This window comes from Strigops habroptila, chromosome 1 (genome assembly GCF_004027225.2).
Source record: "Strigops habroptila isolate Jane chromosome 1, bStrHab1.2.pri, whole genome shotgun sequence".
Taxonomy (NCBI): Eukaryota; Metazoa; Chordata; class Aves; order Psittaciformes; family Psittacidae; genus Strigops; species Strigops habroptila.
The window spans coordinates 32,704,548-32,992,905 of record NC_044277.2 but is presented as its reverse complement, the minus strand read 5'-3'; the positions used below and the strand labels follow the sequence as shown (position 1 = coordinate 32,992,905).

The 288,358-nt window shown below is 39.6% G+C and overlaps 1 protein-coding gene across 1 annotated transcript; it reads left to right on the top strand.

The window, feature by feature from the left end:
- The first annotated feature begins 77,673 nt into the window (after nucleotides 1-77,673).
- KCNB2 (potassium voltage-gated channel subfamily B member 2) lies at nucleotides 77,674-269,855 on the top strand. The gene is made up of 3 exons (XM_030506875.1): nucleotides 77,674-77,937; nucleotides 93,212-93,890; nucleotides 267,647-269,855. The coding sequence occupies exons 2-3, from the start codon at nucleotides 93,312-93,314 to the stop codon at nucleotides 269,807-269,809; spliced, it is 2,742 nt and encodes a 913-aa protein (XP_030362735.1). The 5' UTR covers nucleotides 77,674-77,937; nucleotides 93,212-93,311; the 3' UTR covers nucleotides 269,810-269,855.
- The last annotated feature ends 18,503 nt before the right edge of the window (nucleotides 269,856-288,358 follow it).

Sequence of the window (288,358 nt, the reverse complement as noted above, 5' to 3'; positions counted from 1 at the left end):
TTTTAGTACATTATGATTTTATGTGGTTGGTTTCCTCTCAGTTCTCATGGTGTGATTCACCAGTGTTAGTGTGGGGCATGTTAAACAAAGTATCTGCCTACTGATTTTTTCATTCATAATAGCTTTGTAGTTTTAAATGTCATACCAGTGTACTCTATTGTTGATGAGCCAATGTCTTATTTTTGTCTGTATTTTGCATTATATACTGCATCTACCTTCATCTTATTCATTGTTCTGAAAGAATTTTTATGAATTTGCTTATGGTTTTGTTCTTTCTTCTTTTAATATTTTCTTTTATTTCTCCAACTCTAACTTTATCCTTCATAATGAGGAGAAAACATAAAATGCTATCGAAACCTTTAGAAGAATTACAGCATCCTTATTCAATCCCTTTTCTCCCTGTCTCTGGCTCAGTCTGCATACACACTGCCTAGATAGTAACAGGATACCACTTTGAAATATTCATAGAAAATATACATAGAGAGCAAACACACAAATAATTCAGAGTCAAAGTCTATATTTATCTGTTCAAAACCTAAATAAACTCAGAAATGCAAATTTCTCCATTTGCTCCTGTAGTGCCTTCAAAGTGTTCTAAGATAGCTCCACATGCATTCACTATTTTGCCTTCGTGTTAAACTTGCTGCCAACTCACTTCCTTTTCCTAGTAGTTTGTAAACACATCTGTCCAGCAGAAAAAGGAAATAGCTAGCAGTTTATTTCACATAGTTCTAACAAACATTCAGGAAAATGTGACTTCTATTTGCTATTGATCTAGCCTGGACTTTTGGCAGTGAGGAGTATCCTGTCTTTTCACTGAAGACTGTAAGGATTTAAGGGCAAAATAACGAGAGATCTGACTGCCAGACACGAGGTGTATGCTTTCCTATTACTTTTCTATTGCAAGATTGAGTATATGATTGAAAAGACACCCTAAGTAATTATCAAATAATTCTAAGATAAACTACTTAACTACCAGTATGAACCAACACAACTCTACCAGTTCAAAGAGTACTTTATGTAAGAAATCTGGCTCTTTATGATTCATTTCTAGTCCTCAGAACAGATATCTAATTGTTTAACCAATACATTTTCTTTCTGCAGAAAAATGCAAGCACATTTGAAGGGCATCATTTTCCAACTGTAGGATTTAGAGTCAAGCATGCAAACTCATCAATATACTCACATACTCTACATAAGATCAGAAATAAATCTATACAGGTTTAACTACTTTCAAGGCTACTTTTGTTCAAAGCAGTACATTAACTTCTAAATGAATTTTAGTCCCTTGTGAGTAAGCTGAGGGAGTGAAATTTAGACATTCTATGGGGGCCTAGCAAGACAAGACAAAACCATACAGACCCATGAAATAAAGTCAGATTTTTCTTTGCTGGAATATTTTAAGTGAACTGTAAAGAGAAGGGACGTAAAATCACTTTGCTTTCATAGAAAGCCTTTAATAAAGTTCACTAAAATGCACTCATATTCAAATGAATTTTGCCTATCAATTTTCAGGACACAGTACACTGAACAGTGAAACCACTCCTCTGCATTGGAGGCACACTTTAATTAAGTAAAAATATACATTGAGCTTATTCTTTTATAAGGCCTGGAGCAGTGGGTTCAGACAGACAGGATAATATTTAGGAAGGCTGTCAGAGGCAGGTTGCTTTTGCTGCACCTTCTTCGAGTACAGAAATCCCTGCTGGGTACTACTGAACTGGAGCCCAAGTGAGAATTCCCCTTCCTCATGGATGCCTTAAGCATCCTTGCTCTTTTCCTGTCTCCATTTAGCTTTCCTTCTCTCACAATCTCAAGTGCTCCCCTTACAAGCCATCCTTTCCAGCATGAGTACTCCAAACAATTTTATCCCTGCACTTTGGCAGAACTTGCACATCTTAAAGACTACTTTAAAGCTTATAACATCAATGAAACACCATCCGGGATGATTTTATTTCTGTCTGTGGAACAGTAATTTTACAACTTCCCTGTGAATGCACAATATTGCAACAAATCCAAAGGAGATAATGTTTTTCTGAATGTTTTCCTCATGATCACAGTTTGATTCCTGGAATTGCCAGTTGCTCAAAACTCTCAGCCACAGTTTATATGAAATATCCTGTTTCAGTAACCAGCAGTTAATCACCAAGAAATGATCCTCTTTCTCCTTGTAAAGAAAACCACAATTTTAATTAGGGGCATACAGGCTTTACAAAAAAGCCAGAACTAGTAGAATATCAGGGAAGTTGTGTAATGCTGTTTGGCAGTTTGAGTAGATCCCTGCAGATGTATCGTTCTTGTAATGGTCTGTTATAATTTATGATTTATTCCCCTCCAAACTTAGTTAACCATAAAAAAATAAGAAAATATTGCAAACAATATATTCATACAGCAATGTAGTTGTACCTCTCATTAGTAGTGGAGCAGTACACTCTGACTTGAATAAGTATTGCAGGAGTTACTTTTCGTTCTGTCAAAACAACAGTTTTTTCAGTTGTCTCCATAGTTCTGTACCACGTAGTTTGGTATCAGGCACCTCCTGCCCTCCCATCCAGCCTGAGTATTGCTATGGAGGAGTCTGGCCAATACCAGTGAATGGGGAAAGGGCCAGGAGGGTGGATAAGAGGGAGTGTGGGATGGTTGCTAAGAGGGCTGGAAGGGACACTGTGGGAGGGACACAGTGGCTCACACAGGAGTGAATGGATGCTGAAAGCTTTTAGCTGCAAACCCAGGAATATCTCGGGACTGAAAGAGAAAGAGGGAGCTGTGATGAGTTGAGATAGAGAATGCTGACATTTTCTGCAGAAAGGAATTGTTTTAAATTACTACAAGAAGGCTCAGGGAAGACCTTACCACCATGTTCCAGTACTTAGAGGGTGACTACAAAGACGGAGGCTTCCTTTTTACAAGGAGTCACATGGAAAAGATGAGGGGTAATGGGCATAAGTTACTCCTGGGGAGATTCCAGCTGGACACAAGAGGAAAATTTTTCGCAGTGAGAACAATCAGCCATTGGAATAATCTCCCCAGGGAAGTGGTAGATTCCCCAACACTGGACACTTCTAAAATAGGGATGAACAGGGTGTTGGGACATCAAGGCTAGGTCATGCTTGCCTAGAAAGATAGGACCAGATGTTCCTTGAGGTCTCTTCTAACCAGGTGTTCTATTGTTCTATGATTCTATGAATATTTTTTAAAATAAAATCGAGTTTAGAAGCCCCACCTCCTGGGTTTTAAGGGTCCTCACCAGCTCAGGGTACCAAGGGCATCACACACAGTGCAGGGAGGCCCTGAGCCTGTGCGGCAGCCCATGGGACAGCCCATGGGGCAGAATGGCACATGCCAGTGCCAAAGTCCCTCCCACCAATACCATTTTCAAAGCAAGGCTGCCCAGATCCAACAGTTAAGGAGTTTTCAAGAAAGCTGTCAAAAATAGCACATTTTCTTGAAGTGTTTCCTGGTCAACGAATTGATGTTTCCTGACAAATCTTGTTTCACTGGAAATTTTTTGCTAATTTTAGTTCCAAACTGACAGTATTTGCTTACAGTAGATCCGGGTGTTTTGGCCGTTCAGTTTCTTAACTACCACATCATGAGTAAATGAATGAGCTATAGCGAAAATAAAGCATTCTGTACCTTATGTAGATTTTCTCTTATACATTTGGAAAAATCTCCATTTTTGACCTCAGAGTGTCTCAATCCACATACATCTTCCTGAGATGCAAAATCATCTAAAGTTTGTAGTACTGCATTGAACTGCATTAACAAGTTACCAAGAGACTTGGAATTCTATCCAAGCAAACAGCTCTGTCTTTAAATCAGAGATGTAGGAGCATAGCTCAGACTCCCTGTAGGTCTGAATACAACCTACAGACATGGCTCAAAAAATCTCTGTTTAGGTCCTTTTAAAGTGAGTTGTTAAGTTAAAGGTCTCACTGTCAAAAGCAGAGGTGCCATGAAGAACCAGCAGCTGAAATCAAGGATTATTTGCCTGTAATTGGTCATATTTTCCCATATTTGGTGCAATCTTAATGGAACATAAAATGATGCAAATAAAAGCGGGTTACTTTATTGTAGCATAAAATATTTTGTACTATAGAAAAAAAAGCACTACTGGGTGGGCTACATTAAGTGACATGGGGGCTTGAATTCATCCTATTAGACTTTAATTGAGACATATTTACTGGAAGTTTAGTAATCCTAAACACTGTCAGGGGAGGAAGAGAAGAAATTCAGCTCATATCAGATTTGAATGATAACAAGTTTTGAATTATTATTCAGACAACTTGAACATTTTCACTCTAAACAACTAATAACTGAAATGATGGACACCTCAGACTGCTGGGGATAATTGCTGTATCAGCAATCCTTTAAAAAACCTTCACTTTTACACAAAGCATTTCTGCAGTTCACTTTCCTGGATCCCTGCTGAGGGCCATTTTGTTTCTCTGGTGATACAGAAATACTTTGTGCCCTGAATTCACTGCATGGATGGAGCAGCAGTACCCTTCCTCCTCACCAGACAGGTATTGGAGGTACCCTGGTTACTACTCACCCCTTCAGACTGTGCAGCTTCTCTTTTTCTGGCGAAGGCAGCCAGTCCTGCTGGGGTGCCTGGCAGAATAGCCGGGTCTGCCTTGCCTCTCCCTCTTCTCCATACTTTGGGTGTCTGAAATCCACAGGCAGCAATAGCCGAGCAGGAAAAAAGCACAGTCAGGGAAGATCCTTAAAGTACCCCAAACAGTGGCAGCGTTGGTTCCTGAAACACAAAATGACAATTTATGGCTCAAAATGAAAATATTTATCACAAAAAATAGATTTATTAAAAAAAATTAAAAAATCTTCTATGGATACGAGCACAAAATTATTGTTTACAGTTTTTAACAGAAAGAAAGGGGATGTTTGTTCTTTTCCAAATCACCACCAGCCCCTGCCTTCATTGCTCCAACGTCACGTCACAGCTACACCCACATACGCAGCTGCTATGTAACAGCCCATGACCACATTTTTACACCATCCCTAGCACAGTATTTCACTTGACCTGGCATAATGTTGTCCTTGAGAAAGACAGTAGTAGCAACTTCACATCTTTTTCCAAAGCCAGGCTTATGCTGTGCATGCCGATTTCTAAAATTCACTTCCAAAGTTTCCCTGCTTCTATTTCTGACTTTTGTCAATACTACATCTATGAACACGACTAAGTACAGTTCCCAATGTTTGCTTTTTGAGCTTTGCAAACTTTGGTAGTGTTTAATCAATGGGCTCTGGGACAAGAAAGTTCGTATCATTTATAGCGGGTATCTTATCTGGGCTTACACAAGTTTATATAGACATTATCCGTACCATCTTTGTCCTCGCCTGAATAATATGTAGTTTTCACCACATCCGTTGAGCAATTTTCTACTGGACTGAATAAGCACATTTTAGAAAAATACATTGATTTGTATTTACTAGCTTTTAACTACTGGTTAATTCCTAAATGTTCTACATATGCAGAAAGGTTAGGCATTTCAGACTGCTTAATTTATGCAGATTGTTAGGAACATTCCTGTTAAAAGGGTATGCAATAACAGATGGTGATCTACATATAAGGATCAATGATTGCAATCACTTTCACAGATTTCATCTCACAGGAGCCATGGACTTTTTAGATTTAAGCTGCTCTCTCACCTCTCTCTTACCATAATTGCCAGATATATAGTCTATTGTGTAATATAAGAAATATGCTGTGTATTGAAGTACAGATATAGCAAGTGAAATTCAGTTAACAAACAATCCCAAGTTTCAGAATGATCTTGGAAAGTTGGTCTTTTGCAGCTTGCTGATGGTCTCAAGATGCTGTGGTAATTGAGTCCCTTTGTGGGAAGGATTTGTTCTGAAACTACGCAGTTTGTCTGTTTAGTATTCCCAAGACATTTTCACTGCCTTCCTTGGAAAGCCATATATTTTCTATATTAGTAGGAATGAATGTAAAATATGGAGTTTCTGGATTTTATCTATCTTTTCACTATGCCACTTGGATTGACTTCAAATGTTAAGGAATTAATAAGTCTGTCTTTTTTAATATGGGAAGGTTGTGCTTTTTTCTAACGGACAGAAAAGAAAGGAAATTTCCCTTCTTCAAGTCATTTATGACCTTGTTAATTTAAAATATCAGTCAAGGTTCAGTTCATTTAACAAACTTGCTCAAGTACATGCATGAAAGGATCATTCATATTTTAAAATTGAATTAAACCACTGCTTTTTGCCAAATGCAGAAATAATAAGCAGAACCCAGTTTTGCAACACCTAAAAATATTTGAAAAGCTAGTTTTTACAAGTTTGACACCCCAAGGTCGGTATGAGATTTGAGTCTGTGACAATATGTAATACTAGTAATTCTTAAATACATACACACCTCCAAATTTGGCTATCGTTGGAAGTAATAAATAGAGGAAAAAAAGGAGTGTGGAAGAAATGGCATGTAAGAATTAGGTTCCAGGTTCAAAAAACCACAACTACAAAGAAAGTTTACATTGAGAAAACTATGAAGCTTCATGCCCTTTGTTTTGAATTTCTCTCAAAAATACACAAGTTCTGTAAAAGTCTTTAGGACATACAAGCATTTTTTCAGCTCCTTGAATATTATCTGCTCCTTCTCCTCCCCAAACAGCCCCCAACACACAGCTACCTGAATCAGTCTATAAGCTTAGTTTCATTACATACATAGACCATCACAGGTACAGCCACAGACCTCTATCTCTGAAACTAGTTGTTTATTCGTTGCTGTGATTTGGCACATTTTTTACTTAGGGAGAAATTCGCTCTATTACTTTCTCAAATATTTCTGCCAAATAGTAGCAAGAAAGTTAGATCATATTTTTAATCATCCAGACGATGGCAGTATTTTCACAATGTAGTTATACAGTAGAAGAATATTATTGAAAAAGACTATTTCCTGGTTAATTACATATTACAAAAAGCTCAGGGGCTTTGTCTTTCTTTTTCTTTAATCTTCAATTATTCTTCAGTTATTATCATCCTTTCCTTTCCTTGTACTACTTTGCTTAACAAAAAGAGATTTACTTAAGATCTCAGTAATATTCCCTGAGTTACCCTGCAGTGCCTACTGCAACGTCTTTCAGCCAGCGTCATTTCACTGATGGCACTTTGCAAAAAAAATATTCCAGAGCAAATAATGCCTGGTTAGGCACAGATGTGTGGAAAAGGGAAGGTGACAGGGGACTGTCCTGCCAGCCTCCAGACATCACCTTGCCCCTGGAAAAGCTCAGCAAGTGCAGAAGGAGAAAGGATGTCTGTGGCATGGGGAGCCCTGCCCTGCAGCACCAAAGGCAGTGGGTCAGATGCAAAAACAGAGCCCCAAGGTATGTGAAATAGCCTTTTATCTCTGCCAAGGGCTTTGGCTTCCCATGTCCAGGACCAGCCCTGGTACACAGGACCGTGGATCAGCCATGGGAGGAAGACCCTCAGCTGGTCTCTCCCCACCTTGCTTGGGAGCTGCATTTAAGGGGAGAGCTCATACCCTTGCTCTTGCCCCATGTATCATGGACCTGTGCTCCACCACAGTCCTGTCACCGCCTCAACCTGCCCCAGCGCTAAGACCTGGATGGGATCCCCATCCCCATCCCCAGCCCTGCCCTGTTCTCCCAGTTGAGCATAGGAGGACAATGCCCCCTTGGTGCCCTGGCAGACTGGCCATCACCCACAGCCCCACAGCACCCTCCCACTGCCCCTGGCATCTGCTGTCATGAAAAGTGAAGTTGTTAAGAACAATTACTGCCCTGTGGGTGAATCTTCTCTTGACAGCATGAAGAAGCTCAGGCTGCGCTGCCATGAGTCCAAGCAAGCTGTGGAAAGCAGGCACTCCTCCACCCCATCTCCCCATGGGCTCAACCAAGGGCACTTCCCTGGAGCATACGCAGCTGGGGAGAAGCAGGCAAGGGCAGGTCCTGTCCTTTGTCAACTACTGCAGCATTCAGCAGCTCTTAGAGGAGGGATAGGGACCCAGCTCCCTCTCACTGTCACTGCCAGCTGGGCACCTTGGTTACAAAGTGCAGTGAGCCTTGAACTCCCTGCTCACCTCTGGGTAAGGATCACCTGGGAGGATAGGCAATGGCTCTCCCATCCTCCACCCCTTACCAAATCTGCCCCTCTGCTAGACGCTGAAGAAACACACCAGAAAGCTGGAAACAGTTATTAGGCACATGTTGAGAAGGGAAATGAATGCACATTTCTGTTAACAACTTTTGCAGGTATTAGGGAAGAGAGGGGAAAGGAGGAGGTGAAAGTCTGAAACCTCATTATTAGCCAGGCCACATGCTCACTTGATATCAGGGTGAATTCAGTTAAAGGTAATGGAGCCATAAAACATGTGGCCTATTCAGCTGCTGTGATAACACTAGGTATGTTCCTCTTTTTGAGATCAGCACCCTTTACATGATCCGGGAACACCTGAACATTCTCCTGTGTGTAAGGCAACAGGCCCTGTGCATGAAGTTCAAAACTAAATCCAGCTGTATACGGTGATTATTGTCTCCTGTCATGCTGTTCCATTGCTAATAATAGAATAATAATCCACAGCATGTGTTAAATATATATACTTGTATAACACAGATTTACTGCTGAATGATAGCAACTCATTGTTCACTACAAGAGAGATGCTTTCTTTGCAGCATAGTGACCCCTTATTACAAGTTTCCTTTCCCTGAAGTGTTAGCCATTGCCAGAGGCAGAATATTTGACTAATAAACAGACAAATTTTTCCTTTTTCAGTATTTCCCCTATCCCTACGCCAGAGTATGGCTCTCCTACAGGCTAGAGCAGCTCAAGTCACTTTTCCCACCCACCTGCTACTGGTTCTGCACATCTCTACCTAGTTTAATGGGTTCATGTTCCTGTGTAGCAGCCCATTCCACATCATTTATATCAGAACTAAACCTGCTTTTTTTTCTGGTACTGTGACTGCAGACTTAAAATTAATTCAGTACCCTTATTTCCTGACTTTACACTTTTCCTGTGTATTTCTCCATCTAATCATCACCCATAGATCCTGGATACAAACTTAACACTCACACTAAAATCTCCACAAATAAAATACATGGATTGCAAGTACTTTAGATTAATTTAAGCCAACATTTGATTACAATGACCATTACCAAAGTTACAACTAATCCTAGTTAAATAAGTACACTAAGTATTATTTACTTGTCATAACCAAAAGCCTGCCTTAAATTAACTTGCTACTACTTTGGCTTTGTTCTTTTTTTTTTTTAATGAGTGAAAAGATGTAATGAAGAATGTATCTTGCTGTTGTTCATTACTGTGAATCTGTCATTACTGTGGTATGGCCACATCTTGTACTCTTCCATAACAAGTGCTGCTACCTTCTTTGTAGTGGGGTGGAAATGAGGCTTGCAGGCAGCAGGCAGTGTTGCACAAGGTGGGACAGGAGCTCTGCCAGGAGTTGGGACGGCCTTTACAGGTGTGCTAAACATACCTCTTCCCTTCAGAGAATTTGAGTTTGTTTTCTTTTAACACACACTTTCAATCAAAAAGAAATATCTCTTTGTTCATCTATAAAACCACTCCATTTAGAGACTAATACCCAAAATGAAATTAGTTTTCAGGTGAAGATACTATATTTATAGCCAATTTTTCACTTAAGCAATGACATGTTACAAACTAATGACAGAATTTGTCACTGACTCACAGCCTGGGCACTTTTGAATGGGTCTCCCTGTGCTGCTGGTGGCTGCTCCAGACCAGGACATCTGGGCTTCTAGAGGAGGTAGAAGTCCCAGCTGTGCCAAAATTGACTGCAGTTTTTCTCTTAAGGGGGTAGATGTAAAAAAAAAGTAAGGAATTATCTTCTTTTCCACCATCCACTTGTTTCCTTTCATTTTCCAAGTTAAAAACCCCCAATGTTAACATAACCTTTCTACATTCACAGCCATCTCTAGCATCTTCTGTTTTAAAATGATGCTCAAGACATGCATACTATACACAGACATTTATGTGACTGAGATACAAATGGCCTTAGCTGCCATGACTGTTGTTCAGCTGAAAATGCACTCCATTTCATGTCCTAGGCAGGTCCGTTGCCATCTAAGCAGGTAAAAGTGAGCCAGAAGGTCATGACATTTTGAGATCTGCATTTGACCTCATAACCAGAGGACTATTTTAAAGATTCTCTCTCAGAAGAATAAAAAGAGATACTCCAACAAAAGAAGCAAGGGCTAAGCAGCTGAGATATATGACATAGACTCAAATTTAATGAGTGTTTACAGCTGACCTTACACAATGAAGTACATGGAATTTTAATCACTTGCACACCCAAAGAGCCGCTTGTAGGTTTTTCCATATGCAGTATTTACAATGCTCATAACTATGTTGCAGAGTAATGTTAGGTTTCTGTGCCAGAATCAACAGCAGACCTCTTTTTCATCTACTGCCAACTAAATGCTTAGCAACTAATAGAACAGTTTATCATCCATAAATAATGATGTGATGCATATAAGAATTTGTTAACTATCAGTCAGTATTTTTTCATTTATGCATTATGAACATGTTCTTTATCTACTGGGTGATCTGTAGTTAATACTCCTGTTTTTTCTTTCATCCACTTCCAAAATACAGATTACTACAAACAAGCTTACAGTACTTCTGCAAGATGTATGACCATGGAAATTAGTGTTGCAACATCATCTTCTTGTCTTGTTCCTGAATTTACAGTTCTAAGTTATTTCAAATCATAAAACCATCATTGTGGTTATATGTACTTGTCCAGAAGAATAGAAACTTCTGAGATTTTCCAGTTCACAAGTATTAAACAAACCAGATGTGCTTAGTACAAATAACTTCAATTGAAATCATCAGCAAAGAAATGAGTGGAAATGAGAAGAGAAATACATGCAGTGGTCTTTCCAGTTTCTAAATCTACCAGAGAATATTGTGGAGAAGTGTACAATAGCATCACAAATCAGTTTCTTTCGAGATTCTGATTCTTATCCTTACCCATGTTACTCATTTTCTTTACCTACAGTGACATTCTAGCATAAACACCTGTCAGGCAAATGCTGAAGTTTGAGTATGAAACTTGCACTATGGCTATGAGACACATATTGTATTTTGGACATACAAACAAGACTTGTGAGAAGATCAGAACAAACAAGTTTTCCGTTGTTTGGCTTTATATTTTCACAGTTGTATGTGCTCCTTTTTCAAAACCAAAATGGGAATTAGCTCCTCGCAAAGAGTGGAGTTTCTCTATTCAAAGTCTCCAGTTCTTACCAAATATATAACAAAAAGTCTGAGATTACAAGCACAAGCATATAACTTAGTTTTATACTATTTCCTGGTGCAAGTTGCAGAGGGAAAAAGGTGAAGGTCCATTTGAAGCCGGTGACTGGAATGGCTTCACAGAACGAGCACCACTGACAGCTCCAACCCCTTGTATACTGTCTGCTTACTTCTGCATGCAGGTGTGCCAACACAAAGGCTTTGTGCCATTGACATGTGACCACCAAGTGCTGCTTTCAGAAGACATTGTGCCTGAAACACAGCCATGACACCTTATGGAGCTCTTCTGGTGGTAGGTTGTCCACAGTCAGTGGTATGGTGGCAGCTGACCCTCATAATGAAATTCATCATGCTGCTTGTGTTAAGTAGTGTGAGAACAGTTGCTTTTCTGTAAGTATAAAGATATGGTTTTCAGCTACAAGGTTATACCGGCACAAATGCCTCAGATGGTTTCTCTGAATGTCTGACTTTTTGGAAATGGAGAATTCATTCAATATTCTCTCATTTATTGCACAATTGTCCAGCTGAGCCAACAAAACAACCCAACAATAACTCTCTATGAAATCAAAAGTAGCCAAATACTCCTTTGAAGCCAACTGAGGAAACTGAGGAACACAAATTAAGTTGTTCTGACAGAAGTAATTGATTACGTCTTTCAGTGACATTTGCAAATCAAATGGTCTCTCTCTTTCTTCCGTTCTTACTAGAAACATATTGTTTTAAAAACAGCAGGAAAAAGGAAGAATAGACCAAAATAATATCTGTAATTTAAACTAATTTCTAAATCAAAACAGATGGCAAAAGAGACCGTGGAACAGCTGACTCATCAGCTGAGCTGTATTTAAAAGAGGAAAGCCAGAGCCAGGATCATCAGATTATCTCTCAAGAAAGTCTGCATCTGTCTGGAAGAATATTTCCAATATGATAAAACCTGCCTTCCAAAAAAAACCCCCAAAAAACCCCAAAAGATTGTTTTCCTGATGGAGACCATCCATTGAAATCTGTCATTTTTCCCTATATATTGGGTCTTTAATCTAAAGAGAGACATTCTAAAATTAAGAAATGGGTGAAATAAAAAAATAAGGCCCTGATCTCCTTCCAACAACTACAGCAATAGAAGCTGCCTGCTTCAAGAACTCAGTCAGAAGAACGTTCAATGGCTTTCACAAAGTTTTACCAGCCTCAACACTTCAGTGATGACCCAGTTGTTACTACCTTTGGTAATAAGATTTATGTTTAATATCTAATTTCACTGTATGTGTAAATAATATCCAGAGCATGTTATGTTGTAAAACACATTCAAATTATAGCAAGCTTGAGTTAGTCTTGCAGACTTGTTTTGGATGATTCAATATAAATTGTAGCTTTTTATAGCTGCTCTTTACAGTAATTCTTTAACTGGCATTCTCAGTTATGCTTTATATTTCAGGTGGGCTTTATCTATTTTTTTCTTTTTTTTGTATTTTGCTATCCACATGGAAGCATGCAGAACTATGCAACAAGCTAACTGTCAGGAGAATTCATGCCAAGTTATTACAAAGTGATTGTAACACTGGGCTCCAGGCTTGGTTCTCTGTTGGAGTCCATGTTCTGGAGTCACTACTGTCATGAAAGATGTAAGGTAGTTAATTTTTCCTAGCATAAATGTGTATGAACACTGTTGGACAGTGAAAAATTAGCATGTGCTTGGGTAATACCCTGTTACCTCTTTATTGTTTGAATACTTGGGAAATATTACACAACAGCCCCACACCAGCAAGTCTCCAGTGACCTACCTGGTTGCAAGGTAAGCCTTTAATCTTTGATGAAAAGGAGAAGTCATGCTTCATCAGTCTGACAAACTTCTACCATGAAATGACTGGCCTGGCAAATGAGGAAAGAGCAGTGGATATGACGGGAACCTAGACTTCAGGAAAACCTTCGATACTTTCTCCCCTAAGATTCTTATAGAGATGCTGGTGTATAGGTTGGATAAGCATACAGAAAACTGTCTGAACATCTGGGCCCAGAGGATGGTGACCATTGGAACAAGGTTAGTTGGAGTCCAGAAGCTGTTGGTATATCCCAGGGTGTCAATACTGGGTCCAGTCCCATTTGGCATCTTCGTTAATGGTCTGGATGACGGGACAGAGCACATCCTCTGCAAGTGAGCTGATGACAGAGAACTGAGAGAAGTGGTTTATACACCTGAGGGTCATGCCCTGAGGGTCATACGGCCTTCCAGAGGGACCTCAGCAGGCTGGAGAAATGGACTGACGGGAACCTCATGAAGTTCAACAAGAAGTGCAGAGTTCTGCACTTGGGGAGGGACAACCCCTGCACCAGTACAGGCTGGGAAGCACCCATCTGGAAAGCAGCTTGGCATAAAAGGACATGGGGGTCCCAGCTGACACCCAGTTCAACATGAGCCAGTAATGTGCCTCTGCAGAAAAGAATAGCTAATGGTATTCTGGGCTGCATTATGCAAAGTACTGCTAGCATGTGGAGGGAGTTTATCCTTCCCTTCTACTCACCACTGGTGAGGCAACACCTGAAGTGCTGGGCCCAGTTCTGGGCTCCCAGTACAGGGGAGAAATGGACATACTAGTGAAAGCCCAGAAAATAACCACAGAGGTGATGAAGAAAGTGGAGCATTTCTCCTATGAGAAGAGGCTGACAGCTGGGACTGTTCAGCCTGGGAAAGAGAAGGATCAGAAGGATCTTGTCGATGTGTAGAAATACCTGAAGGGAGAGTACAAAAAGGACGGAGCCAGCTCTTTTCCATGATGCTCAGTGACAGCACCAGAAGCAATGGTCACAATCTGAAACACAGGATGTTCCCTCTGAACATCAGGAAACAATTTTTCACTGTGAGGGTGACCAAGCGCTGGCACAGCTTGCCCAGAGAGGTTGTGGCATCTCCGTCCTTGGAGATACTCAAAAGCGATCTGGACATAGTCCTAAGGGACCAGCTCAAGGTGGCTCTGCTTCAGGAGAGAGGTTGGGCCAGATCTCCAGAGGTCCCTTCTAACCTCAGCTGTTCTGTGATTCAAATCTCCTTTTCTTTGCCAGAGACTTTTATAGACGGGCATCAGAAATGCTGATGTGGTAAAATAAAAGTTTAAAAATTTAAAAGAAACTACTCCCACATTGCACTAGTCTATTGCTATTATTGCCTGTGTCAAGATTTTTGTTATGCTTATAGTAGGGAACTGTATAATGTATATTTCTAATTACAAGCAATAAAATTGCCTATTACAGGTTTTTAATGACTATGTAAATAAAATCAAGCTAGTTTGTTTCATTTTTATTCTCTTTCACATGTGTGCAAGGTTTGTGTAGCATATTTGACCATCACAGAGCAGATAACAATATAGATTGGTTGGAAAAACATATTCAGTCATGCTACATTGATTCTATGCATCAAGCTGTAATTTACAGGCTTTACGAAACTATTCTGCATTTAGCATAATCCTTTACAGAGCACTACACTGAAAACCTTGGGTGAAAGATTCTGGATTATTTGGACCTTGTCTTGTGTATTTAATTTCTGAGGCCATATGGATATACAAAAACATTCATATCACATCTTCAAAATAAAGGACCATTTAAATATAGTAGTAGGAATAGCAGTATGCATTCCTGTTTAACCTTCTGTCCTGCACTGCAGCCTTGTGTGATTAGCTGGCACAACTTGATGGTAGCCAAAACACATTTTACTTCTCCCAATCATTGCACAATCCCTCTACCTCTTTCTATCCCTGTACCCAGCATGCCCATTCTGGTTGACAGCCTGGCGGATGCTTTTCAACTGCCCCATGCCCTCTGCATTTCAGCTTCTTCTTTTTTCTGGTTACTTCTGAAATTATGCTTTGAATGTCAATCCTTTCCTTTAAACCTCTTATTCCCAGGAAGAAGGAGGCAGTTCTTTTGGCTGTAGGCATTTTTAACTGCACAAAAATATCTTGCCATTCTCTGAGGATGATTACTTTTTTTTTCTTATTAAAATACTCTGCTTATTTATAAGTTTAGCTGCCTAATTTATCTTTTTAGTTAATCCCACCTTTCAGTGCCTCCTTTTGGTTGTCCAGCTTCATTGTAACTATAAATTAAAATAAAAATTTCATGGAAATTAGTATGTACTAATGTACCATTCAACACAAGACTGTGCCTGCTGATCTTTTAAAATATGAAGATAAATGGGAGTGGGTTTTTTTATCTAGATAAATGTCTATTCCCCTTTGAATCCTGTTAAATTCATTACCTCAGTTCTGTCTTGCAGATTACCGATCCTTCTTTGAAAATGGATTTAGGGATTTTTAAGGTCTTCTGCTTTCTATAATTCTGTATTCCTGGGTTTGATGATGCACCTGATTCATTTGTGGTTTAGTTTTGGGGTTGGGTTTTGGGTTTTCTTTTCATGTTAAATTTGTTATCTTTGACTTAGAAAATCCATTTTTATTGAATAGGAGATTAATCAGGAGCAGCTATTCAGTCGTCTTCACAACATTGCCTTTTCAATATATGTCTCTTCCATATATAAGTATCATCCCCTTATTTGCTCCTTATACCAGCCTATGCTCTAAACATATATTTAATCTCTACATCTCTTATAGCACACATTAGCTGACAAAGTGTTCTGTACTATAAGTTCTATTTTATAATACAAGTTAGGAAGCAAAGATGAACATAACTCTGTAAGCCATTATGGATAAGAGTATATGTAAAGGACTAGGTTAGAAAGAGGTTTTCCCACCTTTTAAAGTCATAGAGATCAGAAACTCAATTTGTACTCATAGAAAATGGCTATTTTTTTCATGTGCAAATACATGCCCATTACTAATGCCAGCCTCCCAGTACTCCTCTGAGCCTATAGCCAAACTATGCAGCAGATTCAAAAGGCGTTTTATGCTAACATCCCATTGTATCTCAAAGGTGGGCATAGCCCTGGCATGACATGGATACCATGGTAAGCCAACATAATGTGAATGCCCATAGAGTTCCAGCTTGTTTTGATTTGGACTTGGTTCTTCTTCAGAGCATCTGTAATTTTGTGTGTAGCATGTGTATAGGTAAGTACACACATATACGAACAGACAGACACAAAGATAAAAAGATTTACTCAACCCTGATGAATTTGAGCTATACTATAAAAATGTACCAAATTATAACCCTTAAGAAATGAGGGACAGTCTTAATGCTCCAGGTATTACAGGTTACATATGTGCACTACTCTCTGGAATAAAATTTCTGTAAAAAAAGAGTCTTGGAACATATTTGTCTATTCCTAACTTCAGGATTTTAAGCACAGACCTCACTGTTCCTATATTTAAGTCACCTGGTATACTTTTGAGAATATAATGAGCTTTTCTGAAACAGCATGAAGAATATTCTCTTGCATTTGGCTTTTTCCCTTGAGCCAGTGCTTGTGAGGCAGCACTCATTCATACGGTCTCAGGACATGACGGTGAGTCACTTTATACAGTCCAGCCAGGACTCCTTGAGGTAATTCTCACTCTATCAGCAGAGTAAACCTGAGTTTAAAGAAACAAAATAGTTTCTGGTAAAATTTGCTTAGATACAAAATTAAATGAGCTACTTGTCCATCTGGACCACTTGATTTCATTTGCCAGCAAACAGAGCAGGATGACTTTGGGAGCTGTCTGCAGAGTAAAAAACGATTATAAATACCTGTGCTTGGGAAGTCATTAGGCCTTGTAAATTGGCTTCCTCATGTTGGAAATCTGATTCTAAGAATGAAATCTAGTCAACCACCTCCCAGATATCAAAAACTACAACTGCAAACTTGCTTTTCTTGTTCAAACTAAACAATACACATCAGATGTCAAATACAAATAGCCATTTTTAAGCACTCTACAGATCAATACAATTAATTGCCAAATTATTTTTTTTTGCATTGAATTTATTAGGGATTAATTTGTGAACACACAAATGGCTAAGTTTCAAATAAAATATTACCATATGAATTAGTTATCCAGACTTAAGTGCAAGTATCCAGCCTTTTAAAATCATCCTTGGCATTTTTATTGTATCACTAGAAAAATAACTTCATTAGAATCAGCAATACATAATTTTCCTTTGGTTTTCTTATGTCATTCTTTGTCAGGCTGTATATAAACAGGAAATTTTAAGTTGGGTCTGTGTAGTTCTTACATAAAGTCTAAAGCTGGATTATTCTAAGAACTTCTTAATTTTTCCCTCTAAGTCTCATCTCTTGTAAATTTGACTGCTCCCAGTTTCATCTGTAGCAAAATCCCAGCAGTTGTCATTTTGCTGCATTTGGGGAAAAATGTGGAAATAATGAAAGAGATGCCTTACCATGGAATAGTATTAATATACTCCACCAGAAATTTCACCTGTGAGATGGAAAACAATCAACAAAACTGACAAGTGGGCAGGCTATTCTGTTGCTTTTCAAAGGGGCTTTTACAATTTGAGCATATGAATCTCTTCACCTCTGTAGTGAGTAAAGCTTTTCTGTACTTAAAATTATGTAAGGCAATACATAAGGATGATATGGTGCTTTAAGAAGCAGGGCTTGTTGACAGAATGACAGGAGATTGGAAATGAGGGTAAGTTTAATTTTAAGGAACAAATATCAGATTTAAAACAAAAGCTCCTCAAAACCACAAACAGCATCAGCATTGCCTTAACACAATTTAGATGCTGAACAAAACACTGTGATATTTCAGAAAAATCATTGACTTAGATACAGTTCTGGGTAAAAACAGTTGTCTATAACATTCACTTGCAAACATATTGTGCTTGTCCAAGAAAGTGAAAGCTAGAATAAATAAACGGCATTTTCCCTAAAGCAGTCATTTATAAACACCGTGGCTGGAGTGCAAAACTTTCACTTTCCTCAAACCACTCAGTATCATTCCAAAGAAAAGCTACTGCACAAGTTTTGTTTGCATTTTAAATCCACCTTTCTTAATTTTCGTTGATAAGGTAACTTGAGTTCTTTTGGTTTATCAAACTGCGATGCAGTGAAATGCCTCCTTAAACCACTTGATGGCAACAAAGCAATTCAGATACCAAGACTTTCATGTATATCAAGGTCCATCTGTTCAAACAAAATCTAAACTAACACACAAATACTTTAAAAAGTCTGGATCACAGGCTTTGTCTTTTAGTTGTGTCATGAGATTTCTTTGACTGCTATTTCAACTTGGAAACAAAGACTGATAGATAAATAATAATAATCAAAAAAGCTACTTAAAAGCCACCTCCTACAGGGCTTTGTGTCAGACATGCAAAATGATACACCTCCCAGGCAGTAAGCTTTGTATTTAAATGGGAGAAATGCATGAGAAGCTCAGTTCTCCCAATTTTCCAGCAATGGCAGCTGCAACAGGAGGAGGACGAGAATCGCTCAGTAGCTGGCAGAGCGCTGCAAGGAGAACCACAGATTAACACATCCACCTTTGGTCCACTCTGCACATGACAGTCTGGGTAGTAAATCAGATGCTGTTTCCTGTATTAGCTAGGACTGCCGAGGGAAAAGGCTGTGGCACAGGGGTCTGATAGTAGCACTTAGCCTGGAGAAATGGAGAGGAAACTTACAGATGAGAAAGTCTATCCATCTAATTTATTACCTCTCTGAGCATTAGAAACCAAATAGGAAAGTGCAGCATTCCTTGAAAAAAACCCACCTTCCACTTGTCTCTCACTTCAAATCTATACCCAAACTGCATTAGAGCAATCTCCAAATTGGTGAAGTGACACATACATCATGAGGGAAGAAAATATATCTCTTCTTGAGCCTTATATAGATACAATCCATATCAAATGTGGACTTAGCCATGTTTATAGATTAATTTATTAAGTGATTAATGACAACCAAGGTCAGCTAAAAATAATAAGACTGAAGTGGAAGATAAGTGGCTTGCCCAATTTGAAATACATTTCTTTTTCACAAAAAGTATTTATCCTTTTAAACTGCAGTTCTATTATGTTACTCTGAAGGGGTGCAGGCTTCATGTACTCAATAACCCACTGGTAACTACACCTTCTGCTATGCAGGCATGCTTGTATCCCCTTTCTCCATAGGGCAGCAGTGCGTACCACATTTCTAATGTGTTTAGAAACAGCATGGTAGTTTTTATCACACTTTTTAATCTGCTGGATGTTTTTTGTAAATTGTGCCTCTGATACAAAAGGACTTGAGAATGTCCTAACATTCGTATACTGGAAACCTCACTGAGGTGGAACCTTTGCTCGGTTGAGCAGGTAGCTTTTAGTGCATACTAAAAACACGAGGAGGTCCTGAAGGCATATGTCCTGTACAGCCTACACTGTCATCATCCATAGAGTGACCTCTTAAATGTCATAGCTGCCCTATATTATACGAAGGTCTATGTCAGCCTGCAGACATCTTCTCTTCCAGGAAAGGCGGGAAGTCTTTTAACAGCCCCTCACCTCTCCCTCTGCAGCTGGTATCAGCTTAAACTTGTCCTTGGGCTGAAACATAGATAGCATCTTTGTATATTCATTGGCAAAGAAAGCCCATGGTTTCTGTCCCATCGTGTACTGCCTATTTCACAGCCGGAATAATTCACTCTGAAACGCAGTTTCATTGCCTTTTACCAACTCCACTGGTCTTCCTTGGTGTGGCTGCTATCCTTTGCAGTCCTTTCTCCCCATTGTGTAAATCAACCTTGAAGCCAGAGCCTCTGCAAGTATTACGTTCCTATAAAAGCCTCTTTAGATAACTCTTATTACTATATAGATTGACTTTAGAATTTCATAAACTAATCTGAAGGCACTGATTCAATCATCACCAGCCAAACCAGGCTAAAAATAATAGAGATTCAGCAGTGATTATTGCTGATGTAATGAGATATCTGCAAATTATAGTCACTGAATTAGAAATTATCTAGCTAAGTACTGTAAATACAAGGCTGAAGAACAGCAAACTTTTAATGCATGAAAGAGAGAAAGATAATCTGTTTCATTTCAGTAACTGAGCCACTGAGGCTGTCATTCACCATCACTTTCAAAGAAAATAATAATCTCCCGGGATCAAACGGCAGCAGAGCTGAAGTGCCAACACTGGTGTAACTCCTAGGTTGCCTCTGATGCTCCTGTAGGCAACTGCAACCAAACAGTGCAAATGCCTATGCAAGGGCCAGTTCAGCTCATTCAATGTGCCATCTTTTAGAGAGTGATAGCTGTAAGTACCCGCCTATCAGGTAGACACCAGTGCATATCAAGTGTGTTAACTTTTTGAGTGATAGCACTTTTATTTTAGATACTTATCCTGTGACTTTGTATATGCCAAACTATCTAAGAGGCACATGAGCATCTAGAAAGGCTCTAGTCTGTGAGCTTAGATAAGTGCATGTTTGAAGTAAGAGCACTCTAGAACAAAACACGATACAGCAAGTTGTTCATTAGTTGGGAAAAAGTGAACTGCAAGTGATTGGCAGTGGCTACACCAAATGATGCACTTCTGCTGCTCAGAGATAGTGCTGATAAGGGCAGTATAAGCAATAGAATGAAACAGAATAAACTATGTTTACCATTACAAATGACAATTTTCCCCACAAAATTGAAAGTAGAAATCATTAAGGCAGAAGAAACCCTATTATCCTTCAGTCTAAGCTACAAAGAAATTTCTTTCTATTTTGCCTGTATGAATCTGCCACTTCTAGATGTCCATCATCCAAGATGCCAAGAGAATTTTATAAACCTACTGCTTTTGCCTCCACATTGTCATGTCTAAGAACTGAAGTTTCCCATGTCCTGATGAGTGCTCCAATGGTTGAAAGGCTGTCATCATGCAAAATGCTGCCATCATTTGATGCCTGACAGAGCCGAGCAAATTCACCTTAAACACCAGACTGATTCATACATTCTCAAGAGGGTTAGAGTGCCATGGTCAGCTTAGCACCTAGCACCTTTATTCTTTTTGGCAGGAATTTCCAGGAATATTGGAAATATTCCTTGGGGATAAAAATTTTGAATTTTTTAGTATGTATGGTCTTTTAAGTGTGCATATTAGTAAGTGAGGAACTTTTCTTTTCCACTTAACATCGAACATCTCTCTCCCCTAACACAGTTTAAGCTGTTACTTCCTACGTTGTGTTTGGAAGTTAGGTTAGAAGATTAGATTCAGTCAGCAACTAGAGCTGAGCTGACACACAATAGCTCTCTATACCAAACTAAGTTGATTGTGTATTTGAGCCTGGAGGATTGTCTTACATAAAGGCAACATTTTTCTGATGTTATTTTGCTGATGTGAGATATGTGATTGGATGTTGTGAAACTCCGTACATGAAAAATGCTGAGAGTCTCAATGGTTAGCTCATATGAGGGGTAGAGAGATAGATAAGGAAAATGTGCAAGGTAAAAAAAATCAAATACTTTTCTGTTAAATCAGTTAAGCCAGTTTAGATATATTTGAATCTATCTCTACTTTTCCTCTTGCTGATATCATTCTGACTGTACATATTTTCAAAACTCTCTGACCATAGAAGATACTGCCTTTTACAGATGTTTCCATCTTTCACGTAATTTATTAAACAACTCATATTTTCTCATGGTGACATTTTTTCCTTTTAGTTTACAAAAGCATTTTACATGATTTATCTTATATTTTACACTTAAAAAAAAAAAAACCCAAAAAAAGAGAAAATAAATAAAATGATTTACATGTTGCCAGCTCCCAAATTAGCACGGAACTTCAGCCCATTTCAGTAAAGTAGACAGAGCATTCTAGGTACATAACGTAGCAGTCATGCTGCTATGGGTATGCACTGCACATTAGGTTTTGGATGTCTTTATTTTAGCTGTTACTATCTTTCATCTAAGATGCCACCCACTAAGTCATGGTTAGACTTTCTCAGAGTTGCTGGGTTGATAGCAAATATAGCACTCAGACATGGTGAACAAACCTCATATTTGTTACTGTTGTTCTTTCATTTCATTTAGATGCATCCATATTAGCGAAGAAGATGGTACTGAACTGAAATACTGGGTATGTAATTGCACTCTGTGCTCAAAGCATTCCTAAGGCAAAAATATGATTAGCAGATCAATAGTTTCCATTTTCTTTCCAAATGTAATGCCCTACCTAAATTAGAGTTTCTGTCCTTCACTTTTTTTGTGTTGCAGAAACAAGAATGTGTTTTGCTCTTTGTGCAGCTCTGCTCTATATTCAAACTGGACTAATTAAAATTTTAAATCCTTGATTTACAATCTCCCTCTCTCAGAAATTCATCTAATTCTTCTCACATGGCTGTAAAATAGAGGACGTTAGAACTGAAGCTAATACAAATGTGACAGGATTGCACAGTTAGGAGCAACCAGAGACTGCTTTGACTGCATCATGTTTATACAGATTAATTACAAAGAAAAATGCATTGGATAGGATACTTACCTAGTTTTAGACATCAGCATCCTGAGACTGTAGGGAAAATAGAATCACTGAGGAAATACCTTCAAAAAAACTCAGCAAGAAGATAATGTAATTTACTCTCATGGCACTCATTTATATTTGGTAATGAGGCTTGTTGCTACAAATACTGCTAGGCCAAATTTTGTGTTTCCTGCAAGAACCTCACTCTCTCTTCACAATTTAGTCCTTTGGTTACACTGACCAAAGTGTTGCAAATAGAAGAATACAGGAGCATTGCCCGAGAAGCTAGGGACCAGGTTAGGAAAGCTAAGGCCCAGCTAGAATTAAGTTTGGCAAGGGATGTAAAAGATAACAGGAAAGGATTCTATAGATACGTAGCAAATAAAAGACAGACTAGGGACAATGTAGGCCCTCTCCAGAAGCTATCAGGAGAACTGGCTACCATGGATTTGGAGAAGGCTGAGGTTCTTAATGACTTCTTTGCCTCAGTCTTCACCAGCAAATGCTCTGACCACACAACCCAAGTCTTGGAAAGCAAATGCAGGGACTGTGAGAACGAAGACCTTAGGCCCACTGTAGGAGAGGATCAGGTTCGAGACCATCTTAAGAACCTGAACGTGCACAAGTCCATGGGACCTGATGAAATCCATCCACGGGTCCTGAAGGAGCTGGCGAATGAAGTTGCTAAGCCACTGTCCATCATATTCGAAAAATCCTGGCAGTCAGGTGAAGTTCCCAATGACTGGAAGAAGGGTAATATAACCCCCATTTTCAAGAAGGGGAAGGTGGAAGACCCAGGGAACTACAGACCAGTCAGTCTCACCTCTGTGCCTGGCAAAATCTTGGAACAGTTTCTCCTGGAAAACATGCTAAGGCACATGAAAAACAATGAGGTGGTTGGTGACAGCCAACATGGCTTCACTAAGGGGAAATCCTGCCTGACCAATTTGGTGGCCTTCTATGATGGAGCCACGGAACTGATGGACAGCGGCAGAGCAGTTGATGTCATCTACCTGGACTTGTGCAAAGCATTCGACACTGTCCCACATGACATCCTTGTCTCTAAATTGGAGAGACATCAATTTGATAGATGGACCACTCGGTGGATAAAAAACTGGCTCGATGGCCGCACGCAAAGAGTTGTGGTAAATGGCTCGATGTCCAGTTGGAAACCTGTAACGAGTGGTGTCCCTCAGGGATCGGTGTTGGGACCGGTCCTGTTCAACATCTTTGTCGGTGACATGGACAGTGGGATTGAGTGCGCCCTCAGCAAGTTTGCCGACGACACCAAGCTGTGTGGTTCGGTTGATACGCTGGAGGGAAGGGATGCCATCCAGAGGGACCTTGACACGCTTGTGAGGTGGGCCGATGCCAACCTTATGAAGTTTAACCAAGCCAAGTGCAAGGTCCTACACCTGGGTCGGGGCAACCCCAGGCACTGCTACAGGCTGGGCAGAGAAGAGATTCAGAGCAGCCCTGCAGAAAAGGACTTGGGGGTGTTGGTTGACGAAAAGCTTAACATGAGCCGGCAGTGTGCACTTGCAGCCCAGAAAGCCAACCGTATCCTGGGCTGCATCAAAAGAAGCGTGACCAGCAGGTCGAAGGAGGTGATCCTGCCCCTCTACTCTGCTCTTGTGAGACCCCACTTGGAGTACTGCGTACAGTTCTGGTGTCCTCAACATAAAAAGGACATGGAGCTGTTGGAGCGAGTCCAGAGGAGGGCCACGAGGATGATAAGAGGGCTGGAGCACCTCCCATATGAAGACAGGCTGAGAAAGTTGGGGCTGTTCAGCCTGGAGAAGAGAAGGCTGCGTGGTGACCTCATAGCAGCCTTCCAGTATCTGAAGGGGGTCTACAAGGATGCTGGGGAGGGACTCTTCCTTAGGGACTGTAGTGGTAGGACAAGGGGTAATGGGTTCAAACTTAAACAGAGGAAGTTTAGATTAGATATAAGGAAGAAGTTCTTTACAGTGAGGGTGGTGAAGCACTGGAACGGGTTGCCCAGGGAGGTTGTGGATGCTCCATCCCTGGCGGTGTTCAAGGCCAGGTTGGACAGAGCCTTGGGGGACATGGTTTAGGGCAAGGTGTCCCTGCCCATGGCAGGGGGGTTGGAACTAGATGATCTTAAGGTCCTTTCCAACCCTTACGATTCTATGATTCTATGATTCTATTCTATAAATAAATGCAAAATAGAGGGACATAAGCAAAATCAAGTTGATCAGCAGATTTCAACAAACATCTGCAATCATATTATCATCCTGCTCATCGGCAGAGGTGAAGAGGTAAAACCGAAATGAAATCTGCTGCAAATTTTAAAGGGAAAGAAATCCTATTAGTGGATCGAGACTTGTTTGAGCTGTGCTCTGAAGAAGACAGTTGCAGTTTATTGTTTAATATGGATTTGCAATCACAGAAATAATCTTTCAAAGTAAATTGGAAACTGAGAGTGGTACAGAGTCACCAAAGAGCTGCAAGAGCAACTGGCACAGCGGCTGAAATGGGTCTCAGGGCATGCTATTCACAGCTCTTGAAAGTCAGCATGAATCCTATTAAAAGTGAGTATATCTGCATGTAGTTTTAAGGTATGGTTTTAAAATCTTGTCATACAAGCTTAGTTATTTTAATTGAAAAAAAAAGCAGATGTATTTTTAAGATTGCTGTCTTCAAACAGAAATGGAAGGTGAAAGTCACGTAATGGTAAACATGGATAACTGGTTAGAGCTGGACTGACACACTGAGTAAGCAACATCTGGCAAACTCAAAGAAGGTATGTTTGTATTCTTTCCTAGTGTAAATCCTTCATTGGGTGGGCATAATTCTTACTCTGACAAAAGCACTTAAACCTTCGAAGGTCAAAAATTGCAAATGGAGACAGTGGGATCACACAGAGAAGGCAATTGCTGTGATGTGCATATGTCGACATGTTTTAATCCTGCCTTACCTGCAACTTTTTGAATACAAAAATAGCTGAGTTCCCACGTGCCTCAAGCTCCTCTCAGTGTTTATGCAGCGGGATTGGGAAGGGAGGGAGGAGGCACAGTTTTAAAGTTAAACAATACTGAAGGTCCTAGAGCAAGCAAAAATAAGTTGGATGAAATCTCACATATAGAACAAGGCGGGCGGGTTTGTGTGTGTGATGGACTTTTGAGGTCCCCATGTATCAAACCCATTCATATCTATTTCTACCTGTATCTAGAATAAAAGCCATGTACCCGCTATTGAAGTCTGGGAAGTCTTTTCTGCTCACTTTTTCATTGTAGTTTTCTAGAGAGGGGCAGGAGAGGAGCTGCAAAACCACCACGGAGTCAGTGGTATTATTGGGGATGAAGTGTAACTCCAGAGCAATTCTTGAGCAGTTGCTCCTCATTTGTTCCATATCCTCAGATCTCCTTCCAGGAACTTTTCCTGCAGATGTTTGCAGGAGCAGAGCACTCTGCTGCTCCCCAGTGGTGCCCCATTCCATGGGGTCTGTGTGATCACTTACATCAGGAACCACTGTCAGGCTTTTAACCACACCATCTCATGTTCCTTTTCTCATAGTTTTCAATGGATTGATGAGTCAAAGCTATCCTAGATTTTTAAGGTTTGACAGAAATGCTACATCAATTTTCCTAACTCTTGCATTCTCCTTTTAAAAAGGATTGCTAAAAAGCAGCACAAATTCAGCATCTCTTTGTGCTCAGCCGTCTCACACATTTTAATTGAGAGGAAAGGACTTCCACTAAGCAAAATAAGACTGTAAATACATGGCCCAAGAGCAGGGCAGAATTCATTAGGAGAAGAGGTACAATAGCATCCAAAAGACTCCAGTGGAAGTCTGTAAAGAGTCTAATGAAAAGCAGGTTGGCTGCATCTGTACAGACAAACAGGAGGCTAAGGAGCTGCTTATCCTTCCCTTCAATTAAAAACTTTGTCAGGGTACAATTAGCCTTGGCTGGAAGGTGAGATTAATTCTTTAGACACTCCAAAATTTTTACAGAAATAAAAAAGAAACCAATTCTCACAATTTATGGGAATAGAAACTTTGTCTATATTTTTCCAGAAGGTATTTCAGCACTGAAAACATCCCTATGATTGCAAACTTTGAAGACAGAGCTTGAAAAGACAAAAGCTACAGTGAAAACAAGAGCTCATCCCAGGTTTATAATAGAGCAGTAAAACTGTCCTGGCCTGGTCCAAAGAGATCTGTTTATATCTGCTGACCAGTGATTTACTTTTGCTTCCTAACCTCACACAGTTGCACCTTCCAAAGGCATCTTCGACATCTGACCTGAGGCTTTTGTTTCAGTAACTAAATACTTACAGTGTTTCCAGTGGTAAGTAATTTCAAAGTCCTGCCAGGGATCTATCTTGGAACATATTTCTTCAGTAGTTATATGCTTTCATCCGGAAGTATTATGCATTCAGTGGTGTGTGATATCATCCAGAGATACCTGCTGGCAATTTTAGATCTCATGAGCTGTTATTTGCATGCTTGCATATGCTAGAAACTATGTCCTAATGGGCTTCATGGTGTCTCTGGCTCTCCTCCCTTTCTTGGGCAAAACTACCCTTGGAGAAAGTTTGAGATGCGGTTTTTGATGTTTCTTAGAGATGATCTGTTGACTGGTGTTGGTGCTGTGTTTTCATTCTTCAGTTGGTTGGTTCCAGTTCAGTTGGTAATGCTTCTGATTAGAGTGAGAAGGGGTATTTTTTGAAAAAAAAAAGGAAGTTTTGACAATGCTGTTTGTGGGTAGTCCAGATACACTGACCCATCTGAAAATCAACTCAGAAATACCTCATTCCTGCCTCTGTCCACACATGCTGCTCTGTCCATGGTTTTTTCATCTGCATACTGCAGTGGGTGTCCTGTGCTGTCATGTGCCAATGGAAATGTCAAAGGTGTTTACAGAGGGAAACAGAATACTCTTTCTGAGTAAGGGTAAATGAAGTCCAGGTCAACCCAAGTGAAGCTCCAAAGGCCTCATACACTCCCACAGGCTCAGGGGCAGCCCCAAGACCTGCCAGAGCCAGCAAGGGACTGCTAAGGAAGGCTCCCTGGGCAGCTCTGCCCTGTGGCTCTGTACTGCAGAACAGCTATTTCCTTCTGACCTCTGCTCACTAAATTCCCATCAGCTGCCAGTGTTGCTAGCACTATTGATATATTCTTCACAGGGTTGTTTCAACTAGGCTTTTAAATGCAACTCTCTTAGACGTCTCTCCGATCTTGCAGAAAAAGACGAGTTTGCTATTTTGAAAGAGCTCTGTCTCTGTTGGTGGAGCTGGTCACATTACTCATTATTACCAGTTAACTGACAGATTTAGCAGTCTTTTCTGTTCGCAGGTTGTTCCTGATCCTGCTTTATACTGATGTGTTCATTCCTTAGAAGGGTTAGACCAATCATATTCATGATTTTCCTTCATCCCTGGATTGTTCATAAAATTGATCATAGCAACTATTCAAGTGCTTAATCAAAGCTGTATTTAATCAAAGCACTTCTGCTTTGTGGTTAGTCACTTAAAGAGTTACTTGATGTTGCCTTACCACTGGAGGTAAGACTTCAAGTATTTCATCTGGTAATGACAGAAAGTGGCTTCCCTTCCCTAGGTGGATCTCATGCACCAGAATTGAAAGACATGGGCAGAGCTTCAGCACCTGCATCATAAGGTATTGTTACAAGAACATGTTGTTAAGGAGCAACCTACTGCTGCTTCAACAAAAGATGAATGACAGAATAATTCCTTGATGTTAGTAGTCATGAGTAAAAGCCTGAAAATTGCTTTCTTAAAATATTTATACGCACCACATTTTCAGTTATTGGAGCATATATAAGCAATGAATAACAAGAGGGCAGGAACAGGCTAATCAGATTGTTGTTCAGTGAACAGTCTCCCAAGCCATTTCTTCCTTATTTGTTCAGTTCTGCTTAGCATGGTCTGTGCCACTCCTTACATATTGAAATCTCTGCCAGAGTGATGACTGAATAAATGGGAGCTAAAAGGAGGTCAGCAGCTGATTACTTACTGAATGTGGATGACAACAAACATGAGGATGTGCCATCAGGCTTGAAGACCCGTCACATCTCACACCCTGGTCATTGAAACTCTTTCTTCAGCTTCCTTCAGCATAGTGCCTGCCTCCTACACACTGTCCTGCCACCCATCCTGGGCACACAGGGCCTCACAGACCCCCATCTGTGGGGGCACAGAGAAATTTCTGTCTGTGTTCTCTGTGCATATATGCATATATGTGATGTATATCTGTGCTCTGTGTGTGTGTGCCTAGTGGGAATATGTGCTTCACGTCTCCCAGCTTGTCAGATACAGAAGCTCCCCCATGTGCAACATGAGAAGCACACAGCAAGCAGTGCAATGTGCCAAAGAAACCATAAATACCTTCTCATTAATAATTCAAGAACAGATCATTAGAAAAAATCTCATTTATTCAAATGGCCTATCACACTAGGTAACATACTGCTGTATAAAAGCAATGTACAGAGAAACTAATGTCTCCTGTGTGCTCTCTTACAACTACAATTGAATCACTGAGGGAAGCAGGTATCTAGTATATCATAAAATCACAGGTTAGGGTTGGAAAGGACCTTAAGATTATCTAGTTCCAACCCCCCTGCCATGGGCAGGGGCACCTTGCCCTAAACCATGTGGTCCAAGGCTCTGTCCAACCTGGCCTTGAACACCGCAAGGGATGGAGCATCCACAACCTCCCTGGGCAACCCGTTCCAGTGCTTCACCACCCTCACTGTAAAGAACTTCTTCCTAATCTAAACTTCCTCTGTTTAAGTTTGAACCCATTACCCCTTGTCCTATCACTAGAGTCCCTAAGGAAGAGTCCCTCCCCAGCATCCTTATAGGCCCCCTTCAGATACTGGAAGGCTGCTATGAGGTCTCCACACAGCCTTCTCTTCTCCAGGCTGAACAGCCCCAACTTTCTCAGCCTGTCTTCATATGGGAGGTGCTCCAGCCCTCTTATCATCCTCATGGCCCTCCTCTGGACTCGCTCCAACAGCTCCATGTCCTTTTTATGTTGAGGACACCAGAACTGTAAGCAGTACTCCAAGTGAGGTCTTCATTTAAACGTGCTACAGTTAACACCTCATTCTTCTCGTTCCTCTACTGATTGTTTCCAGTGAAGTCAGAAACAAGAACATTGTGAGAAGACTTTTTAAGGGAAGAGAACACCTTATCTGAAATACAGGGGTAGTTATTTGAATCTTCTTCTGCCATTTGGAAATCAACTTTTGCTATTCTCAGACTTCAGCCACTGGAAATATACTGAATATTTGAGAAAGCTTGTACTGGTATTCCCACTTGCAATGGCACCTCCGGTTTTGTAATCAGGTTGGCCTGCAAATTCTTGAAGTAACATCTCTTGAAAGGAGTACCTAAATTACTGGCTATGGTGAGCCCAGCAAGGGAGAGACAAGTATTTCTGCAGGGCGTTCAGACACGAAGACCAGAGAAACCTCCTGCAGATGTGTCCTGGGTTCAGCTGTAGCAGTCATTTTTCTTCCTTCTTAGTAGCTGGTGCAGTGCTGTGTTTTTTAACTTTCAGCCTGGGAACAACGCTGATAACACTGATGTTTTTAGTTGTTGCTAAGTAATGTTTATTCCAACCAAGGACTTTCTCAGTCTCATGCTTTGCCAGGGAGGAGGGGAAGCCGGGAGGAAACAGAGACAGGACACCTGACCCAAATTGGCCAAAGGGGTATTTCATACCATGGCACGTCATGCCCAGTATATAACCCGGGGGGAGTTACCCGGAAGGCCCAGATCACTGCTCGGGTCAGGCTGGGTATCGGTCGGCGGGTGGTGAGCAATTGTATCCTCTCCCCTTGTTATTTCCTTTATCATTATTACCATTGGTGGTAGCAGTAGTGGTTTTGTATTATACCTTAGTTGCGGGACTGCTCTTATCTCAATCCGTGGGAGTTACATTCTTCCGATTCTCCTCCCCATCCCTCCGGGAGCGGGGGGAGGAAGAAGGGGGGGAAGTGAGCTAGCAGCTGCGTGGTTCCGAGTTACCAGCTGGGCTCAAACCACGACAAGATGATTGTTCCTCTCCACTGACTTATATGAAGCACAAAGCAATATTGCTACTGACCTTAATGTTTCAAGGATGTACCTAACTTGAGGTGGGGTATGCCACATTTTATTTGTGTGGACTATACAGAAGAGCTCCTCTTCAGCTGATGTACATGTGTACAGTTACCTTTACTCTGTTTCCAGTGCATGGCCTAGTATCACAGATGGACCATCCTAACAGCAGGGCAAAGTGGACATTAGTGAGATTTAAAAAACAGTAGGAGAGCACAGGTCTGTCTTTCAGACTTGAGAAAGAGTGTGAAACTCTAAGTCACAGTCCTGGGTAGTCATCTTGGCCTGATATCAATACTCAGATAAGATCCAGGTATCTTACAGTCACACCCACCAGTTTTGGAGCACACTCGCTACAGGAAAATATTTGTTCCCCATAGCAGCCATACACTGTGAGCTAAATAGCATCCTGTGCTCTAAGGAGCCAGTATCTTAAAAAATGGATTTGCATTGCCCAATGTTTAGGTACCTATCCAAGTACCATAGGGACATTTGCAAAACATCTAGCTGCACTACACCTGTGCTAAAATTAAAAAATAACCAAAACCAGAACCAAAACAAACAAACAAACAAACAAACAGCAAACCCTCAAAAACTAAACCACCAAATGTATTGCTAATATATTTTTACAATTTGCGCATCTGAAATGCTAGATGATGGCCTCATGACCCAGGTGACCTTTTACATTTAATTCTTTTCATAAAATGGTCCAAAACTAAGATAGAAACCAAGATATCCCTGTCCTAAGACAGGGATACCAGCAAATTAACACTGGAAGGCAAATCCCCCCATATCAAAAACCCTAACAGAAACCCTTTTTCGTTCATCTTACTTCACACAAAAAATGCTGTCTTCAGAAGGGAAAACCCCCTCAGCATACATTTTGCCCCTGAAATGTAGAATAAGCAGAACTGTGGAGCACCCAAGCAAGGACAGAGGAGTGACATAAAAAGAAAAGCCATTTATTTATTAATTGTACAAAGAGTTTTCTTTCCAAACTTTCCCGAGATTAAGCAGTTAGGAGCCATGTGCAGGTGGCTCAGCAGTAACACATTTCCAGCTGCATCCATCTCTCACACAAATGTGTCTCCACTTGTATTTCCTAACTAGCCAACACTATCAGCAAAGACTGTGTGGGGAAGAGGGAATCCCACACAGATGTCCAAGAGAGAAACATGAGACAGAAAAACAGGCTAGTTTTTCTGGACCAATTTATGTCAGCCCAGCACTACAGCCTGAACAACTACTGTCACTTTCCTCCTGCCATGACTTTGAATCATTAAGGAATTTCTAAGGCACAGGTTTTACAATGCCTTGTGCATACCAGCAGTGTATTTCTTTAACTGATACCATTTCAGTTTCCCATCTCCTCAGGCAGACTCTTTGTACAGATTCTCAGATCAGCCAGGAGCACAAAGCCCCTGCTGTCATTTAGGTTGTATGGCTCTGACAGACAGTTCCCAAGTGCAATTCAGTAGTGTAATAATATTACAAACCGAATTCACACCCCTTGAAGTCTGGTTTGGCTTAGTACAGAGCCTGTTCTAGTGGGATCTGCAGGTGTCTAATGGGGTGGTATGCCCCAGCAGTTACCTGGCTTGCACATGCGCAGCCCTTTAGATGCATGAGAACAGAGGGTAAGAACTACTTAGACAATAGATGTAGAAAATGAAAATAGTAGGAAAGACTTCCCCAGAACAACACACAATTTCTGTATTACTTAAAAAACTCCTGAGAAATGACCACATGTATATGTCAATACAAAAAAAGAAAACCTATTCCTTATTTTAAATTTGCTGCATAACATCTAAGCATTTCTACTAGTAACTGTCTCCTGACTGGCAAAATGACTTTGAATACTTCTTGCAAAAATACAAAATTATATATGGCATATCACTTGCCATCTGCTAAATAGAGTTGCTTGGGCCATCTGACTTCACACAAAGCTTCAGTCACACTGAACTTCATGGGATGCTCAAAGCAAGGAACTATTGACCAGAATAAAAGGGGGGAGTAGATGGTGGGGGAGAGGGAAGGGGTAGCAAACCTATGAAGTAATCATTCAGTTTAATTAGAGGGGCTAAATTTACTCCTACACATTTTTTTGCTAACTTCCTCTGTACACTTACTCTTTCCCTAAATATAGATTGGAGACAAGTTATCCATCACTCCCATTGATTTGCTTCTCACAAAAGGGCTCCTGTAGCATCTCAGTCTCCTCCCTAAGCACCTTTCCCCAGGATGATATGTAATGGCTGTTGGGTGCTTTGTTCTCCTACTCTTGTGTTGCTCTTGCTTTTCCCTTCTTGTATCTTCAGTCACATCAGGGCTTGCTGCTCAATGAGGGGCAGTTTCCAATGGTGAACATAGCTCATGTAGTTCATTGGGAACAGGGTACTCACTGGTGGAGTCAAATGCTTTTCTCAGAAACTGAAATCACATAAGAGCATAAAGACAGAACTTTAAAAACATAAATCAAAGCTTCAAACTGGATACACATCAATCATTTAAGTCAATTAAAATAATGGGAATCAAACACTAACAACGGAAAGGAAAGGATGTCTTAAAATGCTTCAGAACTGATTTCCTTACTCCTACTTCTGTCCCATTCAACTATAATTATCCCTAATACAGGAGGTTCATTCTTTCCTTTGGTTATTTAAGAAGGACAAACAGTTTTCTACCTTGATAACATATTGGTTCAAACAGAGCAATACATCATCTTTCACGGAAGGTCAAACAGAATACTTGAAAATTTACCAAAATCAATACTGAAGATCAAAATTCTGCTTTCAGACAATAGAAAATAGAAAGCCTTTTCATAATGTGAAGAAACACATATTGTGTTGCACCCTTGTTTTTTCACTGAATTTTTCATTGGCCTCATTGTGAGTAGTCCCTGGCCTACAAGTGGACTGAACCTCCGTGCAAAAAGCCTGAACGATATATGGTCTAAACTGTGTGAATAAACTTGGCCTCATGAACCAGACTCTTCTATGGCAAGAATGTATCCAATCTGTCTAGCCATCATGCAACATCACGTATGTACTAAATACTATGATTACATCCATTTAAATTTAGTACATTTGGAAATAGATATGGAGCTAGCTAGACCATCAGTCCAGTTGTCATCTTGAATAGGATGTTATGAATCATTTTCCTATTTGGCTTTAAGAAATACAATCCCTTTTACACAGACACTGTGTGAGGGTCAAATGTATTTCAGAGAACAGTCTGAAAAATAAAGAAGGATGGACCAACTCTCTCTCTGTTTCAGACAGAATGATATATTAATTTTGCATTCATATATTATTTTTTTCTTTTTAAAATAGTGCAGGTAACACACACACACCCCCTCCCCCCCCCCCTTTTTTTTTTGTTGTTGTTGTTTTGTTTTTTGGTTTTTTGGTTTTTTTTTCCCAAACGCCGTAAAATGATTTTGGTTTGGGAGCTGAAATGTGCCTCCAAGCACTGAGGAAGTACAGAGTGAGCCTTTGTAATATAAATGATCTTTTAAGAATCTCAGCTCTGAGCCAAAGCTCAAAATAGTTATTACCCAAAGCAGGAACATTTTCTTCCCCAAACAGGAGCACTGAAAGAAAGAAAAGGACTCACCACCTATTCATGTTATCATACATCACTTCAGTTGATAAAGTGAAAAGACTATTTCTATAATTTTTTACTTCTACCATGTTGATATCCAAAGGACTCGAGAAAACAAATATAGCAACTGAAGATGGGAAGAGGAGAACTCTCAGCACACCGCTCCTTTGTGCACATTGACTGTGGAATCTCAAAAGGAGTGTTTCTATTGAGAAGGAAGTGCTGTGGTTATTGTGTGATGCAGATTTCCCAGAAAATACAAGAGGTGAGAATAAACAGAAAGATGAGAACAACACGAGCCATAATTTCTCTCCACAATGTGAAATCACATTAACAATTGAACTTTTCTAGAGAAGACAAAGAATAAAACCTTGAAACACTGAAAGCCTCAACTAATGTTGTTAACAAATGGCATGTAATTAATTTTAAACGTCACCACATCAGGATCTATGCTGTTTGTTGTGCAAGTCTGTGAGATTTGCTATTGAGCAGCAGATAATACTGTATTAGTGAAACAGAGGAATGAGTATCTGGTGCTTATTACCCATATTCTCTGTGCTGAAATCTGGCATTTAAGTAACTGGTTTTCTTTCACCTTTGCTGAAGACATTTATCTCTTCCCTATATTGATCTTTCAGACTGCAAATCCATTTTAATAAAGATTCAAGTCAACCTCATGGAAATTTAGGGCTTCAAAGATTGTAACATCCTGCTCAAGGACAATACCCTGTTATAGACACACCATCAAATTTGCTTCAGAAGACAAAATACTGATTTTTCAGGAGTATAAAAAATGGATTTTCTACCATTAAAAGGTAAAGAGATGTTGGGTGGGAAGAGCTGGGAAACAGAGGCCTTTAAAACAATGTTATACTGCACTACACTGCGCTGTTCTATACCATAGAATTTCTTCTTAGAAAAAAACATAACTAAAAAAGGGGAAAAGTTAGTAATTGAAACAGAAAAAAACAGATCAATATGTATTCTGTAGTGTGCCAAGTGAGATGAGATGAATATATTCAATAATGAAGCTGTAATGGCTCTCTTTAGTTACAATGCAAATGTTCTGATGGCCAACTCCTATTACCCTCTCCAGGGTTTCCGATCACTAACAGAAAATGGGCCAGATAGCATGACATGATGATCCTTGGCACATAACAAGCCAGCTGTTGCTGATGAATAGTCTGATCATAATGTCACCAAGGTTTTCTAAAACAGAGAGATTAAAAAGAGAAATAGTAGATTTCTGTGATCGCTCTTCAGTGAGGTAAAAGGAAATAACCTCTGGAAGCAAACCCTCTCGTCCTCTCCTCCATAAAGGAAACTGTCTTTTGAGCTGTTTCAATACTGAGTCTATTAGAAGAATGACTGATGTGATTCTAGTAGCTTAAGTGAAAATTACAACTCTCTGAGAACATTACTCTCTCTACCTCATAGCTGTAGCCGACTTTCCTGACCTGAGAGGGCATGTGGCACCCTAATATGGGTTAAGTCTGGATTGGAGATACCCAGAGACAGAGGGTGCTCTGGTGAGGGATTAAATCCCCCTTCACAGCCAGGCTGGTGTTCTGTGCCCCACAGGCAGGGCTCAGAGCAGCACAGTCATCCCTGTGTGAGTGGCAGAGCCATGGTACAAGGCCTGCACTTGAACCATTTACAAGCTGCGCCAACACAAGAGCTGCAGATAGACTATCCTTGCATCAGATCTGCACCTGCTGCCATTCCAGAAAATACATTAGGAATGTGTGTAAACTATACTGCAAAAGTGGGCTGCAGTGAGAGAGCTCCTCTGTACCGACAGCAGCGTCACCGTGACTCACAGAGCTAACAGCAGCTACCACCCAAAGCAGTAGCTGTGATTCTACATGGATGTCACAACCCGAAGAATCCTGTCAAGCCATCATTATGGTCCTGTTTAGTAGCATCTGGGCTAGGTCATTTAAATTTTCAGGCTTATTCATAGTGTGTCTTTCAAGTTTGGTAAAAGTAAAAGCAACTGAAACAGAATTATACTGGGAAACACCATCTAGAGCTAGGACAGAAGTCAGACTCAGGATTTGAATCTGGCACTAGACAAGAAATATTTCTACAGACAGCTTCTTACACTTTGACTTGGAGTCACTTTGAAGTCTGCAGGCTTTGCTCAGGTACAAGAGATAACCCATGCCTTCCAGTGCATCCAGGACAGTAACTAACTCAGGCTCCAGCAAAATGAGGAATTGCTACTTTTCCTCTTGGTCAGTGAGGGGAGCAGCATAGTAGTGAGACACTGAAAAATAGATGAGGACTATCTTTAAAAAGCACTGAAGTCTTCCAAAGCCTGAAATGTTGAATGATTAGATTTCTTTCCAAAGCAAGGGTAACATCTTTTCCTGTGGTCTGGTCTTGTTATCTGGAGTCATTTACTTTTCTGCGGTAAGGAAACTAAACATCTGAAAACAAAATCTGTCTGCTGGCAAAATGTCATGTCAGTCAGAAATGTTGCCCTCCTGCTTTGGGCAAACATAGAACATTCACTCCTCTACAGAAACAGCCATCAATAGCTTCAAGCCTAATGCTGCTATGCACAGTGAGCAGTCTTGCATGGAAACAGTACTGACTGCCCATGTGTATCGAGGTGGATAAGTCTGAAGGAATGTTAGCTGGAACAAGCAGGTAGTCTTTTTCTGCTTTAGTCCCTGTAGATTCATAGTCCCCATGTTCTGTTCTGAGAGGAGATGCAAGATGCTGAGGAACTGCTGTTTTCAGCCACAAACCTTTTCCAGACATATTTGATATTTTTCATAAATGACCAACAGTAAAGCAAGTTTATAAATCCTTGTGTTGTCCAGTGCCATTTTCGTATTATTCTCTTCTGTTCCTCCTGAGCTTTAGGGTCCCCAGCAGCTGACAATGGAAGGAGCTGACCCAGGCAGCTCTCTACAAAGTCAAAAAGTTATACAAGTTCATCATGCACAGGGTGAGGGTCTGGCATCAGTCAGTCCCATTTTAGGCAGATGAAGTTCAGAAGCTACAGAAGAGGATAAACAATCTTCACTCTTCACATTTTCTCTCAACAATAGGTCCATCTTGGGTTTCTTGCCCTTTTTCTTGTCTGCACATTCTTCAGTTCATTCCTCTTTTTTATTCTATTATGAATCCTTTTTTTTCCCCCCAGTTTCTTTATGTATACCTTTCTAACTCAGACTCACCAATAAAGATCATGATGTACATATTTGTGTTCATGTGCACGCACAGAAGTGGGGGAGCAAGGGGGGACAAGTGGCTAGCCAGGCACTTACAGCCTGGCTTTTAAAAAGGTTCCTTTTCTCACATTATAGGAGCCAAGAGGCTCTCTGATAACCATGTCCCATGTCATACATAATTAAACAGATGTGCTAATGACATTTTTAAGTAACAGCAATTGACATTTTTCCCACTTTGGAATCTGACAGACAAGTCTGGACTTCATTACCCTTTTGCAGCTTAATAGTGGGTTTCTGATTTAGGAGAGCTGATAAAAAGGCAAGAACCTCCTTCTTTCCATGTAAATTCTGCATGCCAAAATAAGTTGAATAATAAATCCAGATAGACAGCTTTGTGTGGCCAGGTATAGGTGAAGAGATATTCTCATTAAGCTTCATCAAAATGACCCAGAAAAAGTGGTTTAGGTCATTTATAACAGAGTACAAAAATATTTCTGTAAGGTGACCTTTGAAGAACATGAAGTATGAAGAGTAAAAGTTTTGAGGAAAAAAAGGAATCCCTCTGTGAATTAATACATCAGAAAGAAAAAATTCAGTTTGATGAAACAGTTTTCTTCTATAAAAGTAATCTCCAAATATATTGCTTACATGAGACTCAGGGACTTGCTTTCTGGGGAAAGATGTGGCAAAGCAAAGAGCACTTCCTAGGGCAGAAGGGCATTGAATGCCTACTGGTGTCACAGAATATGCCATTCAGAGCAGAGCTGGGCAGGCTCTGCAGCACCTTGGGATTTGCTCTCAGCTTTACACAGCAAGCATGGCTACCGAGCACTACAGCGTTTGTTGGCTCATCAAAGAAAGGTGACAGGTCCTGCAACCTTCTGTTGCTTCCCAGTGTATGGAGGACTGTAATTACTTTTTGCCTTCATTTTTGGTGTGCAGTTATCTCTCTGGCTAGGACATTTGGTAGGCTGAGATAAATGAGAAAGCTACCTTTGGGATTTAGAGGAATGTTATCTCCTGCTCATGGACTATTGACCATGCAATACACATGTAGTGAGCTGCTTCCCTGCTGAAGAGACTCCTGATAGCCAAATAATCCCCTTTTGGGAACACAAAGCTTGGATAGAGCTCAGCCATCTCATAACAATGTCCATTTCAGAGAAAATCCAAAAAATTCCCAGTTTGCACACAGGTCTTCTGTAAAACAGCACAAGTACCCATGTCTCTTGTGTGTGAATGTCGATGCTATGATCCTCTATAAAGCAACATGCGCAAGAAGTTTGGGAACACACAAACCTGACAGTGGGTTTAACTCTACTGCCCATTTGTTTAACGTACTGTGTTTGTTTAGATTGTCAGAGTTCTGAACTGTCCATTAAAAAGACAGAAACATATTGAGCCATAGCATTTCTCTATTGCTTTCTTGTCACCTCTTTAGGTTTTGAGCAGTTTTCACAGTTCTGTTAAGTTAGTTGCATTGCTGATGTTATTGAACATATTAAATTCTTCTGACTGTGAAACTTAGTACTTTCATTTTTAATATATTAAAGGAAAAAAAAAGAAAAAAGATTGATCAGAGCCCTTTCTGTAGTCTCCCCTAGCTCCAATCAAGTCTTCTGAATTCAACAAAAAAGTGCTATCCAGCCCATTCTTTCTTGTAAGGTATTTATTATGCCCATTCAGGCCAAACACAAACCAATCAAAAACTGGCAAGGAAGTACTCTACCTGCAGTTTCCATTTGTGTAATATTAGTGCTTTTCCTTCCATCAACTATGAAAACAGGTTTGAAAACAGATGCTGTAATACAATCAGGACTGTGCAACCAGAACTTAGCAGGGAAAGAAAAAATATGTAAAAAAAGGGGGTTTGTTAAATAAAGCCACATTAATTGTTAGGATTTGTATTGTCAAAGGGCTCTAAGGAAGGTACTTTCAATGGGAGTGTGGCAACTGGCTTACTGCTTTCAAATTCCCTGACTGAACAAGCAACACAATCAGCTCTCTGGAAGGGGAGGGTCTGTACAGGTTGGATTGCAGTGCTTTCTGCATTGCAGTAATATTTCTAATTTCCTTATGAATTCATCAGTGTTGTGTTGAGTAAATCTGGTGGCCCCTTCCAAAATATAATACGCTATAATTTATATAACCTTCTTAACTATACAGCTGCTTATAGTACAGTAGGTGCCCATTTTTCTGTGTAATTCTTCTCGCCTGATTCAGTTCACATATACCATTCATTACAGGCTAATAAGCCTGGTTTGATTTACTTGGCAGTTTCAGCTGAACTCTTTTCTACCCTGAAGAGATGCCCATCTCAGAGAAATGTTTATTATCCAGCATTTGAAGGGTTTATTTAAACCGATGTAGAAATGATCCCCAGGGACATGCCCCATCCCAGATCAGTTACTAGCAGTGCCTCAGATATGTTTTCTACCAGAATACCAGTCTTTTTTGGGAATGGGACATAAAGTTCTAGTTCTTGGACACTTCCTGATCATATGCAAATTATTTTTACTATCATATATGTCACATTTTATAATGAGAAACCCAAAGTGCCTTTTGTCTGGAACAGGTTGCACGTAAAAAAAATCTTGTTTCTCTACCCTATTAGCAAGTTGTTGACAGATGGTTCCTGTCTCCAGCAGACCTATAGCTACAGCTCCTAATAGGAAGTATCCTCATACTTTTCTCTCTCCATGACTTCTTCAGCTCCTCACTTTATAGCTATTGATTACTTTCAAACGGCTCCCTTCTTCTTTGCTTTGTGCTGTCACAGCTGCAGCTTTCCCCGCTTCAGTAAAGTAATTGTTTAATGTAAACCTACTCATGCCATTCCTGCTTTGCTTCTGTTCCATTCAGATGGTTCTTCAATTTTACTTACCATTTTTTATCAATTATTTTTTACATACAGATATAGATGAAGAGAATGCTTAGGGGTTCAAAGTATCTCAAAAGACCATGATGGAGGTAGTAGTCCCTTCCTAAAGGAAAGAGGGGAAAATTGCACAGCCTCTGGGAAACTGTATGCATTGGCATTTAAAATCAGCTTTCCCCTTTTATTTGGAAACATATTCATGTCTTCTTCATCCCCTGGGCAGATGCCCATTTTCCCCCTATAATCTTGGTATGCTTCCAGCAGGATGACTAATGTTGGATGCACAAGTGGCACATCTCTTCTTTCCCATTAGATTGCTATCAGTCTTAGAATTAGGCTATTAAACTGTAAGGAATTAGAGAAACAAATCTGTGACCTGTACAGACGTGTTTAGGGTTCTTATACTAACTGCACTTCTAGCAATCTAGTACCATAAGCATTAATTCACCCGTAACAGTTGGCGTGTTTCTTTCCCGAATGTGTGATTTGCAGCCTCACTGAGTTGCTGTATTTTATGCTGCAACTAGAAAATTACGCTGCATCTTATAAAGAAGACAAATGCTTAACGTGTTTGCTATGCTAGGCATGAAGAGGACAAAAAGCTTTGCATATCTTTGTATTCTAAGAGGAAACAGAAAATTCAAGTCCTGGCATATTCAAAACGTGGTTTTTCTTCCAAAGCAACACCCTTGGACATGGAATCCATTTTCAGGATGTGCCTCTGGAAAAGATAGGAACTTACTTCCTCTGGAGTATTTCATGCAATTCTAGCTAATCTTCTGTTCTATCAATATGAAATGCTGAAAGTATGTTATTTTTCTTAAATGTCAGCCAACTGAAATTTTTTTTATCAGCTGAAGTTCCCACAAATTACTTTAAGTGCTGGAATGGCCATGAAGGTAGTCTGTTATTGACTTTCATACTAGCATGAAGCTATTCAGCAACTTGTTCATGAGTGTGATATGTTTCATTATATGCAAAACCAGTATGTTTCATATGTGAAGCAGCCAGGTAGGCAGCTGCCTGCATTTCCCTGGCTGTTTTCTTGGGGATGAATTTAGAACACACTCCATTGGTTTTGAATCTAAAAATCTTTAATGCGGTGCACACTTGAACACTTTTATCACCAGAAAATTCAAATGGCTCTCACATTTAGAGCATCATGATCATGAGATAAGATATGCCACTAGGCTGAAAGCTTGTATAATCTTCTCTGTCTTGGCTATCAGTACTTTGGGTACCTTTTCTTCTTCCAAACACTATTATTTTTCTTTCACAAGATTTGAAGAGAAATCTCAGAAAAAAAAATCAGGCAAAATATCCTAAGAGCTAAAGCATTCATGTTAGTGCATTTATACAGAAGTGGGCCTAAACCAAAACCTGTGGCCTATGATTCCTCATCTGGAATTCCAGACATATCATTCTCACCACTTTCTCTCCTCTACAGTCACTTAAATCTGTGCAAAGTGGAGGTGAATCACTATCACCTGGTTTTGATTGCATGTAATGTTCTTTCACATTCATTTTGTTCAATTACATATCAGTTTGCAAAAATTAATTTCTCCATCTTATATTTGTTAGTCCTTTTTCCGAGGCGAAGACCTGATTATAGTGATCCATGTGCTTGCTGCTTTCAGATAAACAGCTGTGATATGTTATACCTGACTTTGTTCATGACAGCTACCCATAGAATCTGGACAACACTCAAGAAAGGATTGCACTGGTGGGACCCCACTTATAGCTTTCTACAATGTCATATTGTATATCAGTGAGGTCTGGTGCATAGAATGGCTATGGCACAGGAGAGTTTTTCCTATGGCCATCATCGTTGGTTCTTCCAGCTCCAGAAAGATGTATTAGCAACAGGAGACTTCAGAGAAAAGTACTGTCAGAGGTACAATATATTTTCCATGTGAGGAATGGCTAAATAATCTAAATCTCTTTAGTCTGGAGAATGAGGACATGACGGAGGTCTGTTAAAATGGCAGGGAAGAGAAGTGGACCCCTTTGTTCACTGTCTGCTCCAGCACAAGACCTAGTGGACCTGAAGTGGCACTACGAGGAGGCAGGTTTCTAATGAACAGAGGGAGACTGTTCTTCATGCAAGGAACACAGGTAAGCTCCCTGTTCCTGGCAACTGGAAGTATTTAAGGTTTATGCAGCCCTATGGTCAACCTCTAGGTAAATGATTCCAAAAAATGCATAAATACACGAAAGCTACATGGTCCTAATGAAGTCTTTATGCTGCTGAGGGAGCCTGAGAGAATACTTGGAGAACTTTATTGTTTTCTCCAGGCACCCACTTTAGTCCACTGTCAAAAGGGCTGCTGGACTTCACGAGCCATAGAAACATTTAATACGTTGGGGATTTCTTTTCCTTGGTAATCCCCTTATGACAGGGTGTACTTAGAACCAGCTGATAGAGGGAGGAAGATGCTCATACTTTTCAAATCTCAGGTGAAGAACCTAGGAGAAGGCGCAAATGTTTGTTTCAACATCTAACAGTGTTTTCCTTTTTTAGTTCTGCTAAGGCAATACCCAGTTCCCATCTGGACTCACCTCTGATTCCTACACATGCAATCTCTTTGATGCTATTAGGGCAGGCTCTGTATTCAGGTGCTTTTAATTGTCTTTGTGCTTTTGCTGTAAAGAAAGAAGGCAAGATATGGTAGCCTGAATTGATCTGCCCTGTTACATCACCAAAAAAGGTATAACGACACATATACACCTACAACATTTGAAAATACCACCCTGAGCTTGTGGAAGATTTACTTTTTTTTGCCCTTTACTACTGTCTGCCCTTTCACGAGGGAAAAACCAGACAATACCAAGACAATGTATTCTGCAAGTAAAGATCTGCTTTGAAAAATTTCCCTGCTTTTCCCACAGTTTGGAAATAGTTAAAACCAGAATATTAATTGTACCAATAACAACAAAATCATCAGTGTGTACATTTATGAATGTACTAATTATAATTTCATCTTAGACAATCTGTACTGTATACACTACCATTTTTTTTCTAAGAAAAGAATATTCTGATATTTTCTAGCTGGGTTTTGGAAGGTTGCTCTAGAGATTTTGTGACAGACACATATGAGGCTTCTGAAGGCTTTTATATTTCTGTATTTTTAAGGGGTTTCCTGTGCTTTTGAGTTGCTGGATAACAACATAGATAATAGGGGGGTGTGCAGTGCAGTTTTTTAAAGATCCACTTGTTAACAACGTCACACGTTAAAAATGCATGTAGTTGCAGCTACAGCCTTTTCCTGGAATATTGTGATTGGTATTTCCCTTCTTCACAAAAGCATTTTGAGAATTCATAATTTTTTCTTTGTACGGCACACAAAAGGTGAAGAATGCCAAGCAAGTGTGTTTTATTAGTATTCCTGTTCATTTTGTAGCATACAGCAGGAATTTATCATGGCACATCCTTGTTAAAAATGATAGGTAATGTCATTAACGCTCTGGTCCTACATGACCAAGCTACTATATAGATCACCCCATAGAAATAAAATGCTGTAGCAATTGATCTAGTTGAATGGACCAGTAAAGGCTAATTTCCTTTCAATGTTTTATAATTCATTTCAAATCTTTTAACTGGTCATAATGTCATTTCAGCATGGAGACAACTGCCAATGAAGGCATCGTATTATGGTGTTTCTGTTTATAAATAGAGCTGAATCGTAGTTGATTTTGCCCTTTAGACTCTGTTTCCTTTCCCCCTCCCCCTTTTGCTTTCAGCCAAGTGCCTGGAACGACTATAAATCAGATTATGAAAAAGCCTTCTTCTGAGAACAGTAAAGCTGTTTTAAAGTTGAAATGCATTGAAGCAAGTCCAAACAAAATTGTTGTTATTTCTGGTATTGTTAGGGAAATCTCAGCTACTGGCTGCTGTGATGAAAAGAAACACCGTTATTTGGAATATCTTTTCCAAATTTAGCTCTCTACAAAAAGTAACTTTTACTATATTTAAAGATAAATTCACCCTTAAGCTAAGCCACTAAACTAAGTGGAATTATAGCAGGAATAAATATGGTCCATTAGGACAAATTCTGTTTTGGTTTACACCAATGGAAATTAAAATAATCTCAGTGACTGCAAAAAAATCGTAAATTATTAAAGGTGGAAAAGAAAGGCAGAGTGTGCCCCTCTACAGATATAAGATTTTTAATTACACATTTTATGACATGACAGCGTTATGAAAGCATAATCTCATGGTAGCAAAACATTCAAGTCTTAATTAAAAAAAAAAAAGAAAATCTGCAAGATTTAGTAGACCCATATATGTTCCACACATGGAGAAGAGTTTTAACAGCTTATAATGTGGCATTCATGTTGCGAAAAATCTTTGAAAACTCACTAAAAACAGAGCTGAATCAAATCTAGAAGAAAGAAATCATTGTAAGACGTTATTCTGCTGCAGAGATGACATTTTAATCATTACTTATTAGCTTTTTTGTTTCCTTTTCACTCTATATTTGAGTGGAAAACAGGGACTATCTATTCAAATAGCTTTGATATCAAAAAGAATGGATGTGGGTATGATACCAATATTTTAAAAAGTATAAAAGAGGATTTTATAAAACTTATTACTTTTCTTACTGCTTTTATTCCTGATAAGGCTATCATGTCAATTATACAGATGAGATGTAAAATATACAGTGCATTGCTCTCTGCACATTATATAGCAATTAAGGGAGGTCATATCTCAGAGATTATTGACTATGTATGTTGTTCACTCTTGCAGACCAGAGTTTTCTCCTACACTTTTGCTTTCACTCCACTACCAACAGAACCTCAAAAACCTCTTTACAACTCAAGGATGGTAGCCTGCCCTTCTGGGGCTGCCAGCTGGGTTTTCCACAACCAGATGATCTGTCCTTGAAGCTCTTTCTCCTCCTGCTCCATCAGATCCAACGTCTGTGCACTCCCATCTAGGTAATAGCTGTTTCCTGTCTCAGCAAGTTGTCCCAGGCGCTCTTATCTGTTTCTGGTTTTATCTCTTGCTGGCCTTAGCTGCAAATTAAAAATGAGCTGCAACCTCTGTGACAACAACCCAGAAGAAAGTGCTTTTCTTCTCTTTTTTTTTTTTTTCCCAGTTTAGTTTTAAAAAGTATTATCTCTTCAGATAGCTCTGTCAGTCTAGAATGAAAAATTAAGCTGTAACCTAAAAATCACTGAAAATAGATGCCCAGAGATAGTTCACTGGTTTCTTGAACTGCCCAGAAAGCCCAGACAAAGGCCAGTATGTTTGGGACTTAAAAATATAGAATATCCTGTTCTTCAGCTTGGTGTTTTCTATAGCCTGTAGCTTCTTCCCCTCCCATTTATCTAGAATGATGAGCAGTCTTCAGTGGGGACCACAAAAAATCAGTAAAATCTGCTGTCTTTTCTTACAGCATTTTGCAATAACACCCCTTTGTTAGAGGACTATTCAAAAGCTGTAACAAATTGTGAAGAACATTGACACATTCAGGCACAACAACGTTTTCATAAATGTGTATTTTTCTAACATTCAATTAAAATATCGTGTACTTTTGTATATTTCCTCTTCCATTATGCTGATGTTCACCACAGAGCTATATTAAGCTTCCCTTTGTTTAAGCAGCTCATTCATCCTCAGAAACTATTTTAGGTATTTGAGAACCTGAAAGTGCTCAAGATATCATTATAATAATGTAACACTTTAAAGTTCTATAGTATTTTCTTGTCAAAATCTGAAAGGTGCTTTGTAAACAGTAATGAGTTTCTGAGCCTACCAAAATCCCAGCAGTCTGGGTGAGTTTACTCCTATTTAATACACAGATTTAAAAGGTTAAAGTTTTGTCCTAAAGTAAAACATTCACTTTCTGTGCCAGCAGTCAACACCAGCTTTCCTGATTTACGGCCATCTGGAGTGTTTTAAGAATTTTCCAATGTAGCATTACAATTCATTGTTATGCATCCAGTTGAAATCAGTTACGGGAGACTCTGCGTGTTCAGAAGCTTGAGGCTTCCTTAACAACATCTATAAGGAGACTTTTTAGATTTATGGAACAATTTATACTAGGTCAAGAACTGAACTGACTCCAGTTCCATATCTGAACTGATCTGAAGTTTCCAAATTTCAGGCTTAGTTGGACTCAGTTGTCCAGTTCTCTAAGACTGAAGTTGGCAAAAATATCAGTAAAATAATCAGAAATATTATTTTGTGGAGTGGTAGCAGCTTTGGGCTCTTGGCAATTGAACTGTATACAGAGTTTATGGCAGGACAGCAGTGAACAACAGGATGTACTTATCATGGCATACCTGGGAAGCCAATCCACAGAAGAAAACAAGACTACAAAAACTGTAAATTCTCCATGATGTATCTCTAATTTGAAGGGTACTTTGACAGCATTCTGGAACATGAGGAATAATATTTTCTTTAAGAAATTAACATGAGTTTATAGCTAATATTGAGATATCAAACTTGCTAAAGAAGGTGGTCATGGCCACATCAAAGCGAAAGAAAAATATGACTCTTCTTGAAGTAATACCCTCTAAAGGAAGCTCAGTTATATTTTCATGCTGATGCAGACCTACTGGCATCATATAGTCCAAAAAGGGGAGCTCCCACATATTTTTTATCTGAACAAGTAGTCCTGTACACCCTGGAGAATACCAATATGAGAATGACAGCATCCCTGGGTATACCAGAGTTGCTGCATGTGGGCACTGCAGCCCTTTGCCTGCGATTTCCATATGCCCAACAGGGCACTGCTCACTGCAGCACAGGGTGCATTTGCCACTAGAAGCCGTATTTCAATTATTTGGTAAGGCGGCTGAATCGCTATGTAAAAGCACAGTGTTTCATGTCCCTGAAATCATGTGGTATGAATCAGCTTACCTTCACTGAAGGAACCCAACCAGCAACTCCTTGGTAATGTCCTGTAACCCAAAGATGGTAGCAGAATGAAAGCAGGGGCTAGAGCTGTAAATGAATAATCTTTCTAGAGATATAACAGAGTGTGTCAAAAAATATTTTCTGTTTCATGGTATTCTTCAATTGGAGCTACATTAATTAGCCTGAATTCTCGATGATTTTCACACCTTTTAAAAAGCTGCTGAAACGTTATTTTCTGTCCAACTCTTCCACTCCATCCTGTGACTTAGACTAACTAAACAACTTTGTGACCATTTACAAATGTTCTTGTCTTAGTATTAATTTACAAGCATAAGCACAAGCACATGCACACAGGCACATATATTGAGGTTTGAAATATACAGAAAATATGCAGAAATATACTCAGCTCTGCCTCGTGTTAAATATACAGCAGACAAATTTCAGTTATCAGTACTTTGCTATGGTGGTCTTAATTGTGTATATAAAGTAATTTTTCTTACTGAAAAAGCAGTCAGAATTGTCAAACAATGAAATATGCACATGAAGTCAGGGACTGGGGAATACCAAAAACATGTCTAGAATTCCAGAACCAAAGTCTCTGAGGTTTCATCTGGAAAATTGCATGGAATTTAACTGGTGTGACCTGGAAAGATAAAAGGTCTGTTTTCACTTACCAGCACTTGACGCCGTAGTTTTACGGAGTTCAAATTTTTAACATGCTAACTTACATTTCAGCATTATATGTTCACATAAAGTTATTATTCATATAGCTATAAATATGCTTTTATTTCAACACAGCTTGAAAATAAAATATTTTGTCCTTTCCAAATTACCCCATAGAGCTGTTCTGAACTATTAAAATGACCTTTTTAAATGGATTATTTATTCATTCAGTTCCTTGTCTTATTTGTTCACATTTAATTTCAATATTAATAATGCAGTCCGCAGCACATTTCATTTTAATGTAGATTCTTTTCATATGTCATATCTAATACTTTGTTGTAGCCTTAGGAGACAGCTTGCATTTTCCTTTATGGCATACATAAAGGTCTGGGTTTGTCCAATATTGTCTAGACTTGCCTTTATAATATCATGCTTAAAATAGATATTAATGAAAAATACGCAGTTTCTGGATGTTAAAAGAGGCTGACTTATTTTCTACAAGCTGAAAGGTAAGCAAGCCAGGATGGCAGCTGTAGGGATCACAGCCTGGTTTAAATCCTGTTCTCATGAATTTCAGTGAAGTTGCAGATCACACCCTAGAGAGTTAGAATCTGAGTATCTGACACTGCTGTTCTGTTTCCAAAAACTGATTTTTCTGGAATTTGGCTGGAATCTCATCAGGTGGAATCAAGCAGAATCTGCACAAAAGATTTCATAGAATCATAGAATCACAGAATCACAGAATGGTTTGGGTTGGAAGGGACCTTAAAGACCATCTGTTTCCAGCCCCCTGCCATGGGCAGGGACACCTGCCACTAGACCAGGTGTCCTGGGTTCAGCTATAGCAGTCATTTTTCTCCTTCTTAGTAGCTGGTGCAGTGCTGTGTTTTTTAACTTTCAGCGTGGGAACAGCGCCGGTAACACCGATGTTTTTAGTTGTTGCTAAGTAATGTTTACTCCGACCAAGGACTTTCTCAGTTTCATGCTTTGCCAGGGAGGAGGGGAAGCCAGGAGGAAACAGAGACAGGACACCTGACTCAAACTAGCCAAAGGGGTATTCCATACCACAGCATGTCATGCCCAGTATATAACCCAGGGGGAGATACCCAGAAGGCCCAGATCACTGCTCGGGTCAGGCTGGGTATCGGTCGCCGGGTGGTGAGCAATTGTATCCTCTCCCCTTGTTATTTCACTAATCATTATTATCATTGGTGGTAGCAGTAGTGGTTTTGCATTATACCTTAGTTGCGGGACTGCTCTTATCTCAACCTGTGGGAGCTACATTCTTTTGATTCTCCTCCCCATCCCTCCGGGAGCGGGGGGAGGAAGAAGCAGGGGAGTGAGCGAGCGGCTGCATGGTTCCGAGTTACTGGCGCCACGACAGTTCTTTGTGGCGCCCAACATGGGGCCCGAAGGGTTGAGATAACAACAGATCTGACCAGAGTGTGTCTAGTCATATTTGTGATAAGCATTCATTGTTACTACTCGTCACAATGTTGATTTAGTGGCTCTCAGAGTGTTGGGTTTGATCTCAGAGTTTCAGCATGTCATAACTTACAGCCAGTATTTGCTGTTTTAGCGTTTATCGGCTGGGGGGCCTGGGCTAAGGTTTTTGTTTCGCTGTACTTCATGGTAATGACTTGTAATACAGTAGACTCATTGATCATGAAACTGGTCTGGTTTGTGCTTCCAGCGTGGCCATCACCTCTATACATTGGGAGGTATATAATGAAATTTTTTAGCAATTGCATATCTTTTTTTTTCTCCTCGGGGGGTCAACCTATAAAGCAGACATTCCCTTACACCCCCCGCTCCGCTACCAGGCTATTTACAACAGCATTTGAGAGTTCTGAAGGTTTTGGATGGCCTTTGAATACCCTTGAGACCCGTCTGCTGATTGTGCTGGAGATAAGCATGTTGGCACACATACGGAGTGTGTTTTATCCACGGCCATCCCACCCTGGGAACACCCTATTTTGTCTGCTCTCGAAAGTTAAGCAGTATCGAGTTCAAATCTGGTCTAGGGTTAGACGACGATATAGGAGGACCACCAAGAGATTTTCCCTGAGGCTGGACAGTCATGAGTGGCAGGGTGTGTGGGATAGCATGGGCAAGTATCTAGGCCAGTGGGCCCCTCCAGTGCTTTGGAACTTCACCACTGGACAAGTGCAACATCCGGAAAAACTAGTAAAATACTTAAACGAGGTGTGCTGTCATCCTGGTTATATCAGAGAGGGACAAATCATGGCAACGTGCTGGCGCTTGGCCTACCCCTACAGAGCCCTGCTCAACACTATCCAGCACCTTCAAAGGGAAAAAAATGTCTCTGGATCTGATGGCAAAGCAACAGACAACGCAGCTACTCCAACTCCAAGCACAGCAGCTACACCAACCCCAGTGACAAGCACAACAGCTACTCAAACCCTGACCACAACAGACAATGCAACTACTCCAACTTCAAATACAGCAGCTACACCAACCCCAGTGACAAGCACAGCAGCTACTCAGACCCTGACAACAACAGACAACACAGTTTGTTGGGGGTTAGTGTTACTCAACCCCCAAGCACAACAGCTGCACCAACCGCGGCAACAGACACTGCAGCCACTCCAACCCTAGTGGCAGACGCTGCAGCCACTCCAATCCTAGTGGCAGACACTGCAGCCACTCCAACCACAGTGACAAACACTGCAGCTAAACCAAATGGCCAATTTGTGACAATATCTGTTGCCCCTGTAAGCGAAAGCAAACGAGAGGCATAAAGAGCAAACCCTGCAGTGAAGAAAGATGAAGACCCAATGCCATTACTACGCGGAACAGCATCTGAACAAGAGTTACTACTACGTGAATCAGAGGAAGAGGAAGAAGAAGAGGTGACTTCTTGACCCCGGACCTCAACCAAGCTGCAGAATATGCAAAAAGATTTCAGCCGTCTTCCAGGGGAGCACATTGTCACCTGGTTGCTCCGATGCTGGGACAATGGGGCCGACGGTCACGAACTAGAAGATAGGGAAGCCAAGCAGATGGGATCACTTGCTAGGGAAGGGGGAACTGACAAAGCGATTGCAAGAGAGAAGTGAGCCCTCAGCCTTTGGAGGCGGCTCTTGGCAGCTGTGAAGGAAAGGTTTCCCTACAAGGGCGATATTATGAGTTGCTCAGCCGACTGGACCACAATAGAGAAAGGCATCCAGTCCCTGAGGGAATCAGCCATTCTAGAGATGATCTATCGTAGGCTGGATGCCAGGAACACATCCGTAGATCCAGATGAAGTCGAATGTACACGACCCATGTGGCGGAAACTTACACAGAGTGCACCATCATCATATGCCCACACATTGGCATCAATGACCTAGAATGACGGAGTATCACCAACAGTGGATTACCTGATTCGCCAACTCCGAGAGTTCGAAGACAATCTCACCCCTTCCATCCTTTCAGCTGTGGAAAAACTGTCCCAGGAGTTCAAACAATTGAGAGACGATTTATCCGATCTATACAGCTCCCCACGTGTACCAACCCATGTCTCAACTATTAACAGAAGGCGCCCTACTGCTCGAGAAAGAAAATATAGGAGGCACACGCCACGGGCCACCCTCTGGTTTTACCTGCGGGATCACGGAGAAGACATGAGAAAGTGGGATGGAAAACCTGCCTCATTTCTGGAGCAACGGGTGTGTGAACTGAAGAGGAGAACAATGGTCAAGGATGATCCTCCCAGGAAAGCTGCTGCTCCAGTCTCTGGTGAGCAGTTTCCCAGATGGAGTGGAAGAGCTGATTTTACTCCAGCTCCTGCGATAAGGAATACTAATCCCTTTCTACAATACATAAGTGGAGAATTTTATGATCACTATTAGAGGGGCCCTGCTTCCAGCCAGGTGGAGGAGGGGAATAATCGGGTTTACTGGACTGTGTGGATCAGATGGCCTGGCACATTAGTCCCACAGAAGTATAAGGCTCTAGTAGATACCGGTGCACAGTGTACCCCGATGCCATCAAGGTATCAAGGGGTGGAACCCATTTATATTTCTGGAGTGACAGGAGGATCCCAAGAGTTGACTGTACTGGAAGCTGAAATCAGCCTGACTGGGAGGAAGTGGCAAAGCACCCCATTGTGACTGGTCCAGGGGCTCCATGCTCAAACCACGACACCAGGTTGCTCAAAGTCCTGTCCAACCTGGCCTTGAACACTGCCAGGATGGGGCAGCCCATCTCTGGACAACCTGTGCCAGTGCTTCACCACCCTCACAGTGAAGAATTTCTTCAAAATATCTAACCTAAATCTCCCTTTTTTCAGTTTAAAGCCATTCCCTCTTGTCTTATTGCTATATGCCCTTGTATAAAGTTTCTCTCCAGATTTCTTCTAGGCCCCCTTTGAGTACTGGAAGACTGTTATAAGGTCTCCCCTGAGTCTTCTCCATGCTGAACATTTAAAACTACAAGGCGGTTATGAGATACTCACCAAAACCAACCCCGAAGCCTCTGTGAACTGGCTAGTTGGGATTCTCACCCATCTCTCACCATTAAACCAATAACAATGATATGTATCCTGAATATCAGCATTCCCTAAAGCCCTTCAGTGAATGGAATGGGATAGGATAGGGTAGGATAGGATAGGATAGGATAATATAGGATAGACTTGTATTGCATAGTTCTGTGGGAAGGGACCTAAACCAGTCATTTATTCCAACTGCCTGACTAATTCAGGGCTAACTAGAAGTTAAAGCCTGTTATTAAGGGCAGTGTCTAAATGCCTCTTAAACACTGGCAGGCTTGGGGCATTGACCACCTCTCTGGGAAGCTTGTTCCAGGGTTTGACCACCCTCTCAGTAAAGAAATGTTCCTAATGTCAGGCCTGAACCTTCCCTGGTGCAGCTTTGAACCATTAAACTATTCAGTGGCCTGAGACTTCCCCACCCTGCCTGAAGACCCCACCTACCTCCTGTCTGCCCCAAGGATCATGGACACATGCAAGAGCTCTGGCTATCCTAAGCACTGAACTGGTGCTGCTCACCAGCTGGCTACTATTTGCAGGCTTTGCTCTTTGAATAATGAATAAAAAAAATGTTGAAAACAATGCTCTGATTTTAGTGAAGGGGAAATTCTAGTCTAATTTAACAGCACATAATGAATGCTAACCCAGCCCCAAAAGCAGCTTTGCAGCAGAACCAGAATAGGCTTCTGTTCAAATTACTAGTTTTAAACTTTTCAGGGCTGCTGAAGCAAAATGCTTCCTCCATGAGTGTCTGTGTGATTGTTCCCATCATTCCATAGCACCAAATGTACAGTATTTATCATATCTGTCATCTATGGCATTGAACTTTATAGTATTGAATTTGAACATAAGGCAACTGCTCTTGTACAAGGGTTTATTCAGAATTCTGATGATACAAAACTTCCAAGTTGTATTTTTCCAGACTGGCTACCATAGGACAACAGCCTTTTGCTTTGCAAAATACACCACCACCACTAACAATAACAAAACTGTTGCCAGAACTGGTGAGTTAACTATGTGGCTTTTGAGCTCAACCTGGTTTCAACAATTCTTTATAATTCATGTCTTTATACGTACATGAGCCATCTGAATTTAAGTTCAAAATAAAATACAATCTTCTTTATGTTTGTAGAGTGTCAATTGAACTACATATAACTCGGACAAACACATGGCATTTTCATAAAAATAATGATCAATAGTGAGACATCTGGAAAAATTTCAGCTACTGGAGGTTTTTCTAACATTTCTAAAATATTCCAGTATTAGTTATCCAAGAATGAAAGAAAAATAATGAACTACTCTTTTAGGAACAGTATTTGTTGAAAATTATTTCTGTCAGATCACACGGAAATAAACTGACTATTTCATTAAGAAATCAGATATTCAGACTGAAATAGCACTGGATATATGACAATGCTGCTTCAAAAATGTTAGAGCTAAAACTTCATTAAATTGGATAAATACTACTACCATTGATCTATCAGTTCAGTGAGGAAAAGAACAGAGAACTGTTTAAAAATAAATGATTTTACTCAGCAACAAAATAGTAAGACGTCTTTGTTACTTTAAACCCTGACTATAATAAACCTAACTATATAATGTTATCTATTACATAAAATTTAATCTCTCCAATCCCAGCGGTATTTCTAGAAAGGTAAAATTAAAGATAATATTCACAGTAAGTGATGTTAGATCTAATCTGAAAATTGTAGTGTCCAGCGGAAGTATTCAATATGTCATGAATGTCAGACAGGACATAATTAACTGTTTCATAGTTTCCTCTGATCATTGCTTCCAAATCTGTCAGTCCAGGGATATAAACACATGTGAGCCAGCAAAATCATTAACCCACACTCAGAAACAACTCTCTAACAATGTGCATTTAAGTCCTTTTTAAAGACTTCAGAAGAGTCCTCCTGTCCTTTAAAAAAAAACACATGGTTAAACTGTTCCTTTCATAATTATATACTAATCAGTCATGACCCTTGTATAGGAACATATACCAGCACAGACAGCCATGGAAATTGAAAGGAAATGGATTTGAAGAGGATAAGAATATGCAGTGTTTTATCGATACACAAAGCTGTGCTCCCTTGACCCTGTTCATGAAGCTCTGAGTTTCTGTAACAGATCAGGTTAACTCAGAGGCTCAGCTTTGGTGAGCCAAGCGGCACATGGTCATAAATTGAAGGGCATCTGAAACAGTAGAATTAAACATGCATATGAATAAAAATGGACATAATTGCTTTAGGCGGTACCAGCTGAAGGATCAAAACTCCATATTGCTAACAACAGACCATGAAAATACTCATACTATCAATATGATATTCCACAGTCATTTACAGAGGGTTATCCTGGTCAGTGTCCAAGAGAGAGTAACAAAGTCCTGGTGCCATTGATCTATTTTATATTACAAATCTCATGTCCTGCCACATTATCAAAGTGAGTAAAGAGAAATCCAGGTTTACGTTGGAAAGATATCCTTGCCAGTACCATTTTTGTATGTTTATATCTCAATTGTTCTAATACTGTGTGTCACTTCTTTCCTCATCAAAATCTATACTTGAGATCATCTCAGTATCCAAGCCATTAAGAGAAGTATCAGTAGGAGCAAGGGATAGGCAGATATAGAGGCAGCAGAGAATACTGTAGTCTAAACCGCTTTATATTTCTTAGTATTTGCTTTTAAAACCAGCTATTTTTGCTGCCTGTGTAACTATTTACCACATTTTTAAGCTTGCCAAGTCTTTCCCTTCAGTACTGCTTCAGTTATTATTTAGAAATGTGGGCTGTAGAAAGGATAAAATAAGCTGATGTGTATGCTGGTCTCATGCGCCAGAGGGCATGAAAGGAAATACTCAACTAATAAATTTCCGTAAAGATTGTGTGTGTTAGCATGCTCTTGTCTTGCATCTAAGATGTCAAGCCTTTAAAATCGCTATGTCTGAGAAGTTACAATTACAGAGATAACCCGAAGAAAACCTTACATTTTGTTTTCAGTGCTCTTAACTTTCTAGAAACTATGATTAGTGGAGGACAGAAGCACTGACCCAGAGCAACTATTTCTCCTGTGTGTCTCATTTATCCACAAGGCAACAGAAAGACACAAGACAGAGTTTTCTGTCAGTCAGATGTTCATGACTTTTTCTATTGCATACTGATATCATAGCTGAAATGAAAAGAATTAGAGGGACATTCAGAAATGAACCACAACAGAAACTGTCTGAGAAGCTGGTAAATAATTCCTGTGCTAATACCTTCTGCCTTCTACTCAACTGCTGTGAGGTCGATGCCATAAACATCCAGCAAAGCCTCTCATTAATGCTCACTACTGGCTAGGATTTTTCATGACCTCAACTAAAATACAGCTCACAGAGAAAACAGCCAGCCTTCAGCTCTCCCTGTGCCCTGTAATAAAGTGATTCTTTTAGCTTCTGACTTCAAAAGATTATCAGTAAATTATGATAGTAGCAACCTGCCATTAAACAAAAAACAAGTAGCTCTTCTGGCCAGATCATTCAGACTCTTTGATTCCTGCTTTTCATCCTCATGTATATGGATATGCACAAGCACCCATACACACACGCATGTAGGCATGCACCCAACTCTGCTAATGCTTGAAATTTGTTAGATTCTTTTCCCTTTATAGTTAGACATTAAAAATTGTATCTGGTGATCTTCTCACAGAAGATACTCAACCATTCAAAAGGCAAGACTGTATGTGTATGATAATCATGGCAAGACCAGCTTTATTTAACTGGTAGGTATTTTAAAAATAAAATTTTATATGTTGATTTCTTCTGCCATTTTTTCTCCCTCACTTTCGATAATTAAAATTAAGTAAATTATGTTATCTCTGTACAGTCATTTTAACTTTCCTACTGGCAGCTCAATAATGCTTGGTTGCAACTCTTGCAGGAAAGTGATTTTTCTTTGCAGTCACATTATTTTGTAGGAACACTTTTTTGTTTCTATATGTAAGCATGTGTGTATACATAAGATACATACATATTCACAAAATATATATACACAAGTGTGTTTATGTAAATAAACTTTTAAACTTACATACATATGAATGTATATATTTCTGTATGTGTATTTGTTTTCATTTATAAAATCTCAGTGTTGAGACTGTTTTCAATTGATAGTGTCCATTGGCCAAAGAAATGAGCTATTTTTCCAATGGATTAGCAAGCTTAAAAGAGTCCTCTTGCTTTAAGTGGTAGATCCATTTCAAGCTTCAGAGTATTCTACTGTGTCTATAACATGAGTTGCAGTGACAGACAGACTGAGATGAGAAAGTGAGGTAATTCACGTGCCATTTTGCAACATCATACGGTATTTTCCTTTTTTGGCTTGTTTTTAAGGACAGGCAGGCATTCCCTGTCAATCTCATGCAAATAACTCCAATGCATACATACATGAGCAATAATCTTGCTATTTTTGTCACTTAAGTAATGCCATCAATGTAACTGAGAACTGAAGTGGAGATGACACATTGCTAGAAACAAATCCCTGTGGCCAAAGGCTCCAGTGGAAGTTCTATCATCTCTTGCGTCCTCATTAGCAAAAATATTAGGCAACGCCATTCATTTAACATGCAATGACAAAAAACACCCCCATGTGCTAAGATCAGAGTGAATCTATAGAAGGATTAAATAAACCATGATGGAGCTTTAACAGTTTCCTTAAATAACATTGGGAACATGTTTAGGAACTGCTGTGCTGCATGCACATAAATCTTCCCTGTACAGTTACGAGGTCAAGATCTCTGCCTACAGATTCCAGACAAAAAAGGTTTTGCAAATATTCTCCGCTTATTATTGCAAGCATTTGTAGGACTGCCATAAACAGCATTAGCTGAATATATTTAGCATAAAAAAAATGGTGCTGATCTTCCAAATGTTGGGGAAAAAGTAACACCTATTTTTTCATTCTGCTGGTTTTATATATTTTTCTAATAGCAGACTCTCTCTTTTGGCAGGTCTGTGATTCAGACCTTCCTCCTAAAACCAAAGAACAGAGAGTATTTCATGTCGTACAGGGCTTCGCTTAGACACAAACTTGATTTCAAGTGCTTAAGCATTTTCAAGCACGTACCTAGAAAGACATTTAGTTGATCACTTAGGTGCCTGAGGTGCCAGCCAGTCCTAAATACAAGAAAATCTGGTGGTGGAACCAGTAACTGATGCGCTCAGGAGAAGACTCTTGAACGCCAGTGGCAGGGCGGTCTCGACAGAAGTGCTCCTAGCACCTGGGGAGGCTGGAAGGGCAGCATGGGGGGGACATCAGCATTGCAGAAATGGTCTGGAAATTTGCTTCTGAAAACTGCATCCCTGCAGCCTCTCTCCCTTTACATAGTCTATAAGGAAATTAGCAATTCAACAGTATGAACCCCATTCCCAGGTTGGGGCCATAGCTCAGCGAGTAGAGCAGAGCCAGATGGCAGGAGCCCTGTCTCTCTTCAGTGAATGCCTACTGCTTTCCTGAGGCAGGATGTAAGCACATAGTTAAGCACTTTCCAGAAATTTGTATATGATTAGATTTCACATACTGAATAATTTATCCCTCGTCTTTGCATGTAAACATTCTTAAAAGCTTTTTGATTAGTTATTTGGGATATATTTAATAGATGGGCCAGACTGACAAATCTGGAAAATAACTGAAGAACAGATAGATAGGGATCTTAACAAAGTAAGCTGCTTCAAGTGTGGTTTGAACAAGCACAAACTGTGCTCCCATGGTCTTATGAGAGAAGCAGGAAGCATCCATTGTTAAGAAACATTTCCTTGGGGAATAGCACAGTTTTTTCTTCCAGGCTTTGGCCTTTTTCTAATTATCACTAATTGTGCTAGTGATCTGATTTAGTGCCTTCTCTGCTAGCAGCTGGATTTCATTCTTGCTTCTGAAGCCTGAAGTTTCATAGATGAAATCAGAGTATTGCTAAGCTGGCTATTTCCAGCATGTTCCCTGGTAACTAAGATCAGTTGAAATCTGCCGTAGGTCCTGGAACAGGCTGAGTTCTGCAGCTCATATGGAAGTACAGATTATGACACTTGGTACAGACTTAAAAAGTGAACTATGAGAGTCCAGAACTGCATGTCACTTCTGTAAAGGTATGGCAGACTGTCTGGCACTCATGGTTTTACTTTCCCTCACCTAGGCCTTTGACATTTCTACTCCCAGCGTTGATCTAAAATGATGCAACATAAGGCATCAGCCAAGAATAGCTTCAGAAAACCAGCCATTTTTGGAACCTATTTTAAAATTACTTTGCAAACCCAAACACTTCAAAGGCAGCATAAACTGTGTTTGTCCTGTGTATCACTGGGAAACAAAAAGCACAGACCAATGCCTCGCTGAATAGAAATGTATTTATGGTGCTTCAATATTTTAGTTCCTAGATGCATCATTTTGGTTTCTACTCATTTTCTAGGTTATTTTGACAATCCTTTAAAAAAAGTTTGAAAGTACATTTTTCTCTAGAAAAATTATTTGGTTTTTCTGTTTTTTATGGAAAACGATCTATTTGGATACTATGATCATATCTCAAGTTTTCACTTTAGCTTTAGAACATGACCCCTGGTGAATCCCTGTGTGACAAAGTTGTCAGGTTGACTCTCCCAACCCAAAGAAATGCCTTGTGGTTTTGAGATGACGAATTTCCAGCAAGCCAGGTTTGCCTATTATTTCTCAGGAAAGGCCAGGTCAAAGAAATGAATCTTTGAATGCACTGAAAGAAAGTAAATCCTGATCTTTCCCAATAAATAGTTTTCTAGTTTAACCAGCAAAGGTTGTACTGCGACCAGGTTCTCCTGTGATGCTGCAGTTCACTTTTCCAAGCATGTTTCACTAGGTAAATGTGGTATTTTTTTTTCCTTATTTGTGGGAAATTTTCTCCCTTGTGGACACACAAAAGTGACACTTCCAGCAGCTTCTGATACCAGAGACTATGAATGTCCTCTGCCTTCACAGGAGCATGTAAAAGGAAAACCATGATTTCTTCTCCTATGAGAATGATACTAGGTGATAATGATCTTTTCTTTTGATGTGGCAAAATCCATGGTGACCACCTCTATATCTGCTAGGAGCTGATCTGGCATATGTTCACTTGCTGTTGTCACTTCCTTCTCCAACATGCCATCCATTTGGTTACCAGGTAACACACACTGCAAGGCATTTGCATTAAGTATCGATGCTTGTCGTGTTTTTTAAACTGAGTTTTTTAAAAATAACCAAGGTTAAAATAGGATTGTGTTATGGCTGGGAATCTTCAGATTCATTCTAGTGACTTGTCAGGATATCAGCAGTACAAAATCCATCTGTTGACAAAAATATTACTGTTTAATAAGCATGGGGCCAAATGCCTATGGCTGCAGCTGATTTTGGTGTTAACAGCTAGAAATAATTTGCCATATGACCACATAAGGCATTATTCTCCTCTTCGCCCGTAAAGAATAATGGGCCAAATTCAAGTCTGGTTTCAGCAAGTGAAAAATCTGAAGTTATTGAAATGGATTTTGTGTATTTTACAGATTCATAATGTCCATTAGCAAAAAATATTAATTACTTCCCACAAAGGAAGTAGAACACAAGTTCTCTCTCAAAACATAATCCATGACAACGTGAATGCTAGAGTTAACTGGAAATTTTTACAGACAATTTTAGGAAAAATCTTCTTTTCTGAACATCATCTTTCATACTTTTGTGTGGAAAATTACAATGACTTTCAGACAAAACAAGAAAATCAACAAAGTGATGACAAAACATGAGATCTTATATGCCTGTTTTGTGGAAAGTGGGGCAACCTGGCTCCCAGATGCGCTGTGAAAGCTACTTCACTTGAGTTGCTCAACAAGATGGGAGGTTGGAGACATTTCGTGGGAAGTGGAGTCCACCTAGCAAGATTTTTGTTAGAACTGAGAGTATAGGTATGAATGGTGTGTTTGAACCAAACCTTCCATATGGCTTTGAAGAAGCATTTTCAAAATTAGGCACTTCGTGTCCATATCAGAAGACTTTGAAATAGCAAAAAAACCCTAAAAAATTATATTGCCTCCAAGAAAATGTTCTGGATATAGTTTTTTAAGGTCATCATACTGAAAATTTACCATGTCTTCTAAAATATGTATTGTATTTCTTACAAAAAAATGGGTATTTTGGCCAAGTGTTAGGAGGGCCACAGATAAGCTGATTCCCAGTAATGGCAGAGAACATTTGGCACCCCTAATCAAGAAACTGGGAATTAATATTATTATATAGTCAACGCGGAATAGCACCTCCTAAAACCTCTAGTGTTTTAACCTTAGCTTTTGAGATCTGGCATTAAATAAAACACACTCAGAAGCATAATACTTCATAAAACACTTCTGCTTCTGACATACCTGTCATAGATTATATCTTCAGTTTGCTATTCAAATATGTTAGTTCTCAACCTCTTTTCATTTTTCTTTTGGGGTTTTACTGTATATCATAAAGAATTACCCATCTTCCAGATATGTTAATCACTAGCACTTCTACCATTTCTTCTTTCAGTGCCAATTGAAGGCATTTTTATATAACCAAGATGTGAGGTTTTTTCCTTCCAAAGTACTATTTGCATCTCCCAGATGATAATTTGGAGTGTCAGTTTACTCACTCTGTGTTAATATACATATTTGCAATGACTTCAGCACAAACCAGCTAAAGCCCAGAAAAATATGAACTGCAATGAGTGGTTGATGATGTTTTTCTACCACCATGGTATCTGGTGGTGATGAAACTACTTGGTGAGAATACATTTTAATATTTAGTCCCTGGCTGTGCCTTCAAAATGCTTCACTATATTAAACCATGTGTGTGTTAAAATAAGAAAACTATTTGTGGAACCAACAATCACGAAAAGAAGAAGCAGGTGTAAATAAATCATTCTTTAAACTCATGGTCTGCTTGAGTAACAATAGTCTGGAGTTATTTGTTACTAATCACAATGTGTGTGTGCATGTGTGTACATTGGAGAGGAGATGGGGAGACACTCGAGAGAACAGTTAAAATGCAGACAGTATTCATCTCCAGACAAATTCCTCCAAATGGAATCCCCTTCCATTGCTTGTATGTAACCTGCGGAGTCCACTTCTGAGCAATGGTTCTGAATGAGCGGTGCACTGACGTTTTCATTCTGTGGTTTCATTGATGGCCTCTCTTCAGCTGCATGTGGAAAACAGAATGGTTATTCCAGTTCGCGAGCCACTCAAGGGAATGTCAGAATTCTCTGGGTCTTAATTACTGTGCTGCTTCCCTAGAGATTGCTCTTGTTATTGGCTCATTTAGATTGTAGTATCTCCCATGGCACTTCTTGTTCTTCGCTATTACCAAGCACCAGAGATGATGTATTAAAGATAGGTGCTAGGAAACTGCATTTGTCTCCAGACAAATATTTCTGTACAGACATTTGCATTTCCAGTTTGCAAGGGGAAATCAAGTATTTTGAAGACCTGTGAGATCTTTCTTAGCAAACTGCTCTTCAGATGATACTAATAAATGGCAATATTTATTGTTGGTGAGCTATTCAAATGAGATGATAATAGAGCAACAAGACTGCAAACATAAACATGACATTACTTGACCACTGTCCTAGATATGGAGTATCCCTTGAAATTACCGGTATAGTTAAAGTGTTATTTATGATACAATCAGAAAAGTTTGGTGCTTGGCACTTCTACGAATATATAAGGAACAGCTTCAGATATATAAACAGCTTCAGAAATACATAAACAAGGGAATCCTGTGTGTAGCTTATTTCTCCCACTAAATTTAGGGCTTATTTTATCTATCACAGATTTCAATTAATAGAACATTTGGACCCTCCATGAAATATTGGCAGGCAAAAAAGAAAGTTCCTACTAAAGAAAACTTTAAATTCAGTGACTGTAAGGAGATAATTTAGTATCTTTCATATACAAAGAAATCATTATTTACTTTGGTTTGTAATATGTTTTTCCCCAAAGGATTACAAATTCCATAAAGAAGCAGAGTTGCATTTAATGGTACTGCCTTCCCCTGAGGGAAATAAATTGCTTCTGAAGACTATGAGTAAAGCCTCAAGCCAGTATTTATGTACGAAGTGAATGAACAGTTATCAAAAGGTATGTACGCACCAGTCATTTTAAGTGTACCAAATTTGCACCCCTGACATGTGAAACTAGACGTATAAAAAGCATTGTGGCTCAATTTAGTATTCAGGTGTTACTGTGTAGCAATTCTACAATCTCTGCTTTCAGCCAGAAGTATGGATTAGAATGACATTAAATAACACAGAAAGGTCCAACATGGTTGCCATAGGAGTCATGGCAAAGCTACATTTGTACCAACTGTAAAACCTGGGGTGAGGAGAGATCTCTTCTGGCTGGCTTGGAAAATTGTGAGAACATTGGTAGAGGGTTGTTATGGATGGGATATCTGTTGTGGGTTGCCATCTTGCCAAAATGTTCCCAAGACATAAGCACAGCCAGTAGATGGATGTTGATGGCCAGATGGGGAGAAAGACAGGGTGTCTATGCAAATCCTCAAACTCTGAACTGAATTTAAATCTGACTTTTTTTGACAGGCGAGGGAAGGTGGTGATAGTACAGCCCATCAGCCTAATAAATCCCCTAAGGGACACAACTAGGCAGCTGGCACTTTGCTGGCATCTGCATGAAGGGAATTGGACCCTGAATATTTGGCTTCTTACTGACCCAGTCAAGATTCACTCAAGAATCTTTGTGTACAGGAGTATTTAAATAAGGTATGCAAGATCAGGGCCGTAATCACAGTCTGAATTTATGGATGCGTTTATAAATGTAGGTTCAGAAAAACTCTTACAATATCATAGTAATGTATTTATTTGTTTTTCTTGTTATAGCAGTTAATTGAAAAAACGCTCTGATGGCTCTCATGTTTAGAGCCATCAGTGGTTAGGTTTCTGCGAAGCTTTAAAAGACCATAAAAGAGCCCACAGATCAGAATTTCTCTGGATATTTTAAAGTAAACATCCATTCAATTTCAAATCTGGTGTACTTTTTTCAATAAAAAATGGATATGTATCACCAAGAAAATTGTCCCTTTGTGTCTATGTCTTCCCAGACAGCTTTGATCACTGTGTGATATCATGAACCATTAATGTCACTATGGCATGAGTTAAGGACGATGTTTGTCTTGTGCTCAGTTGCTATTACGAGCAAGTTTTGCAATTTCAACAGTGATTCCTAGTGCAGTGTCACAAGGGTATGTTTGATGTCTTGACTTAATGGGTAGCTTCAATCGATGTTGTGCCATGTTTCACTAAACAACAAGTCATTCACTTGATGTACTGAATTTTATTACAGGGACAACTCCAATAATCTGTCTTTTGGAATCTGAAAACACAGTTTCCCTGGACATTTTCCTTTTCCATTTTCCCTGGACATCTTTTTCCTTTGGAAGGCAGCAAATATTCAGTGTAACTAGGAAAAAGTATAACATATGAAACACTGGAAGTTTGTCTCCCTGTTTTCAAAGGAAAAAGGGGAAATGTCCAGCACAAAATATCCTTTTTTTTATATATATATATGATTTACCATGCTGGGGTTTTGGGGGTTTTTTTGATCCATCAAATCTGATTTGAAGGCATGCACCCATAATTCCAACCGTAATTGCAACTCATGATGAGATGGGAGGGACACAATAAGTACATCTTGCATTTTGATCTCCTTATGTCTTAGACTGAGGCAGCATCGTGAGTGCTATAAAGTGAACCGAAAAGGGACTTCTCCCACGCTTAGGAGAAAATGAGCCATAAGCATAGACGTACACCACACCAACCTCTGCGAATTCAGCTGCCTGCCCGAAATCTGATTTCAGTGCTTTAAAATGAGAGGGAGAAAAAATATGTGTAAATGTTCCCATGAAACTGCAGTAAAATGGTTAAAACCACACAGCAAAGTCTAATGCAACAATGGTCAAGGCATTAAGTCTCATTATGTAACAAGAACAGCACCAGGAAGGGCACACTTGCAACAAGTTCTGCCTTAGGTAAAGCAGTGATACATTCCCCCTGCCAAATCAAGCCATAAAAGCAACAGAAGACACTCCCCATCAATACATAAATGCCTGATTCCTGTTAATGTACATGAATGGAATGAGGAGATGCTGCTTCTGAGCATCAGTGAGATAAAAAGGGAATTTTGGTGATGCTTGGAGGATTATTTTTGTGACCTCTATTTTTTTTTTTTTTTTTTTAAACAGAGTCTAATTTCCTGATAAACTCCAAGAAGTGGATATGAAGGATGATGGTGGAAATGATTCATTACTAACCTTGAACTCAGACTGTTTGACTAATGAAGCTGACATCTTTATCAGTACCTGCTATTTCACAGATTGGACCTATATTTGCATGTAGATTACACATTTAAGGGTACAGCATTAATAGTGGAAGTAACCAAATTATTCTGCTTTCAAGCCAGAAAGATTCCACAAGCTAAACTCTCTGTAACCAAGGCTTTTTTACTGTGTCATGATATTGTCCATCCATTCTTCAGCTAATTGAGTACAATAGTAGGGACTAAGACACAGGTCTTTAAGAAAGTCATAAGTGGTGCTAACATATCTCTGTCCTAAACACAAAAGCACCTGTAACAAATTAGAGGACACTTTCAAAACACTTAGAAGGATCACAGGCCTGATTCAGTTCCTTCCTGTGATACCCAAACATTTAATGTATCATAAAACATATCACACATAATAAATTCATATTAATGTATCTATCTCACCTGTTTCATATATCATTAAAAAAATCCAGAAAATGGGTTTCAAGTGGGCACTTTTTTCCAATCTACTACTCACAAAAGTGTAATGTTTATGTAGATGCCCTGGTAAACATATTGAGCTCATTTCCCAGTTATGTTCGAGGAGTGCATGGCTCTAGTAAAAGCATGTGCGAGCATGCCAGCATGAGTTTTAGCAGCTTCCAGCCTCTACTAAGAGCTGCTAAGACATACGTACATTTATGTAGCTCATCAAAAGCTTCAAGACAGCTGTGACTCCTCATGCTACACACATGTTCTCTGTCCTTCAATGGTGTGACTAATACCTGCCACAGTGCCTTAAGAGCCAGCATGACAGCCTTGCCTTGCTGGAAGCTGCCCCTGTTCTGTGTGTACCTTTATCAGTCGCCGAGTGGCTTTGAATTGGTAGCACAGCATGATACAACTCAGGCGGAGCACACCCAGTGGCTCAGGCCCCATTAACAAATCTTTGCACTTACTGATTTAATGCCACATTGAACCAATGTACTGGTACAGTTCATTAGACTGATAATGCAATAAGGAAGCTCAAAAGAGTCATAATGTATGTAATCTAGGAGGACAGCCAGATTGTGCAGAATCACTTATCTAGATGCATAAAAGCAAAAGCCTTTTCTGTAGCTTGAAGTCCAGTAATGAGACTGGGCCAACTCAAGAGGCCTATAAAACTGAGCATACCAAAAATATATTTCCTTCTGAAGGATAAGGAGTTTTTTTTTTTCTGTAGGAAGGCAGATGCATATGTGCAACCATTAATCTTTAAAGAATTTGAGAAAATACATACACCCTTAAGAAATGGATATTTCTAATGAGTGTCTGCCAATATAGCATATTGAAAAAATCTCCTTAATTTAATACACTGTTATTGTGGCACTCTCAAAAGCTTAGAGAACCATTTATCATTATGGTGAACTTTAAGTACATTCAATTGAGGTATTCATTTGTTCCAGTTTATGTACTCTATCCTGCTCATATAGTTCTCACAGGCATCTTCCTTTCTAAAAACAAAACAGTTTAGCCAGGAAACCACTGAGGAAAATGAGATGTTTTGATCACATTTAAAACATCTAATTTGCAAAACTTGTGTTAAAAGGAAGGCAGGCAAGAATGCTTCTTATTTAGAAGCTCAGTCATGGCCTGAATAACGGTTTGATAGCTCTAATCTAACTAGCACTGGTGGCAGCCTCAGTTGCAGCCTGACAGTAGCTGTGGTGTGTAAGCAGCAGCTCATTATGCCAAGGACATTCTTGTTCAGTGAAAATCAATTTATATACCATCACTTAAACTATGATTCAGTAAGATTTTACGTTTGAGTCTCACACTTATCCTGAAGCCAGGACATAGTGTGGAACCACAAAATAGATTGTAGCTATGCGGTATATGCAATACCAGAGCTATGTCCTGAATTGAAAGCTGTCCAGCCATGCTAATGCACCTCAGCACTGTGGCTACAGTGATCTGAATGCTTTTGCTGCACTATGTAAATATGCTTCTAGTGGAAATGAGATGGCCTATGCAGTAAGAGAAAAAAAAACAGTGCATCCTACCTCAGGTGAATGTGGAGGGGTGTGAACGATTCCTAATGCTGGACCCAGTCCTTACAACAGCCCAGTCCTAGACGTCTTGGAGCTATTGATGTCAAATCCCTGCACACTAGCCAAATTGGATATGTAACTGCTCTTCTAGACACACCTGGAGACATTTCTGGTTTATATCAGAAAGAAAAACATACGTGGCATTCACCACATTTTTTGCTTAGAGACAATGTAGCAAACAGCAATTCTTCGAACACCAGAACCAATGAAGCCCAATGTCCTAAAGATCTGTGTCTGATCATTAGCACTGTATCCAAATTGCAATGTTCACGAGAAGTCTTTTCTGTAACCTGGATATTTATAAGGGCTTTTCTAAGGTGAATTCTCCTGTATCTAATAGCACAAACTGCAGCTTTTTCCATAGTTACAGCTTTTTTTTTTTTTTCCCATTACCTGATGGAAACCACAAGGTTTTCTTACAAAATTGGAACCAGCTGCTGCCTTAGGGTTTTTCACTCACTGGAGGATTATTCTGCTAAAAGGAGCTAAATAGAATGATGCCAATCTGCATTACGCTGAGTGAACCCGCTTAAAATATTCAGATGGTAAGAACCCTCAAACATTTTCAATAGTAATAACTGAAAGAGATCAAGTATTTTCTCGGAAGCATTCTCCTAAAGAGGTTCAAATGCTGTTCCTATTCATACAAAATAACTGGGAAATTAGAGGTGAAAAGGACCGTACTTATTGAGGCATCCAACTACAAGTCCAGTACTGTAGATTTTGGCTTCAGCTAATCCACCTGTTTTCAACAAGTGTGGACTTTAAAATTACCTCTGGCTTACAGAATTAGAAACAGATCTTGTTGCTCTGCTTCTTTGTCTGCTTTGGTTTACTCTTTATTTCAGAGAAAGTCAATCTCTTATGTGGGGAAAGAAAGAGATTGAAGTATTTAAATGATGGCAGGAATTCCTTTGAATAATTGTCTGATTTTCTAAATAAGTGGCTCTTCAAGAGATAGAAATGTCCATTTGATAATTTCGACTGAGGTCTTGCCCTGAATACCCCAGTTTGATGCACAAGTTCATGACCTAATGGTTTCTTGCTTGGAGGGCCACAGCCATTGATCTGTCTGAAGATCACGTATATCCAGTTGGCAGTACCTATAACAAAACCCATTTATTGTCAGAATCTTGTGTTTGCCTGTAGAATTAAATATTCAAGTCCAAGATTTGTTTCTAATAGATTAGCCACATTTTATGTAACACACCTGATATTAACATCTATCTGAGAATAAAAGAGAGTGTGTATTCACTGTAACATCCAGGAAAGAATGATGATGGGAAAGCAGAGAAAAAGAGCTATATTCCCCCATGGCTTGCTTCTGTCTCCCTGAAACACATTCTGTGAGCTGACCAAGCTAGCAGTGACTTTAAGTAAGTCTCCTTCCCCACAATCACAGTCTCCTTCTGCCTCAAATGGACACACAGGCTTTTAGTCTTGTCCTTTGTGATGAGCTGAATTACTAGCATAGTCTTCTTATTCAGGTCTTTGATCCAAACCAAATGCAAATGTAACATTTTCTCTATCACAGGGTTTCTCTGCCTAATAATTTGCTTTGGCAGCAACTGTGTGGCATGTCTGGTACTCTTATGAACCTGGTCTCTCTTATGACCACTGCACACAACAGCTGGAAGCAAAGTTATGTCCAATATGAACTGCATGCTCACTATCAGTGCAACACAGCACATCTAATTTAACTTTTAAAGCAAAATTACATGACCTTCTAGTAACAGATTTGCTAGAATCATTAAAGGAATGCTTTGAACTTGTGATATTACTTATTTGCACAGATGCTTTCTCAGTTAAATTCCTGCAACAGTGGTAGTGAATTCCCAATGGTATGAATGCAGAGAAAAGCCAGGATAGCTGCACACAGTATGCCCTGTGTATTTCTACTGGCATGTGTGACATCTAAGTACTGTGATTTATTACTGAAGGGTCAAAAATATGGTACTGCAGATTACTGTATTTGCATTTGCACCAGTTATTTTTACATAAATATACTGGAAGAAAACATGCATTTGCCAAAATATATGGAAAAGGCCATAAACATGCAGCTATTCATATGTCATCCATGAACTAAAGCAGTTCTATGACCGCAACTGCAGTTGTCTGGGCACATTTCAATATGATGGGGAGTTTTTGATAGAAAATAGTAATAGTAATGGCAGCAATTAGCAGAGTAGTCTGTTGAATGAGCAACAACAGAACACAGAAATGATGGATGGAAAAGTGGCAGAAAGCAGGGTGCTACAGCGCAGGGATTGTGTTGCCATCCTGAGTCTTTGGCAGGTTTGAGAACTGCCTAGTGAGGGAGCAAAATTATATCATGAGACCCACAATGCATTGCCATGATCCCAAAACACTAAGCAAATAGCAAATATGAATAATGAACATTTAAAGCAAGAATCATGCCCCAGACAAACAATTCATGAACTGTAATATTTGTCTAAGTAATTTGCAAGTAAATTCAATTAATAAGCAAATTAATAATAATCGCACAAGTCTACTGGGCCTGATTTCCTGCTACTTGCATCTTCAGCAGCCATCTCCATCCACGGAAAATGAATGTAATATTTTTCAAATCATATTTTCTAGAATTTCCCACATTCTTCAAAGTCACTTTGCAGCAATACAAGCAAGTATTCAGATGGCAGTAAGCAAGAGGGTCCGCTCAATACTTCTGCCTGCTCAACTCTGCATATGACAGCTCAGGTTGGCTTCCTAGGGAAAAATCTTTGCCTTTGCCTTTCACATGCATTTTCTCTCTACAATCTCTTCTCCATCGCTTCTAAATCCATTAGCCTATTTCAAAACATCTTATCAACTTTCATGAAAAACAGTGACAGGAGAGGAGAGGAACCCACATTAGTGTCTCTGCAATACACCTTTACTGTCGTTCACTTAATTTAGTGGAAACATTGGCCTTTCAGCAGGTAGAGTTCAGAATCACCCACAGTGTATGTCACTAGCAGCTAGAGAACAGGGTACAATGGATGGACGATACTGAGTGCACCTGTGCAAGATAAGGAGTATTTCAGGAGTGTGAAGTGGCAAAGCTTGTGGAAATAAATTTCAAGTGCAATAGAAGGCAGTTAGAGATAAAGGTCACTAAAACATAAAACAAGAGCCACCCCAAAAAACCCCTGTTTAACCTACAGTAAGAATATGAAGTTCCACAACTTTGCTTCCAATCTTAGTTAGCTTCCATATTCAAGTCACCATGTTAGTTCACATTCTTCAAAACACTGTGTTTCATTGTGGTATCTGTGCAGGGATTTTTGGATTCTTCTGCTGATTTGCAAAGCAAATTAAGCTTAAGAGTTTTAGGTTTTGTTATTTGTTGGTTTGTTGGGGTTTTTTTATAATTTTTATAATGGGAACAATGAGAAAGGTGTTCTAGCCAATTTAGGAAAATGTGAATATGTAAATTTACACCTCCAAGGTGGGGTTTCTTAAACATAATGCCATTTATCCAGCGCTACAGGAATTTAAAAACCAGCTACAGTAAGTATAAAAATGTCTGATGAAATGCTTCAGAAGAGATTATGGCATGTAACCTGCCAGTTGAGACTTGATATACTGCAAGGAAGCCTGAGCACTTGACATGTAATTTAAAAAAAGTTAGATTTCCTTGACTTCAATAGCACCACATGGTATTAATCACCCCCACAGAGCCAGCATCTTCAGGTATGCAGAATCTAAAGCAGAGCAGCAACACATACTTGCGAAATAAGAATCTCTAAACCTGTGTATGACTTAGAAAAGTATTCCAGAAAGTCAGTCCCTTACTAGTTGTTATTTCTGAATCTAGTTATGAACACAGAGCTGCTTGAAATGTTCCAGCAAAGCCAGCAAAGCCAGTGTGTTAGTTTCAAGATGCTCATTTAAATTTACTTTTGTTTGGTGAACTTTTATCATCCTAAAGCCTAGCTCCAAACCAACCCTACTTCCTGGCAGGCTGCCTTGGAACTGGGAACTTTGCTGCTCTTCAATGACTTCATCCAAAGATAAACTGCCTTACTCAGGAGCCTGGCTTGCCATGCCTCAAGCAATCTGCTTGGTAAGTCTTTGGAGACTCTCGTGCTAAAGCTGACCCTATATACTGGTCTACTTTCAGATGTATCTGAGACAGGGCCCTGGAAACCTGGGAACCATCCACCTAATCAGAACTTTCCTGCAGTTTTGCAGCAGCGAGGTGGAAGCCAGTGGAAGTCCTCACTCTTCAAGCTTTCGAGCTCATACACCTTGTGCTTGTGTCCAGGAAAGGTTCACCCTCCACCACTGAATTTGTCTGCGGCTTGTCAGGGAAGCTGGCATTTTTGTTAGTTTTGCTGCTGCCACTCAGGTTGGAAAAAGCAAGAGTTCTCATGAACAGGAAACTGCTTTTCAGACAGCTTTAAGAAAAAATATGATTCTTTCCAAAACCATAAAACCAGTATATTTATAAACCAAACCAGTTTATAAATTGAAACCATATCTGCTAACAGCTTCGTTATTGTTTGTCTTCAAGGAGGTTCCACCTGGGCAAAGTACCCCATTTACTCATCACAACAGTATTCTCTTCCAGACATTACAAAGGATAAAAAGGTTGTAGGAAACTTCTGGGGTGAAGGCTAAAGAAAAAAGCAAGTAGGTTAACTTATTACTTTATCAGATTCATATGCAATTGCATAAGGAAAAAAATAAAGTCCACATAAACCCTGAAAAATAGCTGAATTGTTTGGTGCTGCAAGCCAGGAGCAGAACTATGTTCTATGCAATGTGTTATTCACAGTCGGAGAGACATGGGCTTAATAATGGGTCACGTTTTGCCGGTGATATCAAGACATTTCATTAAAAAAGGTTATGTCCACAGGTTCTCTGCATCTCTGTCCTGAGATTTAATCCATGGGGAATGAGTCAAAAATGAAAACTAATGATGGGAATGAGAGCTCCAAGGCCTAACACTTCACTTGTGAGTACAGTAAGTTTTAAACTAATTATCCACATGTAATTTATCATATTAATCAGCAGCACAAGTTTATCAGATGTGTTGAGAACAGCTTCAGCCTAATCTCTGGGAAGCTTACTCCCCAGTTCCCATCACATCAGAGCAGGACTGCACTGCTGCCTGCGCACAACTCAGTGCCCAAGTACCTGCAGAACTGCCCTGCTCAGGAAAAGCCTCAAACTGTGTTTCTGGAAAATTAAGCTTCCTGTAGCTCCCACAGGAGCCTGTTAGAGTACAAGATATGGAGGAAGCTCTCCTCCCAAATGCTGGGCACTATCTCTCCACTCAGAGTCTCTATCCTCTTCTACCCGGCTGCAGGGGAGGAGCAAGGGGATTGCTCTTATAATTAGAAGCTTCATACCTCTCACAACTAATCACAGTCTGATCCTCCTCTCTCTGCAATTGGCTTCTTCCCATTGCAAAATCCTCTGCTCCTGGATGTTTCATTCTCCCTTGCTAATAAAGAGAGGTATTTAGCTGGTAATTCTCAGCGGCTGCTGAACATCCCTCCTTCCAGTCCTTGCCATTTTCCTTCAGCTTCGACCTGTGCAGAAAATGCCTTCTGCATATGTCTAAAATATTGTGACAGATTACTTTTAATTAATCTATCCCTAAATCATACTTGACATACAGCAGAAATAATATGAAGCAAAAAGCCTGAAAATTCTGACTCCCATTTTGCCAGACTGGGGAAAAGCAGACAAATTGCTGCCTGCTACATAAACCCCAGACATGTAGTCCAGACCTTCAAAGGAGATCGGAAAATGCTTCCTCCATAACAGCCCTCCAGGGAATGGAGACCCCTGCTTGTGCGTCTTTACCTCCACGGGGAGGGGGAAGAAGCCAGTGCTCTCAGCCCTACCTGCCTACTCAGCGCTACACACCACAGAAGCAGGTACTGTAGAAGAGGCAGTGGAGTTTTCCAAACACACAAAAGCCATCTCCTCGGAGATGGTATTTAGGGAAAGACATTTTGGCACTGCAGAGCTTGCAGAGTTCAAAGCTAGACAAGCCTCATGCTAAGTATACCTTTGGCTATAAGCATCCCCTGGCTCCCCCCATATAATATAATCAGGAAATGATCAGGTCTTTAGAGTGACAGAATTGGGTTTTATTCGACTGCTTTTTTGTCATAAACTTGGACCAAGCTACTGCAACTTCTAGAAAGCAATAGTTGAGCAAGTTTAAACCTGCAGCATACACTACCTGTAGCCAATGAGTTAAAGCTCCAGGAACCGCCCAGCAAGCCTTCTGTCTGCTTGACACAAAACCCAACCAGTAAATCTTATCTGTTTGACTTCTCCATATGAGGAGATGACTAAATTTGAAATGTCAGTTTTTTAGAACTCTGATTCAACTGTAATCTTATTGGTATGCCTTTGTTCAGCTCAAGTTTGTTTTCCATTTGTGTTATGTAGTGTCTACAATTGATTTTAGCCCTAACAGCAATTACTATTTTCTTGTGCAGATTTGTCCAGAATAATAAATAAAAATAAAAAAATAAAAAATTTAAATTCCACCCAGAGAAGAAAGGAACAATGATTCACTTTCTACAAACAAAGCCCCCTCCGCAAAACTCATCCAAGTTGTGGCTAATTTGACAATGGCATCTTGCCTATGATCTGTCCTTCCTGGCTGTGCTCTTGCTCAGCTCCATTGCTGGCTTCTAGACGTGTCTACAGGATAGCCTTTAAACACTAGTGAGACTGCTGTCCCACTGTATCCTGTGGAAGAGCTGAAGACCCTTCCAGGAGTCCCTCTAGAACCCAAGGCTTGGAGAAAGTATATTGCAGTTATTCTGAGCTGGAGAAATCTGATAAAAGGAAACCAAAACCTGAAAAATAGGGGGAAAAAAACCACAACCAAACACAAAACAAATCCAAACTTCTCATTAAGAAGCATCAAAAGCTATTCCATGATTTGGGAAGTCCCTAATCCATACCAGACTTAGTTTGAACTGTGGTGGGCTATGCTATTGCCAGATGCTATTTCCAGTGTGATTTATTTTAAGACGACATTAGACTTGGCAAAGAATCTGCCTTTGTTTGTCTTGTTTTTATCTAGAGGTCTTAGGTGATAGAAAGGGCAGTGGGTGGGGTTTGCTCTTCTAGAACAGAACTTTCTTCTTTTAGCCATTTGTTGGGCTCATCACTGGGAAATTAGGACACATTTCCAGACCACCTGACATTACATTTTGGCTTTGCAATAACTGAGATGATTGCACTCAGGAAAATGATCAATGATTTATTTAGACAGACAGGTCAACTTTGATGCTGATGACAGCAGTCCTCCTGTTGCTGCTACTTATTGTAATATCTACTCCTACAACTGAGGAATAGCCATTAAGCCAGCCTATAAGAGGATCATTCCTTTCTCCACAGGGGAGTGTTATCGTGTGTTGCTGGGATAGGGACTGAAAGAACTGGGTTTAGCTGAAATAGTGTCGGCCATGGGCAGGGTTTAGGGGAGCCCCCAGGGGAAGCTGTGCAAGGCCAGCAGCCCTGGTAGTGCCTTCAGGACCCTGACAAACACAAATGCACCCTTCTTTCTTCAAAAGGAAGCAAATGTGTGGGTCACATGAATTCACTGGTGTGGTCAAGATGGTCACTAGTGGCGAAGACAATTATTTCTTGCAACAGTTAGATCATGATTTTGAATGATCCTCCTTCTGAATATCATATAACTACACCTTTCCAAATGCCTGCCTATCTTCCTCCATCCCTGCCTTCCTCTGCTCTCTCCACTCACTCCAGGAAGGCATTTGGGAAGCACTGCCTCACAGAGACCTAGTGGGCTTGTCTACACAAACCAGGCGTGAAGTGAGAAGGAAGAGGTCCATCATGTTTATGAGGCTGGTCTTGGTGAAAGGTGGTCTGAAGAACATCGCTGTAATGAGGGAAAATATTCCTGCAACAAAAAATTTGGTAGGAAAGAGATTTCTCTTTTATTCAAGCTATTTCCTTCTTCCCCTTATCTGACCAACCAAAGCAACATTTCTCTGAAGGAAATCTTTCCCACATGGTCTGCAAGACACTGGCAGCATGGCCACACATTTTTCCATTTTTTCTGGTAAATAGAGGAACCAGAAAGGCTTCCCTTCAATTTCCAAGCACACTGGTGTAAGAGCAGAAGATGAGTTTTTGTAAACAGAAAAGCACCAAGCTTAGAAATGGAGTGAGCCAAGAACAGTTAGCATTTGTTTGTGAAGGAAAATTGAATAATGTAGCTCCAATGACGTAAACATGTATCTAGGTAATGTGATAATGTACCTCTATGTGCAAAATTCTTTCCCAGAATAAAGTTATTTTTACTCTGGACTCACTAGCTCAATAAAGAAAATTTTATTTCAGAATAATTCCTCCTGTTTGAAGCAGATCAATTGCTTATTCTAGAGCAGTGTCTACACAGCATGCACACTGGCATAGCTGGAGAACTGCAGGAACTTGCCTATTGACTGCTCCTTCTGACTAGCAAGTTCTCTTAGTGTCTGGGTGTGTGTGCCTAGAAATAAGAGAGTCTCCCTTTACCAAAAATACTGAAAAATCAAATATTAAAATCTCACAAAAACATAGTCTGCTTCTATAAAACACTTCCATGCACTGCATTGTGGAAAGCAATAGAGGAGCACTGGAGCTCCTCAGAACCTATTATTTCATGAGCATCTACATGAATGAACTCTGGTTGCCTACAGCTCTATCTCATGGGCTTCACTGGCTGCAATGCCTAGGAAGAGACAAGCTTCAGTTGAACTGTTCTCACTGATGACATATACATGCAGATTTTGAGGTATGTAACAGCACAATAACTCCTAATGCCACCTTTCCCATGCTCTGTGCACAAAGGGATGCATAGCAAGCCTCTTTGCCCAATTGCCTTCTTAATCTTAACCTTGTAGGAATTTGTCTTTGAGAGTGTTGCCCACCTCTTGCATTCAGCTGAAACTGATCAGTGGGTTCAAAAATTAGTAATGAGGTACGCAGACACATATGCACACAAGGGGTGGAACGTATGGAACACAAAAATACCTGTATTTCAGTTGGGGAGTAGCTGGGGAGAGGGATGGGTTGCTATGGAGCTTCATTTATCATATATAACATAAGGAAGAGAATTTCCCTGATTGACCGTAAGGGTAGAGTAGGCTGCGTAGCACAGGCACGGATGTTTATGTCACAGATGTCCAGGTTTTAGACCAAGTGCATTCTCCTGGAGTTTTCCATAGCAAACTAACCTTGAGATCAGCACCACTTAGGACTTCCACTACTGTGATACTCATTCAGAAAACTTCAGAAGGAAGGCCAGGAGAAGACTGTCAGTCTTTTAAGAATCACAGAATCTATCTGTTCCCAAGCCAGTGGGCAAGGAAATACATAAAACGGGGAGAAATTAACACAGTAAATGAGCATTCAAAGTTTAACCTAATTTTTAGTTGGTTGTAATTGAAATCATGGTGGCAATACTGCCCAATCTGTTTCTTGGATGGCTTTCAAAAGAATTAGGATGTCTTTGAATTAAAAAAAAGGAAGCTGATAAACATTGTGTTGGAAAGCCTTCATCCCAGCAGTGAAATGTGCAACACTGAAGGCAGAATCTCAGAGCCATAGGATGAGATGAAACCTGAGCAACACAGTGCAGAGAGGGCAAAGCTACAGAGGAATTGTTATGAAATATAAGAAAGAGAAGAGAGTTTGAAAAGGAGAACAGCTTTCTAATCTGATACCTAAAATATAGAGGGGCATCACTGAATAAGGGAGAGACTTCCTCCCATTATTAGGAATGATGAAGGTCTCCCCATTAAAAAGCAATAAAGAAGAACTATTAAACCCTATGGGAGGGAGAAAGAGGCAGCAGAGGTAGCTGAAGTCTTGATTGCAGCCTGCTACCCTATCAAGACTTGATGACAGAAGTGTGTGAATACCCATCCTGTGAAGTGTCCTGACTCCCCCCTGGGCACTGCTCCTCTGCTGTGGGGTTCGGCCCTCAGCAGGCCCCTGGCTTGCCAACAGCAAGGCTGGGCTGGGGCTGTCAGGCTGTCCAACTCAGCTGGAGTTGGGGAACAACCCTGTGTCATGTGTCATGTATGTGTCATGTGTTGTGTGGCTATGCCCTGCCTCGGCTGGGGAAGGAGAAAGGAAAAGATGGGAGGGATGGTGCTGTGTGTGTACCACCGACAGGATAATGTGGTGTGGGGAGGTATGTGCGTTGGAGGAGGGTAGTATATGGACGTGTGTGTGTACACATTCCCTGTCTGGGAAGGAGGTGTGTGGGGAGGTCTCAGAGGGTGTGCTCATTCCCTGTTTCGAGTGTTAATGTGAGTGCACCCTTGCCTGAGAGGGGGATCCCCTGCCTGAGGGAGGGTAGCGTGGGTTGTGTGTCTGTGCATGTGTGTATGTGTGTGTGCACATCCCCTGCCGGGGGTGGTTAGCCTGTGTTGTGTGTGTGCATGCGTGTGCATGAGCGTGTGTATGCCCTGACTGTAGCATTGATACAGTGTCTGTGCCTGCACATGTGTGTGCGCACCCCCCACCCGGGCGGCGAGCGAGCAGCGGGCGCGGTGCGCGGGTGTGCGCGCAACCGGGCAGGGGGGCGGCGCGGAGGGCGCGGAGGGGGTGCGAGGGGAGCCCCGCGTGCCCCGTCCGGGAGCGGCCGTGCCCCCCCGCCCCGCCGCCGCCGCCGCGCACAGCCGCAGACACGGGCGGCCGCGGCGGCAGCCGGCAGCTCGCATGCAGCCGGGGATTATAGCGGGGCGAGGGCAGCGCGGGGTCGGCTTTTATCCCCCCTCTCCTCCCGCGGTCCCCCCCCCCGCTCTCCGCCCGCCACCTCAGCCGTTCGCAGCGCTGCCTGTTCGGCGGCTTTCCATCTCCGGGGGTAGGAGGGAGATGCCTTTGCCGTGGTGTTTCCACCCCCGGTCCTCTCCGTGCTGGGGGGGGCGGTGATGTGGAGCCGGGAATGTAGAACAAAACCCTCCCCGGGAAGGAGCGACCAAAACAAACCTCTCGCCGTGGCTTTGGCGGCCGCGCAGTGCCCGGGGAAGCCCGCGCAGCGCCTGCCAGCGCCGGGGAATCCCTCCTCCAGCCCCCGGCGGTGCCCCGGCCGCCCGCCGAGCAAGGTAAGAGACGGGCATCTTTCCTCCGCCGGGGGCTGCCTTTGGGTTCTATTTGTGTATATTCTTGAGAGACCGAGTCACCCGCGGCTCTTCCAGCGATGGGAGTTGCGAGGGAGGCGAGAGCTGCCGGCTGGCCCCCGCGGGCCGGGAGCGCGGCTCTCCCGCGGGGAGCTCCGGGAGCCCCGGGCGCGCCCCCGCCGCGAAGCGCGGCCCCGGCGGAGCGGGGAGAGCCCCTCGAGAGGGGTCGGACCCACACGGGGATTTCTCCCCCGGTACCGGTTTCAGTTGGAGGAAGAACAACGCAGCCCTTACGCTGGAGCGCTTTGGAAACCGTGGCTTGTATTTTCGTTCCTTCAGAGCTGCTAAAGGGAGGGGGGAAATGACATTTCGTAGTAGTCTACCTCCTGCCGTGGGTGAGCTTTAAAGATAAAGGCTCGTCATTTGTTTCCGATGCTCTAATAGCGTTTGTGGGAACCTGATGATAGAAACCCTCAGCATTCTCGGTAGATAGTTGTCATTTGAATTACACCATCTACCCGGCGACTGAAAAACCCCCTGTCAAAGAGGAAAAACTGTAGCATAGTGCTAGTCTAAAAAATACTCGCATATATGTTTCCTGTAGATACGTAGTGTGCTGTCAGTCTCCTAGATTTAAAAACCGAAGTGTCTTTATAAAAAGGCATGTTCGCTGTGTGGTTTCTACAAGCCATTCAGTGTTTCTTGTATCAGAATTTCACTGCCCGGCTGAAGGTAGACCTTTGTTTATACCCTATATATGTACTGTCCATATTTATAGCAGGTCTTGGACTTCATTCAACTCAAGTTACATAATGATTAAGATACAAATAAGCAGTATTTGTAGTTTCTTGGGCATTTTAATTCATTGCAGATGAGACCACCTCTAGCATCGCTGCCAAAATTGTCTCTTTTTACGTGTTTGTGTAAAAAGGAAAGCGTCAGTAGCATCAGGTAGAGGCAACATTCCTTAGCAAATACACAGTCATCAAGACCTTGCTATTGAAAGGACACCTAAGCTCTGAGGAGCTGCCAGGCTTGGTTTAGAAGAGGAAGAACAGCAGCAAGGCTGGACAGGCTTAGGAGTGGGAAAAGCCTGTCTGGTGAGGTTTTACTTTAAAAACACTGAAGAGTTCAAGTTTGCTCAACTGGTGAGTTGTATCCAAGTCAGTGCCAAGCTAGCACCAAGCCTCAGAGGCTGGGCAAGGTCTGAGACACTAAGTGTCCAACCAAGCCTGGGGTGCAACCTTCCTTCCCAGGGAGTTTTACTAAAACTTGGAGGAGAGCAGGGTCAGTCAGTACATGCCGCTGTGAGATTTGGTTGCTGTGAGATCACCTGAGATGTCCTAGCAAAGCTCTGGAAATCTTTCCCAGAGAGATGAGGTGCAGTACACAAGGAAAGTTTGTTGCTGGTTCTTAACGCCACTGTCTTTTCCACCTGAAAAACAACTGATAAACCATCTCTTCACTCAGCCCTCTTGGAACTTGCAGCTGCCTTGTTGTGGTTTTGGGTTTTGCATTCTCTATTTATTTATTTATTTTAATGATGCTTCCACAGGCAGCTCTCACAACAGCGTTCAAATTCCTCTCGCCTCCTTCTTTCTCAGCTGGACGCTGTCACTGGGGCTCAGCTCAGCCTCATTCAGACATATGCAGACAGTAAAAACAAAACATCTTCAGCTTGAGATGAGGGAGAAGTGCTGTTTGGAGCAGCATGCTTCAGCCTGAGCATTTTCATTGGCTTCAGCATTCTGAAATGTCCCATTGCCATAATGATACCATATCATATGTATTTATTTATTCATGCTCAGCCTTTTTTTGTAAGTGCAAGTTAATTGGCAAATTCTGGCTTGCCATTCAAGGCAAGGCGAGGAGTCGAGATTTGCAATAGCTTTCTTGCCAGCATTTGGGATTCTGCCAAACAGCTTGCTACTGTGACTTTTAGAAGAAAATCTTGATCTTATGTGACTTCCTTGAGCTTCATGTCACTACATGTGCAGGTAAAATAATTTTCATGGCGCTACTGTATTTAAAACTACCTGCTGGAGGACATTTCAGTCTGTGTTTTACTCTGTATGTTGCTCTTATATAAACGTCATGCTGGGGAGGGGCTGTCTGGTCTCAGCTTTGCATGGTTAAGAGGAAAGGAGTGAGTGAATGAGAGATGAGGTTTTTGGAGAAGGAGGCAGTGACTGGGAGGGCAGTGGTGCTTTGGGATCCTGCTGCAGACCCCTCTGAAGGTGTCTGCTCTTCCAGAGTACAGTGTCTGCTGCTTCCAACAAGCAGAGCCCAGGAGGGAAAGCTGGGAGCCAGAAATCGGAATGCTGAAAGTTGCAAGGCACTTCAGCTTCATCAGAGTAGACATACACGCATTCTAAAAATGAATTTTTTTGATGTTTTCAGAGGTCATTTGTATTAACTCATTGTGTTATTGCATAATACCTTCTGACCCAGCAACAGTATGCTCACAGCTCTTGCAGTTAAATAGCGATTGCCTCTGAAAGGACTTTCTCTTTTTTATAGTATTGCTATAGGAGTCTTCATTTTTAGAAGTAAAGTTTTTACCTAGTAGCTGTCTGAATACTATAAACTTGGATGCATGATAAAAACAGGCTGTTGTTTACTTTGTTGAGTTGTGCTGTTTCTACTCTTATCAGGATATGAGCACCCTAAGAGAAAATATTTTTTATTTCTCATAAGTAACTGGCATCTTTCTCTTACAGATACTGCTGAGGTAGTGCCGCTGGTATTCCATGGCTTGGATTTTATAATAAATCTTTGGGACATGTTGTTTTAATTCTCATTTTAGCAGGTAGAAATGAGGATCTACTTCCTAATCATAATTTTAATTGCATATCAAAATAAAGTTTCAATTTGTAATTGCAGAGAGCTCAAAGATGTGCAACAGTCTTCTATGTGATACTGTGAAAATGAATAGATTGGGACATTATAGGTGAGATTTTTAGATTTTTTCCTATTGTAAATGTAGGGTTTTGTAGGTTCCTATGTTTATCTAATTCTCTGGCTACATGGGAAGGATTTGGAAAGAATTTCATTATTTTGAATTTTTTCTTGAGTATTATGGAATTTTAGATATCATATTGCATGCTATAATAGTTAGATTCCTTAGCAATGCTCAAATTCAATCTAAGTAAAATGCATATATGTTAAATTGTATGATTAAATATAAAAATTGAGAAGAAACTGAATAACTCAATTTTTTATTGAATAGAACTTGGAAGTTTCTTATCTGGGTTAGCTATAACGACAGTCCCAGTGTAGCTTCCCAGATCACTAAATACCGTAAAAGCCTTAGATATAATATGCATCAGCCAAGATATTTTAAATCTATTAAGCTTAAAACTACTCCATTAAAGCTGGAAGGACTGCAAAGGCTATTCTGCTTTTTGTCCTTCCTGCCTGGTGCTTGTTAGAGCACATGCAGAAACTTCAGTGCAAGTCGCACATTGGAATCCTCCTGTAGTTTCACTTGTTTACTGTTCAATACCTTGCTTTCTTCCAAGGCTGGAGGGCTGGAGCAAACTGAGTAGTTTTTAAGCTAGGGAGCTACTTCTTTTTTTCACCAGCATGAAAATAGGATGATGTTAACTGCGTCATCAGTAAATAATGAGTATTATTTTGAACACACCTGCTCATGGATTATGGTGACCGCATACGCAATATGGAAACAGTAATGGAAAAGTCTTAGGCCACTAAAATTGGTGGGGGTTTTAGTTTATTTGTTTCTAATGCAGGAAATCTATATTTAGCCATAATGGTAGATCAGCTGTGACTTAGGTGTCTGGCTTCTATACGGCCCTATTCCTTCTCCGGATGACTATAAAGAGTAGTCAGTAGCATCACTGCTGGCAGCAGCAAGAGAGTCAGAACAACAATATATTAGCTAATAAATAATATATGTCATGCTGGCATAATGCAGCTCGGAGTATTTAGGAGTAGGCTGTGATAAGCAGCAATTGTAGTCTTTACATGGAACCATGGCAATCTACCAATTTACTTTCCCCATGACAGGAGAACCACAGTACACTGCAAAATTGTGTGAGAGCAGATACAGTCCGCGCCTAGATGGGCGGGCTAAGCAGCTCTCTTATCACAGCACCAGCACTTGATACTGGAGAAGGCTTTACGCTGGTCAGTGCTTCTTCCTGGGAAGTCATGCTTGCTGTTGCAGAGTATTCTTCATGCTGCCATCATATTTCGGTATTAGCTTGTTGGGAAATAAACATCAGCCCTTCAGGTAAAACCATGTAACGAGGAAATGAATGCAAAGCTGTGCTGATAATTAACCGAACAAAGCTCTCAAACGTAATCTTCTTTGATGACACTGAAGATGAGCTTCTCCCCCTGATTGCCTAACAAGTTAAGAAAGAGAAATCAATTATGGCAGTACAGTCCCAATACAGAATAAATTTGCCTGAGAGCATTAATAACACATCTCAAGGCAGCTCATAGAATAGTTTTTCAGAGTACTTTATCAGTAGTTAACTTTTAGAAAATTAGCTGCATTTTTAATATATAGAAGTAAAAATTGCAACAACTCAAAATGAGGCCATAATGTTGCCTTTTACAGAGTTTTCAGTTGTGCCTTTTGCCCTCTGAAAGTGTAAGGTTGTGGTTTACCTACAAGGTTGATGACCTCATATCAGCTGTACATATACTCAGATGACTGCATAATGCTGCTATAACTTACAGCCATAAGTTCAGTGTAAATTTACATATACCAGAGAGATCCTGAGACAGTTTGAGCACTACATGCTGGCAGGCAGTAGCAGCTAGGAGAATCCCTCTAATGTATTTAAGCAGACTCAAAACATTAAACTGGCCTAATTAGCCTTGAATCACAAAGCTATGAATGACACTATTGTACGTGCTCATCCAGTGGTTGCTGAGGTTAATAGCACAAAGAGTTGATCTACCTTGGCAGCAGTGCCATCTGGAAGGTCTTGCATACTAGAATATTTCCATCTCATGCTTTCTTCGTTCTCATTATTGCTGACAGAGTAAATTTCTTAACTGGGTAGGCCTTGTGCTTGAATTTATATTCAGGACTAGCCTGAATTTATATTCAAGATAGCCACTTTAGTCCCTATTATAGTCATGTCATTAAAGTAGCATTAACAGTGCTGGCTACCTGGCTATCGATAGCCACTTTAGTCCCTATTTAGACATGTCATTAAAGTAGCATTAGCAGTGCTGGGTGTCTTCTGCTACCCTTGAGCTAAAGAAGGGATGAGAATGTTTGGCTGCTCCAATGTATTTCTAGATCATGTAGTAGAAGCAAAAATGTCTGGCTTTTGTTCAGTAACCTTGTGGTTAGGGTACTCACTGAGAAAAATCAAGCTTTTATGCCTTTCTTAGATTAACATGATGCAAACAAATATTTCACCTCTTGTAATCCAAGGTTCCCCCCAGCCAAAGAACTACTCATACCGCTCAGCTACAGACTCATGCCTATTGCCTTTTAAGTGCTGGCTGCCTCATTCGTGCTCAGGAGGAACAGAGAAAGAATGGTCTCCATCCCTGCAGCCATCCTGGGGGTTACTGGTAGCAGCAGTAGCCTACAAAATACAAACTGGAGGTTTGAGTTACCAGGCATGAATGTGGTCCCTGGGTGAATGTTTAACAAACCTGGCAATTACATCAGTAGGTTGCTATCACCAACTCATGGTATATGTTGAAAAGAGTGGACCTTGTTCAGTTCTTTTGAAGGACTGTGCTGTACATGCCTTTTATAAAAGGAGGTTTCCAGGCTTGCAATATCATGTGGGTGAGTTGTGTCCCTTTTGATCCTGCTTATGCACTGAGCCTGGATAGGAGTTCAGAGTATCTTCTTCTGACCTGCCTTAGAGGTTCCCATACCCTTCTTTGAACTTGGGTCTTGCATGTTTAATATTAGAAACCCTGATCTAATGGCTCTGATGAATCACATTTTTTAAGAGGATGCTGTGGTTTTTAAAAATACATCTTGTCTTGATAGAGGTAAATAAATTAATTTTTAGTGGCAGTTTTATAAAAATTTTCCTTTTAGCCTGTCTTGATTTCAGAATTATAGCAACAGTAGCATGGGGTTGGGCATGATAGTGAGTCCTTACTTTTTTCTATTGTCAGGTCAATTTGAGAGTGAAAAATATCAATATTGCTGGTATCAGCTGCCTTTAGGCTTGACATTCTGCTTTCCAAAACTTATGCTGTTTTCAGTCATGGTAGGACTAAAAGTCGGTACGAAAATTAAGTGTAGCTTCTTCTCTGCAGTGTTAAACTGGAGTTCCTGAGAACAGGTCTCCCTTACTCAGCCGTACCTTTGTGCAGTATGTGAAACCAAAACACTGTAGATAAGGTCAGGACTGAAAGTTTTAGGCTTTCTGGGTGACTGCTTCTCTCAGATGGGCAAAATAAGATGACAGATTGTCCTAGGCCTCACACAACAATTTTTAGTAGTAGCTCGGGGTTTTTTTTCAAGGGATTCAATGGTTTAAGAACTCAAAATGTTAAGGGATGGATTCTCCAGAATCAAGCCTAGGCTGAAATGTGTCTTAATTTTTAAAGATAAAAGCTTTTTGTGAAGACTTGGTGATGCTGTGACCTTGGGGACATTTCCAGGTACCTACAAAGGCACTTGTCAGAATTTGGTCACCCAAAAATCAAGGCTTTGATTCATGCCTTCCAGCATCAGTGCTTTCTTGAAGCACTAAAGATAGGAACATAGGCTGTACTCCTGCTGGGCAGAGTGACAGGGATGAGGCACACATCTCTTCAGTAAATCTGCCCATCTCAAACTGAAATCATTGGCCATGTCTCTTCCTATCTGTTGTCTAGGTGTTGTTGTCAATTTTCCTTGATTAAATGTGGGAACAGTCCAGTTGGAAATGGTTCAAAATGAAACCTTTGAGAGAAGCAGCAACTGAACCCAAATGTTTTCATTTCCAAAGAAGTCACTTAAGAATACAACCATGTTTTCCTTAATTGTAATTCTAGGATGGTGGTGGTGCATGCTTATCCTTTATTTGAAAATTCAAACATTATACTAGGATTCTGGACAAAGTGCCAGAGTTTTGACTGCAGTTTCATTTAGAGACAGATAAAATCCAATCCTTCTCAATGTGTCTCATTGCTTCAGACATCATCCTCTGTGTATATAGCATAATATTATATATTGTGTAATATTTCCCAGCCTCGAAATCTAGAATCATCATTCTGTACCACACTGGAAGCTTGTCTTCAGGAGAACAAAAAGACATCTGCGAAGTTCTTCAGTGCTCTCAGTTAGTTGGCAGCACTGGTATTGGTAGGGAGTTGTAGAAGACAGAAGGGTTACAGAAGATAACAAATTGTTTTAGGACAACTGGTTACAATAGTGCCTCCTCAAAGAACAGATGATGTGTTGACAACCTCCTTCATCATCTTAATGCACTACAATGCAATTAAAAAAAAAAATAAAATCAAGTAGTGATGAATAAATTGCAATTCAAACCTCCAACTTAGTAACAGTAATGTATTTATTGTTATTACTACATCTTGTATATGTAATATCTATCTATACTTTCTTAAAGAACTATATGGAAGCACCCATCAAAACTGTGTATCCAGAGTGCTAGCTGGGATATAAATATGTAGTCTGATTTAGCCCTGAAAATAAGGATCTTACATAATCACATTTCTGTAATATCTGGTTGTTTGAAATTAAAGAAAGTGATCTGCCATTTGGCCTCGTACTTGTCTGTGACAGCTCATCCCCTCTGAAATTTCCAGGGAAGGATAAATATGCAGCGAAAGACAGTATCTTTGGCGAAAGCAATGCCTCAGCCCTTAGCAACCGATTGTAAACATAAATAGTAAAGTGCAGACATGACAGACAATTACATCCTAAACAAGAGATGCTTCAACCTGGGCTGCAATGGAAATGCAACTGTTTTTTTAAACCGAGCAGGAATGCCTCAGGATTGTTTTCTAAGGATCGTATAGCCAGGCTTGTCACAAGCACCGACAGCAGAGCATTGCTAATAAGGGAAAGACGGAGAACCAGAGCTGGTCTGAAGTAAAAGGCTGGTGGTGATCTTGATTCAGTGCTGTGACAGACTGCAAAGCCACGTTCATCACTCTCTTGAGACCTCAGTGCAGTCTGAGAGTATGCTCCAAACCCAGCTCTCAGCTCCAGAGTTGTGGTGAGGCCCTACTCAAAAAGGCCACTTGAGTCCTAAATTCTGAGTCTTGGAGTAAAATTACACTGAATACTGTCAAGGAACTAGATGATCTTTAAGGTCCCTTCCAACACAAACTGTCCTCTGATCCTGTGAATTTAAGATCATTCAGCCTTTTGGTGTAGAGTTGTCCACATTTGTAGACAACTAGTCTAGGAGTGTTGGAGTCTAGGCCGCACCCATAAGGCTTTACCTTGAGTACGAGCTCCAGTAAGTAACTGCAAGTGCTATTGGCATAGTTAGAAAACTCAGATAGGCCAAACCTGCCAAGCTTGTGTGACTGAAAGATTTTACAGATGTGTTATACTCTCCCTCTTTTTCTGTCTTCTGTGTCCTTACCTATTTCTGTCTGGCTTTTCTTATCCAAGGCTCTTAAGGAACATATAAAGCCTCTGAGTCTGCTGCTACTCAGTGAACTTCAGCTCATCCATCTAAAAGACACTTCTGTGCTCAAGATGGTGAGAACAGGGAGTTAGCAGACAGACTGATTTAGTTGATTTGAAAAGTTCATCTATAAAAGGCCCCATCTTATTCGAGTGTTTCCTGCAGATCTCTGAGACTTTGTGCAGCCAACATTTAAATTTTCACATACCAGAAATAAATCATCTGTGAGGTCTTTCATGAAATAGACGTAGTCATCATTTTAGACCAATTAGCCATAGTAACGCCCCAAGAGCTGGTTTTGCAGGATTTATTCTCGAACTAAGATCTTACTTTCCATAGACCAACCCATCCATAGCTATAAGCAGAGCTCTCGGGGTTCAGATGTGACTTGGTCTTAGCTCATGGAAGGACCCAGCTCTCTTACAGTTTGCCACCCGCTAGCAATAGCTCTGACCACGGTGCTCTCGCAGGGAAGCTCTGTCACAGGAGAGACAGGCTTGGGCTCCATTTTTCCCTTTTCAGGCCACGTAGCTTCAAGTGGTTTTAGCCACTTGGATCTGAGGACTTGAACTGAGGTGCTGTCCCTGGTAGTCTGGACAATGAAAGCTCAGCTTCTTCTCGCCTGTGTGTGCATGCATGTGTTCCTGCATATGGATCTGAATCTGAGACATACAGATGATGCTCAGGAATACTTGGACATGTTTCCTGACAGTTCCTGCCTTCAGCTTGCCAATCCTTAAGTGCCTGAATTGTGACTTCTGTAACGGTAGGAAATGGAAGTAACGAACACCTCATTTGTGCAGGATGTTTTTGTTCAGAGTTTTAGCTATCATCTCAGCCATTGATTTAAAGCTGTTATTTACAGGAAAGTGTTATTAGTAAATATCCTACCTCTCACCATTAAGAAACTCTAGGTCTTCATATTTTGAAATAAAGAACAGACATTTGATAGCTGAGTTGTGGTAGCAGAGATATTACAACAAAGCAGAAGTTGGAAAAAGCAGAATCATGCAACCAAATAAGTCAGCATATAAAGCTCTAAAAATTTGTTTACTCAGTAGAAATGTATTAATTTGTCACAACTAACTCACTCTGTCTTTTCTTCAAGAACTTGCTGTATCCCAGGTTATAGGCCTCAAGAGTCGGGCGCTGAGGTGGGCACAGGCTTATTAAGGCTTTTTAGAATCATAGAATATCTGCAGTTGAAAGGACCCATAAGGATTATCAAGTCCAGCTCACTGCTCCTCACAGGACTACTAAAACTGAAGACTAAAACATGTGACTAAGAGCATTGTCCAAACACTCCTTAAACTCTCACAGGCTTGATGCTGTGACCACTTCCCCTGGAACAGGAGAGCCTGTTCCAGGGACCAGCCACCCTCTCAGTGAAGAACCTTTCTTAATGTCCAATCAGAACTTGCCCTGACGTTACGCTTACAAAAAGATAAACCTTGTTTTCTGGAAAGTGTTACATGTCTGCACTATGTACAGACTACAGACCTGATTTTTGTCACACTTTAATACGTGACTTTTAATAGCCAAACTAGCCAATGCAACAATTACCTCCCCAGATGTTTTTTGCATTTCAGTGAGCATTTTTGCCTGGGAAGATAAAAAACATTGATCTTATATTTTCCACACCTGAAAAACCAAAAAAACATTGAATGGGATCACCCAAATAATTTTATTCAATAATTTCAAAATGTCTTGTTTTGATCCAGAGCTTTCTTAACCTTTAAAAAAAAAAAAGAAAAAAAAAAATCAGTACATTTATAAACAGAAATCTAGGAAAAAAAAAAATAAATTGAAGACAGACTTTCAATGAATTCTGAAAACTTCCTTTATTTCTTTCCAAAGCAAGGAAATGAATTAATACAATCTTGCCTTGCAAAAAACTTGACAAGTTTTGTCAAAAGGACATCTTCTGACAAAAATAAGTTATGCTCTTAAAAATCAGAACAAAGCAAAATTTTTCCCCTTTCCTGGGGGCCTGTTCTTTATGATACAGCTTTTTCTTGTAAACCATGTACTGTTTTGCTCACAGCGCTTTAAATGCACAGGGAGGACATGGTCCAACAATGCAGAATGCTTACGTAGTGTAGTATCTCCACCTTCTTTGGTGCATTTCATGTAGCAAAGATTGGGAGGGAAGTTTATGACTAAGGCATGCAAAAGTAGCTTGGATGTGAATCTATTTGGAATGAGGTTTTGCACATGAGTCTGTGGAAGGGGCTGGCACTGCTCAGGGCCAGCTGGCATGGTGACCTCTGTGTGTGTGGTTAAACTCACCTAGGCTCCAAAGCAGATGGCTGCACAAACCACTTATTAGGAGCAGACCTCGGAGCATGCTGAATCTCCAGCCATCCCTGCAAATTACTCAGGAGAGTCCTAACTGTGCCGTGCTCCAGCAGCGTGATGGCACAGGCAACTGAGTTCGCCTGCCTGAGGGTTTAATCTGCTCATGTAGGCATGCCCATCAAATGTGATAAAAATGCTAAAGACTCTGTATAAAGCAGCTGTCTCAGTTTGAGCAGCCAAAATTATTGGATACTTCAGGCGTTGATGACCTTCATTTCTCCATTATAAAGGAATGGTAATAATGGCCTCCTAGTGATGTTGAGAAGGGAAACTTTGGGATACCCTGGAAGCATCAGGTAGGATAATAAGAGCTCCTTGAGGGAAATTCAGGACTTTGTGTGTAGGGTTGGATTTGCAGTAGGACATGCTAAATAACATCAGAGGACAAATACTGAAGGAGAAAGATGAAAAGAAATGGTAAATAATTACCTGTTCACTTAAAGCAGGAGGGATTGGCATGGAGGGAATCACTACCATTAAAAGCTGTACACATATGGTGTGCAGGAAGACACTTAACCTTTGTTCTGGCTTTCCCTAGCTTTTTGAGTAGTAGTCTTTGCAGTTTTAAGTTCTATTTAATGCAAAGAATTGGCTTTGGTTCGGAACAGTTTTATTCAATAGTACAGGTATTTTCCTACAAAGTAATTGTATTGTTGCAGAGACAGAATACGGGGTTCATCTGGAGTTCCTCTTATGTATCTGTGGGTAGAATTTGTGTTTCTCTACTGACAGCTAAGCAGTGCTGGTGAGCAGCAGGCTGGCTTTGCCGGCTTGCCGAGGGGTAGTTGCAGTTCTCACTAGCCAGAAAGTGCGTAATACAGTTATACACAGACAAAAGAGTAGGGCAATAAAACAGACTGAAAAACATTTTAAGCCTTCTCAGGACAAAAATTACAGTGCCCTGAGTTAATTGCAGTAACTAAAATCCAGAAAGGTTATTTAATGGAATTTAAAGGTAACCTCACTTGCATCATTTTGTTATAATGAAAGATGTGGTGATTTCGTGGGAAATTTATAATGTGGATTATAAAGTTAAAAATGTTTGCTAGTTAAAAGTAGAGGCTATTGATTATGTTTTTGTTAAAGGCGCAGTTAAATATAGGCTCTGTAGTCCAGGCTTGGGGAAGAGCTGCGCAGGAAGAAATTTTTATAAAGTATCAGCAGAAAACAAAAGAAGGTGTGATGAAAGGCACTTTGGGAGGGAAATAAAGTTTGTTTGTTTGTTTGTTTATTTATTTATTATGTAGTCCGTTGCTAGCATGTATTTCAATGAAAGGAGCTCTGAAAAAAGACAAAAATAGCCCTCATGTTTTAAAATTCTTCATTTGGGAAAATGCTTTCTTTTCTTTTGCTCTTTTCAGAGTGCTACATACTGTGAATGCTGGTTCATCCCTTGTTACATACGTACATACGTAGCACCTTGGATCCAGTCTTCTCAACACTAAACTTACTGGTTTTCCACTGCTGGCTTCAGTATGACCAGAGTTAACCAGGATTTTTATAGCTTTTCAGAAAAGCCACATTTCCTCAAGTAGGAAGATGCAACCAATAATTATACTGACAAATCAGAAAATGTTTTATCAGCTTTAGACCAGTCTTGGTGACACTATAATTTTGCATTGTTTAACAAACCTGTCTGGTAACTACACTGCACAAAAGCTAAAACAATGCATAGTCTTGCCTATCTTTAGTTTTTGTAATCAGAAGAGCAAATGAAGATACGGTTAGCCGAAGATTAATCGGATCGAGTGCTTGATTTCTACTGTGTTTTACTTGGTATTGCTAATATTAGTGTACACATATTAATTAAAAAAAAGAAGAAGTCCCTGAGATTCAGTGGTGAATAAATTAGAGAATCTCTGTTGAAACTGCCTGAAGACTTGACTGATTTCATGGAGAATGACAGAACCTCTCTACGAATTTCTTAAATTGTTGGGGTTTGTTATGTAAGAAAGACATCCTTTAAAGGAGAAACATCATTGTGCGTTAAAGTGTAAAAGGGTTTTTTCAAAAAACACTGTAAATGCTTCCTCTGTGGAGAAATATCCTTTCATAACTGCTTAGTGTTTATGTGGTTGTCTCAGAAGACTGACCAATGCATCACAGACCACTAGGAGATATTTTAGTGAGACTTGTGAAGACTTGAGTCCCCCTTTTCCCAGAAGTAACCCCCATCAAAGGCAATGAGGAAGAGGGTAAAAATAGAGAAAAAAATCAGCCTAAGGTGAAGAAGAGAAAAAAGCAAAATGCAAAACAAACACAACAGAAAGGAATATATCTTATGTAAACCTACTGATGTCAGGGCTTTGATTTTGATATGACATTTATCTTTGTAAGTGAAGTTATCAGCTTATCTTTTTCACGAATGAAGGTAAATGTTACAGGCTTAAACCCTTATGTAAATAGGCACAGAGGTGCTCTGGGTTGCACTGGGAGATCAGGAGGGAGCTTCACAGTGCAGTGCTGGAGGCAGGATGAGAAGAGGCAGAATATTTTAGCTTTAGTGTTTTTTTGAAGCAGGTGCAACTTGACAGTGAAACTGCTAACATGGTGCTGTATTGGGCTGTTGCCATCATAGGGGTTAACAAGACAGTGAGTTATCAATTAAGCAAAAAAAGGAAAAAGAAAATACTGTAACTGTAAATATTACTCTGATGGCTAATTTTCCTTTTCTCTGATGTTTTTGTACATGGAATCTGTTAATACTTGTATGATACATGGCTGAGCCTTATTATTATGTTAGCTGTTGGTGGAGGAACTTCTAAAGTTTAGATACAATGAGCTCTAGTAATTTTATACTAGGAGCATAGTCCACACTGTCATAAGCATTGCAGATGACATGCTGAAATAATTCTTTGCTTTTTCTGATACTTTTAGTAATTAATCTAGATCCTCACTTTTCTGGCAAGGATCTGGTCTTTGTGACCTTCTAATTCCCTTTCAAATTTCCACCTCTTTTCATGGTGAGTTTGTACCCGTTTGTTCTTGTGCCATCATGGTCCTTTAGTACACATGGTTCTTCTCCCTTCCTGGTGTTTACCCCTGATGTATTTATAGGTAACAATCCCTTCCATCACAACCTTCCTGCTTACTCTGCAAAGAGGATCGAATTCTTGTTCACATCAAATGCTTTTTTAAAGCTGGAGTTATTTCACAAAAAGAAAAAAAAAAAAAAAAAAGGCCAAACTGTTGAATTGTTGATTTGCAGAGAATGGGAGGAGGAGATGTCAAGTCAGGGAAATTACTAAGGAGGACTTTCCTACTTTGAAAGATAAGCTTGTCTAAGCATTCTTAATATTCTTCCTTTTGGGCAATGATAACATTGCTAGGTTATTATTTAAGCACTATATCAGATAATTCACCTTAGTACAAATGATGGGTGGGTTTCCTTCCTGTTTGATACTGATGCTCCAAATGTGGTGATGTGCAGTTTCACTTCAGAGTTCACTGAAGCACTAGGCACAATGAGTGAGGATGCACTTCTGGATTATTAAAACTGAGATGGTTGATTGCTGTCATGCAGTCATGTTCCTGAAGCAACTTAACAGGTGAACAAGTCAGGCAAAGAGCCTTTCTGAGGAGCCAAGGAATGGCATGCACAGTCCTTGCCTGTATAACACATATTACTGGTCAGTTGGCTCCAGAAGATTTAAGGTTTTTTTAACCTATTTGTAAAGAAATCAGCACTGTCTAGTGCTAGAAAATTTAACTTGTCCGGATGACAATTGAATTGTTTGGTGAGTAATGTTTAGGCATGAAATAATACAGCAAATACAGATTTGAGTTGGGGGAGGAAGAGAAGCAGTTTAGTTTCACAGGAGATTTTGATATGTTCAAATTTTTTTACTCAGTTTCAGTATCATCTCCCACATTTGAATTTTTCATTGAAAGGAAAGCTTGTCCCTGTCTCACTTTTTCGTTATGGTTATCCCTACAGTCTTTCCATTAGCACACCTCGTAAACTAGTTGGTAAGTATTCAGATTAAGCTAACATGGCTGCATCAGAAACTGATTAAAAAAACCCCACCAAATAAACCAACAAAAGAACAAGATCTCTGTACAAACTGCCACAGTTGATTTTATGAATGTGGAAATGCCAGTGAATTTTTTCCTTTGCTTAAACATAGTACTCTTAACTGTTCCAGTTGTTCCAGCAGTTCTGTATACTACCAAAAGAGTCTTACTATACAGAGAGCAAATTACCATCATTAAATTTTCATCTGCATATGAAAGCATGGAAGGAGAAAGACAGAGAGAGATTGGGAAATATATTGTACATTCTGATTTTTTGTCTTTTTTAGCTTCAGGAATGGAGCTGTCTGTCTGAAGAGGACTCTGCCCAAATATCTGTAGTCTCCAGGCTTATTCTCCTAAAGACTCCAGTGTCACATCTTTTTCAGAATGGCTGAGAAGGCCCCACCCGGGATCAGCAAAAAGTCTTCAAGGTCAACCCTTTCTCTGCCTCCAGAACCAGTGGAGATCATTAGGAGCAAAGCCTGCTCGCGGAGAGTTAAAATAAACGTTGGTGGGCTCAACCACGAAGTACTGTGGAGGACTTTGGACAGACTTCCAAGGACACGATTAGGAAAGCTCAGAGACTGCAATACTCACGAATCTCTGCTAGAAGTATGTGATGACTATAATCTAAATGAAAATGAATATTTTTTTGATCGACACCCAGGGGCTTTCACTTCCATTTTGAATTTCTACAGGACAGGGAAACTACATATGATGGAAGAAATGTGCGCTCTTTCTTTTGGCCAGGAGCTTGATTACTGGGGGATTGATGAGATATATTTAGAATCTTGCTGCCAGGCAAGGTACCATCAAAAGAAAGAGCAGATGAATGAGGAGCTGAGGAGAGAGGCCGAGACAATGCGAGAGAGAGAAGGGGAAGAGTTTGATAATACCTGCTGCCCAGAGAAAAGAAAGAAGCTCTGGGACTTGCTGGAGAAACCCAACTCGTCTGTGGCAGCAAAGGTAGGATAAACAGTAGGCTTAACGCGAAGACAGTAGAAAATGGTTTCATGACCCATGTATCTGGCATGGAGGAATCAACAACTTTCACTAAAATATTTACAGAAAACAAGAATCTAAAAATCTACATATCATGAAGTGAATACACCCAAATCTGTCCTAAAACCCACTGAAATCAGCAGAAAGAACCCTGTTGAGTTCAGGTGATTTTAGGCAACTGCTACACTTTACTTTTGATGTCTTATAACCAGAAACATCTGTGTGATTGTTAATGGACTACATATTAAATGCTTTGATGAAAACACAGCCAGAGAAAACTATCTACTTTTTTGTTAAAAAAGCATTTGGCTATGAGAAAGGTATGGTTCAGTATTGCTACTTGTCATATTACAGGCATTGCTTAGGTTTGGTACCAGTGTCTCCTAAGGTGTGCTGGATAGGTTGTCAGACAGTAGTGTCAACAGCTGCTGTCTGGCATGCTTTTTTACATTGGGCAAGGATTGCAGTATGTTTTCTCTTATACTACATGTTTGCAATCAAGAATTAGAGTGCTCTGTGTAAAACTACTAAAATACAAAAGCATATATATATACACATAGATATATAGAGTATTTATATACATATGCATGTATGCATGTATATGTGTATAAAAATATATTTTATAAACATACATATATACACAAACATGCATACAAACATATATATATGTAGAATTTGCATGGCTTCAGGCAGAAATGAGGAAACATTCAAATGCAGCCTTGTTCCAATATTGCTGTCTTCAAACAGGCAGGCTGGCAAAAGTCTTACTCATGCAGTGGAACAGTTTACCCTTGTTAGGGACATAGGACTGCACAGATAGATGTTGGTACTGCTATTTAAAAGACAGATTTTCTTGCTTCTTATGGAACTTCATTGTTGTATTTCTGATGTGAGGTACTATTTAATGTGAAGTAAATTGTGGAAGCATGTCTCCAGTTTGAACCACTGAAAGTGAAAATGTTTGTTGTTACGTTAAGCTTAACTGCGTTATTATTTTCTTCTGTTGTTGATTTGTTACTGGATGCAACCCTGTTGGACTAAGGTAAGTATTAAAATAACATGGTGGAATGGACAAAAAACAGAATTCTGGCAAGATATCTCTTGCAATAGCAACTTCTATAATCAAGGTGAAATACACGTGTTTTTTCTTTAATTTTCTTTTTTTCATTGTGGGCTGCTGTTTAAACAAGGACTTTTGTAAAGACAATATTTATTGTGTGAGGATATGAGGTTCAGAACTGGAATAAAGGCTTGTAGGAGAAAAAAAAAAGGCATGCAGAATATTTTAAAAACTATATGAATACATTTTCTGCTTCTGAGATACATATTCTGGGCCATATGTTTCTCTCCAGGAGAAGGAGCAGAGGGGAAGCAGATGGGCATAAGTTGTGCCAAAAAGGGTTCAGGGAGGCCGTGTCACACACCGTGATCCCCTGGTACAAGCTAGCATCCATCAGCAGCCCCAGCACTTTTGTGACACAGCTGCTACACAGCCTGCAGGAGTCAGGGACCAGCTTCTCACTCCAGCATGACTTAAAACATCACTGATAGGGTCTCTAACAGATCTCTCCTCCTCCGGGGTGCGGGAGGAACTCCTTGTGGAACCATGTGGCTGTGACATGCTGTGTGTGAGCTGGGAGATATCCCTGCTGTAGGCGCTGCCTCAGTTAAATCCCACACCATACCTGGCAGGCAGATTTGAGGGAAGAGAAAACCCAAGTGTTAGCTTGTGGTATCTTTTACCATCTTTTGTTTGTTTGTTTGTTTGTTTATTGGGGGTTTTTTGGGTGGTTTGGGTTTTTTTCCCCCACCATAGAAAAGAAGCCAATTACCTACAGGGCTTGAGACACATGCTTAATTAGTGTTTCCCTAAGACTAGGTGGTAGTCAACACAATAAGATGGACCAGATGAAAAGGGCAAAACTAAAATACTGATTCTTAGGTTCTTTGCCTCTGACTCACATGCGTTCTTGGTTTTTTTGGGTGGATAAATGTAGAAATATAGGACAGTTAAACTTGCATGAGTGCTTGCCATTGACTAAACTCTTCTCATGACTTAACAGTGCCCCATTATGAATTTGATTGAAAGGAGTTAGGCCAACTCTAAGCTTTTAAGAAAATCCCCCTTTATCCATTCAGCTCAGATTTCTCCTCAGGTTTTGCAAATGAAAGTGGCCATTTCCTTCATTCTCCAAGATGTCTAAATATTTACTTTTTACCTTTTTATTTCCCTTTTCCCTCATCTCCTGGTTTGATTGCATGTTATAGTTTTATGCATTCTTGCTACAGGGAGTTTCATATTGCATTTTTATACATGTTACAATGGTTTCCATTATTTCAGTTGCCTCCTGTCTAATGCCATTTGATGTGGTTTCTGTGATTCTAGCAGCTGGAAGTCACCATATTACATGCACCTGGTTTCTCTTTTTAGCGACCCGTAGTCTGTAAATATATATATTTTGAGCCAAAATTATGGTGAGATACATCCATTGCATCTCAAGGACATCTGTAGAAACTTGGCTGAATAACATAAGGGAGAGCAAAAAACTGTCTCAGCACATTCAGACTTGGGGAGCATAAGGAAACAAGTAGAGCTGCATGTAAAACAAGGTATGCTAGAATCAGTTGGATGTACTTCCAAACAGTCTGGAGCCATCACAGACTGTGTTAGGCTCTGTGGCAAGGTTCTAACTGAAGAGTTTGGGTAATATCCCTTTCAGATTTCTTATCTTTTGTTCCATTATGTGGTAAGTTCCTAGTTTGTCCTGAAAACAAGAGGCAGAACCATCTTCTCTCCTCTGTTGGACTAGAAAGGATGGTGGGATTTTGAGAGTGGATAGTTGAGAACAAATTGAGGAAATATTACAACAAAGTTTCAAATTTGAACATTTGCTCCATTTCAAACTTCTGTAGAAAGAGACCATGTCAATATGCATAGCTATCCTACAGATGTCTGTTCAATCATTCATATCCTTTGTAGCACCTAGCAGTTGACGGGAACAGCTTGCTTTTAATCCCCTTCATATAAAAGATTAGGAATGTGAGATAAATGCTCGGATGTGGTTTTGATATGTGTCTTGCCACTCCTTGATTCAACTAAGATCTCTTCTAGGTCTGATCCAAAGCTTACCGAATTAAGGGGAAGTCCCACTTTGGATTAGGCATCTTAGGACAAATCCTGCTTGTTTCAAGGTCAACAAAGGTTTGCCATTGACTTCACTCACAGCAAGGTGACACACAGCAAGGTGAGAGCATATAAGCAGCAGGTATTTTACAGGATCTGTGACAATAAATAGAGCAAGAAGGATATGTGGCAAGAAATTAAAATTATAGTTACCTAGTAAAAAAGGAATATTATGGTCAAGTACCGTTACACAATAGAGGCACACTTTACTATGAAGTTTTTTACTTTTAATAAGTGCAGACATGCACTTATCTCAGTCAGACAAATACATGCCTGGAATACACTCATATAGTCAATGAATGTATTCTAGGCAAAGCAGTTCTTGCTTAGCACTCCCCCCAGCAAAATTCTCTGAATTCAGTAGAGATTTTGACTGAGGAATACAGGATTTGCCTCCATTTTCCTGGCTTCTCATTCATAAACTTTTAAAGTTGGATTAAGACAAAGATATCCAGAAGTCTGTCTGTTTCAGGCTGGGAAGTAAAAATGTCATCATTTGGTCTTGTAATTACAGTTGCTGGACCTATAACAGCTCCCTTAGAGCAGCAGCAGCTCTGACCAACCTATCAGTAGTATGAAAGTCCTCAACAGATACCAGAATGAGCATTGATTTGGGTGGATGTGAATTGACTGAGCACCTTGCTGAGTTGGGATATTAAGGGTGAACCTAGCTAAGATGATGCCTTTTTAACTACATCTATGTTATACTGTTCTGTGCAGTGCACTTAAAATCACAGGGGCATTACTTTGGAATGGCTGTCAATCAAAAGAAACCATAAATTTAGTGTTTCTTTCAAAACGTTAATGCACCAGCTCTTCCTTTTGTTCTTGTTTATAGAATACAGGAGCCACGTTCTTTTCTCACGCTTGTTTTATACTGCTGAAACTTATCTGGATTAAATCCTAAATAAATCTGGAATGTTTCTAGTGCAGATGATCTACGATAAATATAGAGTGAATGAGGTCAGAAGTAAGTGGAATGAGAGAGCCTATGTCTGCCTAAAAATATTGGATAATGACTCAATCACCTTTCGTCTACAAGAGTATTTTAAGTACCTTACAGTAATGTTATCGATAAATATCACTCAGATTTTCCATTTGGTATTTTATATCACAGGTTGGCCCTTTGGATAAAACTAGAGTGTAATAGCTCAGGATTGATTCTACAGGTCTTTCTCGTGCAAGGCATTCTTTCTCACATGAAGTGTTTCCTTAAACATCAGTGTGACTATTACCTGACCAAGCATAAAAGGTAGTATAAATGAGTCGTTAAAAAAATTACTAGTGAGTCACATTCTGTCCTTGGTTTTTTGCAAACCTCTGTCGATGCACATACACAGGAGGGTAAAGTATTGGCCTTTGTGGTTTTGCAGCATGGGGTTTGCTTTCTTTAAAGTTACATAAAACCTGATGGGATTGAAAGTGTTCTCTCTTAATTCTGTTTGTTTCACTGCATGTCTCATTTGTCGTTATTTTATTTTGTTGAATTCTATTTTCTTGCAGTTTGTTTTCTGGGTTTTCTGCTTTGCCCTACTGACTGTAACATGAGTATTCCTCCTTTACGAAAAGCACACTAATTTATCAGCTGTGAATTGTGGATTACAGAAGGTATAATTACTCAAGCCTGACTGGAAATTGTGAGGAGTTGGTGTGATGCATTCAGTAACTAATCCCCTAGGTGCAAAAAATTTCTTTGGAAATTAAAAAAAAAGGCAAAAAAAAAAAAAAGGCAGCATGGAAGAGGAGATTCAGGCCGGTGATAGTTATTTAGCTACCAGGTGCATTATGGCTAGGTTTGCTACAGTGACTTGGAAAGAGAGGCACACCTATTGTCCATTAGGTGCCTGATTCTTATTTTCTGTAAGTCTGTTTTATATATAATCCATACCGATGCTCCTGCCTCTTTAGGCTTTGTAGAGCAACGTAGGAGTTGTTTTGGGGTAAGTGTAAATTAGCAAGATTCAGCACTTCAGAACAGAGCGGAGTATCATAGAATCAGAATGGTTTGGGTTGAAAGGAACCTTAAAGGTCATCTAGTTCCAACCGCTCTGCCATTTCAGTATTCCTTTGCAAGTGCTTATAAATTATCTCCGAGATTGTCACAGTGTTCATTCCGGGTGAACCTTAATTAACGATACGCTACTGTTTCTTTTTGGGTTGAAGGTCACATCACATGTTCAGAGGACTTTACAAGAACTTTTAGCTGGATGGTTGCATTGCAAAGAGCTATTGCACATAAGAAAAGTGTCTGTGGACAGCTGAATGTTTGCACTTGGAGCATTCAAGTAGTCAAGTGAAAGAAATACTTTTTGTTGTGTTTGCATCCTTTTGTTATATGAACAAAACACTTTTCATGCTTATGTCCTCTTCTCAGTTTAGGTTTACGTGTTCTATGTCATCCTGACTTCGTTAATATTTCTCCCTGTGAAAGCTTATATTCTACATGCTTTCCCATCTAACTGTAGACCAAGGATGAAGATGACTGAGAATTAAGACTATCTCTTTTTTTAAAGTATGAGGAATTACTTTTGTACTATTTTAATTCCCACAAGTTATTGTACTGTACATAGTATACCTCATAGCATGATAACAATCGTTGAAGATAAGTGGTGTTTTCTAGATGATGTGTGGGTTGAACTTCTGTTTGACCTCTGGTTTCAAGTTACTTTTTTGGCGAATCCTGTTATGAGCATTCGTCTGAATGTACTACCAGGAATGTTATAGTTTGCATCATCATTTCCAATACTTTAAAGACATTTGTGTGCTGAAACTAAGTTATGGTAAAGCACAAGGGATGGTCATTGGTAATAAATGACCATCTTTATCCAACTGCTGCTTCTGGCCAGGACACTTATTACCATTCTTTGCTTTTAAGATGAAGTTATTTTTTTGTGCCAAACGAGAAAGTCAGTCAATTTAACTGTAAGACAAAGAGATTATATTTGATCCTAGTCATTCATATTTAATAACTAAAGTGTTTTAATGTCTTGAAAGAGAAGTGAATATATTGTTTTTTCAATAGATATTATATCAAGGAACACGGTAGACTGGCAGTAGTTAATTGATTTTAAGAGCTTGTGTATGCTCACTGCTAAGTTGGTCATTAAAAGATTATTTACCTCTTTTATGCTTCTTACATGAAGTATCATGTAACCCATGATTCAGCATTTTTGGTCAGCCTAAGTATCATGAGAATAGAGCTACAATCTGTCTTGCTCCAGAGATGTTTAAAACCTCAGTTATATACAGGTTCCCTCCAGCCCTGAGATCTTATCTGTGGTGTGCTGAAAGGTCTTGCTGTAAACTTACTAAAAGAACTTACTAAAAACTTCTATTAGAATAAGATGAGCAAAATGTCTTTTGAACTGACCTGTTTATTATTTACACTTAATTATCAGTAAATCATACTCTGAAATTTTGGAAGCAGTGCCAGGGGCAAAGATACAGTGACTCATATTCAGGCAATCTATCACTGGCTTCAAGCACTGGCCAAGGAGTATCCCCATTCACTGCATGAACAGAAGGAAGTGATCTTTCCTTCCTGGAGCTGTCAGAAAGGGCTTCACTGGCTCTGGTTTTATGGATACATAAAGGAAAATTAAAGAGGATTCATAATGAGTCTTGATAAAGGGGGGAAAAGTCAAGAATAATTATTTTAAAAATTGGGAAATTGATTCTCGGTATTTGGAAATAAGATGTAATTGATAATGTTTTGCAAAACAAAGTTTCATAGTAACAACTAGAGTGTGCCTGCACTTGTGACACCATTCACAGAATCACACGGTAGCTCTTGTGCATAGAAACATGCTAGGATGTAGAATATACGAGATTACAGTGCATTACCAGCAGGTACAGTCTGCGTGAGAATAGCTATCCTTTGCCACAATAAATAGAGAGCATTATTCCAATTTACCCCAGCTGCATGTGTCCTTCTTAATTTAGGAGAGCAATTTAACTCTACAATGACTGCTTTTTTTACAAGTGCTCATGTCCCTTTTTTTATAGCTGTTACCATAAATTGAGTATAGAGCAGCATCAGTTGCATGTAAGTTTTAAAATACGTGCTGTGGTATTTCTGGTTAGGGTGGTAATGTTTTGTGCATTACAGCATGCCCCTCAGTAACGCCAGAGGCATCTTGAGAGCTGGATTTTCAGCTGTGACATGTCACTTAAGCTGTGTCATGCCTCAGTGGACAGACCAGGGTGTTACGCCTTTCCCTTCACCCAAAGGCAGATCATATGTCCTAAAAATGTTGCATTTCCGTTCCATGTTTTCAGAAGCAGCTGCCAGTGCATTGTCTTCTCTTATGCAGGGTATTTGGAAACGATCAGATGTCAGGGACGTGCACTAATAAATTAAATGATGTTAAAGTGATGTTATTTGAAGGATTATCTGGACCAGATCAGTTGGAAGCAAAGGACTGTGCTGACTGTCTGGATGAACAGGCTCCATCTTGCTTTTGTAAAGCTGAGAGCAAAACAGATCTGTATGATAACCTGCAAATTGGCCTTTCTGTTTGAGTCTCTGATTTTGTTGCCAGATGTAGAACAACAAAAACTGCTCCTAAGTGTCCAGGAAGCTAAACAGATCTCTGCATGTTACTTATTTCAGAAAAAAACCCCATGGTGTTTATTATAACATATGGCAGACTCATGAGTTTTCTATTTGATGAAGATATGTGAAAATTTGACACATAGCACTGAATCCCAGGTCCTTTGAGGAAATATTGAAAACAAGCATGTGACACTGGCACAGCTGTTTCAAAGTGACTTTGAGATCAAAAAAGTATCCCAGTAGAGTCTTTTCATGAAGCCACCACAGTCTGCTCTTTACATGCCTTGGCAACTCTCTCTTTGGAGATGCATGCAATAAGGCTGGGTTTTCAGGTGGGATAAGTAAGTGTATTTCCATTTAAATGTGTTTGATTTGTAGCAGTTTGGACCCAGACAACAGCTCTACATTTGAAATTGTTTGGTTAAGTGTACAGTATCCTTCCCACATGAATGTTATGGTATTATGAGTGAGAAAATACCCATACTCCAAATACCATACCTGAGACAGGTCTTCAAGTGATTTTGAGCAGCAATGGAAAGAGGCAAGTTGTCTTTGAAAAACACACTTAGGCACTGTGACCATTAAGTCTACATATCAACAAAGTAGCTCTTACTTCCAAAAAGTGTGTATGGGGTTGTTGGAGCTTTTAATCATGCATATCCTATGTGCAAGTATATCTAATATTGACAGCTGAGCCTTTTTTTTTTAACACAATATTGCACAATGAGAAGATGTGTGAAATGGTGTAAGCAATCAGAACAGTGGATTTGCCTCAGTACTTAAGTGCCTACAAACTGCCTGATTCATATTTGCTGAATTTTCAAGTCATCTTGTAGCTACTTGTTATAAATATTCATAGAGGATTTCTTTTAAAATGTAGGGAAAGGCAAGAGCCAGAACATGGGATGCAAACCTTAAGTCTGAGTTCTCTGAGACTCAGGTTCATTCCTCTCTGAGAACCTTTTATGCCTGCTGCTTCCGGGAAATGGTACTGTGTTCCCCTAAGCTCCTGCCTAAACGCTGGCACTTCACTGGACTAATAAAAAAAACCTTCTAGGATTATCTATGTTTTTCTGTTATAGCCTCTAAAAGGCAAATTAAATAAAAGTCGTACAGGAGCAAGGTTCTTCAGAAAACAGCTCTTAAAGGGAAATCTTTTTTCTCCAAGTCAGTAATGAGGTTCAATGCAGAACGCCAGGGGACATTTGTTACCCAAAGCTCGATGTCTTCACTCATCTTTCATTGGGTCTCTCCTGATGCAACTGCAAGGTTTAGACATTGCTTTAAATAGCTGAGGTATGGCACACACCAGCGCTATTGCAAGGACAGCCAAGTTGCAGTGGCAGTTTTGGGTGTCACTGGCCACGTGCAAAATGCCCCATTGGAAAGGGTGGCTGCTGGTTTGGTTTGGGAGAGTCCAGCCTGCCTTGATTTAATGTATTTTTAGAGATGGTATTTCTGGTGAACTCCTGAGATGGTGCCATTTTTTGTACTTCTTCAGTTAACCAGGTTTCTGTGACAGACCACAATGGCATCAAGTTTGGTTTACAAACTCCTGATCACACAGTTTCTTTCCCGAGCACTGTAATCTCCTTTTGGATTCCTTACTGAAGGCTCCCCAGGTGATCTGTCTGTTCTGCTTTACTGATGCATCCACCATTGTGTTTGGCTTTGGGGGAGGTTTTTCTGGAGAACAGTTGATATTGCTAAATTAAAGTAGTTAAGGTAGTTCTTTTGCAGACTGCAAGATCATCTAGAAGTGTTACAGGCTTGTTCTGAGAAGACCTGGGAACTCATTTCCATTTCTGTTATTTGCACAAAGTCTTTATATTTTCATACATTATCTTTTAAAAATATTGATATAAATTCTTTTGTGGAGTTAAATGCCACTTGAAAAAAATGTTACAAAAGTATCTTGGTCTGTGTTCTGTGTATGTTGGTTAATGCGCCTGAATTCTGTTGGAACATTGACTTAAAGCACTTCAGACCATTCCTACCAGCATTTAGCATAAAAAGGCAAAATGTCTAATATGAAAAGAGTACACGAGTATGAGGCCAGGCCTGTTTGACTGAACCTTACAGACTTCTTTAGAATTGAAGGAGGAGGGACAAGTGACGTAGACATAATTTAGAGCTGAGACTGTAAATTTGGGATGTATCTGATCAGAAGCCTCTTCTGTACTTCGGGCCAGCATGGTACAGTTTAGTCTGGCAATACATAAGGTAATTGCAGAAATGGTGAGCACTTACAATACTGTGGCAGGAATTGTAACTAGCCACTTCTGCATCTCCAATTCAGATGGCTGGAAACCCACTTAAAGCCCTAGGGGTGGGTAGGCCATGCTTATGAATCCAAAATGAGGACCAAAAGTCTGGAGTAGTTTTGAGATGTTTCTACTGTTTTCCTCTGTGTGCTGGCAGAACATTTAATAACCCTTCACACTGAGCACACGCAGCTTCTCATGCCTTTCCTTTGGCCCATGACCTGCCTGTGGTCAGCATTTTTGCTTTTGTCTTATGATTCAGTATTTTGCATGTCATTTTACAGTCCATTACCTAACTGCAGGTCTGTGCAGTGCAATTTGCTGTGTTTGACAGTGTTTAGATGAGGTCCAGAGAGTAAGCCATGAGGCTGAAGGTCCTGTGGATCACCTTGATGAGCAGCTTGTGTGTTGGGAAGAAAGAGAATGCTTCTCCAGACGGGATTAGAAATCTAGATTGGTGTTCTGGTACTTCAGTAAATCATACATGAAGACTTGAAGATGAAGACAGAAGGATGGTGTGTTTTCATGCTTGAGTGAAGTTCATTATAAAAGACATTTTAATCAGAGGGAGAATGGAGAGAGAGGAGCCAGTGGTTAAATTATTTACATTTGTCATGGTTCTTTTTGGCCATTTTAAGTGGGAAGATTCAGCCCAGTATCACAGGCATACAGATAGGGACAATTTCCTAATTACTAGTTGCATTTAGTTTCCAGTGATAAATACTGTATTTCATTAGTACTTTTGCTAGCCAAAATTTGACCCTCAGGTCAATCCTCGTACATGCTTCAGTGAACCTAGTCTATTGTAATCTGAATTTTAGGTTGATATATTCTGCTGCCTCATGGTGAGGTTGGTGTGTGCAGATTTCATTCTAAACTACATATGGAAAATTAACCCAAAAATACTGTAGGTGCTGCAGTAACAGTGAAATGGCGAATAGTTCCTCTTCGCTTTTCAGTAGCTTCTTCAGTTTATTGAATTCAGGAAGAACCAGTGCAATGTGTTATGTACTTGTATGTGTAGTTTGGGATGAAATAAGTATGTGGAAGAGGGAGTTTTTTAATTAGAGTAGCTAATGGAGATGAGAAATCTTGGATTGAAGAATAATCTGTTTGATGAGAGAGAACAGATGAGGGTTAGATGTGTTCTTTAGGAAGCATTCTTAGTCGTTGTTAACGCCAGAAGTGACGGAATGGTTGGGCAAGTCTTATTACAATATTGCGTCACTGGTGTTAGTAATGCCCGCATGGAGAACAAGCTTTTCTGTAATACTTCTCTGAAAGCAAATGAGTTTTCTCTGAAGAGAGCTGGTGTGTCTGACTCACAGGTGTCCTTGCCTCTCAGACTGATTACCATCATCATTTAAAACTATTCTTTTTTTCAGTTTAGGCACGTATGAAATTGAAAGCACAAGCCTAATCTTGGAAACGTCCATTATTGCACTGACTCCCTGATAACGTGTCTGACACATTTCAGCAATACCACATTCATGTTAATGCAATTTCAGCATTTATAACTCCAGCATTGCCTGTTTTCTCCCTAATTTGATTTAAAAACAAAACCCAACCCTTAGTAAGCCTGTGCTCCAGAGAAGGAGGCTATGTGCGACAGGGAAGTGGTTAACAGGGCATAGTTGCTAGCAGGGTTTTACTGCTGACAGTCTTTCACTGAGGTGTCCTCCCACAGGGCTCCTCTGGAAAGGCACAGTGCAGCTGCAAAGGGCACAGCACAGGCACAGGTGTCTTCTGTGTGTGAAATCAAGCTGAAAGCGGTGTGCAAGCTGCAGGAGAGCCCGTGTCAGTCACTGCGAACAGGAGGCACAACTGCAAATCAGTTTGATGCCTTTGCCCCCGCTCTCTTCAGAAGGAAAGATGGGAAGAAAACCTTCAAAAGCTCTGAACCTTTGCCCATATTCCAGTGAAAAGGAGTGTTATCCCTCCAGAACTAGGGTGAACTCAAGAGTGGCCCTGTCTGGAGAAGAAGTGCTTCAAAGGCACACTAACTGGGGGATCCCTGTGGCAGATCAATTTACCAAGAGGAGTACACATGGTCATTGTTCTTGTTCTAACTGGGTGACAATGAATGGAAGAGCAGTTCTCTCCTGCACATCCTCCACTATTTGCTCTGGCACAGGCAAATAGCACTTACAGATGCAGAAATGACAGTGAACCTGCGCAGAGGTACACAAGTAAAACTCAGAAGAAGGATGAAGGTTTTTAACTGTATTTCTCCTTTTCATTTCCCATGGGTGTATAAATACAGTTTTCTTTTCCCTATTATACATGCACGAAAGGAGTCATTCATCAATCAGAATCAGGCCGTCTTTCTCTTTTCTTAAACTATATAGAAGAATCTCACAATATTTTTACTATTTTTGCTAAAATGTTTATATTTTGCTATTGCCATAACTATTGTTTTAAAACTTCTCTGAAGTGAAACCTCCCATTCAGAGGAACGTTCACCTAAGTGTCTTGAGATGTTTATAGTAGAAAGCAAACACCCTTTGACTCTGGTGTACGCTGCCATAACATTGGTCTAGTGTGTAAGAAAAAAAGAGGATACATTTCTCAGTGGATGAAAACCCCTGGTAAATTTATACAGTGATGTCAAATATGTTGGCCTTCATTGTTGGGTGAGTTGTCGCAGATAAGGTAGATTTCCTAGGCTTAAGGGTGCTATTTTGAAACACAGTTGCTGTTAAAGGAGATTTACAGTACCCTAGAAAAATAGGAGTGAGATAGTAGATCAAAATGGAGACATAGAACACTGAGCCAGGTTATGTCTGAACAGCAAAAGCAGTCTTTTCTTCTCCTTCCATGCAAAATCCATAGCTACAGTTGAGTGAGTGAATGCTCTTTCCTTTGCACAATAGTGTATGTCTCTACTATAATCCTTTCACCATAGGAAACCCTCCAGGCTAACAGGCTTGGTGATGAGAACTCAGCCTCTGCACTGCAGCTGCTGTTGCATGGAGCCTTGCTGCAGCAAAGCATTGGAAAAATTGAGGCCTATGGACGAGGGCTTGCTTCTGGGGCCGCTGAGCTGCAGCATGCTTTGGAGACAAGCTGCCGTGGGGACAGAGCAGGGTGTCAGTGCTCTGGCTGGCTTGTCATGTGTCGAAGTAAGGAAACCTGTATCAGCCGCAAGGTGCATGCTGGCTGGAATAACACATGCACTTTAGGCAACTATGTTTGCATCCTGTGTAAGTAATCTAATATTTGAGCTGTAGAGCTGACACTATTTCATATGACAGGAGTCAAAGAAAAAATGGAAAAGGCAGTGTAAGTCACCAGGTAATTTACCTAAGGCTACAAGAGAGCAGCAGAAAAGACAGCTATGGGCAAGGGAGGGAGTAAGAGAAAAAATAGTCACCAAGTACCTAAATGTGCTGAAGTCCTAGTATGTATTAGGGTTTGGACCCTAAAAGCCACAGCAATATTACTAAATTCTTCTGAAAAATCCTTAGCTTGACATCACACATAACTTTTTGTTTCTACTGTCAGACTTTTGGTCAAAAAGAAATGGTAGCTGGCCATATGATTTCATACAAAGGTTCTTCAGTTTGCCACGTTTTAATTCATAGCACAGAACTTCAGCACAGTGACAGCCATGTACTAAGAGAGAGGTCTGATGACTAATCTGCTGGTGAGTGAGAGTATTCCTTCTGTGAAAGCAAAGCAGTGTTTTCTCCAACTGTGTAGGACAGAATTTTAAACTAAGCAGGAGACAGCTGTTCCCTCATGTTTACTGACAGCTGGTGCATACGTGTTAGGCATGTGCATATGAAAGTTATCTTGCAAAGCGAGGTGCTTTGCAGCTTTGTTAAGTCACATAAGCATGTTACCACACAGTCCCCAAATCAGAGTACCCCAGAGAGTGGTGTATGTTGTGCTTGAGAAAAAAATTTAATATGATATTCTCAGGGCTTTTTTTTTGTTGTTGTTGTATATGTCATTCCTAGTAAAGAATTAGTGTCAGAAGCTTACCTCTGGGGTGAAAACACATCTATTAAAGAAAGCATGAACATTTGGGGGGTAAAGTTAATGAGCCTTGCTTACGAATTAAATGCAGACAAGTAGATGTATGTTCTCATCTGTCCCTGATGTCATTGGTTTAGTACTGAGTGCCTTGTAATATTGAGAGATTTGAGATTCACAGTTGTTTGACACAGCAGGGAAGCCCTGTTGTACAAATGTAGACCTGAGGTACACTGGTGCTAATTTAAGGTCACGCAGAAAGTCCATGGCAAAGCAGGAAGCTGGATCCAAATCTTTCATGTCCTTCATAGCCCCCTACATCTGGACTGTCTTTCTGTCTGTGGAAATCTGGTCTTACATATTTTAGACTTAAGGCAGGCAGAGTTTATCCTCCCTTACTGTTACTAATTAAATAATGTTCTCATTTAATAATGCTGATAGAAATTTTCAAGCTTAAAAGCCCAAGGGACTCTGGTGTTCTGTTTCTATTCCTTTTAATGGGAAATAAGCTATTTCAGCCAATATTTTGTGGGTATATCTTTGTAATGGTATGCATGTCAGTTGATCCCAAAGTATTTTGACATGTTTAGTTCAATGCTGTTGTTCAAAACAAAATTTATAGATTACTCTATACTTAAGAAATTTAACTGCTACTTATCATAGTAACCATTTGCATTTGATCGGATTTCTACAGTGTAGCTTGTAAAGTGAATTAATATTTAATTTGAAGTCAATAAAAAGGCTTTGTGGGTGGGAAAACAAAAATAAATGCTAATAGCAGAGATAAAAGAGTAAGAAAGTCTTCAGATGTATCCAAATTTTTTTTGCTTTAGAAATTTATCCATAGTCATTGATTCTTAATTCCGTCTTGGTCTTTTGGCTTGAAAATTCCTTTTGTTCAGTAAGCAGATGTGAAGCATCTCCTCTGAGATGCTGCAACCTGCCTACTCTTCCAGTATATTTGGACAAGATGAATTTATAATCAGTGCAGTCAGCTTCCTCCAGATTCTAAAATGGGTTGCAGGGCAAAAATTCCGGAGCTAATTTGAGCTGGTCTGCCCTAGAACTGGCAGCTGAATTGCTGCATCACCCTTTGGTGCCACCCTTATGTTAATTCACCTTGATGAGAAGCAATGCTTACTAGTTTGGATGCAGGGCCACAGCCTGTGTTGCTATGCATCGTGGATAGACCAGCATGCTCAGTGATGTTTGATGTCAGAATGAAGTTCCATTGTATTGGATTTGCATCGTCCAAATTTTTTGTTTAATGAGTTGTAAAAGAGAAGAAACAAAGTTTATTGCAGTTGGACAAGGGAAGCACTAAATCTATTGCATATTGAATCAGGACAACAATTATGACATTCAGAACAGTAAATAATTTGTCATACCTATCCAGCAACTGCTATCTGGACAGGACATTTGTTTCCTTTCCACTGTGGCTCGTGGTCACAATTAATCTTCATTACAGTAGTGCTGCAGCGGCCAGTAGAGAATCACTATGTACAGCATACCGACCTCAGAGAGCTCGTAGGCTGAGTAGGTGATGGGCAGGAGGGAGGAAAAACACATGGGTGCAGCAAATGGAGTTGAGCAGGGATGTGGTTAAAGTAGTTGGTGCTGTTAGAACATGCCAGCTGGGCTTCTGGAGCTTCAATAGTGCCTGATGTTTTCCTAGACAATATGTATGAATCTTCTGTGAATTGAGTTAACTTTTAGTTTCACTTCACTTTGTTCCAGTTTCTCACTCTTGCATAACTCAGAAAAAGGCTGAGCTGAGCATCCTCATAAACAGAATCGATGCAGTAGGTAAGCTTGGATAATCTTCACCTAACATTGCATTTAGTCATCTCTCTATATCACAATCAAGTGAACTGAAGACATTACAGGTTACTTGGGGTTTTTTTCAAAGAAAAAGTAGGAAAAATATGGCAGGTGAGGAAGCACACAAAGTCATCACTAGGGAGAAAGTTAAAAAAAGCCCTGTTCCTTAATTAAAAATAGGACAAAGATCAATAAAAAACCCCAGTATTGGCAAAGTCCTAATTGAGCCAGATATGTGAAAATAGACAGATCGATATATAATAAGGTGCTATGTAAATTATAAAACTCTAAAAATATAAGGCAAATGGAGTGAAATGCCTAGTTTTATTTTAGGAAATTAGCCAAATAAGTGTTTCAGAGCCTTGATGGAAGGAAACCCATCAACCTGTAATATCAATCTACAAAGTATCTAGGAACAGTAGAGTAAGTCCCAGGAAAGCTCTTATACATTAGGAGTGAAGAGTTCACACTTTGAAGAAGAATCCAGAATCCCAGGTATAAACACAAAGAATGAAATCCCACAGCTGTACTACCCACTGCTTCATCTGGGTGAGGACAGGAATTGTGAAAAGCTGAAGAAAACCAAAAAGCCTGCAAAGGCAAAAAAGCACATGATAAGGTATGCTATAAAAAGCAGATGTTTAGACCTCATAATTGTATGTTTCAAAATCTAACCATAAAAAAGCTATTGAAAAATGAACGTATTGCTTGGAAATTTGTTGTAATTTAAAAATCAAAAATAAAAAGGACCCACTATGGAAATACTTAATATTCAAAACAAAGGATTCTATAAAGCTGGGGAAATTCACTGAAATTGACTTTAAAGGAGCAAATATGATAGGAAAAATAAAAGCAACAAAACACCACCAAAACTGGTGCAATTATATTAGCAGTTATTAAAAAATGAATTAATTCTACAGACTGGCATAGTAAAACAGCTAATCAAAGAGTTTTATTGCAAATAAATATGCTTTCTGAAATTGGAACTCATGTCCAAACAAGGAAAACAGAATAAGCACAAGGAAAGATGCCTCAAATGGAGTTACAGGCAACTAGGTGGGTTTAACCTCCAGTTCTGGAAGTCCCCAGCCACAGGTTGCTGACGTTGGGAGTACATACCAAGGAAAATCTCCCCCTGGGCTCTTCTCCTTTATACTCTTTCCCTGGCACTGGGCACTTTCAGATGTGTGATGAAGAGCTAGGTGAGCCATTGCTCTTCCCTGGCATGGACATTTTTACTTATGTTAATAAGGGAAAGCTCATCCTCCTCTTTCACTTATCACCATGCAGTGTCCTAGGAGTTTCCTGAGCAAGACGGCATTGCTGAGCACATTTTGGGCATTTCAGGGTCAAACAGCCCCTGAGCTCAGTTTTGTGTTTGTTTGCTTATTTCTGGTTAACGGTGCTATTTTGGTTCCTTGAGTTTATTCAATCAATCTGTGTCCTTGTGCTGTTCATACCCAAACAGTTGATCAAACAAGGTGCAACTGTAGGTACTTTTTGTCACTCTGCTCCTGAAGGGGAAGCAGTTACTTTGCACAGCTCAGAGGTGAAGTTGATTAGCAGAAATGTAGTTATAAAGGGAAATATCTGCCCCTTCCCCAGCAAGTCACAGCAGCTCCCCTTATTACGAGGCCAGTCACAAAGCGCAGCTGGGGCCCGTCTCCAACAATGTGGAAGACAATACTGCGCTGCTCCCTGACAGCTGGTTAGCATCTCTGCTAAAATCATTGGCTCTACACAAGATACTGTAGTTTTTCTTTGGTAAAGCCAGGTTTTCATCTTTTGAGTCTGTTGTCTTTTCCGGGTTTTTTCTTTTGCGGCTTGAAAACATTTAGCTACTAGGCTTTCTCAGGGTCATAAAATGTTTGCATTGAGAATTAGAGTGGTTTTTGAATGCTAGTGTGAATCATTGACAAATAGCAAAGAAATGAGCCCTCATTAATCATAGCAGTCTGGGTGGAAAGCAAATATGGAGCATATGTTAGGGAGAGTCTTATGTCAGGTCTGCTTTCAGGCAAGGCTGATGTGGAAGCCGTGTTTGTCATACTGTACAGTAGTGCTCGTTCTGCCCTATGGATGCTGATTTCTTTAGGGGTTAGCTAAAACCCAAGATTCATTTGGAAGGCAATTACCCCTTTGCTTCCATCACTGCAGTTTCTCAGACAGATGGATAAAAGTTGACAACTATAGAGAACAAGTTCAAGACTATAGAGATAATACTATAGTCCAGTAATTTCCCCCCTCGCTCCCTGTACCAGGAGGTACACCACACAATTTTCAAAATCATTTCACTCATAAAAGTTGTAATTTTTGTACTGGATTTAGAATAGAATAAATCCTGTAAGTAACAATATGGCAACACTTGCAATACCGTAAGCGAAGCTCGTATTTTTTTGTATCTGGAGTCTTGCGTTTCAAATTTTCTTTCTCGCCACTGATTTCATAAAAATTCCATTCCATGAGTCTAGACATACATACTGAAATATGGCAGTTGTTAGAGGACTTCATTATGTACTCAGCCAGTGGAGCAAAGGCAGTATGTGATTAGGAAATCTGCTAACAAAAACAATCTCTCAGATGTTTGTCCTTTAGAATCAAATGTCTTTGGAGCAAATTTTAGTCCCTGTGTAAAGATTTTTAAGAGGGGTTAGTAAGGGAATATATATTATCCAGTAGACATAAGTATTTAGTGCAGTGAATTGAAACGGAAGTCAAGGTATTAATCTAAAACATAAAAGAACTTTTTTTTTCTGTATCTTAAGGCATTTAAGAAATGTCACTTGACACAGTATGTGGTGGTTTGGTTTCTCTAACAATAGGAAATAAGGTGATCTGTGTGAGGGAAAATGATACGGTGTCTGGCTCTTTAGTCTTAACAACCTGTGCAAATAAAAGGGAGACCAAAAGAATATTTCAAGTGTCAGCAGGTCATGTGAGTTATCCCATTCATGTGAGTTATCCCATTCACCAATATTTTACAATCTCACAATGCCTAAAGACATGGTATAAAGCCAGAAAAACCCTCAACGAGATCTTACATATAGTTTCAGGAGACAAAAGAGCTATAGGAGGCATGAGAGGTTTTCTACAGCGAGCCCAGAAGCAGAGGAACACAGCCTCAGTTCTGCAGCAGTGCTGCTGAGGTGGGTGACCTGACCACCACCACCCTGAGCTGCATCTCACTGGTGGCCCCAGAGCCACAGCCCAAGAGAGAAGCCACAGCCAGCCGTGTGTTCCCACCGGGTCCAGCTTTCAAACCATGAGTTCTGTCTTTTTAAACATATGTATATATATGCGTATGTATATATTCAGACATAATCCTTGTGAGCAGTTCGCAGCACTTACGGAGAGGAAGAGAAAACATAAGCAGTTCCTTCAGAAATGTTTTTGACAGAAATCCCAGGGTGTTCCACTTTCTAATATTCTTCCTTAAGTGCCTAGTAGCTGAACTCCTGTTACTCCAGCATTTTCAGTTGCTGATGAAATAGCAGTCTGTGGAAGCAGTGTTTCTTCCAAAGTTTGTTTTTTTCATTTGTAAAAAAGTGTAAAGAATGGAAGAGGAAGAGGTGAACCATCTAAACTCACCCTGCACTCTTACATTAATTGAATTTTACTAAGGTGTCTAAATCATCTAGGTATTGAGCTTTAATTTTGAAGCATTCCATGCATTTTAGAAAATGTTGGCTTAGTTGGATTACTCTGCAACATTGCTAAATACAAAATCTGCAGCAGCCTAAAATTGAATTCAGCATTCCTTTATGTAGTCCTGTTCCTTGGAGCTGAACTGGCTTTGCAGGCTCAATCCCACTGCAAGAGAGCTAAGTATTTATCCCTTCTGCCTCCAGCACCCAGTCTGAGGAATCTGGATGTCTCCAGCTCCATCCCATAGCCAGGGAAAACAGGAGCTCAGCAGGACTGAGAGCAGCCTTAGGTAATGTGTCTTTCTCCACTCAATACAGAAGGAATTCAAGGCTCAGGGAGGCACCTTGGTGCAACAGAATGGACCTCAGACAGAGCACCTGCATGGAATGGGTAAGGACTTGTCAAGTTGTCTTCCAGTGCTGCATCACGAAATGCAGCTCTCAAAAGCTTAACAGCAGCATACCTGCCTTCACCAGAGGTAGGAGAAAGGGAAAAAAACCCAGGTTTTGGTGTCCTGCTCCACATTCACATATTAATTCAAGACACCTCTCAATTTTCTCAGGTCAGTTGTCTGCATACCTTCTCCCATCTTCTTCTGACTGGATGGAAGCTGAAGCTGTTCCAAAATACTCATTGGAAAGAGCTGGATTTGGCACAAAGCTTTGAGGAGTCTTTGCAAACAGCATCTTCAGTTTGAGCTGAAATAAATGGGAGTTAAATTCATCTCAGTAGATATCCATCATCAACATCTTACTTAAGTGCACAGCAGCAAATTGTGTTCCACAGAAACATAGCCAGGTATTGGATGACAGAAAAAGAAATATTTATGCTTTAGTTGCCCTTTTTTTTTTTTTTAATTTTAAACTAAAAATTTTAAAATTTTCTGAAGAAGTTTGCGGCTAGTCACACAAAGGCATGTCCCTTCCCAAGAGCTGCTCTTTGTATTATATCAACAAAGCAATCAATTTGGTGACATGCATACAACATACCACTTCTTAGAAACTGCTGTAGTTGGTGTCCTTGAAACCATGACAGTTAATATTAAAATTAATTATCACATTGTCTACAGAATAAATAGGGAATACCTTGTTCTTTTCATCACATTATGTTACTTGTGGATTATATTTTGTACATATTGTTTGATTGGAACTTAAACATGTACCTAAATCATAGAATCATAGAATGGTTTGGGTTGGAAAGGACCTTAAGATCATCTAGTTCCAACCCTCCTGCCATGGGCAGGGTTGCCTCACACCAGACCATGTTGCCCAAGGCTCTGTCCAGTCTGGCCTTGAGCACTGCCAGGGGTGGAGCATTTATCACTTCTTTGGGCAACCTGTGCCAGTGCCTCACCACCCTCACAGTAAAGAACTTCTTCCTTATATCTAATCTAAACTTCCTGTTTTAAGTTTGAACTCGTTACCCCTTGTCCTTTGTCATCTTAGCAAGTCACCTCTTAAAATTCATTTGAGTTCAATGATTGGTTTGGTAAAACAGAGATGAGACACATCACTTTTTTTGTCTCATGATCCACATGCTTATTTGTAAAGTAAGCAAACGTTGAACCACCTTTTTTCTAGATCCTTGAAATCTCACTCAGGTGCAACTTGATAGTTCTGTTCAGGTTCACTCAGGTTCTGTTGATAGTTTCATGTAGATGTGATAGATTTCGTAATTCATCTGCCTTTACATATTGAAACATTTGAAACATATTTCAGCATGATCAATTCTAAACAGGAGAGTAATGCTGTTAAATGGTCTTTATAGGCACAGAGAAAGAAAATAAGCCCAAAAGTTTTATCACACTATTGGGAAAATTAGAACAGATTCATTGTGACAATGTCATAAAGTACGTTATGCCTAAGGGGAAAAATGCCGAAATGCATCTTTATATATATGTATGGTCTCTGGTAAGACTGGTTTAAGACTGGTGACATTATAGTCTGGTCATTTTTGCAGCACTTCATTTGTATCAGGAGTGTAACATCCAAGCTTTATATTGTGTGATCAGCTTAGGAAATGAAGTGTCTAATAAGGTATTTTTATAGATCAAAGCATGGATTAGCAATGGAAATGAGGAAAATACAATTTTCTTCTCATCAGTTACTACTCAAAAGTTACATTGCACATACACCACGTAAGCAGCACACCTGCACAATGTTGTTGCTGATTAGGTCTGTTCTCAAAACTCCTTGCGACAGTTGAAGCAGCACTTTAAATACTTCAAGAGTACAGCCAGGTCCTCCATCCCCTCAGATGGTTGTCTTTGATTCAGTGAAACAGAATCTGAAATTAAATTGCTATGTTTAGTTGAATATTTTGAGGGGTCAGTTTCATTTTGTCTGAGTATCTCACTAGCACTTGCTGCATTGTTGGGAAGGGAGCAGAAGCTTTTGGAATTGGCCATCTAACAGTTTGCTGGCAGAAATAATAAGGTAGCTCAGAACCTGCTGAAATGCGGGTGGGATAGTCAGCAAATCACTTTTGACTGCTTTGAGCTGTAGCCAAGTGTTTCATATTTACATCATATTCATCTGTGGAGAATTAATCTGGTACTCCAGAAGGATGGAAACTGCTGAAGAATCTGTTACACTGGGTCCCAAACTGCCAATACTGTGGATGTCACGCTTCCAGGAATAAAAGCATATGTGCTCATTTTTTATTCAGAGTCGCTAAATATGTCTTCTGCTGTGAGAGTAATTTGTTAGTCTGCATAAACTTTCCTATTACTGTTTCTGTTGACCAACATAGGGACAGACAGTGCTCTATTTTTCTCAAGTGAATTGCATTGCTATAACTATTTTGTCAGCCATGAGACCGTTTAGATCAGATGTATTCTCAGGATTTAACACACACTATATATTGAACTGACAGTATAAGACACGTGGAAGAAACAGTTCTACTCCAGCTGGAAAACCTTGGTCTGCTTCTCATGTTGATATCTACCTGAGAAAAAAAAGAAGGGAAGTAGAAGAATGGTGGACAAAGATCGAAGGACATCTGACAGAAGGAAGGAATGACAATTGGTTTGACAGCAGAAAATTCTTGTTATTTTTACTGAAAATCTATTGTCATGAGCATATATATACACATATTTACCCAAGCACAAACATGAATACACATGACTCTATATGTATGTAGAAAAGATGCACAATTGTTGTCTTGCCTACTTTGTTAATAATTTCGTGGAAAACCAAAGGAACTACTATATCTAGTCTACTCTGGCTTTATATTAATTGAAAGATAATGGAGAAATAACAATAAGGAGAAACTAGGGCTTTCCTAATCCGAAGTTGGCCTCATAACAGAGTCTTGCTGTATTCTGGCTTTTAGATGAGTGGTTTCTGTTCATATGCTTTCTGGGATAATAGTTGCTTTTCTTTTTGTGATCCCGCCTCTCAGGAGTTTCTGAAAACTTTCTTACATCTGTTAAACACTGAAGAATTTAGCATGAAGTTTGAGCAAATTAAAAGAGCAGGTAGTTTTTGATAGGCTCATGAGTTACTCTTAAGACTGTTCAAGGGATATCTTAATCATCATGGATTTGTGCTACAATCCAAACCAGAGTGCTTATGATAGATCTGGAACATAAGATACCAGGTTTACAGAGACATGGCAGATAAGTGAGCAAGTACTTTAATTTTTCAGGTTGATGGGAAATAGGCATCTGAAGGAAATGACAATATTTTCCACTACTTTTCAATATTGCCTTGCACCCGTTTTTATAACATGAGCTCACTGTAAAAGCTCAGTTCTGGAAAGATACAGTGCAGCTGAGTCTAGTGAGGTAGCATCCAAACAAAGTAACATTGACGCCGGGTTTGGGTTAGTATTTACTTCCTGCCTCTCTCAATTTACAGCCTACTGTAGGAAGCAGAGATAGTACATAATATGCTGCAATATGCAAAGCTGCCATGGAAAGACAGGTCTGAGGGCTAGAACTGAAAATTGTCATTGTCTGACAAATTCACAAAACTAATGTACTGAGAACTGGTGTTATTTACTGAAAGCTGCTATGGCCTCACCCCCACCCATACAGTTTGCCAGTGGTAGACTGCAATGGCTCAGGGCTCTGATCTTGCTTTAATAAAAACTGTCAGTGCAGTGAAGCAGAAGTTGTCAGCAGAAGTTCAGAAAAATCAGAAAATCTATCAAGAGTTGTTACACCTGGCAGTGTTTTGTTATCTATTGAGTAGCTGGACACCTGGAAGTATGACTAGCAGGAGCTGAATCAGAGCTGCAGCGTGCAGTGTAAACCGGAGTGCTGGAGCTTACCACCGCAGCGTGTCTGTTAGCCCATCAGTGACGTCTGATAAGCACAGTCACACGTCTGTGTCAGCTAATACTATTACAAGACTCCAGAGTGGTTAAACAGCAGTCTGGCAGATACATTAAATAACCATATGGTACACTAGGTTACTTGTCCTTCCTTTCCCCTCCACTTTTGCTTTCCAGCACCTATCCTTTAAGTTCATTAAAAAATGAGTCAAATGCTAGGACCTGAATTTCTGAGGCTGCTGCATTTATTCAGAATAGTCCTCATCCTTTCCCTGTGTATGCAGAGATTATAGGTTTAAACTCCCACACCGTTCCTAGGATAATGACATAAACTCAGAGCGTAAATGTGGACTATCTAATTTTAGTCAGGTGGAAGTAAATTTTCCTGCATAAATGCAGCATGTCATCTTTCTTTGAGGAGAAAACAAAACAACTGAATATACTGTTCACATTAACCTCTTTGCTAATGCAGAACATCACCTGCTACTTAAATAAGTTTTCATTTTCTTTAGCTTCAGTTTTTCTTCACAACTGTGAATTGGTGGTTACAGATGATACATCCAAAGCAAAGATGTCTCTAAGCAAAAGGGCTGGAAAAAAGTGTTTCTTGTATTTTTTCTCTGTCCCATTCAATCATGATTGCATATTCTGAAATAGTACTTGGCAATGGTAAAGCATTGACTTTGCTACTGCCTTAATGTATATATTTATTCCTATTAATTTTTCTTCACCTGAGAAGGGGCAGCAACAGAGGATGGGAACACAATAACAGCTCTCAGCCAATCCTACTGTAATAACCTTTCCAATAAAAATAAGCGGCTGTCTAGAGCAAGACAAACTCATTTCCACACAGCAAATTTTATCCTAGGTGTAAGTACTCAGAACTATCAAGAATTATGCCTGAGAAATATGTATCTGTGTTGCCTGGGCTCGGTTTCTGTACATTATTATGTTGTATTGCTCTGAAGTAATTTTACAAATGTGGGTGTTTAATCAAGAACTATATAACTGAAAGTGATAGCCTGCTGTCTGCATTCATACCTTGCACCACTCACATCAGTGAACTGATGAGAAAGAAGTAGAATCTGGTCCTTTGTGTATATCAGAATGAAAAAGATGTTTAAAACAGATTGTGTAATTATCTTTGAAAATGGATCTTTCTTAGTCCAAGTGAAGGATTATGATTTATTTTAGAGAGATTTTGGGGTACAGTGAATATCTGACAGTTAAGGTGATTTCCTTCCTGAATTAAGCTGAGCAGAGGACTCAGAAGACATGAACACTGTAAGTGGCTGTAATCTGCTTTGATAGGTTTAGAAAGTCAACAGACAAAAATAATACAAGAGGTCATTAAACAGCAGTGTGCAAGGTTTGGTGTCATCAAGATGTCTGAAGCCATGTGCTGGGTGTCCTGAAGTATTCACTGAACCTAGGTCATGAAACCTGAGGCAGGATATTGACAACAGAGTAAAGCTTGTAAGATCTATGTGGAGAGGCTTAGGCACACTATGAGATTATGTTTGTCAGTTGAAAGAGCAATGTCAAAGCCCACACAGGCATAACTGACCATTTTGAAGTAATGTAATAATTTCACAGACTCTCAAAATGCAGTATTGAATACTGAGTTGGCTTCTTTATCCTACAGAATAGTTTTAAGAGATGGAAACTTTCTTGGAGAAGAAAGTTTCTGCATTTTTTTATTGTATCAGTGCTTTCAAATACACAACATAAACACAAATAGAATATACATAAACACGAAGAATATAAAATTCTGGTGATGATTGTCAAATGAATTATTATGTTTTCTCCTGTGGAGGATGATTTGGTTCTGAACTTGTCAACTACAATCTAAGATTTCTAGGAAGCTGTCTTTAACATGCATTTTGGCACAGGCTTTTTGTAGGAAAGGCACAGCCTTTGCTTCTTCCCTCTTTTCAGTCACAGAACAAACAGCAAGCACTGGACAAGTGATGTTCAGAAGGAGACCTCCCATGAACCAGCACCTCCCTATGGCATAGAGCAAATGACCAAAGGGCTCGGGCAATTTGCCAGCTCAACAGAGGTTTCACATTTATACTCCAGGGCTGTATATTATATATTTATAAAGCAGGACATGTTAAGAATACGAGAAAGTGCAGTTCTTCGTAGAGGACACATAGCTTTTTCCTGTATTACAGAAGAGTGTGTATGGGGAAAGGACAAAGGAAATTTAAGAAGTGAAGGCCCAGGACAAAAACCAATTCTGCCACAGATAGTCGGACCATGTCAAGATCAGATACAGACAGATCATTACAGAATGTCCTATTAACTGCACTAGGTTTTATTTTTGTGTAATTAGGCAGACACTTTCAACTGGAAATTAAAATATTTTTCTATTTCTGTAAAAGCATGTTTTCTGTACAAGTTACTCAGTAGTTATCAGGAGCTCATAGACGTGTGTGACAAAAGCCATGTGTGTAGATAATAAGCAGGTAAACCACACCATGTTACAGGGAGAAGAAGCAGGGGACTGAGTTTCTTTCTGTTCCTGTCATTTTGTCTGCTTGCTTGAAATTAGTTATATGATGGCATTTTGTCCATTGTAGAGACTTTTTTTTTCAATATTTGTATGTGTATTGCAGACTTCCACATACAAGCAGTCATAATAGAAAGAAAAGTATATATGAAAAAAGAAGCAAACATAGCTACTGTGAAACTTGGGCAGAACAGGATGAGAAACTTCATAGGAGGAAGGCAGGAAGGATAGTGTGACCAATATAGCTTTCAAGCAAACTTTAAAGTACTAGGTGAATCTTAAATTGCATATTTCTTTCTCAAGCTCCACTTATGCACAGCACAATCTGAGGTTTTCTCCTCTTTGCCTGTATATCCATACAGCCCTGATAGAAGTTATTGGAAATCTTCACTGAGTAAGGACTTCAAGGTATTTTTTGATACATTGCAATGAATTACTCTTGTCTCTCTGTTCTCCTCATCTTTTCACAAGCTTGAACGAAACTGTATATTCATAGAGACCTCCTTGCAACAGAGACTAAACCTGTGATACTAACATAAATCTTGGACTTCTTCTATAAAAGAAAAATAAATCTTTTATTTATAGAAAGATGATGTCTGAGGACCTAGACCTCATGGTCTGTGGTGTGGCTGGAAGCTGACACTCGAGTTGCTGACCAGAGTGGAAAGAAACCTACTCTTTCTTTCCATCACTGCAGTAGTGCTACTGCCGTCTGGCAGTAGCATCATTCCGAGTGAACTCTGGTTGTGTATGACACTTTGGAGGCAGGAGGCATGCACTGCGGTTTTAGAAATGTTCTTCAAGCTTCTCTCAGTTGCTCAGGGAAATGTCTTAGGAAGCAGGCTGGCCTGTGATCAAAGAAACACATTTTTTCCAGACTCATCCAGAGCTGCCTTTTACTTCCTTGTCTCTTGATCAGAGTTATCATTGCTTCACGGGCATGAAGATATGCAAAAGGCAGAAATCTGTTTATCTCTATGTAATCTATCAAATTTGGCCACATGTGGGGTACATTTTGATAGGACTGTGCAGGTGTTAACTGCTCCAGGAAAATATTTGTCTGCATATTTGCATCTCTGAAAAATACACTGCAAATGAAAAATCGCTCCTTTCTGTGACCCTAACTGCATGATCCAAATCCACCACCACGAAAAAGAGGTTTGTGTACCTGAATTTGCTCTCAACATTCATATATTTCAAGTATAAATTCTGCTTGAAAAGAGATGCAGTCTGTCTTCTCTACATTAAGTAGCATTTAAGGCTTCTAGAGCACTTGCTCACAAGCACCACAGATTTTATGCGTGTTAGTTTTTGTTTACCCGCTGTAAATGACAGATTAGCATTTAAATGCTTTTGTCGCAGTTATATCTGTTTTGGATGTCAAACCAAACAAGCCATTATGTCTCCCTCAAAATAACACTCACTGTTGTTTGCAATGATTTCCTGCTATTTTCCCCACTCTACAGGAACAGCTGAGCAGGGAACATTTCACAGTACATATTGAAAACTAAAGTTCTTCTGAAATCTATCATTCATGGCAAATTAAGTCTAGCACGCACTCAGAAAGCAGTTGCATTCACTGAGGAGTCACAGAGGCATACTCTGAGTAGCAGGGATTTGTCAGCATAGTTTTTATCTATTTTTCTATCTCTTGATGCTTCATTTTTTCCCCTCTTTCTTCAGGTTGTATTGTCCTCCACTGGCCCAGTTCCTTGTCTTTCCTCCAGCACTGCAAGTCCCCCTCTTTATCTTTCTCCAAGAGTTTCCATACCCTTTGGTTTGTTCTCCCGACTCTATGCTCAACTGGATTTTTTCTTTCCATAATGTCTTTGTAATCTTGTATCTTTGTATCCTGTCTCTGTCTAATTTCTTTTCCTCCTATCTCTACAGCATCTCTATCACATCAGTAGATACAGTCAGAGATTATCCAGTCTTTTGATTTATAGACTTTCCCCTGCTGGGGGGAAAAGATTGGGTTGGCTGCTTGAGGGTGTCAGGAGTTCTCAGAAGAATCCATATGTGACCTGTCCCCATCATGAAGGTACATGAACAGTCTGACCTTGCTGGCTATATTCATATGCAGGAGACAATCTCACAAATTTCAAGGAGTACCTTGTACTCAGCAGAAGTAATTCTTGATTATTTTTACTTCTACATGAAGGAAGTTACTGTGTCATTGTGCAGCCATTCCTCTGGCAACATCATACGATTTAAAAACAACTACATGACATTTTTAATCAGTTCACAGCACTTCAGATCTAACCTCCAGCAGGAGTTTGAGAAATACTTGCTGAAGAAGAGCATGTGGTGGAGATGTGCGTTTAAAATTGGGAACATCAGCACTGCAAGGAGGTCTGCAGTGGGGTCTCCTCACAAGGACTCGTATAAGATCTGCGTGTGGTTCTGGTCCCTGTGAGTTTGTTGTCCCTCTGACATTATGCAGGTTTGAAGGAACTATAAAAACATCTAAGTGACATCAGAGTTGAAACCCTCCGAACTGTAGCTTGATTTGGCACCAAGGAAGGGAGTACTGTGCATTTCACATGGTGATTAATTGTCTTCAGAAAGAGCTTTCAGAGTCTTTAGAAAGAGTCAGGAAAAGACTTTATAAATGCACAGTATTTGATTAGTAATAGGTACAAATATCAGATTTTTATTAGGCAAGTTAAAGATTCAAATACAATCCCAAGGCCATTTTTAAATGCAATTTGCCCTCATTCATCTGTATGTGCTATTCAGTTCCTCAGTGCAAAGCCCCAGTCTCTCAAACACAGCTGCAGGTTTGCTGAGCTCCTTCAAGGCCTTTCCCAGACCTGGCCCAAGTTTGGCTTTACAAGCAGACTGCTGTAGCTGGGAATAGTACAGCAGGTGATCACTGTGTCTCATCATTGCGTCCCACAGGTAGAGGTTGTGCCCTGTGCAGTGGGCTCACCCTCACCACCCTGGCCACCCATGCCCTGAGACACGTGCTCTTTGGTCCCCTGTGAGTGAGTGCCCCCAAACAAGGCAATACCAGTGCACAGGCAGGAAGGAGGATGCCACATAAAAGAATAATGACAGTGCCAACCCAGTTGTGACACAATGCATTAGATGCTCTGCTTTGACAGCTTAAAAGCTGATGACTGTGACTTCCCTCTAAAGGAGTGGTGGGCACTTACATCCCCCTGCTATGGGATTTCCCCACTCCCTCTCTATCCTTTGTCTCACCATGTAAAAGTCTGTTCTCATTGAAATCTGTCATACTTTTCAGAGTAAGATGTTTCTAATCCTGCTGCTGGTGATGGAGAGTGAACACATCCAGCTGATCTATGACTCCCACTGTACCAGCTAGTAACAGCCTACTCAGCAGCTGTGAATGTGCAGTATGCCCCAAAACAAGCCCAGAGAAGAGCCCTGATGTACAAAAATGAAGCAGCAAGGTGCTAGGGGCTGGCTTTGCTAAACAACATACATCTGGCTGTCTGTGAAACCAATACAAGGTGGTGCAGTCACATCTTTGGGATTCTGGTCATAACCGTAAAAGAAGATACAAATTTAAATTCAAGAGTGCAAACTGAAATATTGACTTCAGCCTCTGTCATACTGGCCATCAGTACCACGAAAGAGTATCACCCATTGCTGTTTCAAGGCATACATACTCATGACTCTGCAAACTCTTCCTGATCCTCTCTTCAACTCACTATTTGGCCATAGGAACTTGTTCACTCTCCCCTGGCTCAGTTTTGCTGTTGGAAAGTGTTTGCTGTAAAATTGCCCACTGCCCTACTTGACACTGGTGTCTGAAACTTCTAGGCTTGCACTCCTGCAACTTAGTAACAGGCTGCTCACAAAAAATGAAGGAGAAAAGGTATCAGCTGTGATTTTATTCCCAGGTGCCAAGTGGCTCATGATAACAGGAGCATTGCAAGTGCCTGAGTTAGAGAACCTGAGGTGCTGGAAAGGTGCAGGATGTTGTTCCATTTGGCTCAGGGCTGGATGGTGTAGCCCTCTCCACACACCAGCTCTTGCTCACAGAAGTGATTTTACTGATGTCACTGCACTATTTATATGAGTCTGTGGTTATCAACATCAGTGGTGAGCAATGAGACACTTAGTGCTTTCCAGGGCTTCCCAGCCACCTCTGGGATGAAGGGAGGCATGGAAATTTCCTGCACTGATGCCTGATGAGCTTTTCCCTAGGCTGATAATTGTCTGCTCTGTCCAGTTTCCAGGCACATCAGGTTCCCAAAGAGGTTTGATTTGTTTCTGTTGATGAAGCCTGTTGGATTTCCACTTTGGTTTCATCACAGGGTATCCAGCTGTCCCAGTGGTGTGCAAAAAAGGGGGGCTGCCCTGTTTCAAAATATTCTAATTTGTTTGGGTCTCGTATTATGATTTAGAATATGTAAAAACATGCTCTGAGCCTGGCAGCCTTTGAGCCGTGACCTATGTGCAAATTCTCAGGAAGAAATCTAAGTTGCCTTTTGACTTTGAAGAAACAGTGATGGGTTCTTGCTCTTAGCGGATGCATTACTGTCTGCTTCATATGTAAATAAATTCTTGATATGACAGGTCACAATTTGAAGTAATTAGACTTGAAAAATATTGTAAATTAGAAGCTTAAAAAAAAAATCCAAACAAAACCAAACAACTTGCTGGGGACAAATCTTAGCCAAAATAAGGGAAATATAGAATCATTGCTTGCGTGTTGCCATCTCTTGCCCAGCCTCACAATCCTTGTATTTGTGCGGTGCCTAAAGCACTGCAAAGTCTTCAAAGGTTGTCATACAGTAAGAGATGCAGCCTGCCAGCTATACATACTTTATTAGAGATTAGAGAAATCCTGGCAAAATATTCAATACCTTTTCTCTTGACAGGGATGCAGTATAAAAAAATGTATATCCATAAAAATGCATACATATAGACATTATGTATTTAATGTATAAATCCATATATTATAGATTTTTAATATTTATAAATTTAAAATTATAAATATTCAATATAGAAACACGTTTGTGTTTTATATTGAGGAAACAACACATCCAACATGTATGCAGATAGAAACACTCATCATTTCTGCTTTGAGACTGATGAAGCAAACCAAGAGCACTTATTTTAGGGTCAAAAATTGAAGTTTTCTGCCTAGGATGCTCAGAATGCTGACACTTCAGAAAGCACCTGGCCCAGGAAGTCCATAAATTCCTCCACTGGTCTTGGGGAGTCTTCAGGCACCTCCCTGGGGACACCTGTCATGGGCAGAGATGCTGCACTAGTACTACCCCTGGGAGTTTTGCTTAGTTAGGCAGTTTCCTTGATAAGATGACTTACATTATGTTATAAGCCTAATGATATAATTAAATGCCCATTGACTGCAGCACTGGTGCAGGTAAATCTGAATGCCGTTGGCTGCGTGTGCGTCCTCATCCACTTGCCATTTGGGAGGTGCTCAATTCACTGTGACAGGGTATGGCCTTGACCCCAGGCTCCAGCACTGTCAGTCACCCTACTGAGGCAAAGAAGATGGATTTCAGGCATTGCACTACCCGACTGAAGGCCCTTCAGTGCAGGCTGAGGCCATCCAGACCCTTTCTGGCAGCGGGTTTTCTGGACACGTGGACTTCAGAGACTTCCTAGACAGGAGTGAAGCTCCATCTTCACCTTTAGCAAAGTGACACTGATGTTAGAGCCAAATTAAGTTTGTAAGTTTTAAATATAATCTGCATGAAAAGAGATTTCAGAGTTTACAACCAGCCTAGCAAATAATGCAGTAAAAGTGAAAGATGTGTTTTAGGACAGCAATTGCATAATGCCCATAAAAAAATTGTGATTTTCAGTATTCCTAAGTGCCACGTACTTCTCTAGTCATAACTAAAATGTCTCTTCAGTAACTATCAACTCAATTCTCTTGCTAAACTAAAGCTCTGTCAAGTCTTCAGAAATCTTCTCTGTCTGCCTTAGCCTTCTTCCAACCTGCCTTGCAAATGTGCTCATTTTCTTTTTATATGCCACAGATGACTGCAATCCAATTTGGAAGGATCTTTTCTATTAGAGAAAAATAATCAAATATACATTTTAAAGGTCGGCAACCTGAGTATATATTTTAAACCTAATTAAACCAAATATATACATGTACTTCTAATTCATTTCCCAACTTCTGCTCAGAGTGTATGTGATGCCTTTTAGATAACTGTGTAAAACTGGCCTTTTTTCAGGTTCATGAGAGCCATTTAAAAGCTGAGTTAAATCAGCAATATAAAAAAATGGACTGTACTAGGGTATTGTTGTGAAATTTATTTGTAATGAAAGTTTCAATTGCGCCATGCAGCTATTCATCATTTTGTCATTACTTGAGGTTCATGATACCAGAGTCCAGAGACACTGGGACATTAAAACATTGGATTTATTTGGGCTCCTTTTAGATGTAGGCATGGAAGCAATTAGTGTTACAAAAGAGATGAGCTATCACTAGCCAGTATTTTAACCGGCTGGGGAGCAGGCAGTTGCGTGAGAACTGATTCCAGCCAGCTCTGTCTGGAGCAGTGAAGGGCATTTCTTCCTCACCTGCTGCCCTGGTAGAAAGATTGAAACACCCCCTCCTCCAGGCTTATACAGATGGAGCTAAAATATGGGGACCTGACCCATCTCATTGCAGGGAAGTTGGACTAGATGACCTTTGACAGTACCTTCCAACCCAAACTGTTCTATGATTCTGTATGCCACAGGAGAGTCTCATAGGACACAACAATTCAAGTAACCAAGGGGAAAAAGCATAGGAGAAAGAAAATAATTGATGAAATTTCTATATTACAATTATTTACATTCAACATAATTCCTTCTATCTAGCCATATTAAAGTATTCATTAATTAAAATTTACTGTTAAGTGCTGTGGTATTGTCAGAGCTAGATGAAATAATTGAAAGAAAAAAGGAGAAATGCAAAATATCAGCGCTCTCAGACTGTTTTTAGCTCTTCAGTAAAAAAAGTACTTAGAATGGTCATTCATTTCTTAAATACAGCTCTGATATTCAATGGAAATGAGGAATTCTTTTAAATTCTGTAAAAAAGAAAAAATACTGAAGTGCCACAAAATTCTGCAAAAGCTGCCGAAAAGTTTGAAAGTTGCATACTATGGCAGAAGATTATGAAAACACAAAAATAGACTAACTTGCTTCCTGCAGTTTTAAGAAAAGCAACATCAGTTTCCAGAGCTGCTTAATATTCTAAGGAAAAAAACCAAAATCCTTTCAATATTCCATTTATATTTCTGTGGTCTCACTGCCATTTTTTTAAGTGCAGAACTCCCATCTACTCTCTAAAATCAATGGCTGGTTTTGGATGACCCTTTAATGTCAAGTTCTGCTGCTCTGTATTTTTAACTGGAAGGAAAACTCAGTATTTTAAATTCTGTTTTTTCTTAAATAAACTTTTCCTGTGGACCCAGGAGATTAGAGTTGTCAGGGAAAAAAAGAAAAACAAGTAGTACAGAAGTGTGTAAATGGGGAGGTAAAAAAGAAAATAGCACCCTTTTTGTCCCCCACGTCTCATGCTCTTCTTTTCATAAGGCAGGATATTATCATATTTGAAAAGTTGAAGGAAGTCTGCTTGCCGCCACCTTGCCCAGCAAGGCAGCATATGCATCACATCTGTAGTGCAAACATTGGCATTGGCTTGATTCTGCATTTGATACCAGATTTGTCTGAGGGTCTTCTTTTCAAATGCAAGCCTAACCTTGCCGAAGGACTTGCAGGTTGTACTGATACTATACGGGAGGTAAGACATGAGTCCGCATTTTCAGTTAGCTCTACGTGTGGCATGTATGGGCCAGCTGTGTCATTTGTACCACATATTTCCCAGTGTCTTGAGGCAGTGCAGTGTAGCTGCCATCAAATAGGTGGATTCCTCCCCAGAAAGCTCCAATACTAATGTTTTCCCAGCACAAGGGAAATAGGAGTGCTCTGTGCATCTCTGTAGCAACATGCTGACCTTGCTGCAATGCTTAAACAGAGGCTTGTGTTGGTGAGCACCATTCTCCATCTTCCAGTCAGACCCCCACACTGAGAAACTATGCATGCATGCCACAAAATCTGCCCCAAGGCATCCTCAAGTCCTGCAGCAATGTTTCCCTTGACTCTGGTGGAATTTCAATAAAATCTATGGTCCTCTATGATATTATGCTGACATTGTATTTTATTGTCTCTAATAACCAAGAAGTAATAGGACTGAATCACCAATGAAGCTCTATTCTTGGTGATTTCCCCAAATATACATGAATGGCAGTCCTCCAAGTATATATAGAGAGCTTAAATTTCTTCTAAAAACTTTGCAGGTTTTCCTTGCAATACATCATGACAGTCACTTTACCTTGTCTTAGTGTAAACAGCAGTATTGGATGCTGTAAAAAAAAAAGACATGGTCCCTGGACTGAAGTTATGATAGGTGGATAAATGAATTCCTCATTTCCACGTAGATCAATTTAAAATACAAAGCTGTAGACCTGGCTTTTCAGCTAAACAGGGACACAATAGCAAGGCCAGTTACTATGATTACCTTATAGTCATAATTGCTGCAAATGCAAATGACCAGTTAGATGTGTAATTGGCCATTTGATCATTCAGCTTTTATTACTGTATATGAAATGGCAACCATTATATAAAATTACATATAAGTTTCTCACAGCTGACCTTTTAATCCTGCATATGCTCTCAGCTAATATTTATCTGTGAAACATTTTTCACTACATTTTTTTACTTTCAAACATTTAAATTTACCTTTAAATGATTTACATTGTTTGCGGAGTTGATGCTTTGAAAAAGTATACATTGTGTTGCACAGTGCCAAGCTGGAGTGGTGGATTTTTCTCTCTTGCCTAGTTTGCAATTACAGAAGCAGCAATTTGCTCTGGGCACTGAACTGCCTCTCACAATGAAAGCATTTCAGAGAGTATAGCCAAATAGCTGTAATCCACATGCAGATCCAGGGAGCTCCTGTGTAATTGCACCTTCAAGGAATGAACCAAAGAATCAGTAAGACTTGTGAGGGGGGTTCAGGGAAATCCAGAAGTTACGCTGCATACAGTTGCCATGTCTTCACAGTTGGTTGCAGACCCTATGGTACTCAATGTGGAAAGCTCAGAAACAAGTGATAGTTCGAATCTCTGCTGTAATTTAAGTGAATTTCTAGCTGTCAGGTTTGTGGGAAGAAACTTAAATGCATGGCCCAAATGTACAGGAGTCAGAAGGCTAATCAGTTTTCTTTAAACAATGTTGTTATTTTCTTTTTAAACACATCTTACATTTTCTGTGAGCGTTTGAGATTGATTTGCGGGCTGATTTAATTGACTGGAAAGAAATGCATCTGTCTAAACCCAGATCTGATCAGGAAAACACGATACTGATGATACCAGATGTGCTTAAGTTCTGGTATGCGTCTTGCATCCCACATTCTGAATGGGGCTTTTCTGCTCTGTTAGGTAGGTTTCCTTTTCTAACAAAATAAGCTTCACTCTGGAATTGTAGCCATTAGTGTCTGTACAATTCTTACCCTTTGGCAAATTGAAAATCTTTGGGGAGAAGAGGTGGAGCTCTGTACAGCTTCCCAAATGGGACCTGAGGGACATCAGTTGAAGTTTCTAGTGGGAATAATGGGACATGTACACAGAAAGAAATGAAAAAATGTGATTTAGATCTGCTTAATTTCTTTGAGTCATTCTTCTCTGGTTAGTCATTTTAGAAGAAGTTTGAGAGGCTTGTCTGGAACTTGGCTTCCTCTCCAGTATTAACACGTTTCCCTTTTTCCAGGTTGAAGCTTCCTTTGGTGGGCTGAGATAATTGCTTACCTTCTTGCTTCCCATGGCAATATGATGACAATACAGGATTAGCCTGAAGGTCCTTAGCTCACTCACTTATTGTAAACCTTTCAATACGTGCCACAGGTTCCTGTGGCAGCATACTGGCTCGTGTTTCGTGGCACACAAGACTGACACAACTTGAGGAACTTGGTCTGTGGAGAAAGGCAAGTGTCCCTGCTCTTCGCTCCTGCCAAGCTGCAAACTCCTCGCAGCTGGAAAGTTACTGCCTCTTACAGCTGTTGGGCCGAGGGGGGACCCCTGGGGCATTCAGGGGCCCTCAGAGCTCTCACAGCCTTCTGAGTTTCTCAGCTCTACTTTATGTACTATGTTAGATGGTTTCAGACACTTGGCTTGGCTTATACATTTTGCATCGTATATCCTGTATCAGGACGAGGCATCAAATGCTAGCCCTGTGAGATTTTTTACCAATTGGTATTGTATGCTGACTGTTCTTGAGAACTACTTCCCTCCTCCCACCATTCAAGCCTGACATGTGCTACTTCTACTAATTTTACCTCCATTTTCTTCTTTGGAACATTCAACAGCACCGTACTGGGATATCCATTTTCTTCTTTCCTTTTTACTACATGGATCTTACTAGGAATATACAAACTTGGAGAAAGAGATTTGCATTTACATCAGTTGTTTTACCCGGCATCCATGTGATAAGGCAGCCTCACAGGGCCTGGGAATGTGGCTTAGAGTAATGGAATAGGGATCGTTAATGCTGCTATAGTGGTGGAAAGTGATGAGAATTAGACCCATTTTGTTCTGATCGTGATCTTGTTGAATTGAACTTCTGAGCGTTGTTTCTCCTTTCAGTGATTTCCAAGCTTGGAAAACCTATTTCTGATATAAATCACTTAAAGCTTATTATTCTGAAAAGCACTTGCACTCTTTCATGAATAAATTTGTATAATATTAGTTCAGAATGTTTTGCATGACAAAAACACAGTTTTACGTGGTAAATTGTTTGTAGAAAAGCCACACTGAAAAGAGCTGATTAGTGCCATTAAATTAAATAGCAGTAAACTGCTCTTCCTTCCATGTTTTTGCCAATAATAAGCTCTAGTTTATTGGAATATTTATTAATTAAAATTTAAATATTCACTGACTGATCCTATTAAGAACATTTTGGATACAAGATACGGCTAGCCTAAAATGGCTAACGTAATGGAAAACAAATTCATGAATGCAGTATAAGTGCAAACGTTTTTCTTTTAAAACTGTTACTGTTATGGTCAAAGATATGGTTGAAAGACCCACTCCCAGATATGCAATATGAATATGTAGGAGTCTTCTCATAGATAATGTTGTTATATCGTACTTCTTGGCTATGCCTGTCTGACTGTAACACATCTGCAACTAAAAGGTAACTTCAGGGGATACTGTTAACTAAAAATACTGCACTGAAGTACTGTAATGATCAAGAAAAGTATTTTTTTGATCTGACTTGTTGCTTAAGGGAACCAAAAAAGATAGATTACCTTATGGACCTTAGATTGTGTAAGACTAAAACAGGTTAAATGCAAAACCAGGCTAACTTTAAATTAACCTAGTCAGGAACTGCAAGGAGTGTAGAAGCAGCAAGTCAGTGCTTGAGTTTCATCCAGCTGCTTACATGGGTTTTGCCCATTTTGTGCCCAGTGACAGGACCAGAGGGAACAGGCACAAACTGAAACACGGGAAAATCAGGAAACACTTTTTCACTGTGAGGGTGACCGAGTACTGGCACAGGTTGCCTGGAAAGTTTGTGGTGTCTTCATGGTTGGAGATACTCAAAAGCCATCTGGACATCGTCCTGGGCAACCAGCTGTAGATGGCCCTGCTTGAGCAAGGAGGTTGGACCAGGTGACCTCCAGAGGTCCATTCCTACCTCAGCCATCCCATGATTGTGTGTTTCTGTGCTTTGCAGCCTGGAATGGGTTTTGTGCTGCTGCAGCCCCTCTGCAAAAGCCAGTTCAGGTTCATCCTCACTAGCTAACAGGGACTGCAGGGTATCCATAATAGGAATTTTGAGATATCTCTGTGCATCTTCTTAGATCTTGGTCTGTATAGTCACGACTAAAGGGAACTATGTGTTTGCTCACTCTGTCATGTAGCAGGAGGAAAGAGGATAGTGGGCTTTTTGGCTCCTTTCCTTATTCTTTTCTGCTAGCTTATGAGATAGAAAAAGATTTTCCCATAAAACAGGGTCATCAGATCCTAGACCCCATTGAGCTTGGTAAAACCCACTGAATCACTGGCTCCAGGCTTTGGATCCAGCTCACAGAGCAGGAAAGGGAAATGAATCTGTGGGGTTGAGACAGCATTTTCAACACTGAGAGTGGAGAAAGGGGAGATGGGAAGAAGGGATGGAATGATCATCTGCATTTATGGTTGCTTTTTCACGGAACATCTCTCTTATTTGATTCTTCCTGTATTTTTCTTGTAGGTATCCTCTTGCAGTTCCCCACCTCCTAGCCAGCCAGTTAGGTCCCCAGGGACAAGGCTTTCCCACACACAGCCCACGTCTCCAGTGATTCTTCTTTTTCCATTTTCAGTGTAGGCTTCTTCCAGTTACCATCATTCGCTTTTGCTGAGTGGGTTTTTATTTTATTTTTCTCCCTCCTTGCTGCTGTGAGTAGTCTCACAGTCAGAGACAAGCTGGAATGGCTGCCAATAGTGTAAGAAACTCCTCCAGAAATAATGAGACACCAGAAACATGAAAGGTCTATAATGAAACTTCCCAAACACCAGCCAGATGGCAATTCTGAATTATCTGACCTAGAAGATAGTGGGAGATCATGATTAATAATATCTTTCTTTATTAATAGAGAGATACTCTTGCTCTGAAGCAAGAGAGGACGCTTCAACCCATCTTTCCTACTTTGATCCCTGCATAGTAGGGACAATTTATGGGTCAGTTTGGTTTGGCTCCACACTGTTGCAGTACAATGATTTTTACTGCTGTGTTCTTTTCATCCAGATGGGCTGTTGTTCAGGACATGGAGATGATCATGCATGACAGAAGTAGAGCTGCATGTGGGAACCTGTGGTGATACAAAGTCCGCTGGTACTACTTTTGTTGCTCTACCCAGCTGCATCGCTGCCACTTGCTTTGAATCAAAACATATTGTGTTCAAAGCTGAGAGAAGGTTTCCTGTGGTCTTTCCCTGCACAGAGACTAGTACTATAGTTAGAGGTGAAGTACTTTGCATTTTCTGATGTGTGTCTCCATGCTTGAGTATGCAGACAATTAAAATAAGTAACAGATCCAGCAAATTAGGAAGAGATGAGAATTATAAATTATTTCGGGAGTTTGCACTTAAAACTACTCCTTTGACTTTTAAATATATTCACTTTCCAGTTAATTTTGCCAGCTTCTGGGCACTGTACTTCATTGCCAGAGAGCACTTCTTGGAACCGGCCTCCCTTCATCATTTTTTGAAATGCCTAGCAATCAATACTCGGAGGTTAGAAAGCATCCATTTTTGGAGTAAAACTAAATATAAAACTTCAGAATCATTTGTCATTTTTCTTTCAGACACATCTCATGTAGTCTGTCTTTCTTGTTGCTTCTCGACGGGTGGATTTTGTTTTGCCTAAGAATCTTTGAATGCAATCTGGCAGAATCTTATATTCAGTATCATTTTCTGTTAATACTCAAATTAGTGCTCACAAAGTAGAAAACCTCACTTTAAAGTAAATGGCATTTTTCAAGCATGATAAGGCCTTTATTTCCATTTTCAGTCCAGCTATTCAAATCACTTTTTGTCTGACTGGTGATAAAAATGTCTGGCTTGATTCTGCAGAACAGCAGAGGTGTTCTGAAATGGTGCCGTTTGGGAAGTGTAGAAGTCAGCCACGCTACACAGGAACCTCGGTGTAAAACATTTTAACATCCCACTCTTTCAGGTTTTTTCTACAACACCCACACATTTGCACAGATGGAGGGATGTGACAGATCATGGAATTAAGAAACCAAAAGCTTTTTTGTTAAATTTTTAATCCACTCCTCCCACACTTCCATAGTTCCTAGATTTACAGTTTAATTCAAAATGAATGAACTACCAGTCTTTACTAGCAAGCGTCTGTTCACAGTATGTGTTAGCTTCCAGCCACCTGTCTGACCCTCTAATATTTCTTTTATTATTCCTTAAGCACACAGGGCTACAGCAAGCAGTATTTATCACCAGACCATCATATCTTCTGTGGAGGCAGGATTTGGGCAGCCATACTCATATTTATTTAAAGCACTAATAGCACCATCTTTACTCGAAGTAATCACTGTTTCCTGATAAGCAAGAAGGAATGCTCACTGGGAGAATGTCTTTGTTCATTTTGTGAAATGCCTAGGATAATAAAGGCCATCATAATAAACAGGATAAACCAGATAAAAATAGTAGTAAAGAACAACATGGACAGCTGTTTGTAATTAATAAGTAATTATGAGCCACCTGGACTTCTCACAGTCAGCATACCTCACATCTCTATCTATATCTGCCTTTCCCTACACAAGAAGGGGAATTAGGAGCATTTCTAGCTACTTCTGTCACACTAAACCAAATGAACTTCAGTCACTTCCCACAGAAAGTAGCATACTGACTAAACAGAAAGTTTCCATCATAGATGGAGTAGGGGAGCAAGGAGGCTTCAGAGGGAAAATAAGCAACACTATTCATGTAATGCTTTTAACAAAAAAGGGAAAAAGTGCAATTTATGGGCCAGTTGTCACCTCTTCTTAGGGACTTGCAGAAAACTCTCTTGGTCTTTTAGTTCTACCTGCTGTTTCTCTCCTCTGCCCCAGCTGTGGAGATTCCCCATCGGCAGGAGCTGAGCAGGAAGGGCTTGACTGGGCAGCTTTACCAGTCTCTCAAACACTTTCCAGCATTTTGGAAAACAAGCATCAGTAGCTCAATTGTTTTATTGCAGGGAAGGACCTTTGTAATTAATTTCTAGACATTGAATTATTGGTTACAGATGCATTTTTCTGTATTGATCCTTGATTTCTAGAATTAGCCAACTGATCATATAAAAGCATACAAGATGCATTCATTTTGCAAACCAGAAGTATCTGCTTGTTTGGGTCTTCTTTTCTAGTTTATATTTCTCAGTGGTAGAGACATGAGGCACATACTTGAGATACAGAGATAAATACTTCCCTTTTGGGGATGCTCCTTATTTTCTGAACACAAGGTAACACTTACTTACTGAATCTCTTTCTGTCTTAGGACACCAGGGCAGTGGTGGAATCACTGTCCCTGGAAGTGTTCAAAACCCATGCAGATGAGGCCCTCAGTGACGTGGTTTGGTGGTGGTCTTGGCAGTCCTGGGGTAATAGTTGGTCTTAGTGATCTTAAAGGTCTTTTCCAACCTAGTTAATGCTGTGATTCTCTGATTCTAAGATATGATGTGGCACAGGAGTTTAACAAGCATGAGATGCATGCTGACAGACAGGGCAGGAGGTAGCTGTGAGAGCAAGAGAATAAGGATTTAGAGGTGCCAGCCTGGAAAAGCAGTACTAATGTATGTCTAATCCAAGCAAGCTGCTTCTTTATTAGTAATTCTCTGAATTTCTGCAGGACACCTGATATCTCCTTGTCCAACTCATTGTAGTGAATGTGATAGCACAGCTAAGAGGTATTTTAGATAAATTATCGGCAAGTAAAGTAGCTTGGTTGCATTTAATCTGTAGACAAATTAGAAACCTATTTTGAGAACAGTTTCCATGCTGCAGCATGGAATATTAGCAAGGCAAACTGAGTGAAGAGCCACTTTATCATCCAGGTAGGTGTAATTTTGCGTCTGCCATAGCTGAAGGCTAGCCCCCTGTGTGTTGTCTGCCATGCATTAAGGCTGAGGAATGGCAGAAGGATTTTGTGCTCACGGTTTATCTCATGGCAGCTGTAATGTCTGTTCAAAGGGTCAGCTGGGCTTTTCAGTTAGGAAATAGCACCTACTGTCTAAACTTTGATCCTTTCCAATTTATGGGAGCATTGTAGAACTGTCTCCACACTAGGTATATGACATTAAATAGGCAGACGGAAGGAAACTCCTCTGCATGAGGCTTTGCTGCAGGACTGTGCCCTCAGAGCAACCTGTGCTGCAGAAGAGGTCCAGGTGCAGTATGGCCCTGCTGGGGAAAGGTCTGTTTGAACTCTCAGTGTCTGCATAGTCCACTGAGACTAAAGAGAAAGGAGCAGCACCTTAGCTTTGACCTCTTCGTAGTAAGAGGCAAGTACTATGCATTTCTGCTTTCCACTCAGTGGGGTTTCTGCTGTGAATTCACCTTTCCTTCAAGTCAGGAAAATCAGATTACATGTTCTCCCACATATTAAGTGAGTTTTCATCTCTTCCTCTTCCCTTCGAGTTTGCTAAGGCTAACACTGTTTCTTATGAGGAAATTTTATCTGCCTTTTACTGTAAATGTTTCCTTTCTTAGCTGCATGCTATGATTTCTAGTGTCACTCCAAGAAAATTCATCTTGAGAGTCATATATTTATAAAGTACTACAGGGTTCCCCACTCAGCCTGCTTGTAGCCAGCTACATGTTTAACTCCTCTGGTCTCCCCTCGTGAGTCAGCGCTTTCCACCACTGCTCTTCAAATGTCTCTCGGTTGCACTGAGTATTTCTGACAGTAAGCAAAGCTCGATGCCACCTTCCTGTGACAGCCATGTTAGGGACTTACATAAAGGGAACACCATGGGGAGCTCCAGGCCACCGCCCCTTCTCCTACTACAATTCCTCTGCACCCCCTAACACAGTTTTGTTGCAGTTTTGCATTGCAAAATCATGTCTGAACTACCATGTAGTTTGCAGCATTTGCTGCCCTTAGCATTCCTGCCTGCCTGCGTTTCTCTCCTGATGGGCTTTAGAGGCTTTCTAAAGAGACAGGACCTGTCAGCGTAGTTAAGGAGAACACAGGTCCACCATATGGAGGTTCATGGGGGAAGGCTGCAGCATCCTGCTGCTGTACCATGCCCATCAGTGGCAGAGCTGCTGCTTAACCCCCTCACCCAGGCCTGGGCACAGCATGGGTGCATCCAGTTACTGCAGCATAACTTCCCTTGGGCACTGATTTTCTGGAATGAAAGTGACTTGACTTGAGAATAAAGAAATCATTTTTGTTCCAGAGTGGAATGGCTGTGCAAGGGACGTATCCTGGTAGTTTTACCAGTGTAATTTTTCTGTACAGCTGTATAGGCAACTTCTGACATGGAGACAATCCTTAAAGTACTTTCCTATTCAATGTATGGCTCTGCATTTTCCCACAGTAAATCATAATTCACCATCAGTCTGTTCATGTTTCTAATCTTTATAGACCCTTTTGTGTTACTTTATTATCAGCACTTGGGTAATCAACTCTCTGTTTTGCACTATGTGCAAATTTCATTACTGGAAGTATTTCCTTCCTCTAATGGAGATGCTTGCTCTGATTCCTGCAATCCTCAGTAGACACATTCTCACTACGTGATAGGTTGTCATTCATCGTCACTTTTTGTTTATGTTTTCAACCTGTTTTCAATCCTCCTGATAATGTTTATATCCAGGGTAATTTGTATTAATTAAGAAAGTAAGACTTGTTTTGAAAGACTCCAAAATGCATCACTAAAATTCAAATAGCAGCTGTCAAGATCCTTTTATTCATTACTTTTATTAATCTACCTGACAAATTAATAAAGTCTGCGGAGGACTTTTTCTTGATAATTGCATACTGCATCTTTCTTAAGGTTTTCCTTGTAAATTACTTCTATTAGTGTACAATCAGTTGATCTAATCTTAAGTAGTATAAGGAGTCATTTCTCAGGTAACACTTGCTTCAACCAGTGTAATCCAGTATAATCCCATCGGGCAGTCTCTGTGCCTTACTTGAGTCTGCTGTAGTGTTCAGCCTCAGATGCAGGTGCTTTTCATGTGTAAGACGGGAAGGAGTGTCTCAAAGTAGCACCCCTGCCGAAACAGACTGCCTTTACCATTAGATTTCTTATGGACTCTCAATGGCCTGTCACCATTAGGGTGAATTAAATGCTGAGAGGATGCCTGTGAAATTGTGCCAGGGTCAGCCTTCTGTTCTGTGGAGCATCCACTGATCCCTGATCTTCAGTAAGGAAAAGCTACAAATGCTCTGTCAACAATAGCACACTTAAACTGAAAAACTGGGAAAGGTGATTTTTAATTCCATTTTCCTGAAGAAGGATTTTGCACTCATGCAAAAGATTATTATTAACTTCTTTGTGCTTCTTAACTATCTTGGGACTGAAAGCTATTTAATTTTCAAAAGTACAAGGCAGAATGAAGCAGAAATCTTGGGACTCTGGTATATATCTCCTTCTGGATGAAGGAATAAGTAAAAGAATTTGTTGTCCCATATTGGGTAGTCCACTGTACATGATGATTTTTTTCTAAAATAGGGATGAAATGCCCTTTGGAAGTATCATCACTAGCTATACAAAAGTCAGGACTACTAGGTGCCTGTTCTTCAGAGGACTACTAATATATAAAATGGATTAACACAATTTTTCCCCAGCTGTCTCCTTCAGCTGCTTATGGCCCCTTAGATCTGGCACCCAGTCACAAGGAAAAATATGGGCAAACTCAAGACATAGGGTTTGTTTCTGGATAACCTATCCTGATTTGGAGGCACCACTATTCACAACATCATTAAAAGTCTTCTGAGATGGTGACATGCACAGACAGCACATTGCAAACTAGATCTGAAATATACACTGTATATTTTCTTGTACAGGTTTTGATTACAAAGTCATGATATTAGCTAGGAAGCAGACCATGAAAGCATTCACATTTTTTTAAAAGTGATGGCTAGAAATACCAATTTCAGCCTTTTACAGCCTAGCACCTAACCCTTCCCTCATTTTTTGCCTGTTCTTTCTGAGTGATCTACCCTCAGTATACCCTCAGTAGTCAAGGAGTACTTGGATATTAAGTGGATATTAATCGATAGTAAACTGCTGTAGGAATGAAACTGAACATCATTACTGGCACTACGGTAGATACCAGAAGACATAGTTGTGGGAGAGGATGGAAGCTATTTGATTATTGCTAAAGAGAAGTGGCTGCTTGGCTGAAGAAGAAAGAGTTAAAGAAGAAACAAAGTACATTGTGCAATCAAGCAGAGCAACCCAGGTGGACAGAAGCAGAAGAATAGAAAGATAAGGAACTGGTTATTTTGGGACTGTTTGTGAAACAACGAAGAATGTTGAAAAAACAAGACTGTTAACCAGGAACTAAACATGATGTGATAAAATAGCTTGGTATAAGAGTTAGAGCCATAGACTAAAGATAGCTTTTGCTAGAATGGTATAAAAGCTAGAGCAATAGGCAATAAAGTGATTCTCTGCATGAAGATGTTTTTAGTCTGTGCCTTTCATACGCCACACATAGTAGTCATTCGCTGTCTTGAATACATTTTCTATTGGTGTGCAGAAAACTAGGCATGCAAGTCATTTAAGCCACTGTTAATGGAACTTGTGTAACTAATTAATTCTTCAGGGTGCATACTATGGAAAATTGACTTAATTGTGTCATGGATTGCCATGTTGGTCAGGTGTTTGAATGACACTGTGGGTAACACTGTTTTTTTCACATATCAGTCATCAGAATGGCAGACTGTACAGAAATTTGCCAGAGCAATAATTACCTTTGCAGAGTAATTGCTTACTTGGAAGGAAGTGTTTTATAGCCATAGCCACTATATAACAGAGGATCCAGAATTGAGAAGTCTAGCTCCAGGCAGCTGCCTTCTCCATAATACTGTCCAGGAGTGAGGACAGTGTGTTTGGGGGGACAGAAAAAAGCAATTCATTGTGTTGTAGATGATGTTGTAGCTTGTTTAATTTTTATACTTGGTGCTTGAAATAAGCTGCTGAACCTACTCTATTGATGCAAACAGAGAAGCAGAGGCTGAAGAGGTTAGTTTAGTTATTCAACTTGTTGCCCAGCTGTCATTCCACTTGCCACAACACCTACAGCTTTCTGCGGTATGAAATTATTGATAGATGTGTGATAAGAAAAATCTCATGACAAGTGTCATTAACACTCTCTAGGATAAGATGTAGTTTCCATCCACTCCAGCTTGGTGCCCTACAGCATATCTTATTGCCCTCCTGTTAGTAACGACCACTGAACTGAATGCCTTCAGTTCAGGGGGGGCTTGCTCTACAGCCAGTTATGTCTGTGGGTGCTTTTTGGTTGACCTGCATGAAGGCTGAACATCACCACAGTGCAGTCAACATATGCTTCTGGCATCATTGTCATAAGGAAGCCACCAACCTAGCTAGCATTGGGAAGCATAATTACTGCTGAATTGTATAAGGCACAGAGATAGGTACCAGGCACGGGAACACTCTGAATAATGAAAATCAGCCTGCTCATCTTTGCTGGGAAGGTTTTCTGCTGGTGCTAGTGATTTACTCAGGTAATCAAAAGTACTTCTAAAATTTCTTTTAATGAATCATAATAATCTCATTACATAATTAAAAACACTCAAGAAATGCACTCATTTTCGCTTTCTCCGAAGGAAATATCTGTGTCAGTACTTCAAAGTGTGAGAATCTTCATTAAAGAATTACTCTGTATGTACAGGTCCTCATTTATTTATGCCTAACAGAACCCCAGCTCTGATACCGAAATAAATACTTCAGAAAGAGAAGATGAAGCAGTGCATGCTGCTGAATCATCTGGAGTGCAAAAGATCACATTTCTGAGAATGAAAGGAGCCATTTTTGGTGCGGTGCTGACAAAAATTGTCATTAACTAAATTTTTTGACCTCTCCTTCCCAGAACATCTTCCTCATGGAAGTACAGACATCTTAGCTACTCGTTAGGTTATTTTTTTGTCAGTCTATTTCCATTAAATGAACACAAGAAAGCAGTGAAAAATCAGAGATTGAGTGCAATATTTGAAGTTAGTTTGATTCTCCTAAATGGGGTGGCAGTTTTGCTGTGGGAGGAAATTATTTCAAATTAATCAAAGAATACGAAAACCAGTTTGGAATCTCTTTAGTTTTCCTTTTCTTCTTTTTCCTTGGTGCTTTTTGTTGTTGGTTTTTGGTTTAGGGTTTTTTTGGGGGGGGGCTGGGGTGTTAATGAAGCTCCCATTCCAATCTAACATGACATTTTCAATGCTTGGATTAGAAACAAATGAGAGGAAATAAGTGTGCGTAGGCTTTTTCCCTATCTGTAAGTAGCTACCTTGCCCAGTTGGTGTGTGCATGCGTCAGCAAGGGCATCACATGCTGGAGCTGTTTCACAAATGACTTAGGCACAGAAATAGCAGGTAGGTCAGTGAAGGACTTCACCAGCAGCAGATCACTTAATCAGACTTTACAAGTCGGCTGCTGAACCAATCCTTCCCCTACCACCCCAGCAGCTACTGCCTCCACAGGCGCAGTCTTAGGGCAGGTTTATCCAAGAACTGAGCAACCCAGCCAACACATAACAAAGATTACCAGTGTGGAGGAGAGCCCTTGCAGATTACAAGGCTTTGGAGTTTTCACAGCTGTGATGTGCATGCCTTTCCATCATTCCTGTCTACTCTTTGGTTTTGTGTTTTGATTTTTTCCCATGCAATACAGAAGTGGTTCAAGATATTCCTCAGAAATGACTAAGCAGAAAGAGACATGCATCTTGTTTCCTTCATTGGTGAAGCTCATTACACTGGGAAATGTCATGGGAAAATAGACTGGATGCTATTGGATGCTTGAATCATCCTCAGGGTTATCCATAGTTTGACAGTGACCTACCAGAGGCTTAAGACATCTTGTTCTTTGAAGATACAGTTGAAAATCAGACAAACGGAGTGTGTGTGCTGTAATTTTGCACTTAGAAAAGTAATGTCACCATGTACAGTCATGCCATAGCTGATTGTTGGTGTGACATTTTATTAAGTTTGGTGGACATATGTATGGCTGTAGTGGTGTGAAGGTATCCACATGCATTTGAAGATGCTCTGCGTGCAATAACACCAAGAAAATTGGCAGTGCTCTTATCTTGGCCAGGCCAATAAAATCAATAAGTACAACAGAAGGAACAATTGGATTCACATGGATTTAGAAGTTTGTTTGCAGTGAATTATTATTTTATGCAATATTGTTCTATTATCCACATTACTTTTCACATACATAATTTATCTTTTTTGCACAGTAAAATGCATTTAATTTCTGGATGTCATGTCTGCTATCCTAACTAACAAACACTGGGAGCTGGAGACTTCAGAACTACTAGTCTTAGTCTTTGCATCTACCCACTAAAGAGACAGGCTTTGTGTCAGAGGCTCAATATGTTCATATCTAGGGCTATCATAAACTCAAATCTACTATGTGCCAGAACACAGAGGGACAAATAATGCCCAGTGATGAATCGGCTGCATCCAGATCTCCTGCAGCCTGAGGAGTCATTCCACAGCAAGACCTTTTCACCACATCTCTTGGTTTTCCGCTTGGTATATCAGAAATAACTCCGCTGGCGTACACTTTGAAGAGACAATCAGACAAATCAAGTGTAATTTCTTAGGTTCTGAATCAGAATGAAATGCATAAAGAAAACAATTTCTTTCTGAACAAAAAGTAAAAACAAGCAAATGAATGAAAGCAGCAACATGGCATTGCTTTTTTATTACCTCAAAGCAGTGGAATACTGGTGATGTATCATTATCGAATGTATTCAAATATACATTGCTATAATTTGATATATTTTATAATTTACGTATAGTTTATCACTATACATAGTTTGATTATATTTTTATAGAATCAGAAAGTCCACGTAAAATAATTGGGCTTGAATGGATTTGGAATTAATCACTTCTACCTCATCCACATATTTTTATCCATTTAAGGATAAAAAAATAGTAATGATGCACAACAGCCGACATTTTATTTGCATTGACATAAACCTGCAAATTCATTAGTGAAAATGAGTTTTTAAAAAAAGACTGTGCATAGATATGTTTAGTCATTCAGTTAAGGAGGAGAAGCAATGTCTCATGACGAATGCCTCTGAGTCCCTATGATGTTCAGGGGTGTTTGTCAGGGGTGTTTGTCCTTGAATATTGCAGCTATACTAGTAAAATCCCTAGCAGTTATGGAATTTAGTCTCCAAAAGAATGCTTTGATCTGTGTAAATTGATTCTGTATGATTCCGTGCAACTAATTGTGTGACTTGGAAGCACTTCTAAAGAGGATGGGAGCACTCATACGGGCTGAACAGCGAACTTCAGCTAAGAATATTTGGACCACATACTTTGCAAGCTATCATCTCTCACACAACTCAATAGTATTAATATGGGCAGTTTGCTGGGGAATGTTTAGAAGTCTTCAACTCGGCAGCCAATCTTAAATGCCAGCTTCATCCAAAATACCAAAGCAAGGCATATCACAGCAGAAATAGCATACTAAATTTTCATTAATGAGGGCATCTGTCAACTCTCTCTTGTCCCTCATTGAACTGTCCTGATTTGAGCAGCCATAAAAGAAGTCAGAAGGATGCTAAGTCATCAAATATTATGTGAGCAAGGATGAAGGAATCAGTTATGGCTTTCCCAGGAGTCCTGTTCATGAGGTAGGTCACTGGATCACTACTCTGGATGTGGCAGTCAGTTTGTTTCCAACTAGCTTTCCATTCAGGACCAGCTTTATACGGAGGGCAATGATACCTTGCACCCAGGTATCATGAGACTGGAAGCAGCTGTAGGTTTCACTCGTGTGGGTGCCTGCCTGCAGGGGATGAGGGTAGAGAGAAGACATACTAGATCTGCTCTTGCTGGTGCAGATCCTAACCATTACCTTAGTCACAAGGTAGCAACAACCCCTGAGTTAATATTAATACAGTGAAATGCCACTGAAGTGTAAAATACAATGCCTCTTGCCTGCCAGCACAGCCTTGCTTGTTTCTCATTGTCAGACTTCTTGACAAATGGATTTACTAATGAACATTCACTGAACTTCAAGTCTTAAGCCAGTGTTGGAGAGCATCATCATCAGATAATGAAGTTCATGTATGAGCTTTTAGCATTGTGAACGCAATTCCAGATTACGTCCATCCAGCCAAAGACCAGCAATCTATCATGTGGCCTCTTTATTCAGGAAAAGTCATTCACGTGCAGAAGACCTAACCCTTGCAATGAACTGCTTCAGCTTAGCCTCTGCTATGAAGTTATTTTGCAAACCTCTCTAACAATTACTTCAAATTGTGAAAGTCGAAAAAATAACAATCTGTTCAGGATGGAAAAAAAGAAGTTACATTTCTGAAGTACATTTTTTTGTGTGTGTACATAGCACTCTAGTGCTGTCTGCAAACAAAAGGCTACAAATTTTGTGCATCACAGTTAATTTCAGTTTCTTCTTTTAATTATTATTCAACAATTTCTTTATTAAGGGATATGGGCTTAGAATTTCACACTTAGTTAAATACCACTTAACCCCCTGACACAATCTGCATGTAACCCATTAAATGAAATTTTTGCTAATACTATCCCAGCTAAGCAGTTGTCATTACCATTCACTATCATTAAGCTAAACAGGTTCTCTGGGATGTATCCTAATAAGGCACCATCCTGATTACGCACATCCTGATTAAGAGAAGTATGTGCTATTACACTTACTTGTTTAAAGGACCTTACATTTCAGAATGTGTCTCACCTTACTGCATGTTAAATGCAAGGCATTCTTGGATCTGGTGAAACTTTGCTGCATGGCAGCCCTTATTTTGTGTCTTCGTTATGTGAAGTTGTTGCTGGAATTACTCCCTAAACCCCATGTAGTTTGCTTCATTTTGAGTTTTGCCCCCAGCTGAGCAAGTGGAATGGTCCTTCTGGATGGAAACTATATTTTTAGTGACACTTTAAAATTTTACCCACACCATCAACCAATTAATTATGATCTAAATATTGTTACTTGGTTGTAACTGGTTACAGGACTTAATTTCCTCATTGTTAATGGACTAGTCAATAGGAATGATGCTGTTCAGTTGAAGTTGTATAATGCCTCTCCTATCTTTCCAGTCCAGAATTAGTGTCAGTATTTATGTTTAATAGTGTTTGTGGTATGTAGCAAAGCAATAACTTCTGAACTGCACTTTCCAAATTAAACTATGAAATGAAAAGCAGTGCAGTTATTTTTTCAGGTTGGGTATCTGTTCTTTTCCTATTCTGAGATGACAAAATGGATTCCTAAGGAAACACCTGAAGTAGGTGTATGAATGCAGCACACCCAGTTATCTCACTGCAGATTTTATTTGGTAAGAAGCCAGTTATGAGCACTCCACCCTGAGCAGCTCACAGCGTATGCATGTGGAGAAATGGGTGCAGATACCTGTGATCCTGTTGAAAAGTGTAAGAATCCTTAGAAATAACTGGAGCCAATGCCATTTGCTTCACTACCTGCAGGCAGGTCTCTCCATGGCAGGTTCTTCTGAAGCTCTGTCCTTTGAGTGCCTCTGTGGCATAAACCCCAGACTTGGCTCACGCAGCTTCCCTGGCCCCATAAAGCAGGGGAATGCTGTGCTTCAAGTCATTTTTACAAGGCTTTATCACTGTGTGCACAGCTTGGCTGCAAATTGCTTATTTCAAGGAAGTCGTGAAATAAAAAGTGGCTGCACTGAGAGTGCTGAATGCCAGAGCTGACTTTGCCTCTGTGCCTTAGAGCCATGTGTGCTTGGGAGCGTGATATAAAGCATGTTTCCCAAACTTAAACACAAACCTATTTCGGCATGCACATGCATGACCACCTGAGTTAGCAGAGGTTCACCCCCACCAGCACCGGGGAGTGAAGCCATCTGCAGCTGCTGCTTCGCCTATCTGTTCTTGGTCCTCTGCTCTGCAATTACTGACACTTGAACTTCTGCCAGCAATTAAAGGTCGTTAGTGGTTCCCTGGTCAGTGGGAATACTTGAAGCCAGTGATTGCTGCAGGTTTTCAGTCCTGCTGCAGGAACAGAGCTGTTGGCGGAGAAGACACTGAATGTGTAGCTAGAGGCGTGATGGTGTCTGGTCTAATGGCTGGTTGGTGCTGAAAGAGGCAATCCCATTTCTCTGACCCTCTTCCCTGCCTCAACTTACCCCTGCTCCCAGACACAAAGTCCTGCTTTTTCTGTTATAGCCCTCATCAGACCTTATGGAGAGACAACTCAAGTACCCATACCCAGCCTGGAAGAAAAATTATAATTTTCTTTTACCCCATTTCCCCTAAAAATAATGAATGAAATCAGCTTACAGTGGCGTGACGTGAACACCAGGCCTTATAAAGAGAAGCAGCAGAAGCTTGCAATCAGGAGCAGAAGAGGTGGGAAAAGAGTGCACTAGGACTCCACTTTTGTGATAGCAAGCTGTTAGATCAGCTCACCTGACATGTTTCTGTCCAGGCAACTGCAGAAGTATAGATAGACAGTATCTATCTCCTTTCCTTGGGAAGCACTCTCATATTCAGAGATGGATCTGGAAAGTATTTAGTTATCGCTTAATACAAGGATAGGTTGGCTTTAATGCTTTGAAAAAAACTACCAGTTGTTTTGGAAAAGAGTGAATGAGAGCAGTATTTCATCTTTTGTCCTAGCTGAGCCATTGACTCCTGCTTTGCAGAAACATTTGAGAACTCAGTATGGCTTACAAAAATCACTGGCTCATCTTTGGTAACTCTCCTCCAAAATGGCACATTGCCTGGTCATTAATTTTCTTGTGGTGGCTAACTTTTTTCAGCTTCTAATTAACACAGTCATTTAATTGGTGAATTTTGTCCTAATCAACACATGCCAACTGAAAAGGGCCTGTTCCTGTACAGCAGTCAGCTGGATATATGCTAATTAAACTCTCATCATGATATGGCTTACTGAATATTTCATATGAGACAGGTTACTGTACTTTCTAATTCATACATGGTTCAGTAAGAAATATTTCTCTCTGGAACTTACTGTCAGTAGTTTTTCTTCTGAGACTGTGGCTATCTCCATAGGAAGCAAGAACCCATACATGTCCAACAAGTAAAGGTGAAAATGGTTCATGTTTCCCATTACAGGCAGGCTGGGAACTCTGCAAATGCTATTCAGTTATTATTATGCAAGTTCCCCTGGGGGGCTGAGTGAAGAGGAGATGCAAAGAACTTGAAGTGGAGATGCCCACATATTGCCTTACAAGATACAGACTCCCAGCATTCCTGTTTCATGAGATCACACACTGGAGAATGAGTTAGAGGAGCACCTTCAACTCTGGTGACACTGAATGTGGAGCCTCTGCGCAATGGTCAGCATCCTGCAGGAGTGTAAACCCCTTTGCCCCCAGCCTGGTCCTCCTGGACAACTGCAGATTCTGGGTTGGGCTTGCATCCCTGTGTCCCTGGGAGAAGGGAGGTGCTGATGCTGTGCTGCCAGGGTAGGAGTTGCAGATGTTGCAAGATTGGAGTGGGACCAAATGAGTGTTGCTAACTCATGCAACTTGACCGGTGTGTTGAAAATCCTGAGGGTGTTACAGCCTCCTTTCCTGTAAAACCAATTCTTCGTTCCATTCATTTCATCCCACCCTCAGCCTGCAGCAGTATCCCAGATTTTCAAGTGCTCTGCATCCTAATGCTGTGTGGCAAGCTGATATATTTCCATTGCTGAACCTAATAAAAATAATGGTTGTCATGGTTTACTAGCAAAACTTTAGTGCTAACTCAGAATCATGGCAAAGTTCCCAAATAGCCTACACTCTGCATTCTGTACAGTCTCAGAGTAGTTATCAGTAATTGCATCTCCACCCCCTCCCTATTACATATACTCCATGTACCATCCAATTCTTCACATTTATTATTCAGGGCTCTTTTTATTGGAGATTATTGCAGCTAACTTACCAAGAAAAGGGACACTCCATGGCTTTAAAATACAGTGTTTTCTCTTGTTTATGTTGTTTTTCTGCAACTCTGCTTCGTAATGCTGTTTCCTGAAATTCATTGCTAGTTCCCCATTCTGTGGGGGCTTCTAAAAGATTGCCTGGTGACACAGGGTCATATTTATAGCCTGATTTTACAGACAAGCACTATATGGGAAACTATGTGTGACCTCTTTATAAAAATCAACATCTGCTTTCATCAGCTTAGAATATTTACAATTTGAGACTAGCTGAAACAGTTGGGAAGCAGGATCTCATGGTTCACAGTGGTCATTTAAACAGTCCAACTGTTAAAGTCAATGAAGACAGCTCTGAGCTGCACAAGCCAGTGATATAAAACCGATTACCATGTGGTGATTTGACAGCAGTATAAAACCTGAAATTGTACAGTGATCTGGCAGAAGGCACAAATATTGCTGACATGCTGGGGAAGGACTCTTCCTTAGGGACTGTAGTGGTAGGACAAGGGGTAATGGGTTCAAACTTAAACAGGGGAAGTTTAGATTAGATATAAGGAAGAAGTTCTTTACAGTGAGGGTGGTGAAGCACTGGAATGGGTTGCCCAGAGAGGTTGTGGATGCTCCATCCCTGGCGGTGTTCAAGGCCAGGTTGGACAGAGCCTTGGACCACATGGTTTAGGGCAAGGTGTCCCTGCCCATGGCAGGGGGGTTGGAACTAGATGATCTTAAGGTCCTTTCCAACCCTTACTATTCTATGATTCTATGATTCTATGATTCTATAAATTTGACTGAATACTCTCATCTCCAGTTCGAAATGTCTGTGTTAGAGTGCATCCAGTCAACTGGATATCTGCATCTCCACAGAACTGATCTGTTAATTTAAAATAATACACTAAATTGTTAAAATGACCCTATAGAAGGTGATATTCAAAGACTAGTCACATGCACAGACTGGACAGAAAAAAACTGCCTGGGGCAAAAACCTGCAAAGGGTTTGTTAATGTTCTAATCACAGAAAATGAATCTATGAAAATTAGGTCTTTATTTTGCTAAATACTGTTCAAACCCATAAGAACAGACTGTCCACTTCAGAGGGCTGATAAATTGTAATTAACACTGTCGTAGGTTGATGAGGAGTTTGATGGGTAGTTTCTGTAAAGCCGGTGGTATTTAAAGTACCGTAATTCACTCTTCTGAATAAAACTCTCACAATGTGGCACAAAGTAGACGAAGCAGAGAACAAATAGGAGAAGAGAAATATACCTCACCTCTTTCCACAGATGGGAAACTGAGGCACAGAACAATTGTAGAACTTCTAACAATGACCCTCAAGCCCTGAAGCCTCTCAAGTCCTCCAAGGAGATTGCTTCCATAGCAGATGCTGTGGCTGTCCATTTTAAGGAGGCTGGGTACCCCGCTAGTCCACTGAGTGGACTACGAAAATTTGTCTCATCCTAAAAGTCCTGAGCTCCAAGAGTTGTGTCCCTGATGTCCATATGGACTTGGTGGAGAGAGTGAGACGTGTGGAAAAGCAATTCAAAATGTTCCCATTTTTAACAGGGGATTATTTGGAGCTCACCAGTAGGAAGCCCTGGACACTGGCATCAGTCATGGTCCTCTCTGAAGCCTTTGTGTGTGAGTCAGGACTGCCTCCCTATGAAGGAGCCAGAGTCCAAGCCTCTTTCCTAAGGAGAGGGGTCTGTGCATGCTCTTTGAAAAAAAACAAACACAAAACCAAACCAAAACCAAACAACATAGAGTTTGTTTCCTGTTTTAAAACAGTTTTAGGAGATGAGTCTTCACATTGTAGCCCAGCCTAGTCAATAGTCATGGACTCAGAGACTTGGGTCTTACGTCCTTTCAAGAAAGAGCAAAGAGCACCACATCCATGTCAGCCCTTCAGCAGCGCCTCCAGCCCACAGGCAGGTAGCTCTGTGGGGCGGGAGACATGGATCTGAGCACTTTTCACATGAAAAAGTGATGCCTTCAGGGGAGCTGAGAGATGGTAAGGTGTATTGTTTCTGTACTTCACCTTGTGTCTGCGCTGCTGCAGAGATTGCTCAGAAAGAGGGAGCACTGGTTATGTGCAGGACGGGAGGGGGGCTAATAGGCACAGTTTCCCACAAAGCCCAGGAAATTAAGATTTTTGTGTTGCTGCTTTGGATTCGGATAAGTGAAATTTGTCTAAATCCTGTTCAAGGCACTTGCATTCTTCTCAAGACCTGGCTGATGACTTTCTGCGGCTACAGCAGCTCTGAAGGATGTGAGCTAGTACCAAGCTGAATCACTCTTCTTGCTAACAGCAGTGTGAACTTCCACAAAAAAAGAAATAGGGCCACAAATCCACCTTTTAAGTCTTCCTTTATTTTAATTTTCCATGACATGAGCAAAACTAAGGCAAATATTAATTTTATTCTGCACTATAGTTCTATGGGGAGAATAAGTGACTGGCAAGATCTAAACAATATGTGTCTGGATTCTCTTTCCTTTCATTGCATTTGATATTAGCTTTATAATCATGTCTTTACTGTGATGGCATTTTATATTAAAGGAAGGGTTTGGGTTATAAATCAGATTTAGCTAGTAAAAGCCATGTCATGTTTTTTATTGCTTTTTTCATTTGTTGTTATTATTTTATGAGAATTCAGGCTGTGTACAAGCTTCCAACAACAGTAGATCTCCCCCCTCACACTCATACATACTATGGTGTATAGGAGGGCGAGTAGGAATAGAAAAGAATTATCTGTGTGGAAGCTGCAGGAAAGTTCAGCGGGTCTCAGATCTTATAATTAAATTAAAAACCCTGGAGAAGAAATCAGTCAGAGGCTGCTTTTTGTGGTAATTCCCAAACAAAGTTGCAGTCACAGGAAGCAGGATTACCCCTGCTTTTTGCAAATTAGCTAATATGCTTTCTATTAAAAGCAACCACTGAACTGAATAAAAATGAAACAGTTGCAGCCACCTCTGTGGTGGCTGTTTACTTTTCAGCCAGATACAGCCCCAAACCTAAACCTCTGTTGGGAGCAATCCCTTAATCAGAGAGCACTCAGAATCTAACTTCATCATCAGTTCTTCCTGCAGCCCATCTGTTTCAGGCAGGCAGGTAAATAATAACGCATAGTGATAGTCAATACTAGGCTCATTCTTTCATACTTTCTGGGACCACAAAAACCCCTACTGAAGAAGACAGCAAAACAGTTGTGAAGACCACTTCTGTAACAGTCCTTCAAAGTGCTAAAAGTCCAACAGGCAAGGCTTTTATCCTTAAGAAAGTCATGCCATGAACTGTTGTATAATGGAGATATTCATACATTGTCACACTGCATGTGATCACACTTAGCTCCTGGGTAATCCATGGAAGGGTTTTTAATTGCAAAGAAACTTTGCACAACACAGCAGAGAAAAATGAGGAGAAAAATTCAGCCAAGCAACTACAGAGAACTCCGGGATGAAATGCTACTTTTAATTCAGTTATTCAGCAAAGTTATACGGAAATACGTATTATGTATGGATTTCTACCGTATACTTACTTGTTCTCTAGCCTGGTCCTAACACTTCTTCTTAGGACATGTAGCATGAGTTTATCATATATGTCTGTAGTGTACAGAGAACCAGGATAAGTGCTGCACTGTGATCCTTGAGAATAAATGTGCTGCCTCTAGGCAACATAGCAGCCAAAGGAAAGTCTGTGTACAGCAAAAAAAAATGGCAGAACCATCCTTTTGGGTCCTCCTCCACCCTAAGCAGCTGCACACTGAGAACAGGGAGGGGACATGAAGGCAATATGCATGGGGCTGTATGCTTTAGCCATACTTATACTCAACAGCAGGTGTTGAGTATAAGCATGAAAGAAAGCAACTGAGGCTTCTCTAATTTGTGTGTGAGTGAGCTCTCACCTGTGCTGCAGAGGCCTCCAAAGCTACTGTGAACACAGACATCAATATGTAAGGCATTTTAAAAAGAGAGGCTTCCTTTTCTTCCACTTCCTGTAGATACAGCACTTATTTTTAATAGATATGTCCAGGTATCTTTCTCTTTTTAATTTGCTAGAATGGCTTGAGGCTAAATTATTTATTTTTGTGAGTTATTTCTGATCAACAGACATCAAATGGAAAACAAGACAATATTGCATGTGTTGTCAGAGCTTGTTAGATCGTGGCTATATTGCCAATATACTAAGGCAGTGTTTATTGGGCCATTTTGTTGGCTGGAAGACATAATTTCCTACTGAGAGTTTCCATCCTGAGAGTTTTTGTGCCTAAAAATGTAGCAAATGGTAGCAAAAGAGCAAGCACCAAATGTCATTGTCACCTTGCCAAGGTCTGTCTTTGTCATTTCTAGACTTGGTTCTTTCTGTATATATTAAAAGCTTTGAAGTTTAAGTGTAGGATCTCAGAGTAAAAGATAAAAGACATGAGTTTACAGCACCGTAGTGGAGATTCTTTGTCTTTTTCAAGCAATTATAAATGGCAGATGTCATCTTGGCATGAAATATAAGGCTTCCTGGCTGCCAAGGAGAACCTGTTTGTTAATGCTGTAATCATTCAAACTGACAGTTTTGCTTAATAATACTTAAAAGTAACCCTTTGGAGAGTAAGTATGTAGTGTAGGTGTCAACAGATAGATATGTTTTTCAAAGCACTGATTTTGCTGGCAGTCCAGAGAGCACCGGTGTTCTAAGGGTTAAATAACTGCTTATTAGTTGATATATTCCTTGAGATAACCATTTCATAAATTAATTATTGGGTTTATGTTCTTTAGAGCCAAAAATTTCAAAGGCCATATCAGTTTCTTCTAGGCTTGTACAAGCGCACCAGCCTACTGTTGCCTATAATAGAACAGTCATAGTATTGTTTATGTTCCTGTAAGGAGAAAGCTTTTGCAAGGCTATTTTTAGGACTTAATGAAGTTAACACTGATGCATAAAACCTGAATAAAGCTCTATGTATGTATTCAGGTGCTATCTACATATATGCAGGCTATTTCTGTACATGCATTAGAAACCTTCAGTTTAGAATGCGCAGTCGGTATATTCTGCCTCCATTGTGGTTGTCATTTTCTGTAGTCAGAAATAGGAGGTCAAACAAAAGGCATCATGTAGTCTTCAAAACTTCCATATACATTGATCTGGCATTAACAGAATTTAGCTTTTGTTCTTTCTGTTTTCTCCAGTTTAGGCAAAATGTTAACATTTATTATTAAACAGACATTAAAAGAAAAGTAAGAAAAACTTATTACCTGAAATATGCCTTTTATTTGAAAATGGATTGTCCATGACAGAGTTCTGGTATTTCAGTCTCTGACCACAGACATACACATAACATTAATCAGATGCCATAGATGCTAATTTTTTTTTCCAACATAAAAATTTTAAGCACTTCTTTTCTATTAAACCTCAGATTACACAAACTAAAATAAATTGTTAATAATTCTCATTAATTTTCATAAAGTTGGGCTGGTTTGAACTTCATGCAATTTATAAAAACGTTGTCGTTTTTATCCTTACTTTGCCATTAAAACTCCAGTCTCACTTACTGAGTTAGCACTGGGTTGTTGCATTTCTTCTAAAGGCACCAACAGGAGAAGGAAATCTGACGACTGTTGATAAAATTGAAATGCCATATAATTTAGAATCATGGCAGGGAAGTGATTGCATGGCTCCCCCCATTTTAATGGAACTTCATCCCCACTTCTCGTTTGTTCTGTTGTGCATCAAATACTATTCACAATGTTTAGTCGTGAGCTCTTAAAAATCCTCTCCCATGCTGTTATTCCCAAAGCCATCAGTATTTGTTTGCTGTTACCATTTCTTTTTTTTCCTAGGGAATACATTTCTGAAGACTCGGGTAGCAGGAAGTATTTTTACTGATTATATTGAGAATACTTGTATAAAGAAATTGCAGGATTAGATCCTGATATTCAAACCTGCAAGCACATGAGCACTCACTTCATTTTAATCTCACTAAAATACTTTTCTCCTGTGGAAGTGGTTGAAAGACAAATAACTTAGTTTGTATTTGGTCAGCTAGCCCTATTTAGTCTTTTAAATTTTCCCTTATAAAACAATCCTTACAGTTGTTTGAATTGTTTGGTAATTGAAATCCACAATAATTATGTGAAGGCCTTCAGCGGAGACTATATGCCTTTCTTAATCTGAAATGGGTTTTGCTTTATAGTTGTGATTAGATTTATTCTCCAATTGAACTGGAGTGACAAAGTGGTGCAGAAAACATGCTCAGAGATGGAAACCAGTGTAACAAATTACAGAAAACCCTCTTGATTCAGTAAGTCTGGTTCCCAAATCAATGGAATCCAAATAAAAGATGTCAAAGGGCTTCTAGGGCCTTCTGGTCAGATTAGTATACATGTTTTAATGTCAGTGCAGTGACTGAAAGCAATTTTTTTTTTTTTTTTTTTTTTACAAAATGAAACTGTTCGTGGGCATTCCATACCCAGCTGAAATATTTCTTCTCAAATAAGAGATGAATAAGATTATCTGGCACCTAAATAGAAACAATAAATGTTAACTTGGCCCTTGGCTATTTTGATTCACTGAGAAATTTGCTTCCAATGTTTTCTTCATTTGAAATCTTATCTTTAATGTAGAAATGTTTTGTCTAAACTGTAAAGTATATGCTGATATACTCAAGGCTGAGATTAAATAAGAAGAGTTTAATAGAGACACATTTCATATAATAGAATCGTTTAGGTTGGAAAAGACCTTTAAGGTTGGATCAGTTCCAGCCATTGACCTAGCACTGCCATGTCCACCACTGAACGATGTCACTAAGGGCCTCATCTACACATTTTTAAATACCTCCAGGGATGGTGACTCAACCACTTCCCTTAACAGGGCAGCCTGTTCCAATGCTTGACAATCCTTTCAGTGAAGAAACTTTTCCTGATATCCAGTCTAAACCTTCCCTGGCACAACTTGAGGCCATTTCCTCTTCTCCTATTGCTTGTTACCTGGTAGAAGAGACTGACACCTACTTCACTACAACCTCATTTCAGGTAGTTGTAGAGAGTGATAAGGTCTCCCTTGAGCCTTCTCTGCTCCAGACTAAACAACCTCAGTTCCCTCAGCCACTCCTCAGAAGACTTGTACTCCAGACCCTTCACCAGCTTCACTGTTCTTCTTTGGACACGCTCCAGCACCTCAATGTCTTCCCTGTAGTGAGGGGCCCAGAACTGAACACGGTATTTGAGGTGCGGCCTCACCAGTGCTGAGCACTGAAGGACAATCACTTCCTTAGTCCTGCTGGCCATACTATTTCTGATACAAGCCAGGATACTATTGGTCTTCTTGCCCTTAAGGTAGGTTGTGGGATGGATGACAGAGTTCTGCAAGTTAAGTGTAAGACATAAAAAGCTCTTACATAACAGTTCAGACTACCAATCCCATAGTTCAGACTAGTCAGAGACTGGTTGGAGAACCCAGCCACAGAGTCTTCACAGGATTCTCTTGAAGTGGAGCAGTCCTGTGCTGACTTGTGTTACCACTTGTGTTACAGTGTCCCCTGACAAAATCTAGCTAAAAAGAAGAGTAGTAAAATAGATATTGTGTACTGGAGATACTCAAGTACCGGTTGGACATAGTCAAGCACAATCTTCTTTAGCTGACCCTGCTTTGAGCAGGAGGTGTTACATGAGATGATCTCAGGAGGTCCCTGTCGACCTCATAGTGGTTCTATGATTCTGTGGAAAGAAACAAAATACCCATTTGATCCAAATTTACGAAGTCTTTTTAAGGCTTTAATCTTCATACAGAATCCCCTTTGCGATATAGCAGCATTTTTTAAACTCATAAGAACATAATTGTAAGAAAAAACTAAGGAGGCTTTAAATGAGATTAAGGTAGGGGTTAGTCAAGATCTAGATTTGTCTCATTCACAGCATATTCAATGCTCTCTAGTTTAAGGTATCACTTTTTAGTATACACAAGAATATATTTGAATTTTGCTTATTTTGTGAGAAAACTAGGCCATATTTTCTTTCCATTGGGTCTCAGTTAACACTGATATCTGGCAGTATGATCTCTGGGCATGTCACTGTAGTCTGAGTTTTGTTTAGTTTGTGCTGCTTTTTGCTGGCATTGACTGTGTAAAATAAACAGTGTGGGAAAGTGAATGGTATAAAATCAAACCTGTAATTCAAATTCCAGTTAAACTTAACTAATTCTGTCACTACATGAACATTTGTTTGGTGAACAAAAATACATAGAAAACATAAATCTCTCAATGTCTCACACCTGTTGTCAGCTTCAATGTTCTATCAGTCTTGTCAATGTCCTCCTCTTTTAATTCCTCTTCAGATTTCTGTTTAGTTTGTTTTGGGGGTTTTTTTTCATCATTGCCTCCTTGACATTTGCTCTGAAACACCTTTTGACAGTTTTTCTATGGAAAATGTTAATCCAGTCCATTTGTTTCCTAGACTGGGCATAATCACAGCAAGCTCAAAGCCATTATCTTCCGATTTGTATCCCCATCTCAGATCTGAACATTCAACATTTTAATGAAGTAGTCAATAGACGAAGCAAATGAGAGGCTATTCCATGCAGCTCAGTCTTCTGATATCGGTGCTTTACAAGGACATCCTCATAGAATCATAGAACCATAGAATAGTTAGGGTTGGAAAGGACCTTAAGATCACCTAGTTCCAACTCCCCTGTCGTGGGCTGGGACGCCTCACACTAAACCATGTCAACCAAGGCTCTGTCCAGCCTGGCCGTGAATACTGCCAGGGATGGAGCATTCACAACTTTCTTGGGCAATCCACTCCAGTGCCTCACCACCCTCACTGTAAAGAACTTCTTCCTTATATCTAACCTGAACTTCCCCTGGTTTAAGTTTGAACCCATTCCCCCTTGTCCTGTCACTGCTGTCCCTAATGAAAAGTCCCTCTCCAGCATCCTGTTGATGCAGGGAAGGGTAAGCCCCATAGAGCAGGTTGCTGCTATGCAGCCAGTTCTGGGTCCCTCTGGCTAGCTGGGTGTCTCAGGCTTTTAAGGAGTGCCCATATGTGGCCATATGTGCCAACTGGGCCTAGATACTTTGCAGTTCAGGACCAAAATTACTCTACTGCAGCTTTTCTTCCTGTGACCATCTCCTTTTTTTAGTGCCAAAGTAGTCCGCATTAATGACATACTTAAACACAAGATTTTAAGAATAGTGAGTGACAAAAAGTCTTCACATAAGCACAAATATACATGTGTTCATAAACCATAAGAAGAGAAGTATGGAAGGTAATCCACTGCTAACAGCCATTAGGGATGGTATTACCACTGTTTGCACAAACCTTTTTTTCATGCAACCCAACAGTATCAGGTGCGTTAGTACCAGAACAGCTCTTTTCTTCTTCTATTTTTCACAAAGATTAATCTGAATTGATGATTTTATCAGTCCTGTAAAAATGTCACTGTACCATTTATAGTTCTCACTCATCCAAGGTGCTGTGTCAGAGATGACGGACACACATGAAAAGAAAACAAAGACGTCTGAAGGAAAACTCTCTCTCAAAAATATATATAGACTAGTAGGGAGAGGAGATAAGACACATTTCATCCCAATGAGCATTGATAGTTGGCAGACCAAGCCACCATTCTTCCAGTTCATCTCACTATTACAAAAAGAGGGATGGGGGCAGCAGAAACAGTAGTAGCACCAGAAGGTTAGATATTATGTGTAGCAAAAGATTAGATGAGACAAGAGGATCTGGCTCAGCCACATGAGGAGGGAGATCAGGATAAGCCCCATATTGGGGCTGTGATCAGAGAGGTCCTGCTGGAAAAAGGGGCAGTGACGGAGACTCCTGACCACTCGCCCACCACCAGTGTTCAGCTTGGTCTCTACAGGAGTCTTTTGCAGTGCTAGAAGTGCGTGGCATCCCCTGACATCCAAGGCAATTGAAGGATAATTTAATTTACTGTATCCCACTAGGCAGCCTTTAGCAGAGCTTCACAACCCACAGTTGTTCCCAAAACCCAAGGCAGGAGTCCTGGAGCTTTTAGTGTTGTAAGAAATGACAGTTAAGTTCATTATTTGTGAGCAGTTCAGGGTTTTTTGTCTATATCAGTATGGAAGATGTCCCAAAAAGCCTATGTCCTATTCTCAGTAGTAAAAAGCTTTCAGTGAATTGCAATGCTTTTCTTCTCAATTCCTTTTTTGTTGTAGCGTTTTGGTTGTATGCTTGAAAAATAAAAACTTTATAAGAACAGGCAAAAGTTCTAGGGAGATTGAGTGTTTTGCATTGGACCAGATGATGGTAACTGGAAAAAATTGACATGCTTGAGGGCACAAAAGCCCTTTATTGCTATGGCACTGCTATTGCTACTGCATTTTCTAACAAAAAACTAAAGTTAGGGAAAAAAGGTAATTACTTTTCCCTAAATTTCCCCCAAATGGCTCATAGAACAAATGGCCCAACAGCAAAATTTGAACTCAGGCATCATGTTAGGTAATAAAATTTTCTTTTCTCTAATGAACAGTTAAGAGACTATGAAAAAGAAAAATATAGAGAACACCTTTGCTGTCATAAGCCAGGCTTGCCTGCAAAACAGCAAGCACTTCTGAGTGCATCTGGGAAGTGGTTTGGAACTGACTTGCTGCTTCCACATACTCTGTATTCCATTTTGGGAAGGGCATGTGACTGACTTCAAGGTGAAGCACCGTCCCACTCATGGCTGTCTTTCTTGAATGCCGTTTGTGTTGTACAGTGTAGGAATGGGGGTTTTATGTTTATTATGTGGTCAGTAGAGTCAGAAGGCTGATAAGAGAAAGGTGATCCAAATGGTATGGGTTAATATGCCTGAATAGGTAGAAGAAGAGAGTGCAATTTATGATAAGCACTGGTCCTTTTTTCTCCTGAACTATGATGGATGAGGTTTGTGTAGAGATATTTGAAGAAGCACAATGGAGTTACTTAGCAGGTGTTTGTCTTGGAGTCATGGAGTAATAAAATAGAAGAGACATGAAGAGGGTGCTTAGTGAATCCTCTGGGCACAGAATCAAATACACCTGCTTTGCTTCTGACAAACTTCTTATCTTTCCTTAGACACCTTCAGTGACGGGACCTTCACAGCCTCTCCAAGCAATCTGTTCTGAATTTCCTACGTGCTCCTTGCTGAAATTGAAGGCTGTTACATGTTGTTGTCTTCACAATAGATGTGGAGAGCTGATTGTAGCAGTCCTTTCTCATTCATCTGACGTAAATCACATCCTGTCATCCCTCAGCCTTCTCTCAGACCAAGCAGCTAACACATTTCCTCATAGGTCATGTTTTTTCAACACCTGATCGTTTGCCTTGCTCCCTCCTGGCACCCAAATCTGGACACAGTAAGAGCACTGAGTGAGGGTATAGGAAATTGCAGCCTCTGCAAAACTGAGTGTAATAGAAAGGTTTTGAAGAGTTCAGTGCAAAAATGCAGAATCAAGGTGCCCCTTTGAAAGCAGACTGAATGTGTTAGGTGTCACTGGCTCTACATGCATCAGCATTTGAAGCATACATGCAAAAGGATTAGCAGTGGATGGGGAAGGGTTACAAGTCTTCAAGCAGGCTATGTTTCATGCGTTAGAGAAGGAGGAGTGAGAGAATGGCTGTTAAGGACAGAGTAATCATACTCAATGTGTTAAGAAAACCATTTCTTTACAGTAGAGCTTGTGATGTCTACCAGAAGAGACTCGTGAGGTCAAAAAGGCAAAAAATACATGCAATGCTGTGATAGAAGACGATGAAGACATAAAGTGCAGATTTATATGTATGGATTAAGAAGTATCAATGAATGTGCAGCTAAAGTAAGGAGTTGCTTAGAAAAATTTAATCAAATACTTCTTGTCTGAGTTGCCTAAAGGCAGTCCCATTGCTTAATTGTTTTTTTCTGCATCCTTCTCTTCATCAGTCCCATTATCCTCACTCTGACTGCAAAGAAATTCTGAACGAATAAAGGAATTAAGAGTCACTGAAAGTTTATAAAAATCAGTGGCTAGATAAAAAGGCCCAAGAGACTGGCCCCAGGGAAGTATCCCTTGATGCCAATTTTGGTTGTTTTGTAGCAGCTGGCTAGGAGGTGGTGGAGTGGGAGATGGTAGAACCGTAGCTGCTATGGATGGGGTTTGCCTTTAATTTAAGAGTTTGCATGCATCCATCTCTTAGGATGGATTGTCCCATGCTCTAGGAATGCCTGTCTCCCCATTGCTTATAGAGGGTGCGTGGATGGCTGGTTTGTGTCAAATCCCTATCTTTCAGCAGGGGCCAAGTAAGGCAAAGTCCAGCTCAGACTCTCACAGAAGGCATAACAGGGAGCAAGACTAAAAGGAGCAGATGGTCATAAGGTGGCCAAGCGGCCTTGTGGTGGAAAAAGGGGGCAAAAAGTCTCAAACGGGCAGAAAGCGGAGAATAAAAGCAGCCAGGGAAAGTGGAGATAACACAGAGGACAGTTGAAGGAAAAATGTTTAATTCTGGTGAACTGGAGAGGAGTTGAAGGCTGAAAAAGGCCCTGTTCACAGAAAAGAAACCTTCAAAAACTCACATTATTTCTCCTCAGGTCTTCTCACTGGTGACCAATTTCTCAGAATGACTTTTCCAGTCCAGACTTTCTACCTGCTGAGTCTTGTTTACAAAAACATGATACAGTACTTACAGTGCTTCTGAATTGCACTTAACTGTTGTTTCTTCCATACCACTGCATGTTAGTAGCAGTGGTGCCAAGTTCTGTAAAAGACTCGCTAGCTAGCACAATTGAGATGCCACCCACACTGGAAAGCCTCCAAACATTTCAGTAAACATGGGAAGGTGTTGGCAGTCCTTTTTTAAAAGAAGCCTCAAAATGATCTCCTGCTTCTCTAAGGAGATGGTGTACCCAATATGTACACAAGTATATATTATGTATGAAGGGAGTCCAAATAGGGTGACCAACTCTGACTTAGAATTGCATTTCTGATTTTAGAAGGGTCTTGTCCTTCTTTAGTGAAACCCTTGGGACCTCTGAAGTGAAAAGCTTCATACTAGGACTAGGAAGATCAGTTTGGAGGAAGTAAGTTAGACTGGATGCAAGCCAGTTCTTGAGCTATATTCTGTATTTAAAAGGGCCTGCTTCCCATTTCCTGACTACTTATTAATGTTTTGCCTGTATTGACATCCACCAAATGACAGTTTGTTGAACCTAAGTCAAGCTCCAGGTCATGAGAGCAGAAGCAAGCAGATCTGAGCCAAAGGATTTAGAGCAAGTCATTTCATACAGGCCTTGAGACAAGAGAGTTTTCTAGGGATGCAGATCTCAGGAAAGTTTAAAGCCCTGTTAGACACTATTAGGGCTCAAAAAGAGAAAGAAATCCACAGCACCAGATGCAGATTTAGCAGTTGGTGCCTTGTTGCAAAAAAGCATTTCAAATGTAACAAATTACATTTCTTTATCTGTTTACATTTGTAGACCTACTGCCTCAATAGGCCAAAACCACCTCATAGATATGTTGGAAGGTGAAATTTGAGGAAGCTCCAATTGAGACAGGGAGTGCTGGATGCTGTTCCAGGATTTCTGATGAATGCTGGAGTCCATCTCTAGCATCTACATTGCCCACAGTAGTTACTTTTGTGTCAATGGACTCACTCCTATGAGTAAAAAGATAGGAATCTAGCCCTGAATATCTTATTCCTGCACTTTTAATCCTCCATCTTTAATAATTTTTAAATCAATCACATCAAAACAAATGAAAGAGACTTCCTGAACGGAAGCAATTTTTTTTACTGCTCTAAAGACAGGTCAGAACCAACAGAAAAACGTGAAATAATGTTAAGTCATTAGAGGACCCTGGTGGAATAATTCTGGCATTAAGCTTTGAAAGACGGTATTTATGTCCTTGGGAAACATCAAGATCTTTGTATTTTATAAAAACAAGGGCCACGTTTATAAATTTCAGTTTATATTTTTGAGAAGAAAATTGTTCTCAAAAAGTAGTCAGCCTGTAATTGTTTGCAATGGTAAGGGGGCTGGAGCACCTCCCGTATGAAGACAGGCTGAGAAAGTTGTGGCCGTTCAGCCTGGAGAAGCGAAGGCTGCATGGAGACCTCATAGCAGCCTTCCAGTATCTGAAGGGAGCCTGTAAGGATGCAGGAGAGGGACTCTTCATCAGGGGCTGTAGTGATAGGACAAGGGCGAATGGGTTTAAACTAAAACAGGGGAAGTTCAGGTTAGATATAAGGAAGAAGTTCTTTACTGTGAGGGTGGTGAGGCACTGGAACAGGTTGCCCAGAGAAGTGGTAAATGCTCCATCCCTGGCAGTATTCAAGGCCAGGCTGGACAGAGCCCTGGGTGACATGGTCTAAGTGTGAGGCATCCCAGCCTACGACAGGGGGTTGGAACTAGGTGATCTTAAGGTCCTTTCCAGTCCAAACAGTTCTGATTCTATGATTCTATAATGTGTTATTACATGTAACATCTTGTGATGGGTTTCTAAAAGAGTATGGGCAATCTCTCAGAGTTCTAGGCTAATAACTCATAAAGAATGGCAAAATGCAGTACGCACAAATAATCATTCTACTCCTAAAATGTCTAGCTAGCTCCTCGCAGAAGAACCTGATATGTTATTGTGACATTCAATTTGCAATACAAATTGTTTATAAAAAAACAGCCCCCAAACCATAAACTCAACCCGTATTCAGATTGTGTTTGTTTAGTGAGCTCCCCATCTGGATTCCTCTTGATTTGTAGAAGTTGAGCTTATTTCAGAATTTGGAGCTCAGTGTGGGAGGTTAGCTGAAATCCTCTATAAAAGCCCTTTATTTTACTTGAAGTACATGAGGAACATTCCTCTGCCCGACAGTATCAGTCACACACGAGGCAGCAAAAGGCACGCGGAGGAAGCTGCCCTGCCACATTGCTCATCAGGGCAAATGAGTACTGTTGGAAAAATCATGGCTATTTCAGCTGCCTAAGAATCATATGGTCTATCAAAACATTATAATGAAGAGTCTAAATATATGTGTGAAAGGGTTTGCAGCCTCAGTGAAAATTAATTATCGGTGGCTGTTTCAAGTTGGATGAGTGCAGGGATTCAGATCTCGCCGTCTCTGGTGACAATACAGAACAGCGTAGGAAGGTTGAACCATGAAGGCTGGTTGAAAGGAAACCTTCTCTTACACATCCCTCGGCATACTGATGACAGGTTGTCATGATAGTACCAGAGCCACAGATTGTGGGAGGGTTTCTTCTGAGATATATCATTGGATGCCATTGGAGATAACATTGGTAATAGCCCTGGGAAAAAAGGTAATAGAAAATAGAATATCCTAATGTATATTTTTATTTCTCCCCTCACTTTTTTTACTTTTTCTGCACTGTTACATTTAAACACTTTCAAACTTGACCTGACATTTCCTCCAAGGAGGCACCGAACAATCTGTCTGAAGAGAGTTATTGTCACTGTAGAGTAAGGCTGTTTGAGACTCGAGTGTGACATTTGCTTGTATAACCGGACAGTAGTGCAGTAATGATCACAATGATCACTTGGTTTCTGTTACAATCAGGCAGTACAGTGGCTTTTTAATGTCTTCAAAGTTCACTGAAATTTAACCTATAAAACATCAGATTAAGAGGTTTTTGCATGAGTTTTCAACATTTTAGGACCATTCTGCGTTCAGCTTTCATGCCTAGTATTGCTAAATCATGTCCTCTAAGGTAGACAAAGTAGCTACTTATGTTTTATGTCACTAGTCATACGACTATTCTGTTGGATCCATGTTGATCTTTGTGGACAGTATGAAATCACTGCAATATAGGTTGTTGCATTCAAACTGTACCTATTATGTGGATAATCTACATAATTAGGGACAGTTTTAGAATCAACTCAACTTTAGCTATTCCTTTACCTTCCCTTTTCCTTCCTACATCCTTTTTCTCTACTACTTTAATGGTTTTTACCCATTTTCATGTTTTGCTATGAACTCATGCAAAGATGATAGTGCAAATATGACGACTGAAACCCTTTTAAGCTTCTCCTAAGCTTCCCAGTGTGTTCAGTTTTTCTTTCTTTGTATTAAAAAAAGTTTTCTGAATTCAGGAAACAAATTCATTCTGTGAAAGTAAATTGTCTATGCTTTTCAGCAAACTCTGGTTCTGCACCAGTATATCTTGACTTGGAGAGTTTGGAATTCAGTTCAAAACTCCCAGAGCTCAGACTTCCCTGATCATGTTATTTCAAGTCCTTCTTCCTTTTGTTCATTTTTGAGCTCTTCACTCTGCACGTGCCTGGGAACATGCCAGCTTCACAGTCTTCTGACATGAAATCCTGTACACATGGCACATCTTCATCAGGGCTAGCAGCCCTATCAACAGCCTTGACATCATGCAGTGGATTTGGGCTATAAGAAATGGTGGTCTTCATAGGTCATTTTATCTGTGGAATTGGACCAAATTGGGGTGTCTTCCGGGGGGGGAAGGGTGGGCACATCTGTCCAGTAGAAACCAGATTCTTTTTTTCTCAATGATTATTTCACATTGGATGCTCTCCAGGTGAGCCATTCAGTACTGAGGGAGGTCTTAGGGGATGGCAGTCTCATTGACTATGCCATATATGCCATTTTGCTTTTAACATTAGTGATAAAGAAGCACCCTAGGTGAAATCCGAGCTCCCCAGACAAAGCCTGAAGGATAATTTTTGTAAAGCAAAATCGCATGGGAGTTGAATGAGAAGCTTTTGTCTTGAAACATCTGGTACTTGGCCTTGATACAGACTCGTGGAGCTGAATCTGACCTCTGAACGTCACCTTCTAAGTCCTAAGCAGCACATGACACATTGGGTTTGTATGCAAAACCTGGCAGCACCTCAGTGCCTGAAGTACAGCAAGTTCTGCCTGTGCCATCCCTGAACAGTGCTGCTGCCAGCTGGAGCAGTCATGGAGTTGGCAGTGTTCTCCTGACCTGATGCAATAGTAGCTACACTTCCAAGTCCCATGATTAAATACAGTGGTTGCTGAGAAATCACCCTGGTTATTGTCCTTGTCTGATAGCCTGGTACTTGGTTTGCAAAGCAGTAGAAGTTCTGTGTGGGGAAGTGACGCGAGCTCCGTCAGCATACTCTAGGATGGAAGAAAGGGATTCTTGGCTGTGAAACCTTCTCCTGGCATTGTTGGAAATAAAAGCTTCGATTACTCTTCATGTAGCTTTTCTAGAGCTTGGGGAAAAAAGCTGTCTTGCTGGAAATCATCACATTAATCGTCTTTTCAGCTTCTAGCTTGTGCTGTGGCCACTAATCTTTCTCATTATTTACTTACAGGCAGACAGAAGTTGCCCATCCCCTACTTTTATTTGTAGCTGAACAGCAAGGCCTTTGTCTCAGAGGCCCACATTATTAACTGGTCTCTGACTGTTATTAATGTGAATTTGCCTCCAGCATGAAAAATCCCTGCTTTCAAGCCTATTTAAAAGACCATCCTTTCCCTGGGAAGAGAGGGAGAAGAAGTGGAGTGTGTTTATTTCCATATAGCTTGCAGTCAGGCTTTTTCTGCATGTCCACAGGCATGAACCTACAGCACAGGTTTACTCACATAAGCCTATGGCTTTCCTGAATCAAGTCACTTCCTGTCATGCAATACTCTCCTGGGAAAAATGGGCTTATCAGTATGAAATAGGTGCCTCTCATACTCTGGTCCCATCATTACTGGTTCCCTTCCCATCAGAGAATAAACTCCAGTCTTGGAGTCAAACTGTGGAGTTCTGACTCAGGCAAAATTTCTTGTTGTTGCTATTATTTATTAATGATAATAAAATAATAATGCATCATTATTTATGTATTGGCTGATTTGTATTTAGATCATGACAATGAATCTGCAAGTCTCTTAAATGCAGAATAATAAAGGTGCAGACCCTAAGTTTTATAACCTGAATTGAATGTATCTAGGCCTTTCCTAAACAATACAGGGAAAGAGATGGGACAGCAAGCTGTTAGGAGATTGCTCAACTGGAGAAAGTTTAAATAATTTCTTTTAATTTTATCCTTGTAGAAAAAGCCGCCAAAGCATGTCACTTGGGAGGGTTAAAAAATAATCTGATTAAAGTTTTCTTTTTTTAGTACATGGTAGATTATATTTTTAAAAGTCAGATAAAATGAATACTAACAACTTGTTTTCTTTATAATACTAATTTGAGGAGAAAGGTGCTTTGCCTCATAGCTCTGTCACTAAGCTTATGCGAGATTAGACATCAAGAAGTCTCATCAACAGAACCAGTTTCAGGGTCATCTGGATCCTCCTACTGTCATTCATCTAGGATTTCTGTGTTTACATTGGGATGTTCCAGATCTGCCATCCTCAGAAAGTACAAATAATACTGTATCATTTATTTTCTCTCCTCTGCTGAATGGTTTTCCTACATTTTTCATTTAGGAAAAGGTTTGCATCTTTGATCCACACCTGCCCATAATAGTTTTGTTCACTGCCACCAGTGACAGCCTGTTCTACATCCTGAGTTTTTTCCAGTGAGCTCCAACAATGTTGTAGACTGGATTCTGAAAAAACCTTTGTTTCTTGGTAAAAAATGGATCAGTCTTTATTTCTTGTAATAAAGAATATCCAGTAAAAGGGCCTTGAAGTACTTCACCTGAGTCATTTTTCTTCACGGTGAGTCCTGGGTCAAGTACGACGAACAGTGAACAAAGAGGAACATCACTGATGGTGGACACGCTTGAGAGGTGGCCAATGCCAACCTCATGAAGTTCAACAAGGACCAGTGCAAGGTCCTCAACCTGGGTCGGGGCCATCCCAAACACAAATACAGGCTGGGTGGAGAAGAGATTCAGAGCAGCCCGGCAGAGAAGGACTTGGGGGTGTTGGTTAATGAGAAGCTTAACATGAGCCAGCAGTGTGCGCTCACAGCCCAGAAAGCCAACTGTATCCTGGGCTGCATCAAAAGGAGTGTGACCAGCAGGTTAAAGGAGGTGATCCTGCCCCTCTACTCTGCTCTTGTGAGACCTCACTTAGAGTATTGTGTACAGTTCTGGTGTCCTCAACATAAGAAGGACGTGGAGCTGTTGGAGCAAGTCCAGAGGAGGGCCACGAGGATGTTCAGGGGGCTGGAGTGTCTAAGTGTGAGGCACCCCTGCCCATGGCAGGGGGGTTGGAACTAGATGATCTTAAGGTCCTTTTCAACCCAAACCATTCTGTGATTCCATGATTCTGTGCTCCTCTTTGTGAGATGCCAGGTTATGTTTTTCACAATTTCTTCAGCCAAGAAGCTGAAGGCCAAGGCTGGAACAGAGCCCTACTGGCAAAATCCTGGGTGTCATTGCTCATTTGTCTCATTTGAGAAAAAGAACCTCAAAGCACTGCAGTGCCTCCCCCATGGTTCGTCCTTTTGGGAGGGAAATAATTAAGATGAGAAAATAAACCAAAATAAGATTCTCTTAAGTATAATTTAACCCCAAGTTGTTGCCAAGAATGTGACAAGGAAATGTTAAGCATAGGCTGATATATATTTTTAATTCTTCTTAGAATGTCTTCTAATCTTGTGAAGAAAATGGCTATTCCCCATTTGTTCCTACTTTTTGATACTCTGGGGCTTCTTCCATTTTTTGTTCTTCCCAGCCTTTCATTGGCAGTAGCAGCACTGGCTAATCAAGATGCAGTTGTCAGGGTTTCTGCATCTTGGTATAGCCCTCATAGCTCGTGATGAACTCCAGCTCACAAAAACATTAAAGCACATGCACAAGGCCAATCTCCATTACCATGTGCCCTGCTTGTAGGTTTATTAGCTTTAAGTATGGGCTTAAACTCCTCTAAAACAAACAAGACACAAACTCATATTGAAATGCTTTGCTAGATCGGAGCAGCCTGCTGAACTGGGTCCTGTTTACAGACGGCTGGAGCAGACTGTGCCTGGCTATTGAGCATCACAGAAGAGGAGATGCACAGATGTAAATCTATCTGCAAAATTTGGAGGATGATTAAACATTGTCTCCCCATAATAAGCCAGCCTTGTACTTAATGATCATGGTGAAAACAAACCTAACGCACCATTTCGTCTGTTAATTTTGCACAGCTTACTGGAATAGATCTTATGACTGTGTCACGTCTGACAAAAAAAAAAATGTCCAAAATGCAAATTTACAACTAAAAAATGTGAGTATGACTGATGGATGTAAAGAAGTAATTGGTGGAAAAAGTGTTTTTAGGGGTTATGGGTTCTACAATGGGATCCAAAGAGGAAAGATAGCATATGGCACCTGAAACATATTTTATGTTATGGGTTGCTCAAAGGCACATATGTTTCCTCTTTGTGAGAGAAAGTTGGCTGGTGTCTTCACTGAACTTCAAGGCTTTTATTATTATTCCTAATTATGCTATTTTTCTGATGACCTAATCAAACAGAAAAAGTAAATCATACCTCTGACTTTTAGCAAAGCCATAAAATGCCTGACTGTGTCCTTGAATTTAATACTTCCTAATTGCCAATTGTTCCCCAAAATAATTATGCTGTAGATTTATTTTTATAGCCTGAAGTTCTGTTCTAGGACAATTTCACCTCTTGAAGTTGATGTAGCTGTTTTAGGAGAATTTTTAAGAAGGATGGCTACTGTCAAATTATAAAAGATTTCATATGCTACAGTGGACCATTTTATTCCCTGATGCAACCTGAGAAGTCAGAGAAGTTATAGAAGTTATATAACTTGATTTAGGATATTTGAATATTAACATACTGGAATATCTGAGATTACCTTGTTTCTTTTAATATTTGGAAAAAGAATGTTATAAATAACATTAGAAGTATATACTAGATAACTACGTTTCTGTAGATCATAGTATCCATGAACCCTCAAAGTAGCCTTGAGTAAAAGAGATTTTACCAATATCTGTCCTGTTCACTGATCACATGTTAAATGTGACACTGATTTAAAGCCTTTATAAATGTACTCATTTATTATTCAGTGTTTTCAGTGGATTTCTAAAGCTCCTAACAGTGCTTTGATTTGTTTTGAGAAGTTGTTTCACGATTTCTAGGAACCATCTTATTTTTATCTTGTATAAGATTCTCTGATCTGTCTTCAGATAGCAAAATATTGTCTCTGCTCAATTCAGAAGTAGCTGCCTCCTTTTCCTGGGCCCTAGGCTTAGGTAATATTTAGTAACTAGTTAAATTCTATGACCTAAATACTTTAATCAGTTATCTAGCTTAGATTTGTCTAGTGAAACACCAGCTCATAGAGCACACTATCACAAGCATTGGCCAGAGGGGACTAAATACCCTATTGCAAAGCTGGAAGCCAGTCTCTAGTCTCCCTGCAGCCATGAAGGTCTGAGCCCCAGGAGTGAGAGGTTGGGGCAGGTGGAGATGGCTGTGCTGGCTGGCTGTGATGACTGGCAGCCACACGTGTGGTACATCCCACTGGCAGCTCCACCAGCCCTTGATGCTCATCCTGTGGACACGCGGTATGGCACGGCAAAAGGTGGTTAGGGCACTCACGTGGCCATCACCTTCCAGCAGCATACAGCATATTTTCAGACAATGTATTTTCATGGAAAACAAACATTTTCACTGATTTTAGCAGTACACAGACTCTTCTGAAGCAACAGCAGTAAGGGTGCAGGGTACAGGGTCTGGTACAGGGTACAGGGTCTGATACAGGGTTTTGGGTCTGGTGTTGCTTCAGAAAAGTCTCAACTGGCAAATCTACCCCAGAAGGAGTTGGAACAAGCTACCAACTCCAAACTTTAATATACATTTAGTACAAACCCCAAAATAATACTATGCAGGAATTAAACAGACCAGTATATGTTGCTGTCAGTCAGAAGAAAGTAAGGTGATGTTTCCTCAGAGTATCTACTTGTATGGAAGGAAGCTGCATCTGTTCATCTTGTAGTCCTTTGGGACAAAACGGGACAATTTCTGAGGGAAATTACTGAGGCTAGTTTTGATCTCTGTGGCCTTGTCTAGTTACATTAGGTAGTTAAAAAAAACCCCAAAACCCAACAACAAAATCCATGCAAATGGAGGAAGTGAAATGATCACTTCTGAATTATTTAAAATGGTGCATTTGCTAGTGAGCTTCATGAGAAATGAGCAACTGTAGGAGATGCTCAGAGCTTAAGTAGAAAAACATTAAGCCCAAGATAATATGATATAACAGGGTGTTCCTTTAAAACAATGGCAAGTACATGTACTCTTAAAATAGCAATTCCTTGTAGTGTTTATAAAGATTACTTTAAATGATCTCTGCTAATTTTGTTTAGGTTTATAGTGACCTAGGTTGCAGCTGTTCCATGTTTGATCACTTGTAAGAATAATAGTAGTTTTCAGACAGTGGGAAAGTATTGAATGAACCGCTTAATTTCACCAATTTCTGTGTTCTTATGGAATCTGTCTTCATCTTTCTTTCTGTCTACTTAAGCAAGAGTGGCTTACTGGTTTTTGAATATTTTTATCTCATAATAAGCAATGTTGTTGTTCTGGCTGATGCTGTACTTCTTGCTATATAGCTTACTGATTTTGGTTTTTACATTTTTTCTCTTATTTTTAGTGGATAACCTTGGAAAGAGTTTGTTTTGTATAGTATAAAAAGAATACTAATTTGAGGCATAGGAACTGAAAAGAAACCTATGGCCTTTTTATGTATAGTCAGGATCCAACTTCCTACTTAGTAACGCTTTACAAGCATATATAAATGTTAGCCCAAGAAGTGAGAACCATGCTATGTGCAAGGTTGTTCTATATAATTATATAATTCAAAAAAGCACAGGCCCCAATATAACAAAATGAATAAGAGTAAGAATAAAATTATTCAGAGTTGACATAGAATTTTTCAGCAGTGGAGTTCAAAGTGCAGTGTTTCTTAGTTCTAGCTAATTACTACTCTTGAAAGCTCCTTTTAATTTGGAAGGGGAAAACAAAAGGGTTAGAGATTCACATTTGAACAAAAGACCTCTGGTTCCTATGTTTCTGTAAAACTCAGGGCAGAATAGCTCAAGCACATTGAGACTGTAACACCTGGCCCAAAGTTAGCAATTATTTCTGATTTTCCTGCAGGATATTTTTATTCTAGTGTTTGAGAACATGGTGACAGTCTTCATCTTGCACCTGATATTAGTGATGCCCTTGATTAGCTCTCGCATCTGAACTTGACATCAGAAGTAAGTTTTTGTAACTATTAATCTGCGAGATCGGTCTGCATGTGCTGCAAGACAGCCATTCATTTCATTCTTACACAGAAGTACTTGCTACTCAGCCTTGTGGCTGGGTGATCTTAAGCATTCCCTTTATTTTTCAGTGTATCTTTGCACACTAAGGAATAGAATGACAAGAACAGCAGAATGTAGTGGGAGGTAATGATAGTCAATATTATCATAATCTCATAAGCAGGGGAGACATGGTAAAGCACTTGCATAAGATCTGGACTACAGCCCACCTGAAGTGACTTTCACCAAACCATTTCATTTTATGGTCACATATATTATTAGTGAAACATGCAGTGATGCTGACATGCTTTGTAAAATAGTTTAAAAGCAACTGGTGAACAGTGTACTGCAATATGTAGAATAACATTTTCAGTATATGATGCTGCAGAAGACATGAGGAGATTTTGCCTGTCTTTCCTAGGATTCAGATTGCTTCAGACTTGAGGGTCTTTGCTTGCTTATGCTAAAACCAGGTTTTAAAGTCCAGTATCATATTGAGTGTCCCATTCAGTGCATATTCACATTCGTACAATATTTTCATTCTTGTCCTCATCCTTAACTTATACAAAATAAAATAAAAATATAATGGTATTCCTTCAACATTATTTCCAACCATCTGCTTTCTGTTCCCTCTCCTTGTTTAAAAGCTTAGACTCCATTCTGCTTGAAATTCATTTTAGAGCCCTGGGTATTCAATTGGTCCCTTACACCCACACCCCAAATAGATGAAAGGAATGTCAGTAGCAACTAGGTGTGCATATTTCCTCAGTGTGGTCTCATCAGAGGTCTCCTCTTGAGGTTTATGGCTCAGGGCTCTTAAATGTTGAAATGATGGCATGAAAAAGGAGAGGCCAGTGGGGCTGGGATATGAGCAGAAAAAGGCTCATTTAGGGATTACATTGGGCTGGAGACTGTTCCCAACGGGATATTGAAATTTGGGTTCCTCCTTGGTAAAGAATTTACAATGTGGGATTTTAAGGTCCCTTCCTCATTTAATTTTAATTGAAACACATCTGGAGGCAGATGCTGAAATAAAAGCATAGATAAGACACCCTGAGAGCAGTGGAAGGGAGCTTGACCAACTCACTCCCCTGCTGATCATGCTCCCAGGATAAACAGTACTTATAATGTCATCCTGTATTAAGGGCCAACATGAGCCCAATCATGTGCAGGCAGGCAGAGTGACCATAAGTTACCACACTTGCATGCTTCAAATAAGTACACAGAATCAAGAATGCGTCACTGTAGCAGGATCATTCAAACCCATCTGATTTTATTATACATGTAGACAGAGCATTAAGGTCAAATCTTCTGCATGGAAATAATCCAAGGGTTTGGGTAAGTATCACATTCTTTAGTCTCTGCAATCTGAAAGAACAAATAAAAAAGCAACTAAAGGGATTACAAATAAATCACACTGGCCTCTTTATTCTAAAGCCCATTTGGCTGGATACGTATTAGAATTCAAAATTGCAGTAACGGTTCCTCAGCTTACCTAGAAAACTATTTCACTTGACTAGATTAATGAATAAAGTTGATTAATTGCCAAAGCTGCTAAGTTTAGCACAAGCCACGTTTTACTTCCTCTTTTTTGAGTATATCCTATGGCTAAAAGCGGATTTTGTAAATCCTACACTGAGGTTAATCATGGGTTGTGTTCAAAGAGAAAACAGAGCCCTGAAATTACAGATTTGGGGAAAAATGTATCCTGTGTTCATTCATTAAATCTTATGTTATTTTGGTTTAGAAATAGTCCACAACTAAATAAGTCTTGCTTTTGTCATAAGTAAGGGTGCTTTCTTCACCTTTATTTAAATAGTTTACATAAGGTGTTTATACCTCCAGGAAGACATGCCTGAATCTAAACCAAGTTCCATCTAATAACACATGTTGACTGAGCTTTCAGGGATCTGAACAGAAAAGCCTAAGGATGAAATCCGTCATGAAAACTCAAATAATCTTGGACAAATAGTACACATATGATATTTACACATGGAACTGTTTAGGCTTGTGATATTTTTGAGGACAGATTTTTTGTTTCCTTTTTTGTCAAATCCTTTTCATCATATTGTCTTTTCTTTCCATTTTCAGGGAGTTATCTCTGGCTCTCTGTCCCATAGATTCAACAAGCCATGCATCTCACAGAGAGATACTAGAGCTCCTGAGAAAGGGAGAGGGTTTTTTCTGTTCATATTATCCACCCCTCAGTCTTCCCTGTCATTCATATTCTAACCATTCTATTAATATTGGTCCTCCCCTCAATCTTCCTATCCCTCCAAAGCAGTATTAGCTATTTTCTCAGATTAAAATAACTTGAAAGTAGATGTGATTTTTAAACCTCGTGCTCTGACCATTCTTCACTGCTCAGTTACAAAACAAAATGGAAATTGCCAGTGAAAAGATTTGGTGCAAGTACTGAGTTTTTGAAGAAGTTATAGCTTTCATTTGTGTTTGTGAACACATTATTTACTGTGTCACATACAAACACGTAAATATGTTTAAGTGCATGCATACTCACACATACGCCTTTTTATCTCTTTAAAAAGGATGGTTAGAGATCACTTCTATATATATGTATATGTACCTGCATACATACACACAGCTATGCATGTACGTATGTTGAATCAATTTCAATCTTCATAAGGCTGTGAATAATACAAGCTGAATGATTTTCCAGTACAGTGCCAGATGTGATCCAGTAATAATTTAACCAGCGTTAATATATAGTTTGGGAATGCAATGCAATACAGCAACAAAAAGGTTGATGTAATTTAATGTAATAGAGACATGGGCCAGATTTTGATTTGTAACTGTCTGTCGTGGTTTGAGCCCAGCCGGTAACTCAGAACCACGCAGCCGCTCGCTCACTCCCCCCCCTTCTTCCTCCCCCCGCTCCCGGAGGGATGGGGAGGAGAATTGGAAGAATGTAACTCCCACAGGTTGAGATAAGAGCAGTCCCGCAGCTAAGGTATAACACAAAACCACTACTGCTACCACCAATGATAATAACGATTAGTGAAATAACAAGGGGAGAGGATACAATTGCTCACCACCCGTCGACCGATAGCCAGCCCAACCCGAGCAGTGATCTGGGCCTTCTGGGTAACTCCCCCCGGTTTATATACTGGGCATGACGTGCTGTGGTATGGAATACCCCTTTGGCTAGTTTGGGTCAGGTGTCCTGTCTCTGCTTCATCCTGGCTTCCCCTCTTCTCTGGCAAAGCATGAGACTGAGAAAGTCCTTGGTCGGAATAAACATTACTTAGCAACAACTGAAAACATTGGTGTTATCAGCGTTGTTCCCAGGCTGAAAGTCAAAAACACAGCACTGCACCAGCTACTAAGAAGGAGAAAAATGACTGCTATAGCTGAACCCAGGCCACCGTCACAAGACACAGGTTTAGCATCTTCAGGAATACACAGTTCACTGCACCCCAGATGACACTGTAGTGAAGCCATCCTCTCAACAGCCTGCTAGCCACAGCAGCAGCCCTGAATAGCTGGTAGAAAAGAGTCCAAATCCTCATCTTCCTTTGGCACATTTTCAGATTGATGCTCTCCTGGTGTTTTGCCAGACAATCAGTTGTGTTGAGTTCCTTTTCAGTAGTAAACAACCATAGGAAGAGGGGGTTAGAGCAGAAAATCGAGGTTCTCATTGTTATTAGCAGTTATATCAACCAGGAAGATGTTATATGGAAACTTTACCCAATAATTTCTGTCCCATCTTCCCCAGCTGACATGAATGTTCTAATTAAACACAACTGTTGTTACAGTAGCTGCAGTGAGTCTGTCAGCCTGAAGATAGCAGGTAGAAGGAAAACCGTATTTCTGTTGTAAACTTCTGCAAAATCTAAGAAGACAGTAAATAAATGGTAAGAGAAAAGGATTAAAAGCAATGTATTTAATGACTGAAATTTGGTGTAGTTATTCCTGTTGTCTGTCTTTTATTGATGGAGAATATCATACATAAGTTAATTAAATTCATTGTCTTGTTTCTTTATTGTCTTGGAACTGCAAAGGAGAGCAAAACAAAACCAAAATAAAATATTTCTGAAACAGAAACAAGAATTATTTGTATTTGTATTTAAAACAATCCTGGTAGGAAATTATGGTATATCTTAAACATAGAAATATTATTCTTTCCTTCCAACCAGGAATAAAAAACAACAGGAGCAACTCATTTTGTCTGTAATAGCTCTTCTTAGTGCATACTTCCTGAAAAATGATGCTGCTTTTCCTCATATCCATTTCTCTAGGTATAGTAATCTTTCAAGTATGTTGTTTATTTTCCTACTTCCTCCTATTGCTTCAGCTCTATATTAGACAGCTTTGTTGGCATGATGGTAAGGTTTCAAACTTTCAGTTGACGATCATTGTAAGTTTCATTTTTGTTTTATATAAGCAGTTAAATTAAATAGGATGGCTAGAAACAGAGATAAAACTCTATCTCCATGTACATTAATAATTCTGTAGGAGTTATACAAACCTCATACTGAAGCCTATAAAAGATTTGACTCAGGGAAGACTGTAAGACTGAATATTTATTTAACATGTGGTATCTCAGGTCTGGAGATGAATAACACAAAAAATATCTTTGTTTCAAGAAAATAACCCAAATAAACTATTTACCTCATGAATGAAAAAAAACCCAAAAACAAAACCCAGAGCAAATTGTTAACGAGCCAGAGTCCTGTTGGCTGCAGTATTTGATTATATCTCTGATAAATACATTATTCAAGACAGTCTGTGAATGTCAGAAGCAAATCACAGCTCATCCACTCCCAGTAGAATTAAAGAGATCAGAAAGAAGAATCTCAGAGGAAGGTAAGACTTTGGAAACCATCCCCTGTGGTTTCATCAGTCACAGGTATGTGAGGGACAGTTTTGGCCTGCCCTGCATCGCCTTTCCCCAAGAGCCCCAACCACTTCAGTGGTCCACGGGAGCCAGGCAGGTGCTCCTCGGCATGCAGCCCAGTGGATCCCAGGAGCCTTGCTCAGGGACTGGCAGGGTGAGTGGCACATGCCCCTGGGGACTAACATCGGGTAGCCCCATGGGATGATGGAGGAACCAAGCGGGGACTGCCTGTTCCGTTTGCAGTTATAGCCATATGGCATGGTTTGTTTGCTTCATAGCAATTAGCGTCTCTGATGACACTGTGGTACTGCTCAGGTTGGTAAATATGTCAGGACAGATTTTGCTTTGGGTTGTGTGTGTGAATTCCTCCCTTACTGCGTGGCACTTCTCAGTACCCCGCCCAAAGGTAGGAGCATGTGGATAACCCCACAAAGAGGAACATCCTATCACACAGAACTGTGGTTTGAACCTGTCAGAGCTGTAAGGTTGCATGTGTAAAGCCTGCTTGGGCTGGATGTTGGAAGTATCCTGCAGTGTGCTTTTGTGCTACCTGACAGCAGCCTTGATGACAGCAAAACAGGAGTGCTCTCTGCAGCACACACTCAATACGTATATGAACTTGACCCTGGCCTTTTGTTCTGAGTTTCTTTCATTCTATTCAAAACAATAGAATAACAAAGAAGGAGCAAGTACTACATACCAGAAACTGATGGACGTATATGCTGATAGAAATTTGGAGGAGTTGTATGTCACAGTGACACGTTGCTATAAAACTACTCAGTGGTACAGCAGAGATGGTTCATATCATTAACATTTACAGACTTATCAAGGAGAATCCTTATTTCTCTGCATCATAGATGTTATCAAAGGAAGTGCTCGCTTGCTTCATTATTAATGCAAACAAGAATTTTTGCACTCGTAGCCCGTTTCATAATCTTTTTAAATAGAAATACACATTTGTACATCTTTATATATGTACATATATATGACATCTATATTTGTACATATATGTGTACATACATACATATGTATATATACATATATATACAAGTATATATACATATATGTATATATATTTGTGCATCTTTATATATGTGTATATATATGTATATAAATGTCCCACTAATGTATAATATCATATATAGAATATGTAATAATTTGCAAAATAGGTGCAATATTTATGTTGTAGTACTATTATATGCGTAATATTTACAGGCATTTTGTTTCTAAGAGAAGTAAACCACTGCAATGCTAAAAACATGTATAAAATATCATCATATGAGTTGCACAAATCAGTGATTAGATGTTACTTGTATATAGCTGTACTGTAGAGGTATTTTAAGGAACAATACTTGTAAATGCAGTTCAGCTGGTTAGAAAGGTGGACAGGAGCTTTTGTTGTAGGAACAACTGGCAGACAGTGAGTAGAAGTAAGGATTTTGCTTGCATGGCCTGAGACCTTCCTGCTGTCCATAGCAGAAGGCCATCCAAGAGCTGTGGTTTTTCAGGGTCCCAGGAGGCCTGCAGAGAATTGGCTGCAAGCCCACAGCTGGAGCCGGCAGACAGCTGCTGCTCTGAGTGAGAGCTGCACTCCAGCTACAGCCAGAGCTAATGATAATCTGGGAGAACCATCATCCTGCATCTCCTGTCTTTAATGCATCCAATCTGGGGGTAGATTTACCAACTAGAAGAAATATTTGCACCCCTTGCCCTTCAAACCACAGGGCACCCTGTGGCTCGCAGCTTCCCCCATCCACATCTTTACTGCAGCTCTTCCTGGGGTCTGTGCAGCAAATAGTCTGGAGGCTATCTGGGTGGAAATCCTTAAGCCCATCCTGCCCACTGGAGCTAGCTGAAATTGTCCCACAGTCAAGAGGCCAAGAATTGCCATGGAAACTCTTGCAGCAAACTCTCATGTCAAAGCAAATATTTCAGTGTTAGTTATCAGAGATTTTAAAAGATGCTGATTGAGAAAGCAGCACACTTTGTTCCCTATCTGAGATCACTTTGCTAATCTATCCACTAAATCTGTGTGCTGCACGTGTTGCTCTCTGCTGACCTTAAAAGTTGGACCAGAGAGGAGTGTAGAAATTACAGAGAATATTCTCAGCAGTGACCTGATAATATTCTTAACAGTGACTGACTATATGATAGCTATGAAGAACAGATGTCCCTGGCAATGGTTTTGCTCTTGAAGTTGATGTAAGGTTTGCCTGTCTAAAACCAGTTCCTGAGTAGGAAACTCATCATTGCATGGTGCCATCTACAAGAGAGTTTGTTTGTCCTGTAATAGCAATGTGATCACCAGAAAAGGAGATCCTACCTCACCGGCCTGATGCTGCACAGATTGGTGTTCTTGGTGCTTCCCCTGGCTTAGGATGCAACCTTGGATGTGTCACTTCATCGCTTAGTGTCACTGCTTCTGCCTACTGTCTCTTTCTTGCCTGTGTAAGTCACAGGCTCTTCTACCTTGTTTTATTTGGCCATATAGACAACTTGTGAACATAACCTTCAGCTTCGCCATATTCCCTTTTGTCCAATCTCTGTTTTTTAACAACGCTCAGTTCTTTCCTCCACTTGACATTTTGATTCTTACCTAATGGACATTGCCTCCTATTTTGGTGTAATGAGCAATTTTCATTAGCATGCTACTACATGTTGTCCCAGATTTATTAATTAGAATTTTACGAGATGTCTTGGCTTCAATTTGTAGCTCATTCTTCTCTCTCCTCTTTTTTTTTTTTTTTTTTTCCTGCAGACATATTGCTTATAAACACTTTGGCAGTGTTAGTGCAGCATATGTTTTCACATGAATAATTTAGTAGTTGTACTAAACCACTATCATCCTGGATATATCAGTCTGAATATGCTGAATATACTGGATACTGATTAGTATGGAGAAACTTTGGTAGAAAACAGCACTGTGAGAATGAATTTAACACAGGAAATATTTCGCATGCAAAATGTGTTCAGTTTCACAAAAATATGAATAAATATACTCCTTATTTTTGAATGACTCCTTGTAAATTCTTGTTCTTGCACAACAGTGTACCAGAACTGGATTTAAATTTACAAGTAGTACAAATAGAAAATTTGCCAAAGCATGGTTTCATACAGCTCAAAATCTACATAGACTGGGATGAAGTTTGCCAAATACTTTCAGCTGCAGACATGTTTAGGTTGTTGAGTAGGAGACGTATCTTGACAGTGGAAAAGATAATATCCCTTCTGCTTTTTCAGTGTCCAGTGATTAATGTTATCAAGCAGACATGAGAGAGCTACATTTGGTGGTGCCTATATTGATTTGAACTATAATTCTCATCTCAAAATTGTGCCTTAACCAACAGGGGAAAAAAAATTCCAATATGTGGTTCCTCGATATTTACAGCTCTGAAACATTTTAATAAATACTAAACCATCAGCTGTCAAGAGCAAGAGAATGGCATAGCACAGTCATTTTGCAGGAGATGCAAATTGAAACCCCTTCAGGCGGAGCTGGGGCTGGAGCCTGGAGTTCACGTCCCACAAGCGTCCCCATCATTGGCAATCCTGGAAGCAGGAAGCAGCAATATAGTTGCAGCTAGTCCTTCATTTCCTTTTGTTTCTTGTATGCCTGCCACATTTAACATTTTGTTTCAAATTAAAGAGATGTTCTAATGTGAAAACAGTTTGATAAGAAAATTGTTTTGTTTTACTTTGGCAGAACAAAATGGAAAGAAAAAGAAAGAAAAAACTTGTTCAGTTTGTTTGAACTAGAAGAAAAAACCCAATTGTTTTTTATTGTCACTCTTATCCTTATATAGATCATATTGGTATTGACAGAACAGTTGAGGCTGTGTCTGTGGTGCTGTGCTTAACGTGGAGCAGAGAATATCCCTTCCCCTTTATCGAGTGAATATCCTGAGGAAGGTAACAATAGAGTGACAGCCACCACCACCATCCAGGTGCTCTGTCCCCTTCATGAGAGGCAGGGAGAGACCAAAGCACTGGTGAAAGAGGCAAAGAGGAGACTGAGTACAGGAGCAAATCACTTGTGCGAGGCTGGAGCTGATCTGGGCCGCCTCCTCCCTGGCAGAGCCACAGACTGGGCTGCAGGGAGGTTGTCAGCCGCGGAGCAGGCAGCACGGCTGCCCTGAGTGGGACGCTGGGCATAAGCTCCCGACACCCCGCACAATCCCTGCTGCCCCGGCCTGCTCCTGCCTGTTGTGTAATGGGAGCAACCTGCCCTCACACGTGTGTGCCTGTGCTGTTTGGAACGTGGGGAAACCACGCTCTGTTCACCTCTTCTTGGAAAGCCAGTACCAAAGCTGCTGCAAGGCAGTGGTTGCTCCAGCCGTGCTGACTGCATGCCTTTAGGGATTGCTTTTGGGGAAAGAAGGAAGCTGAGGGAAACCCTCTGCTGCCTGAGTGCAACCGTTCAGCTTGTCAGAGCCACTGTCCCCAGCTCCAGGACCGTACGAGTGTGTGATATGAGTTACTGCTTTTGACTTTACTTGATTTCCTAAAGGCCAGTTTCATTTTTACTCATTATTTCCTGCATAAGCTTGAGCAAGTCCAGAGGAGGGCCACAAAGATGCTCAGAGGGCTGGAACACCTCTCCTATGAAGACAGGCTGAGAGAGTTCAAAGGAGACCTTATAGAAGCCTTCCTGTGCCTAAAGGGGCCAACAAGAAATCTGGAGAGGAACTCTTTACAAGACCATGTAAGTATAGGACAGGGTGGAATGGCTTTGAACTGAAAGAGGGAAGATTTAGATTAGATACTACGAAAAAATTCCACACTCTGAGGGTGATGTGGCACTGGCACAGGTTGCTCCATCCCTGGGATTGTTCAAGGCCAGGTTGGATGGGGCTTTGAGCAACCTGGTCTAGTGAAAGGTGTCCCTGCCTGTGGCAGGGGGGTTGGAATTAGGTGACCTTTAAGGTCCCTTCCAACCCAAACCATTCTAGGATTCTGTGATTCTATGGAAAGAAGATCAGACAGGGTTTCAGCACTTTGTCTGACTGTGGCTTTGCAGCATTTATTATGAAGACCAACTGATGATCTTGCATGAGCAATCTCTTCAACTTCAGTGGGACTATTTATCAGTGATGTATGCTCTAAATACGAGTCATAGTAGATCAACCTTGCCCCTGGAGACTATGTGAAGGAAAATATGCTAATTAAATGTATGCAGGAGGCTACATTTTATATAAATGCTAAAGGGATTTTATTTATTATGATGGCTACTGTTCTGATTGCCTTGTTAAAAAAATGCCAACAGTCTAACACTGGCCCTGAAAAATTATCTTTTCTTCCTCCTTGCTGTCTGTCTGGAATTAAAATGTTGGCCATGTCTGTTTAAACTCTAAAAATACTGTTTCCCAGCAAAGAAATCAAGAGATATTGTGCTCTTCAAAAAAACAAACAAGCAAAACAAGAAAAAAACTCCACCACTGCACAGACTCATCAAAAAGGAATTGCCAGAGTGATGGAGGAGAGTATTTCCAGTCCATCTGATGCTTTTAATTGCAGTTCTTATGAATGGTCTGAATCTCTCATACCTGAGTTGCAGCACAGAGCAAGTTATTTTTAGCAGCTGTAGCCGAAAGCTACTGTTGCCACTCTACAGTGACATATCCGTAGATACACTTTCCATTCAGCGGTTTCAGGCTCAGTAGGTAAATTAAATGCATTACCTGATACAGCATCTTTAGTAGCAATTATCAAATATTAGGCAAATATTAACTGAAAGGAGCCAGGAGGAAGATAAAGGCACCCAAAGAAATTGCCTCCTCTTGTTCAAAGCCCCTAGATACATATGCATGATACACGAAACCCAGAAAAAAGAGGTCCTTTTTAAAGGTGGTATAGAGGAAAGCTCTTTGAGATTCACCTTCCTGGTAAATACACACAAAAGGAACACCATTATTATCTACTTACTTTAAACAAAAAGGAGGTTTTGCTGTTTGCGAATGAAGGTTAAATTTTATGTAGGGAAAAAATGTATTTCTCCTTGCTTTTGGGATTTTTACAGTTTCCGGTACAAAGCAGTTTGTTGAAAAAATAGTCTCTGGTGTAATGAATTAGGCAGTTTCTCCATTACAGAGTGCATTTTGATTAGGGAGAACAATGGAGGCTGCTGGGTGGATTGCAATGAGTAGCTTTACATCGAAGGACAAGCTGCATTTATCGGAAGGCAATTCATGGGTTTATAATGGACAGCAGGGCCTTTGTCTTTGCTAACAGCTTTCCTGTGAATAGCTCTATGATTCATAGCCAAATTATAGTTGCTTCCTACTATCATGGCCATTTTAATAGCAAGGTTCACAAAAGGCTCTCTTCAAATGTGAAGTGGTACTAGTGGGCTCGCACCCAGTTTTTTGAACCTGATAGAATCAGATTAAATAAATAAGAAGTCACATTTTTGATCCTTCACATTTTTGAGTTCAAAGCACAGGTATAATATTTAGAATCAGTCATGTTTTTCTCTCAACAAATGATAGATACACTAGAATATCAATCTGATCAAGGATAAAAATCTCATAGATGTGCAGCTGCAGATAAGCAGTTAAAAACATGTAAAGATTTCTGATTAATGCATTATAAGTACTTTGAGATCCTTCAATGCAAATTACTGTATACTCTGTGCATGATAACATCATGATGGTAGTAATAGTTAATAATCCAGATTGAAGCCTCTATAACAGCTTTGGGATGAATCAAAATAAATAGGTGTAAAATTTTATTCATAGTAGTAGTAAATGTTATCTCATAATAGCATGGAAGGCCACATCAGCATTGAGATGCTTTTGTGTTAGGCATCCACTGACAGAGCAAAATCCAGTCTGTGTGTAAGGTTAAATAGTTTCTGTTTAATTAACGCACTGTTTTTTCAGGTTAATTTATGTAGTTTCTGGGGGCAACCTAACATGACTAATAACTGGTTCCATAAGTTATTTGCCTAAGTTGTGCTTTAATTAAAAGTGAGCTCTGTTTGCCTTGGAATATACAGAGGGCGTGTATGATGCTGCAGCCTGTTTGTTCAGTAGATTGGCATAAGCTTTAATCTTCCAGTCTACTCAGAGTTAAAGGGGATTATTGCTATTATATGCCACTAAAATGTCTGTCTGTCTGTCTATCTATCTATCTATCTATCTATCTTTTCTAGGAGTGGATGAGTTTAAAGTCCAGGGATTTAAGCCTTTTTTAACTCAACTCACACTGGAAGAAAGTGAGCAAGTTGAAATTTCTCAAACCTCCCATGTTTTCCACTGTGATCTACCCTAAAGAGCATAGACTTCAGACTCTTTATTATTATCTGGACTTGGACACAACGGGGGGTGCGTAAGATGAGAATAGCATTTACTCCTGGTTTCAGCCAAATGAACGCTGTGAGAAGTGGTTTGCTTCTTTCTAAACTGCTTGGTAGTGGCCAAGGGCATTCTTATAGCAGAAGGACAAGATGAGAAAATCCAATACCCACTAGAGAGTTGCTGAATTGCTTCAGATGGAGAATTCTTTTCAGGCACTGATTCAGCCTGGCACCTAAGCACATAGTTTTGCAGCAGCTTCGGACAAAAGTGTAATCTGATGCTGTGGTCCAAACTGTCTCCTGTAGAATATGCATATGGTAGTTTCCAGCTTGCACTTGTCCCTGCATTGGGATGGAATGTCCTTTTGAACTGCTCCAGTGGATGGACACAGAGGGCCAAAGACGTCCACAGTGAAATGCAAATCTCTGCACTGCCTGAAAGAAGTACAACTGTCTTGCATGCCAGAGCTAGTACAAGACTTGCTCTAGATTTGCCAGAGGGAAAACACTTGACTTCCTGTAGAAGAATGCAAAAAAAACCCCTTGGTGGCTTCTGGAAGAGCACTATTGAGTCTTCTTATGAACATTCAGAAATTATTTATTTAACTACCCAAAAGTGTCCTATTTCTATAAATCTTGCTACCCAACAGTAAATGAGTGGAAAAGAGTACATCCATTATTGCAGCCTTCTGTTTTTTATGAGCTACATAAGGTGTCTTAGTGTGTGAAAGTGTGTGTCAGAGGCTCCTTACCAGTGTTCAGAAACAGTTAAATTTTTACGTTTTGGAGAAGACTGTGGGAAAGGTCAGGATGGTCTCAGGCAAAGCACAGGTAGTTCGCAAAATACATACTGGCCTCTGCTAAACATCCCAGCTTGCCTCTTCTTCAAGGCACCTTGATGGAGACAGTTTGATCTGTTCTTGATTCTGTCCGTATTCTGAAAACTGGCAAAGTGATGCTGACTTCTGCTTTTCATAGGGTTACTGTTCTGCATGATGATAAATGATGGGTGAGCATTACCGGTAATAAACAGCCAAGGTGCCTGATAGACAAAAGGTAAATAAAAATAAACATATTGCCTGCTGAAGTTGGCACAAATTCAGAATCAATAGGGACATAAAATTACCTTCTCTTATCTAGCATGTAGTCTGCTTAACTAGATTTGTTTCTAAGATACAGATGTAGAAATGATAAGTTCTAAATTGCTTAAAATCTGATTTTTCTTGTTCTTGGGGACTATGAGCAACATGAGACTATGGCCTTGTCATGATAAGCAACAACATAAGTCGAGGGGTTTTCACAATGCTGTTTTTAATAGGAAAAAAGTTATCTTTGTGGTCTTCCAGTACAACTATATAAGATACAAGGTCAGAAAGAAAAGGAGTGCAACTTTTTACAAAATGATGTGGTGAATTAGAAAATCTCATAATTAAGGAAAAGACTGAATGAGAGAGATGTCAAGAAAGCAAACACAAATGGTTATAGTAGAATAGGGACACAGTGTAGTGTGGGAGTACCTGGCTGCCAGGTTGAGCCTAAAAAGCTAAGAAAAGGAAGTACAAGCTCATTTTTACCCTTGGAGCCACAGACATTGGAGCATGGGAATGTTTGCAATCTCAAGGGAAAAAAAAGGAACCTAATGCAGGCAGGTTCCCAGCTAGGTGTGATACCCAAAGCTTACTGTTCATCAGTGGGAAGAGGAACAGTTGTGCTCTTCATGGCCATCTCGAGAGCCCTGACTTTGTCCCTTGTCTATGCAAGAAGACTAATCAACATGAGCTGGTCTAAAAGTGGCGCTATGCACTGTGTATTTAAACTTGATACATTCAGGACTCTATAGTCTTACTGCAGTTGATCCATCCATCTGCAAATGGTCCCTTCTTACCTGTAAACATATTCTTCCATCAGAGGTGATAGCTTTCATAGGCAAGCTGGGTATTCTGGAGCAAGATCTGGAGCCAGCATGCATCAGCAACAAGTACTCTCTTTTGGGGCTGTTGTGCCTCATTATCAAGGCTCGTACTATGACATTTATGCAAGTGCAACTCGTGACTTTGTAATATCTGCACACCACCAACTGTATGTTTGGGCTAAAGCATTAGGGTATCTCACTGAAAAGTAAAAGCGGCCATCCCTGCAAATTGTTCAATGGTTTCATGCAGGTATATGGCCTTAAAAATGCACACTAATCGAGCAGTTGCAGGAGAATAGACATAATTTAATCCTTCTAGTTGTACAGGGTTCAAAGACCAGAAGTGTCCAAGTTACTGGCTATTGACTTCAGTGAGTTTTGAAACCCGCTTATCATATCTGTGATCCAGGGAACAGCCTCTTTGGGATCAGAGGAACTACACATAGTCACAAACTGAAACACAGGAGGTTCCCTCTGGATGTCAGGAAACACTTTTTCTCCATGAGGGTGACTGAGCACTGGCACACGCTGCCCAGAAAGGTTGTGGAGTCTCCATCCTTGGGGATACTTACAAGCCATCTGGACACAGTCCTGGGCAACCAGCTCTAGATGACCCTGCTTGAGCAGGAGGGTTGTACCAGGTGACTTCCAGAGATCACTTCCAAGTCTGTGACTTCAGATACCACCTAGAGGGAGCCAAGGCATCAGAATCTGGACTTCAGTTGTTTTTGTGTAAGGAAAAATCATCTCATCTTTTAAAAAGTCCTATCAAAAAGTACTCGTAATGGAAAACACGGAAACTGAAATGGGGTTGAAATAGGCAATTTTGCAACGACATTTAGAATGTAACATTTTTTACACTTAATAGAATTTCCACAGTACTCTGGAAATACCTGGTTTGACTGAAATTATTATTCTTCAGAGATAATGGAATCCTTAGTTTCGGGCACCATTTGAATTATACATTAGGATAGTTCTTTATCTGGTCAAAAAAAAAAAGGCAATTGCATTTTTTCTTTTTAGGAACAATCTGGTACTTCTATCTTCAAAGCTGTTATTTACATATCAACAGCTTTGTTCAGTTCCTCTGTTCTTTCAGTTCAATGAAAACCGCAGAAGGGGGTGGCAACTCAATCGAGTCAGATCAAAAGAGGCAGAAAAGGAGTAAACAGGACTATTAGGAGGAATGAGCAATGATGGTAAAAGGAGCACAATTGCATATTTTAGTTTGTTTTGGTTTTTTATTTAACCTAATTTCACATTTATTTGTAATTGTAAAATCTTGTCAGAAGTTTGAAAATAATTTTTCCCCTCTAACCACCTTGGTCTTTTTCCATGTGGCAAATATACACCATTTGGTTTATTTCCCCCTCTCATATGTTGAAGGGTAATAAAATAAATATATCTATCTGCTAACGTTTTTTGTGTAGAAACAACTTCTTCTGTTGTTCTCATAAAAAAGCTTTTGTTGCCCCATGATGGCATCATGGGTAATAACAGCTTGTCTAATAAACTCTTAATGAAGTAAAAATTAAGTGTGTCACAGTTTACTAGCAGCCATTCATGTACCAGAATAGAATTTGGAACTGCCTTGGTATCATTGTAAAAATGTTGAACCAGGTTCAGACATGAAATAAGATTTAAAAAAAAAAAAAAAAAAAAAACCACTAAAAAGCAGAAGGTGATTTAAAGAAGAGGATAAAGGCACTTCCATTGCTGTAAATGGCATGGCATCAGACAGCAGTGCACAGTGCTACTAATTCCATGGTAAAAACAAAGTGCTCTCCTTTTCCGCACCTTGCGGCTAAACACCTTAAGACACTTAAAAGCAAACCTCTCTTGGTAACCAAACCAAGAAATTATAGCACTGAGACCTAAAGCTCTAGCTGATGAAGGAAAAAGGGAAGGAAGATGACAAATCAAAGTGGAAGATTTAAAAAAGAGAACAGTGATGAATGGTAAGATCATACTTTTATCCGACTCTTGTCTTACCCTTTGACTTCCCTCAGGTCCAGTCACTGCATGTACTCACACATTAGTTAGGGGTACTAGTCAGTACTTTTCCTCTCCCCTTGTGCTTTTTCATTCCTTACAGTTGTGGAAGGACTAGCTATCACCTAGGTGACTCGTTCTTCTGTGCCTCTCATAGCTCTTTGCAAAGAAGGATAAGCACCTTCACATAAGACATGCAATATGCAAGTCTGTTCTGTGAAACAGAGCAGAGTCTGAAAGGGAATATGAACTATGGGTACAAGGATTGTTTCAGCTATCAGTAAAGACCAGCTGTCTCTCAGGTTGGGTGCAGCTCTGAAACAATAGGCACCACCACCATACAGTGTGTCAGGATGAAGAGAGAATACATTGCTCCTCTGAAAAGAGAACTTCATATTGAGCTCAATGTAATTACTCACATGGACGTCAGCCAGTGCACCTGGGCTCACTCACAGTAGCAAACCCTAATTCCAAAATAGAAATTCAGGAGAAATGTTCTGTGGCACTGTATAAATTCTCAGAATTGTTTGTATAGTTTGTGTTTTCATCTTCACTTTAAAAATGACACTTGCTCTTATGTTTGGCACCTAATGATCAAGGAGAAGTTTCTCTCGAATTTTGTCAGAACTCTGCAGCAAATTGAGCTGAAACACCGAGATGACAAATACTTTAATCCTTTGACTTCAGATATTTCAACACTGGAAAATACATACTCAAGTGGTGTACTTTGACCAAAAAATATCATCTTAGTTAATGTTGATTTTTACCAGCTAAGGATCCAGTCCAGTTATCTGAAACATATCAAATTGCTGACAAAATACCGGTTCCTTCTTCTCACAGCTTGAACAGAGGAATCTCAGTCCCACAGAGACTGGGCTGGCTTCTCACATTGGAGCAGATGGACCAAAATGTTCCTGCTTATCCTCCACATTGGCTAAAAAGGAGCCAGAAATAGACCTGAAGCCTGTTTAGAGCCATGTTGTGCCTGATAGTAATTTACTGAGAAGCTAATAAACATCCTTGGAAAAGGTCTGGTGGGCAATTTCCCTGTTGGACATATTCTGCCATAAAACCACCAGGTCTTCACCTTCCGGACAAACAGTGGCACCCTGTACTTTACTCATAGCTACTTTCTTTCAGTGCTAGAAGGACATTCCAAATGGACAGGATTATCTCAGCTGCAAAAAGGCAGAGTGTTCCTGACAGGTGGTTTTGGAGATGCCTGACGGCACTGCCTTAGCTGACGGATAACGTCCAGCCACAGCTCTGGTGATGTACTTCTGTAACATGAAGTTCCAGCACTTGTGTGCGGAAGTCCATTCAGCTGGTGCTTAATTTTCAGGGCCAATTGTCGTCATCCATTACCAATAAATTTAGATAAGATGGCTAAGCCTCTAAAACGCAGGAGTTTAAAATCAAGCAGAAGAGATGGCTTTCTCCAGATATGGCCTTAAATGCAACCACAGTTCGGCCTACTACACAGCAAAGGAAGGTTGAAAAGTAGCTAAGTTTGTGAAATTTTCTTGTGATAGTTACAAAACTTAAAGTAGCTACTTATTAGACAAGGCAGAATATCTCATCCACTACAATAATTTGTGAAGCAAGCACAGGACATCAACTCCTGTAAACAATCTCAGAGTCCTGAAAGTCAACTGAATGCCTTTTTGAGGAAGAAGAGGCTGTATTAGCCAGGACACCATTATCTCTAATGCATTCATTTCCTCCATAATCGAAGTCATTAAAGTACAGATACTTGGATGTGTCGTGGAGCATCAGATTGGATTTTTAGCCTTTCACCAGTTTTCCCTTTATGTGCTTTCTTAGGATCAATCTGCAGCAATTGGCTTAGAGTAAAATACCCTGCTGTGGCTCATCCCCTGCACAGACCCTGTAAGCAGTGTTCCAGAAATGTTGTACTTTCATTGTATTTGCTATCACCATCTTAAGACTGAATATCTAAATATAGGAAGAAAATTAAAACAAAAAACTGAGTGTAAGATCTTTCACATTTAGCAAGGCAGCCAATATTGGGCTTTGATACCTTTGTGAAAAAGAAGGACTCTGACCTCTGATGCGGTTTAATCAAATTTCTAAGTTTTCTACATTTCATCAGCAGGTATTTAGAATGACACTTTGTCGATGAATCAGATTAGGAATTCTTGATACTAATGTGTGTAAAAGCAGTTTTATGTCTTGTCAGTGTATTAAAAATAGGTGTCCCAATTATTCAGAAATGGAGAATATTAGATGACACCAATCTTTGTATAGGTATGTGATATTTGGATGTACTTTTCTGGCATATTATAATGAAGTGAGACTACTACCTAGCCCAGAAAACTAAGGAAAATCAATAAAATTTAATCAAACTAATTCATTAAATTGGATGAGTTAATGCATTTCTTGTGGATGATGACAATAAATCAATTCCCATATAGCATATTGTGTTTTCACTTTGGTAGTGTTTTCACACAGGTGGATGTCCTTAGCAGCAAACTGAATTCAGACTGTGATGACCAGAAAAGGATGTCAATCACACCAGCCTCAGCCTGACAAATTTCATTTACAGTTTATAGAGTTCCTCCACCTTTAAAGCTGTGTATCTGAAATGCAATGGCCTTTGGTCTTCAGATTAGTTCTTCTTTATCCATCTTTGACCTACTTCTGACTCACAGTAGTTATTCATCTTATTTTACGCTATTTATATTTGGCTTATCTTAATTTATAGGAAAGGAAAATGGAAAATATAACGCAAGAACATTTTGTGGAAATGGCTTGACTCACATCGAGGTCAATCTTTGTAATCTTACTGAAGCTGGTCAGTATACTCCCAAATATATTTTAGTAAAATGCATGCATTTACTTCTATTCTAATACAGAGAACTTTCTATTTGGGAATCATAAAACCTGATCTCAATATATGTAGCCTAACAGGTATTACAGAACATAACCTTATGTTTTTGTATATGTATTGATGAGGATTTAACAATTCAGGCTGGTGATGTAACATTATGTACCCTGCACGGCTTTTCATCTTAACCACAGCACCTCTGAGTGCTATTGACTCTTTGTGTTTTAATGAAGCTTTCACGTTTTTTGGTTTCAAGAGCACAACAGAGTTCAAGTAGGAGACTGTTTAAGGAAGGCCAGATGAGCATGTGATTTCAACAAGTTCTTGTCAAAAATCATATCTAAGCTTTAAACTAAGCATTTTTTCATGTTCTTACTCAATCATTTCCTCATTATCTCTGCTGACTCTGAGTTACCCAGCATGATCTGGGCAACTACCTGAAAGCCTTCATATTATTATTATTTCAGTCTATTTGGATTCAAAATGGTGTTGCAGAGCATCAGATAAATATGAGGTATCCAGTATGGAATATCTCCTGCTGACAATAAGGAAAATCTATTGTTTGCAAGTTGATAGCATTGCTCTCATGTCAGGTTTGGTACTTACCAGCTATTGGAACAGCAAAATTGCAAACCTTGTGTTGGTGATCTTGAAGATCAGTCAGTCATATCAACTGAGTTTTTTATATCTCACAGGAACATTTTCTTCAATTTGTCCTCACTGAGCTTAGTACCAGTCTAACTGTAAGCATTGCCTTGAGGGTAGCACCATCTGCCTAACTTCAGATAGCTGACATTAGGTAAGATGAATCTCCCCCTTCATGATTAAGATGTCTCTCACATGGCTTGATAAAAGATGGGTAGATTAGATCTGATAAAAAGAGCTGCCCAGTGGTAGTTGGAACAATAATTTGTGAGGCCCAGTCCTACATGCAGATGACTAGGCTGTGCTCCCTGTCATTGCATTAAAAAGCTTTCTTTTTCTAATGGATTTACTTCCTGAAGAAAATCATGGTACACTGGAAAGACTGTTTTGCATTTCTTATCTATGAAAATTAAGTTACGTGGGACTTTTCAAGATTTTACTCTGTAGAGCCTCCTAATACGCTCGTCTCAATAAAATACATGACAGTCAAAGACGGCTCATGTAAGATACAGGGTAATTAGTCATTTATATAATGCACCATCGTACAAACCAAATCAGCTTCTATATAAATGTCTAGACAGCACATTAGTGCTTGACCAGCCAGCCCAAGAATGTCTAACTGGGAAAGATAAAATGATCCCTGCTTTCTTGTTAGCACTTGCCCACTCTCATTTGTATTCTGCCAGATAAATCCCAAGCGTCGGGTTCTAAATATTCCAGTCTGTCTGTTAAACAGAGCTCATATGAGGTTCTATTTCCATAAGTCACATTGAACTCAATATTTGTTCAGAACATTAACCTCAGAAAGATTTCAGATGTCCCTCAGGACTGTGTAAAATTAAGGCCTACTCTATTTACAGTATCGTTATTTCAAATATATCGCTGACTAGTTCATAGTATCCTTAACAGAAGACTGCTCAATGGATAAGATAATGTGTCCTTAGACATGTTCATCCATAGAAATGAACATAGCATTTCGTGATGTAAATGGGCAGTCATGCAGTTTGAGCCAAAAGCTTTGGTTCCAAACAATCAAATTCTTGCTTTAAGCAGCCATCCCTTTAAGGGGCTGGCATGCACAGGCTTGTCACACACTCTGGAATACCTTATGAAGTTTATCATGGTGAAAGGAAGGTACTAACTGAAAAGTACGTGCACTTACGAATACCTTATGAAGCTTATCAAGGGGAAAGGAAGGTACTAGCTGTAAAGTACGTGAGTGTCCAAATCCAGCCTGGAGGGCTTCCCTGTCTGTCACAGCACTGACAGCTTCACCCTGGGCCAGGATCATATATCTACAGTAACAGGGGTCTTTACTTTTGCCTCTTAACATTATTTATTAGTGCAAAAGCACTAGCTTGACACAGTGTCGTGGTTTAAGCCCAGCTGATAACTCAGAACCACGCAACTGCTCGCTTACTCCCCCTGCTCCTGGAGGGATGGGGAGGAGAATCGGAAGAATGTAACTCCCACAGGTTGAGGTAAGAACAGTCCAGTAACTAAGGTATAATACAAAACCACTACTACTACCACCAATAATAATAATGATAAGGGAAATAACAAAAGGAGAGGATACAATTGCTCACCACCCGGCGACCGATACCCAGCCCGACCCGAGCAGTGGTCTGGCCTTCCGGGTAACTCCCCCCAGTTTATATACTGGGCATGACGTGCCATGGTATGGAATACCCCTTTGGCCAGTTTGGGTCAGGTGTCCTGTCTCTGCTTCCTCCCGGCTTCCCCTCCTCCCTGGCAGAGCATGAGACTGAGAAAGTCCTTGGTTGGAGTAAACATGACTTAGCAACAACTAAAAACATCAGTGTTATCAGCGTTGTTCCCAGGCTGAAAGTCAAAAACACAGCACTGCACCAGCTACTAAGAAGGAGAAAAAATGGCTGCTGTAGCTGAACCCAGGACACACAGTTAGCATTGATCAGATCCTTACCTTAAATCACTGGCACCACTGTGGATACTGTGACATTAAACAATGTAAAAATTTCCTCATCTAATTCTTGTTCACTAAGGCAATGTAACAATGGATATTTTTTTTTCCCTGATGTTGTTCAGTGTCCAGAACAAAACCAAACACCGGGCAGATCAATATGACAGACATTTCAGATCTTCTTACCTGGAGTTCTTGGTTCTGTTCATTTCCATGTGAATAGTATTTCAACTAAAAATGGGGCATGTGCTTTCTTGTGCTTGCCATAAAAGCCTATGGGAAAACAGCAGGAGTCACAAAAGTCCAAGAGAAAAATGTACCTCTTTTACCAAAAAGCCCATAATTATGGTCCTCACTTAGGAGACTACGGTTCTGTCCTATACTCTCCCTCAAGCCAAATTTCTGTCACTTCTGATTTTCCATCCAGTATGCAGCATTTCCCCTAATTTATTCTCCTCAAGAACACATTTTCAGGATTAATAAACAATTTCATTAGATATAGTATTTTTTCAGTGGCAAAACAAAGACAACAAAACCCAGGAAAAAGCCAGTAATCTGGGAAATGGGACATATTAACAAAATATAATTGCAACTCACAAAAGGTTTAGATGCATATCTGGAATTCTTCTTTACAAATCCTATACATGGCTGTCATTTGTAGAAGAGGGATCTATCTTCATGTGTCCTGTTGTGAATAATTAAAATTCATATGAAGTAGGTTTTTTAAATGCTTCTAAGACTCTGTAGGTAATGTCTGTATCTGGCTTTTGGGGGTTGAGGGGTCAGAAATAAACTATATCAGAATATCTTCTTTCTACTGGTGATTTGAAACTTGAATCTGGATCCAAATTCTGTTTCTCAGTCCCATCTCTGTTCTTTCTCTGCAGATAGTTGGGGGGAGAAGTTAGCTATTTATTGCACTGTTCCTACCCACACATCCTATTCCTAATTTGGAAGGCTTCCTAAATTCATTACACAGGCAAAACTCCCACTTAAGTTATTTGTTTGCCTGTGCAGAGACTGAAAAACAGATCAGAGAACATAACTGTCCATCACTGTAAATATGTCAATTATTGGCTTGCTGAAACTATGTGCTTTTTCTCACTCATCGAGCAGAGTTCCGGACAGATCTGAAAATTCAGAGAGAGGTTACAAGTCAAAGCTTGTGTATTTAGTGACCACATAAGAATAGCCAGCACTGCCAAGGGCCATTGGTTTTCTAGATTGAGTGGACCTTCAGGAGGAAAAGAAAATGTTTATAATGAAAGGAAAATGAATTAATCAGAACTTTAGCCTTCAGCTGTCAGCACCAGAATACAGTGTCGATTGAAACAAGGGTTGCCTTTATCAAACCTCACCTGCTCCCATCAGCTCTATTTGCAGTGCCTCACATACAGATCTTTACAGGAACAGACCAATGCTTACCAGCACAGTCCATTAGCTGTGAACGTTGTTGTGTTGATTTCAGGATAAAATGCTGCAACAGAAAAAAATACTTTGGTATCTTCACTGTTGACTATACAAGGCTTGGTATTGATTTACTCCCAGAGCAGTATTCATGTCATAGGGTAAAAGAAGCTCATTTACCTGTTAAGTCTTACAAGCTACCACTCTATTTAGGAAATATGCAATGTTCTCAGATACTGCAGAAAATTAGCTAGGCTGCAGTACCAAGGCAGTGATTGTGATTCTAGAGCTTGTAATTTGATTTATGCTGTTAAGACCAGGGAAGTATGAGGCCCAGGAAATGGTTCTATTAATGCTTTGCGAGACACAGGGAGCCAGGCTGGCAGCAATTATCAACTACTCTAAATTACCTGAAACAGAAAAGGATAACTTTATATTAGAAAGTTTAAAAATATTTTGCTTTTTAAATAATTAAATTTTTGGAAGTGAGTGGTAAAGTGGAACTGCTTGACATCATCATAAGTTGGGGGGGGAATATATCAGTTCAGATGTTCTGAACTAATGTATCCACCTGGGTAAGGCTTGCTTCCACATGTATTGAAGGTCATACTTGGAAGCTAAAGGTACATATCAAAAGAGATGTATGAATCACACATCCTTTGTTTAGTGCAGATGGCTGCCACTTTGCTCCCTTTCTCTACACACCATGAACTATGTAAGATAATCAGGTCTATACTTTACATTTTTAATTAAAAACGGTATGTAGCTTTTGTCAAACTAGTCCTGCTAAGTTCATGATCTTTGGATGGGATCCTTTTGGACTGTCATTCAAAAGGGAGTGTTTGTGTTCCAATTTACTCAAATGAAGTATTAAGCATGATTAAGAAGACCACCATTTGTATACCACTGCTTTTGTCACCGTGAAAGCTGAGGTGTAGAGTGCATAAGGCACGGGTCTGCTAAATGCGATAGGATGCTCTTATAGTTAAGATGACTCTGGTCCGAGGAAATGGGATTCTTTCCTTGGTTCTTACTGCTTCCTACGCGCTAGTGAGCAAGTCACACGGTCACACAGTCTTTTAATTGTGTGTTTCTTGCTACATTAGTGCCTAGCCTGAGAGCAGCATGGTTCTAATTTAGAGAACTATGGGCAATACCAGGCATAGCTGAACTTAGAAGAGCTGTTATCAGAATATATTAACTGCTGTATAAATGTTGCCTGCACTGAAAAATCAGTGCTAGGGCATCTCAAAATGAGAGCTTAAAACTAGTATGTACTCTTAACTTTGATCTCTATTTGCCTTAGTACCATATCTGTAAAATGGTGCTGATACCTATCCCCTCACCTTACAAGGTCAAGAAAATATATAAAGAAAATTTGCAAATCACCTGATGGTTCTGTGTGTATCACAGAACAGCCCAGGAGTGTACCTATTATATTCAGGAGGTAGCTTCTCTACTGAAATGTGCACAATCTAGTAAGCAAGGAGAAAACAGAGCATCAAGTGCTATTTAACGCATGCGCTGGATGAGACAGGAGGCATATGGAAAAAATTGTATGTGCTCAAGTCATTAAAGACTTCTTCTAATGCTTGGGGAAGAAGGGTAAAGAAGGACAAATATTGAATAGAAACTACTAATTATAGTATTTCCCAAGTTCTCAGTGTTTGATATCTTTCAATTTACGAAATTCTTTCAGTGAAGAGGGAGTGAGAGTGCACAGGCATGCCTACTTTCCACATTTCATATTGCTTTTTCTGCCCCATAGTCCTTGCTGACACATCACACTGATATTTCACCAGCTTTAGCACTTCAAGGTAGTTGTATTGAAGCTTGGATGGCAGTTCGCAGTAATTAAGCGCAGACAGTACTTCTGCTCATTCACTAGATGATGTTCTTTCTGCCTGCACCCAATTAACCTTCCCTCATGAGTCCAGAAATCAAAGTGTATTATAATTCTTGGGTCATTAAAAAATCTCATGACATTTTTTGTAGGAATAATTTTGTCCTGGCCCCATGTCCTGGCTAAATCCCAATTTGGTTTAATTACTTGAATTATCTGAGAACTGGACAAATGTATTCATTATATATTTTACTTAAATGTCATGGAACACACTGAAGAACATATTCAGGAATATATTTGTGAGTGATTCAGCCAGGTCTCTAAGCTGGGCATATAATGCCAAGAAGTTTTCAAAAGTATTGCAGAATTAGTCAGAAAGGTTATCTGATGCTAATCAGCTGGCTTCACTGCATTCTATCTATGAAATTCCCTCTGGAGTTTTATGTGAAAGGTGCAATATTTTTCTTCTTCTTTAATGGTTGTCTCCATTATTCCTGGAAAGATTTCAGTCCTAGGGAAAGTGGTACTTTTATGGGAGTCTTATCAAGTAACATTTTCTTGCTGTTATCCTCCTTTATTCTGTGAGCCATTTTAATAACTGCACACTAATTCTTTGCTATTTGTGTCATTCTCTGCATCTCACTAGCTCAACATGCTTTAAAGACTTCCTGACTTTTAGCAATGCATTGATTAGAGCTGTTGACATTTCTAAATCCCATAGAAGACCTTCCTATTCTAAGTATGATCTGTGGGTGAGCTTGGACAAACCATTCATTTCTATACGGAGCATGAGAACAGTTCCAGGGCAATGCTTGCAAAGAAGAAGCAGTGTGCAATCAGGAGTTTTATTGGTTTTATAAAACTCAGAAAATCCGTTACTTGTTCTTAGCACTTTCTATTGGCATTTTATCAGTTAACCACTTGGAGATACATAGGTATTTACAGAAATCTTTTATAAGATAGCATTGCCAACATTGGATAGTCAATGTGCTGTGTTATTCCTTTTTTATGTTTTTACAGATGCAGTAGCAGACCCATTTTATAAATGAGGAAAAAATAAATAAAATATTGATCCAGGCAATTACTTCCTATCGTCTTGTATCTTCTTTCAGCTTGCAATCACAACATGAGTTCTTCATCTCATTTGCTTATGGTGATGGTAGGCATAAATTACTAGAATTGGCCAGTCTAAAATGAGTTTTGTGGGAGTCACTGTTCTGTGTAATTGCAGTGTTCCATGTAATGATGCATTTACTAGAAGTGCTTGGCTGAGGCTTAGAGGAATAGTACTTTTCTTCACAAAATGTCTATATAGTAGCATAGTAACATTCAGAGGCATTTTTTCTTCTTTTTTTCAACAAAGATTGTCTTAACCTGAAGAATAGCATTTGAAATGTGTTATCCTTACATAAATGTGTTATCCAATGTATCATTTATACCTCTATGTCCTTTTCACTGCATAGTTATTTTTTTCTGAAGGGCCTGAGGTTTAGGCAGCCTTCTGTCATTTTCAATGATAGAGCAAAACCATTTCCAGTTTGATAAGGATTGTTATATGGAAATTAAAACATACCATGTCTTTCACAGAACCTTTGTCATTGTTCTTTCTTGTTGTTGGAACCAAAAAGAAATGTAACTTAAATGCTGTTCTCTGAATAGAAATTGTACTTTATTAGGTGCTCTTTCATCAAACTGGGATTAAATTTTATTTCTTTCTACTTAAAAAAAAGCAATAGCACTTACTTTTGCATGGATTTATATAAAATATATCCATGAGTTTATGTAGAAAACTCCCACTATCATCAATGTACATCAACAGGCTGTGGTGTTCAGAAGAGTTCTACAAAATTGCTTTGAACAGGAAGCAATATCCTTCCTTAGGATTTGAGCATAGAAGTCAACAGAGTTATATTGGACCAGAAATGGGGCTCAGACATTAAAATTGCTGTATGGATTCCTTGGAAATTGTGGCCTGAAGGGTTATGGACAACATCCTCTCTGTGACTGTAAAGCAGCGGTTTCATGAGAGAACGTGTAAACAGGGGTAGTGGATATACACCAACTGTAATAGAATCATAGAATCATAGCATGGTTTGGGTTGGAAGTGACCTTAAAAATCACCTAGTTCCAAACCCACTGCTATAAACAGGGACACCTTCTACTAGACCAGGTTGCTCAAAGCCCCATCCAGCCTGGCCTTGAACACTGCCAGGGGTGGGCCAGCCACGGCTTCTCTGGGCAACCTGTGCCAGTGTCTCACCACCCTCACAGTAAAGAATTTCTTCCTTGTATCCAATCTAAATCTGCCCTCTTTCAGTTTAATGCCATTTCCCCTTGTCGGATCACTACATGCCCTTGTAAAAAGGCCCACTCCAGATTTCTTGTTGGCCCCTTTTAGGTACTGGAAGGCTGCTATAAGGTCTCCTTTGAACTCTCTCAGCCTGTCTTCATAGGAGAGGTGCTCCAACCCTTTGAATATCTTTGTGGCCTCCTCTGGATTTGCTCGAGCAGGTCCACATTCCTCTTGTGTTGGGGGTCCCAGAGCTGGACGCAGTACTCCAGGTGGGGTCTCACAAGAGCAGAGGGGGAGAATCACCTCCCTTAACCAGTTGGTCATGCTCTTTTTGATGCAGCCCAGGACACAGTTGGCTTTCTGGGCTGCAAGCACACACTGCTGGCTCATGCTAAGTTTCTCTTCTACCAACACCCCCAGGTCTTTGTCCTGAGGACTGCTCTGAATCCAGTCTCTACCCAGCCTGTATCTGTGTTTGGGATTGCCCCAACCTAGGTACAGGACCTCGCACTGAGCCATGTTGAACTTCATAAGGTTGGCATCAGCCCACCTCTTAAGTGTGTGAAGGTCCCTCTGGATGGCATCCCTTCCCTCCAGCGTATCAACTGAACCACACAGCTTGGTGTCGTCATCAAACTTGCTGAGGGCGCCTCAATCCCACTGTCCATGTCGCCGACAAAGATGTTGAACAGGATTGGTCGCAACACCGACCCCTGAGGGACACTGCTCATCAGTGGTCTCCTCTTGGACCTTGAGCCATTGACCACAACTGAGTGCTGCCATCCAGCCAATTCCTTATCTACTTAGTGGTCTATCCACCAAATGCATGTCTCTCCAATTTAGAGACAAGGGTGTTGTGCTGGACAGTGTCAGTGTTAAATGCCTTGCACAAGTCCAGGTAGATGATGTCAGTCATGCAGTTTGTAAGGACATTTATCATCTTTCTTTGTGAGCAGAATTTTTTTTAAGGTTTTCCTTTCTGTCAGCATTTAAATGCTTCTGGATTTCCTCCAACCCAGTGTGCCTACCAGCTTCATTAGTTTTTGTTTCTGGTCATTAGTACAGCCTATTCAATGGGGAAATCTGCTGACCTGCTGGCATAGGTTATTCAGCCACAAACTTCAGCTGCCTTTGGAGACTAACCTGAAACCCTGAAACTGAGCAAAATGCCCTAGTCCACAGTGAAGGGTCACACAGTAAAAGTCTGTGTCTGAGGTGTGATTGTCTTATCTCTACTTTTCCTCTGTTCTTTCCCATATGTAGAATTCACAGAAGTCCAGACACCATTTCCTCCCACTGTCCTGTAGCCTGCTGTCCTGGTGACAGCTGCCGTTAATATTGACATTCAGAAATGGATTTTTATATCATTTTGGGAGTGTAGTCACTGAGTCAGTGACATTAGTGGTTTAAGAAAGGAAAGAAAGGAAGCAGAGAATCAGGTCTACAGTTGCTGAAATGAAACCTTCCTTGTCAAGCCAACACTGAGACTCTGGAAATCATAATTCAGAGTGCTTCAAACTCAAATTGCATTTTACTGACAAATTGCCAAGACACATTTGACCTGTGAAAGAGCCTCCTGCAAGAGCTAAATGAGAAATGCATTCTTGTAAATATCGTTGAAATTGTTCTCAGGTTCTCCTCATGCTCTCAACCATTAGCCCCTTCCAGAAAATGGTTTTCAGATTCTCTTTCCTTTCCTCCTACAGATGTAATCTTCAGCCTCTGAAGATGTTATGAGCTGTCTTTATAAATCTCTTTCTTTAAAATAACTTGGCAAGTCATAACATGAAATTTCATGCAGCTGAAGAAAAGTAGACCAGACCATCCTGTATTAAAAAAAATTATGGGACTAAATGTGAAATATGAAGGCGAAGTTGCACCTATGGTTGTTTTTTTACACAGGCTGAAGTGTCTAAAAATACCCTAATACTTGCTTCTTACCAACAAAAAATATATTATGATTTAAAGCCTCTAAAATGGAAAGTGGTAGCAAGTCAAGCCATTAATAATACATGCAAAAGAAGTCTTCAGTGCTGATCCAAACAGTTGCCTTCATGCTACAAAACAGACCTGTGCAAGATTTCTTTGTATAAGAGCTTTTTGTCCATAGACTGGCAAATTGTTCCCTATACCATACTCCTAGTGTGAAGGGGAATTGAGAGCCCTGCCCCTGAAAAGAGATAAACCAGGTAAGAAGAAAAGGTAGGTGAGGTGTGTATTCCTTCCAAACCAGGATTCAGAGCTACTCCATGCTGGGATGTAATTAAATATACTTTAGGCAAGGTACAAAATGGAATGTGACATATATTTCTTTATTCTGGTTTTATTAACAGAAGAGTGAGTAGTGAGACCAGATCTGCATATTCACCTTGGTAGAACTGGGATTGTGATATGTGTGTCTGTTCATTTGTGTACGCATACACAGATATCCAAGAGCCCATTTCTGTAGAAATTACTGCAGGTCAGAATAATTTAGCCAAAACTCTTGCATTTTCCTGAGGAAGCTTACTGATCTTCACCAGATGATTTCCCTACAGATGTTCAGTTTGCAATTGCATTTTCCATTTTGCATGTGTCTATGTAATAACCTCACTCACAGAAGGGTCTTGATCCTGATTTTCTCAAGGAGGTGCAAGTGAGGAAGCTGACATCCATGTCCCCTATGAGCTAGTTGGAAGATGTGGAAGAAAGGATGAACATTTTCTAGGAAAAAAAAAATAAATCTTATTTTGCCATCACTGGAAGCTTATTTTCATTAAAAGCTGCTATGAAAATGAATTAAAACCTTTCAGATTTAAATGGAGATGTGGTGACCCCTCCTTATTAGCACATAAGCTACAGACTCAGCATCATTCTCTCTCTCCATGTTAACTGACACTCAGTTTAGCTTGATTTGTAATAATTTAGCCAAAATTAGGCAGCTTCAAGAAGAAAGACTGAAGGAGAGTCCTCTTTGCCTGTACTGCACATACAGTGTGATGGCTATAGTCCTGTCTTCAGAGAAGAGAGAAAAAAATTCCAGTAACTGCACTGAATCAGTTGGACAGGATTTGAGCAGGAGCTCCCACCTATCTGGAAATAAATAACCCACTCGTTGCTGGAGAGCTTGAGTTACAGTGTGCAGTGGTTCAGTATATGGTTTGCATAGCTGCATCTTGCTTGGTATTTGAAATGCAAAGGAATCTTGTTATCGAAGAAGTCCAGAATTCCTTTACTTTCCTTACTTTTATCATAAGTGCCTCCAAATTATGACAAATATTATTCTCAATTTACCAAAGAAAACACATTGAAAAATGATAGTCCGCATCAACTCAAACTAAAATTTTCAGTTGTGTTTATTTTTGCTTGACTCTGTGGTTCTGACTCACACAGGCCTAGTTTCCATGGGTACTCAGGATACTTGATGCCAAGAGTTCATCAGTACAAGATACCATTTTAGCCCCAGAGAACTTGTGTAAGTAAGTTCCTGCTTGTCTTTCTTTTGCACCCTGACACCTTTTTCTCAGGCAGTAACATTTTCCAGCAGTAGCCATAACTCTGGTACTACAGCCTTACAAAATGATTCACAGCTTTTACTCTTCTCTTCAGCTAGATTAGCTGCAGAAGAAGACATGCCACATGATACCTTCACAACTACTTACTCAGCCTACCAGCTGACAGGGTGCTAACTGGAACTAACACTGCCAAAATGAGAGTTAATCCTCTGGAGAACTTCAGGGGAGACATACGGTGGTGTAACTTGATTTTTTTTTTCCTTTTTTTTTTTTTTTTTTTTTTTTGCAACACTGTGGTTGTGTTACAAATTTTTCCTCTGAAATACAGGAGAGGGTTTAAGTAGAATCAGTGAAGATGACACATGGATGGTGGCACAGCAGGGAACTTTCTGTTACTTTAGATGAATGTTTGCATTTATGTAGGGGTTTTGGCTGGTTTGAAGCAAATCCCTGTATCAGCTCCATTTAGTATGTTCTGTTTTAGTTAGGAAAACAATTTTGGATTTTAAATTTCTTTTGAAGGAAGTTAAATAAGAAGATCCCCTCCAAGTGCTCATCAATGCATGCTAGCTCTGAGGGGAGAATCCAAAACAATGACTGACCTTGAACAGCTTTGAGCCCCAGCGTGGAGGAGACTTTCAGTCCATTATTACAACCCAATTTCATTGAAACTATAAGGATTAATACTTTGCACATTGCATTGTGGTATTCTGCTAAACACTCTGTTCTCAGTATGTGAATAGACCACATCCAGCCTTTTACAAAAATGCCCTTTTCTAGATGGTCCCTCAGTGGATAAAGAACTGGCTCGATGGCCACATGCAAAAAGTTGTGGTAAACGGCTCGATGTCCAGTTGGAAAACTGTAATAAGTGGTGTCCCTCAGGGATCGGTGTTGGAACCGGTCCAGTTGGAGACATGGACAGTGGGATTGAGTGCGCCCTCAGCAAGTTTGCTGACGACACCAAGCTGTGTGGTTCGGTTGATACGCTGGAGGGAAGGGATGCCATCCAGAGGGACCTTGACATGCTTGTGAGGTGGGCCGATGCCAACCTTATGAAGTTTAACCAAGCCAAGTGCAAGGTCCTACACCTGGGTCGGGGCAATCCCAGGCACTGCTACAGGCTGGGCAGAGAAGAGATTCAGAGCAGCCCTGCAGAGAAGGGCTTGGGAGTGTTGGTTAATGAGGAGCTTAACATGAGCCAGCAGTGTGCGCTTGCAGCCCAGAAAGCCAACCGTATCCTGGGCTGCATCAAAAGAAGAGTGACCAGCAGGTCAAAGGAGGTGATCCTGCCCCTCTACTCTGCTCTTGTGAGACCTCACTTGGAGTACTGCTTACAGTTCTGGTGTCCTCAACATAAAAAGGACATGGAGCTGTTTGTTGGAGCGAGTCCAGAGGAGGGCCACGAGGATCATAAGAGGGCTGGAGCACCTCCCGTATGAAGACAGGCTGAGAAAGTTGGGGCTGTTCAGCCTGGAGAAGAGAAGGCTGCGTGGAGACCTCATAGCAGCCTTCCAGTATCTGAAGGGGGCCTATAAGGATGCTGGGGAGGGACTCTTCCTCAGGGACTGTAGTGGTAGGACAAGGGGTAACGGGTTAAAACTTAAACAGGGGAAGTTTAGATTAGATATAAGGAAGAAGTTCTTTACAGTGAGGGTGGTGAGGCACTGGAATGGGTTGCCCAAGGAGGTTGTGAATGCTCCATCCCTGGCAGTGTTCAAAGCCAGGTTGGACAGAGCCCTGGGTGACATGGTTTAGTGCAAGGTGTCCCTGCCCATGGCAGGGGGACTGGAACTAGATGATCTTAAGGTCCTTTCCAACCCTTACTATCCTATGATTGTATGCTGTTAGAAGAGGTAGAAAAGAAACTGAATATCTGTAAGAAACTCAGGAAATCAAGAAATCACTCTAATAATGAAAATATTGCTTGAAGTGTATGTTCTCGGTATCACTTATAGCTGCAAAAGAGGTCTTACTTGCATTGACATGAGTACTGCTTGGCCTTGTCCTCTCTACAGACGATTCATTAGTTTAGAAGGCAACCAAAAATATCACAAATAAAACATGACCAAAGTTTGAAGTAGAGTGGGGCATATAATTGAGAAGGACAGAGTGAATGGGACTGCTACTGCTGAAGACTGGCACCTGTTGCATGGTGTCCTCTACCTGATCAGAGCACAATTCAACCAAGTTCAACCCTGAGCTGCTCCAGTATCTGTCTTAAGGTGCTTCCAGCATCTGTCCTAAGGTGCTTCCAGCATCTGTCCTGAGCCGCCCTCAGCATGTATGAAATGAAATAGTCAATGAAATCTGCCTTTTCCTTAGCCTTCACAGTTTTACTGTGAGCCAAATGAATTGAAGAACAGATGTGCAAGCTCATTAATATCTGTTAGCAGATGTCATGCACTTCGTATGGTGCAACATATTCCCTTGCAGTCTAGCATATGCAATAGTAAATATGCAGTGAACATCAGTATTTTAAGGAGCCAAGTATTATGCTTCATTTCTCAATACCTCTGCCGTATGTGTCAGTGGTCTAAGGTATGAATTTAGCTAGAGTTTTTAAAGCTGGTTTTACGTTGACAGAGTAGCAACTATATTCACTTGAATAATAAGAACATAATCACTAGAATTCACAGCTGCATAATAGACACAAACTCAAATCAGAGGCAGGAAAAGACAAAATATCTATTATAGTTGGTTATCTTCAGATATCTTCTCAGTAATTATCTAATCACTCACAATACAACTGTCTTCCTAAATCAAAGTTAAATGAATACTGATGCGATTAATGTGAAGAGTCACCAAAGTATTTTATTAATCAAGAGCCAGATCCCTCACTTACTTAATACCCAAGAAGAAAATTTAAATGTAGTTTCAAAGTAGCCTTTACTACCCAGTTCAAGGGCCAAATTATTGATCAAATTTATTGCTCCCACTTAAAGCAGTTAGCTACAGATATGCCACAGACTGACACAGCTAAATATTCAGATTATTAAAAATGTCAAGCTGACAAAACTAAGCCCCAAAAAAGTACTTAAGCTTTGAAACTAGACAGCTGAATACCATTAAGTCTAAATGGGTAAGTATAATAATACATATATATATATGTTCACCTGCTACTCATTGATTTTTGAGTTCTTTTAGTCAAAAAAAAAAAAAACAAGAAAAGAAAAATAAAGAAAGTTATTGAAATGATAAATAAGATGAAATGGAGCAGGAAATGCAGGCTTTAACACAATTTCTTCTAATTGAAGTAGGTTTTTCCTGAGGGAGGACAGCACCATTTAATCAGATTTTTCCTGACATTACATTTTACAAGACGGGGGTTTTATGGAGATTCATGTAATGAATAACAAACGTGCTGGTTTGTACTTGTGTTTCCATGAAATGTGAGAAATCTTATACTAGAGCTTATATAATTTAGCCATGTTCAGCTATATTAATATCTTACTTAAAAACTACTTACAGTGTAGTGTTTTATGCAGGATTTCTGTGATGAAGGAACGTTTTCCTTCCAGTGCTCCTCCTATGAGAGATTATTACTTAGAAGGCCAGGAATAAGGGTTTAAAGGAGTCCAGGAGCTTTGTTAGCTATCAAGAGGAGAAAAACAAAGGTGAGTTCAAGTTACTGTTTTTTTTAAAGACTGGTCCTAATGTGTTTGTATGCTTCTGGTCTGTACACCAGTCTATGTTTCTGAAAGCTAATTGCAATATGGCCTTATTGAAGACCCTGTTGTGCCATAGCCTTATTTATGGTGGTCGTCCTTACCATGCTGCAGGGCCATGGAGCAAGGTGGGCAGGAGCTGGAGGTGGTGGTGGCCTGGACTGGATTCCACAGCCATGGTCCAGCCAGCCCTGTCTGTCTACACAACAGTTCAGCCATGTGTGCTGTACCCTCAGCCTCCTTCCAGCTTTCTGATCATGCTCCTAAAATCCTGCAGTAATCACTCTTCATAAAAACATGCTTTAGTATTCAAAAGATCTCATCCATTTTCTGCCAACGTAATTGCAAGTTCTGGCTCTTTGTAAGCAACTGTAGGTTTAGCGGAGGAGAACTAAGTTGTTCAAGCTGTATTCCTCCTCCCTCAACATATCACCCGCTCTCTACTAATGCAGCAAGACTCTGGGTCTGGTAACAGGCTCTGCCTGAGCTAGTAGCCCAGCAGCCCAGCTCTTCAGCTAAAATGGTCTGCTAAATCCAACTAGTGAAATGCGTGCCCCGCTTATTTGGTAGAGGATGCAACCATCTCACCATCTCAGCCTTGCCTGCTTGCAGTGTCTCTTGGCAGTAGCTGTGTAGCTCTCTTGCTACCGAGCCTCTGTTCCTCATCCTTCCTCCAGGACACCATTTCTGTTCCTTGATCCTTGCCCTGGCTCCTCCTGTGGACAGGACAGCCAGGCCTTCCCTCCTCCTTCCTGTCTGGACTGTCAACCAGCACATCCCTCAATGTCTTCAGCTGCCAGCTCTGGCTCATGTTGTGTTTGGCACCCAGCTTCATTTTCTGTGCCTGATGGCCCATGGGCTGGAAGACACTCACTGACAAGCTGTGCAGCTCAAAGAGCAAATCATCTCCCTCATGGTGCTGGTGCTTTCAGCTCACAGAGCAGACCTGCCTAGCGCTGCTGAAGATGGATTCAGAGGACTTGTGTACTACCATTTTACAAAGGATTTCTTTGGCTAATCTCTGGCACATTCCTCTGATGCTCTCAGCAGCATTTTGGTTCATTCTGGCAGAGCCAGTGGTCAAAACAGATTGAAGCAGTGTCATCCCCTCTGTCTTTAGCAAGCAGGATATGATACAGACACATATATTGCAACAGAACAGGGGCAGCTGCTACTTTATAAAATACTGGCAAATAGCAGGCAGCATTATGCTGAGAAGGGATCACTTCATAACTTTACTGTAATATGTTCCACCTAAATAGTTTTCTAACGATGCTTACTATGTGTGTTGGATTCTGTTGTAGAAAGGCAAGGGAACTGAAATAAACTCCAGTTAGAAGCTTGTTCAAAGGAAGCTTTTGAACTTCAAGCTTCCCCCAGACACAAAGTAGAGCACTTCTGGCAGAAACAAATACCAGAACATGTGCCGTAGTGCTATTCTGCCATCTCTAACCCTCAACATCAGAGACACAGCCCAAAGACTGCACTTTATCATTAAGCCAGTTCAATGGGCTATGGCAGTTCCTAATCTCACAGGACACAGTTACTTTTTATGGTCGTAAGGCTTTCTCTCTTAGAAGTCAAACTGAACAGAAGCAGCACCCAAGGATGATACACCCCACAGACTTGGGGGATTTGTGCTTTTTGAGGGCACTACTGAGCAGTTGTGGCTCAGCCTGCTTCCCAATCCGCTCCTCCCAGTCCACATGTTTTTATAAACTGGACGCACTCCAAAATCTGAGGATTAAGTTGCTTTCCACGCATGACAGGTCAGCTAGAGGACACCAGCTTATATGAATCTTGATTTGTTTGATTTCTGTATGTCTTAAGACTAAAGTCTTTGGATATTCACTTGGAGAAGAAGTGAGGGGAAATCCATGGCTGAAGAAATAATCCCGGAAAAGATAACTCACTGTGCCGGGTGCGAGATTTACTTTAAAGAGTACAGCAGCTGTACAATTTGCCTTTTGCGCAAATCTTCTGCCTCCTTTCTTGTGGCACCCGGATACCTTACAGGGATATTCCTGAGAACCATGAGGAGCTCGCTGAGTGCTGTCGTCCTCTCCTGAAAACCGGTGGCGGCAGCAGTAGTGGCTGAGCAGCTGCTGCAGCATGGTCTTCAGGAGCTGGGCCTGCTCCTGCTCTGTCTGGAAGCACCCAGCAAGGGGAAGGCATCCTACCTTATCAAATGCATTTATTCTGCCTTTGGGCATCACATTTAGTTCTTCATGTGTAACGCAGTGGCAGCAGGCACTCAGAGCCTGACAAAACCCAGGCTTGTTCACTAAACAGCTGCTATGGTATGTTTTTTTCTGCCTTAAAGGTCTCTCACTTTTAACCTCCTCAGACACCTTATTACTGAGAACTCCATCTGTAGGTCTCATGGGCAAAGTTTCATCCCATTTATACTAATGATAAGGGGAAAGGAATAGAGATAGGGAGATGAACTGTGTTTTTAAACCATGTGGATTATGTTACTGTGACAAAGAAACAGTAACTAAATCTAATGAAGAGGAGGGTATTTATTATAGATGAATCAGAAAAGAGAAGGCAGTGATGGAAGGTAAACATGATTTGGGAGTTTGCCTGTCTTGACTGTCACCTGCACTGGTTTTTTTCCTTCTAAGAAATCAGGCAGGCAGTTGGTGACGTATCTGAAAAGTGTGTTAAGTTTTATTTTTGTGTTTTATGAAAGAAATAAGTGGGCACAGACATTAAATTGATATACAGTGCAAATATGTAATTTAGAGTGTTTATATAAATTATTGCAGGATATCACTTTGAACAAAGTCATTATCTTAGTGGTAGTCAGAGAATTACTCATTCCACAAAATCACTCAGTTTCAGAAAGAAGAAATCACGACCAATTGTTGTGAATTGGTGCTTTTCATACAAGATAATCTGTGCTGTCCATCCCTCTGCTCTGCTAAACTTGTACAGATCTCAGTGGCCCAGGTGTGTCCAGGCAGGTGCAGCCCTGTTGTGCCAGGGCAGGCAGTAGCTGCACTGATATGGTCATCAGCTCCTGTACACTAGGCCAGACTCATCATACAGTGGCACCACCACTCCTCTTGTGCTGAGAGGCATACAAAGCCTCTAGCCTGCAGATGTAACACCAATGTGATCAAAGTGAGATGAGTTACACCAAAAAACCTCCTATCAGCCTTGGAAATATGGTGGCAGTCACATTGTGAGTTGAAAGTGAATGCCTTTCCCGCGGTGGCACACCAATCAAATATGCTTTGACTATATGACTGCATTTCTAGAGTGCTGATTTTGGTTGTCAAGGGATTATATGTTGGGTTTCTAACAGGTATCAAGCCTCAAAGCTCCACTGACCTACACAGACCTCTGCTGGACTTCTATCCATTAAAGGAGTCCCTTCCCCAACAGGAACATCAGGTTTAATATCTAGCTCCAAGGCAGCTTTCTCTGTAGCTTGCACTGCAGAGCCTCTTCTTGAGTTGCTGAGAAAGTGAACTATCATCAACAACTCTGAACTTTGCTTTAATACCTTATCATTTCAATAAAACTTCTGTACTTTCATGAAATAGCTGGTTTTCATGCCCCATAGTTATGAAAGTGTTTGCTACACTGTCAATTAGTCTTTTGCATTATTGAGTTGAGAGGATCTCTGTTGTTTCTTCAGATGCTATCACAAAAGATGTAAGAGTTCATTTCTGCCAAAATTCAACAGATAAATTATATTCCCAGTAATAAGATATGGAGTTAATTCCATGCTAGGATAGGATATAGCCCAGAACGGGCATTTGAACTTATGTTCCCCTGACCCAGTGATATTGATGTTTGCCTAGCATAAATTTAATTGTTTGTATAAAGATTTTAAAACTCTGTGGTACGAGGACTTGACCCTTGGTTTGCTATGTCCCAAATGAATGCCCTGACTGTGCTGTTACAGAGTGTGTTTCTTGCAATAGCGTCTCTTGGAGCTATTCCATGTTTAAATAATTGAGTAGTTACTAGGGCACAGCAAGAGATACCAAGTCTGTAATGTAGTAGTCAGGAATCCCAACTGAGCTGCTAAAATAGAAATCTCTGGCATGAATTAGGAGCTGACAGAAGTTCGGGTGGGTTATCTTCCATTTTAGAGGAGAATCCTAACCTCTTATGATATCCTGAGATTTGGACTTTTACTGGACAGGTCTTAGTTTCAACCTGGATGGAAAGGGAAAATGTAAAATCAGAAACTTTTAAAAGATTGGAAAATTATTTTTCACCATGCTCTAGGAATAGCTGTAGTCAAATTATAAGGAAAGAGAGAATTCATGTCAATGCTGCATATGTTTTATTTGAAAGAAAGACTTGCTTGCTACTTCAATGTTCCGTAAAGTCTGCTGTTAATTATCAAGAGGGATCATGCATTACACACTCATCTGACCTGAACTGGCTGGTGGAGTATCACCAGTGGCAGGATCAGGCCAAAAGTTTGTGAATTGCTGTCACGTTTCTGTTTCAAGCTGGCCTTTCAGTGTACACAATGCAGGCAACTTAAGCAAGAGGTGAGATCTAGTCCTTAAATCACTGTCTTAGCTGTGGTAATGCTCCTGCAATCTGCTTCAGGTGAACACTTTGGCACTCAGCTCTCAATCAGGTCCCCTCCTAGATGAACAACAGAATGAGGAGCAAGGATTGTCAGTGCCGTGATGGAGTCTTCTTTAACAGAGCCAGTTCAATAACTAAATCAAAATATCGTTTCTTTTCTTAATTTAGTGCTGTTTGCTAATAATTTCCCCATTGACTAGGAATACAGAGTAATAGGCAATGCGCTGCTCTGCATGTTAATAAGATTCCCAACTTTACAAGCTGTTTTCTAGTACTGTTTCAAAGTATATCAGCAGAGTTTCCTCCTAGTAGCTACCATTATACAAGGATGTTCCTCTCTTAAAAGTTGAGAGACACTCTTGAATTCACCGTGATTGGTAACTGACAGGATTTAGTCCCAGAACTAATTTTGTTTGACATTAAAATCAGTAGCTATGCAAAATGAAGATAATAAGACTTCAGCTTGCCTGCAGAGCAGCAGTGACCACCAACTCCTGTGCAGAAGACAACTTCTTCACATACAGAAACAACTATTCTAGCCAGAACTCATCCCGCTACTCACATAAAGCGTAGTCATCCAAGGCTAAATCACTAGTGCAGTAACTATAAAGTACAAGAGCTGAGAGGTGAAATTCTTGGAAATCAAGAGACAAGTATCAATTCATCTGCAATGCACAACCTGAAAGTATAGTGTCAAACAAATCAAAGGTTGGTGCTGCGGGCCTTAGCTTCTGCTTTTATCAGATAAAATCCTCAAAACACAGATTGGTATAAAAGGTGTCTGCTATTGACTTAAAATTTATCGGTACTTGCCCTCAACCTGACTTGTTTTTGAAAAAATTATTTCTGTAGAAAAACTTAGATTTTAAAAGAAACAAAATGGATTTTCTTTTCCAGTTTTCAGAAACAGTCAAAATTACACCCACAGGGAGCTTGCCATTTTCAGTGGAAAAAGAAGAAAAAACAGATTTTAAGAAACCTGAGTTCAGGTTATTTGAGCAACCACAGTATTGCTTATGCTGTTACGAAAAGAAGCAGTTAAAGTTTCTGCATCAGTGTCCTCCACATGACCTCTAGTGCATCAGTACAATCCAGTTGCAATTGCTCCTGCAGCCAAAAGCATCAGCAAGCATGAGGAAGGTAACCAGAGCCCAGTCTCCCTGCTTGCTCCACAGAGGATATGTCAAGTGAGATGCTTACATAGCTCTGGGCACTAATGGGCACCAGCTGGGTGGTCAGTGCTGTGAGGGTGTGCTTTGCAGCATTTAGGAGCTACAGCTGAAGTTACAAGTACATTGCTACCAGCACCCTGGGAGGGATGTGTCATCTAGGCATAAAGGCTTCATCCAGACACCCTGCTGTTTCTACAGGTTCCTCTTAGCCATGGCTCCCTGGTTAGCCAGACTTTAAAACTGTCTATTACAATTGTCAGAAGCAGGAGTAGTGGAAGTCATATGTCTGGATCAATCATGTAAACTAGATAGGATCTGACAACTTTGGGAAAGATTAAATTTAGATGTATCAAGTTAAAACACAAAACCACAACAAAACCAAGTAATTTTCAAATATTTTGCTCCTTCAGGTCCTCTAAAAATTTCTTATGGAGAGGGGTTATTCATCTGGTCCCAGTTATTTTAGATAGTTGCTGATCTTTCTTTAAAAACATGCATGCCGTGCTATTTAAACGGCAACCTTTAAGCTGTTTAAAGGAGGAGAGTGCAAAGCACTGGATTAATCTGCTTACAGCCCATATGGCCAGATGTTCCAAGGACTGTGGAGGAGCACAGGTCACATTTAGCCCACATTCAAATGGCTTTCTCAGCAAGAGGGCTTTATTCCACTTGATGAATCAAACTGGATGGCATTTTTATCTTTGCAATTAATTTCAATATTCTACTGCCAGGAAGAAAAATCAAGATGCAATATGCTGTTCATGGCACATCCTTGAGGTGGTGGGGAGTTGTCCGGTAAATTATTGCACTACTAAAAGTCAGGAGCATCTAGGCAAGAATGCGTATTGTAGTCAAAAGGTGAGGAGGAAAATAAATTTATGCTTCTCTGTGGGAGAACAGGTATACAAAAATGAATTTTCTAATTTAATGAAAGGAGGCAGAAGGGTGATGACTGAGGAGGAGAATTGTTATAAATTAGAATGAGAGCCTTTACAAGGGGATAAATAGAGCATAATGAATAACATTTTTAAGCATCAGCTAATTTATGAATGCTGTTAAGCCTTCATCCCAGCCAATTTTTGTGACTTCCTTTATTTCCTAACAGATTTGACCTGTTGTGTCTTGTTTTACAAAACCATTCATGACCTTCATGTCAAGTGACATCTTTGCATTTTTGCTTTTTTGGATAATCTTATTTGTGTTATTCTTCACAGGCCCAGTCAAAATATTGACTATGATCTCTTCTGTAGTGTAGAACAAATGGGCTTGCTCTTCCTGTGGTCTTTTTTTTTTTTGTATGTATTGGGGATAGAAACAGACTGTAAAAACTAGCATGTCATTAATTTAAAGATGGCATAATACTGATACTTCTGGTAGAGCCTTTTAAAAGAAGTAGAAAATCAATACAAAGTTGTAATTTCTAAATCTATGTGACTTCACAGCATCCAGTATAAAATAGATCAACATTTGAGCTTGCTGTTGCAGGAATGTGGTGATTTCCAAGTCACCCAGAGGAACAGAGATGACATCCTTGCTGCAGCTCTGGCTCTCTGCACAAGTTAGTTGATACCAGTGTTTTGTGTGAAAAATTGCTTTTGTGGATCAGACTTTCTGCATTCAAAAAGAAACATTTCAAGTACAGCGGAAAAAACCACTGTGTGTATTGCTCATCATTGTAAACGATGTGGCCCTAGTGTATCGTTATAAAGTTAGTGAGGTTTCTGAGGACTGCTGGTAATTACTGTGGTGGCTGATGGGGTTGAAAAGGTTGATGAGTGAGCAGTCAGCCGTGGCCAAAGGGATGGAGTGGAGGTGAAAGGACAGTTAGCAAACATTTAATCAAATGTGTTAGGAATCAATAAAGAGTTGATTCTCAATTTCTTTTCTGTAAGCCAGCGTAGGTACCCTACTGCTCATTTTAAGATACTTGAGAAACTTTCATTCAAAATTTTAGACTCTGGATTTCTTTTTACTGCTTGAATGGGCATTTGCAACTTGCTGACAAAGTGGCGATGAGCGCTGCTGGTGTTGCCTAAGGATAAACATACTTGGCGGGGAAGTGGAGAAAAATCACAGCAAAGGCAACCCATGATCGCTAGATAACAAGGCTATAGGAAAATAGACTAACAGCAACTTGTGGAAACCAGGATCAGGAAAGCCAAGACACTGGGAAAAATTTTAACCATTTAATACAGGATGGGGTTTGTGATAATGAACCAAGACAAATACATTTGTAAACTTTAAGATAACTTACTGCGAGAAATATAATTAGGATTAAATGTTTTCTCTGATTTTCTTCAATATACTAGGAAATATAAAATAGTCACGCTGCGCACAATTTTCCTACAAAAAGACTACTGATTGCCATGCAATTTTTATGAATGGTATTTACCAATGGAGCAAATTAGGAAATTCAAGACAGAACATTTTATCATTGAAAAATACAGATTTATCAAAAAAATTTTAAAAAACCCAAATTAATGTTTTAACCTTTCAGTAATGGAAAAAACTATTTAAAAATGAATTCATTCATCATGTCAAACTTTACAGAATAAATTATAAACTTAAGAAGTTGAAATAAAAAAAAGGGTTTAATTTTGTCTAACTAAAACATCTCGGATGATACTGCTGTATTTATCAGCATGCAATTGTAAAAATGTATCAATTTCAAAAGTCTTTTGAAAGTGACTTTATAGTCACTGTACATTAGTCAAGCATAATTATTACTTTGACCCTGCCATTGCTGAAATTGATACATTTTTACAATTGACTTAATCAGCAAGCACTCTCAGGAGACAAGGAATTTCAGTTATACAAACCACCGTGTATTCAGGATGCACACAGCATTTTCAGAATGGAAGGGGTAATGAATCCCCTTGAAATCACAATAAAATGCTCCCGATTCCCAAAGGAAGCAGATTTGGATACCACGTCATCATAGTCAGGGTGTCACAAGGTGTGTAAAATTGGCTGAACTAGTTAAAAGTTACTGTCATAGTGAGGCAACTCAAAATTTTACTTTTATTCTCCATGTTTCTGTCTTATCCTTAACAAAATGCATATTTTTCCTTCTGAAAAAAAATGCCCTAAATGTTCATGATTAGCTCTATAATAGCAAACTGAAAGTCAAGCAAAATGCAACATGTTGGTTTTTACATAGCTTCAATTCCAGTTTTCACCTGGAATTAAATTGTAGCCCATTATATTCAAGCATGGGACAAAATGCTTAAGAAATTCTAGGCTCTTTTGTAGCACTTTACATTGTTACCAAAATATCCATTCTCACTGGATGCTGACAGAAATCTTCTCTTTCATGTGAGGTAATTACAACAGTATTTGAATCTCTTCAAATCTCTTCTCTAATGGTGTGTCTGTAAGTGCAGGGAGTGAGCACAGAGTGGTAAACTGTACTGTACTTAATGTCTGCTTTTCATGGTGTAAACAACATTAACTGGAACATTTCTAAGACACTCTGCACCAAGTGAACTTAGTCATTAAAAACTCATTATATACACAATTTGCAGTATTTTGCAGACTGTGGAAAAATATTTGCTATTTGTATTACGTTAAGTGAGATATGTGTGACATCATTCATTACAACAGCAGAGCCAAATGAATAATTGACCCCTATTTCAAAAAATATCTTCCCCTTTTGTTCTTTTATTCTCTTCATTATCCTTCAGCCGTGAGCCACAGTCTGAGTAAGAAAATAAAGAAACAAGGAACAAGTCCTTTGCAACTAGTAAGAAGAGTGGAAGACTTGATCAAATCTAGGCGACGTCAGGATAAATGTCAATGCTTCCTTTGATTTTTAATGTTTTGTTGAATGTTTGTTCTTATCATTGTCATTAAAATGATCTATTACTAAATGATCTGTAGAAATAACTAATGTGTGACCATGGGATAGTCAAATATCAAGAAATGGTGATCATCCTTAGGCAAATACTTTTCAGTTATAACAGTTCTTAGCGGCTGAAAAGAAGGTTGTATCAAGTCATCAGAAGCAGCATTTTTTTCACTCAGTAGCTTATCCTTTTTTAATACTGCGTTGGTTGATCTAGTAGAAGATTCCATCTCTTCCTGCAAACCCTGTGCCATGTGTCATTAGATTGTCACAGCTACAGTAGTACCACTGCTCTGTCATCTAACACATTGTCCCAAGACAAAAAGAGATTTAGTGGTGTGGAACTGGGGATGGCAGTGGCAGTGTTCCTTTTTTACTAGGAATCTAGAGCATTTACTGGGTGGAAGACTATCTATCTCAGCTTAATGGCTGGAGGTGCCACTCCTTCCTGAATGTTTTCTTCTCCACAGGCAGTACTGCTTCCTTACAAAGCTCATTGTCTAACAACTTCATTTCGTCTGCTGAAAAGAAAATGCGAAGAATGTTATTGTTGCTAGAACCAAAGGGGAGGTTGGGCTGGGGGGGTTGACTTTGGGTGAAATCGTTCAAAGCCCAAGTGATCTTTGGAGGAAGCAGATGTTTATTTTCAATTAAAACCTAAAAACCCCTTATAACATCTGTGAGTGCTGGGGAACTCTTGCTGTACACTGCCACCCTGACCAAAGACACCCTGTGTTTCCAGGCTTGCCTTTTGCTTTGCAGGACAGTGATTTGTTAGCTCATTTGATGGGGCTAGGGCACTTGAGGCTCTGTAGGTATAAGGTATCTTCTCTGCAGACATCACAGAGATAGATTGATCCAGCTAAAACTCATTCAGCCATGATTCCCCTACATTTCTGTGGACACAAGGTTGATGCACTGGTACCAGAGTGCTTCCTTCTAAAAAGTTCTAGGAAATGAAGAATATCTTGGCTTTGAGCAGAATGAACAGATGCCTGAATTACATCACTAAACTGCTTGTCATAGTTTAGAAGCAGCAAAATCCCTTTGCTGCTGAAGCTGCTTCCACAAAATGTTTTCAGAGAATAATGGTAGAACAAATTCATACCTCCAGGACACAAGAGGTTTTGCTGTATTTTCAATTGTATAGCCTGTAGAATGTAGCAGCCATGTGGACTGAACTTCCCTTGTCCTGCCACAGGTCTTTATGAGACATACCAAACGAAACTACCTGTAATTTTCTGATTCTTTACTGGGCCTAAGACTATCAGGACCCATTCTGAATCACCCAAATGACTTGAAATAGAGAAAACTGGTTATTGTTTCTTACCAGCATTGGCTAATGCAACCACAGAGCAGTTCAGATGGCTGTGGTATAAATAAATATTGAAAAAATAGTTACAACAAGAAAACACACTGTAAGAATTGTTACTTTTTACAGTGAAAGAAGTAAAACCAACATATTGCTCTAAACAAGCAATTACTGTGATAGAGGTGGCACAGATCCATAACTACCCTCTAGTAAGGATTGATTGCTCTGCTCTTGTTGTATGGACGGATATAATAGGACCCCATTATTATCAGTTCAAAAACCACGTTGCTATCACCATTCCATACCTCATTTTGCTGCTATTTCTATTTGAATATTTGAAGTAAATTACATTAAAAAATTAGTGAAATTTATATTAAATTTAAAACCAGCATTAGAAAAGTGAAGGATGACAACCTTCAATGGTGCATTAGATCACAGAACAGAGGTTGTATTCTTAATGGTATACAGAGTTCTTGTTTCACATGGTTGGGCTCCTTTTGATCATTAGCTCTTGAGAAGACTTTGATAGGGTTTCACGTAAAACTGAGCAATGAATATGGTAAAATTCAAACCATTCACAAAGCGGTAGTTGGAGGCTGACTTCAAGCTGAATGTTTGTACTTTGGGCTTCATTCCTGAATTAGGTAGTCAGCTGCTTCATTATCCCAAACCTCCTACTTTCTTCACCTTGCCCTGTTTCTCCAAAATACATTCTCAGGAACTTGCTTCCCACACATTTTCTGCCTACAGACAAAGCTTCCCTGTTTCTCAAGGTGTGCTAGCCTTCACCTGTGAACAGACAGATTTTAATATGAAGTTGGAAATGTACTGGATTTATAGACCCATCACTAGATCTTGACTTCATTCCACAGCTGTATCTGTCCAGCCCCATCACAGAAGTACTTCAGACACTGCTTTCTATTCTATTCTATTTATCAAGCACTTTAGCCCATCACTGACAGAAGAAGGGAAGAAAACAGTTTGTTATTGAATCATAAAGAACACATTCCTGGTGTAGCTCAGGCAAAATGCCACTGGCTATGTTATTAGAGTAGACAATTTAGACCAAACTGATTTCCTCTGTTTGTATTGAGGTTATGACTGATGTAGCACTATTATGTCCTGAAAGCTTCACATATTACTCAGAAGGATACAAAGCACTGTATTTTGGGGGGAGGATAATGATTATGATAAAAAAAGGTTTTGCATGCTAATGTAATTCCACCTAAACTATTCTCGGCAACTGCTGGTAAATTTATAGGAAAGGAGAAAAAAGATAATTTTGTTCCACAACTCCCTCCCTCAAAAAAAAAAAAAAAAAACCCACCAAAAACAAAACAACAAAAAACACCTAAGCTTTTTAAAAGAAAGGGGAGTTTGTAATTTACTTCTGGTGATGAGAAATAAAAATTTCTATAAATTGGCTCATAACTCAAAGATCGGGTTTTTGGATAGTTCACATTTCTTCAGATTTGAACATTTTCAAAAGTCCAGCTCTACATTTGGGTTTTGATCACTCTAAAATAATGTTTCAGCTTTTCATGTGACCCACCCCTATTCAGAAGTAACATGCTTTTGAACTTTATTGTTTAGATTATCTTACTTACAGAAAACTAAAGAAACGGGTACATCTGTGCAGTATACAGACTTATCCAGGAAAACTAATAGTTTAAAGTTTAAAAAGGGCAGTAAGTGAAAATGGGACGAGTAAGCATAAGAAAAATAATTGTTCTTGATCTTGATTTTTTTTCATTTTTCCCCCCCTACTCTTTCTACTAGTAAAATGCTTGTATAAGAGAAATATGTTTTCTATAATTTTACACATAGTATATATATAAAACATACATAAAGAAAACATTAATCAAAGTATTCAACAGGATAATTTATGGGACCTGTAGTTAGGGTCACACTTCTATGTGTTTACTGTAATCACCCACAGACCTTGGGAGCCATAGAGAGCAGCCGGGATACCAGAATGCACTCTTGTATACATGTACAGTAATAAACATGTTCTTGGCATTAATTGTCCATCCTTTCCCAGCAGATAAGGGACTGTTTTCTATATTTTATCCATATGTTCACCAGAGTAACATTTGCTCCTCCTATGCTCTTCTATCCTCTGTCCTAATGCTTCACGGCGGGGGTATCAAAATACCACTACTTGACCAAGCGGTAGGGCCTGTGCTTTGCAGGCATCTCAACTAACATTCATGCTACTAGCTGTGGAATCATGCCTTTGCTCTTGCTCTCTCTAGATTACTGTGAACAAACTCCACTTGGGTAAAGACTAAAAGCCTGCCAGCAGGAGTCCCATACATTGTTATCTGGAGAGCGTCCAGGCAGAGCTGCTAACGCCTGCTGTTATTACTGCCATAAATACTCTGTGAAGATGGGTCAGATTCTTGAAAGAAGGATATAGTGGAATGGAGAAATTGTTCTCTGAATGTAAGAAATGAGAACAAGGCCATGTGTTTCCAGAGCTGATGTCTGTAAGTTTGTTTTTAGCAGGGCCCTGGACTGGTCCATGTCACTGTTCACTGAGGAACTCTGAGGAACCTATGAGCAGCTTCTGGGTAGCAGTACAGGGAGCATGTCCTGATGGTGCCTGCATCCCAGCCTGGGACCAAAGGGTGAGGAGCCCTGTACTGTCCTTCGTTGGGAACAGGGAACAGAAAGTTGAGATTTGAGTTGAGAAAGAACAGAGATCTTTTGGATTCGTTTCTGTGTTACAGAAATGAGCACCCAGGAGAGAGTGTCACTTACGTAGAAGCAATATGAGGTCAGGTTGTGGTCACCAACTCATTACTTTAGTAGTCTATGTCCTTTCATAAGACTGCTGTCTCACCACCAGCAAGAAGGAGATCTAAACTTAACTTCTACCCAGAAGTTATTAAATTCTCAAGTCTGGTCTGCCTTCTTAGCTCTAGACTTTCTCCCTAAGACTGAGAAGGGCATTATTGTTTTCTGCAGGCATGCTGTGTGTTCTGCAAACATGTTCCTGTCACCTCTTTGGGAGCAGCACTTTATAACTGTAACAAAAACAGTCTGTTCTTTTTTGGCTAGACTGTAGCCTTTACATAAGGCAGAGGTTTGGGCATCTTCTTACTCAGTTTTCATCATTGCAAAAACAGCATATATATCTTCTCTAAATATGTCTTCTTTGGGAAGTGAGACATAATTTCTTAAGAATAGAAATTTTAAGTCAGTAAGTGAAGCAATTCTGTTTAAATTATGATTAAAAACAATCCTCATTTTGAAACCTGCTGATCACTGATGGTTAATCACTTAAAAATGTATCAGCAAGTTCCCTTTGTTATGCTTTGCCTATTAAATGATGTTTATTGCTTATTGTACTAGAAAGCTAATGAATCAGAAATTTAAAATGGTAGTGCTGTAGAGATTGCATTTGTTTTTCATTTTCATTAATACCATATTACAATGAGGAACACGTAACTTCTACCTTCCCCCTGTAACATGGATCAACACTTTCCTGTTATGGTATGCCACCATAAAGAATATTGCATAACTCAGCTACATCAAATGTGGATTGTGAGTCTAAGCAGCCAGGTTGTAAACCATGGAAAGATTTTACACTAAAGAATTTACATATATTAAATCTATGATTCATACTGCTCCCAGCAGAAAGTCCCATTCAGTACACCAGTCAGGAAAGACTAATAACCTCACACTGTTACAGCCTCAGGAAATTGCTATATTTAGATCCCTAAATTATAGAATGCTGCTATTAGCATGAACCTTATTATCATTAACATTATGATGAATACCAAAAGTTAAAACTGCTAGAGAATTTAACTTACTCATCAAGAAGAGTTTTCCCACCTCCAGCAACTGGATATATATCAGCATAACATACATACATAACATCCTATGTCATGAAATGGCATTTATAATATAATTATAATACTAGAGCTTCCACAAAAGTGAAGTTATTTCCTTCTCACCCTTACCCAAGGCACTTCTTAGGCCTAACTCATCAGGATGTAAACCAAGAATTATACTGTGCTTCATGCTGTGAACTCCTTTTCTGACTGCAAAATCTTTGAGCAGATGCAATTATATTGCTACATGCTCATAGCACCTAGCACCACAGGGCCCAGTCCCATCAGAGGCATTTTCACAACACCCTGAGGCATTTTCACAAAACAAAATGGCTCATCAGTCATGCCATATATCTGGCTATATATACCTATTTCTTACTTCAGATCTGTGTTTTCCTGGTATAATTTTCAAAATCGAACAGAAAATTTTTCAGTGTCATGTAGGAGTTATATGGAAATGAGCTTTATCCTTGTAGGATATGGTTCTGGGCCAAAAATTAGTGATTTGACCTATTGTCATCTTGCCATTTGAAAAAAAACATGCTATTTGACATTCTGTATGGTCTGGGAGTAACCCTGCCAGAGATTTGTCCACATCATTATTCAAGTGCCAGGAGCATAACAAAAAAATGTCCTTTCATTTAAACAACATTTATCAGCTGGGGCTTGGTGACTGCCCTAGGCTCTAACTATGAGCAATTCATGTTTAATCACGAGCATGATGCACTATGAAAACAGATTGTATTTTCAACTGTATCCTGCTCTGAGGAGAGGGCAGCATCTTGTGAAAGCATGTCCTAATGTGTTCCTGCAGCCCTGATGTTTGTGTCCCACTGACAGAAAAACTTCTAGATGACAAGTATAAAGCCTTTATCCCTTAAATCAGGCCCACGTAAGAAAAAGAGCGTCTTTAATCCAAAAGCACCACCTCTGGACCTGCAGGATATCTGGCATAAAAAAGCCACTGAGGCCAGTTTGCAGGCTGCACTGAGATAGAGAAACATTTCCTGGAGTTCCTCAGTCCACCAAAATTATGATCCTTTTAGCAATGGATGTCTGCAAGAAAGTATAGTCCCACTGCCCTCCTCTGTCTAGGATACAGGAAGAGCAATGGAGGTCCTAAGCAGCATGAAGCTGTTGGTGTTCTCAGCACAGAGCTCTTTTTGGTAACAAAAAACATTCCTCCATTCTAGTGTTCAAGGTTAACTGCTTTGATCATCAGAAAGGACATTGTATGGTTTTAGATGAATGCCCTGGAAAATATTCAAACTTTGATTTCTGAAAAGCTTTTAAGATCTTAAAGCTTTCTATTAATATTAAATGCAGAGGTCTATAAAAATACAGGAAGTCTATGCAGAAGGGCTGTGGAAGGGCAGAAAGCTATTGGCAGTACCATGGGGTGGTCAGGCCAGTCTAAAACACAGCAGATGCCTAGCTGTGTTCTGAGGGGCAAAGTCTCCAGCAAGCAGACGTGGTGGGTCTGCCCATCATAGGGTGGTCCCACACATCAGGGTGGGCACAGCCTCTTGTCTGAGGCTTAGTCCGAGAATGATGAAGAGTCAGCACAGCAGAGGAAGCCACTGAGAGATACGCCATATGTACACCTGGCTGCCAACCTCTGAAAATGTATGTCCAACTCGTATCCTCCCACTTGACTTTTCTTAATTCCCCTCAATTTTAATTATCTTTATACAGGAGCATTATGTAGTTTTAACCAAAGTTTTAGTGTTCTCCTGAGACTATGGATACACAGGGGATTTTGTGAACTTTATTTCCTGGCCTCAGTTAAATGACATAGAGTAAGGGTACAAAAGCTTGGTAGTCCAGTAACGTGACTGAAGTGATTATCCACTGGAACCATTACATGTTAATCCATTTCCAGAATGGAAAGCCCCCAAGTAAATAACATACAAAGGTGTTGATTCACTCTGTCATGGTTTCAGTTATTAATAATATTTGATGTTTCTTGTGAGGGCACCTCAAGGGGGGCAGGGCAGGGCCTGGAAGCCCAGCCAGGAGCAGGGCAGCTGAGGGGGGAACAGGGCCAGCTCCAGCCCCAGACATGGGGCATCTCCCTAGGAATGGGCCAAGGTCGGGCTGGGACATGGGCCCACAGGTGGGCCTGGCTCAGTGGAGCCCAGGTCAGGGCTGTGGGCAGCTGGAGACCAGCCCTGCTGCTGCATCACTGGGGCAGGGGCTGATGGCCCCAGGGGGTTGACATGGGGTCCTGGGCTGCGGGCAGGGTGGGGGTCCTGGGGAAGCTGAGCAGGGACAGGCAGGGCTGGCCATGCCTCATGGCCTTGGCAGTTTATTCAGACTCTCTGATAAAGGAGAAAGTATGAAATTGGCAGAATCTGAAGTAAGCAGAGAAGTTTCACTGTGAAACTTAAGATGCAAGGACCCAAAAGCAATGCGTCTTTTGCAATCCTAGAATTTAAGAAGTCTGTATCAAATCACCCATGAATACTGAGCGATTTCCACACCCATGAATACTGAGCAGTCATGCCACCTTGTATGTGCAAGGGGAAATACGGTGTGTGCATTCCCTTCTAGATTTGCCTAAAGCCTACCTCTGTATTGCTGCTTTAGGAGGAGACGGTTTGGATTTTTCTGTGAATAAATTGTCTGTCAGGAGCCCATCAATGATATTTGTAAGCAGCAAGACAAGACGTGTTGGTACACACATTAAAAAAATTAACTATGCAAGCCTTGGCTGCCCTGTGCACCATGGTGGCATTCACACCTAGGGACAAGGGATGTAAAATGGTGCTTTTACAACCGGAGTTTCAGAAGCAAATTTCACTTTTGCTAGAGTATAAAATGGCTACAGGTGCAGATCAGTTACACTTTTGGACCATATTTGTTCTGGCTGATACAAAACTAAACACCTCTGCTGTAATCCAGTCTCAAGGCACAGAACTGGAAAGGAAAAACTTTCATTTCCTTTATAACTACACCTTAATGTATGGGCTCATGCAGAACAAACAAGTGACAATAATTTTCAGAGAATTCCCAGCAGAAAGTGTCCCAGGGCAACTCTGAAATCCATTTCATGGGCATGGATTTGGTTTGTCAAAATATTTGACAGAAAAGCATCTGAAATTTTTCATTCGATTTTATTTTTATATTTTGGTTTGACTCAAATCATACCTGTCCCTTATGGCTCATCGTACCTGTCTTTTAAGCAGCCCACAATATTAGTATCACCTAAGTGCTTTGCTGAGGAAATCACTGTCACCATAGTTTTACGTACAATGTATTGGGAAAGAGGAAGTGAGACCTTCTGAGAGTTAAAATTTTTGAAACAAAACCCTGGGATGTTTCATTTCAAAAGTCAGACCCAGCACTTTGATTCAAATTCTGGGCAGTATGAAGTGCCAGCATCTCAGCATGCCCTGCAGGATGCAGCTCAACCCTCTCACAATCTCTCTCTTCAAGGGAAGACCAGAAAAGCATAATCCAGCCATTTCTTACATCCTTATAGCAGCTAACTGTCACAGTGTCAGGGAACGGTTTGCAGTGAAAAATATCCCACGCTGAAGAAAGTCCCAAACCTGGGTCTTTTTCTCTCTAACAAACGGCAGAGCTGCCAAGCTTCCAGCCTGGGTTTATTTTATCAACATTTCCAATTTCCCTTTCAGTCAAAATAAGACTGTGGGACCATCTGAGCAGATAATTATGTAACTGTGAAAGTTCAGAGCATGCTGAACCAAACAAAATATGTTTTCCCTCATTATGCAGACTAAACATATTGTCAAGGGTTTGAAGCAGTCAGTCCAAAATTTTCACAAAACACTGCAGTTTCCCAAGCAGCCTGTTAGTGAAAGAATTGCACCAGAATGCTCTCCTCTCTGCAAATGCTCATCAGAGGGAAGACTTCGCTGAATACTTCCAGTGCCTAATTAATTGCAGACATCTGAAAAATCACTTTTCATGCTCCCAGTAATTGCCAGCTGAAGCATTCTGAAAATCTCTGGTGAGCTTCCCATAATTATAACAATTTAAAAATAATTACGGATCCTGAGGAATCTGGTTTTTATCCTTTGGCTTGCATTCTTTTTGCACAGAGGACTCCATTCAGTTGCCTAAATATAGATATCTAGTATCAATTGAGATGCACTATGGGGGACGTCCAGGGCATCTGCATGATGCCTCGGATGTGACATTTGAGAAACAGAAGACCCGTGCCCTTCTAGAGGAGTAGCTGGAGGGCAGTCAGGGTCCCATAGGGCATCCAAAATGACACTGGATGCCTTTGTTCAGGTCACTGAATCATGCTCTGACTGTCACATTTCCAAGCTGTTCATTATAATTGTGGAGGTTAAAAGCCAGTGAAGCTGACACTTGCATACATTTCACTGTCATCTTTACACAGAGTATCTTGACTTGTTTGATAATAGCTGCTCCTGCAAGCAACAGTTTCAAGACTGCTAGGCCCAAAAGCTGACCTCTCTGGAAAGCTTTGTGTAATTATTCCTGTGATATATCCATCACGACACATGCTTCTAAATCCGTGGTTGTAAATGAGAGAACAGCCTTACAGGTGTGTTTCTGAATCGGGAATTAATGTAAATGGGTTTCAAACCCAGCCCTGCTGAGATCCTTTTGTTAACCTGCATTTTAAACATTAATTTCTTGCATGTTTGATGCCCAAGACAAAATCCCCTCTGCTGAATTCAAAACTGCTGAGGTCTCTTAACTAGATGAAAGTGCTTGTACCTCTGAAAATCAGTGGGGGACTAAGAATACACTATTATACTTTGTAGGTTCTAAAATACTGTACTGTAAGGACACTCTTGCCTTCAAAATGTCAGCCTTTCAGATGACTCTGGGCTTTTCCTGTTTCTGTTGAATTCTGTTTCAATCTTTTTAAAGACACAAGAAAATCCACAGTGGGTTTACAAACTCATTGGCCTCCCATCTTCCATCAACACTCTGGCACTCTGCTGAAATGAGTATGCCGAGGGGTGGAGGTATCTGGGGATTTCTCCATTATGTCTTGATGATAATTCACTCAAGAAAAAAAAAAAACCAGTTCTTTTTGTAAGTTTTGTTTATAGCTGACTTCCAGTCCCAGAACGTTTTGTTAGTAAGGGGAGAACAGGAGAATGATGAAGGGGTTCAAGATCTTTATTTTTGATTTCTAGTTGTTTGTTCTGATAATAATTGTATCTTAATCGTGCTCATGCTTAAACCAAAACTGAAATATAGTCAGTGACCAGTTCTGTGCTGTACTTATTTTCGTTGATGACTTCTGCAAATTCTGAATGTTATGCCTACTACATGGCAAAATCCAGCTCTTGTTACAAGACATGAGGACACTAAACCAACTCTGAACTTCATTCACAGTTGGAGAATACTTCTTAGTTGAGTCTGTTAAGAGCTCCTTTTGGGCTTCAGTTGCATCCTGTTTCAGCGCATATATATCACACTAAAAATTTTTCTTTCAAAATTCCAGCCATCCAGCCAGCCTCTGGCTGTAGTTTTTAAAAAAATTGTAATTTTAAATTCAAATTGTATTTAATATTGGACATAATTAGGCTCAGAGAAGAGGAAGCCTTCTTAATTCTATTATTCCTTCTCAAGTAGCTAATAGAAGGTGGCACAGTCTTATCCTCAGTATAGCTGATAATCATTACTCTTAATGTAGCAAAGTTGGCCTCATTTTAAACACTCATGGGCTTTGCCTTCGATGAAGAGGTAAGATAATAGTGATCGAAGTGATATTCCTTAAATGATGTTCAGGAAATTCTATTAATATGGAGCTAATCTTTTTAAGGGTAAAATGTACTGTATATTCAGCTTACGGCCCTCAGTCACAAGACTCTTAACGAACTAACATTAGCATTTCTCTAACCAATATTCTCTTTTATGTCTGGAGAACTTAGAAAGAGGATATAGATTTTCCACTAAGCCAAGCAAGTTAGAAACATAAATATCAATACAGTCACTGGGACTTTGTGAATATAGATATGTATTTTAACCCAGTAGCTGTAGATTTTTCAATTTCATGCTTGAGAATACTGAAGTGAAAAAGTCATCTTAAATGAAAAAATGTTTTGTTTAGCTTAAAAAGATGCACCTCATTGTACGTTTTTTTAATATTTTTAAGTGTAACTTCCAAATAGCAAATTAAAACATTTCATTAGCAAATGCCAGAAAGAAAGGTTTTCAAGAAAGGAAAAATTATTTTTTTACAAAACCAGTGCAACTGAATATTTCAAGAGTCCCACTGCTGTATTTTTTGGGGAAAGAAAACTGGCAAAGCTATGCAGGCACAGAAGGGTGTAGATGCTTTGTTATATTTAAAAAAAAAAAACCACGAACAAATTGTATCTCCAACTCACAATTGCACTTGTGATACATTTGAAAACCAGAGATTTATCTATCTGCTATTTTCTGCTTTGTGCATCTACACCCAGGTCACTTAGTCTACCATAACTGTTAGATGAAGAACTTTTAAAAAAATAAACCAAATATTTGGTTTCACAATGCATTAGAGATAATTTGAGTGTGAATCCCACAGATTCAGAAGACATCAAATTAACTTGGTCTTCTTATTCATGTTAACTAATGCATTATTCTCTTGTGGAGCAGATACTGAGGTACAGAGAAACACCTTTACCTTGGTATTTTAGAAATCATATTAACCAAACGATTTTAGAAATCATATTAACCAAAGAAAAATATACTTAAGGTCTATCTTTGAGGATTTGGGGCAATTCCTTCATCTTTCACTTGTACCTCATGGGATGCCTGACAGCGGGTGTTGGATTTTTAATGTTGGCACTTGATTAGTGCAGCCTTCCTAATCTTGCGGTATTTTATAAGAGGAAGAGAAGAATTAAAGGTTAAGGGTTTCAGTAGCCACCAAATGTAAGTAAAGCTGAACATACAGCAAACAGACCTGCACACAGACCTCCATCTGCCTGCCCTTTCTAGGGATGTGTTTTCCAAGAGGATCTTACATATATACTATGTTAAACATTGTGAATTATATCTCAGAACTAATGCCAAGCCATGATAATTCCCTTGAAATAACAAGTTGTCCTGGGTTCAGCTATAGCAGTCATTTTTTCTCCTTCTTAGTAGCTGGTGCAGTGCTGTGTTTTTGACTTTCAGCCTGGGAACAACGCTGATAACACCGATGTTTTCAGTTGTTGCTAAGTAATGTTTACTCCAACCAAGGACTTTCTCAGTCTCATGCTCTGCCAGGGAGGAGGGGAAGCCGGGAGGAAGCAGAGACAGGACACCTGACCCAAACTAGCCAAAGGGGTATTCCATACCACAGCACGTCATGCCCAGTATATAAACTGGGGGGAGTTACCCGGAAGGCCAGATTGCTGCTCGAGTTGGACTGGGTATCGGTCGCCGGGTAGTGAGCAATTGTATCCTCTCCTGTTGTTATTTCCCTTATCATTATTATTATTGGTGGTAGTAGTAGTGGTTTTGTATTATACCTCAGTTACTGGACTGTTCTTATCTCAACCCGTGGGAGTTACATTCTTTTGATTCTCCTCCCCATCCCTCCAGGAGCGGGGGGAGGAAGGAGCAGGGGAGTGAGTGAGCAGCTGCGTGGTTCCAAGTTACCAGCTGGGCTTAAACCACAACACAAGTGACAAAAATGCTCAGGGTGAATCACTTATTTTTATTGAGAAATAGCCTTGGTAGCTGAAAAACATCAGGCAAAAATGTGCCTCACTCCTAGTGTTCTGTCTCCAGAAGAATTTCACTTTGATATCTCCACTAATACTAATTGCCTTTCATCCCTGTGCTTTCAAATGAATCATAATCTCTCATAATAGAACATATTGCCTGAGTATGTTTGGTTCCCCAGCAGCTGGTGTTAGCAGGGATGCTTGGGGAATTTCTTGGGGAGACTTCAGTGGTGGGTGAGGGGACCAGGAGTGTGCAGAGATGGAGCCAGCACAGCCCACAGAGCAGAGCACGTGCCCAGGCAACGTGGCTGCAGCTGCTCCCTCGCATTCCTGTGGCTGGTTGGCCCTACCTGTCCTCTGCAGTAAAAGCCAAAGAGCAGATCATGCCCAGATGAACACCACTCTAAAATGTTAAGTCAAGTCCAGTTATCTGAGGAAAAGTTCTGGGCAACTTGATTTTGCTGCCAATCAAAGAAGTGGCTAATACTGTGTGTAGAAAGCACATGTGCTAAAATTGCAAGGGGAGTACTATAAGGCATTTCATAATCAGAAATAATTCTTTTTCAGCAACTCTATACTCTTTTGCCTCACATAAGTGGTTTCCATGTTTTTCTAGCATCTTCAGAAGAAACCAAAATACTTAAAAGTGATGCTTAAGAAGTATTTCTACCACTTTCATTTCTCCTCAATTCTGCTGCTACTTTTTGGAAAGCCTTGCATGGAAAAGTTTGCTAAACTTGGTTAAAGATAGCCAGAATGGATTTAAATCTGCCTCAATCTCATCCGCCACAATTAGACTCTCATCTTGTGCATCCTGAAAGTATAATGTATAAATGAAGTCTGGGGAAAAACTATTTTCTGTCTTGCGTACTGCTGAACTTTAATTTAAGATGTGAGATCATCAGAAGAGAGGCTGTTCTTCTGTTAAAGCCATCCTGTAAAATTTTACTATCATATTTTTATCACAATTTGGTGGAAGAAAGTACTTGAAATAAAGATTTAACAGGATGCCTGTCATTTGTCTGATTTAACCTCTGAAGAATCACAAGTTCCTCCAAAGAATTTGCTTCATGGATCAGTATAATTTTCTCTCTTACCTCATTCATTCTGCAGTAACTGTTGCTCTAGGGTGATAAATTCTTGTTGAGAAATATTCATCACTTTAGATTTCATCTGTCCAGTCTTTAGAGATTCGGTGTAATGCCATAGATCTTCCCAAATGGTGAGATACTGCTCTTTTCCTAAAAAATGTGGAGTACCTTTCTATACAGTCATATATAAGTGAATTAATGACTTGCAATAAATCTTACACACATTCACTGTCATTTCTCAGTAATAATAGAACCAGTTTCCAAGTCTGCACCATCTAAAGCGAAAGAGCACCTGATGTGCCCTCATAGCAAAAAGAGCCAAAGCACAAGGTTATGATCTACTAAAAGTTCACTCCCACAGATGAGCAGCTCCCAGCCCCTGGGCACGCTGTTCGATGGCTGTGCGGAAGCTGGGAGTTTGAGAGCAATTCTACCAGTAGCTCAGGGGAGGGACAGTTGCCATCTCCTTCATTATCAAGGCTGGTCCCCTTGTTAGTATTATGCAAAAGAGGTGACTGACTTTGTCAAACAATTTGTTTGCCTGTAATGCTAGACTAGCAATCTGCCTCACCCTAGTAAATAAACACATCAAGGTTAAGATGGAATTGTTCACTGTCCAGAGCCATCAGTCCTTTCTTAGAGAACTTGAACTATGTTTTATGAAAGGAACAAGGTATTTTTAATAGAACCATCTAAGCAGAGATGGCAAAAAACTATATACTTGTTCTTGGTAAATGATACTGAAAAACAGGAGACAGACGCACGTGATTTATGCAGCTGAGTATGGTTCAAGGGCATTTCACGTCATTCCTCCCATTCCATGTTTTGAGCAGTCAAGTGCTTCTTGCGTCAATTAAAACAAAGGCTAATGAATAGAGAAAGCAGAAAATTGGAGAAATACAAGGTAGCTATTTAAAAATGCTTGTCTCAGTCCCTACCTTAACTCTTTTCCCTCCCTCCCTGCACTCCTCTTCCTTCATCCCAATAACTTTGCATGTTATTTTCCTTCAAGAGTTTTACATCTTAACCTCCTCTTTGTTGGCTTTCTATAGGTTTTCAGACTATGTTTATCATGTATTGAAATACCTTATTATCTTGCATTAAGCACTGTACCTAATGCCTGACAGGCAGTATTTGTTCTCCTACCCTTTCCCCAGAGATAGAAGTGAGTACTTGAGAGTTTTGTTTTGAAAACTCATGCGCATTAACTAAGAGATATCATTAATACCCGTGTAAGAAGACAAGGTAAAAGAAATGTGCTTTCTATTTCAGATTGGAGGTGTCTGATACTCATTTAAATGTCTGAATGTGCCAGCCCTATTCTCTGTGGAGATAAGCTTTAGCTGTATTATTCCTTTCCATCTGAAGAGTTGTCAGCTGTGGTCTACATCTTTGGTCTACATCTTTGTGTCTAAGTCAACTTTCGAACACTCAATTTCAGTGAAGGGATGCCTTGAAGATGAAAACCGTGACCTTCACGTGTTTCTGCACTGTAGAGGGAACAGTGTAAAGCACAGCAGCCAGGCTTGCCACATTTGCAGTATCTGTGATGCTGAGGAAAACATGCCTCTGCACCCTGCTTTAGCTGGCATCTTCGGTGCTAAAGCTTGTTATGGAAGTATCAGGCATTTCCATAGTCAAAGCCTGTGGGGAGCAAAGGCTTGAAAGCTGAAGGTGGACTGTAAATCATAAGTGTGGCACTTAGGTCTGCTCAAAAACTTGCATTGATTTAACTAAACATCTTGTTGGATTAAGCCTGAAGCACATCAAAGTATGTTTTTCCTCACAGGTTTTCACTGTTTTAAGTAAAGTGATTTTAAAATACACTCTTAAATTTAACCAGTAAAAATTTGTTTTTACAGGAGGCTTCATCTACCGTTCCACTAACATATTCATTGTTTTTAAAATCCCGCTGCTTTCACCTCAAGTCTTTAACTTCCACATTGCATTTGTTGTTTTCTTTCCTTGCCATATTCCTATGCTGCGTCACCACCAGATTGAATCTTGAGTATTCATTAGTTCCCAGAAAGCTATTACATAGCCAATGGCATACATATTTCCTCATCTAATGGATTGCAAAACAATTACATTTTTCTGTTTTTCTTTATTTTTACTGGTTTTCAGTTAAGAAATAAGGACCAGATTGTAAAAGGGAAAACTAAATGAAAGTCATCCATCTCAGTCCAAGTTTTATGTTGGTCTAATTGCCGTACTTAAAACCAGAGCACCATGCCAATGTTATGAAAAGGCAATACCCTCTCAAAAAATGCTGTTTCTTTTCTTTATCATGGAAAGTTATGTCAGATTTCCCAGACAGATCCATAAGGACTGAATGTTAAAGGAACAAAAGAGCACCAAATGCTTTTCCCAATTATTTTCATTACCTTATTTTTTCCATCATGCCTTTTGTTCTTTTTTCTTTGAAAATATTTCTTGTGCTTATTACCCTAGGCATAAAGCTCTAACCTTATTCATAATTCCATAATTTCTAAATCGTATGTCCTCCCATTTTAATGTTGTTTAATTGTATGTGAAGTCTTTGGACTATGTCTACCAATCCTTTTTATAATACTAAAAATGAAAGTTAGGTACTATAAAGCCTTCACATCCAATGAAGCCCTCTGGGAGTAACTATTGCAGTACGGTGTTACTTTAGATGGTTCTGCTTTTCCTTAGGAATGTGTTCTTTAACAAGCCAAAAAAGCATCTTGCTCACTCCCTTCCTCTTAGCTGCAGGGTGGGTTGGTGGATATTTATCTCAAGAAATTTCTTAAGCTTATCTTAAAATAAGCTAGCCCTTTAGGTACAAGAAGATAGTATCTGTGACAATCATACTTAAATCCGGAGTTTGTGGGTTTCTTCCATACACAAAGCTAAGAAACAACAGAAACAAAAAACCCCAACAAAACGTAAATTAGGAAGTGGAGAGATCATAGATCAAGATGCTTCTAGAACTGAGTGTGACAATTCTTATTGACCCCGTAGGATGTGTTTGCCTTTCCATTTAGATATGTGAAGACAAAGTACATTTATCTTCCTAACAGTAGGACCATGAGGTGGAAATTTGAGGTACTGCAAGCCTCAAGGACTTTTCCTTCCATTTCCAGCTGCGCTGCTGCTAGTCTCAGGAAGAGTTGAGGAGGAGGAAGGATACATATTAAGTACCCCAGGAAGAAAAGCTGCATACAAGCTAGTTTGCCTATTTTAAAATAGTCTCTATTCATAATATGAAGTATAAACTAATCAGAGAACTTAAGAACATGTGTAGCTGAGAGAGTGCATAAGTGTCCTTTGTGCTCCTCATGTTAAAAGTATTTGTTCGCTCAACAGTTTCATTAAGTAGTTCTTTCAGCACCTCTGTGATACAGGTAGAAGAGTATGTATCTGCGTTCTGCAGAGTGGGAAGCAGAGAATTTGGGTGGCTTGTCAAAACCACAGAATTAATGCCAGGGCGAGAACAGAATAATACTTAGAGACTTTGGTTGGTGGCAGCTACTCTATGAAATAAGTATAGTTTATCTCTCTTGCTGAGCTCACACCAATAGAAAACATTTCTTCTCTTTCCCTCTGTGGTAACTGTTAACTTCACTCTGTAAACTGGCAGACATCTTTTCTAGGAATTTGGATGTGGTCATGGTTTATATATAACTCGAAGAGGCTGCTGGGCTGTTTCTCAGCATATACCACAAGAGTACTCAGGCTCTTCACATAATGGCACTTTGCCCCATCACTTGAGTGCTTGGGCTAGAGCATGTAAGCTGAAAGAAGGAGGATATCTTTATAAATAAAATCAATTACATCTTATTTTAGCATTCAAGAGTGAAGCAAGCTGGGACGAAAAGCCGCCTTCAGTTTTGTAGATTTTGGTTTGTCAGTGTCTTCCATATGACTCCAGACACATCTCGCCCCTTCAGCATCCTGCCTTTTAGCAGCAGGAAAGTAGAAGTCTTAAAACTTTTGCCAGTTTTATGCAGTATGTCTCTAAACATAAACACAAGTGCCAGATTCCCCTTTGTACCTGTTGACTTTGGGAAGCCTTTGAGCTCTCAGTAAGCATTTCCTTTAGTTCTAAGCAATAGGCTATAACACAGCAATGTACTTGGGATCATTTTTATTTTATGAATTTTTATTACTACATTAAGGTTATATGAAGAACTCTTCAGTCCTGTTGAAGTTTTAGGACTTTTTTTTTAAAAAAGTTCTTTTATAAGTCACATTAAAGCATTTATTAAGGTGCTTTAAAGGTAATGAGTAACTAACTTTAAATAGAAAATCAGAAGCAATGTCTTTTGAAAAATCTGAAAGGGATTAAAATGGTCCTGTAATGAATAGCTAAATAGAGAGAGGTCAAGAACCTTGAAAAATCTGAACTGTTTATCAAAATGTACTTATTTTCAGTGGGGCAAAATTAGTTTTTCCAGTATTTGAATGGTTAAATATTCTGGAGCAAATGCCTTTCCCTATGGGAAAAACATTGTCGCATTTACTTCAGCTCAGTTATGGCTATTGGATTGAAGTTATTCCTAATGCAGAATAATTAGCTTTTCAGGGAACATAGCTTACACCTTTTTGGAGCCTATGTAATTACAATTCAGGAAGTAGGTTCATCACTACTGCTCCTATTTCATCATTGAGTAATCATTTATATCTAAACACACCACTCTTTGGAGAGTGACTGCCTGTGGTCAGATATGCTAATTTGTCCTTCATTTACATTACAGTGTGTTTATCATACTTTAAAGATGGGCCGTAAGTGCATCTGAATTTTTAATTCCTTGTGCTGCTAAGAGTTTAGAAAATCAGAGCTATAACAAGCAACCTAACCATTTCATCAGCTTCTAAATAGGAGGCCCTTAAACAGAAAGATCAAGGGACACACTTTGCTGCTTTATAGAGTTTGTTTGTCAGAGGAGATGACTCTTGTTAGAATAAAGAAAAGCTGACTGGCAGCTCCGCACCTCAGACTGCAACTCAGCTGTTGGGATGCAAAAGCACTGTCTGCCCTCAGGTTTGGGTGAGCATTCCAGCTGCAGCCTCACTGTGTATCAGGATGAGCAGGGTGCCTGCAGCCTCCCCCTGTGGCAGTCCCTGTAACTTGGTTGCTACCAGAAGAAAAATCCCAGTAGGTCTCTCAGTTGGGCTGGCAGAGAGGACAGCAAGGCACATTGCAACACTCTCATCCTGGTCTTGCTGCTAAGCTTTGGTCTGCTTAGTTTCTTTAGAGACAGCTTAGTGTAGCAGTTCACACAGGGTTATTCTGCCCATGTGCAATCTCTCCAAGGAGACTTTGCAGTGAGGAAAGCAGCAAAAGAGTTTAGTACTCCAGGAATGTTATCAGTGTATTTTTTAAGTCATTTGGGATTTCAGTGACTAATATCTACCTAATCCAGTTGCAGGTGGTTTTTTTTTGGCTCTGGCTGTGTGCTTCTGATTCACACTATATTCACTCTCACACAGTACAACGAGGTAAAAACTCTTGAATTCATTTCTTTCAAGAAAAATCCTACATCCCACTGATTCGAGCGAGGTTTATGCACCTCCCTCACACCAGATGTGCTCAGGTGTATTACTGAATTAGTACCCTATCAGCTGTGAAACACCATCGCAAAGATTAGCTTAGAAAGAAAAGACAAATAACACTTCCAGAGGTAGCTACAAACCTGAGGCTTATGGTCTTTGCTAAAACTTTGGATGGTGCAAGTAGTTTAAAGAGGCTGAATTTGCATTTTGTTCAGAACCTTTATTCATACACTGAGGTCTTTAAATTATCTTCTTCTTTGTCTGTAATATTGAATGTCTACTGCGATTCCAATATTATACAAAATATAATTTAGTATTTCTTATCCTTAGAACCCTTAATCTTGTGTAACGTAGTCAGCTTCACTGAATAGAAAACTTTTAACTTTGTTGTGTACTGAAAAATATAATGTGGACATGGGAGGTTTTAATGAGTAAGAATCTTATTTCCATTACGAGATGCGTAGTTTTGGAAAGGTTTTCTTTTTGCCATTCTTCAAGATAGTGTCAAGACTTCAGATACTTTCTTCATACAATTGCTGATTCTCTTTTGAGAAATAGAGAGGCTAATCATGCTATTTTTAGTAAGTGGCTATTTTAATAGGTGGCGGAACTTCTGCTGCACCTGACTCAGGTTTGTTCATCCCACTGAAAGTTTCCCATTTCCCTAGTGCTCCTCTTACAGTGCTTTCTCACCTTCAAGAATACATGCCTGCCACGGAGCAAAAGGGCAGTTGATAACAGGGGCCAGTAAGAGGAGACAGAGTCAGTTACAAACACTTCTTTCAAAGAAACCTGCACAGAAGACACTTTCCTACTGCAGGCCTGAATGGAAAATGGCAAGCATGTAATCTGTTCTAACAGATGAGGAAAAGGCTGAAAACTGCTGGGGTTAGAAACAAGATTTCACATATATTTTAAAGCTAACGTGATACCATGATTTAACTAAAGAAGCAAATCTGATTACACAAAGTAGCTGAGAATCTGTTACACCCACTAAGTAAATGAAAGCTGTGCTTTCTTACAATAGCATATTTCCTACCACCTTCACTAAATAATCCCCAGGAATCAAAAACTTACATGCATAACCAGCCCAGAGCTTTGAATTGCACTTCGGAAGTGAAGAGGAAACATTAATGAGCCAGGTCACACAATCTTGCGTTATTTGTGGGTTTTGTCTTTCAAGCAATTAGCTCTGTTCCCCACTCGGCTGAGTAGTGGTACCTGCCAACGGAAAACTGAGGAGGTGGATAATAAGGCTGTTAAGGAACCTTACTAGACAAGCAGGTTAAAACTCTCCGTTTCTTTTTAGATATGTGAACAGCAAAAAGCTTCTGAATGAAAATGTTGGACACCAGCAATATGATTCCTTGCTCAAGCAAGAGTAATTGAAGGAAGGGCAAGGAAGGGTTACTATTATAATCTGAGCAATAGAGAGCATATTCTCTTTCAAGAGACTAAAGGACTTGCCTAGCTTAAAAAAGGCTTGCTTAGCCTTCCGAACTGAAGACTATCTATAAGCAAATAACCAAAGTAAATATCAGGGAGGAAGACAGTTACTTTAACCATATTGGCACAAGAATGAATTGCTGTACACTTGTTCACAATGAACTTAAACAAAAAACCAGACGAATGTTTCTATCAGAGCTGGAATGTTCAGAAATATCCTCCCAGCAGGAACAGTGAGAACAAAGAATATGACGTAGTGTAGGTGGTCTCATGCAGCATAGTCCTATTCGTAGGTGTAGCAAGTGATTTTTGGGGGTGTTTTAGTAATGTAGGTGAGGTTCCTTCATCCCTGTGAAAGCCCATTCAAATCAGTCAGCCACTTCTCAATGACTGAAGTGCTACCTGGATCAGACTCCGAAGTTTGTTCTCCTCCTTCCTTCATTTCTGTTTCACTAGCTTCTGTTCTAAGACACAAATAAATGGAGTCCTTCATAGAAACACATGAATATCTGCTCCTTTACTCATTAACATAACAAGCTGGTCTTCACAATATTCTGCTTCCTCCAGGAAGAGTTGTGTCCAAAACCATTTTTCTTGTGACTTCAGGTCATGCAAGCCTATAGAAGTGCAGAGTCAGAAGGAAGTGTACACCTTCTGCCTGTGCAAGAAGAGAATATGGTTGGGCTGGGATGGTCTTCCTCAGCAGTGAGGAGGTTTCACTTTGCCTGTTAGGTTATGTACAACAGTATTAACAGCAGTCCTGAGACAGCATGGGGTTAGATTATGGATTGCTGGGAAAGGGTCCTTCAGCTGTCCTGCAGTGACTGGTTATGTGACAGAGAACAGTGAGAGCTCATAAAGCGCATGGGAGAGTGGAGAAAAGGGGGAAGTGAGCAAAGCAAAGGCAAGAAGAAGGGAGGTAACAACTCTTCCTCACGTGTCAGGTGGAGACAGCAATAGAGCTGAGAGGAGCATCTGAACTAAGGCAGGAAAAGGCAGCAGGACCCCAGAGGAGCCTGCAGAATAGGAAAAGCCCCTGAAGAGAAAAAGAGCAACTGATTCCCAGTGGAGAGAGAAGGCAAATACCAGGGCTTGCCTGACATGATGGGCAGGGCAGAGCATCCTAGATGTATGGCTGAAGAGGGAAGGAAGCAATACGGGAAGCCACATAGTTCAGCAGGAGCAGTTTAATAGGGTGCTGTGCCAGCTCACCAGTACTTTCAGGGTTTGGTTTCTATTTTGAACCAAGGATAAGCTGTGCTTGTGGATCCCTGACCTTCTCCTGCAGCAACTGCCCTCACTTGGCACTGGTCAGGAGGAAGAGGTACAGGTAGGTAAAGACCCCAGGAAGGTCAACCACATAAGAGAAGAACCCACAACCCTACTGCTTTCAGACATAGTCACAAAACTATTTACTTTGGCAAGTGAAAGCTCTCCATCATTTATTTTCACAAACAGGCCAATAGATTAAAGAGTTGATTTCCACTGCATCCTGTAAAGACATCATAAGGGCTTTTTACTGTTAATGATTGGGAAGTACTTAAGCACTATTAGGATAGAAGACGAAAGATTAAATAGAAAGGACTTTCTCTGCGGCAGTTTTCACTCTTAAAGGAGCAGTGTTTACCTTCACGAAATAGTTCTCACATATGTCTAAGCACACCAGTGCTTTTCTGGATGCTCGAAATCCAGTCCCAGATCCAGATCCCTGTCAATGGCCAAAAACTGTCCATCAGTTGGGTCAGCTCTGCCTTGAGATAAAGAGAACAGAGAACAGATCTAGGGACAGAGAGCAGAGGGAAGCTTAGAAGAAGAACAGCGTATTTTCTTCAAGACAAAACTTTTAAAATATATCTACATACTGGGGAATTTAATGTTAGTTAATCTTCTTCTGCGAGAAGCAGTGATTCACCAGAAATGTACAGGTTATCAATTAGTACAAAAGTTGGCCCATTTTCAGTAGGATACCAATGTAACTTGCTGATTTACAGCTAATGCCTTAGATTTAAGCTTGGCCAGGCATGTATTTTAGCAACATAGCTTGATTTTTGAAAAATATATTAAACAAAGCCCCAAGTACCTAAATAGAATGACTGGACTCAGAAGGAAGATCTAAAAAATTCAATTTATTGGCAAAGATCACATGACATTTTCTTAGCCATTAGGATGGAAAAAGACCAGACTGGATGCCTGCCAGTCCTAGAAGTGTGGAAAATTAGATGCCATTTTGCACACAAATCAATACAGTAAGTGGGAAATCTCAGGTCTCCCAAACTGTCTGCAAAGCTAGCTGCTAATTGACTCAATTAATCTCTGATCCTGTTTCCACAAAATTATATGCTTTGAATAAGGAGAGACTGGCAGTGTTGTGGATGGTTAGAGAATATTGCTTTAATGAGCCTTGATCAGCCATGAGCAGTTAACTGTCCATTAATCTTCAGAAGAAAAGGGACAGGGTCTACACTTACAGTGAGGGGAAGAAAAAATTTTGGCAACAAAAAGGCTTTTAAAGAACTGCTAAAAATGTGATTAGATGCACTGATGGTTATTATAACCATTATCCATCTGTGGCATGTGCTAACATTCCTTCACTAAAATCCACCTTCGTTCCTTATGCAGGCCATGAATTCTGCACAGATTTGCTTTCTGAAGGAATTAATGCTGCCTGACTCTTTTCTGAATACATTGTACTGCAAATACAAGATGTGTCAATGGAGGATACTCTGAGCAACAATTCAGTTGACAAAATGTAAAAATAGCTGCAGCATAAAGAACTGTTAAACAAAGGTGAAGATGAGGATGAGGATACTACGCATTTGCTTGGAAAGGAACTACACACGAGAAGGGGATTGGGGTTGCCTCTGCTTTCTGTATACACAGACCCCGGCATCTTAGTATATTCACCTGTAGTGGTACAGAGGACGCAGAGGAAACTACTACAGGAAGGCAAAGGACAGTTAAGGGTAATTGTAATAGGACTTCTATATATAGTGAGGATGTGAAGCCACTTTTAGCACTTACTCATTCTTTCCTGGTACAGGATGACAAACCGTCTGATGTTTCTTCAACAGCATTTTAGAACAGAACCATTTTTAGGCTTCATTAGATTATTAGTTTATAAAATGTCATGCATTAAGCCGTTAAGACAAACCAAGATCATGGGTGTGAGGCTGAACTTTAAACCTTCAAGAAACAGCCTAAAAGAATAAAGGTGGAGGTACAGCTATAGAGGTAAAGCAAGATTTCTGTACAGATTATTTTTTCTATTACCCAAACCTGGAGAGTAAGTTATCTATGTAGTTACTCTCAACTGCTGAAAATGGGTTCTTCCACAAAGCTTATCCAGGTTATAGCCTGATCACTGGCTGTTAACAGTAATGAATACCTAAGGGCAAGTTATGATTTTAGAATATTTAGCATAGAGAGTTTCTGCAGTGCACCAGCTATGGACTAGGTGATTTTTATTTATCATTTGTACAGCTCCAGGAATATGCATGGAGTTTTCCATGACAAAGGAAAAGGTCAACTGCTGACTTGAAGACGCTAAAATTGTAATGAGGCATAGCATCTTCAAGCCAGGAGATAAAGCACAGGAGAACAGAGGACAGGAGGACAAGAGTTTCACTGGTGTCAGTCCACAGTATATATAGTTTACTGACGGCTTTTTTACACAGTCGTGTACAAAAATTCATCAGCTAATGTGCTTGTGAATACTACTTGGCATTGGAGGGAACCAACAAAGGGAGTACTCAAAAAGACATAAGGGGTGGAAATTTGTATTATATTATAGAGGATGATGTTTCTGATTCCATAATATATTAAAAACATAGCTTACCAGTTTGGCAACTAACTCCTTGCTGCAGTTGTGCTTAGTGCAAGCCTGGAGGACATAAAAATCTGATCCTGGCAAATGTAGATGCTAATGAATGGTAAAAATATGCTGTGAAATTAACTGACTTATATTGACTGTGCATGGTTACCTTTTCCATGACACTATTTCAGGATTGTTAATATTACATTATTTAGTTGTGGTTTTGAATAGCAAACTATGTGACATAGTAACATCCATTTGATTTGTGTGGGCTGTCAAAACAGAAAATGCTTTTATCAGTTATGTGTAAATCACCCAAAATGCCTCTTTGGTGTGAATATGAATTTGCCATTCCAGTTCTCTCTTTCCCGTGTTGTCATGTTGTAGCCAGTCAAGCTTTAGCTCCACACCTTCCCCGGCAAAGGCACAGCGGCAAGTTCTCACTCAGGACCGCTCATTTTGGCTTGTAATCACAAATGACAACAGAATTAAAAATAAATAAATAAATAAATAAAATATTTATGGCCTGCTCTTGCTTCTGATCTCATTAGTAGTCTCACCAAGTCACCCCCCACACACACACATATGCTGTCCCCTGCACCCTGTTCACTGGCTGCCCAACATCACTTTCTCTCCCTTCTCTTCCTCTTTTCCTATCTGCATTCTTCTATGATGGCTTGATATGACGTGTATATGCAGAGGCGTTGAGTCATGTGGAACTCTCATTTAGCCAAGCTACAAAATATTTCACAAATTATTGTGAGGGACCAAGTTTAGCTTCTGTTAATATCCATCGCCTCTGTGCTGAAGCCTCCAGTGTGACTGAGAGCAGGACCTTTGTCTCTGTGTCTGTATGTAACAGCCTTACACAGCTGTATTCAATTTTTTAATGCTAGCAAGGTTTTCTAAGCAAGTGTCTTTTGGCAAACTTTAACAGTGTGTTTCAAATAGCAGTCCAAATAGCTACCAAGCCTGTGAGAAGGCTTTCTGATTAATTAGTTTGTCATTCAATTCAGAGAGATGGGAAAAAGTCTCATAGAATTCATGCAACCCTTTCCTCAGCTTAGACATGGCTTTGTTGCAGACAATCCCTTACAAAAAAAACCTGTCATCCTTTCTAATTATTTTACCTCTTCCTTCCCATGGGGACTGACCTCTGCAGTGTATTGTCTCATGACATAGTTGTCTTTCATGTCTGAGATGTACTATAAGGCATTCTGTACCTCTTGTTCTTGAAAAAACATCCAAAAGGAGAAGGGTGAGGGTGTTTTCACTGAAGGATAAGGGTGTTTTCTCTAGGGTATGTGAAACACAGTCAGAACCAAGCAGGATTAATGACAACTGTGACAAACCTATCTTCAGAAGTTCTGATTGATTTGATGGGATTTCTCTACCACACGCCCTAATAAAGTCTGGAAATAGATGTGAGCATAATGACTTTTAGACTGCAAAGTGAAGAACAGCATTACATTTTGTAAAGATAATTTTTTAATGTTTTTGCCAAATTTTGTCACTAAGAATATGCTTTTAAATGGTCAAACCAAATACACGCATACAATAATGACATTTAAATCTGCAACTGAACTTGGAAAGATTTTTTGTTGAGAAGCTAAATGTATTGCTTTGGAAAGGCATTGGATTGATGGATCTTGTGCTCTATTTATTCATGGAACAAGTGACAAGCTTCCCTTCCTTGCAGCTTTCTTCATATTCTCAAAGAGAACAGCCCTGCAAATCTACTTACAGCAATGATAAATATTTAAGACACAAGGTCAGAAATATACTGTAGTTTGTCTCATGACAGTGTTCTATTCCAGTAACTTTATACTTTTCATATCAGATGATTAATGACCTTGCTTTAGGTATGTGCTGTAGAGTGACAGTACTACAATGTAAATATATTCAAAAGCTCAGAACATGAAGTGTATGTTCCAGCCACTGGCAAGCAAGCTCATTTCTAAGACTGTATGCCATGGGGGAATATCATACTGTGCCATTGACAGTTCAGAAATGTCAGTTACTCATTTTTCTAACCAGAAGTTGCTAAAAGGAGCTGTTTAGTGAATACAGTGATGAGCAAGTAGCTTTTAGACCTGCTTCAAACACAGGGTAATTTAATTAAGCCCCCAGTTTTTCTTAGAGGTCCTCTGTGTCTCAAAAGAAAATGACGTGTTGTTCTGAAAGACCCCATCTCTCTGCCCCAGCGTATCTCCTCCTATTTTTTTCTTTTGAGCCGCATCAGTTGCCAGTTCATACTTGTCTCTGCCCTTCAGCAAACACAGTCGATCCCTCTGCTCATCCCAGGCTGCGTTAATAGCTGTTGTCTGCTGGCATTAACTACTGTTGCTGAACTGCAAGACTAAAAGGGAAAAGCTTTCTGTGACTGTGCAGAAGCCTAGCACCCGATTCCTTCCTTTCATGCCTGCCAACTCAAACAATCCTGCTGTGCAAGCACAACAAGCACAGTTCCCCAGATCCCTGCCACAGGTCTGCATACTGGAAAAGTCCGCATTCAGTTGATTTCCTCGTGACCTTCTAAGTATTCTTTTGGATATGGCCTCTAAATCTTTCTGTGGTTTCCCTATCAGTGATTTGTTTCCACCATAATAAAACTTACGAAAAACAAGCATGCAAAAGTTTATTTTGTTATGATAGGACTTTGTTCTCTTGTTTAAACTTAGAAAAGCTCAAAACAAATGTTTGGGAAATATTTTTTGGTAAAGAGACTTCTCATTATCTGGTATAATATAGTCTCCTTATCAGTTTTCAGGTAACAACAGCGAGACAAAGGTCTCTGCAAGAAAAAGAAAAATTTTGTTAGTAATCAGCGTAGTACAGCATGGAAAAAGCTGTAAGAGAGTCTCAGGAAATCCCAAACAGTAGATATTTCCTGAGTAGTCTTTTTTTATTATAATTGTGTTTCATTCTTATTTTCACTCTGGCCACTCTTAGTTCCAGGAAACCCTTTCAATAGTTATTCATCTTATCTGCTAAATTGTTTCATTCCCAAGTGTGTTTGAATTTATTATCTGCATTACCACTTGACACACAAAGTAAGAAATTGTGGTCTTCAGATACAATTTTTTGCTATGGCTTTTTACTTTCTGTGCTAAAATCAATTTCTGCCATATCTAGCAAATCAGAAGATGTGACTTTCAGGACTTTGTGGTAATGAGATGTTCTTCTACATGGAACGTAAAACTGGTCTTCAGAGTGGAAATCTTTCAACAGTAAAATGATACCACAGATTATGGTAACTGCTTTCCACATGTTATATTATCTATTTATGAGCCACTCTTCTCCTTTAATGTGTTTATTGGGGGAATTCTGGAAAGTAGTGGAAGTTATTGGTGTATGTACAGAAATTGCTGGTTTTAATCTAGTTGGTTCAGAACTAACAGCATTGAAGATGTGGTACCATGGGATGAGGTTTACCAAAGAACTAATCCTACTATGCTGTATATCCTGAGGTTGCTAGCCCCGTATCTTCAGTGCAATGCTTTGGAGGCCTGCATGCAAATCAATGCTGGTAGGGAAAAATAAGGCTTTTATGACTCATGGCTATAAAAAAAATGAGCTTAGAACTTAAATGTCAAAAAAAAAAAAAATTTCTAACCCATCCACTATTAGTGAAATATTGTGCAATTCACATTAGCAGCATTGAAGCTGCAGCCTGAGCCAGCACAGAAGGTCTTTACTGATAACATAAACCATCAGCAATCCAAGATCTCTGAGAACCCTGGGAAAGTCTGGAGAATCAGATTAAGGAAAATTTAAACAAACTGGACATACATAAATTGAAGGGACCTGATGGGATGAAACCATAAGTGCTGAGGGAGCCAAGTATTACCACCATGAGGCCACTCTCAATCACCTTTGAAAACTCATGGTGATCAGGAGAGGTTCCTGTGGACTGGAAAAAAAAGCAAATGTCACTCATATCTTCAGGAAGGGCAAGAAGGAGAAAATACAGAGTGGTCAGCCTCACCATAATCTCTGGGAAGGTCATGGAGCAAATCATCCTGGAAGCTGTTTCCAATTATATTAAGGACATGAAGGTGAGTGAGAGATGGATTTACAAAGAGAAAATCATTCTTAACTAACCTGATAGCTTTCTACAATGACATGACTGTCTTGGTGGATGTGAGATTAGTAGATGTTAATAAGGCTTTTGACACTGTCTGCCATAACATCCTCACTGACAAACTGATAAAATACAAGCTAGATAAGTGGGTAGTGAGGTGGACTGAAAACTGGCTGTACCGCCAGGCTCAAAGGGTTGTAATCAGCAGCACAAGGTCCAGCTGGAACCAGTCACAAGTGGTGTACTGATGGTCAATACTGGGGCCGCTATTGTTTGACATTTACATTAATGACCTGGCTGATGGGAAAAAGCAGACCCTCAGCAGGTTTGTGGATGATAAAAATTTCAGAGGAATGGTTTATACACCAGGAGGTTGTGCTGCCATTCAGAGACACCTTGACAGGCTGGAAAAACAAGCCAGCAGAAACCTCATGAAGTTCAACAAAAGAAAAATGCAAATACCTCTCCCTGGGGTTAAAAACTCAGGCACCAGTACATGCTGGGATCCGACTCTCTGGAAAGCTTTGCAGAAAAGGAGCTTGGGGTCCTGGTGGACACCAAGTTGAATATGAGCCAGCAACATTCCTTTGCAGCAAAGAAGGCCAACAGCATCTGGACTGCATTGGGACGAGTGTTGCCAGCAGGTCAAGGGAGGTGATTCTTACCCTCTACTCTGCACTGGTGAGGCCACACCTGGAGTCATGTGTCCAGTTCTGGACAGAGTGAAAGAGAGACACGAACAGGCTGAAATGAGTCTTTCGAAGGGCCACAAAGATGACTGAGGGATTTTGTCATTTGTAACACTTTACTGTAAAGGTGCTGAGGCACTGGCACAGGTTGCCCAAAGAACCTGGCTGCCCCATCCCTGGCAGTGTTCAAGGTCAGGTTGGACAGTGCTTTGAGTAACCTGGTATAGTGGAAGGTGTCCCTGCCCATGGCAGGGGGGTTGGAACTTGATGTTCCTTAAGTTCCTTAAGGTCTCTTCCAACCCAAACCATATTACGATTCTGTGATTCTCTGATAATGCAAGGAAAGGCTGAGAGCTGGGGCTGTTTAGCCTTAAGAAGAGAAGGTTCAGGGGGAATCTTATCAATGTGTACAAATACCTGATCATGAGATGGATAAAGAAGAGAGACCCAGACTCTTCTCAGTTGTGGTCAGTGACAGAACAAGAAGCAATTAGCACTAGTTAAAAACCAGGACATTCTCTTTAAATATAAGAAAAGCTTTTATGGTGAGAGCAGTCAAACACTGGCACAGGTTATGCAGGGAAGTTGTGGAGTCTCTATCCTTGGGGACAGTCAAAACCTGACTGGACACAGCCTCAAGCAACGTGCTGTAGTTGACCATGACCTGATTTGAAGTCAGGGGGTGGTGGTGGACTAGATGATATCTAATTGTAGTCTTCCCATACAGATTATATGCAAACTAGGAGAAGGTTAATATGCTGTGGTTATTATTTAATCTTATTTTTTTATAGATCATATACAAATTAGGGATTATATGAAGTATCAGGAAGTCATGAACATCAGAATTTGGATTCATTCCAGCTAAACGTCACACCCTTGATTTTGATGAACTCGTTTAAAAGTGTTTACACAATGCCATTCCCCTAAAGTCAGTGTAGAGGGAAGATGGGCACTCTTCATTTTGTGCCTGTGGTGGTACCTCCACGCCTGAGCACGTGCAAGTGCCCAGAAGGTGAAGTGCTGGATGTATTGAGCCAGCCTTGCTTTCAAGGGTTTCGATATTACTTTGCTGTGCATTGAAACACATCACCATTGTCCTGGATCTGTTAAATATATGTGCTGAGATTCAACCACCTGAGGCAAAGTGGTATTTAATCAGGGAAGTTAGAATTTGACCATTCCAACAAGTCCACACAGTGATGCAGTACCCCAGAAGTATACTAGTATACTAGTATACTAAGTCCAGGCACTTAAGGCTCAATTCTTAGTTTCCAATTGAGAGTCAGAAAGTTACTGTTTGAAATTTGTTTGTAAAAGCTTTTCCTTCTAAATGAAGATCTTCACATTTGTAATGGGTAACTGAGACATTTGGTTTCTAAAAAATACTCTTTTTTTACCATTAAAACAGAAGAAAGTATGGAGAAAACATTTATTTTGTTATTTCAGTCAAAATTTTCCTCAGTAAATGCTTACCCATCTGTTCTAGTGATCAATATTTATGATACATAATGAACATTAAAGCACCGGTGAAGTACCTCCAGGCATCATTCAATATTCTGTAGATACTCCTAACTTTGACATATCAATATTATGTGGATAACTGTTCTAATATAAAGTCAGTCTTGAGACTTTTTTATTTTGCTTTTTCTGAAGAAAAGATGTAGTGTAAGGTCTAGCAATAATTTTATTCTATTCTTCTTTCTTTTGATTCTATTAATGCTTGGCCTTGCCAAATTGTTATAGATCATAATACTATATTACATTAAAAACATTTCTGTATAACTGAATTCGGAGCTGAACTGGCTGTGTTAGAAGATCTCTATTCCATCTTCCTCACGAAGAGAACTGTTGAAATGAGATCAGATTGATGAAGCAAATAAGGAAATACTGTGAATTGTTAAAAAAAAAAACCCAAAACCCAAAACCACAACAGAATCTGGAGGGGAACAGGGGTGGGGTGTGCAGGTATTTCATCCTGTAGATTTTTATCATGGAACATATGCATTTTCATTGTTTTTTCTGAGTTTTCCTTGCCATTCTCCCGTAAATGAGATTCTTGCAGAAATCAGTGGGGGCCAAGAACATTGACATTATGGGAAATGCAAGTCTTGGGCAAAGCAGAATGCAGTAAAAAAGAAAGGAACCCAACATGACACAATGCAGAAAAGATACGTAACAAAACTATTCTCCAGGAGATTATTTCAAGCCCAGTTCAAATGCCTCCTAACTGTATGCTCTTAATTACTTTAAAAAGCACTAGCAATCCAAATTAAGCTCCAGGAATATGATGTTTGACTCAGGCTTTCAGAGCTGACATAAATTCATTAAATCTTCCAAACCAATCCGCTTTGTTACTTTTGGCACATCTGCAGTTTTTTGTATAATAGAACATTGCATAAAGGGCTTAGTAAATTGCATTTAGCACCATGCCAGCAACGTAGCCCACAACTCTAAATGCTCCTGAATTATGCCTTTGTCTTTCAGATTTGAAGATGTTTAACAGGGATCTCTCTCTTTATAAGTGTACAGATACATACATATGTATATGTGTGTGCATATGTGTATATGATATTAGATAATAATGAATGCTGACAGGTGCTGCATTTGAAATGTAAGTGAAGATAAACTTTATTACTCTTCACTTCAAAAACAATACAAAATTAAATGGAAAACCCCCCCCACAAAAAACTTCATAACCTGTTTCAGCTTTTGGAAATAATGGTAGAATCATATTGGCAGGATATCTATGAGGAGAGCAAAAAGAATTCATGCCACTGCATAGAACATAAATGAGTTAGAAATGTATTTTCACCATCTGCTGCTTTCATGAAATTTAGGGATTTGTAAACAGCAGTTTTGTGCAAGAGAATATCTGATATTTGGTAACTTTGCTGCAGATTCTGTAATCTTGTGACAATGTTCTTCTGGTTTAGATGTACATTTTAGATTATCTGATGTATCTAAAAGACTGTGAGAGGTAAGTAGTCTAAGGTTCGTCCTCCTCATCTGAAATTACATGAATATATGAACAGCTGTGGAGATCTGGAACGAAATCAGGAGTGTAAGAGAGAGTTGAAATGGTCATTGCAGGTAGTCACAGCCAATACTCCAGTCTCTTGTGATTCGTATCTTCCGTATCACTGCAAAGTATTATCACTTAGAGTTGTAAGCAGATGTCTTTTAAAATTAAGCTCACACCGTAGGAACCATTTTACAAAAGGCTGCCACAAAATCAGCTATGAGAAGTGGCTCATTATTTGTAAAGTTCCTCAACTTGTCTAGACCATGGTTTGCCAAGAAAGGTTGGACCAGATGATCTTTGAGGTCCTCTTCCAATCTGGTACTCTATTATGCTATGATTCCTGCTTCTACACTGCATAGCCCTCCACATGTCCTGTCCTGGAGAGATGCTGCCCATCATACTGAACTGCATAGCTTTGTTCCAGAAGTCTTCAACTTTATTATTCTCAGGTACCATCTCTATTGTAATGCTGGGAGCAACAGCAGCAGTTCCAGTCACATTTCTGCTCAGAAGGAAGCTGTTGGCTTCCTAAGCATTATTGATGCATCTTTCACGGCAGTTAAGTGTTATACAGTTGAAGAACCCCTGGACTAAGCAAAACCATTTTACTTCTATTCATAAACTAAGCATAATATCTTTACTGTTGTTTTATCATAACCAAGCTGCATATGTTTGCATCCAAGACTCATTTTAAAAGTAGGATAATCAAACCTAAAAATGTGATAAGGGAAAACAATACAAGTAATGTATGAACTCAAACTTCTGATCTAATCAGGACCTCTAATGATGTACAGCTGGTTTTATTACCATGGAGTTTTGATTCTTATAGCCAGCAATCCCTGTTCCACAGCTACTCATGACCCCTTCCTGCTCCAAGTGAGAATTAACTTCTACACCTGTGGAGATTTAGAAAGAAGAAGGTTCTTCATTGAAGGGCCTGAGATGCAACCTTCCATAGACCTTGAAGTAGCATAGGCATATTTTATAGACTGTGGTGCAGCCCAGATCATTTGGGATTTGGTGACTGTTCCAGAGAAACTAGCAAAGGGAATCCGCTTAAGTGGCCATTAATATTTAATAAACTTTATTCAAATGACATCTGTCAACCTTCATGCATTTGTTGTTCCACACTCTTGACATCTGTCAACCTTCATGGCTTCATGGGCATTTGTTGTTCCCTTAGTTGGCATTCAGCTTGCTTTATACATCTGAGATATGGATCAGATACCAATACTCTTCGTTCATTCTTCAACACTATAAGTAGCCATGTGTGCAAGCAATTGCTTAAGCTTTCAGCAGTAACATACGTGACCCTATAGAGATTTGACCTCATGTCTATCAGCATAGTATCAGCTGTTCTCGTATGTTTCAACTCAGCATTCTGCAGATCAGCTGTAAAAGCCATTAATAAGGCATTTGTATTGAAAGGATTCAGAAGTCCCTTTCCTGATTGCATTAAGGTCATTAAGGTTTCTCCTTTTGTAAATGCTGTAGTTAAGATAGATAACCACACATAAATGCATGCACATACAGATTACGCTATAAATTTCTGCAGAGGAAGCTTATAAATTGGTAAACAGGAATTTTAATGAACTAACAAAATGCAGTGAAAAGGTGGTCCAGTGAGAATAACTAATGTCAGTCTTCCAGCTCGGCAGGCTAACGGAGAGGAGAGGAAAAGGATGTGTTTTTTTCTCCATTCCTTTTGAGTTTGTTAATAAGCTTTTCTTCAAATAGGATACCTGCAGCTTTTTTCTGCCATGGAAGATATATAAAATACATATATTACTCCTGTTTTCATGGGTTTGGCAGAACTTCTGCGAACAAATTCTTTTTGGGAGGGAAGAGAAAGAAAAGCCAATGTTTTGTTGGAAATATTAACTGATATTTATTAGAGGTGTGGAATAAAGTGAATAGAATTAATATGAGCCACTCCAACCAATTAAACTACACAAACTGTGGACCCCTAGACCAGTTTACCCATCTAAAGCCTTGCCTTTATCTTTGAGAATTTTATTTATCTCACTATGAGGAAATTAAAATTATTATTAATGTGATAACCCAATTTGCATTTAATCTAAGAGCACTTTTTATCTTTCTTAATATTGCAAAAAGGTCTTACATATATAAATCATATGTAAAACTAATGAGCATTGAAAATCATAAAGTGTATTTTTTAAGCATTTGCTGCTACACGGTTCCCAGAATTCATAATGGCCCTCATTCTGCCTAGACGCAGTCATATAAAACACATAAAATAGATAATATGTGGTACTAAGCTTTGACCAGTAAAGATAGCATCCGCATCTTCATATCTTTCCATTTTATTTCTTGTGTCATTCAGTATCAAGTTTCATCTAGATACAGACAAGAGTCTGCCAACTGTCGGTGAAGAGACCACCTCAGTGAACTGCATTCTTCCATCGATACAATGTAAATAGTAGTAAATAATGAATTATAAAGAAAACAAGCTATCCAATGCCACAAAATCATGTCATGCAAACCAGTACTTCAGAGAGGTAGTGCAGTTGTGGTTAATGGTAACAGTTGGTCCAGTGTGGTATCATAGAATCATAGAATCATTTAGGTTGGGAAAGACCTTTTAAGATTATCCAGTCCTACTGTTAACTTAGTAGTGCCAAGTCCGCCACTAAACCATGTCCCTAAGTGCCACGTTGGCATGTCTTTTAAATACCTCCAGGGATGGGGACTCAGCCACTTCCCTGGGCAGCCTGCTCCTGTGCTTGACAGTCCTTTCAGTGAAGAAATTTTTCCTAATATCCAATTTAAACCTCCCCTGGCACAGCTTGAGGCCATTTCCAGAACTATTTAAAAATTTATAATAAGAATATCAGTGCAAGTCCTTAGACTATGGCCAGCACACCCCTAAGTGCCTGTGTGGCAGGACATGAACGATAACAATAACCCCACCATTCATTCCTGCATAAGAAAGAGAGCCAGCAAGATTCTGTTATTTGAATGGGAACTGATTTCCAAAAGTTTATCAAATGCCAAACATAATTAATTGATCTTCATAAGAGCAATGTAAAGTTGGCAGCTACCATACGGTAGTTTTTATGTAGAAGCTTTATACAAGGAAAAGCGAGGTTGTAGACATAATATTCCACAGCCTTCCCCAGGATCTCTTTGCATTTGATCCTCTTGAAAATTAAACAGCTCGTATCTGGAAAGGCCACCTGGTTTCCAGTTTCAGGACCTAACTGTGAGGTTTGATAACTCACAGGTCATCAAAGCTTAAGGCAATAGAAATGCAGCACAAAAAATTGCTTTCATAACTTTATTCCTGTGAAAATTCTGACATGTTTAATAAATAATAGAAAATGTTGGCATTTTATATAAGGTATCTATGCCTATATATTTGCTGCTTCTTTTCCAACTTGCGATGTCTAAATAGTATTTGAAGAAATGCATAACTGTTTAACCAGATATCTCACTGAAAAAAATATATTCAGTCACTGAATTTAAAATTGTACTGCTGCTACCAAGTCCATTTTTAAAGGGTTTTTTTGAAGATATTAGTTTTAAGCAGTGGGGCTCCTACAGCTAGTACTACTGTGGTGATCAGACTTTGAAGTGTATCTATCTTGATTTTTTGATTTTTTCTTTTTTTTTCTTTTTTTTTTTTTTTTTTTTTTTTTAGCTATTTGGTGTTGCCAATCAGCAAAAGCCATATTAATTTATATGACATTATCAGAGCAGTATTCCACATGCCTTAAGAGGCTTTATGTACCTTTATCTTCTACGCTTCAGTGCATCTAAAGAACTAAAGAAAAAAAAAAAAACCAAACAAAACCCACAGTAATTACTCCATAGAGTGCAGAGAGAGTTAAGGAACAGTTAAAGGCTCACTCCTTTGAGCTGGTTTATGACACATCAAATTGAGGTAGGATTTTGATCCCTTACACCTGCTTTACCTGGGCCTTTGGCTGATGGAGTTAGTGAAGATATTTCAACAGAGTTCTGTGGATCTGGGTAAGGATTTGTGCACTGCAGAAAATATATGAGACCAGGTATAGTAAATTCATTCAGAACAGGCACAGTATGCTGCAGTTTAATCTCTTGTCATCAATGGGCCAAGGCTTAGATTGCTTAAAATGCTACTGTGCTAATTCCAACTTCTGGTACCAAGATGTTATATACAATGCCTCTGCTTTAGTAATTGTCACTGTGACTGACTTACATATTAATGAAAAATTGATGAAAATCTTCAGCAATTGCAACACCCTCTGGAAAAAATACACAGTTCTTTCCCAAACTAAATGTGATAAGCAAATAATGTAAGTAATTTGTCAAATTCAAAAGCAATTGGGAATTCCAAAATAAATATTGTTTTTCTTTCCAGCTACAGAGTTAGAAACTAAATGAATTTTAACAAAATAACAATGCTTTGTAATAGAAAGGGGACTGCAGCTTTTTCTGTTTCAACAGGGTATTTCAAAGGAGACATGTTTTCCTTCTATGTAAAGGAAAAAACCCTAATGTCTTTTATCCCAGCTTCCAGATTTGGTGTGCAGCTAGTGACCCTAACTAGTGACTAACCTTGCTGATGTTTAACCCTTTCAATGCAATTTTATTTGCACATTTTCATGTTAGCAATGATGTTCATCATATTGAAAGACTAACTGTATGTGGAAGGATCAGACAGTGAAAGTGCATCTGTTACTCACTTTCTGTACTGGCACCATTTTACTATTTGGATCTCTGATTTCCATTGAGAGAGATTTCGAAACTGTATTCCTCTTTTATAATTTCACATGCCTTTATGGGAACTTCTTACTCAAATCATGCTGCTCTCAAACAAGCCGCCCATTGATAAAAATCCATAGAAATTGCTTTTTATCTTGAGTTACATATAGCATGCTTCCCCAACAGATGCATTAAATATGCACAGTAACAACACAGAGTTGCTATATGAGTGCTTTCTCTCATAAATCATATTTGGTGTCACATTGTAGCTATAATATGTACATTTGAAAACATGTTTGTGACAGTGATGAAAATGTCTGTCCTGGCTCAGCTTGAGCACATAGACAGGTCACTCAACACTCCCTCCCATTCTGGAAGTGTCAGTAGGGGCATCTACAGCAAAAGAGCCCAGTACAGATGTGGAGGTCATGAGCAAATCTGGTCTCAACATCCTTGTTCTTACTTTTAGACTTCAGTGTTTTGCCATATTGCTCTCCTGGAGTATATTATCAAGAATATTGGTTTCACCTCAGAGAGAGGCGATTCCCTGCCTCTTGAAAGAGCCTGGAAGTGAACCAGGATTTAGAAATGAAGTGGGGAGCTAATTGTTCGAGCATAGATGTATCCACAACGATGAGGTTCGGGATGATAGTGGATGGTATATTTCCTTCATTTGCTGTGAGTTTTTAGTCCCATTTTTCTAAATAATCTCAGTCTCATGTCAAATTAGATTCCTTTTGAAATATTACCATTAAGAATAATGGATTCTGTTAGAGGTAAATATAAACAAGAACTCAACAATGAGGAGTGTTTTCTTAGATGCCAAAAAATTCAGTTCACAGCTCAAGATCCCAGATTTTAAAAGCACGTCAAATATTCCTGTGCTTTGACTCCTTAATCTCCATATCACATACATTTCTGCATCGTGTATGACAACAAAGCAGTACTACCACTTATTTGCTTCCAGATTAACATCAACTTTTCTGTCATAATGTCAAACATATTGTACTGAAGACAACAAATCTCCTCCATCCCAATTCTTATCCTTCAAAGGAGCATGGGACAATCATAGGAGCATGCACTTCCTTGGCTACTAAGATAAATCATGTTGCAAAAAAAACAACCAAACCACAGCCATGGTGCCGTTGCCATGTTTCTATTAATAGCAGTGAAATACATCAATGTCAGTTAGCTTATGCTATAATAAAACAGGTATTTTCCCATAAAGACGTGTTTCTTGTTAGATTATTTACAGAAAAATAATTGGGCACAAAGGGCTCAATAAATCAGAAGCACTTATAATCTGCAAGATCAACAATAATAGTGTTTTTGAAAGAACATAGCTGTATGTTTCATCTCAGAGAAACCATGCATAACAGTATGTATGGTTGATATTACATATATTCCTTATACACAGTGGTTTCAGTTTATTCCAGGCGTAACTGACTGCGGCCTGAATTATACTGTCCTCTGAATACTTCCATGATTCTCTGTAAAGTACTAGCAGTCACATGGTTCTGTCATATATATTCCACAATTAGAGATTTTTTGAAAATATTGGTTTTGATTAGCACTTCTGGCTGAATAATAACACAAATTTTTGTCTTCATGACTTTCTCATGCAGTGCTATCCCTTATCATAAAGTTCATGCAAAATAAAGAATCACACTGCCCTTAGAGCAACTTTTTGCATTTCTGGTGGTGGTGGTGTTTTTTAATGTGGCTTTCAGGAAGCAGAAGTAGATGTAACCAGTGTGTAGATAGAAGCAGGTGTAAATACCCCAAAACCTCCATCCCAACTTTTTATTGTGAATTGCCGGATGCTGGCAGTTAAAAGAAAAAGATACATATATTATGAAACTGTCAGCTACAAAAGATACCTACTGAAGCATAGCCAGAGTATAATGGTTTTGTTCTATGTTCACGGGTTCTTTGAAGATGAATTTTATTGTCCTTGCTGCAAATAGCTGCATTATAGCGCTTCATACCTGACATTTATTTTCAGGTTTATATCTTAAGCTTGATTGAGCTGTAGAAACTCTGCAGTATAGCTGCAGTCATGGAAACCTCTAGGGTTTCTGTGGCCTGGCCATTAGTTTGACATTCAGGAAGATTCGTCAGAAAATTCAGTCCTTCTTTTGCAGCTATTCAACACTGATTTCCACCTCTACAATCAAGTCCTCATTGTCCATACATTTGGGGAACAGTTGTGTCTAATAAGCCATTTCAAGGTATTTCCTTCCTCCTGATATTTCCTTCTACTACTTCATGCTCTGCTTAACTCCTAGTAGTGGCCACCCTCTGAGGAAGTGAATACAGTGACACAGGAGTAATGACTCTTAGAGACTGGCTGTCCTCTCCTCTATCACAATGCATTTGGAGCATAAGTGTGGACTAAAAAGTAGCTCACCTATGGCTCCACTTAACTGTAGAAGAAACAGCCACAGTGTGTGGAAGTGTGAACATGCAGAGGTACTCTGTAACATGTTTGTCGTTGATGCAGTGCTCCCTCCAGCTGGAAAAGTTCTGTTTCCAGCACTGACTTGGGTCTCAATGGCAAAAGAAGCCCCAACATACTGCTTTGGTTCATGTGGGCACAGCTATCATCTAAGCTAAGCAGCACTTTTCTTCTCTAAGATGATATCTTATGCAATTTAATTACTATGAGGCAACCACAAATCCCAGCAGTTTCTGTAGGGATTTCAACCAAATTATGCTGCTCTCAAACAACAACAATCCACAAACCAAAAGCTCATTCTTAGACAATTACTAAAATTCAAGAAGTTACAATTTCTGAAATTCTATATCTTAATTTTATATATATATTCAAAATAATAGAATTTGAATATGATTTTTAAATTGCTGATATCCTCTGTAAAGATTTTAGAATAACTATATATATCCTATATGTTTCTCAAATTATGAGGAAAATACAAATGTCTGAACAGAATTGCATCACATTGATATTTTTATTTAGGTGAATGCTTCACATCATCTACATTATTAGATGTAGTTTATACATCTATACATATAGATGTAGATTATTAGATTAGTTATAGATACAGAAATAATATCTTACACATTCATGAAGCAGAGAAGATAATGCGTCTATGAAAACCTGGAATTTCCTGAGGCATTGTATAGAAATCGAATACTCCATACTGTTCTTTAAGCTGCTTCTGAGAACCTTCCCATGTGATAAAGAAAGCTGTACTAAATTTTTTACATTTTCAGATGAACATCCATAGAATCTCACCAATTCCTCTTTTGACCTCTTAAAATCCTATAGGACATTTCCATAAAGATGATTCTCAAAGTTGCTTAGCAGCCAGTGCTCTTACTAAAGGTTCCGCAGGCTTAGGTTAGTCAGAAATCAGCAGGGTATGCCAAGATCATTAAGTCGGCATTTTTACATTCACAGATATTCATTCCATGGGAAACAAATGGGCCTTCTACTAAATATGTATTGTGACAAGAGGAATATTGCGTCCTTGTCAACAACTGCATGATAAAACAGAGACATCTACTGGTTAAAATACGAAATAGGAAAAATATCAAAACATCTTTTGTGGAACACCACACAGGCTTGTCAGACTTCGTTCCTTTGCATTCTTACTTCACAGCTGAGATACAAAACCAGCTCTTCTCTATATAGACATCCTTCTTCCCTTGGTGGTCAGCACATTCCCCAAAAAGCTTACCAAAACATTCAAACTCCACTTGTGCACTCTGGTTAAGGGCAACAGCAAATTTCCCTCTGATATCCTGAGAACAAAACCAGGCCCTGTGATGCAGATAGACCATGAGTGTTTGAAGCCTGATGGACATTTATATGTGACTAGACAAAACCAGTTTTTTCTGTAGAGTAGTGAATATTCAACCCTTCTTCTGGCCAATCCACAGTTCAGGAGAAAGCAGACATTCCTTGAACACCCTATTCAGCACTTCCCAAGTTACTTATGCTAAAAGCTGAATCTGGATTACAGCCCCAATTTGGATTCTGCGACCAGGGATGGGGCATCCACAACTTCTCTGGGCAGCCTCTTCCAGTGCCTCAGCACCCTCACAGCAAAGAATTTCTTCCCAACATCTAATGTAAATCTACTCTTTTTCAGTTTAAAGCCATTACCCCTTGTTCTATCACTATATGCCCTTGTAAAAAAACCCTCACCAGATTTCTTGTAGTCCCTCTTTAGGTACTGGAAGGATGGTCTCAGATGTCCTTAGAGCCTTCTCTTTTCCAGGCTGAACAACCCCAACTCTCTCAACCTGTTTTCATAGCAGAGGTGATCCAGCCCTCTGATCATCTTTATGGACCTCCTCTGGACTCACTCTAACAGGTCTTCTTACATCCTTGATGGTTATTTACAACTAGCACTCTACCTCAGTTTGCAGTGTATACATACCCTATCAATGCTACCTTTTACTTTACATTTACAGAATACTTTGGCTTTACTATTTAATTTCTTCTTTTCTGGTTTCTCAAGTTGTCAGATTTGCTTCTTAGTAACATGTCTTCATGGTACCAAAACTGGTGAGAAATTTTTATAGCACATCTACATCTAACCAAATCAATGTTATTTCTTTATTGACTAGAATCTTATTTAAACTGCTGCACATTTTTTTCATCCCCTAGAATTAGCTTTCTGTAACACTATTTTTTTCATGTTTTATTTCAGAAAAGAGATTCTACAATTTAAAAGTTAATAAAAAGCAATATGTAGTGAACCATGGACAGAAAAAATACTTTAAAATAGCACTAGGAGATTCAACAATTAAGAAATCCCTTCTTTTATAGAGAAGTTATGAATGGATTATCATATGATCATCGTATTATTTACAGACTGTGCTTGCAGTATGTTTTGGTAGGATTGCCGTGCATAGTTGTGTAGTTAGAATAATTAAACTTACTGTAAAAGAAATTCAAGCATATTAAACATCTTAATAAAACATACTGAAAAGAGAAAATATGAATCATGGGCAATTGCATATTGTTTAATGATTTATAATAAAAAAGACATAAAAATATTTTGTGTCACTTGACTGTAAGTTAAATCAATGTCCTTTTTTAGATCTATTTCTAGGAAATTTTATTAATTCGAGGAGCTGAACATCCCACAGAGAATTAAGTCCTTTAAGTTGTGAATGGAAAACGTATTGATGGCAATTTCTCCCAATGGGATAGGATTAAATCCCTCCAGGAAATGCAAAAAACAAGTCTGATAAACAGATCTATCTTCTCGGCTTGATCTCTCTCTTTTTTAGTTCTTCTTTTTAAATTACTTTTTTTAAAATTTATGTTAGGTCCATAGTCCCCATGGTTATGGGCATAGCCTTTGAAGAATTAAATGAGTCTAACTAATAAATCAATTTCTGCTAGAATTTGATAGCATCCTAAAACACATGATATGATATGATATGATATATGATATGATGTGATATGATATATGATATATGAGATATGAGATATGATATGATATGATATGATATGATATATGAAAGGTTCATATATTTCTGTTGAAGCCATGATTAATATTCTAATGTCATAAATGCAAGTCTGTGTGGTAGTGAGGAAAAGTACCACACTGCATGTATTTCCAGTGGAAGTCTAAATTGGTTATGAGGGAAAGGGAGAAAGAAAGGAAAGTCACCTTACAGTTAGTAAAAAAGATGACAGTTAAGATATGCAGGCTTACAACTACACATGAGTGTATTGCAAAAGAGGAAACAACAGACTGGATTCATTTCCCTAACAATTTCTCTGATTCTACAAGTGTGAGAAATATTGGCATAAGCTTTATATAAACCTATAGATGGATGTAGATGTTTTATATAGAGCTGCAGTTCTGAAATATAGATAGAAATTGACATGAAGCCAAGAGAGAAAAGTTATTTTAAAAGTGTGAGTAAAGATTATGTCTGGATTTTGTGCCTGTCATAATTTCAAATAAGGCTGAGTAGCATATCTCTGTGATAGATAACAGCAGTCTTCAGGTGGGAGGCCATCATTACTCACTGTATTATATCACTTAAAGACAGTCTCAGTCAATGGTAAAGGGATGATAAAATGAGAACAATTTAAACAAAAATCTTAATATGGTTGTCAGCAAATTATACTCAAGTGTACAGCCGTGGTTAATAATCTGAGGTCTCAGCTGTAAGCAAATTCCATTAAAACTAAATGGCAAACACAGACAGTGAGAACCAAGAAATTTAGCTTTTAATTTCCACAGCATTTCTTTCTGAAATCGGTTGCATCCAACTTCCTGGTTGAAGTTGAATGTTAGTATCAAAATTACAGAATAAATCTGTATATCAGGTGTGTGTTGATTTCCCCCATTACATCCATTCAACAGCCTACACTACAACTTCTCAGAGCTAAACAATTGGGGTTTGATTTTTCATTACTCCTGCTTGTTTAGTTCCACCATGATTTGCTGTGTGTTCTTATTTACTTGTGTCATGGCAAGCAGTAAAAATAAATCTCTCACCTCTGGTGAGATTCCAGACTTCTTCAATAGTATTTTGTCTAAGAAACAAATATCATGCCAGCATTATCTTTATTTTGCCAGTACTATCTTTATAAATGGTATGCTTTCCATGCCCGCATGTGTTTAAGCCGATAGGATAATGGGGTTTTGCAGTGAATTCGGGCGCACCACCACAGCGCACGGCTGCGCCTGCTTTGCCGGGGGCTGAATTCAGCACCGGGGCGGCGACAGCTCCTGGGTTGCCCAGGGCCGCTGGGTCCTCCTGCCCTCCTTCCAGCCGTCAGCCCAGAGGCTCGCTGGAGATAACCTCCTTGTCTGGGTTTGGGGAAGGTGTGTGTGTGTGTGTGTGTTTTGTTTGTTTGGCTTTTTTAAACGAAATTCCTGGTAATGAAGACAATGCAAGGAGTGCAGAACAGATCTTGCAAACGGTCTCCTGTGCAAAAGAGTTGGAAACTGCAAGGTCTTTGTCATTACTTAGATGGAAGTTTTGAAGATTCCAGTAAATAAATCTAAGTAATCATAATCAGCTGTCATTACCTGAAAATTAGACAGCTAATACAAAACACAATCAAAACATAAGAACATGCCAGCTGTTATCATCAAAAGGTTTAGAAAACTTCTGAATGGGGACAGGAAGGGACTTTAATAAAGACATCTCATTCATTTTTAATTAATTTAGCTGACTTTTCTTACATACACAGGCAAATTGTTTCTTCTAAAAATAACATTTACGGAGGTCAAAAAGCTCTGCAGACACGAAACTATTTTATAAATAAAGCCTTTAACATGACTCTTGAAGTTAATTTTTTGTGTTTCTCTGTAATGGGGAGTTAAATCTCTCCTATTCTTATATGGCAAAGAAATCTTTAGCTAGATATACTTTTTAATTTCACTGTAACATATATGACATTAAATGATTTAAATTATTAGACTAGTTACACTGTAATTTCAAGCAGGTACTACCTTCACTTCTGTCAATAATATAACAGACAAATTCATGGACTTATCCAATTCCTAGTGAAAAAAAAAATAAAAAAATAAAGCAATTCACTTACCCTGACTCTGGATCTGCTATTTCTTTTACATTAAGTCCTAGCAGGCAGCGTGCTATTTATCATGAAATAATTCATTTCATAACTCCAGCTGAGATAGCCTTTTGTTGTTCAACAACAAAAAAAAAAAATAGAACTGAATTGATATGGATTTTAATCTGTTAACAAGACCAAATTAATGATTGTTAGCTTTGTGCTAAGTAAACAGTATTCAGGGTTGTCGCCACTGATGCTGAACTGAATACATATGCCTCTTCCTACCTATGAAGACTGCCTTCATCCATGACTACTTAAGGTCTCCCATCTTTGCCAGTCTAACAGATAACCCCAGTATTACCCTCAGCTCATAACTAATGACAGCAGGTTTCTTCAGGGCTGTGCTGAAGATCCAGCTAATACTCGCAGTTGCAGTCATTGCCTGTTACTTGTGCCTAGTGAAATTTCTTTGGTTTCCAACATCTCTGTTGCCACTTTTTTGTCACAATATTAAGTAAATATGTCCTGCAAATTTTAGCAATGTTGTACTTCATTTTCTACTATGTAACTACTATGTGCCACTAATATACTATGTGTTCTAATATACCATAATGGCCCCTGTGCTCAGATTCATAGAGAATCAGTCCACATTCCCAGGGTTCTCATTTTCCCATATTATCCACTGGAAGATTGCCCTATACCAAGCCACCTCCATATTCAGCCATAATCAAATGCTCAAACCCACATTTACTAAATCCTGATGCTGAGATTCTAGGTGGTGCAAACCCCCAGGTCATCCTTCCCTAAAGTAATAAGCAAGTCATTAAGTAAATGCAGTTTGTCCGCCACAGACTGCAGGAGGGATGTATTCTATCACTGTAACCCTAATAGCATAAATACAAAAATGAGTAATTTACCTGTAACAGAATGCAGGGGCAATGTATTTTATTACTCTTAATTTAAACCAGGCTGCTCTCAAAGAACATAGAATCCTTTCCTAAGCAGATTTACACTCTCTGGAAGTCTGTGTCTTCTAGGGCAAATATTAAGTCTATGGAATGGGAAGGCCAGCACAAAGTGGAAGAGGGATAGACATGGGAAGGCTTTGTGAAATAAATGGAGTTCATGCAGGGCCCTCACACAGGAAGGATATCAGCTACACAGAAAGGCTTTATGAACTTCCAAAATTAAGGATGTGCCAAGATAGTAGTAGTTCCTCAGGTCAAGGAAACCTACCAGAGCCAGTTTCAAATACCTTGCTCAGTTACAGCTGTGCTTGAAGAAGTTTGAGTAACCTAGTGGTAAAATCTGTTTAACTACCTGTTATTACCCATCTCACTAGAATTATCATCATTATGATCATGATAATGATCATTAGTTTCCCATGCATACTGGAATTGGTATGCAGCAAACTACTACCTCCCTTAAGCGCCCTCAGACACAGACCTGAAGGTCACTGCGTTACAGAAGCAAAGGCAGTCCTTTTGACTGCCTGCCCTCAGCTTCACTAATACACGTGTTGGCTCTCAAGTCTGGGTGATCTTGATACAATGGCACATCCCTGGACATACGCCACTTAAGAAATGATTTCTTAGGTAGAGTCACCACTGAACTTCATGGAACCATGAATAAACATCTATAAGTATTTGAATTCATGAGCTTAATGGGAACTTGGGTCTGTCAAGCTGAACTGAAGACAGAGCAGTGGCTACTCATCTACTGATGAACTAGTAGCCACTTTTCATATCTCAGGATATGATAGGGAGTGTCTATGGAGCTAGTGATGAAATCTTAAGTGAAAACCTACTAAATGAGCATTTCTACACTAAGTTTTTAAGGTGAGAGTCATCCCAGTGCAAAGAGACAAATAGAAAAGAATGTGTATCACTTACGCACCAGGTAAGTACAACTCTAATGGCTTAACCTTCATATATGGAGGTTAATGTCAGGTTTAATGAATATTCCTGAAAGATCAATCAGGAATATTCAAATTAAGTCCTTAAAAATATTAATAATAATGATCTAGGAAAAAGTGGAAATGAAAGGTCAGAATTCTAAATAATGTCATCAAGGAGGGAGATCAAGAGTAGAAGAGAGAAGCTGTTCCGTGATCACATATGCTGTCAGAGCCATTATCAAATGTGTTCCTGAAAGGGCAACTGTGACAGAGCTGTAAGCTGAACTAAATTTATGTTATTCTGTTAAACTACTCCCCTCTCCTCCATCTTATTTTTCAAAAATTAAACACTGTATTCTATGTGGAGCTGTTAGACCTGTACCAGGAGTCTGCAATCAGCAGGTATTCTAGAGAGGTAAAAAGAGATGAAAGGTGTACTCTGAAAGGGTAGTTGTGCATAAGCAGTGGCAATTTTCCACTTGCAATGATGGCTTCCAGGCCCTGCAAGACAACTACAAAAGATGCCTGTTTTGAGACTTTATGACAGAATGGTTTAAGCTTCTTTCTTACTATATCATGAAATTCTGTGTTCACTCTTACAAGTATTGACTCAGCTCTAAAAATGACAAAGCAGAGGCTGAGGGCAGAGTACCTAACCCAACTGGAGGTTGATGTCTTATTTATTTCTCAGTAGCAGTTTTAGGATAATTTTAAATTGCTACCAAGGTCTAATTTTAGTAACTGGCAAAGATTTTTTCCATGACTTAAGACAAGGAATGTTTGCAAACTTATACAATACATCTATTCTTACATAATTTTCAGTGTTGCAGAACTATTAAGATTGGCTAGAATTGGCATGCTTAAGGCTTGTCATAACTCCATTGCATCGCAGTTTGGACTAAATCCAAGTAAGGTTTGTCCGTGTTTGTCTCATTTTTATGTCTCCTGACTAAGGACCTTATGTTAATAAGGATCAGTAGCCAGTAAGGACCATACTCTATTGATCAGTAGCAAAATGTCTTACCTTTTGTTGAATTTTTTCAGTGTGGCCTGTTGAAACCTCAGATTCAGAGTAACAGGCTTCTAAGAACTGCGACACAGCAGTACACACTGTGAGTGCAGAACTGCCAGCAGACAGGTATGAGCTGAATACAGTCTTCTTTGCAGAGCAGCACAATGTAGAATGGTAGGCCAGAAGCAAGAGATGATGCTTGTAACTGGGAAGTCCCAGGAACGCAATGAAGGGAGACAGTGAAGAGACAAGGGACAGAGATGCTGTCTCATGACCTTGTTCTACACTGCCCAGCAAGGAACAGCAGTGGGAACTGCTGAAGGCAGTGCCATGGTGCTGTACTGATAAGTGTTATTATTAGCTGGTAAAATTTATATTTATATTTAGCTGGTAAAATTGCACTTCCCTGATAGTACAAATGTAAAAATGTGTTTCTCCTTTCCATTGTTGGAGGAAAGTATACTGGCCCCTTCCCCTAAATATTTACAGATTGATGACTATTCTGACTATTCTGACTATTCTGACTATTATGACTTATCCTGACTATTCTTCGAATTCCTCATGTGATAATGCTTATAGCTGGAAGGCAGCTCAGTTTGTAATGTTGTCTTTGTTGCTTCAATGAGCATCTTGTTTGGATAATCCCAAGAAGAACAGGGCACACAGAGGTTTAGGCAGATGTACAAGACACTGCTCCTAATGAGCAAAACTTTTTGTTCCATTCAATTGCAAACTCGATATCACAGTCTGAAGACTGTTGACAGTAAAGGATGCTGCTGATTTAAACCGATTTCCATAAACTTCCCACCAAACCTACAAAGGTTTTGCACTTTCATGGGCTTACTACCTCAGAGGAATGAAAACCTCCATGATCCGACCTTCTGCATCTGTCAGTGTGACTGTGACTTGATGGGTGGTCTGGGCCCAAGCTGGAAGCTCTGTGCTACAAGCTAAGGACACTTTTAGGCAAGATACAGCATGGTCTGCTGGCTACAGCACTTGAGAGCTCTCAGGTGTTTCTGAAGAACCTAGACAACCTCCAGCTATCTATCTACCTAAATCTAGACCTAGACACCTCTTTCGCAAGAGCAGATGCTTCTGAGAATATACAGCTAAACGCCCAAGAAAGTTGATACAGTTCTCCGGAAACCGCTATCAGAAGTCTTTCAAAAGCTGAACAATGAGGTTTGGGTGTTTTTTCTAAAGCCAGAGATAAAGATACTGCCAGAGCACTTTATTTGAAGATATCATACATTTCTATGCAGAAAGAGAAGCATATGTAACAGGCTGATAAATTTTAGTGCTCATGGAGGCTACAGATTTGAAAAGTAATGGGACTATATTGCTGTCTGTTATTTAAATGATCTAGATGCTACCCTAGATCCCAGCCTGGGGAAAAAAATAAGAAAACAACATTCCTAATACAGCTTTATCTGATTACAGATTGAAACCTACATTAATCAAATATACTGCGCTGGCAGTTAGATACGGCTCAGCTGAACCTTCCCTGAGCAGCTATACTTTAGTGGGAACCTAATATATACTTTTTCCCTGCTTTATATAATGATAACACTAGCACGTCAGTTATGTCAGAAGCCTTTTCACAATATCAGTTGTTGTAGAACTGCAAGGTGCAATTAGAAGCCTATTCCCTTACACCTTTACTTTCTGCCTTAGTTGTATGCTTATTCTATGCAGAAGTCTTCACAGTGCTGGCAATAATGAGCACTGAGATGAGTGTGCAGGAAAAAAAGCCAGCTTTTAATGGCAATTTAATACTGGGAAACCACTACATTTTCAAGAGATTGCTACCAGTCCTTGCCCTGTCAAAGATCAGAAAAAACAGTATCGGGGGCAGCCTGTTAAGATTGCATCATTAACTCAAGGAATGTGTTACTATTGATTACATCAGTAGCAGATTCAAATGTCTTACATCCAGCCCATAAAAAAGGTATTTAAATATGTCCATTTTTTCAGACACAATTTGCAATTTATAAGGACATATTTTTAAAGTTTAATAAGGGTTGGATTTTTATGTGGTTTTGTAGAAATACAGCTAAATGGCATAAGCTGTCAGAATCTGTTATTTAAGCAGAGTATTGTTTATATTCTGAAATGCAGATTTAAAATAGTATATCAAGAATGATATAGACAAACTGTGCTTTTAGATTGATTACCTGAAGTATGTAAAATTTCAGTGTTCATGTGTATGTATACTGTATTCAGGTATTTCAGTCCAGAATACAGTTCCAGAAACATGCACCTAACACAGGAAGTTTTGTTGGGAAATATTCAGTCAGCTGTGGGTTTTTTGCTCTTCTGTATCAGCATAGCTAGCCTAGCAGATTGCTACAGGCCTTTCTTACAATATCTCGATGCTTCTGTTAATATAATATACCTCTGTTCTATGAGGATTTACCAGCATAATATTATCTACAGTGTTCTTTATGTAGACTTAGAATAGGGAGTGCCTTTTTTTCTTCTTCTTTTTCTTGTGGTTGCTATTGTTCTTCCTAGTGATCCCCTGCCATTTTTCTTTTTTTTTTTTGCCTAAAGAGTTGTAACATCTAGTCAATTGCAATAATTAAAACATATAGTGTGTGGAATGATGCAGAACTTCAGTTACACAACCAAGTTCCAGACAAATAAAAGCTGGAGATTCTTACATTAGAAAAACCGAAATACTTTGCTTTGCTGTAAATTTTTTTCACCAAGAACAGACTCATGCTTACAGATGATGTGCATAAAACACTAAAAATCCAGGCCTGCTAGTCTGCCAGCTATTACAATAGCTGACAGAGCTGAGGCTTGCATGTTACCAGCATATGAATGAATGGCTGGAAGTAACAGATAGATGATTGTTGTCAGTAAAACTCTCTGGGTGGCAACTCTGAACAGGAAAGTTTTCTGTTCAAGACCTATAAAGTGCACAGAGTTTTAGCCTTATCACATAGTGTAAGAAGGGGTGCTATACATTGACTCACCTCTTTTCTATGATCTTTTGTATGCTGGTGAACATTTAGGCATGTAAAATAAATTCCCTATGACAGACTGAAACGCCAGTATTTCCTTATTAAAACCAGTTTGACCACAGTTGGGCAGATAAGTTCTCATTACTTTCTTTTTTTAAGAACAATGCATGTCAGGTGATTGGGTCCTTATATTATACAGATTTTTCCAGTGCTGTTATTTACATTCTGATGCCAGCTCCAATGAGGAAGCCATCAGTTTGACAGGAATTGCAGGCTCAACAATTCAGATCTGTGCCATGTTTAGTTGTTCTTTGAATTCTGAAAGTATAATTATGTTATTGACTATTTTAGAGAACTCAAGCATGCATTAGTTATTTCATAGTGATTTCAGTGAAATGGAGAACCTAGTATACCTTATTTAAGCTTCAATCAGTGAAATCTGAATCAGGCAACTTGCACAGTTTGAAAGGTAGTTATTGCTCTCTGATAGATTTGCCTTTTGTCTGCCTCTGCCCTAGCTACAGGACATCACAAATTTCATTAATCAGCCCTGTGTAGATATGCAGTGTTATCGCTTTCATTCTTTACTAAGAATGGCTGCTTCTGCTGTTGTGGGTAGCAGAAGTTTTAAAGGGATGTATAGCCCTCCTAAACAGGATAGATTAACCAGAGTATGTTTTCTGAATGGGCTGTATGAAGGATGAAGATAAGTAGTCCACAACTCACTTGGCAGGAGAAATGAATAGATCTTATTCCTCCAATAAATATGGCTGGAAACAAAAAAATGGAGTGCCGGTAGGAAGAGAGAGAAATCTTTTTGGAATACTTTAAAATATGAAAGGTGCTACCTGTTCTGTACTGTTATTAGCTGAAAGAGGACAAAGATAGCACACAAGTACATGATGATGCCAAATATGGACTCTCATACTGTGAGCAATTTCAGTTTGCGCTTAGAGACCTGAATTTGTGCTTAGTAGCCCATAGCTGAACCAGGCTTACTGCTGTTTTTCTCAAAGTTAGATTGAGGTGCCTTTCCATCTCTGGAGCTGTTGTTGCCACTGTGACCAATCTCTCCCCATGTACTCGTCATTCCTGCATTCTGCTTAGATTCATTCACTCTTATTGGATATTACAGCAATTTTGTCAGACTGAGTGTGTCATTGGAAGTACACCAAATATCCCCAAATGGATTTAACAGAACCATTTCTGAGAAATAAGAGCAAATGCTTTGATGAATGAGCTTAAACTGAGCTTTAAAATGGAAAATAATTTATTGCAGTATTTCTAATAGAAATGTGGATTTACTTAGGACTTATAACCAAACTGATATATTTTTTTCCAAGTAAAGTGTTATAATAATTTTTGCATCACTGTAACACTTTGCACACTATCTCAAAGCTGACCATATTCCTTTGAGTATAAATAACTAAACTTTGTAGTAAAAACATTAGGTTCTCTGATAGATTCATTTCTTTTCTCATAATATTAGTTCTGTAAATGAGAATGACCAGCTATTCTAGACAAAATGGAAGGCTGTGAGGTGTGGAGGTGCCTGAGCTTTATCAAAATGAATGACAAAATATTTCAGAAAACCTATCTCCTGAGACAGAAATTGAAACATTATTTGTAGGAAGCATTTGTCTCTTCACACATTTTAATCATGATGAGAAACTGGGTTCACCTTCATACTACTGCTTACTTTTTAACATCTTGTCCTCAGCCTAATTCAGGGCCAATACCTTCAATTCTTGAGCACCTGAAATTTGTCTAGACATGACAATTTGGCAGGACTAGTGAACAATGCTTCTTGTTTATTTCTCATAATTTTGACTTTTGGCTCATAAATCTAAGCATGGCTAAGGAAAGTGTGCACTATGTAGTACTAAATTGACTGCTTACACACGGTTCTTTCCCAATCACTTCTCTGCACTACATAAAGTTTTACATAATTTTATATAATGCAGAAAACTAATAATGTTCTGCACATTAGCAGGAACTTTATATCCTTCACTTGGTAACTTGCAATAATAAATGTCACCTCCCATTGCAATTTAAAAATGGTAAGACCAGTCATGGCTTGCTTTCTGAAATGAATTGGCTTACTGCAGACAGTAAAACAATCAGGTTTTGACTATGTCTACAATGGTTCTAATGTTTTCTCTCTGTGCAAAAATCAAAACATTGAAACAAAATAATGAACGCAGCAGCCAAAGCAGCTTCCACCATTGTGTGTTTATTTGACACACGTACATTTGAAAGGGGTTAAGCAAGCCCTGACAAATACACTTGTATCAGTCTAACCAAAACATTGTTTATTTTGTTTTACAGATTTTGGCCATTGTGTCCATTCTGTTCATCGTACTGTCCACTATTGCTTTGTCTCTTAACACACTGCCAGAGCTTCAAGAAATAGATGAATATGGGCAGCCAAATGACAACCCTCAGCTAGCACACGTTGAAGCTGTCTGTATTGCTTGGTTTACCATGGAGTATCTTTTGCGTTTTCTGTCCTCACCAAATAAGTGGAAGTTCTTCAAAGGCCCATTAAATGTCATTGACTTACTGGCTATCTTGCCATATTATGTCACCATTTTCCTCACGGAGTCCAATAAAAGTGTCCTGCAGTTCCAAAACGTCAGACGTGTGGTTCAGATATTTCGTATTATGAGGATCCTAAGAATTCTTAAGCTTGCCAGACATTCAACAGGCCTTCAGTCCTTAGGTTTTACGCTGAAGCGGAGTTACAATGAATTGGGATTGTTGATATTATTTTTAGCCATGGGAATAATGATATTTTCAAGTCTTGTATTCTTTGCAGAAAAGGATGAGGATGCTACAAAATTCACCAGTATCCCTGCATCATTCTGGTGGGCAACGATCACTATGACTACTGTAGGATATGGTGACATTTATCCTAAGACGTTATTAGGTAAAATAGTTGGAGGACTTTGCTGTATTGCTGGAGTGCTGGTGATAGCCCTGCCTATACCAATTATTGTGAACAATTTCTCAGAGTTTTATAAGGAGCAGAAAAGACAGGAGAAGGCAATTAAGAGGAGAGAAGCACTTGAGCGAGCTAAAAGAAATGGTAGTATTGTCTCCATGAACCTGAAAGATGCCTTTGCTCGCAGTATGGAAATGATAGATGTAGCAGTAGATTCAGGTAAGCCTGGAGAAGCAGCCAATCCAAAGGAGACACCTGATGACAACCACCTATCCCCAAGCAGGTGGAAATGGGCCAGAAGGACAATGTCTGAAACAAGCTCAAACAAGTCTTATGAGAACAAATACCAAGAAGTTAGTCAACAGGACTCCAACGAGCAATTAAACAACGCCGCAGCATCCTCCAGCCCACAGCACCTCAGTGCACAAAAACTGGAGATGTTGTATAATGAAATTACCAAAACTCAGTCTCAGACTAATCTTAATGCTGGTTACCAAGACCAGTCAGCAAAGCCACCCAAGTATGAAGAAGAAATAGAAATGGAAGAAGTTAGAGGTCAGAGAGATCCACTGTCAACTGGACCTACAGACATTGTAACGGACATGAGAAGCACATCCAGTATTGACAGTTTTGCCAGTTGTGCGACCGACTTCACAGAAACAGAAAGGTCTCCCCTTTCTCTGTTTTCTGGCTCTCACTTGCAAATGAGATTTCCAGCTGATGCTGTTAACCTGGAAGACAACCAAAGAGTAAGGAGCTCTCAGTTTATACCATTCACAAAAGACAGAATGTTTTCTCCAACCGATGGCAGCTTTGACTATAATCCAATCAACAGAGCTGTTACCAGTGACGGCAGTGGGTCCCAAACTGTTTTGCATGGCCATTTGCATTTTGACACTGCCATGGAAAGCCCCAAAAGTTCCCTGAAAGGTAGCAACCCATTAAAATCTAGATCCCTTAAAGTTAATTTTAAAGACAATAGAGGTGGTGCTCCACAAACTCCACCAAGCACTGCAAGGCCACTGCCAGTAACGGCAGGAGCAGACTTCACACAGGCCACCCCTCAGCACATCAGCACCATTCTCCTAGAAGAAAATTCACCCCAATGTGATCGACCTTTATTTGGTGCTGACGCATCAGCACTTTGTCAGGGACCTGCTAAACAATCATCCCCTCTCTTTCCCAAACAAAAGATATTCACTTTCCCTTCAAAAGAGAGAAGGAGCTTCACTGAAATAGACACTGGAGAAGAAGAAGAGTTTATGGAGTTACATGGTATGGAACATGAAAAACAACAGGATATCAAGACAAATTGCTGTGATGATAAACAGAGTGGTGGCAACCATTTAACAGAGGAGCCACGGATCAGCTCTTCACCCAAAAGCATGAGCCACAACTGTACTCAAGACATTTACCATGCTGTGGGTGAGGTAAAGCAAGACAGTAACCAAGAAGGTCATAAAATGGAAAACCATTTATTTGCCCCAGAAATTCATTCAAGCCCAGGAGAAACTGGTTACTGTCCCACACGCGAAACTAGCATGTGACTAGTTACAAAAGCAATAAAAATACCTTTTCTTAAAACAGTTAGTAATGCCTATTAACTAACATGGAAAGCCTCAAAAAAGTGCATAAAATGTTATTTTTGCATGGCATGAAGAGTTGTTTAGTTTAAATACTGTTAAATTAAAAAAAAAAAGGACTACTTTTTGTAACAAACTGAAAAAAATGGGAAAAAAATGACTCAAGAACAGTGAATACAATAAAGAGAGCTCTGTTAGGAGCCAGTGTTCTGCAACATCTGACATTTTTGATCCTTTCACTTATGATTGTAGACAGATTTTGAACTCTTTTAACTTTATTTTGTTTTCTTGGTTTCAATGAATTTTAGAATTTGCACATGAAAGGATGAAATGTCAATGCATGCACTCATAAAGATGTGAAACAAGGTGCTTCGAGCTTGCAAAATGCATATATTTGTAAATAGTTTGGGGTTGGGGGGAAAGCTACTGTTAACAAGGATTCGTGGAAAAAGCATTTCCTGGGACACAGGTACTTCCTTCACAGCGTGCTGCCTGGAGGTTTTGTACAGACTTATGTTGCAAAATTGCAACTTCTACTTAAAGCATCTCACGTATCTTGCTTTCTGTTAAAAAGCTCATGAGTATATCTGTTAATTAAGGACTACAGTATTTTAGTTTATCTGTGCTGTAAATCATGATTACTTTTTTTTATTTGCATAACTTTAGTTATTGCATTTGTCAGTTTAATTAATGATCCTGTGAGGAAAAGCAAAGATTTAATGACCAGAACTTGAAGCATTTGATATTTTTATAGAAAACTGCCAACATTTCATAACAAAGAAAAAAGATGTTCCATTTGAAAATACAAAAACCATAGTTACTTCTGTGGCAATAAATAGTGCCAAATGGCTATATCCATATCCAAAAGTTCTCAATTTCTTAGAATGTTTCTATTAACTTGGTGTTAAAAAAAACCATTACACACATTCATTTTTTTTTCCTTTGATTTAACAGTATTTCTTCTACAAGATCTTTGAGCTCTCTTTCCCTTTTCTTGGCATGCAATGACCATACTTTAATAATGGCAATGTTGCTGAAGCTGTTATGGTGTAAAGACATAAAAGACAAGTTTTGTAAGAGGAAGTAGTACCTTTTATCATCACAAATCACATAGCTCAAAAAAACAGGCTTCAAGTACATGTCACTTGCCGCGGGTCTTCCATGCCCCAAAGCTTGTCTGTGTTTTTCAGTTCAACCATTTGGACTGACAGATGGTATCTCCTGACTCACCGACTTTGCCTCAACCCGTCCTCCCATGGCTGTTCCAAAATGGAGCATAGGCTTTCCCCTGTACTTAAATAAAGGGAAATGTCAATCTTTCCATTGACAACTGCCAAAGCATCTTTGGTTTCTCTGATATTCTCCAGCTTTGTAAAAGAGAGATGCTGAACCAAAGCCTTCATTACAAATTACCCATCTAATCACTGTCTGAAAAAAGCTGGGTTTTTTTATCAAGCACCAATAGCTTCCTCTGCTAGAATATAAAAAGCCTATAGATCACTTTAATTCTCTAAATCATACAAAATTTATTCAATCCATTAATCCTAATCAAAAGCAGAAGTATGCAGCTACACATGCATGTCCTACAAAACGTTCTTATTTTCTTAGTAAAACAGAATACGGGGGGTATTTTGCTGTACTCCGATTTCTGCTGAAATTGGATTCTCCCTTACAATAGTTTGTAAGACCAGCAGTCCAGCCTTGAAGCTAATAGCCAGAGGGTCCAGCAGTTAGAAGTCTGAGAAGGTGTTTAGAAATTCTATCATCAGCTCCCCACTGCTCCACAGGCCTGTTGCCAGAGACTGGGCTTCTCACTTCCCCATGCACAAAAGGGAGTGAGTGAATGCTTCTTCCAGGTCAGCACTGTAACAGTAAGCATTGCAAAGACACTGAGACAGCAAGAATGGAAGCCTTAAAAGCACTTTAGACCAGCCAACACATGGTTTGTAATAGCAGGCTTCTACTTCCTATAGGGGACCTAGGTTAATTTTTACTTATGTGTTATTTTCTGTCACTTAAATGGGTAAAAAAGCAAGCACTTAATGCATTTAATGTGAAAGAGCAAGCATTTTTGTTGCAACATTGCCCTCTGCTTGAAATGGCTAGGCTGATGCCACAGACCTCAAGTCTGGCCCATGGAAAAAAGGCAAGTTTGAAAAGCTTCAAAATATGGATTCTGGTAGCTGGGCCAATCAATGAGCACAGCACAATCCTTTGGGTAAAAAAAATAATAATAAAGTTTTCTATATTTCCACAAGTTTTCTGATTTCCATAACAAGATAATGCTGAGGCAGCTCTTCAGTCATTTGAAAAATGTTGGGTTTATCCAAACAATGTCTGGTCATTAATTCTCAAACTAAAAATTATTTTTTTTTTGTCCTTAGTTGCAGTTCATTGCAACTTGTTGCTGCATTCAGTTTTACCTATTTATATGGCATTCTGCTTAACATTTTTCAATAATGTTGTGTCTCATTGTTCCAAAACTTAGCTCTTGAGTATTTTAGTCATTAATCTTCTATATTTATTTTTATTTTTTAGTTGCTAGATATTTTCAGTGACTAAAACTAAATGCCAGTCAATTTTTATATGCCTAAGGTGTTGGTCTGTATTTTCTATGTGCAGTTTTATGAAATCACTTGGGCCTGCTTGATCTGCCTTTATATCCTAGTGAACTAATGAAGACCAAATTAAGTCCAAATGAGACCTGATCCCATGCTCTGGATCCACAGATAAATCCCATTCAAGAAAATGATGTTGTTCTGGCAAGACTGAGGTCTGTGTCGTGTTCCTTCTTTGTGCTTTTTCTCCCAGGTGACCCTTACACTTTGGAAAAGCCCCCTCAAATCTGTGCCACCTGGTGGAAGGGGAGGCGTCCAGTCATAGGGAATGTATTGCAGGAGCAGAGATTTGATTCCTTAAGCTCTCCTGAGCTAAACTTTACGCAAACCTGATTCTGTGCTATTAGAATCAGTAAAATTTCAATAGTGGTAACGTCAAGGCCTCAGTCCTTGTGCAGATGAATCTTTCCAAAGTCAATGGGAGTCTGATGGAAAAAGGGACTGACTGAAATATAAATGAGGATGGCAAGAGTCTCTCCCAATGAAAATCAACAGGAGCTTTAACTATATAAATGAGAGAAGACCAGGCCCTTACTGACTGCCATATTTTAAATGTTGTCAGAGAAGCACATTTATTCTGAAACGGTACAAGCAAAAGAAATGCAATTCTCTTTATTAATAGATGTTGTATTTTTTTGAATTTGTGGAAGAAAAAGGATCAAGCTTTAGAAGTGGTTTTGGTATGATTTCATTATATGCTTTTGACTATGCTGAATATTGTTTCCAGAAGCACAGATTTAGACATTTGGTATTTCCAGTCCTGACTTCATACATGGGATCCACTCCTGAATACCTAGCTCATGTATAATTACAGATTCAAACATTTACTTCAGCAATTGCAGGACTGGATCTAGCTTTCATTCCAGTACAGCAGGTGTAAGAAGTGCAGTCCAGGATCACTTCATTCATCGTGAACCGCTATGTAGCAAATTATGCAAAATTACCTGGGTATATTTTTCTGTTTTTCTAAAACTTTGAAGCCATTTCAGACTTATTACCCATTCACCATGGTAAGGGGAGGGTTGGTTTTGAGTTCTGGGAGTCAGTCTCCAGCAGTTGTGGAATTTCAAAACAACTTAAGGAGTTCTAGGATGAAGTGCACCTGAAAGGGTCTGACTCTTTGTATCACTGGAAAATGAAGATTGTTCAGGGAGATAGATAGCTTTGCAATCAATCTATTTTTTATATTTTATACTAACTGCAGAATCCTGAATCAAAGTTTTAATTCCAATGATGAAACCAAATGTACACACTTGAAAGATGTTCAGAGAGTAATCCAGACAATATTTGAGTAAATAGTCACATTAATCCAAATCTAGGGTGGGGGGAATAATATATCGCACAAACTGCAAAAGAAGTTCATACAGGAAAGATGTTTACAGGAAGCATATAACGTAAAGAATGTAACATGGTGTAGAAAGTTATTGCACTACAGAATTTATATAAAATACACTTTTTTAAATAAAAACACAAAAGGCCTTTTAATGCTTCATTGTATAGAACATAGGAGCCTCTGTGCTAATGCAGCAATCGAATGCACTGTGTCCTCACTCCAAAATTGGTCTCAAAATTCAAACATTAGAGAGGTGATATCTGATCTAACACTAGAGCAACTGACTTGAAGAGCTTTATGGCATAATATTACATGAGCAAAATTGTGCACAGAAAGTTGTATTTTTGCCTAAAACATGAAACTACAAAAGCCAGTTGTCTTTCTTAAGACCTATTGCAAATACAATCAACCTGGTGAAAATGTCCAGGGCCTACCCAACTGTTTTTTTTTTCATTCATATAATTTTCTAATGATTTGGATAGAAAATAAAGTTTAACATTTTAATCATGCAAAACATATTTTAAAAGCAAAAAAATGGCAGAAATATGTTTGGTTTTTTTTTTTTTTAGTAAGTAGCCAGCACAGATCAAGCAAGAAATGCAAATACAGCAAAGAGGGAAGTAAACAAGGCATGTTTTAATATACTATATAAACAAGAGATAGAATAAAATATATATAAAATAGTTCTTTTTCACACTTAATGAGGTAAAAATGCCAGTAGCAAAAGATTTCACTCCAGTTGCACACCATCTGAATTTTTATCCAAGAACCAACATGTCTGTACTGGTTTTCAGTGATGTTATTACCCACTTGCCTGCTACATGAACACCTGATCTGTAATCATTTCCCAGAAGACTTTCCTGAAAAAGAAGATACTGTGTGTTCTCATCTTTGTTGACCTTTGGATCTCTTCCCATTGCCCTCCAAACACCAAGCTTCTCTTGTTCTTGGGAGCAGTTAGAAGACAACCCACCGGATAAGATGATAGGTGTGTCTTGTTTATCAGGAAAGCATTTTGGTAGTCTGGTGCAAATGACCAGATGGACTTTACTGCATTTTAACCAAGGAGCAAGAACTGAGTGTCCTTTCTCTCCCTTACTGTTGCAGCCATACCATCTCATAGCTTCACACATTTTCTAGTTTTCAAATGCTCCAACTCCTCCTGTGTCCCCCTCAACCTGCAAGATGTTTCAGTGTATTTGTTCAGTGTTTTTGTAAGAGCTTTTGTAAAAGCAGTGGACTGTTAAATGCTATTAAGAAGACAGCCGTCAGATTAAGTGTGATATTTGTCTCGTCCAATATGTTTTTATTAATTAGTGGTACTCAGTTTAAACTCCAGCTGAAATACTTTCATATTTTGAAACAGATCAGGTGTTCCAGGAGCCAAATCCTTTGCCGCTACTCTTGGTTTCCTTAATAAAGAAAGGTTAGGTGGCAGGCAGGCAGAGACAAAATTGTCTGCATCTTGTGATGGTTTCTTGTTCAGTAATCATACACCATGTGACATCTGCCGGTGGAGGAACAGACTTGTCTTTGTGTTTCTTCTGTTGCAGGTTTAAATAATATTTTTTGAAATGTTGTGTTATGATATTTAAGAAGTATTACCCTTTAGTGCAATAGAGATTTCTTCCAAAACAGCAGTGATACCTTATAGTCCTATATTACTACTGATTGCTATTCAATTTATTTAAATAAATATTTAACATCAGCAGAAGTAATGTACACTTTTAAATCTGGAAGTTTATGGATATGTTTACACTGGTATCTTAGTGGAAACCAGGAAAGCTCTCTTGATGTGAATCTCTCAGCTATCCCCACTTCTCATGCGTTGGTTCACATCAACAATCCTGGTGGAGCAATCCTGGACCATGCAAACCGGATTACTTTTAGATGAAGCTGAACCACAAACATGTTCCGTGAGGGCACCTCTCATGCTTCAAGCAGTACAAAGCATTCAGGCCTTGGTACCAGACTAGAGCTAGTCCAAACTAGTACCCTCGGTACACAGAGTGTAAATTATCAGCACAAACTGTTTTCCTTAACAAATCTACTTCTCTTGTTTTGTACTACTTGCTAATGTGGACATAGACTGTCTCTACCATGGTTGTTACCTCCAGGCCTTGTAGTCTTAGTTAAATCCCTTACTCAAACAAATTTTGCCATTGTCATCAGTGGTACTGCATAGAAAGAGCAATATATAGCCAAAGATGAAATTGTTCCCTGTGTGTTCTCCAACTTAACCCAGGTGGAATCATTTAAACAGTAAATTCTTGATAACCCTTGGATACTTGTGATTTGCGGTTTGGAACACACTCTTAAATACTGCATACTTCTATAGTCAATTTACTCTAAAGTTGGTGTTACATTTGATTAAGACAGTACAGACAGCACTAAATCAACTCTCACTCCAAAATCATTAAATCAGGGGAATGATTAAACTGACTGCAAGTAGGTCCATTTCACTTAACAGCAACTCTTAGTTTATACTGGCATAAATAAAAGCAAATTGCTGTGCAAATGGCTAAGAAGTGATGAAGATTCAGAAGCCCAGCTTGAGTATTTTGTGCTGATCTACCATGTCTAGATATCTTTCCATCTGGATCATCAGCTGAAATTTATTAAAATGGGGGGGCTAAAAGGGTTTTGATCATGTGCTTAGTTGCTCTGATGTCTAGGTCATATCTTGTAAACGGTAATGCAAGAAACAAAAAGCCTATTCCTTATCTTACTTTTTTAATGATTTCAAGGTGAAGGACGTATGTCTTATACTGATATTTTTGCTCTAAGTTTTGCTCAGATAGCATCTCTCAGTGGAGGTTCAGAATACGAAACATTCATGCCTGTTCTTGAAGTCCTTAAGCAGAATGCCAATGGGAATTCTGCATGTATAAAGCTGAAGGATGGAGCAATATATTATAGCTTTAGGCAAAAGGAACAGTTTCTAACATGTATACAAAATGAAAAAAAGAAAAAAAAACTGTTGGGGACAATCACGGGTACTTCTGCTAGGATGCGGAGTTCTGGATTTATACCTCTAAATTTTCAAAGAATTATGCAGAGTTTTAACTATATAACTCTTTCAGAAGTCAAAGGAGCCATGCTGATAAACTGAAACATGAACGGACTAGTGTACAAAGAACCTGAGAGCTGAATACATAGCCTATTGCTTTAAGATCACTGTAAATATCAACTAAAAATATGTACTAATTCATGTTTATATGTTATTACTGTGTTAGTTTCATAGATACGGTAGCATGACTATTATTAGTTTTATTGAGTTTAATGAACTTTACTTTGTATTCCTCTGTGAATGCTCTGAATGCTGCAAACAAAAAAAGCACAACAGTATTTTTTCAAGTTCTCTTGGCGCAATAGCAGTGTCTTCACTATTGTTCAGTTTTACAGAATTAGCAACATTTCATCATAAATTGCTATATTAACAATATATCTTTCTTTAAAAGAACTGTCACTAGGAGATAAAAGCATATGTGATAAGTCTTGTCTAATCTCATTCATCTGCCTTTACAAAATGCCCCAGACATTTTGTGGGAGAATATGCTGCTTTCGCTTCATGCATTGTTTGTATTTGGGGGTGGGGCAGGGGAATAATAGGGCATTTTGCAATGGTAATTGCATCAAACATGCTTTTTTTCATTATTATTGTACTTGTTAGAAACATTTTGATTTAATTTCTTTTTGTAGATAAGACTGTTTGACAATAGCTTTTTTTTTTTCAGCTAACCATCTGATTCCATTAGACTAATAACTTCTCACATTTCAGTGGTATTTGTATCAATGTCTCCATATCAGCTGCATTTTAACTTCATAAAAAAGGAAATGTGATTATTTTTGTCATACTAGATTTTGCTGATCAGCTAAATATTTCTGCACCAATCTACATATTAATATGCATGTTGTAGTCTGTACAATCGTTCAACATCAAACTATCTGTTTAATTTATGTCAAATGTCTGTAAAATAAATGCATTGTTCTCCATTTCAGTCTGATAGAATAAGCAGGATAGTAAATAAATGTGTAAATGAATCATCTGTGTCTCATTTCAGTCTTCTGCATGAAACCACTTTACATTGAACATTGCATATATACCAAAACAATAATCCATAGTGTCTTTAGATTTCATTACTTGACAATATTATACAAGGATATCTGGCAGACAATGTGTACAGAAATAAATCATTTGGCTATGCAAATAAAGTCAGAATCCACTATTTTTTAAAAAATTGAAACACAATGCTTCTAAGCCTTTTCTTTTCCCCTCTCTGTTCAGCATTACTGCTAATTACTACTCACATTGCCACAGATACAAGACCTCAAATGACTTTGTAAGGGTGAGTAAACATTATTGCCTGCAGGATGAAAAGCAGAAGCATGGACAGATTTAGCAGCCATTTTTTTGATAATCAAGCCTAGGTATCTCAGCCTGATATTCAGAGGTGGTGGATAAAACAATCTCTTGTTCAACTTAACAACCTAGCTTGGACCCCAGCACCTTTTTGCCTAAAGCGGACCAATTTTCTTATAGGCCAAAAACTGGGAGAGAAAATGTAAGTTGTACTGGGAATTATTTTCCTCCTTCAAGATAAGTCATGGAAATAAATAATATTTTTTACAGGCAAAGTTTCACTGCAAATGCAACTACGATAGAGTACCTCTGCCTTTCAGAAAATAAGGAATATGATTTCCTCATCTTCAAAATAGAAAGCTATTTTTTAAATTCTATATCTGAATGGTATTACAATGAAATAAAAATGGAGGACCAAACTTGGCACTTTGGTGAACATGCTGATTGATTATAGTTATTTCTCAGAGCTTAGAGGCACACTTTAGCTTCACAATCCCACTGTGCTATACATACCTCAAGACACTGTTCACTGCACTACAGAATTTCTGACCTTTCAACTTTTAATCTAACAGATCCCTCTCTGAATATGTAGCACTGTACGTAAATCTAAATTTGTTCCATCTTCCTGTTCAACACATTCCCAACCTCCTCTTTCCTTAAAAACATACCCTACATCCATCTTACTGCTTCTCCCCGTCTTTTGTGCTCAGCATTGATCTGAGTAATTGCATTTGAAAGAAAGGATTTTTAAGTTTATATACTATTCAGTAACTAAGCAGTCTGCAGCCCACACATCTATCCATGGTACTCAAAAGTATCTCCAAAACTGCAGTTCTAGATGCACATTCCAGCTGCCCCCATTCTGCAACAAGATCTGGGCCTTGTGTAACTCCTCTGACCCTCCAAATTTTGCCTGCATAGAAAGGAGACTAAGACACACAGGAGAAACAGACTCAGAATCACTGAGTCTGAGAGTCAAGGGACCAGGAGACACCACCCTAGTTCAGACACAGCTAAAAATATCTTCGACCATGCCATGAGATCGGGAGATCTTTCTGTTCCAGCTAGTTCATCTTTTCCCATCGTCTCCTCTCTCTCTATTCTTTCTCATGGAGCTCATTTCAAAAAAATATCTAGTACCCCTACATCTCATCCCAACTCCATAGCAGCCTAAGAAAGGAATGGACTAGATGCTAGCAAGAAAATAAAATACAGAAAATATCCATTTTATTGGTGCAATCTGACCTGTGGCTGAACACAAATGCAGCTAGAAAGCAGACAAACTATTTTCTTCAAAGCTGCAAATGTGATATATGGTTTGGATTAGGTCCTACATAAATAAATATTCTTGGCAGACCAGGAATCAAGCAGGTCATAGAGATCATACTGACAAAGTACTGAGATGCAAGGAGGTCAGCATAGAAGAACCCCTCTCTAATCTATTCAGAGGAAAAAATCAAGTATTTCTCATATAAATATCAGGAAAGAAACCAACCTAAATCATCAGGATATGATTATGTTAAACCTTAATTTACTGTATAGGCTTAAATAATGTTTCTGCTGACTCTCTACATGCAAATTTTCATTGATTGTGGAAAAACCTAAAAGGTTTATTTACAAAGAGTAAAATCTGTTGAGACCATTTTTCAGTCCTAGAAAACCATGCTCATTCTTCTATCTTAAAGAAAGATAGAAATTGAGGGGGGAAAATTAGACTACGTTGTATTATGTAGAGGGTTGGGTGTTTTTTAAAAGTTTCAGCAAACCTCAGAGACCACATTCCTCAACTGCCTGCATAAACAAATGGTGACAGACAAAAAAAATTCATGACTTCTCTGTTGTGACTGCATGCCAGTTTCCAGTCCCTGGTCTTCTGAAAAGAGCTTGCAAACTCTCTAAACAGTGACTTTCTCCGAATGAAATATCAACTTTTAATGGATGCATTTCAGACCAGTTGAATAGAGCTAACTCATTTTTAGACTGTCAGCCAATAAACTTTCTCCCAGTAAAATAACTCAAATTACCTTTCAAACAGCACTTCAAGTAGCTACAGGTTTTCATCCAAGCACTGAAATACCAGTAGACTTAATAAACAGGCACCACAGAATCTACTACTGAAATTACCTTCATAAATAGGCACTCAATTTTCTAATCAGTTTCATGTAAGTAAGCAGCCACCTTCCAATATTTCAGTACTATTTTCTCCTCAGTGGTACACTGAAATGATACAGAACTGTAAAATGCAAAGTTACTTTCACTTCATCAGTTCATGATGAAAACACTGATCAAAATCATAACTGTATCTTGCAAGAAACGCAAAGGGTTTCGCTCATGTTTTTCTTCTGCACCTGAACAAAAAATGGGAACTTTGACATTGTCACCAAAAGTCCATAGATCAGGCATCAAAGGCTCTCCTCAATTAATGCTCTTCCTTCAAGGACTTACCTGGCTGTTGGCTGGGGTTGGAAGGGGCTGAACCTATTCTTTTGTCCTCATGGATTACTTAAGGGGACACGGCCTTCACTTGGGTCCTGTAACTAGAAATCTGCAAAGTGGTGCCACAACTAGAGCGAAGTACAGCCTGACCTCCAGCACACACCTGGCATTTGGGCATTTTCCATTTAAAAGCATTTGCTTGCTTTTACAACCGGACAATTCTACTCAGTCCTGTCAAACCAATCATCTGTAGATAACCAACACTGTACAAGAAGCTCTGATTGACATGAAATCCAATCATAATGACTCTATGAAAACTATAGCTGCCTTATCCACATCAGGACTTCGTCTACTTTGTCATTATGTGTTACTAAAATCCTACTACTGAACTAGGCACTATGAGCCAATGAAGATTGAGAACTTACCTTAATGGAAGTTTTGAGTACCTAGATGATTCAAAGTTGAATTCTTGTCATAGGTGGAGTAATGCACTTCACTTTGCAAGAGAGTGGTAGCAGTATGCTTGTTGATATAAAACAGTGATTAAACAAAGTTTGAGAGTAAATGCAACAGTGGCTTAACAAGACTGGAATGCTAGGTACACTTCATTATTTACTGCATAGAGGGTGGAGTCAAACAAAACTGTCAGGGAGACCCTCTTGCTGAGTCATGAGGTTCAGAAAGAAACCCCTTGCTTTCTAAACTCCTCAGAGAGGAGTCTAGGTGCATCTGGACCCAGACTTAGTCCCAGACTTGGTCAACAATTTATGTCTAAAGGATTATATATGCGCAATCAATCCTTTATAGCACTTAGCTAAGATTTCAAAGTTTAGCATGCTATCAATCACTTACTGAGAATCTCTTGTGGCAAGGAATCTCTCAACCTCGAGAAGTTACCTTAAGGGGCATCCCTACTCAAGGGGAGATCCTGGTGTGCAGCCTACTACCATGCAGGAGAGCTCAGTAGGCCCTGGGCTGTCCCCTATTAATGGAGTAAAATCATAAAATGATAGTCATGTTTGCATACTAATATGCAAATATAAAACAATTGCATTATTGGCTCATGGTAACTAATTTATCAGAGGACTTTGGCTGTTTAGGCATCCAAAGTTACTGATGCTTGATAGGGTGAAAAATAGACCTTATTAATCAGACAATGAGAAAATACAGCCTGCAGTTTTGTTAGCCAAGAACATTAGAAGGCTGAGAGTTTACTCAAAGCTGCTAACTTGGTTTAAAACTACAAACCGACTTTGTCTTAAGGAGGATTTTATCTGGCATTAGTTGCTATAGGTGAACTAAGATGTAGTTAAACACGTATTTTCTTCTCCCTAATGAAGACACGACCACAGGGAGTAAGCCCAGAGAAGCAAAAATATTTGTTAATCACCAATGTGCCTTCAAATGCATTAATCTGTTTCTTAAAAAGCATTTAATCATGTTGAACTACTAGAAGTATGAAATACATCTTATTTGCAGAAAGTAAAAGACAAACCAAACCTGAACAGAGGCAAAAGGAATGTATTTTTTAAATTATAATAACTAATCATTATTTGTTTTATTTCTCACTTTTCATCCTCATGTTTTCTATAGATTATCATCCTTCCCATACTGGAAATCAGCACAGCAACATTTATTACTAGTATCTACTAAATTACCATTTAGGTATTCCTACTGCACAAAAAATCAGCTTGAGTTATGCTACCAATCACTACTAATGAAATTATTGGTTTACTTCACAAAAGAAATCTATTTTTATGATTTGCTCTCTCATGTTAATTTTCAAATGGCAATTTGCAGTTATTCCTCATAACCTCTTCCCATATCAATTTTTTTCTACTAGATGGCAAGAGATGAGCTGCCAACTGCGAAGTATCATGACAGTATCCATATTGATGCTATTAAAGTTAAAAAAGCTTCTTAAGAGATTATTACGACTTAGTGCATTCATTAAGGAAAAGGGTTCAAAGTGAACTTTACTCCGATTAGACTCTGGATAATCCACAGCAAAAAGAGCCATTATGAATGCCTCAACTGCAGGAAATGTTTCTACCTTATTAAACACTAAGGCACCCAACCACAAAACCCAGATCCGTAAAGAAGTAGAGTTCATTAGCTCAGCCACCCAAGGAACTGCCTGTATTTATCACCTTTTCCATTTTAATCTTTTACTGTTCTTGGTTTAATGATTTCATTAAAATATATAAAGAAGCAGACATAATTGTACCATTCCTAGATAGGAACTGTGTCTTCAGTTCTCCAGTCCCTCACTAGGATGCTACACAACAGAAACCTCTTATATTTGTGACTCATCTTCCAGTAGCAAGTCTGATGACCACTTCAAGCAAGTGACTCCACATATATATGAACACCCATACACACACAATGGCACATATGGAATCTGGCACTGTCTTTGCACAGTAGCCTCCAAACCAAAATCCTGCAATACCTCACATATGTGCTACTATACACCTGCAATCTAAAGAGACTTCTCAGTTCACCAAGCTACAGCAGAAAGAAAGATCTTTCTTACAGTTCTCACAACACTAATCCATAGTTGAAACAAAAGAGGTTGTATACCAGGACATCATTTTCCATGCACCCAGAAAAATGCAAGTGTTAACATCTGCACATCACTGTGATTGCTGTGAAGCTTATATATCTGGCAGTAAATTAAAGCATACGTAAACTAGAATAATTTTGTTCTGGCATGAAATGTGACATCTCCAAAACAAGAAGCATTATGGCAGCAACAGTAGAACTAGCACTTTAATTATTACTCACTATTGCTTGCCTGACCACCCCTTCTCATCAGGACCTTATAAGCAAGGCTTGTTTAATCACTTCAAGCAAGTTCCACAAGTTCCTTGTAAGGACTGGAGAAAAGCTCTAATTTTTCCACGAAATATTTCAAAACTAAATCAAAAGTTACCCACATTTCTTGTAGTGGACAAAATAAGATTCCCAGTAATCAAAAGAAATAAAAAGCTTAGTACGTTAAAAAGAATAAAGTATCTATTTTATAGTGTTCAATAGTAACAGAAAACAGCAGCTGCTGTCTTCATGTCTGAGCCCTCATTGTCACCCACAAAAACAAACGAATTAAAAACAAATTTGAAGATGCATAAATATGCAGCTACCTCTGCTTTCTGTAAGAAAAGTTTCATGTCAGTATTTCCCCACAGTTAAAATGAAAGTGATTTTTGGATAATCAGCATGTCTTGTTCACCTTGGAATCTCAAATCATGACTTCTGCCGAATTAAATCACAGGGACTATCAGAACGTATTCAGAGCTCTGAATGAATAAAATTGTAATTCCAGGAGTGTATTAATGTTGCAAATTAATTTGACATTCATATATGTATTGCCTATCGCAATAGCTATTTAAAGCAGAGTGTCAGAAATCCAGTGAAGTCTACTACCTCCCACTTTTAAACAACAGTAAATGATTCCCCTTTCATTTGGAAGCTTACATTGATAACAGCACCAGATTCAGTTTCAGCCACTCAAATATCCCAAATTTTCCGTGTTCCTTGTATAACTACAACTCATCTTCTCTATTACTTTTACAGACATACAGGTAAGTGTGTTTCCTTTAACTATTTTCACAGTATTTAAAATTGTTGCAAGTCCATTCTCTTTCCCTCACTCTGCTAAACACATACACTGTTCAGCTAATCAGTAGAGCCAGAGAATTATATTTTCAAGACCTTATTTTCACACTAGGAACAGTTTCAAAGATGTCAGTTCCTAGTGCCTGGCATACTAAGCAAAATAAACAAACACATAAATAAATTATTACTTCTAAGCAGGCAAAGTTTCCAAAAGGCCTCTAACAATCAGTTCATGGAAATGTAGTTGCCTATGCTGAAATTGTGTATCTCAGGGATAATTAACCAGAAAACAGTGCCAAATGTCAGTCATTACTCAGTATACCAGAGACATCAGTATCTGGTCAGTAACTCAGGGACTCATTCTACATATCTTATCAGGCAATCCTCATTTACTTAAAATTTACTCCATAAACATGATGTAAATTCATTAAAGTATGTAAACACCATGGATTTGTTTAACTGATATAAATGCTTTAATCTTAGCCAAGGAGAATTCCATTTAACTTCATCAGGAGTTTGGCATATGGGCTATAAGAGCATGTCCCTGGTAAAAACAAGAAACATCTAGTAAAGACAAAACACAGGAAGTATTTGCTTCTGGTAGCAAGATGGGGTGCAGTCAGTGCTCTACAGCATGCCAAGCCACACGCGCTCTGGTAAAACATGGGTTTGACACTCAGTGATGCAAATGTGGCAATGGTGATGGCTGGTGATAACGTAGTCAGCTATGTTGTCTTTAACTCTAAGTCTCTAATGTAGCTCTTCAGCTAGGGCAGAATAAAATACCTAACAATTCTTTTTCTGTGTGTGAATTAATCTCAGCAAAGGGGAGGAGACCCTGCTGAGTTCATTATATTGACTACTACAATACATTTGTCTCTGAAACTGCATTACATTAACTGAGAATAATGCAACCTTTATTTTTCATATATGTAATAGCTTAATGAGCCATTAAAATGTCCAGTATTTAAAGCATACAATGAGATCTATAGTTTAAGCTTCAGAAATCATTCAAATATCTTACAAGTGCTAACAGCACTCTCAAGAGGAGAAATCTAGCCTTTCATTTGGTTTTTTTTTTCTAATTTCTCTTTCACTCTATTCCACAAAATGCATTTATTTACAAAGAAAGCAGGAGAAATCTGTAATACTGAATCAAGTAATCCAAGTTTGGAAAGGCAAAAAAGGTGGATAATACCCTGCTTCTGCTCAGGTCCCAGGAAATTCAACTCATTTTCTCTTACACTTTCTCTAGTTAATTAATCAGAAACTTCTTCCTTTCCCACTGATCAGATTCCATAAGGAATCTATCCCCCTATGGATAGATGTAAGCCACAGTATCCATCCACAAAGGGGCCACATGCTTTCGCAGTGACCACCACAGCTCCCAAACAGGCTCTCATACAGAACTGTTGGGTTTAGACCTCACCATGAGAACTCCTCACTACTCATGCAGCCTGTGACTGTAGACAAGGGAGTCACTGGTTCAGACTTTCCACTTTTGCCTGCAAATCCCAAACCATTTGAATCCACAGCAGATGCATGTCCAGAGGATCAAGGAAAGACAGAACACAGTTGCAGACCTATAACTATTTTCTATTGCAGACCAACCTCACCCATTGCGTTCTTCTCCTCTCAGAAATGTACTGCATCTAATTGCTTCTGTATGATTGGCTCAGGAACAATACCCATAAATCTGTGAAACATCTATATAGTATTATCCTTGACTAATCTTGACCTACTCATAAATAAAATCCTTCACTGAATGGGAAGTTACTGCCAGTAACTTTTAGACAGATGTGATTTTCCAAGATCCATTATTTTTGACAGTATTTTATCAGAAGTCTGGTCTGATCCTTTATTTCTATATATGATGAATAACCTCAGTAATATTCTTTAAACAGAACTTTTGTGGCTCTGTTACTTTGATTTTTCCATCAATCTATATTGCATAACTATTACTACTGAAATAATTCAATAAGGTATATCACCGTAGGTCAGCATTTTGGCTGAATAAATGTGTATCGAGAGTATTAAACCATCCCTTTCACCTTTATTCCAAAGTAACTACACATAATACTATATAACCACTATTATAACCATATGTTTCACTGTTGTGAAGATTTTAACATATCTCATTTTAAAGTCTACTGGTTCAATTGGTCTCACGGCTCAGCACTGCTGCTAAAGCAAAAAAAAAAGAACCTATGCTCTAACACTCAGAAGAAATTAGTTTGCGAGCCAAGAAGCAGCTTTGTCATGCAACAAAAGACTGTAGCACAACATGCCTGAAAAAGCTCAGCAGCTTTCAAAGTGTGTGTTTTAGGCAGAAAAGACAGGTAAAGGGATAAACCAGACTAATACCATAAAAACTTCCATAAGGGACCTTGGAGTTTTCACTGTGTGACTTCTTTTTTCCACCTATCTAGTCCCCCGATCAATAATTTTTAATAGGATTCTTGATTCTTGTTGAGGCAAGACGAAAATAACAGAAGACCAATTCATGCAGAGATCTAAAACGAAGGCCTTCAGAACAAGGAAACTGCTGCATTTTGTATTATTTGTGGAAATAACAATGGAGACTGTTTTGGGAGGGTTCTAAAACTGCTGAAGTGCTGAAATGTATTCCAAAACAACGTATTTGCAGTAACCATGCAAAACAGTGATTAGTGAGGCAAACAGCAGTGAGAAATGCCACCGGATACCAGTGTATTTTCCAAAAAAAAAAAACCCACAACATACTTAATCTAACATTATTGCAGTTTATAAACTTTGATGAACTTGTCACACTAGCTCCAGAACCTCTGCATTCCACCAGGGAATTCTGTCAGGCCCATTTAAAATAAAGTTCAGGTTACCCATGTCCTGTACTCATACCCTTCCTTTCCCCTATTTGTTTCCTTATCAAATCCAGAAAGGCACAAGATGCAAGAAAGAGTTTGAAAATTACATTAAATTTGTACTTTCCTAATTGAAAATTTAGTTGCATTAGAAGTATGTTCACACATTGTTTTCACATTGAAGAGACAACCTAGTCTTTAGAACAGTCTTCGGATGCTGCCCACAAAGCAGGCAGAAATGTTCTAGTACTGTTGGTAAGGTGCACAGGCATCTTGGTCTTTCCAGGTCTTAGGGGTGGAGATAATCTAAATACAAAAATCCACCCATAAATAAAGATGATAACTAAAGGAAAACCAGACAACACTCAAGTGTTCAACACGGAATGCAGTGTAAAGATACTGCGCTGGTTGGTACTTGCTGAGGCTGAACAGGTCATAGCAAGAACTGTGGCTTCCCAAAGAACATTTTCAAGAAACTATCTTCTCTCCACTTGAACCACTGCAGTCAGAATCCTCTGAAGGTCCTCTGAAGAGGACCAGAAAGCCAAGTATGCAGGTTTGCTCCTGCTGCTGTTTGATCATGGTAATTTTGAGCTTTGTTATACCCTCCTGTTGCAGTTCCTACTACAAAACCCCCCAAATGCATGCTCAATTAAAGATTAATGCATAATGAGCTCATTTTTGATGTCTAACTAGTTCATGACAAGCATACTGAGAATTTTGATTCCTGAGATTTTCAGCAGCCTGATAAAGCTTGACACAGTTTTGGGCTTGCCATTATCCTGAAATACTATCAAAGCAATATGAAAAATAACAGCAAATCTGCCTGCTCTAAAGAATTCATGTCCTTGAAGTTGTTATTGTAGATACATGTGCAAACATGCATCTGAAAGCTTACTACAACATAAGCTTAGAACTGTTGCCAAACATTAAGTCTCAAAGTGGAAATTTAAACCTTATATTAACAAGTATGTCCAACTAGATGATTTTTTTCTAAATTAAATTATGTATTTTCTTCTCTGTTTGACCTCAGTTTACCTATGTCACAGCAAGACTGCTGCAGGTGCATTTAATGTGACCACAGGAGTCAAAGGCAGCAAAGGCCTAACAGCTCATTCATTCTGCTGCTACCACTGTTCATCCCAGGAGTAAAGCTCAAATTAAAGCCTTTCACCAGATCTACCAAAAGACTACTCCACCCTCTATCAAGTTTCAGACAGGAAAACTACTCTGCCCTTCAGCATTTGCTGTAAATTCAGCTCTTCACAGACTACCTTCTTCTTCCTTAGGTTTTACATTTTAACATAT

What these genes read in the sequence shown, in the direction of transcription:
- KCNB2 (XM_030506875.1), top strand. Translation starts at nt 93,312, where the DNA reads ATGGCTGAGAAGGCCCCACCCGGGATCAGCAAAAAGTCTTCAAGGTCA. An exon ending in ACTCGTCTGTGGCAGCAAAG is followed by an intron (nt 93,891 to 267,646) that starts GTAGGATAAACA and finishes TTTGTTTTACAG; the next exon opens with ATTTTGGCCATTGTGTCCAT.